Source organism: Aquila chrysaetos, chromosome 18 (assembly GCF_900496995.4).
Source record: "Aquila chrysaetos chrysaetos chromosome 18, bAquChr1.4, whole genome shotgun sequence".
Classification (NCBI taxonomy): Eukaryota; Metazoa; Chordata; class Aves; order Accipitriformes; family Accipitridae; genus Aquila; species Aquila chrysaetos.
The window spans coordinates 15,025,170-15,311,019 of NC_044021.1; the positions used below are offsets into that span (position 1 = coordinate 15,025,170).

Sequence of the window (285,850 nt, forward strand, 5' to 3'; positions counted from 1 at the left end):
TTTAAATGACAGCCAGCAGCTACAAAAAAAGCAGCAGGAGACTACTTCAAAGAATGGTTTATAAGCCTGTTCCAAAGCCCTTCTATTAACTTTAGTGGGATTTTGAATCAAGACACATAGATATAGAGTCTACTCCTGAATAAACCTGAGTAGAATTTGCAGCAGTCCTCATCAAACATCCTGTCTCTGGTCAAGGTGAGTTGCTGAAATAACCACCCCATTACAGTTGAAACTACAGAATAAATTCCTGTGAAGAGAGCTTTGTCATTTGGTATTTCTCACAAGTAAATTAGTGAGAAGTTTTTTGACAAGGTTAATATAGTAGCAAGTCCTAGTGGAATATGAGCAGCTTGCAGAGAAGAGGTATAAACTACATTTTTTTTTGCAAAAAAAAAAAAAAAAAAATCCTGATCTGCTTAAAGTGTAAATTGGATGGTTTTGGGGGTTTCAGCTTGCTTATATGGACAGGACCAAACTAGGCTATCATCACACTGCATGACAAACTGAACTGCAACCCAGGATCAAATTCAGAATCAGATCAGACTTCCTTAAGCAGCTTGATTAAAAGTATAATTTAAGGCAGCTGTTGTATGATCTATCTGCTTGAATGTGTCTAACCTTGCCAATATTTATAAAGGGAAATAGTTGTTCTAGGTAACTGCAAATGTAGGAAGATTTATATCATGTCTTCCTCTATCACATTAAACCTCTCACTTGTAGACCTGAACTTGGACTCCTGCTTCCTCAGCAGAATATCACTTACATTTTCCTCTTCCTCTGAATACATGACCTCTAAATTTAGCCCAAAGCTTCAGAAACTCAAGAGGAACAATAAGCTAGTTAGAGCCAACAAGAAAGAAAAGAAAAGCAAGTTATAAGTAAGGCAAGGTGTCACCTCAGTTTTATCTGAAGTGATTGGGTTACACAACTCAGTTTGACAGCTGCCTGTGGCCAACAGAGACAGTCCTATTTTCTTCCATTTTTCCTCTCCTGCTGATCTCCTGTTCCCTTGTGTTAGCACTGATGCTAATCTGACCACCCTGCCCTGATTTAAGCAGCCAAACCAGCAGATTACAATTTGCCTTGTTGGCAGTGCTACCCTTCTGTTGTGGTGCACTTGATTAGGCAAGCCATTTGAGTGCCTTGCACTAGGTCTTCCCGGTGTCAGGTAAGTGTCAGTGCTGGAACAGGAGGAGCAGAGGTAGCACATAACAGAGGGCTGTGGGGAAAGGAGGGAAGGATTACTTTCATCACCATCAGCCATTAGTCTAGCTGTAAAACTGCACCCCAAGGTTTCGGTAACATCACCTTGTCAAAGCACACAGTACCCAGGTATCCCTGCTTTAACTTGTCCCATGCTATCCTTTTCTATGTCTCTTTGCCATACACATCACATCACTTTAGATCCTCTTCCTCCCCCTTTCTGTAGGAACATATAAGGAACTTGAGTTAAATGGAATCTAAATGCAAAGGGCAGTAAGGGAAGAGGGATATCTGCCCATCTCATAGATTACTTCTGGATTTGAATCTTAGCTTGTTCTCATATGGGTCTTCTGTTCTGCCATGAGCACTGCAAGCAGCTCTTGAATGTGATTGTCAATATGAGCAAAACCAAACTTTTTCCTTACATTGGGTGATTGTTCCAATTGGGGTTAAGTTAATAATGAACGTTCAGCCTAATAGTTCTCAGTTGACAGTGATAATTTATTTGGGGAAAAAAAACCCACCCATCAAACGGCAAGTAGTTTGTTTTCCTTTCTTGTAGTTGCATTTTTTGCAGTGTTTCATTTTTAGGTAAGTTATTAACAGCTATTCATTAAAAAATTGAGCACTGCATGAAATACTTATTTATCTCCTCTTCATCGAAGCACTAGCTCTGATGTGTCTCATTTTTCAGATTGCAGATCTCGGTGTTGCCTCCTTTAAGAACTGGAGCCGGCTGACCCAAGAAGAGACTGTCCGACAGAAACAAATCAAGAGCACTTGCCAGAACAATGCTGGGACTCTTTTCTATATGGCCCCAGAGCATTTACGCTGTGTTAATGTAAAACCTGTGGAGAAATCAGATGTTTACAGCTTCGGCATAGTGATCTGGGCAATTTTTGCTAACAAAGAGCCATATGAACGTAAGTTACTTCCAAAAGGACGCTGTTACAAATATTAAGCATTTAAAGTTATAAAATTAAGATTAGTAGATTAAATCAGGTATGCCCAAGAATAGCAGCTGTTCAGCACCTCATGGCCAGTGAGAGGCATTAGTTGCATCATTCCTGACTTCTAAGCATGGACAGGAATATCTGAATTGAAAGGTAGATGTGAGCCCAAACTATTTGCATACACAGTGTGGGCATAAACCTGCACTCAGTGGCAGAAGTTAAACAAATCTTGGGCATGCCAGGATGGAAGCTTTGATGTATACTATTTCCTGAGGTGGGCTGGTTACATGTGGTTTTTCTTGTAACAGGAATGGTCATATAGCCAGTTACAGCTTCTCAGCTGTGTGGTACTAATTTCTCAACATGCAGTAGTGTGGTCATGTAGAACAATAGGAGCAGACTGTGGAATTCCAGAGTAACGTGTTTATCATTTTGAATGGATTTTTTGCTAACTAAATAGCTAACTATTGCCTGTGTGGCCATCTTTGTGTTCATACCCAGTGCAGAGCATAACTGAGATTCAGATTCTAGAGAGCTAGATGTCACCCTTACTCACACTGGGCACATCTTATATGTAAAAGTAAATGTTAATCTTAAAATAAATCTCTAATCCATGGAAGTTAGGGCAGTGAATTAAAATTCACTAGTGTGAGATATTTATAGCTGTAAATCAGTCATCTTTCTTTGAAATCTTCTTTTACACATCCACAAACACACAGGGAGCTGCTTCACTATTTCTTTTACCTACAGAAAGGTAGCAAAACCCGTGATCAAGATCTGATAGGAAATTTTATTTTTCAGATTGTATAAATGAAGCCCAGATTTGCTTTGGCATCATGAATGGAAACAGACCAGACATAAAGGAGATCACTGATAAATGTCCAGTGGAAATTATTGACTTAATGAAACAATGCTGGGAGCAAGAGTCAGAGAAACGGCCAACCTTTGCAGGTAAGGCATTGCTTTGCGATTCTTGTTACATGTGCATCAATAGTCTGTAACGAAGCAAAACAAACTTGAGTGTTTTACTCTTAAAATAAATTTTTGCTTTGAAAATAGAAATATCAATTCACATGCCCAGTAAAGCATGCTCCCTGTACTCTGACTAAAAATGGGATCTGGTCCAACATTTACAAATCTGAGAAATACTAGTGAGTGGGTGGAGCCAAGACACTTAGACCTGCTGATAATTTTTCTTCAGCACACTATAATCTTCCTGCTGAAATTTACAGAAAAGCTAACATCAAGTGACATAGTATATCTTGGGTCTGACTGAGAAAATACCCTACCCAAACTAGTTTCAAAAGCTGTCCCAGATCAGCCTTCCATGAACAATGCAACTAGCCTTTGACTGTTCTTGTTACTATATTAAGGCTAAATGAGTCGCGTGAACAGATTCCAAATGTATGTATAATTTTCCTGTTTCTGACTTTATACAAGTCTTTATTCAATCCTTATCCATCAAAATTGTTGACAGTATAAATCACTTCTATATTCCATTGGAAACCACTTTCACTTAGTTCTGTTCTTTTTGCAGAAATTAGTCGAAGATACAAGCCATTTTACTATCAAAATCTAGGAAAAAATATTGAAGATGATCTGAAGGAGTTAAAAGTGAGTAACTTACTAAGCATTTTAAATTGTCAGTTCCCCACCCCTCTCCCCAACCTCAGTTATGGCCAGATTCTGCCCCTTTGAGACTGATCATGCTTGACCAACCTGATTTCCTTGTATGATAAAATGGCTGGATTTGTGAATGAGGGGAGAGCAGTGCATGTCATTTACCTCAACTTTAGGAGGATTTTCAACACTGTCTCCCAAAATGTTCTTGTATCTAAGTTCAGATGTTACTGTCTGGATGGGCAGATGAGAACAGGTTGAATGGTGAGTCTCAGAGGGTTGCACTTAGTGGGTCCTACTTCACCTGGAGGCCAGTAACAACTGCAGTAGTGCAGGGCTCTAATATACTGGGACCTTCCCTGGTTTACTCCTTTATCAGTGACGTTAGGGAAGTGATGGAACATACTCTCATAAGGCATGCAGGTGACACCAAACTAGGACCACCAGTTAATACAGTCACAAGGGCAAGGCTGCCCACTGCAGGCTGAAGGAATGGTGTGACAGAAACCTTTTGAAATTCAGAAAGGACAAATGCAATGTGCTGCACCTGGAACAACCCCTGACTTGAGTGCCAACTGGGGGCAGCCTGGCTGGGGAGCAGCACTGCTGAGAAGGACCTCAGGGTGCTGGTGAGCAGCGACCTGGGTACCAGCCACAGCCTGCCTGGCAGCCAGGAATGCCAGCAGCATCCCGGGCTGTACCAGCAGTGTCACAGGCAGCAGATCAAGCAGATCTGCTCAGTGCTTGTTAGTCCTGCCATATGAGGTGGGGCTGAGGGACTGGGGTTATTTCAGCCCAGACACATGATGGCTTTGGGGGCACATAAATAGCAGCCTGCCCTACCTATGAGGAGTTTATTGAGAAGATAACAGTCAAGCTCTTCAGAGCAGTGCATGGTAGGAGGACAAGAGACAGTAGACATAAGCTGAAACAAGAGAGATTCAAACTGGGTGTAAGAGAAAAAATTTCTCCCCGTGAAGACAGCTGAGCAGTGGAGCAGGTTACCTAAGGAGGTTGTCTAGTCACCATCATTGGAGGTTTTCAACACCCAACTGCACAAAGCTCTGAACTACCAACTCTGATCTCATAGGTGACCCTGTTTTGAGTAGGAGGTGGGCCTGAGGTCCCCCAAGGTCCCACCTGAGTAACACTCTGATTCTATGATAATACTTTGCAAAAGCTCCTCATATATCCATTGTCTCACTCATGAAATAAAATGTTATTCCTAGAGATTAAAAAGTGGCAGAATCTGATTTAGAGTAAGTGTAAAAAAAAAAAAAAAAAACCACACCAAAACCACACCTCTAAATTCTTGGTAATTTCTGTCCTGCCTTCAGGCAGTGTCTAATGAGTCCCAGCCTGCTTGAGACCAGGAAGCTATATGGCAGTAATAACAGGGAAAATTTGAAATCAGATGTTTTTCTTGAGTATCCAAATTGGTTTCTCTTAGTTTTCTGGCTGTAGGTTTATAAGTTATGATAAAAAGAATGATTTCCTGACTGAAAATAAGAGAATGAGAAGTTCTTGAACAATTGGGATGATTATGGAACCTTTTTATCACAGATTTTATCAATTTACTCACTTCAGTAGTACTGACAGCTATCGGTGAGAACTCCTGGCATTAGGGGTTTAATCTTTGCAGTGAAATGAGGCTCAGAAGAGTACATACACAGTTATTTTAACTGAGAAAAGAAAAACAACTTCCTTTAAAGAAAACTGTAAATGAATGGTTTCACAAAGTGCTTCCTTCTGTCACCAAGTCTACAATTGTGGAAATGAAAGTTTCTGGTTTAGAGAACATGTGATGTTTGTGAAGCACCAGTGACTGTTCAAAAAAGCAATAGAGTTTTGCAAAATCAAACTGGTAAACAAATTTCCTGGACTGATTTGACCAAGCTAACTCACAAGGTGAAGTATATATATCTAGTTTATGATAGCAGCCCCAAATCAGGATCATGGCCAGTTAGACTAGACACATTAGCTCTCTGCAAATACACCTCTCAAACCACCCCACTAGCAACCGTGGAAGCAGAGTCCACAGCCTCCTAACTAAAAGGACCACAGAATCACAGAATGGTTGAGGTTGGAAGGGACCTCTAGAGGTCATCTGGTCCAACCCCCCTGCTCAAGCAGTTCAGTTACTCAAGTGAAATCTAAGGACCTAAGGTTGTCATGCACTTTGGAATGTCATCTGTTGCTTTTGAAAGGAAGTAGATTTTTGGGGGAAGAGATAGTAGTTGTTGATTTTTAGTCCGTGAAAGTACTTCTTTGATTTAATTTAAAAAAAAAAAAAAAAAAAAAAAACACAAAACCCACCCTACTTTTAGAAATTATTTTACAAGTAAAAAGCACTGGGGGAAATTGAGAAATAATTTTTCCAGGTAAAAAAAATTTTTACTTCCAGTGAAGTCTGAATAATGGGAGCATCAAAAGAATAGAACAGGAATGGATTTTGCCTTCACTCTAGTGAAGTGAGGATGAGGGTTTACAGAAAGGAAATTGTACTGCATCTTTCTGAAGATTTGCTCTGAACTCCTTGTTCCTAATACTCTTCATAAAAAGTCAATGTGGCCATACCTGAATGTAAATCTTCTTCCTCACCTCTTCCCCGTTGATGAATATACTTACTAAATATAGATCCACAAAACAGGATGCATGTTTGCCACCTTTACCTCAGCAGCATCCTCTCACCGAGATTGCTCCAGCATGGGTCCTTTCCATGGTGTGCAGTCCTTCAGGAGCACACTGCTCCAGCGTGGGTCCCCCACGGGGTCACAAATCCTGCCAGAAAACCTGCTCTGTGGGCTCCTTTCTCCACAGATCCGCAGGTCCTGCCAGGAGCCTGCTCCAGCACGGGGTTCCCACGGGGTCACAGCCTCCTTCAGGAACCCGCCTGCTCTGGCGTGGGGTCCTCCCCGGGCTGCAGGTGGAGATCTGCTCCACCGTGGACCTCCATGAACTGCAGGGGGACAGCCTGCCTCACCATGGTCTTCACCATGGGCCGCAGGGGAATCTCTGCTCCGGTGCCTGGAGCACCTCCTCCTCCTCCTTCACTGACCTTGGTGTCCGCAGGGTTGTTTCTCTTACATGTTCTCACTCCTCTCTCCGGCTGCTGTTTTCTCTCTGTCCCAACTTTTTTTTCCTTCTTAAAAATGTTATCACAGAGGCGTTACCACTATCGCTGATTCGCTCGGCCTTGGCCAGCAGCGGGTCCGTCTTAGAGCCGGCTGATATTGGCTCTCTCTCGAACACAGGGGAAGCTTCCAGCAGCTTCTTACAGAATCCACCCCTGTAACCCCCCCCCGCTACCAAAACCTTGCCACACAAAGCCAATACAAGCTCATACTCACATAGGCAACGGTATTGTTTGGCCAAGTCAGAGTACTATACACTGCAGTTGCATTGCAGTCCTTCCTCCCGTCATTGAAGAAAAGATTTTGCCCATCTGTAGCAAAACAATGGGTATTTTCTGTCAAGCTGTGCTCTCTGTAAGAGTATGGGATCTCTTCCCACAGATTCACGGAATCTGTTCATCCAGGTCACTTCACTGTGAAGCTGTGCTATTTCCTGTTCTACAGGAATAAGCTTTTGCCTGTAACTTGATCATTTGTTCTTTCTTATGTGCAGAAAATGTGGCCCGAGTCAAACGAACTGCTGAATAGTATGCAATCCCTTCAAATAGATGCTGTAGCAGAAGATACCAGTAATGGTCAAGTAGGTAAGTCACTTACTAGCACATCATTATTCTGTGTATTCTGCCAAAGATAAAGTAAGTAATCTTGTACTTAACCATGTACAAAGTAACCATGTAAGTAACCATGTACAAAGTAAGTAATCGTACCGTTCAGGGGTTATGAAAAGACTCAATTATTCAGTGCTTCAGAGAGAATTATAACCACTGAAAAGATTAAATTTGCTCCCAGGCTCCCAAAAGTCATACTTAATTACTTAGTTTTCCCCAATCCACAGTTTGAATCCGTTTCATTTTACACTCTTCTGTTTTCCTCTCCCATGCTGAAAATTTTGTTTCACATTAGATTTTTCAATAGTCACTTTGATAATTACTTTTCATACTTGATCTTTCTTCCCATCCTTTTAGTCATGCCAACTGCTTGGTCTGTAGGCCTTAATTTCATGAAGACATTCCTTTTTCCACTACAGCCTTTCTTATGAATGCTCTGAATACAGCCAGGATGCATAATTATAACATATTCCTTTGTTTATGATCTTGCTTTCTATGGAATCTATCTGAGGAGCACCAGTAGATGAATTTTCTCTCCCTTCCTCTTTTCTATCAAAACTTGGATGAGTTTCATGGTTTTATAGAGCTGTCTCACTAATATGTGATGATATAATTACAGTTTTGTAGTAGTGTATCTGGAATCCTTTTTCCAAAGTTTTTTAATGGCAAAGGATATAGGATCATATTTGCAACACCGATTTACAAGCAACAATATCAAATTCTGTAGAAATAAAATCCTGCTAAGTTTGCTCACACCATTTGAAAGATATTATTAAATGAATAATGTTAAACTGTAACACACAACTAATAAATCTTCCCCAAAGCTACGTTTGCCATAACTGTTCTTCAGTAGAACTGATGGACTTAATAGGGCAGCCCCGCTGCTGTATTTTTAAATAATTGCATTTCCCTAGCAGAAATAATCACATATGACTGCAGCTGATTACAGATGCTCTTGTGTATTAAGTACAGAAGGCTTTATTGGGAATCTACACTGCAGAAAGATACCATCTTGACAGCCTGTCAGTCAAAGTCAGGTTTTTTTTTCTCCAGTCAATTGGCATTACTCAGTCAGTGGTAGTGAAAGATACCCCACAGGATCTATTCATACATCTCAAGCTTGCCCTGAAGAATGGATGCCATATAGTTTGTGCTAATACTGAATTGCTAACAGCTGTCACTTTTGATAAGGTTGTTTCTGTATTAGCTTATTCATCCCACTCCCTCTCTAGTAGCAGTAACAAAAGCAGCAGAGTGAGTCAGATTGAAGGTGTACTAATACACAGCCATCAAAAGGAACCAGTATTGGTCCTGCCTAATATGGACTGAATTCAGGTCATTTGGAAAAAAATTTTAAAAAAGAAAAAAGAAAAAAAACCCAACCCCCTCCCCCCAAAAAAAACCAAAACCCCCACCACAGTTCACTGGCATTATCTGAGCTAAACAGAAGCAGATACCTGTGCTTTATTCCAATTTTACAGTGGTCTGTCAGAGTCCCTTGCTTTGGGCAATGTACAATGTTTTCTAGACAGCTATGAAGCTTTCAGAACTTTTTAAGAAAGCCTCTGTAGTCCTACCCTTAAAAACACAAGAACAAGTAGTTACAGGCAGATTTTTACATTCTTGTTTAGTCTTGGAATGCTGCAGGATGATCCAGGTCATAACTCAATCTAGTTCAAGACTGAAGTAGAGTGTCCTTTGATAGTATTAGTTTGAAAGATGTAGATAACACAGACCATTTTATCTGGTAGTTGTTACTTGTAAAAGTGTATTCTTTGGGACTATGAAGAATAAACTAGACAAAAAGGATTCATCATGAAATACCAGATGGGATATTTTACATAATCATTTGCAAACGTGACTTTAATGACAAAGTATTTGTGCTGTATGAAGTAACACCTATTACAGTGGTGTTGTTTTCAGCCTGTTACACTCCAATTTTGCAATTATTAAACACCAGTTAATGCCAGTGGAGACACAGTATTAAATCAGACCCTACAAATACCTCCAGGAACTGTTTGTTTCAGTGGTTGAGAACTTTATGTCAATATAAGCAGAGTATGCAGTGAATTCTGACACCACTGGACTAAGTGAAATTTTGACACTGATAGCTTAAACAAGCTTGTACTTCCTAGATAAAAATCTGTAATACTTCTCCGTAAAGGCACTCTATAAAATAAAACACAGCTTATGCTGGAAGTAATGTTATATATTCACCTTTTATATATTACCATAATATTAAAGGTAGATTAATAGATTCTAGTCTCATCGCAACAAGTTATATACTTGCATTTGGATGTATTTCACATATTAATTTTCCTCCCTTTCAGATCAGCCTAATTCTCTACATAGCTCTCAAGGTCCCATGACCAGTCATGTTAACGAAGCCCTGTTTGCTGCCTCCCCTGAGAACCAGCCTGTTGAGAGCTGTGAGACCTCATTTACATCTGCTGATCATCTAGAAAGAAAACTTCAGCGTGAATACAACTACCATGTATTTGGGGGCTGGATGGATAAAGCAGTTCCACCTGTAGTATATACCCCTGAAATGAGAGAGGAAGAAAGGAGACGAAGAGTTTCCCACGATCCATTTGCAAAGCTATCTCCTACTCCTCAATGGAGTGAACTGTATCCAAGAGCTGAAAAAACAGGATCAAACACTAATCCATATTTTTGGCCACAGCCAGCTGCAACACCACCGAAACAGGGAAATGTAGATATTTGTTATGGGCCAAGCCATAACAGTCTTCTAACGGGAAACACAGAGGGTCTCTATGGATTGTGTTCAGCCAATACCTTTAGCCTAAGTAAACCTCCTGTGCCTGAATCTGGCCCAAACTTGCAGTCACAGACCAACGTAAACTGGTATCCAAAGAATGCAGACACAGATACAGGTGAGATTCCTCCTCCCCCAACACCTATGTTTCTGAAGACACACTTGTTCTCTAAAAATGAAGTGGCCAAGAATGTTTTGTAGTTTATGTAACAACCACCTGCTTATTGTTAACAGTTGGTCTGTGATACAACAAAGGCGAATTTATTTCATGAAGTTCTCTTCATGTACTTGAAGTTAATTCACGTCACTAAAATGCTCTAGTTTTGACTTCATTATGCTGCTTTCACTGATTTCAGGCTGTTAACTTCAAGTGAACCATCTCTAAAGCATCAGTATAATAGAGGAGCATTAGACCCAATGCCTAACTCTTCAGCTACCAAGTAATAGCAGACAGCAGATACTGCTACAGCAGCTACCAAAACTAAGAGCTGCTACCAATCATTCTAGGAAAGCAATGGAAAACTTTTGACTCCCAAAAATTTAACATTCATACCATAGGTTCTTCTTGTGCAGAAACAACATTTGTAGCATTTCAGAAAATAGATAGGTATTTTTAACTTGATTTGCAGCAAGGTAAGAGAATTCTGAGCTCAGGGAGCCAGCAAGAAGCTAAAGCTCATAAATGGTTTCTCCAGAGAGCTGGGTGCTGATGGGGAGCTTCTGTCAACATTTGCTGGTGAGCTGTGGAGTAGGAAGGTATGGAGCCAAAGAAGGAAGAGAACACTAAGCATTGGCAAAAAGTATAAATAAATGGTAACTAGTGGCCTATAGGATGTAATTTTCAGGAACTAGAGGTAGCATGAGATACATTAGCCTGCTCCTACTAAACACTGGATATTTTTAGCATGGCATTCCTTTCCAGATTGTCTCACGAGAAGATCAAGGATGCCTACCTGTTTACAGGCAGAATGCCACAAAGGTGTTACTCTGTTAAATTATTTATGCAGAGGCTGTGATTAGTTGTTTGTGTGAGTTTATTTACTGAAATGAATCTGAGAGCTGTCATGTCAGAAGGCAGGGATTAGAACTGTCAACATCACTAATAAAGTCAAGTCTTCTGTTTGGAAGAAGAAAACAGTTATTATAGGGAGGCTGCATGCCATAGTGTGGCAGATGTCAGACTACGAAGCAGAAGAGCTGCAGCATTGCAGCTCTTCCATTGACTTACTGTGTGACTGTAACCCAGTCACTCTTACTACCCCATCATGAGCTGCAGAGCTCATCTGTGGGCATCCAAATCGATTACTGCCCTGGGCTGGAAGTTACATCTCTGCCAGACATTACTGCCACCAGCAGAAGATGCAGTGGTGTCCCATGCCTTTGCTAGAGTTGGTCACAACCAGTGTGCTAATACAAACCACGATCAGTCTCAGCAGTAAGCAGTAGCAACATGCTTGGGAGTTTGATATTTTTCAGTTTGAATACCTGATATGAGGCAGCTCAGTCCATAACTATGCTGTGATCCTGCACTGCCATCTACTACCCAGGTATCCATATACCCACGTGGAAGCCCATTGCCCTTGCTAGGATCCAAGGATGGTTAAGGCTATTAGTCATTGAACAAAACCATGATAAGGTCATTGCTTTAACTAGAGTTATTTAAGGAGATACAATCCTATTAAAAAGCTTCTCATCTCTTTGTATTTAAAAGCATGAACTATGTACTCATACTGTTACAAATATGGCAGTCATTTTTACATACATTTGCTTTTTTATTTACATAATGCTTTTGACGTTTTTTTGTTTTCCCTCTTTATTCAGGTAACAAGGATTCCACCTCTTTCACAAAGGCAACTTTTACATATTATCCTACTGCACCCAGAGTAAGCACAGGTAAGTGCGGTAGTCTTCATCTGCCCTGGTAGCCAACAGGCTATGCATTCCATCCTGATCAGTAAAGCAAAAAGCTTCAGGATCTTGAAATAATTTGTGTTATTGCTTAATACCTCTAACCATAGCTGAAGTTATCAGTACCAGTATTTAAAACTAATTCCTGTCTCTAGCAGGACCTGTACACACTGTTAAATGTGTATTTGATGGATCAAGGACACCTTCCGTGTAAAAGAACTTTTAAAAACATGAAGGCATTGTAAGATCTCCTGTACACCTAAACCAGTCGTTTTCTTAGATTAAACATCAGGTTGCTGTGACTCTACCCAACTCCTGAACCACACGTGCATTTGGGACACCTGTCCTTTCTTGCTCTGGGTTTTTAATACAAATCTCTAGCTGCAAGCTTTGTGCTGATCAGCCTTCCTTGGGGCACAGGTCTCTGCAGTTCAGCTGTCTCAAACCCATGAAATTCTGTCCTGTCTTTCAAGAGTTGTTAACATATGTTCCTTTCAAGTTGTGTTGCTTGGGGCACCCTGAACTCTTTAATTAACCCTTTCAAGGCTTTTCCAGTTTGTAAGTGGTTTACACTTACAAAGAAAATTTGAAGCAGCAGGCTTCTGTCTTCTTGACTATATGCCCCTTAGAGTCATTAGATGATTACCCAAACATGACAAGCAAGCAAAGTGTAGAGGCTTGGGAAAGGAGATTTATAAGCACAGTAACTTTTACTGTTAATATTGACAGAGCATTTGTACATGTTTTCATATCTTGTGCTAGATTCATTTTGTTACCAGATAAGAAAATAGCAAACATGAGATTTCTTCATTTTTTTAGCTAAAATATGAATATATTTCGTGAGTCCTTCACCTCAAAAAAGATCCAGGAATCATAATATTTTGAGACATGCTAAAACACATTCCTTTTGTGCAACTTCAAGAAACTAATCATGCATACATATAGGTATTTCTGACTAGCAGTTTCAGGTTAACAAATATTAAATGCATTTAGTGAGATTTTCTTATGTGACCACAGATTTCCACACTTCACATTGCAATTGAGTGTGTAACAAGGATGTTTGTGCATCTAACCATCATTTTAGGTGATTAAATACTTAAAATGATAGACCAAGCTCTGTATCAGTACTTCAATTTTAGACCCAGATTGTGATATTATCCATTTAAACTAGAGTTAAAACATTTAATGGGTGAATATCCAAACAGAGTTCAGAAAACATTGTCAAGAGAATAGAAAGCTGGTGTCACCTAACATGACTAGAATTGCCACTTAGTTTCATGTTATGTGTGGAAGTTAGATGACTGTAAGCAGAAGACACCAAATTAGTTGTTTAACTAATCACGTACAAGTAAGCCACAGATGCAAGCTCCCAGAGGTGCACACAACTTAGCTGTGCTGGGTAAGGTAAGGTATCTCAGAAAACATTCTAGTCTTGCCTTAGAACCAGAAGTACAGAACAGGGGAAAAAATAAAAATTTTGAAAAAAGAAAAAAAGAAAAGAAAAAAAAGAAGAGAGAAATGTCGTTGAAACAAACACTGAGCAAGTAGTGCACCACGAAGAACATATGCCTAGATAGCGGGGATGAAATACATTATGAAACAGAGGTGCCATCAAGACAGCATAGTATAACATGGTGTATAGAAACCTTCTGAGCAACTAGAAATGTTTTTCTATAGTCTCACAGAACTCTGAAGCTGTAACTGTAAACCTGAGCTTACATCTATGAAAAGTAAAGCCGAGAGGCAGAAGTAAGGCTTTAAGATTTAAACAAAAAGCGCTTTCAAGTGAAGACTGACTTACTGAAGCTGTTAGGCAACAAAAAGCAAGGCTGCTACTACGCTTTCCTAAAGAGCAGGGAACATTATTTACAGTCTAGTAACTACCAGCATGTAAGGCTTGGTTATGGCACTTTGTCACAGAGTAGAATAGGATGGGCTTTCACTAAAGTACATTTATGTTACATTGCATAATTAAAATATGCCCACAGTTGCCAGTAAATGGCCATTTCTACATCAAATGCAATAAAAACATTTAATCACTTCCCTTATTAGCAGAACCTTCTTCCTCCTTACCACCTCCTTATGTTACTTCTTGACATTTTGAACCATATGCGGTTGTTTATAAAATTGTATTAAATTCCCTTATACAGAAGATTCAATCAAGTACAACATAAGTAACAGTTCTGGAATTCAAATTGGATCCTACAATCACATGAAGATTGAAGAGCACAATCAACATATCAGCACTTTTCCTGTTGCTACAGAAGCAATTTATAGGCATTATGAAGCAATGGGTATATTTGGTAAGAGTAACATCTCCCTGGTTTTGATGTATTCTCCCCGTATATTTATCTGAGAATCATTTGGTTTGGAACGTATAAAAGCAGTACAGCTTTCTCCCTCTGATATTTGAGAAATAACTGTTTGGATCCTTTTCTACTACATACTTAAGAGCTCATGAAACAAGTACCCTTGTGCTAATACCGTTCTGTAATACTGTGTACCTAATTTGTCCTGTAGTTTCATTACCTTTTATGAGACACCAGGTACAAGTAGATGTATATGCATCATGAACAAGAGGAATAACAACACTCAAATTGGTAGAAGCAAGGTTAGAATTGGTGGTCCTCACCTGACTTACAGTTTAAATCCTAGAATATCCTGAGTTGAAAGGAACCGATGAAGATCATGGAGTCCAGTGCCTGACACTACACAGGGAAACCTAAAAGTTAAACTGTGTATCTAAGAGCATTGTCCAAATGCTTCTTGAATACCGACAGGCTTGAGGCCACAACCACTTCATTTGGGTAGAAATTGGAAGATTTTGAAGTTTAATTTATTGTCGTTGGTCAATACTGAATTAAACTATCCTTGTGTATTCCTGAGTAAAAAAATTAATAGTGTCCCTGAATATAAAACGTATCATACAGACCTCAGTCAGCTATATAAGAACTCTAGGAAGGAGCTTTTCAATTTTGCTGGTTTAGGTGACAAACTATGATAGCCTCAGATCAAAAAGCAAGTCCAGCAACTGACCTGTGAATACATGTGTTCTGAGTGGGAGTTTCTTTCCTGCTGTCATTGGGTAATACTGCCTCCATGAAACCCACTTCTGATTGTATCACTAAAATTCTGTCTCCAGATATTACCGACAAATAGTTGGGGCCGGACAGGTGAGATAGCGAAAGGAGCAGAAGAAATGTTAAACAATGCCATTTTCTTATACTTTTTTTTCTTTTTGCAGACAATACTACTGTCCTGACTGAGAAACATCTAAATCTAGTGAGAGAAAAGTTGGCTAAACAGTGGAAGCACTGTGCTCGTAAACTGGGCTTCTGTGATCCTGAGATTGATGAAATTGATCACGACTATGAGCGAGATGGACTAAAAGAAAAAGTTTACCAAATGCTGCTTAAGTGGGTAATGAGGGAAGGCTCCAAAGGTGCTACAGTTGGAAAGCTTGCCAAAGCCCTCTTTGGCTGCCAAAGACTGGATCTCCTTACTAGTTTGATGCAAATCAATGAGGAATAAGTTGACTGAGAACTCGGGGGAAAAGTAGGCTATTTTTTCCTGAAGATCTTCCAGTAACAAGTAATAATTCTGAAGAGACTTTCTGGAGCTCTCATTTTTGCACACTTTTTGGAACACATTTTTTCTGCCAAGCAGTTTTCAGTGAATACCTCTGGTAAATCAAAAAGTTTATGTCAAGATAACTGGTCTTCCAGAGGATAAAAGAAAATAAGCATCTTCCTTCTGAATAAAATGATTGTCCAAAGGTAATGACAACAAAACGCAATACCAATAGCGATTCAAGGAGAATGTGTTATACAATATTTCTAGATTCTATCTTGAAACATGTTGGTACCCTTGTTTAGTTCTGAACAAAAGCATGTCATTTCAGCAAAGCTATTATATCAGTAATAACATGTGAAAGACTGACTCACTCCTTGAAAAACTTGGACAGAAGACAAAATCAACTCTTAAATTTTGCCAGAAGTGCCAATACTTACAAGGGTACTATCTCAGACTGCTCTAAGTCAATACGAAACTATTTTTTAAAATCTTTTTATAACGTTTATTAAATGCAGATGTCTAGAATTATGCAGAACAGCAGTGTAAATAAAAGCAAAAATGATTTTTGGCTTAAAAAGTAAATTGGTAAAATATTCTTTCATAGGTTAATATTGCATTAGATTTTTACATTGCTTGGTAGAAGAGATTTACATGGTAAGTTTCTCATCTGCTTTATGAAATAGTGAAAAAAAATTCAATCATGCAATCCAAAGTAAAAACTTGGAAATATTAGAGCTTTGGTAAGGGGAAGGTACCTTATTACCACATGACAGAAGACGCATTCTCCTACTTGCTCAGGGGGCTCGGAGTGTTACTAGTTTCTGAATCCCTTAGGCTGCATTTATACTAGTAAACTAAACATTCCTGGGAATGTGCTGGGCACTGAGGTTAACTGGCACGCCACAGCCTGCTGCCAGGGTAGCCAGTTCTTTAAACCTCCAAAATATCGTGCCAGGGCTATTTCACAGCGCTAAGTTGTGTTGAGGAACACTGCAACAGCTCTGTAGCATAGGTGGTGGTATCCCAGAGCCTGGGAATGTTCCTTGCCACCCTGACTTGCTAGTATTGACATAATCTCAGTGTGCAAGATCTATGAAAGAAGAATTACTGAACTGTAAGTTTTTATGCCCCAAGAATAATTATGCCAGACTCCTCCTATGAAGGACAATACCTCCTATTTCCATCAAATCTACAAATATTTCCAGCAGATGTTTTGGACCAGGTAATTATGCTGTAGATAAAGCCGTAAGTGTTCATTAGGTTCTTGTTATTGTAAAAAAAAACCTAATAATTTAATAGAAGTGTAGTTAGAATGGATTTCTGCTCCTTGGCACAGTAGCCACCATTTTAGCAGAAGCAAAATGAAACTGGAATCATAGTAACCACCAACACATATTTGTCATCTTCAAACCTACTTAGCACAAGGCAATACTGGAAATGGCCCCCAAAATGGAGACTTTAGCAGAAATCAATACAAAGAGTGTGTCATCCACCCAAATAGTGGAGCATTTATATATTTGTTAATGCATGCTAAAACTCATACTTTCCTTTCCACTGAGGCTAGCTTGGGATGTATCAGTATATACCACAGTAATATTTATATTTTGAACGCCTCAATTTATTGCATTGCCTTACTGTTTTGACTTAGCAACATGCTAAATGTTCTATAAATTCTTGAGTATAATAGATAGATAGATAAAAGACATCATTCTCTAGTATCATGAGCATACACTTTCCAGAAATAATAATTTACTCTTCCTGAAGCGGATAGAGAAATGGGGTGGAGGGGTTGGGGAGTGTCTTCTCCTCTGTGTCAGTTCATAGGGCGTTACAACCACCAACTACTATGTTACTTCATGAAACAGATTCCTGAACAGATCAACAAAGTCCATTTACGTTCTAGCAACTTTGGTTGCACTGTATTGCTACATCAATTCCCTAGCCCCCATTTGCTTTTCTAAGTCTCACATACATATAGTCTTCATTTACACAACATGCTATTTTTCCCCATTATAAGATCCTTGTCTTATTTGGTACACAGAATGAATGGTGATCATTTAAAGGGCATACATTAAATGCTTCATCTCCTTAATAAAGAAAGTGAGCCTGCACCTTCTGTTCTGAAACAACAACAAAGATGTAGAACACAAACATAAAGCATCTCAGAACAAGACTTAAGCATAGGCTAGTCCTAGATCTTTAAAGGGGGATGTGGGGGATGATGGTCATTTTAGCTTTGATGCTGTCAAGTCCAGTTCTAGACTAGTGCTCATAGTTCAGGTGAGGTTTCAGATGGTATAGAAAACAACCACAAAACTGAAAGCTAGAGACAATCTTTTTCAGTATAACACTTGGAGGACTCAATCACAGAGAAGAAGATTCAGTTTCCTGGACAGAAAATATGAAATACTACAAGCTCTTTAGAATATTGTGGAAAACCACATAATAGGATCCGATGCCTTGATGCTGCAGCCAGGCATGCCAAAATTAGAATACATATTTAATAATAAAGATGATTAACTACTGGAATAAACTACCTAGGGAGTCTGTGGATCCTCTTAATATCTTTTAATTAAGACTGGTCTTGTTTCTTAAGATGGATATAGTAAAACACAAAGCTATATGTCTCAATACAAGGTTAACTAGGTGAAACAAAAGATAATGGTGTACAAGAGGTCCAAAGAAAAGAGTGAATGCTCACCCCTGGCCTAAAAATTTACAGAAGTGGTAAGTATGGCAGAGAGAGATCAGCTAATATTAACTTACTGGGTTGTTCATTTCATCTACCACCCCCATCCGTCCCTATCCCCCCAAAAAATTTAAAAAAAAAAAAAAAAAAAAAAAAGAAATCAAGGATGGTGTTGATTTTTGAAAAGCAAACTATAATGACAGATAAAAAAATGCAGGAAAATATTGGGGACAAGGAAGAAAGAGATGTAGTATGGCACAGATCAGACACCATGGCAAAAGAAAGAAGGGAAAGGACAGAACAGTAATTTCACATTAAACTGACAAGCTATTAGCCTCAAGAACAGAGGTGGCAGTAATGCAGCAATCTTACAGAGATTTTTCATCAAATGGGTGAGGTGCAAGCCAGGGAGAAAAAAGCCGTGGGTTGCTGTAGCAGACCTCCTTCTCATGGTCTCTCCTTGAAGATCTTATACAGCAGGTGAACTCATCCACTTATGCACAAGGACATTATGTTTTGCCATTTTAAGAGAGTAAGAGCTTTGAGACTTTAGATCGCGGTTTTATTGCTGATTGAGTTCTGCTCACAGAAAGCACTAGTTTAAGATATTAAAGAGTTCCCTACCTAGAATTCTTGTGTTCCTTGGAATCACTTGCTTTTGGTTTCTCTCTTACTCTAGGCAACAAGTCTAGGAGCTTTTTTGTGTGGAGGCAAAGCTAGAACACTAACAGCAAATGATCAAATACCATTCAAGTACAGCCTCCACCCTGTAGCTACAGTCATCATTACACAGCAGCCAATCTGTGCAGAAATTCTTAAATGCTGAGAGGATTAGAGTCCATGTAATTCAGAGCAATTTATTTGGTTAATTTTGTTACTATGTCCCCATTAACAATGTACAAGCAGATAAGAATTTTGAGGAGTTTTTACTGCTTCCAAAATAGTTGCTAAATAATACCAATTAATAATACTGAATGAAAAACTCAGAGAGGACACTGTTGCAAGTATTTGATATGTGAACTTTGAACTGAGCTGGCAGCATACAGCTCCTCTTCCTCAGAGGCCAGTTTCCAAGGAGAGGCAATACTCAAGAACTTAGCCTCTGACTGATCAAGCAGCTTTAAATGAACTATGTCACTTTTCTCTGATAGATTTTTTCATCATTATACTACAACAAATGAAAGCCTTCTTTCAGCCTTGGAGGCACATGGAAAATAGAGTAAGAACCTCCAGTCTCTGAAACACAGCCAGCCTTGTACATAGTGAGAAAGAGCTACAGAGAAACAAAGTAGAAAGGATCATCCAGTACAAGCAGGGCCCTGTCAGAGCTAACCAGCACTTGGGAGGGCTTTCTTCCCTGGATCCTAGTGCCCTCTAGGCACTTTGTTCACCCCTTCCTCATCCCAGTTCTCTACAGACTACAGAAAGTGCTCCTTGCAGCATGCCAGGTTTCCCTCCTAGCATACCAATGAGCATCAGGAGTCAGCCAACCAATGCTCATTTGTTCCTCACCACAAAATGGCAGCTAGGGAAAGTGCAGCTCACGCTCTATCCTTAATACAGCCCCTGCAGAGAAGGGAATGGGGAAGTTAGGATCGGAACAGGGTCTAGGTTGCAGATTCTAGAAGCTATCTTTGTGCTAGAGGAAGCATTGCCTACGAGTCAAACAAAGGAGACCAGGCTCCTGACTTACGCTGGGTTTCCCACTCCTCTCATACTCCTCCTCTACAACTCTAAGTAGGTCACTTCCTTTCTCTTTAGCACAGTTTTCTCATCTCTTTGCTACAGACACTAACTTCTGCCAGAACTAAGATGTGATCAGATAATAAGCATTAGAGCTTATAGAGCTCAGAGAGACACTTGATGAGAGCTGTTTGAGACAAAAATCCACACTAATCACCTTAACAAACCAGTAATACTGCTTGGATTTTGAAGGATGGGTTGCAATTCCTGTGTGCCCTGCACACATCTTGAGTGAAGAGAACTAAATGCAGCACCAGAAGGGTCTGGATCACTGAGTTCACTAAAAGAGATTCATACAACCCCTCCCATAAACATATCAAGAACCATCTTCTGAATGTTACCCTGGCCCTCTCCAAGGGAGAAGCTGTTTCTGCTTTTGTACCAGAGTATTTGGAGCCATTTCAGGTCTCTGAATCTAGAACATTCTGAATCTGAACAAAAATTATACCAAGACTGCTTAGATTTACAGGATGGTGATCATATTCAACTTCGAAATGGTGAGACCACCTCACACTGACATGCCTGCACTTGGCCACTTCAGATTTATAATGCAGTTATTCATGAACATATGAAAGGTATGCAGACACTACTTAGGCTGACAGACAACTATCCTTTGCTAGCATAAGTGTCACGGTTTAACCCTAGCCAGCAACTAATCACCACACAGCTGGTCACTCACTCTCCCCCCACCCAGTAGGATGGGGGAAAGAATCAGAAAAAAAAAAGTAAAACTCGTGGGTTGAGATAAGAACAGTTTAATAGGACAGAAAGGAAGAAACTAATAATGGTAATAACAACAACAATAAAATGGCAATAATATTAATAAAAGAACTGGAACATACAAAACAAGTGATGCACAATGTAATTGCTCACCACTCACTGACTGATGCCCAGTTAGTTCCCAAGCAGTGATCCCCCCCAGGCCAACTCCCCCCAGTTTATATACTGGGCATGACCTCACATGGTATGGAATATTTCTTTGGGTCAGCTGTCCTGGCTGTGTCCCCTCCAACTTCTTGTGCCCCTCCAGCCTTCCCACTGGCTAGGCACAAGAAGCTGAAAAATCCTTGACTTGGTCTAAAGACTGCTTAGCAACAACTGAAGTCACTGTTATCATCAACATTCTTCTAATACTAAAACCAAAATGTAACACTACACCAGCTGCTAGAAAGAAAATTAACTCTATCCCAGCTAAAACCAGGACAATAAGAAAAATACAGGTGAACGTAAAGAAAACAATTCTTAAATGAATGTCTGTGCCTTCATTTCTTCATCAGTCTGAAGTGTTCTTTGAGCCAAAGTATCTGGGATCTTTTTCTACTCACTGTTGTGCTTATGACAAAGCATCCTTTTCTTTGCTATGTAAGTCATGTTGTTCTCAACCTGGTTAATACTCCAGCTAAATAGGCCTCCTGCTACAAAACCACGTACTGCTACTGTCCACACTTCACAGATTCAAAAGTCATTCCACATCCACTCAGAATTGTTTGGAAGAAACTTCAATATTTTCACATCTTTGTTCTGGATTTGGCAATTCACCACTACCCAAAACTTACCTCTTTGTGGAACTGGAGTGACAAGGTTTTGTCCTAAGGTGAAAACATTGTCTGCTCTAACAATCACCATCCAAGAGGCACAAGAGTCCAAGTATCAAAACAGGCATGAAAATATCAGGATATTTCACTTCATGGAAGTAGCTAAAATAAAAGAGACAAAAATGACCAGTCAATCCATACACAGACTCAAGAAGCAAGTCTGCAGCAAGAAGCAAAGTCTACAACAGTACCTGGATCACTAGGGACCCCAACCAGACACGGATATGGCTGTAATGCAGCTGGAGCTAGTCAGGGACCAATAACCCTCTGCTGAGCTGAAATGAGGCTCCTGGGCCCATGAGCAGAGGGTGTGGGGGAGACCCCAGCTGAGGCTGATCCTGGCTATTAAAGCCTATTAGTGCCCCAATGGCCCTGACAAATGAATTCCTCCTTGAAAACTCCAGAGTTAAAGCCCCACTAATGGTAATGATTCTGGTGTCTTGTAGGGGATCACTGCTCCTGATATGAGACTCCTATCTGTAGGTGAAATTAATGCCTCTGGAGACCTGGAAATAGTCTTTCTGCCTGATGTTCCAGCATGTCTCAAGGGACCCACTATGTTGATAACTGACTAGGTCTTTTCCAGATTTTCTACAACCTGAGGAAGTACAAAAATCTGGCTGTAGGGACTGTGAGGGTTCAGCGCAGGTGACAAAATCCCATTGCACAGAAGTGATGCCCTTCAGAGTCTTGGGTGGATATCAGAGAGAAATCCTGCCCTCAGCAGCAGCCAGAAGCTGCCATTAAACACAAGTTTCTGTCTGTAGAGATGACCATACTGGAGAGATGGAGCAACACCAAGGGGGCCAAAAAATGACAGGGCAGTTAAGAGGGAAAGGGAAATCTGTGTTCAGGGACACATCACCAGCAGAGCAGTACTACCTCTTTTAAACAATTTTTTTCTTTTCTTTTTCTTTTCTCTTCCATGCAATGGCCAGTTAGTTCCCAGAACCTGAATGACCAGCAGTAATCAGACAAATAAAAACATTTTATGGAAGCAGACAGGAGAACTAGTGCCCCAGTTGTTCTCAACTCTTTCACAGACTGTGTAAGAGTAAGTCTGTGTCTGGCTTGCCCAAAGCATTTTCTCTCCTTTCAGCCAGTAATTTATGATGAGAACATTTTTGAGGAAATAGTTGAGCTGAAATACTTAATTGTCCCAGTTGCCTATCATTAAGTCCAAATCTGCTTTACTAACAAGACTGGATGTTCTGGTGAACTGAGTAGGGTGAACACAGGTTGAACCTGTGAGTTTACACTCTTTTTGTCCCCAGATCATCCACCATCTGCATCCAGCCCTGGCAGAGTTCTGCTTCCACGGCTGCATCTGGGGCCATCGCCCTGTGGGCCCAGACAGCAACTGTCTCCTTGAGAGCGGCTGTCTCCTGTCACCCCTCATGGTGCCACTCATTTTCCCCACACACATAGAAAAGGGTCTTTTGCCAGTGCCATTTCTGCCCCAACTGCCGTGTTAGTTTTCTCTCCCCAGGCCAAAGGCGGCAGGACACTGCCTATGAGAGGGATTGCATGGAAGAGGAATGGTCGCTTTGCAGGCCTTATATGCTGCAGAGCTGTGACTGAATGCCTGGAGATGATGCAGCACCTCGACTGAGACAGACTTTTCTGCAAAGGGACCACTTAACTTTCGTCACACTGATAGTGGGGTTAACCCATCTGGAACTACCCTATCCTTTTCTCAAGTGGTACGTATACCTTCTCATCTCCCTTTTCTCTCATCCGGTGAGGGCTTCTGGTTTTACTTTTCTACCTCTTCTCTCCCCCTACATTGTGTGATGAACCCTTTCTACCTTATCCCTCAGTTCTTCAGCACAGGTTCTGGGAAGTTGTTACATCTCCTTCAGCCATAGTATGCAGAGGATATGTAGGAAGATTAGATTGAAAGTCATTTTACCATCAGTGAAATCAAATACAAGTTTGAGACTTTTCCATCTGAAGCTCATAGTGATACATGAGCTACGTGCCCCTTTTGATTTGTGGGAATTGCAGAATCCAGAAAAAAATCAGTTTGTGTAGCAGAAGACCAAGCTACCTCTTTTTCCTGAACATAGAACAGTCAGCCGTCACCTCCAGTCATTTTCCACGACAAAGAAATGTAGGCAGTGACACTCACAACAAAGATGAGCCTCTGAAAGTGGTCTCAGAGGCAAGGAAACTGTAGGGGCTTGTAGATGTCACTGGGCAAGAGTGAAGGCAGCTTGTCCTGATGATGGATTGCTTGTAATTATCCATACTAAAGACCTTAAACTTAAATGGTTTGATCTGCTCAGGCGATAAACTGAACCAGTATGCTCACAGTTGAGTTAATCTCTTTATGCACTGGGATTTGTTATGACTGTCATTCACCTCTAAGACTTGTCAGTCCCATGCAAACAAATGGCAATGGAGTGGGAAGGCTGACAATTATTCACTCTTGGGGCAGTCACTGAGCTCCCACTGGGCTGGAGTTAATACGTAACACTGACCTGTCTTGAGGAAATCCCTCTCATCCAGGCAGGAGACCTTGTTTCCTAGGTCTGTTTCAAGCCTGGTACCAGCTCTACAGCTTTCTTCCGTTTTTCCTCACTACCTTCACAGCCTTCTCCACCATTGCCCTGGCTGGCTGTGACTCAGGCTGGTCATTCTCCTCCACACTTGGAAAGCAGACACCCAGGAAAGCAGTCAGTCTCCTTGGTGCTTTATGAGCAACCTGTGAGGAGGTTCAGAGGAAAGTGCAACCAAGTGCTGGGATGAACAAAGGTAGTCAGGCCACTTCAGAAGTGGCCGAGCCCGAGTAGTGTGGGCACTTGCCAGGCCAAAGCCCTTGGCCAGGGGATGCATGCTTTCACCACAAGCAGTCATTACAAACAACTTTGATGAGGCAGAGTTAATGATTCCTGCCAAAGGCCTGGGGTCAGCGTGCTGAAGACATCACCTTGGGGGAGCTGCATTCCCTCACCATCCCAACTGCTCCGGCTGCACAGGGAGCTTTTCTCTAAGCAGACCTGGAGTCACAGATGACCACCAAGTCTTCTGTTTTCTCACAGTCCATGGAGATTCTCGCATCACGGGCAGAGCTGAAGGTGCAGGTCACGACTTGGTCCCTTGTATCTCCCAGGGCAGGATCTTCACCCCCTGCCGACACCTCAGGCAGAGCTGTGTCGAGGCGGGCCTCTGCCTCCCACAGAGGATGGAGGTGCTCGCGGTGCCTTCCTCCCGGACCCAGCTGTCGGTGCAGCTGACCACCTGCCGCAGGGCTGGGCTCTGCATTCCTCTCCTGAGGCGGCAGGAAAGGGCAGGGCCCTGAGGAGAGCCCCCACTTCCCACCCTCAAGCGGGGGCAGCGCCTACCCCTCCTGGGGGTCGCGGGTGGGATCGGGGATCACACCGCGTGTGGGGAGAACGGCTTGGGAGGACAGACGGACGACACCCGCAGCTCCCTCACACGGGGCGGGAGCCGCCCTCCCTCAAGCGCCGCTCCCGCCTCGGGGTGACCGTTCACCCCCGCCGGGGGGCGGGGCGCCAAAGCCGAGGCGCCAAACCCTCCCCTCAGCAACGGCCGCCGGCGCACCGCCCTAGCCCTGAGTGACACCGGCGGCCGCCAATCATCAGAGCGCGGGCAGCGAACGGGCTGTCCCCGCCAGTCGCCCTCCCTCCTTGCCTCACGGGGAACGGGCTCCAGCGCCCCGAGGGTGCCAAAACCGCCCAGCGACCCGCTGGCTGCCTTCGGTCCCAGGGCAACCCCCCCCCCTCAGCGGGGCGACCGTAGTGCCCAGCGCAGTCCGGAGCTGACAGGGCAGGGCGGCAGGTCGCCCCGCCGGGGAGGGGAAGGAGAGAGGAGGGGAGGCGGGGCGGCCGCCCCGCCTCCCCTCCTCTCTCCTTCCCCTCCCCGGCGGGGCGACCGCGGTGGGCAAAATGGCTCGGCGGATCGCGGGCTTGGCTCTCCGGGCTGCGCTGCTGCTGCAGCCACCCGCCCGGGCCGCGCCGTTCACCCCCCGGGGACCGGCGGTTTCCTACGGGTAAAAACCACAGCCGCTTCCTTGCCCGCTTCCCCCTGCTCCCTCCGCCCGGGGCTTGCGGAAGGTGACATTTGACAGGCCCGGGTGGGTGTCGGGGGGGGGGGGGGGGGGGGGCGGAACGAACAAGGTGTTTTAGCAGAGGGGCGTACGCTAGATTTGGGAGGGTGACAAGGTGGGGACGCCGGTAGTACCCTGAGGTGCCCGCTTCTGCGGTTAGGCGGGGAGGTTCGTCTCGCTCGGGAGGGCAGAGCCCTTTCCTTAGCTGCTTTGCCTGCGCTGCAAGGAGTTGTACGAGCAAGGCCCCGCAGCCCCTTCCGTCAGTGTCTGTCACCCTCACCTCTGCCAGTCCGGTTTCCCCTCTGCAAGGCAGGACGTGCTGCTTGACCGCCCTGCTTCTCTGCCACCTGCGGATAAGGTGTTTCCTGGAGGTCGCCTGGGTTGCAAAGAGAATACATATATGTAATGTACATAATACTGCTTATTCTGCAAAGCCTATTAAGGAAAACAGACATAATACCTCCCCCCCCCCCCCCCCCCCCCGCACAGGTAAAGACTAGGTTGTATTGTAGCACAGCTGGAACAGAAAGGCAGTTCCCAGGTTAAGCTGCACTCCCACAGAGTATGAGGTGAAGTATGCCCTCCAGCAAGGCACGGTACAAGACCTGCCTACTCTGCATCTGTACTGTCTTGGTAAACACAGGCAGTATGTATCCAGTGCTTCTCAAAGAGCTATAAAACTTAGCATTCCTAACTCAGTTACAAACTAGTGGGGGTTTTTGTTTTGTTTTAACATCGTTTCTGATTGTGCCAACCAATGGAAAATGCAGTCTTTATGAAAACTTGACAGAAGTGAAGTCATCATGCTGACAAGCATGCTGAAGTGATTTCAGACTCACAGAAACTTGCTGTGAGGAAGACCAAATCTGCCTTAGGTGTAGGCAGTTCCAGTACAGTTTCTCAGCACATTAAAAAACCCAACTCCTTTGTTCATAGTCCAGAAAGTATTGAAAATACTTTCTTTGTGAAACTCCTGGATTCCATTGGACTTTACACTGAGGCACAATCCAAGAATAGAAAAGCATCACAAACTTAGCAAAATTCTCAAGCCCCTAATGTTAATAATTAATCCTAAAAAATGTGGAACTGTGTAAAAAAAACTAGCATCTGAATCAGGAAAGCAGAATATGCATCCCTTGTCTATTAAAAGTACATGTTGGTAACCTTTTTTTAAAAAAAAGTAACAAGATGGTGATTATTTCTGTTTTGTTAGGAACTGGAAATGTTTTTGGCAATTTATTAACCAGAAGCAAAAAACCCTCACAAATTTCTATGAAATTTAATAAGAGCAAGGTGCTCATTTGCTCTGGTGAGAACTATGATAAAATAACCTGTTGAAATGAATGACAAACCAAAAGATGGTATATCAAGAAAAAAAATAAAAATCATTTTCTTTTATAAATAGAAAAAAGCAACAGTCAGATATTAAAAAAGGAGATAAGAAGGCCATCTGAATGCTACATTCAAAATTCAAGTTGCGAAGTATATAGCCACATCAGGTGTGATATATAGACTTAAAGGAGGTTTAACATTACAGCCAAATTAGTGACTTGAATCATGTTTGCATAACAATTCAGCAAAACTCGATGAAGTTATAATGACGCAATGAGTTTCTTTGAATTGTATTCTTGCCAGAAATCTGCATTTGCACTCCAGTTCTCAGACTGGATCCGCACAGGTAGAAAGAGCTGATCCTACTCTGCACAGTCACAGCTTATATTTAGGCATATGACATGATTGGTTATGTAGACTAAGATTTTATGTAAAATCCAAATGGCTTTGTGTTGAACAGGTTCTGTGGTTTAACTGCCACTTATGTATTGGGAACCTGAGTTTGCAAGCTATTGTTCATTTTCATTTTCCTTAGGAGAAGGGTTTAAGTTTGTGGGATTTTTTACCTTTAATCCACCATCTTAAACTCTATACGGGTGGGACTATGCTTACATGCTGTAAGTAGTTCAGAATTTATATGTTAAAATTGAATTTTTAATAAGTTGCACAGTGCATATCATGGAATAGAGATTATTGTTATATATAAGACTGGAGAACAGTATTTCTGTATGTGTGTGAAATTCACATTGATTGAATTCATAGGGCAAGAATATTTAATCTAGGTAAACTAAGAAGTGCAGGGAATGAGGCCATTAGGCAACCAAATGGCAAATTTTTTGTCATATTATTAGCTTTAAGTAAAATGAGATAGGTTGTTGAAAAGATGTCTTGCAACCATTAAGGCACAAATTTGCTTGGGAGAACAGATGTAATGGTTTATACTGTTAAGAAGTTACCTTCAATCTATGCTTGTTCTGCTTTCTCACTAGGTGTTTCTATCTAGACATGGTATCTCAGATTACCTGTTTGCATTTACACATATGTCTTGCTTTGTACTGAAAGTTAATGTAGAGGTTTAAGGGTTGGAGTTGAGAGGTGGCCTATGCAGTCGGTTTCTATGAGACTTCTTTAGCGGGTGGGGTTTTTTGATCATGTGGTATTTTCCAGTAAAGCATTATCTCTTGCTGAGATTACACTGACAGATATATTATTATCACATTATTCTTCTCCACCCTCATCTCAGTGCAAGGTGGTTTTCATTGTAGACCTCTGGTTCGTGAGGAACCATAACAATAGATTGTGGTTTCTTTGGCAGGTGGAGAGGCTCAGTTTAGTAATAACGAGGTGAACACCAGCCATTTCAAAAGTTATGCTGTGACAGAATGAGGTTTCTCCTCTCTAATGTATTTCTTTCAACACATTTCTGTAGCCATGTAAAGCTCCTTTTATATTCCCCTTGTTGCATAGTCAAGACTTTTTTTTTTCTCCCCCTTAACTTAAGTAGTTTAACTACATTTGTGAAACCTAAGTACAAATGCTACATAGTGGTCAGAACTGAATACCTCTCTGCTCCTGACAAGTTTCTTATTTAGTCTTCTGTGCACCCATGAAAGGCAAGTGACCCATTTAAATCTCACTGTATTGTTGTTAATATCTAGAAAAAAGTAATGATTCTATATTCCTTGAATGACCGTGTAGTAATGAGAATTAACTGTCTGAAAGTTTCCCTTTTTTTCTTCCCTTCCCCCATCTGTAGTACTTCAGTAACATCTGCCAAAATCCAAGTGAATGGAGTCCACCTGCATTATCAACAGACAGGAGAAGGAAGCCATGCAGTTCTTCTACTTCCTGGAATGCTAGGTCTGGAGATTTTGTCTTATCTTTGTAGAGCAACCACCTCTTTCACCATCCGGTTTCAAGCTACAATGCACAAAACTATTTTGTAACATGTTCAACACCTGATTATGGAGCATTGCCATTTAAAAAATTGCTACACATACAACAGATAGGAAAAGGCAGAGCTATTGCAATGAATTAACAGTTTTTAAAGGTTTCATTTATCTCACCAGGCACCTTTTATACAATGTCTTGACATGTGTAACAGCCACTCGCACTTTTGGATTTAACTATGCAAAGGGGGTGTCCAGCACAGGTTGCAAATAGCTATACAAGGTGCAAAATAACAGGGAGGGGGGGAAATCAGGTCAGCTATATTTGTTACACAGACTGAATTATGCATTCCTTTTTAGAAACTAGGTGCATTCCAATCGAATTAATAGACATAATGCAGCACTTGCAGTTTATTATCATAGTGAAAAAGGCACAGTTGAGACTTGCTTTTTGCTTAAAAATGTATTTTCATGTTTTGGTTTTTCAGGGCAACATCATTAAGATTCTCAATGGCTTTCTGAGATGGACAACAGGTTCTGCTAGCTAAGTGGTATCTGTCCATTGAGACCACTGCTTTTGATAACAACCTTTTAAAATTAACACAGGCTTTTTTTCCTGGGTTCTTGCAGTTCTAAAGAGCCAATCAGACTTACCAGCAGTTCATGGCAGGCTGTCAGTAGGACCGTTACTGTGCTCAGAGCTGGGCTCATGCTTAACTGAATTGCTGGATCAAGATGCTAGAATGTCAAGAACTGAAGAGCAGGAAACATTTGTTCTTCTTGGCAGCAACATTTTCAAGTCTTCATGAAGTGGTTCTTTCTTTCAAAGAATTCTCAGGGGGAGGGTGGAAAAAAGTTAATGCTAGGGGCGCTTTAGTAGTCATATGTTTCAACCTTCATTTTAAACAGCTTTGGAAACTAGCAATCCTGTTGCCAATGCCAACTCTTTAAATAGAAATAATGTATTTCTTCAGTTATGAGTAATATTATTATTATTATTAGGTGTACATTGCTATTGTCCAGTTAGCATTATTACAAACAGTAATAGTTAGGCTTAGTATCTTTACCATTATTAAGCTTACAGTTTAATATTTTGGGGCAACATGTGGGGCTGAGCTTTACATTCTGACTGTCACATACTTCTTCCCTTTGTACTGATACTAAGTTTTCAATACTTTTTTACACTATTTACTGTATTAACAGACTAATAAGTGTGTTGTGGCAACAAGATAAGTGCTTTTAGGTCAACAGAATTAATTAGTCTCTATACTATTTGTAAACTATATTAAAAGTGATGTTTCTCTAACTAAAAAAATACTAAGAAAACACAGCATTCAGATGTGCTTACAGCCTTGCGTATTTTTTAAGTTACAAAAAATATAGTATAATAAGCACGTGCATGATAGTGCAGAGGTTGATACAAAGCCTATTTAACAGTATGTGATTAATATTAATCAGGTTGCATTGGTATTTTTCAAACAACCTGATAGTTTATTTCTAACTAGCTATTAATTGGTGTTGCAAGAGAGAAGAGATCATGTCAGGCTGTAGTCAGCTCATCACAGCATGCTATATACAGCCGCTTTTATCATTTAGACCAGTTGATGGTATAGGAGGAGGTATCTGAGGACTTATTTCAGAAAAAAATCTTAAATGGCCTTTTTAATATAATGATGGAGAGCCAATTTGATATTTGATTTACATAATTTGAATATATTAGATCTGAACAGGTTTTAATGAAGTAGCATGTGATGCTGTTACCACATGACCATAATGCTAATAAGAAATAAATTGCAGTCTTACCTTCATGCTAGGTGTTCATAGATAGTTTAGTGCAGTAGACTGGAATACTTCATTTTTTAATCCTTTGAAGGTCTGAGCCATCAGTAAAGGAAACCATTCTGCATCAGAAAAATGGCTGTATTTGGCTTATTTTGATAAAATATATATTAGAAAAATCAAAAGTTACAGTTTTATGCTTTTGTGTCACCATTGTCTCCTCAGGCAATGAAGTATTTAAAACTCAGCTTTAAGCACCAATATTCTCATAGAAGTATTTTATTGAATAAGAACCACTGTCTCGCACAGTGCTTTTCACCTACAAATTTGTAGCTAGAGTCAGTATATGCCTCCCCTTTCAGTTTCACCTGTGCTGTCCAGATAAACAGCAATGACCATGCTAGTGCTTTAAATCTGTTAAAGATAAATCTCTACCCAGGTACCTCAGTTTAAGATTCTGTATTAAAGCATTTTTGTAGAGCACAGCTTTTTATAAGCTTACATCCCTACCAGAAATGGTTGGCTCTGAGTGTATTGCAGATAGTTCTAAAGATTTTTATTGTGCTACTTCCTGTCTGAGAGTTGCAATACTTAGTTACAATGGTTAGTTATGATTAGAGAAGAAGTGTACTTCAGCTGATGGATAATCTTTCTTTTAGAATTAAGATACAAGTTTCTGCGGGTTTCCATTTAGAGTATGTATAGTGTGCATGTATTATGGTGGTTACTATAATTGAAAAATTATGATGTTTCAGGGAGTGGTCAAACTGATTTTGGACCACAGCTTAAGTCTATGAATAAGCAACTTTTCACAATTGTTGCTTGGGATCCTCGGGGATATGGACAGTCCATTCCTCCATCTCGAGACTTTCCTCCAGATTTCTTTGAGAGGGATGCAAAAGATGCTGTGGATCTTATGCAGGTAAATCTGTTCTGAGATATTTATTATTTTATATATATTTTTAAAAGCTGTTTTCCTTAAATGTTGAGAATGAAGAAGAGTACTGTTAAGCAGGTTGTTTCCAGCTAACAGCAAGTTATGCAAAAGAGCATACAAATGAAGGCTTAAAACTGAGCAGATGCACTATTCTGGAAAATATTTTCTTCTTCCATCTCTTCTGCAATATACATAGAGGATCAGCAGTTGGAATAAAAACATATGCTTTATAATTAATCCTAAGACCCTGCTCTAAGAGATTTGCAGCCAAGAACCATGTAAGTTTAGGTAAAGTGTATATAAAACACAAAGTCTATGCTAAGTGGTTTAGCTGAAGGGATTACAGTAATGAAAGGCTCTTAGAAAATTTTCTGGCTAATGGAATCTTGGCATTTTGCCTTGAGCAGCCCATTTCAAGAAACACTTGATTCTAAAAATTAACTTGAAGCTTTGCATTTTGCAGCATAATACTGAAATAATTTTTGTGGGAAATCGAAGGGTTCCTGTGATCATACCAGATCTTAATAACTAATACAGCTATTGTGACTCTAAAGAATGTGACCTAAAGCTGTTATTGCTTAAACCATCTTGCAGATTTTTTTATTTCAAATCTTTCTGTGTTCCTCTCCTATTCTGTCCTATAAGTGCTAACACTATTTTCTGGTTTAGTTTTAACTAATATTTTGGCTTCGTTATATTAAGCTATACAGTCTCTTTGGCCATGTTAAGAAAGTTGGCAGAACATTAAAATTCCAAAAATATGAGACAAGATTCAGACAGTCAATCCAACTGTATTTCTGTAATAAACAGTAACCTTGCAGAAATCCATCTGAAACTGGAAATGCAGCCTTCATGGAGTATTCTGCGTAGAGAAACAAAATAAGTCTGACAGCAGAATCAGAATTAATACACAGTTTTGCCCTCTAACCATAAAAGCAATCTCTCTGCACCATAACTCATCAATTTCTTCTGCTATGCTAACAAAGAAAATAAAGATGCTGCCACGGATAGGTGACAAACTTTCAGTCTAAATGGTTGTAACCCCCTTTCCTGTCTGTGTTCAAATACTAATAAATGCAAAATAGAAAACAGATCTGTCCCCAAGGAGTATATAACCATGTAGCTTCCAGTCAAGCAGGACAGCAGCCTACCAATTTCTAAAGATGTCAAAACAAATGAGACATAACACCCTGGTTTTTTGAAGATGTTTATTGATATAAGCATATAACAAGTTATTAAAATCTTTCCAAGCATGGGTAACTTGCTTCTATTTTAGCATAACATAAAAGATAGCACAAATCCCAAGGAATCATCCCAACTAGGATTTCTAGAATAAAACAAAGTCGTAACTCCTGCAGAGGGCTTTGTAATGATGTATGGTTTACATACATCATCTGGCCTACAATCAGCCAAAAAACCCATCCGTATAGGTGAGCCTTCAGAACCTTTATTCTAGGCTTCTTCAGATTCCAGTGTCTCTGCTGGAGCTGTGAGTGCTGCAAGATTTCTGTGAAATAACAAAAGCTGAAATTCTGCAGAGTATTTAGCACCTTGATGCAGATGACACTGCTCTCTATCACCGTATGTGTTCTGTGAGGGAGTTTGCTTGAAATAAAAGGAGTGTAATGCAAATAAGTCCGCTTTGCTGCACTCCTTCTCAATGTCTAATGCTAGCAAAGGCAAATAGCATTAAAACAATCATTATGGAAATAATTAGTGTTGATATTTAAGAGTTTCTTCCTCTTCAGAGCTACTGTCCTAGCAGAAGGATGAGCTCAGGCTTCTTCAAGTTTTTGTAGATCAAATGCCACCCTTACTTGTGATATACTCCCTGTGATCCAATTAAAGTATACAGTGCAGAGTGCTGTTGTATTGCAACTCACTGTTCAAAGTTACTTCTGTCACAGCATTATGTGATCATTTGATCACATTTCATGTAGGCCTGGATGGAGGACATGATTTCAAAAGACATTTATTTCATTTACAGGGTAAAGCCAGCACAAAATCACCCACAGAATTGAGCTGTGCAACCAGCTCTCGGGTTATTGCCAATGTTATGTAGAGGCCTGTACTGTAAGTAGTTCAAGATTAAAGCAAGCAAACACGCATATCATTTCCAACACATCTGTTACATCACATTGGTTTTTGGAAGGCTGCGAAGGATAGATTAAATTCCTCCTGCTGGAAAGGCATCCTGAGACAACCCGAAGAATGCATCAAGATAATGGCTAGTAAACAAGAGGAATACTAGAGGCAGACAGATCTCAGTTGAAGCACTGGCAAATAACCTGGCATGAAGAACAAAAATTTTAATCAGCTATTCCACCCGTCAGCCGCCTTTGAGATCCATAATTTGCTATTGGCGGTAGGGGAACAGCAGCAGCAGCAACAGCAACAGCAAAAACTTAAGCTTTACAAGCACTGCTGCCAATTCCTGAAACTTGCCAAGTAACATCAGTAACCCTTCAGTAGCACAATACTGAAAGTTGGTCACAGATAACTACTTTTTCAGCAGGCCAGGGCCAACTTGTGATCAGCTGTAAAATTCAAGGATCTCTTTTCTTGCTGTCAGCTCTTACTTTACATGTCCTTTTCTTTCCCCTACCTTATTTCTTTTCTGTTCAGTAATCATAGCTTAGCAGAGTGAAATCTAATACTGAGCAACACTACAATGAGCCTAATACCAAGTAAGAAGCCAAAACCAGAAAAGCCTTATAGTGACAGAAGTTTGCTAGGCATCAAGCTGACTGATAAAGTTATGCCTCACTTGAGCATCTAGTTTACAAGCAGACTAGAAACTGCGTTTTCTCTCTCTGTAGTTGTTTCCCTCATTGCCTGCATTTTTGCTTTCTTCTGTCCAAAGAAAGCACGCCTGGACTTCCAACAACAAAACACCAAGCACAAAAACAACTCATTCAACTAACTTGCTCTTTTTCCTCCAAAAGTATAATATCTTCCTTAATCACATCTAAAAGGCTGTAATTTCTGGGAAAAAAACCAAACCAAACCAAACCAAACCCCCTTTGAAACCTTTATGTTTGTTTGCAAAAGATTTCACAAGTGGAGGCTTCTATACGGAACGCTGCAAATACTACTTATCCATTGAATATCATCCCTGTACAACCTTCAGGTGCGTTTGCTGCTAAGTGTCTTCACCTTCCCCACCCTTTGCCCACTGAACATCATACACACAAAATCCTCTCTCCTGTCCCTGCCAGTACCCCGTACCACAGACTGTGGTATATGAGGAAACAAGAGTTTCAAATTCTAGTGGAAAGCATTGTACAAGTCAGAATAAATTAAGGCCTTGGTTGTCATATTTTTTGCCCTGAGCTTTCCTTTTCGAGAAGGAGGAATTTCATTATTAATGTTCTGAATTGCAATTCACCATGAGGTAACATTTAAAATGTACACTTAAAAGCTTCAGAAAATGTGAATTAAGCACTAAAATTTGATACAATCCTGTAGCAAATACTTTAAGCATTTTTTGGTTGTTACAGAGCAGATTTTTTTTTTTTAGATCAGCTAGCATCAGTAAATTAGATCACTGGGTTCCATTTTTCAAGTCTTAAACATCTCTTTTTTCTTAAGTTCATCCTGGTGTTGCATTACCTACCATCCCACGCTGTGATAGTCTTTACCAACACTATACCAAGAGAATCCACAGATTCTTGATATCATCAGGCTCTCTGAAGGTCTTTACTCTCCATTGTAAATAAACATTTCTTAATTCCAAGAGGGCTTTTTTAAATGCAGCAATAATCTAATATGGCTACTGCCTGTTTCATTAAATAGCTGTAGAAAATTGGAAGGGCAGGTACAATTTCTTGTTTTCTAAATATTTGACCTTTTCTTAAGTATTTTTACATATAGCAGGAAAATTATATTTTCTAATTATGAAAGCTATCCATAGTTCAACTATGTAGTGTTGTGTCTAAATCTGTACTGTTAGTTTTCAAGAAATATTTAATATTTGCTTGTAAAACCAGCTGATGATTTGCATACAACTTTCTTGTACAAATCAAGGCACTGAAATTTAAGAAGTTCTCTTTGCTGGGGTGGAGTGATGGTGGAATTACAGCACTCATTGCAGCCGCAAAATATCCAACTCTTATCCACAAGTTGGTTGTCTGGGGAGCAAATGCCAGCGTTACTCAGGAGGATGTGAGAATTTATAATGGTATGTACAAACTGAATATCATATCCTAACTTCTTGACCTAAGTATCTTAGTCATGTAACAGCTAAGTGGAGACAGAGTTGAGGACAAAACAAACCTAAAGGAAAAGGACACAAAATTCACCAAGTTGCTAAGTAGAAGGATAGATTAAAGTCATAGTGAGAAGCTCCCTAACAATTATTCCGAGGGTAATATAATGGAATTTTTAAAAAGTCCTTACCAACAGCTGACGAAAAGCATAAGTTATAATAGCTTATCAGTAGTTTTCAGAAAGTAAAATTTTTCTTGCTGTAACAAGTTCCTAAAAATAAATTGCAAATACTACTACTGATCCCAGGCTTGATTTCCTTTCTCACATCCTGTGCAACCTTTAGACAAGGTCCACAGAAAAATCACTGGGCTAGCATGTAACAAATTTTATCTTTAGGGCCCTTATTATACATAAGCAGTAAGAAAACAAGCTCATAACTTACCATTTGTGTTCAGGAAGCAAATGAATCATTCAAGTAAATGTCCCAGGATGCCTTTCTAATTTGCTTTCCTTAAAGTTAATTGCTGTGGTTACAAAACCTTTGCAAAGTAAAGAAATGTGGGATTTCTGTTCCTTATTCCACTCACATGAAATAGAATCTGGCCATTTGTCACTGAAAGGAAAATAACAAATACTGCTGTTGAACTCATAAAGAGACCTTATTTCCTCTTGATTTAAAAGAGTTAACCATACAGGCTCTCAGCAAGCGTAACCCAGTATAGCTTCATTTAAGTGATTGGAGTTTGATTTATATCAGCTATGAAATCTGTCTCTCTTCAGCTAAATAACAAGTGTATGTATTGCACATGTGTACTTACCTCACCTATACTAAAGCACTTTCATTGGTAGTAGTAGTAGCAGTATATTTTTTAGTTCAGTAAGTAAAATGTTTTTTAGGTCTGTGAAAGTGCTACTTTATTTCTTTACATGTTTTTATATGTATGAAGTTTTTATTATATAATTATGAAATGCATGTCAGTTAGTATCAGCCAACAGGCTAAAATGTAAAAAAAAAAAAAAAAAAAAAAAAAAAAAAAAAAAAAAAAGAAGTCTTACTTTAAACAGAGCACCTACAGCAATGCCAGCCTTTGGCCTCTTCATGGACTGGTAATTTCAACATCTCTCTCTGGGTGATGGAGCTCAGAGAGAAGCAGTGCAAGCCTTCTACAACTGGTTCATCAGTGAATCTCAGCTGCAGTGGAGGGTTTGGTAGGAAAGAAAGGTGTTTATTGGGTATCTATGCCCTTTCAAAATTGGCTTCACCTCCCCCCCTTTTTAAATTAAGGCCAGCCACAAGGATAAAACAGTAGATTCTATAAGGGAAACAGCTGTTCAGTAACAGCTAGTCTGGAGTGAGCAAACTCATTTCCAATCAGATGCTGTTATAAAACACTTTCAGTCTCTGCTACCTTGTTCATTTGGCTGGACAAGTTCTGTTTGTTAATTAACACCTCACTCCTTTCTTCCCTTAATTCACATTTGAAACCAATTAAAAGCTTTGCTAGTGGCATATATTGCTGTTTGATGATTCAGTACTTTTCAGGTCTCTCAGGTTCTCTGCTATGCCAATATTGTTTTGAGTTTTACCAATACAAAGCTGTACAGCTGAAATATAGCTTAGTGAAAGTCACCCTTGTGGATATCTGGTTTTTGAAAATTTTAGTGGAAGAAAAATAGTAAATCTGATAAATAAGTAACTAGAATGTCAGATTATTTGTACAGCTTTAGCCAGCCTGCCATGAGTCACAGGACTCTACTTAGTAGAGTTGCTTGTTTTTCTGTAAGACTATGGCAAATGTACCATGATGTCAGGCTGCTGGAATGCCTTAGTAAGAGCTTCCTTCCTCAGAATATTGGTAGGAACCATGGAAGAACTTCCATCCATGAGCCAAAGCAAAAGGCTGAAGGTTATAAAAAAAGAATTGCCAGCTCTGGCACACTGTTATAAAACAGTCCCCTTTTTATACACAAGGTACCTCCCTGAGCTCCTCTTCTGCAAGCCCTCCAAAAAGAAACATCAGAAGTTTTAGGACTGAGTCCTTTGATTATAATTTTTTTTTCTGTTGTTCCTTGTGACCATAATAACAAGATGGTCTTCTGCAACTCAGAAAGACCCAGCAGAGATCGTAAAACTATCTTTATTATACCCTTTTGATACTATGAATTATTTAAAACCATTCAGTGCAGTTTCAAGTTTGAAATACACATCAGTGGTCTGGTTTGAAAACTTATTCATATTAGGTGTTGATAGTACTGGGTTACATGTTGTTGCTGAAAAGGACTTAACATGTTTCAATGTTACTTTATGTAGGCATCCGGGATGTCTCAAAATGGAGTGAAAAGGTCAAGAAACCACTGGAAGAGATGTATGGACATGACTACTTTGCAAAAACCTGTGAGGCTTGGGTAAATGGAATATGTCATTTTGCTGAAAAATCAGATGGTAAGGCTTTTACAATGTTAAACTGAAGCAATTATAGTAGCAGACAGTTCTGGATAAAAGTCTTACAGTACTCCTAGCAGCCAGTAAAGGATGGACTCTGCATATGGCATTAAAAGCTGGGTCTGACTCACACTCATGAATAAAGCAATTACTTTGTAGATGGTTCACAGAACCAGCAAGGTACAGGAGGAAAACACATTTAGGGGAAGCATTAGCTGATGAGTCTCTCCTCTTGTTCCACCACAAAACTACATTATTAAATCATTGCTTTTGTGCAGACTGAACAGGAGGGATTCTGCTCAAGCTTTTTTCTCCTCTCCTCTCTGTGTCGAAGGATTACCTCTTTGTGACATTGTTAAGATATCCCAAAAGTAAGGCATGTTCATTCCAGTTTCTGCAAACAGGAGCTGAAGCACTGTTTCAAACCTAGTAGCATATGAGTTAAAAAAGAAGTTCAGATTTTGAGAACTCAGAATTAACAAAACACATTAAAAACCCACTATTGACACAGCTTAGGTGTTTAAAAATCCAAAAAGAATAGTTAAACTAGACAATATAATTATTAAATGTTTATCTCTGAAGATTTCTGCAATCACTCTACACAGACTTTTGCAGCCAAGGATACCATGAGTAATCTGCAGTTCTGTTTTAATTCAGAGGAAAATTGCTTTTAATTTGCCTAAAGGAGAAATACATAATACATAAAACAAGGAGCCTGTAATTCTCTCATACACATTTTCATGCAACTCTCATAATGAAAGACAGGAGGTGACATACATTAACAGGCAGCAGGTACTACAAGGAGAACATTCCTTCATTTCATATTTTTTCCATAAAGTTTTGCACAGGATCAGCAACATGGTACTAGAATTTCTCCCAGTGGAGTGATGTAACAAATTATGGTCTGATTTTATTTTACTCTTTCTAGAACACATTTCCCTAAAACTAGTTTATTCTTAAGTCCAAAGCCCAGGCTGGTGAAACTCTGTCTGTGACATCCTTTCACTGCCTGCACATGCCTCAGACACTATGAGATGGAGTGACTGTGAAAAAGAAGACACCTGGAGACATGTAACAAGGAGCTGAATTACCTAGATGCTGTAATTGGGTCAGATATTGGGAGAAGCCTAATGTTTGCTAAAAAAGATGAGCAACCATCAGACTGCAGGTTTTTTCCAGGCATAGCTTGGGGAGGACGACTTGGACTACAAGCAGGCCTCCTTGGAATTAAAGTTAAGATGCACTGCACAAAAGGTGCAGATATGGCAAATACAAGAAACGGGGTTAATAAAACCTTTCAGAGATAAAAGGAGGACAGCAAAGCCTTTGCTGGTCAAAAACTCAACTCAAGCTCTTTTTAAGAAATAGACTATTTGCCCTAAATGGGACAGCTTTTAGTGTGAAATGCCGTAAGAAGTGAACTTTTAGAAGGTGCCAATATTTAATGAAACTGAAGAAGTTGCATAAAGCTGCAAAATTCAAGATTCTTCTTGCTGTTCTGTGTTTTTGGAATAAATATAATCTAGTGGTTATAGTACAATACAGTTTTAGGACTGGAAATTAGGAAATAATAGCTTGACTGCCAGTTACATCCTTAGGTAAATAGTCTAAATTTACTTGTTACTTGTTCTGAAAAACAGTCAACATTTGTGCAGGTGCTTGAGGACTATGGGTGAAATGTTCTAAATGAAAATATTTAACCAGTAGAGCTGCAAACTAAGACTATATAAATAACCAAACAATTGGAAAAAACCTGTGTGAAACAGCATATAACTTTAGAGCTAAGGAAAGCGTGCGTATACGAGCATTAACTGTATACCTGTTGGTAGCTGCAAGGAGACAACTACAAATAGGACAAAGTTATCTCAAAGATAAATGAAACATAAAACTCATCAAGTATGTTTTGCCCAAAGCTCCTTTTGCAAGAGCATGGGTAGGTAGGCAAAGAGTTTGGAAACTGGGTTACTAAGGGATGAGGAAAAAAGGGGGAAAAAATTGTGGGGTGTTTAAGGAAAAGCATTAGAATTCCTTCTAGTGAGATTAAAGACTAGTAAGCATAAAATTATTCTTGAGGTTCTGCAAGATGAATGGGCAGGGAGAGTAACCTTTGAATAGTTTTAGTACAATTTGTATTAAATGGTTATTTGTTGCAGACAGCAAAGGGTCCAGAAGGTGGAACAGGCATGAGTACAACCTAAGTTACTTGTTGGTAAAAGTAGCAAAGCTTGTAACCTGACAATTGATGTACCAAAATGTAGCATTAACATGAAGGCCATAAGACTCTAAGGCTGAAAAGAACAAAGCCAGGAAATAAATGTATGTATTTGCTTTGAACAGTCAAAGGGAGCCTGGGGGAAATGTGGGACAGAAGTACTTCATTCACTCTAGCCATTTGTGCTAGTATCCATTAATGAAGCAAATTTTGGTGAAGTAACATTTTGGAGAAAGAAATGTTAATTATAGTCCTGATTACATAGTTCTGTAGATAAATTGCGTGCTATCCAAAAGGAGAGGCAATAGCTAGAACCCAGTGGAGTTCATAGTCCTCTACAGAAGCTGTTATAGTCTTTCATACTATTTTAAAACAAAGTGTGACCTTCATTTATTTTCTCCCTAGGTAATATCTGCCAACAGTTGCTGCCAGATATTAAATGTCCCACATTTATAATTCATGGTGAGAAAGACCCTTTGGTTCCACAAGCTCACGCAGAATACATTCATAAGCACATCAAAGGCTCTCGGTAAGTTATATGATGGAGTATTTATTAACCATTGTTGAAGAAATGAAGCAGTTCAAACCCACAGTGTAAAAAGAAAAAAAAGCATTTAGACAAGTTGTCTCTGCCACAGAGCTATTATTCTAAACTTCCCTAGCAAATTACAATCCAAACAGTGTAGCTGGACCTTTCTTATGATATAAAAAATATAATATTTTAATAAGCTTCTTTCTGAAGTCCTCCAAGAGAAACCGAGTAAGATCCTTTTCCTCTTTCCTAATATTGATCAAAACAAGGAAATTTCTCCTCTGTTTCTGTTATGGCCACTGCATTCCTTTTACTGCAAGAGACCGCATTTCTGTCCCATTCAGTAGAGCAGTGAACTTAGATGCTATGAATGGAGAGAGATTCCCAGTTATTAGAGAGAAGCACAGGATACTGACATTTGCTCTGCCTTGTTGAGGTGAACAACAACCTCAAAGATTTTGTTTTTTGAACTGTCCCACGAATTTTCAGTGTTTTTAAGAAAAGCAGAATGAGAAAAAAAATATGTACAACTATACTCAGAGATACTACTTTTTAAACAAGAAAAATCTCAAGGCACCATCTGCTTCATTTGAAAATTTGAGAAATGCTTCCTATAAAAAGCTGCGATTTCACCAGCTGAATTTTCTTCATAGACTTGCACACAAATTCAAGAGTTCTATTACTACTTAATAACAGACTGTGATAATGAACACCGGAGAAAAGAATTAGAACAAAACCCATTTTTATGAATGCAGGGTGTAGGGAACTGTTTCATTGGTGTCATCTCTGTGAAAAATTGAGTGCTATATTTATCTCAAAGTCAGACCCGCTGTTCATAGAAATGCATTATGCCACAGGAAAGATGAGAATAAGAGACATTCCTAACAGTCACATGCAGGTGTTTTATCCCATGTCTGCTAGTTAGTTACTCCGACATGCCCTGCTTGGAACACCTATCATCGTGTTAGGTTCCACTAAGCTCTGAAGTGCTCCAGATGCTGACTAAGGCAAGTCATCACAAAAACTAGACAAGGATCTGATAGCTTCTCTTTAGAGACAAGCCAAAGAGGAAACACTGTTAGAAGTTGCTATCCAATAAAATATAAAATGATTCTTTCCATGTCTCCATGCTGAAGTGCTCCCTTATATCTGTACTTATCAGAAAAGAAGTCAGACTAACAGTGTTCTCAGAAATTAATAGTTCGGTATGTGGTCCCCTTCTTCCCTTGCTGCACTGTAGATTATGTGTTCCATTGTGAAGCAGAAGGAAATCCTTAAGCTTAGCATATTTTCAGTAACACTTGCTTCTACTATGAGCTTTTCTTGCCTTGATTTTTACCTAGTAAGGTAGAAAAAGCTTTTGCTGATTGTAGAGAGAAACAAGCAATGTATCTGCACATGGTAGAAGTGTGCCATCATTCTATATTTGCATGGTATGGCTAGAGTTAGGTAGCATTACAGTGGCTTAACAGCAGTAGCTAATAGCATACACAGTGCTATAGGTTTGTGCATCTGTGTGCTGCTGGTCTTTGAAGAAACAGACTTAATGAAATTCAGACAGAACTGCTAGAAGAGCTGGGTATGTTCACACAGTATTGCTCTTTCCCCCAAGACAAAACAGCACTTGTCACCACCAAAAGAAGAAAGATCCCCCTTGCTGTAGTGGCACTTGGATGACATGAAGGCAACACAGCAAAGTAACAGTCAAGATGGCTTTAGCTCTGTTGAAACTGCTTAGCATGTGATAAAATAATTTATGCCACCCCCATATAAAGAAAAGAAGTGTTAGAAGTACATACCTGATGTATGTGTTTTTGCAGATAAAAAGCAATGGCCAGTAGCACTTTAAGCTTGTCACACATATCAGTATTGCAATGATTTAACCTTCTTCACAGATACTACTTCTAAGCTTTTGTTATAGCTGAAGTAGTCCTGACTTCTGTTTTTACTTTAATGGATGAATGAACAAACAGTGTTAGTTTTGGATTGTCTTTTTGCAGAAAGATTAGATGAAGTTCAAACACTAATGAGTTTGGTTGGTGACACGAAATCTATATTTCTGTAGTGATCTCTTCAATTTGTTCACTGCCCAGCACAACCACTGTTCTCTGAAAGAGGCAGAGCTCAAGTACTTCACATACCTTCCAAAGATGCATCCTGCTTATACAAGTTTTAGAATCTTATCTTCTTGGCAGACCACCAGAAAGGTTCCTAGAAACTGGGTCTAGGACACAAAAAAATTGTTTTAAGCTTAGTTTATCCTCCCCAAAGTCAGGCAAGTATTATGCTTGTTGCTTCAATTATTGCTGTGGTTGACATTCTGAACCACATGCATAGGGACAGTACTTAAAAGTTACTTCAGTTCTGTACTTCGGTAACCAAGAGCAAGGAAGAGGCAATAAATATTTTAATTACATATGCTCACAGAATAAAATGTATATTCAATGTTTGATTATTTCTCTTTTAAGGTTGCTTCTAATGCCAGAAGGGAAGCATAATCTACACCTGCGTTTTGCAGAGGATTTCAACAGACAAGTGGAAGATTTCCTACACTGACTTAAACTGTAAAACAAGTTAGAGGTGTCTGTCCTTGTCTTGTTTATGAATTTCAGTTGGCTGTCCATTTTCATTCAATTTACAGGTAGGTTTGCATCCTGTAAGAAAAAACATTAAAGATATGCACGAGAAGCATACATTTTGAGAATATGTAACCCTCAGTGGATCAGAGCGCACCACTGCGCTGCAAGATTTCTGACATGTCTTTAAACTTACTTCTTGCCATGCAAGCCAAATAGCTGTTCTTTGTCCAAGAGAGGTATTAAGAAAGACAGAAAACATGATCTAGAATACATGCCTTTATGTGCTCTTAACATTAAATGACAAAACATTGTCATAACTGGGATTCAGAACTGTTACATTGAGAAATATGTCAAAGTTACAAGTGCTGAGAGGGTAACTGGGTACACAGTTTCAAGAGAACATGCTTCACCACCACTATCAGAAGTCATTCAGTACACATGCCTGCTTTACACAAGTTCCTTTGATACCAGGGGACTTAAGCCTCATCCTCCTCTCCTTCCTCTTCAAATTCCCCCTGCTCATCAGCAGTGGCATCCTGGTATTGCTGGTATTCGGAGACCAGGTCGTTCATGTTGCTCTCGGCCTCCGTGAACTCCATTTCATCCATGCCCTCGCCGGTGTACCAGTGCAAGAAAGCCTTGCGCCGGAACATGGCCGTGAACTGCTCCGAGATCCTCTTGAAGAGCTCCTGAATAGCCGTGCTGTTGCCGATGAAGGTGGCGGACATCTTGAGGCCGCGCGGGGGGATGTCGCAGACGGCCGTCTTCACGTTGTTGGGGATCCACTCCACAAAGTAGCTGCTGTTCTTGTTCTGCACGTTGAGCATCTGCTCGTCCACCTCCTTCATGGACATGCGGCCCCGGAAGATGGCGGCCACCGTCAGGTAGCGACCGTGGCGGGGGTCGCAGGCGGCCATCATGTTCTTGGAGTCGAACATCTGCTGCGTCAGCTCGGGCACCGTCAGGGCTCGGTACTGCTGGCTGCCGCGGCTGGTGAGAGGGGCGAAGCCCGGCATGAAGAAGTGCAGCCGGGGGAAAGGCACCATGTTGACCGCCAGCTTGCGCAGGTCGGCGTTCAGCTGGCCGGGGAAGCGAAGGCAGGTGGTCACGCCGCTCATGGTGGCCGACACCAGGTGGTTGAGGTCCCCGTACGTGGGAGTGGTCAGCTTCAGGGTGCGGAAGCAAATGTCATACAGGGCCTCGTTGTCAATGCAGTAGGTCTCGTCCGTGTTCTCCACCAGCTGGTGCACAGAGAGGGTGGCGTTGTAGGGCTCCACCACCGTGTCCGACACCTTGGGGGAGGGCATGACGCTGAAGGTGTTCATGATGCGGTCGGGGTACTCCTCCCGGATCTTGCTGATGAGGAGGGTGCCCATCCCGGAGCCCGTGCCGCCGCCCAACGAGTGGGTCAACTGGAAGCCCTGGAGGCAGTCGCAGCTCTCCGACTCCTTCCTCACCACGTCCAGGACAGAGTCCACCAGCTCAGCGCCTTCCGTGTAGTGCCCCTTGGCCCAGTTGTTGCCAGCCCCGCTCTGACCTGGAGGGCGGACCAGAAGCGAGGTGCCGCGTTAGCGCCCTTGGGAGGAACAGAGACAACGCCTCTTCTCCCGCCCCGCGGGCTTCCCCCTCACTTCCACCCCCGCGGGGCTATCGGGATTCAGGACCCCCGGGGTCCCTCGCCTGCTCGCTCCGAGCCTTTTCCGTGCGGGGAGCTCCCACTCTGGGACTCCTCCATCCCACGCTCACTCACCAAAGACAAAGTTGTCGGGCCGGAAGATCTGTCCAAAGGGGCCGGAGCGCACGGAGTCCATCGTGCCGGGCTCCAGGTCCACCAGGATGGCACGGGGGACGTACTTGTTACCTGTGGGAGGAACCAGCGCCAGCGTCACAGCCCTGCAGCTGGCAGCCAGCATCACAGGAGCCCTGCCACGCTCCCTGCCGCCTCCCCGCATTTCACTGGAGAGACATGCTGTCTCGATCAAGACTACTGTGTTATCAGAGCCATTCTGAGAACAAAGCTCTTAGGAGTCACTTGCAGATGACAGCTTTTGTTCAGGGATTTTTCCAGCCTCAATGAGCTGGCATGTCTGCCCCATTTATTTAAGGACATCTCAGGAAACAGACACACTTACCAGCAGCTTCATTGTAGTAGACGTTGATCCTCTCCAGCTGCAGGTCGCTGTCCCCATGGTAGCTGCCAGTGGGATCAATGCCATGCTCATCACTGATGACCTCCCAGAACTAGAAGAAATTATTGGAAAACAGCAATTATTAACCACAGCTGTCCAGTGCCAATCACAGACAGCAGTGCAGTCGGTGCATGCCATGTCCCTGACCACTCCCTTGCATGGCAGAGCAGCTGCCCGGGAGGAAGGTGAGTCAGTGCAGAGAGGCTTCCCTGGCCACAGCAGCTGAATTAGCGGAGGGCAGACAGGCAGCTGGAGCACCGCAGTGAGAGTAAATTATTTTATAGCTTGTATCCAAAGGATGACCATCCCCGGGCATCTCAGTTTGGTCTTCTCCCATTGTCTAGCAGGGGTTTAAGACCCCCCAGCCACTACAAAAAAACGGCAGCTCCTGCAGCACCCCCGGGCGAGGGGGTTACCCGTGGCACTGAAACACCTCGCGTTCCTTCCCCCGGGAGCCGGCGCCGTGGCTGCAGAGGGGCGAGGCGGCGGGGGGTGGCAGGGCAGGGACGGGCGGGAGCCCGGGCACATCCCCGCCAGCGCCCAGCCCCGCGGCAGCTCGGAGAGGCAGGGGGCACGGGAGCAGGAGCCGCCATGCCTTAGCAAGCCCCCGGCCGCTTTTCATTTCTGGACGGGGCTACGTGCTACCCGCGGGGTGTCACCCTGGGGCGCCGCACCGGGAATCACCCACCCCCCCCCTCCCCGCGCCGGCCCGTACCTTGGCGCCGATCTGGTTGCCGCACTGCCCGGCCTGGATGTGCACGATCTCACGCATGGTGCCGGTGTCTGACGCTGCTCCCGACGCTGCTCCCGCCGCCGCTTCTCCGCCCGCTCCCGCACTCGCCGCTGCGGCGGCCGCGCCCCGCGCCGCCCCTTAAATCGGGCGCCGCGCCCCGCCCCGCCGGTGACGTCATGCGGGACCGTCGCGGAGCCAATGGGCGCGCGGGGGCGGGGCGTGGCTGCGGCATTGTCTCCCGCAGCTGTGAAGGGGGCGGGGCCCCCGCCCCGGTCCGGGTCCGGGTCCGGGTCCGGGTCCGCGTCCGGCGGGCGGGTGGGTGGGTGGGTGGGTGGCAGGTCTGGGCCCGGGTCCGGCGGTCGGCAGGGTGCGGGTGCGGCCCCTCCGCGGTCGGAACGCGGCTGGCCGGAGGCGCTGGAGGAACCTCGCCTTCAGCCGGCGGGAGAAAGGCCGGAATCGGACAAGGCGTGGTGCGTCTTGGGCTAAAAAAAGTAAAAAAAAAAAACAAAACCCACCACAAAACCCAAAACAGCCCGCCCTAACTCCTCTTTGCACACCTGTTGGAGCTCGTCCACTTACTTTCTTGGCCTCTGCTGCACCACAGCAGCAAAGCATGCACTGCTATGTTTTATTAGCACCCTTAACCCTGTATTTCTAGCTCAGGCCTGCTTAATCGTGCTTTGATAGAAGCACAAGAGTCATCTTTCCGTAGCTCAGGCACCTGAAACAAGCAGGGACTGGGTGGTGACGACAGAGCCCACAGCCACTTTCAAGCAGTGCAGTCCTGTTTAAATAGTGCTGCCAAACCTGTACATGTGGGGCTCTAATTTCAGGAACACAGAGGGCTGGCGTGAAACTACGCGGCTACTAAAGAATGGCTTTTTTCTGGGAGCGGTCTGGTGGTGATTGCAGTTTGAACACCCATGGGAATAGGATAGCTTTTTTCTATAAGTGAAGTTACATTCTGTCTTACCAGACACCTGCCACGCACCTCATTTTGGAAGATTTTGGATCCTGCTCCTAGCATCTCTGCTTGTTCACTCATAGAAATAGACTGAGCTAAGTGCATGGCAGATGACCGCGGGAGGAGGGACAGTTCAGGAGCAACAGCGAGAACAGTATATATGAACCGAGATACACACCTGTGTCTGTGCTGTTGCCATGGAGAATATCCCAAATAAATTTCAGCAGTGTCTATAATGGATTGTGCAGAAACTATTGAACTTGACTATAAAACATTAATCAGCTCACATCTGTAAATTTTTCAGTAGTGAAAGTAACTTTGCCACACAGCTGGCCAACCTAGCAAGGACAGCTTTACACTAGGACCAGGGAAGGGAGACGACAACCCACAATTGTCGGGGAATGTAGCAAATCTGCCGAATGCCTGGCGGTGCGTGAGCAGTGTGACCTTGAGCAGCTTGTGGTGTATCCTTGAGAGTCTGGAAAGTCCTGGGAAAGAAGATGATAAGAAGAACCGCCTTAACGAATCCGCAGCTAAAACTGTTACCCAATCATGAATTGTTAGTTACTAACTAAACCAATCATATATAAACACATACTCTAAAGAAAGATATAAAAAAGCTTGTTAGAACAATAAAGTAGCCATTTTGCCATTTTTGCACAGTCTGATGTTTGTCGTGTCCGTCTCTACTGCGACACACAATCAAATGAGGAAGCAGTGGAGAAGGTTGGCAAAGAGAATGTGAAACGACATATCTGGTATTCAGCAAAACAGAGCTGGAGGGGGTCCACCTCAAGAACGATATGGAAGTGCTGAGGGGACAGCATGGCAGGGCAAGGTCTCACACTTTTCCCGGGAATCAGCAGGCTTGGGTGCCTCTCTGAAGTGCCTCTAACGCTAACGCACACAGCATGGGCAATAAACGTGATGAGTTAGAGATCTGCAGTTGCAGGGCTGCGGTCTCACTGGGATCACAGAGACACGACTGGAGTGCTGCGACGGAGGGATGCAGGCTCTTTAGGAAGGACAGGCTGGGAAGGTGAGGAAGGGGAGTTGTCCTTTGTGCAGAGAGCAGCAGAAACGCACAGAGCTCTGCCTGGGGGGTGGGTAATGAGCTAGCTGAGACCTAAAGAGTCAGGATTAGTGGGCAAACCAAGGTGCGTTATGTTGTGGTGGGTATCTGCGAAACACCTCCTGATCAGGAAGAGAAATAGATAAGACCTTCGGACAACAGGTATCTGTCTGGAAGAATCCCATGGGAGATGGTCCTGGAGAGAAGAAGAGTCCAGGAGAGCTGGTTGACTTCCAGGGATCACCTCCTCCAGCCTGGAGAACGGTCCATGCCAACAAGCAGGAAATCAAGCAAAGGCAGCAGGAGGCCTGTATGGATAAACATGGAGCTCCTGAGTAAACACAAACATAAAAAGGAAGCATTCAGCAGGTAGAAGTAGGGTCAGGTGATCCAGGAGCGACAGAGTCACTGTCCTCGTGTGCAGGGTTAGGAAAGTCAAAGAATGAGAAAGACAGTGAGAATGACTTCTACAGGTCCACCTGCAGCAAGAGGAAGTCTAGGGAAATATATGGACCCACTACTGAATATTGCAGGGGACATATTCAGTGACAAAAGGACATGGAAAAAGCTGAGGTACCCAATGTCTTCACCTTGCTTTTCACTATTAAGGTTTGCCCTTAGGAATCACAAGCTTTTGAGACCTGTTGGAAGGTCTGGAGCAATGAAAATTTACTCTTGGTAGAGGAAGATCGGTTTGGGAAACATTTAAATAAATTGAAAAGGTAAAAGTCCATGGATCTTGATGAGATGCACCCGAGTGCCAAGGGAGCTGGCAGATATCATTGCGAGCACACTCTTGATAATCTTTGAAAGGTCAAGCCAACCTGGGAGGTTCTCAAGGATGGGGGAAAAAAAAGAGGGTGTCACTGCTAACTTCAAGAAGGGGGATCCGAGGAACTACAGGCCAGCCAGCTTTACCTTGATTCCTAGAAAGATGGTGGAATGAATTCTCCTGAAAACCATTTCCAAACATATTAAGGTCAGGAAGGTGACTGGGAGTAGTCACCATGGATTTACGAAGGGGCAATCATGCCTGACCAACTTGATAGCCTCCTACAACAAAGTGACTGGCTTGGTAGATGAGGGAAGAGCAGTTATCATTGTTTATTTTGTGAACTTTATTTTTTGAACTGTCTCCTACAACATCCCCATAGGCAAACTGATGAGGTATGGCCTAGACAAATGGACAGCAACATGGAGTGAAAAATGGTTGAACTGCCAGGCTGAAGGACTTGAGATGAGCAACGCAAGCTCAGATGCCAGCCACTGGTAGTGTACCCCAGTGACTGATCCCGGGGCCAACACTGTTTAACTTCTTCATTAATGACTTATATGGCAAGAGAGTGCACCCTCAGCAAGTTTGCTGATGGTACAAAACTGTGAGGAGTGGCTGATACACCAAAGGGTCATGCTGCCATGCAGAGGGACCTCGACAGGCTGGAGAAATGGGCTGACAGGAACCTCATGCAGTTCAACAAGGGGAAGCGCAAAGTCCTGTGTCTGGGGAGGAACAACCCCATGAACCAGTACATGCTGGGGGCCACCCAGATGGAAAGCAACTTGGGAGAAAAGGACCTGGGCATCCTGGAGGACACCAAGTTGAACATGAGTCAGCTACGGGCCCTTGCAGCAAAGGTGTCCAATGGCATCCTGGGCTGTACTAGGAAGATCTTTACCAGCAGGTCAAGGAAGGGGATGAGCCATGGTGAGACACGTCTGGAGTTTTGCATCCAACTCTGGGCTCCCCAGTACGAGAGATGGACATATTGGAGTCAGTCCAATGAAAGGCCGCAGAGGTGGTTAAGGAACTGGAGCATCTGTCATAGGAGGAGAGGCTGAGAACTGGGACTGATTGTCCTGGAGAAAGCTCAGGGGAATCTTATCAGTGTGTATAAATATTTGATGGGAAGGAATAAAGAAGATGGAGCCAGGCTTTTCTCCACGGTGCCCAGTGACAGGAGGAGAGGCAATGGGCACAAACCGAAATACAAGAAATTCCATCTAAATGTAAGAAAAACCTTATTTGCTCTGGCACAGGTTGCTCAGAGAGATTGCGGAGTCTCCATTCTTGGAGATATTAAAAACCTGAGTGGACACAACCCTAATTAACGTGCTCTAGCTGACCCTCCCAGGCTGAGTAAAGGACTGGATTGGACGATTTCCAGAGGTCCTGGCCAACCTCAACAATTCTGTGATTGTGTGAAAGGGAGAGAAAGAAGTGGGAGGCTGCGTGTGACCAGCAACACCAGGCTGATGGTTTATTCATCTCAGTGTCACAGTACACTATAACACTATATTGCAATTATAACATCTTCAAAACCAGCAGATTTTTCCAAAGGTGAGAGAATAATTATTGTGGTAAATCATTACCACTATCAAGAAGAAAGGTAATTGCAGCCAGAATGAACAGAGTTGTTTACATATTAATCAGGTTAGCTGTGCTTAATAGAATGTAAATCAATGCATAATGACACCAGTTTCACTCAATTTTTTAATCTGTGCAGGAAATACTAGGCTAAAGAAGTATCATATCTTTGCCCAGCATTTGGCTGCTGTGACCTTGGGAAAATACTGTGGCCATATTTTCAAAAGTGGCTCTCAGCTTGCTCCAGTGAATTGACTTGCTTATCAGCTGTGGCTCTTTTTCTTGCCTAGTGCAGAAACCTCAGCTGCTGTGAAATGTCACGAGCATGGACTGGCTCAAGCTTTGCAATGCGTGTAATTACATGTGGTGTTATTACACGTGGCTTTTGCAATCACAAAATATCCAGAATTGTGCTGGCACTGAGATCTTTTCACCAGATTCTCTTGAAGTTTGTGTTCTTTATATCCCAGCTGTTGTCAGTATTTTCCTTTGACACATTTCTGCAATACTTAATCACAGGCAGCCTTTGTTATTGCTCACACAACTCATGCACATACATTTCTACTTGCTATAGGCATAACCCACCCTTTTGGGCAGCGGTAGACAGTTACATCTTCTCACTACTGGTGGACCTCCAACACAACTGCATCTCTGTGGGATCCACACAAGCATTGAAGATCTTTCTAGGTGCCAAAGTATTCCTGGTAATCTACAAAGGACCAGCTTGAAGCATTCTAATACCCCTCCTGAAGGCACCTGGACACTCCCTGAGATATCTTCTTCCCACATGCACACAGTGGTCTCCTCGGGCTTTAGAGTTATTCCACTAAGGATTCTGAGCTTTTATTAGGGAAGTAATTCTTAGATGCTATAGCACCAGTCTCTTTGTAGATCCCCACTGTTTTTTGGGGGGCACGTAGCTCCCCATTTTAAGACTGAGTACCTAAAGGAAGGTACACGTTTATATGTGTAAGTTCCCTCATCTACAGCAATGCTGAATATCCATGAACACACAGTGAAGCAATTAGATGTTGATTACTTGAATGTCAATTCAGAACCCTCCATTTTGGCAAACACTTTAACAAATCTCAGCCAGTGATGCTATTTAAATAGATATGGGAGCTCCCTATTGTATTTTTTAATATAGGTCCATAAATTCTAAGCGTTCAGAATTGCAAATGAAAGTCAAAACTCTCCCATTCATACAAAGGCAGTGCATGTGCCCAGGAACGCCCATGTGCCCCTCGGCAGCCGAAACTCTGCCTGCATCAAACCCTACCTTCCCAGTTTCCAAGGCAACGGTGGAGCCTGGGCGATGGATGCACAAGGGAGGCAACAGGGATCCCACATTTTCATGTCTGTCCGTAATTTGCCATTGCTCAAAAAAGAATCGCAAATGTACAAATGTGAAAGCTGCTCAAGCACAAAAAATGTCTGCCTATGGCTTTATTCTCATTTATTTGTGATGGGTGATGTCATGTATTGCTCAGGCATGTATATCGGAGGCCACATGACTTTTTAAATCTTTCTGTTGGTACTCAAATGAGTAGCCTCTGTTCATTACCTTATTGTTTGCCTTCTACCTGGTAACTATGATATTGCCACCTGATGAGGACTGTCTGAGGTCACCTTTGGAACCTGATGCTTAATCACTTGCAGCGTACGTTAGGATAAAAGAATATTTCTGCCAGCAAGAGGGTGGAATAATTGTGAAGGTATTTTTAATTCTAGTAATAAAATACTGAAAAGGAAAATCTATTTTTATTTCAAAATTACAACCCACTGCAGGCACTAGAAGCAATTAAATACTACAATGCTAAGCATGCTTTTATGAATGAGCAAAAGCAGTTTCCTTGCAGAGTCCTCTGTACTTGTGTTTATTGTACCTGGGGGTTTGTGTGTTTGGCCAAGAACAAAAGAGGAGAGAGGATAAGTGTGTGAGAGAACATCACGTTACAGAGCAATTTAGGGCACTGACAATTCTAAAATGACCCGTGCTCCTTTTGAGGAAAGAACTGTTTCTTCATGAACCTAATATTGCTTCCACACCCTATGGTTTCTCTTGTGAACTTAGATTATAACCTCCAAGAGTCAGGAATTTCTGTGAGCGTGGTTGTATAGGACACAGCAAAGAGAACCCCACTCATCTGGCTTCCAAAGCTACCGCAATAAACACGATCACATGTCACAAAATGCCTCCAGAAAGGGAAAAATATGTTGATCATCATCAGGCAGCGATTTACTGAGAAGAAAGGCAAAACAATGCAGCCTCTCATTATTTCCGCTTGGCACACCAGCTGTGATGGGTAGCAGCCAGATGGCTCCTGCCCCCATCCAGGCTGCACCTACCTTTTAAGATCACTCAGTAGAAGAATACATCTGCTATCTCTACAGACTGGGTCCTCCAGTCAAGATATGACTAAGATTCCAGCATCAATATAAATGAAATGCTGATATCACGTTTTCCAGGGTAGCTTATTTCCTGCACGTCATCGGCAACAAGGCACAGATAGTGACTTTGATCTGCTAGTCACCATTTCTTTTGTTCCTTAGCCTCCTTGCTTTATCTTGCAATCTGATAGTTACTTGTAACTCAAACTGACACAGAGCAAACTCTAAACTTCACCTTGTGATGTCTGCTAAGAGATGCAGTAGTTTGTGGTGGGATTCAATGTACATTGTCTAAAATTGCCAGGGTTCTCTGCGGGAGAGTTCAGGGTGCCGTCGCACTAGGTGGTTGTATCGACCGAGCATCTTGCTCTGCTCTCTCCTGCTTCCAGCTGCCTGCCTTTTCCTCCTCCTTTGCACCAGTTCTCCCTCTGGCACGCTCCCTGATCCAAGAAAATGCTTCTTCCCCACCCCCAGTTTACTGTCCCTAACTGTGGAGTTTAGGGAGCTGAACTGACTGGAAGAGGGGTCAGACATGCCCTGGAGCTGGCTAAAGGAAATAACACAAAGGTAACACCTGAAGCAGGGGAATAGGACCATTCTTTTTAGCACCTGGAGGATACTGAATCAGCCCAGCCCATGCAGCTACCCAATTCTGCAAGTGGCATTTTTCTCAATGCCCGGGAAAGCTCTAATCCAAGCTTGCTCTTTCTCCCTGCCTGCTAGGGTGGAGCTGGAATCGTAGCTGGAATTTCCAAAAAAAGAGTCATACAATTAATTTATTAATTACAAGACCAGCATTATGCTGGATTCAGAGAAGCAGACTGTAGGAAGTTAATGCTTGAATTTCATTTAATGTTTGTAAAGCTTGTTGTGAGACCATTTGAACTCTGCTTGAAAACCCCATTTAATTATTCACTGTGAAGGCAAGCAGTACCTTTCTATTACATTCAAGGAAAATGTGGAAACATTTTTCAGTGCAAAACAACAGAGATCTGTTTGCTGAACAAGCTACACAACCTGTGCCAGGGTAGCCATTTCACCCTCTGGAGCAAGTGCTCTCACGTTCTGCTTAAGCTGGATTACCATTAACATTTCTGTTTGCAATGACAGAGGCATTCTTGCCAGAAAGAAAAGAAAATATGCCTTAAATTCACCAAGGAAGCCAAGTGAGAAAAATAATCTGACTATAAAAGGTGACACATGAATAAATTGAGACCAGTTAGAAAATCTCTACCCTACAAGAATCAAACACTAATAAACAAGAATTTAACAAAGCTAACTTGATTTCCTCCCTTACGAATGGAATTCTGCCCGTAAGGGAAAAATGACTTTGAGTGGGGAGGAGGGAATGACCTACTCTTAAATTATTTCTTTTTTGCTTGGATACTGTGAATAGATATCCTTCTTATACACACACTTCAAAAGGACACAATTTTTCTTTCTGGCAGATTCACACATAAAATACTTGAAATAGCACTGATGCTGGGAGCAGGGAAATGGTTTGCTTCTTGTTAAACTGCTCAGGGAGAGGAAAGAGCTGTCTGTCACCTGCACCGTGTCCTTTGCTGGCAGAATGGCTGGGGGGGGCCAGGCTTTCACAGCTCCCCGCGATACCTTCCCTGGGTCTCAGATTCAAATACTCAGAGGGCTCCAGCTGGACAAGCATCCAGTAGAGTCAGGGCCAAAAAATGTCTTTTTCCAAAATGCACCATGGCCTCAAGCACTTTCCTGTGACAAAATGCTTCCATTTTAAATTTTCATGTAGGCAAGCTAAAGATAACGACCATCTAAAATGGAAGTATCTGAGATCCAATAGTCTGCTCTTTCCCATCTTAATAAATAACAAACAGACCAGGACAGGTGATTGCTGGAGTATCAAAAGGCAGGTGCTTAGCATGAATGAATTTTAGATTGGAAGGAGGAAAATTCTCAAAAAATCTTTTTTTTTGTCACATACAAGATCAGCTTATAACACTAATTTATAAAGGTTTATCTTGACTTGAAAAAAGGGGGAAAAAATAACCTTACTTGGATTGCCTCAGGCACATTTAACACATCAAAAGAGTCACGAGCTTTGTTCTGTGGAAACGTAGAAGCAGCTGAAAAATACACAGGAAGATTGAGAAGGGGATTATTTGTAAATGAGAAAACAGGGCCTCCCCTGCAATGAGCAGGTTCAGGGGAACGGCATTACCTATAGCTCTGACACAGGCTACCACATCTGAATGGTCCCTAAAAGTATACATTCATTATGCTTTAATGTGGAATGGAAAAGTAAAATAACATCCCTTGGGAGAAAGGGTGTGTACCAAATATAGGGGGTAGTCATGTGATTTCTCCAGAGAGGATTTTATCTCCTCATAGCTTTAGCAAACAAAAATATTAGGCCTCATTAAACAGAAAGCAATAACTGAAGCGCTTCCCACTGCAAAGCACAATTTAATAGTTTAACAGTGCTTCTTAAAAAACAATGTAATAACACAATGAGGTGTGGGGTTGCTTTGGTTTGTTTTTTTTTTTTTTTTTTTGAAAAGTGATTTCAATGGAACAACCATGAAACTTGCCCTACTCAAAGCCCGTACCAGGGTTCATCCTGATTTTACACATAACTTTGCTATGGAGCTTACAGGGAGGGGCAAAGGACAAAGGAAGCAAGGCAGGGGACCCTTTCTGGTGCAGAGAGTATTGCTAGATGCCCCAGCTCTTCCTCGTGAGGTAAGAAAACTTGTCGCTCCTGCACCAGAGCTGTGGTTTGCAGTAGTGCATTGCAGCACTGTCCAGTAAGGACTCTGTCAGTCCATCTCGGTTTCTTTAAGCACATAATATTTGCACAGATACCTAGAAGGACTTACTAGCGCTATACTCTTTTGAAGTATGTAGCATGTGATAATATCCATGAGCAGATTTCCCTGCAGAGAAGATTAGGGTTTTGCCCCATTTTGCAGAGAATTGGCTGGAGAAGAGACCAAAGATCTGGATTCCCTTCTTTCTTCAGGTTATAAATCCTATTGCTACTTTGGTTTACTGTGTTCTTTACCTCATACCTTCTGGAAAGATACACCTCAGGTTTGATTCTTAGATTATCACATCACTGGGACCATTGTATATTCAATGCAACCCAATTTCTGATGTATATGGGCACCTCACATATGTTGGGAAGAGGAGAATTGTTATTGCTCTCACTTGACAGACTGGAAAACATCTGTTGGTAAACAGATGTAGGCCTATGTTCTCAACAGATACTTAAGTGTTTTGAAGAACCAGACCACATATTGGACTATCCTCCCACAACACTGTTGGTACAATGGCTTAGACTGAGATCATAGAACTAAACAGGGAAGGGAAATTAGGAGAGATGGCATCTCAGTGCTACCACACCTCATTCCATTTCTATTTAAATTAAACCTACATAGTACCTAGCTGCTTTTACAGCCTTATTTGGCTTTACCATCTTACAGCTACCAGCAGACAAACATTGTTTGAGTTGCTTGCGTTGGTCAAGACATTCTGCTAACATGCTTAAAAATGCCACACATTTAATAAATGGAACAAAAAAAGGAGATTGTTCCCTTCCCCAACACCATCAGCTCTAACTGTCAACAGAGGAGAATGCTTCCCTGCAGGCCACCATTGACATATTGAAACAAAAATACATTGCTTGATATTATTAACTTCTATCTCCACACAAATGAGGCATTGTAAGTGGCTTAAGCTGCACATCACTAAGTCTGTACTATCTATCCTCATTTCTTCCAGACAGGATGCCTCATGCAAGACCTTTAGCCTTAGAGGTGTCGTTCATCACATGGACAAATACAAATCAATACCCGACAGAGGTTAAGGCAGTCAGATTACCTAATCTGAAATCCTTTCAGTGGTTCTGCTTTCTTTGTGAAATAGAAGTGCAACCATGAGCATTTGCAAAGACATCTGTTTGTTGTTTGCTATACAGCAGTCAGCCTCCAGGTTTTATAGTGAATGGTCCCCTGGATGATTGATACAGCTAAAGCTCAAAGATCCAACAGAAAAAAAGGGTACTGCAGCCCCCAGGCCCCATAAAAGACTTATCCTCCCTTAAAGTTGACTTATGGTTCCTACCAAGGAGTTTTGAACCTCCCCTCTAAATCTTCCAGTACACCCTTTTCCTGTATTTCTCTCAACTCCTACTGAAATGGTGGTTTGATTATTTTTTTTAATGATTATGACTGGCAAATAAGCTGTGTAGGATTTATGAAAGGACATGTTTCTGCCTAGAGTATCTCTATTTAAGGTTTCTCTTCCTCTAGAAAAAACAGATTACAAACAACAGCAAGCAATGTAGGATGGTGTCCTACTTTGTAGTAAGGGAGCTGTAGTGAAATGTGTCACTTGGGTAGCTATATTTAAGGGTTAGCTAGAGACAGAGTGTAATTACACTAAGAATTAGAAGCTAGACATGCTGAACACTAGTGAAACCTGCTACAGTTCCATGGCACAAAGGAAGATCTTTACTACCAAAGACAGGTTCTCATCTTTTAGGTAAACTTTGTTTAAATTCGTTTGCTGGCTCCCCTTCTCAGCTTTACAAAGCAAGCTATATGATAAACAGTTTCAAGTGCAACCCAGCTAGGTAATTTCAAGGGAAGGTTACTGTGACAACCAGATAAGCTGTTATTTCCCCAAAGGGCCTGGGGCAGCATGTATTAACTCAAGTTACTAAAACAACCTCAGTTTGTTTAATGCTTAATCCTAGAACTGCTCAAGTGCAAAGAAACACAAGTACTATCGTGGGTATATATGGTTGTATTTGTTTACTGGCAGTTCAGGCAGTTTAAGTGCTTCTCGCTCCTCTTCACAAGGCGTACACCAGAAATGAAGCATACAGATGAGAGAAAAGCTTTAGCAAGTGCCTGTTGTCCTGCATACCAGGTTAATAGGCCCATCAGCAGAGGACCAGGGTACACTCAGAGGAGTGTCTGCAGGCAGTGGAGTCAATTAACAAGGCCAAAACAGGCAAGATATTACTTATGCACAGCAGCAACCTTTTAAGTCCTTATTCCACTAATGCCTTGCAAGCATTTCATTAAAGGATCACAAAAGAGGTTGCACACATGTGGATACCAGCTCTTTCAGAGTAGTAAGGACCACAGTAACTGTAGCATTGGTAGCAGGTCTCAAAGCAACACTTTTTTAGGTACAGGAACACTCCCCTAAGTGGTGTTTAGCTGAACTAAGGACTAAGCTTACATATCGGGTAACTCCAACAGGGGATTTTACTCATTTTGTAGGAGTAAGAAAAGCCTCGTAGACCCTATAACAACTGACGACTGCATTGTAGACTCACTTGGGGTTCTTGCATCCTTTAAGCGTAGGGCAACCTAAATCCCCCCCCCTCCATCACTGTAAGGAAACCACGCTTACCTTTGCACAGATGCACAACAGGGTGCTGCTGCACTGCTCTCACCTGCTGGGTAGAGGTCCATTTCCTGCTGCAGGGGCCAAGAGCATCAAACAGCCCTGTAAGCACATAACTTGGAGGCAGGAGACAGCTATTGGCAGAGTATCTATAGGGGACTGCTCCAAGATTGTATGTATGCTCTGGGCAGCCTTTTGAGTCATGTTATCTAGAAATCTGCCCATCACCTCTTATCTCCTAAAGGGAATTGATTGCCCTGAAAAGTCAATCCCTTTACAGTTAAGGGCAGCTTAGTGGCTATTTTTGGGAAAAGCTCAATAATGTTATACCTGAAGAGAAAGTTCAGCTTTTTAATCAGCTTCAAGTTGTCTGCTAGTACAGACCCATGCTTCTCAACATGGACTTTTTATATTTAGAGAGAAGGGTTGGGGGAAGATAAGACAGCTCAGGATCAAGTCAAATCACAGGCAGCCACCCATATGCATGTAAGATATGCCCTGGAAGAAGTTAAGTAAGAGCTGCTGAATGGCAGCGGCTAAGCCTGCAGCTATCCTGTCAAATCAGTTTTGACATCTTGTAATGTGGAATTCAATACCTTCTCACTGACCTCACTACTATGTATGTCCATAAATAGGAGTTGCAGGATTCTCAAGTGCAGTGTCTTGTTTCTATTAGCTGAGGCAGCTTTCTCCCCAACAATAGATTAGCTGTTGGACACAAGAGTGTCTAACAGTGAACCCCCAGTTTCCATAAGTTAGCTACCATCTGAAGCTGAGCAACTGCAGTTTCCTCATACTGCTAAATTCACAGCCTGAGAAATCTTGTTTTATTGAGTTTACCTTTTCATTGAGATTAAGGATTAAACTGAGAAGTGAAGCTACAGAAAACTGCACAAGAGTTATTTTCTTAATCTAGACAGAAATAAGGCAGAGGAGACAGTTTAGGACACAAAAAGCCTTTATGTTTGAGAAGTTAACCATTTCAACAGAAGACTCTGAAGTATTTTTGCAACTACTGTTACATTGGACAGTCAAGGATACAAAACTGCTGACAGAAGCAACAGTGGAGAGCACCAAATTAAAAAATGCATGCTTCAGCACAACTGCACAGATTCCTCCTCTCAATGAACACTTGCCTGCTCAGACTATACTTAACTCCTACCCATTTCAACTTTACGCCTCATCCTCCTCTCCTTCCTCTTCAAATTCCCCCTGCTCATCAGCAGTGGCATCCTGGTATTGCTGGTATTCGGAGACCAGGTCGTTCATGTTGCTCTCGGCCTCCGTGAACTCCATTTCATCCATGCCCTCGCCGGTGTACCAGTGCAAGAAAGCCTTGCGCCGGAACATGGCCGTGAACTGCTCCGAGATCCTCTTGAAGAGCTCCTGAATAGCCGTGCTGTTGCCGATGAAGGTGGCGGACATCTTGAGGCCGCGCGGGGGGATGTCGCAGACGGCCGTCTTCACGTTGTTGGGGATCCACTCCACAAAGTAGCTGCTGTTCTTGTTCTGCACGTTGAGCATCTGCTCGTCCACCTCCTTCATGGACATGCGGCCCCGGAAGATGGCGGCCACCGTCAGGTAGCGACCGTGGCGGGGGTCGCAGGCGGCCATCATGTTCTTGGAGTCGAACATCTGCTGCGTCAGCTCGGGCACCGTCAGGGCTCGGTACTGCTGGCTGCCGCGGCTGGTGAGAGGGGCGAAGCCCGGCATGAAGAAGTGCAGCCGGGGGAAAGGCACCATGTTGACCGCCAGCTTGCGCAGGTCGGCGTTCAGCTGGCCGGGGAAGCGAAGGCAGGTGGTCACGCCGCTCATGGTGGCCGACACCAGGTGGTTGAGGTCCCCGTACGTGGGAGTGGTCAGCTTCAGGGTGCGGAAGCAAATGTCATACAGGGCCTCGTTGTCAATGCAGTAGGTCTCGTCCGTGTTCTCCACCAGCTGGTGCACAGAGAGGGTGGCGTTGTAGGGCTCCACCACCGTGTCCGACACCTTGGGGGAGGGCATGACGCTGAAGGTGTTCATGATGCGGTCGGGGTACTCCTCCCGGATCTTGCTGATGAGGAGGGTGCCCATCCCGGAGCCCGTGCCGCCGCCCAACGAGTGGGTCAACTGGAAGCCCTGGAGGCAGTCGCAGCTCTCCGACTCCTTCCTCACCACGTCCAGGACAGAGTCCACCAGCTCAGCGCCTTCCGTGTAGTGCCCCTTGGCCCAGTTGTTGCCAGCCCCGCTCTGACCTGGAGGGCGGACCAGAAGCGAGGTGCCGCGTTAGCGCCCTTGGGAGGAACAGAGACAACGCCTCTTCTCCCGCCCCGCGGGCTTCCCCCTCACTTCCACCCCCATGGGGCTATCGGGATTCAGGACCCCCGGGGTCCCTCGCCTGCTCGCTCCGAGCCTTTTCCGTGCAGGGAGCTCCCACTCTGGGACTCCTCCATCCCACGCTCACTCACCAAAGACAAAGTTGTCGGGCCGGAAGATCTGTCCAAAGGGGCCGGAGCGCACGGAGTCCATCGTGCCGGGCTCCAGGTCCACCAGGATGGCACGGGGGACGTACTTGTTACCTGTGGGAGGAACCAGCGCCAGCGTCACAGGAGCCCTGCCACGCTCCCTGCCACCTCCCCACAATTTGCTGCCCAGGACAAGGAGGGGGTGAGGGAGTCTGCAGGGAGGTAGCTGGGGATGGGAATACAAAACCGCCATTCAAGCTGTGCCGGGACATCACCCATCGCGGGGAGGGCTGGGGCACAACTCCCACGGCAGGATGCCGTGGGGACACCCGTGCCCGCCCGCCCCCCCCCCCCCCCCCCCCCCCCGCGGCACCGGGCCGGGAAGCTCGTTACGGAGGGGCGTTACCGGTGGCTTCATTGTAGTAGACGTTGATCCTCTCCAGCTGCAGGTCGCTGTCCCCGTGGTAGCTGCCCGTGGGGTCGATGCCATGCTCGTCGCTGATGACCTCCCAGAACTGCGGGGACCGGGGGAGGGACGGACAGACGGACGGACGGGGGGGGGGGTCAGCGCCGCCCCGCCCCGCCCCGCCCGCGCCCCCTGGCCAAAGCCCCGCGACGTGGCGCGCGGGGATTCGCCGCGCGTGGGGGCGGCCCCCGCCAGACGGGGCCGCTACCGCGCCCCTCACCGCCCCCCCCACCCCCCCCGCCACCGACGGGAGGGGTGTGGCACCGGCTCGGCGCCCCCTTCCCCCGCCCGCCCGCGACCCCTGCAGCTGGCGGGGGGGGGGACGGACGGCAGGGCTGCCCCCCCACTCCCCCCACCCGCCGAGGGCGCGCCGCAGAAGCCCCCCGCGTTCCCCCACGGGGCGACAGCCGGGAGCCGCCCCGCGCAGAGCCTCCGCCGGCGGCGGGGCGAGCCCGTCGGTGCTCCGCAGCGGGAAGGAGGATCCTGCCGGCACCGTTCTCCCCGGGACACGCGGAGCCCGGCGGAGCGGGCACCGCCCCGGGGCAGACGACCAGGGGCGCCGGCCCGTACCTTGGCGCCGATCTGGTTGCCGCACTGCCCGGCCTGGATGTGCACGATCTCACGCATGGTGCCGGTGTCTGATGCTGCCCCGCCGCTGCTGCTGCTGCTGCTGCTCCCGCCGCCTTCTCCGCCCGCTCCCGCACTCGCCGCTGCAGCGGCCGCGCCCCGCGCCGCCCCTTAAATCGGGCGCCGCGCCCCGCCCCGCCGGTGACGTCATGCGGGACCGTCGCGGAGCCAATGCGCGCGCGGGGGCGGGGCGTGGCTGCGGCATTGTCTCCCGCAGCGGGAGGCGGGGCGGGGCCCTGGGGGCGGGGCCCTGGGAGGGGCGTGGCTCCCTGGGAGCGGCCGCGGCGCACCGGTGCCGCCACCGCCCGCCGCCGCCGCCGCCGCCGCCCCGGTTCGCCGCTGACAGCGGGGACAAAGGCGCGGAGCCCGGCGGTGGGGCGGCCGTCCTGGGCCGGCCACGTGTGTGAAGCGGCCCCGCTGCCGGCGGCCGCCGTCCCTCCGCCCTCCCGCGGCCGCCGCAGCCTTTTGTTCCCCGAGACGTTCAGCTTTCCCTGCCGCAGCAGCGGGCGTTGCCGCGGGGGGCGGGGGAGGGGGAGCCCGGCGGCTGCCCCCACCCCCCCGCCGGTGCCTCCGTTCACACGGCGCCGGCGGGAGACTCCCCTCCCCGCGGGGGCACCTCGCCCCCACCGGCATCACCAAGCGCCGGTGATTGCCGCTCCCCTGCCTGCACAAGCCCGCCCCGGCGGTCAGGACCCCGCGCCCTGACCCGGTTCGTCTACCCCCGGCAGGACGCGGGTGGGTTTCCCCCCCCCAGCACGGGCTCTGCCGTGTAACCTCTCGTCTGCCCACCCTGCCCTATACCCAGCCGCCCCCCCCGAGCGAACCCTGCCCGCCGCTCCCCCGGTGCCGAGCTCGGCTTTTCTTTCTCCGCCTAAAAAGGTCGGATTTAGTTCCCGTAGCTGAGCCAGGAGCCGCTCTCCAGCCAAGCGACCGGCTCCCCGCTACCCCGCCGCCCCCCGTCCGGCTGCGGCCACCGGCGACCCTCAGCCAGACAATAGACAACGGCGGTGCTGCCGCACAGGGCCCGGGGGCTTTAGGGAGGTGGAGGGGGGGTATTTTCCCTTCGTTCTGCAGCAATCGGGTCTTGCACACTCGCAGCACTTTGTCGCTTCGTTGCGGATTTACACATGCTGAGGGATGAAGAAAGGAAAGGAGTTGGAAAGGGCGGGGGGGGGGAGCAAGGGAGGGCTGAACATGTGCGCCCCGGAGATGCTTTCCCGCAGGGGAGGAGGAGGAGGAGGCCGGGGGGAGGAAGAGCACGGAAGGGCGGCACGCTCCGCGCCCGCTGCCCTTCGGCGCGGTCAGCGGGGCGTGTCGGTTCCGGATCAGTACCGCCCGTTTCAGACCAGTTTGGTTCAGTGGGGGCGGCGGTGGGAGGGGGCGGCTGCCCCGAGGGGCTGCCCGGAGCCCCGGCGAGCGCAGGCGGGCTCCCCGCAGCCAGCGCCGGGCGGTACCCCGCCAAACCCGGGTTTGGTGACCCGCTAGATGAAGGCGACAGCCGTTCTAGAGGTGCGGATCAAAGTTCGTCGCCGTTTCCAACCCGTATTTCTTCAATACACTCTTTCCTTTGTTCTGTCCATGTGCCGATCCCCCTAATCTTTCTTATCCCGTTTATGCGGATCGATAACCCTGCCTATGGATCACTCTAGGTCCGATTTTACGTTATTCCAAGGCGATCTGCGGAACAACCCGGTTTCCTCTGATTGATATGCCAAAGCATCCACACCTTTCTTTTGTTCCCCTTACGGGGAAAAGCATCCCAGCTCCAAAAGGGGATGGTAGAAAATACACTCTCAGGTTTGTCTCTTCAACAGTGATTTTGAGAAAAATAAATCTGATCACTTGCACTCCCTGTGTAAGCTGTTTTTACTGGTCTAAGCCAGGAGCAATTTAATTATTTGGTTGACTACACTTTGCAAACAATGTGTAGCTTTAATTCCAAGCGAACATTTTTTGTGGCATGTTAACTGCATAATCAACATCCACATCTATAATTACTTGTTTAAAAATAACTTGCGGATTAGCAACTCCAGTGGACCACTGACCGCTTCAGGTAATGATTCAAAGTGATGCCAGTCTTTCCCATGGCTGCGGTGGGTGTGCTCCTGAAAACACTGTCGCAGCAAAACTCGGTTACAGCAGAGCTGGTGCAAAATACAGGTACCGTGACTGCTCGCTACTATTATTTCCGAGTATTCTGCATACCGTGCACTGCATATTAGTAATTTACTAGAAGAATTATTGACATTTCAGCGCGAAAGGGAGTAGCTGATTTCACACATCCTCCATACCTATGTTAAGCTCATTCCTAACAGGTTGAGGCTTCAAAGGAAGCCATTTTAAAATCCAATTCAAGGAAAACAGATTATTAACACCGGAGGAAAGAAACCCAGCCCAACTGCTTTATCTTAAAATAAATTAATTCACAATTTTGAAGGGGGTGGGTGGTCAAGTATATCTTCTGTAGAGAACTTGTTGAGACTGGAAAAAAAAAACAACTTGAAATGTTTATTTCGACAATAAATAGCTGCATTACTGAGGGATGAGGGAGGAAATCCAGGTCTAGCTTTTCTGCAGCCCCTAGACAAGCCCCTTTCGAGGCGAACAGCAGCCATTCAGATCACTTCAGGAGACTTCAGACAAGGTCCAGCTTAATCCGAAGGTAAGCATTTGAAACGGAGAGTTTCCCAAAGGTTCAGCGTAGCTTATTGCGAATTACTTGCAGGGAAACGAACTGTTCAGCTGTTAGCAGCCGGTGCCCCTCTCTCCCCTCTCTGTATTTGCCTCACATCGATGTGTCTGTCAGCGCAGCCCCTGCCCAGCCCCGGGGCCGGCCCTGGCTGGATTCCTCCATCCCCAGTCTCCCCGGCAACCCCCCCCCCCCCCCAGTCCCCCCGGCAGAAACGAGCTGCACAAAAAAGAAAGGAACAAAAAAAAAAAGCCTGCAACGTTTTCACTCGCCCGGCTGATTTCCCAGGGTGTAAAAGCAGCGCGGCCAGAGGAGCACAGAAATGCCGGCCCCCAAGGTTGTTACGCTGGGTGTAAGAGAGGAGGAATAACATGACCTCAGTCAAGAGTTTGGTTAAGGAAGCTCAGAGGAACTACCCGGTTTTACCCAAGGTATCCTCTCCCCACTTGCCCTCATGGTTCCCATCCTCCCAGCTACAAGGTTGGGTATGATCATCGTCAGAGCCTCCCGCTTAAGCTACTGAAGTGGTCACTGATGAAAGTCCTAACGCCCTTGCAGGATGCAGAAGGCTGCAAAAGCCAGCTAACAAAAGCCCAAGGGAAGGACTCAGTCATTTTACTTTATAATAGGAAATGCGTGCATGCGTGTGATGTACTGCAGCACAGTTTGTGGGTCATTAGAAGGCTTTTCCTAAAGAGAAACTTGCTCTTTCTTTCAGAAAACATGCACCCATCCCGCGGCTCAGCATCTCATTTCATGGGTCATGTCCTTGTCTGAGGCTCCTCTCAGAAGGATGTGAATGATTTAAAGACCTTGAAGTTATGTCCAAACCCCCAGGAGTGGCACCTAAGCTTTACGTGTCTTGAGGGGTGGGATACTGCAGTATATAAAAATGAGAAAGAAGTTTGGACTCTCACAAGTCGAGGTCCTACTCCACAGACCAGGCTAGGCAGTAGATGACCTGCACCCAGGGTGGCTCATTAGGTCATTTAGGGCAAACCAACATTTTACCCCTCAGAGTGCATCATTGTAACTTGGAGGAGAGCCAGGGAGGGGCAGGCTGGGTACATTTGGGAGGAATTCGGGGTGGTGCCCACAGAGAAGGAACGTTTTGTGTCTATGCAAATAAAACTTTTGTTGGGGATCTCCATTTCTGTGTGTCTCTGTGGTTTTGCACACGGGTTGCTTGCAGGTTATGCCAGTGGCTGGACCCACCTCTGCCAGCTGGTGGGAAAGGACAAGCAGCAGGACAAGGGTGGTAGCAGCCGCGGCTGTGTGCTGTGACCCTCGGTAGCCTTGCCCCCAACAAAAGCCCTGGCTCTAACATGGCCTGGCTGCACAGCCTCAGCCCAGGCTCTCGAGAAAATTGCTAAGCTATGGGAAAGCCAGCAGCGCAGCACCACGCCCGATAAGAGAAGGTATAAATGCAGGCAGAGACAGGATTCTAGGAATATGATCATCAGTAGCTCAAGGGCAGGGGAGAACCAACACCGGCACGGGAAGCTGTGACATCCTAAAGGAAGAAAACAGGGAGGCGGCAGAAAACTGCAGCACATCAACACTGAGGACGTGTTCGTGGGAGCAGCAAAGGCCAACCCTCCTCCCTCTGCCCACACCTGCCCGGCCAGCACGGCAGCGGCTGTCTGCCCGTCGGTGTAACGCTGAAACCCAGAGCTCATCAAAGCCAAGCTGTCTTCAGGCCACAGTACCCAGGATTGATGGCAGCGTGTGCCCAATGAGACATGCCCAGAGTGGCCCAGGACTGGGCAGCGAGAGTGGCCACACCATCAGTGGTGGCCCCATACTAGCCCAGCTGCTAGCTGGGCTCTGGTCACCCAACAAGCCCCGGTGGCTGAGGCCCAGGCTGTGGCCGTGCTGTATCTGCAGCCCCCATGCCCACCCGGGCAGCACCCCAGCGGAGCAGGGGCACCCTCCGGTGCTGCCACTGCTGCCCCACGACCCCCCCGGTGCTGCCCATCTTGGGGTGTCCCCGGCCTCAGCAGGGGTGAAGCTGGGGGCTGCTGGTGCAGCCATCTGGGGCTGCTATGCATCCTCCCCACAAGCGGTTTCAACCAAATCACGGGATTATTTTTTTCTTTTTACTGCTGCTACAAGCCACTGTTTCTATCAAATAGTTAAAAATATGTGGATGTTTCAGTTTTCCTGAGAGCACTTGCCTGCTCACCTGTTACTCGTTATTAGACAAGCTAAGGATTGCTCTCATGAAACAAAAGCTGGAGCAAGGCTGTCGGCCAGAACCCCGCTCGGCCCTCTCGGAAAGGAAACCCCCAGCCTCAGATTAAGGGCTCTCACTGCCGCACCTTGTCAGCAAAAAATTACGGCAGTAAGAAGTCCCAGAGGAGGCTCTGAGGGTCACACCGGCACCCCGCGACACCTTTCATGTGCATAGCACCATGGGTCGTGAACTCGGTGTCTGTCCGTTCCCCCCCCCAAAGCACATGCTGGGTCTGTCACAGCATTATTTCTTGTTTCATCTCATTCATACTAAGGCTTATGGGCACACCCTTATATAAGCAAATAATAATAATTCAAGCATCTAATAATGTCTCCAACCGTATTTAATAGATGAGAATATAAACCACAGAAGTGCAAAAGAGAGATGAAAAATGGTTCCCCTAATTGGGAAATTATTGAACGACGAGAAGTAAAGAGCAGGTAGGAGGCGAAGGGCAGTTTTCCCGCGATCGGGTGAGAGTGCTGATGAGAAATTGATCCGCTTTCTAATAAATCTGCTTGCCTGGCCACCAAACATGGCAAGATGCTGTACGGATGCTGGGGTCCCTGAACCAATGACAGGAAGGCATTTTGATTCCTGTGTGCTCTGCTCGCCAGGCATAAATATTAATAAGGCTCCAGCCTCAGTGCTGGTGCTGATGCAGCTGTTTCTACATTCATGTGGAACAAATTCAGTAAATGCAAAAGAGCAAGGCATGAAAGAAAATACTCACTTGCTCGTCTGAGTTATTCTTGAAATCTGGTCTTGGTCCTTTCTTTCCTAAGCAGGATTTTGTGTGTGTGTGTGTGTGTGCGTGTTCAGGCTGAACTGAGATCGGGCAAATTTGCATCGTTTGAGGATCTGGTTGCAAATGGCAGTGTCAGAGGGTAAAACCACTGTTGGACCATCATCTGCGGCCGTCAGGTCAGAATCCGGAACCGCTCTATACAGAAGCCACGCGCCTAGCAAACACTCCTTTTTTTTTGCTTTGATCCTTCTTGGTTAAACATTATTTCTTTCCACCCCAAGGACTCATCCTTGAAACCCCGATAGCAACGCGCTGCCCTGCATCGTTACCAAGTGGAGTTTCTATTGAATCCATTGCCTTGCTCGGCCAGCTAGGATTTGGTATGTTAAGGAAGCAGGAGTCTTTGTAACCGGATTGAACAAAGCATTTTTTTCAAGGTCTTCTGCCACCACCCTGCTCTCTCCTCCCTGCAGTAATATTGCGGCTGGCAGCGCTGCTCGCTGCAAGGAAGAGCGTGCTTGTCAACTCGTTAACACTTTCTTTTTTTCCTTTGCAAAAGGCATGGTTGTGCAAATGAATTGTAAAGATCTTATCAGGCGGCTGCTTTGGCTGCTCTCAGGTGCCTCTGATACGCATCTTTCAGAAGAGTGGAAAGAAAATAAATACAATTTTGAAGGCTGAAAAATAACACGGCCCCAGATCACTCATATGTATATTAAATCTCTGGCTTGCTGGGAAAGAAAATGACTGTTTGGAAAGCATTCTCTCTCCCCGGCATCGGTTGCCCTCCCGCCTTGGGCTGGAGGGAGAAGGTGTGGGTGCCCAGAGCTTGCAGCTGAGAAAAGCGGGGTTTGGGGGAGCTGAGCAGGGCTCGGGTGTGCTGTCAGTACGGCGGCACAACCTCTCTCCTGACGGCAGGATTCACACAAAGGCTTTGATCATCTGGTTTATTAAAGCTGGAAGCATCCTCCCCGAGCTAGAACCGGCGGCAGAGATGAAAACGCTTGTTTCCAGCCCTTCCTTCCCCTTGTAGGTTAAGGAATCCCTGCCGCTGGGGTCGCAGCGATGGGGGAAAGGTGGCAGAACCGGGGTGCGGTGACACAGGGGTGCTGTGCCGGCGCTGGCGTTGTCACTCGGGGTGCGCAGGGTGGGAGGCAGGCGCCTGCAGGTGGGCGGTCGGTCTGTGCTGGCAGAGCCGCACGGGTTTTACAGCCTGAAGCCTCCTCGCCTTCGCACGGGTGGGGGTGCAGGTCCGCGAGCATGCCATCCAGCAGTAACGCGGGAGCCCGAACTGCAGCATTTTGGACAACTGCTAAGCGAAGTTCATCATTACAAGCTTTATCTTCAGCTCACAGGAGCCAGCAGGTGTTTTTTCAATGGATTTCTGTAGAGGCTGGCTCAGACCCTGAATCTATTAAAGAAAGGTATCGCTCCCAAATGCAACGAATTCCTTTGTCCTTCTCTCTCTCCTGTTTTCCCATTTTTGGCGCTCTACAGGATTTAGGGATAATTTTCACCTGATTTGTGTTTGCCTCACGAGAAACACACAACAAATATCCCTTTATGGGACTTCATGCATACGCAAGCCTTTCATCCTGGGGAAGGCCACCATCCATCCCAGGACTCTTAACAACAGCAGCAACAGCACCCGGCACCAGCTTTTTCAAACACCAAGCAGAAAAGGGAGATGGTTTCTCACGCTTTCTGAGAGACAGCAGGCAAAGATATTTTTCAGTTGCTGTTCAAGGGCAGGACACAGACTTTTCAAAGACCCAGCTTAAGCCTGTTGGGACACTACTTGACTTTGAAAATACAGTAGAAGAACTGATAAGGTTTTCCTAGTGTAGTATGTTCTGACAGCATAAATATTCTGTCTGTTCTGTTGTCATGCAAATAGGCAACACACCCATCTTTGGATACTAGTGCTAAGTATTATTTTAAATTTTTTTAACTCTGGAGGTTGGAGGCAGATCACTGAAGTGATGTTTGTGAAAGTTATGTTCTGTGTAATCATCAATAACGTCAGATAGATACACTGATTAGGCGGCAGCAGTAGCTGCTTGACATACTTCTGCTAGGAAACCAAATACATCCCTGATCTAAATCATGCTGTTCAAGAGCTGTACTATGAACTTGGAGAGCCTGGCCTGGACAGCCATATCTTTAATGGATCAGGCAATGCTGGGGTGCTCTCTGGTAATGTACAGGTCCTAAGCTACTGTTTGGGATGTTTACTCTTTCTGCTAAACCACTGTATTCAACAGAGCAGGAAGGAAAAGCCAAGAGAAAAGACTGGCTTGAGCTAAGCCCCCTCTGAGCGAACACTCGAGGGCTGCTAAGGGACAATGCCAGGCCTGTTAGCTTCGCTCCTTGTCCAGGGAGGAGGAAGCAAAATAATCAAAGCTGATTTTGTCCTGCTAGTTTTGCTTGCAAATGAAAAAATTAAAAGGCCATGGCATTACTTTAAAAAGTAATGAAATAGAGTGGCTGTTTGGACAACCAAACTGAGAGGCAGGCGCTTGCTGGCATGCTTGAGAAAGGGAGAAGCGGTGTGCAGGCATGACCAGTCAGACCTGCAGACTAAGGGACTCTGTAACAGACAATATATTAAGTCCAAGTCCCGGTCTAAGGAGGAAAAGAAGATTCATGGAAATTCTGGCATCAGCAAAGGGAAAGTACCCAGCTGGATGGGGAAGAGACCAGAAGTGCAGCAAGTCCCATAACCATGACAATAGCAAACCATCTTTCAAAAAAAGGAATTTCATTCCCCTCCCAGAGCAACCTGAATCTTGGTCAAACCTTTGTTTACGTGGCTGCCAGCACTGCACGTTGAATCAGTGATTTCCATGGCTAAGAACATAACTCTTTGGAACCTGAGCAGACAAGTCAGCCCTCAAGTCAGTAGCAGACTGGCATGCCCTCTGGTTCAAGCACACGACATACCCTGAGTGTGTTACGTACCCCAGCCTTGCGGCCCGCTAGGTGACCCAAGGATGGAAAAATAGCAGGATCCGTCAGGTGTGTGTATATCATGTGGGATCTAGGCACTGAATTGAGCAATAGAACAGAAAACATTTTTTCAATACTATCATCTCATTTTTTTTCTTCCCTTCTCAGCCTTTCAGAAGCTCAGTTCCATTAGGCTTTCACGCCTGTTTCCTTCCCTGTCAGGTCACAGGTATGTAATAGCCCACTGTACCTGCAGATCTCCCTGCTGGCTTTTCTGCACCAGAGTCAGTGTTCGTAAGCTGCTTCGGGATTCTCCACCGCGAAGCGGTCTATCCGCATATAAAATATGATTACCGGTCGACTGCGTAAACCTCTTCTTGTCCCTGAGGGGAGCGATGAGTCACTCCACGTTAGTGCCTCCTGTCCAGCAGCTATGAACCCACATGTCTCAAATGCTCTGATAGATCTAAGACAAGTTCCTCAAATGACTCATGTAACAATAAAAGAAAAATAGCTCATTTGATAACAGCAGAAATTTAGTCTGGGCTCACAAAGGTCCTTACAAGCTGTGTGTTACACAGAGTTTCATTCAGCTGCAGGGACACAGGCAAGGCTTATTGTACTCTTCCAGTCTGCAGAGGAGTGAAATAAAGCAGAGTAGAAGGGATTTGCACAAAGTCACCGTGCCAGTTGGGCACAAAACCTAACAGCCCCGATTTCTAGTCCAACACACTGTGCAGTGGATCACGACAAGCTGCCCATCAGAGAATCACCATGCCATGTGCATCCCCAGCCTCATCCCACTGGGGCAGGGAAACCCCACAAAAAAGAAGAGGGTTTTCCTCAAGGGAAAAAGATGGTACCTTAAGTCTTTTGGAAATCAGGAACTGGATTTCCTCAGAGCAATGCCTGCCTTGGTATCAAGAGATCTATTGAGGATACTGGCACTGAGGAGTTACTAGAGCAGTTCTGCTAACACTGTCATGGCAGCTATTGGAGATGTGGAATTGCTTACACATCTACATTTTGCATTTGCTTATGGATGCTTTTTCAGACATGGGCTGGGTTTTTTTTGGGGGGTGGTGGTGCTGGCCTTGATATGGCTTTGGATCATGAGATTCATAGCATGAATTTGGTGCAGTCCCCTTGTAGATTTCTTAAACTGTGATTTTCATACAAGTTCACCAGTCTGATTCCCCCATTTTCTGCAACTCTTTCAAAAGTTCCATGCTGCATTCTCTTCCTGTCTGTTTTCTGGGACCATGTCAGGCTGATCAACACTTGACAAAGTGTTTTGAGCTGCCCTCAGGTTAAGAGGGCGCTGGCCATGGTTAGAGGTTTCAGGAGCAGTTTCCTATCACAGCTAAACAAACATTCCCATCCCAGGAATAGTTTTTGACCAGTTTGGTTCCCCAAACTGACCCATCATCATATCAGATAAGCACTAGAAAGCAGGACTGGGGCAGCCCCACCTAAAATTGGTTTAGATGGCCACAGAATTGCAGTCATGGTGACTGTACAGTGTAAGCAGAGACACTTCTCCCGTCCTTGCTTGCCCATGCTTGCCTGATGCTGCCCTCCATGGTGCCAGCACAAGTATTGGAGCAGTGGCACAACAAGCTAGATCAGAGGACTGATCCAGCTGAGAAAAACGATCCAACAATGACAAAAAAAAGGAAGTATTTTTTCAGCTCCTCGGGTGCCCTGATGGCATAGAGAGAGAAAACGACCCCTTCAGCCACCAGGGCCACTGAGGGAAGTTTACATACGATGAGTCTCCAAGTCTCAACACAAAGCGGGCCCCCAAAAGTCTGGGACTGCAGCACAGCTACTGTTGCAGCAGCCTGGTATCACAAAGCCTCACCGCAGCGGCTGGGAGGCTTCATTTGGCTTTTTTAAGCAGTCATTTACTCCTCTGCAAAAGGACAACAAATCAAGAAAACTGGCATGTCCTGAGGCATCAACAGAGGGTTCACTGACACACACTAATGGTCAACTGCTTTCTCACGGGTCAGATTCACACTCTATTCATGCAGGAGCAAAAGCGCAGAATGCATTTTGGAATTGGAAAACATTTGCTTCTCTCTGTGACATCCCAGTTCATAATTACGTGCTTTACATCTTAACTCCTCTTAACTCCTCAGTTACCAGGAAGCAGATTTACTCCTGGCTTAAAACTGTACTGGAGGGGAGAGAATGGGTGGTAAAAATCAGGGTTTAGGATCTAGTAAATCTTGTGGGCAACCTAACTTCTGGAGAACAAGGAGCATAGAAGTACATACCTTTAAGCCGTATCTCTTGGGGCTTGGATCTCACCTGAGCAGCAATATATATATATATATATATATATATATATATATGCACCCTATACACATGCAGTGCTTTTGCTACAGTATCTTTGCTTTATCATTAGTTTGCTATCCGGTGTCTCACTGCGGTTTATGCTCATTCTAGCCTTGTACCTGACAAATAAGACAGACTAATGGGCGCTGTTTTCACGGCCACAGAAAAAAGATGAGCTCGTGAAAGGAAACGCAAGAGGGTCCATATGCTGCTGGAGCACTTTCCCCTCCCATTTTGCAGGGGCTCTGATGGCCTTGCAGTGTTGTAATTAGGAAATTCATTTCACACTTGATGGTCTGGTTCTGCACAGCTCTGCTCACTCTTCACACCTGCATCGCAAATAAAAATGCTTACCCAGCATTTTTCTTGCTAGGTGCATGTTTTTCCTCTTCTGAGCTTAAACAAGGATTTAGCATGATCTGCAGACGGCAGCTACATTTCACAGAGAAGAGTTAAATACATAGAACTGCTTATGTGCAAGGAACTCTCTGACTTACCTTCAGAGGTCTGCAGGGCTTAGGATCCCAAGGAAAGTTACAAGCACTTTGGAGAAGACTCCAGATGAGAAAATGAACAGGTCAGAGCATGATGAAATAGGGGCAGTTCCCCTAGCGAGGAGGAAACCTGTAGACAGCCTTGGAAGCAATAAAAGAAACTTGTACTTGGTGTGGTTAAGACCAGGGAAGAAAATGGGAGACTCTTGCCTCGATCCAGCAGATCACCTAAGCATACGCTCAGCATGCAAGGAGGCCCAAACTCCTACTTGGTGGGAAAAGACACGCTGGGCTGGAACTTTGTTAGAGCAGATCCTTCAATGGGACTCCACTGCAGAAGCCAACTCTGTCCCTGCATAGCAGAGAAACTGGCTCTGAACACTTGAAGAAGGATTTGCCTACATGAATAAATCTGTCTGCAAAGCTGTGTAAACTCTCTTGGAGTCAATGGAAATCAGTCAGGGGAGCATGGTTCTCACTCAAAAGAGAGATCTAAAGCAACTCAGATGAACTGTGCCCTAAAATTGCCTGCTTCTCTCCCCTGATCAAGCCAGCCTGGGGCAAACCACCTCTATCACCTGCAGGTGTCTAATCACAGGAATCTCACCACCACCTGGGTGGCTCCCGGCAGATGTTTTATCAGGTGCCTAGATTTTCATTCCTGCAATGTTCCTGGCCTGCAATAGTTTTTGCTGGTTTAGCAGCTGGCAGCCTTAGCCCCTGAACACCGAGCAAACCCACAGCCACAAGGAGCAGAGCCGAACGTGGTGCAGAGGGAAGCGTTTGGTGCACGCAGCCAGCACTCACCCCCTTCCAAGGTGGCTTTTGTCACCTATTTGCCTGCCTGAGCTCTGCAGTTGCCACAGGCTAAGTGTCAGTTTGCAATAGGCTGTTGGGACAGGGAAAGGCTGATTTTCAAGCCCCAGCCTCTGCACATACACACCTTGCGGGAGGCCAACCCACGCGGAGGCAAAGCGTTGGGACCGGCTACGGAGCGGGGGGGACGGGGGAGAGCTGGGGACCAGCACAAGCCTGATGCTGCAGCAGCGAGGCGGCAGACAGGCATAGCCGGAGTCTGCCACCATACATCCCATAATGCTTTGAGCGAGCAGCAAGTGACAAATGTAGGGCAGAGGAGGTGGCCTGTGTTCCCCCCCCTCTCCCCGAGCTGATCCTGTGCCATGGGATGTCGGGGTATGGCAGCTGAGCCGAGCTTAGCTGCCTCCCGGGATTTAGCGTCGATGCGGCAGCACGGGCATAAATTAGCAGGGCTGAGGATTTTGTCTTTTGGCAGATGCCGGAAGAACCGGAGCGGCTTAGGGAAGAAAAGTGATGAATAGTTCCTTTTTCCCCACCCCGTTTCTTCAGTGTGAAAATGAAATTTAAGAATTTGGAAATGAAAATTTTGATTTCTAGAAGTATGCATGAAATTGGAGGCAGACAAAATACTGATTAAAAAGCCAATCTGTATCATTAACTCGCTCGTTCTTTAGGCAGAGATGAGCACCCTGCCCGTGGCGTGAAGACAAACGTTTCCAGTTGTAAAGGGGCCACGGCCATCAGTGTGCCGCTTATATTCTTATCAGTGACAGACGGCACAGTTAAGGAAAATCCTTTCCAGTAATGACCAGCTTAGCTGTGCTCTGGTGAAAGTGTGGTGGGCACAAAATTCGTACCCAAAGTAGGGCCTTTAGTTATTTACCGTTCCATATTCTCCGGAGCCCTGCAAACCCCGACTCTTGCTTTGCAGAACCCCCGTAAGGCTGAGAACCCCCAGAGCTGAATGAAGCCGATGCCGCCGTGACCTTCCCCTTCCCCGGGGGTTTCCCGAGGCTGCACAGCATCACGCCAACCCTTTAGTCCGAAACCCCGGGGCTCCTCCCGGGTGACCCACCGGGCGCCGCCCGAACCCCCGGTTTACCGGCCGTGCGGTTCACTCGCCATCCGCAGCGGTTCACTTGCCATCCGCAGCGGTTCACTTGCCATCTAGCGGGCTTTCTCCATCCCTGCGGCTGCCTCCGCCCTAATCCCGGTCCCCTGCGGAGGGGGCAGCGGGTGTCCGCGGGGAAGGGGGGACACACACACACCGTGCACCGCCCGGGGTGCGTGCCGGTGCACGGAGGGGGTGGGCGGCGGGGGCTGCGTGTGTGCCCCGGGGAGAGGGGGTGCATTCACCGGCGGAGGTGGGGGGGGGCGAGGGGGAGCCGTGCGTGTGCTCCCGCAGGGGTACGCACGGAGGAAGGCTGCACCCACCCCGGCAGCGGCGGCTGCGCAGGGCCGGCGCCGCCGGGGGCGGCCGGAGCCGAGCGGGGCGGGGCGGGGCGGAGGGCCGCCTCCCCGGGCGGCGGGGGCGGTCCGCCGGTTCGGGGCCTTGCTCGCCGAGGCCTGGGCCGCGCCGGGAGAAAGAGCTGATGGAGGCGGCGGGCGGCGGGGGAGCGGCGGCGGGCGGCATCGCGCTGCACGACTTCAGCGGGCGGCTGGGCGAGCAGCGGGTGCACTTCCACGCCATGCGGCTGCGGGACTCGCTCTTCCTCTGGGTGGGCGCCGCGCCCGCCCTCGCCAGCCTGGCCGTCGCCATGTGCAGCCCCCGTGTGAGTGTCCCGTCCGTCCCGAGCCCCCGCCGCTGCCGGGGCCCTGGCGGCGGGACGGGCGGGCGGTGGGGGGCCCGCCGCCGCCGCCGCCGCCGCCGCCTCTGCCCCGGTTCTCCCGGTGACTAAGCGCCGCGCTGTGCTGTGCTCCGCTTGCAGGACAGCGTCCCGGTGGCCGCCTCGCTCCTGGGGGATCCCTCGGACACCGCCTCCGCCTGCCTGGCCCGGCGCTTGGGTAGGTGCGGGGCGCGGCGGCGGCTGCGCGCTCCCGCCGGGGCTCGGGGAGGCGGATCCGGGCCGGGGGGGCGGCCGGAGGCGGGCGGGAGGTTGTCTTCCGTGGGCGCCGTGAGGACACGCGGGTCCGGCCCGGGCCTTCCAGTGACCTCCTCTCTCTAAAGCTGCCGTAATTCCGTGCTGCGGGGTGGCCGTCATGCGAGGCGTGTGCGTTTTGCCCGAAGATGAAGCCAACCGTCACGACACACGGCACCTTTTAGCCCCCCCAAGTTCTGAGATGTTCTGGCCTGGAAAGTCCTGGATCATCTCACAGATGCCAGTGTTTGATCCGAGCGTCCCTGCAGTGTGACGGGCACCTCTCGGGCTGTCTCCGTTCTCAGCACGCGTAAGAGTGTCCTGCTATACCTAGCGCAGTGCCGACGTAGCCGGATTTCTGAATCCGAATGCTAACTTTCAAACTCCTGAATGTCTAAAAAAATACTTGGCCTAACGCATCCTAGCACCCTCGCATCTCTGACAGCTGCGTCACGCTGGTTACCTGTCATCACCTCCCAGTAACTGATGCAGCTCCAACGGGTGAACCGCTGAAGTACTTGTTAGCAGGTTTTAAGTGCAAGACGCTGCGCTGCTCAATCTCATCTTACTCTTGTTGTTGCAGTTGGAAAGACCACGTAATTCTTCTTAATGATCTCTGTGCTGATCTTCGTTACGGGCAATATGTCCTGAGTTTGTATTGTCAGGCAGTTTCACAAGTCTACACCTACTTCTTCTCTATGACCACTAATGCGTACGTAAAAAAGGGTTGCTCACAAGACTGATCTTTGAAAAACAGTACTGGCATCCTTTCCTCTTCCTGATAACTTATCTTTTAATAACCACTGTTGTAGTCTCCCCTGGTGGCAGCTATTTCTCTGCATACTGGGTTCAATCATTTCCACTTTAAGTAATAATTCTATGGGCTACTGTATAACACGATTTCTTTATGTCTAATCAGTGCATTATCCTTAAGATGTCAGTTAGTAAAAATGTAGTCAGAGAGGGTTTATTTTGGATAAAGTGTAACAGTTTACTCCACTTTCCCTTGGGTCTCCTCATTACTCATTTCTTCAGCATCTTGCTCTACGTTTCTGTGTAACATTGGAGTCCAGCTAGCAGCTCTAAGTTGTCTCGGTGATTTCCACCCTCTCCTGTCTTTTTTTTAGTAGATGTGCTTGCTATCTTCACTCTTACAAGATTTATTACAGACTTCATAGCTAGAGGTGGTAATAACTTGCCATTTCTTGTATTAGTTCTTTCAGTGTTCTAGGACAGAGGCTGATTGGGTTACCTGATTTCCCCCCCCAGTAAGTGGTCTCAGTTTTGCTGCTTTTTTTTTTTTTTTTTTAAGGTCTGTCTTACTTACATTGCTAATTTCATATACTGTGTGACTGAGAGCTGATACTGTTGCTTGGTACTGGGATATTGGTTACTCTTTATCCTCAGCATAATACATCTTCCTATTTACTTTTTGTTTGTGTGCCGTAAGTGTCTTTCATTATTTCGTCTTAAGCTTTCTGTGCCAGCTGCGGCCCAACTAGGCTTTTGGTCAATGTTCCACTGTATCTGTGCCATCTACCCTCTGGGTTGCAGATTTCCTTGCTAGTCAGCCCCTTTTATATTCTATATAGATACTATTCTTACTCCTGCTATCCTGCTTAAGGTATACTGCATTGAGGAAGGCCTGTAGACCTTTTTCACCTTTGGTTGGAAGCAGAAAGTCAATCATACACTTCTGGCTTTGAATAATTACGTGCTTCCTCTTCACCTGAGCATAACTGACTTTTGAGAAAAGAAATACATCTTCATTCTGAAATCCTACACCTTACTATTTAGGCTTGCTTTTGTCAATCCAGCAACTTAAGTCAGCTTGTGGTCACTTAGTCCAAAATTGTTTATTCTCCTGAAACCAGTGGATCTGCAAGATGATCATTAAGCATCTCTGTATCTTCTTTGTTTCACAAAGTGCTCGGTAAGGAAATGTGTTCTGCCTTGACTAGAAATACCAAGCTTTGCTGTTATTGGTGTTTAGTTTTCCTCTGGGAAATTAAATCCTTGTTACTCCCACAAATGCTGTAATAACAGAGATGCTATTCACAGCCGAGTCTGACTTGTAGCCTTTTTAACCATCCTGCCATGTGGTAATCTTCAGGCAAGCATTATCTCCCCCCCCCCCCCCCCGCTGTCACCAGTTTTTCTATGCTGTTTCTGTTGTGGTCTTTGCAGGCACTAACTTAAGTAGCATATGATGCCATTTGAACATAAGTATTTTTATTTCTTATACTTCCCAGTCCCATTCCATCACCTGCCTTTTGTTCCTGCAACTTCAGGTTCCCTGCCCTGGAGCAGGAGTTTCAGCACTGCCTCAACCTCTTCTTGCGAGTTTTTCCCAGCTGGGCACAGTACCCCTCTACCACCTCTTTTTCAGCACAAACGGTCTACAAACTGGCACCTAACACTCGTTCTCTCTATTCTCCTGCTCCCACCGGGCTCCTCTGCAAGCTTAGATTTGGGCCTTGCCCTGCCCGTGGGGTTGTGGGAGCAGGTCTGCGCTGCTACGCTGCCTCTCGGCATTCAGCGCGTCCCGGACGACAGGCTGCCGAGGGAGCTTTTCCCCGGCTTTGAGGGGCCGGCGGGACAGGGATGAGTAGCCAGGCTGCATGGGAAGCAGTCTTGCTGGAGAGTTTTTAGGTAAGCCCTGCCTTCCGTGGTTTTCTGCTTTACGCCGAAGTTGCAGGTGGTCTTCCACGGAGACGTAAGGTCTTCCCTCTTCTGCCCTTCCCGCAAGAGTCCACGTGTCCAAATGAATCCGCAGGGAAGTGGGGACAGAAAAGGTCCCGCTGCCGCTTAGAGCCGGGGAGCGGAGCTCCTCAGCCCAGGCAGCCTCAAGGGATTCGCAGGGAACTGGAACAGCATCCCAGAGACTCCATCGGATCTTACACAAACATAATTAAGGAGTTGCATTTTGACACTGCAGCTTACGATATAGCTTCGTTAGCTAGGATAATGGTATTAATTAGTTCAGAATTAGTGTTGCATTCATTTAGGGCATGATGATGAAGCGCTAGTGCTTACAAAACATGCTGCTTTATACCACAAAATCTGGTGCCAAGTGCTAATTTTTGCAACCAGAGCAACATGCTGCATTATATCAGCACTTTGTAGTGCCAAGAAAAGGCAAATGAGTCCTTGCATTTCAGAAGCAGCTCTACTTACTGAGCCAGGAAGCTGGTAACCTTTTAGAATGGAAAATAATAAAAAATTGATTTGCATAATGAAAATGCCTCAAAGGAGTTGTTTAACTACGTTCTATATGTATATATAGGTTTCCTGTAGTTAACTTTCCCATTTAGGAAGGACTGAGATATTAGGAGTTCTGGTGTCTTTATTTTCAATTTTTCAAATTCAGATGATAGTTTTGAATATTCAGCAGAACAGTCTAATTTGTCCCTGGGATTGTCAGCTCCCAGCTCATTCCCTGCCAAGAATATCTCATGACCCAAATACCATTTTTTGTCTTCTATTTTACACAATTTAAATTTAGTGCCTATTTTTCATCTATGGTGCTTACATTCTTCACAAAGTTTAGCTTTAGCAATGTATAAAGAGAGTTACAAATTTGCTATATTACTATGGTAAAAATCTAAGTAGGATTCCACTTTATTTATAAAACATTTCTTGGTGTTATCTGTTCTACTCTGATAATTAAGTATTCCTGCCCCAGTGGACATTATTTTTGTTACTGTTAATTAGCTCTGTCATGGAAGACAGCTCTTAATTTTATAGCACCTCTCTCTAGGTATTTGTCATTACAGTAGCCTGGAACTTGTGCTTGGCTTCCTCACGTTCAACCCTGGCTCTCCAGCCTCTCGGAGTGTTCACGGACACCATATAAATAAGACTGGTGCGCACTTTTGGGGGCCTTTTTAGGGGTTCATAATAAAACAGGACTTTGTTAACTGGGGCCTAATCACTTTCTTGTGTGCTTTCCCTCTGTAAGTGTTTTTTACCGCATAGACTTACCAACTCATAAACTAGATTTCAGTGCTAAGAGTACAGTATAGACTATGGTTTCACTTAAACTGTGCTGTATTTAAGTAGCGTCCGGAATCCACTAGAAGCACTGTGAGGCTTTCCAGTGACTAAGGGCTTTTTGTATGAGGTGAAAAACTAGTTGATAGTCACTAGGCTTACACTGCCCATTTCAATGACCTGTATACTTTTGCCCAACGTGCCAATGCTCAGGTACTTGTTCTGCTATTCCTTTATAACTGGGTCCAGCACGGCAGGAGTGGAGAACGTTGTCTTAGAAGTTTGCATGATAAGGCTTTTTAAAAGGCTTGCTTGAACACCATCATCGCTTTTATACAAGAGCAAACTATGGCTGACTACTCTGTTTTGTGTTTTAGCCAGCAAGACCAAAAAACAGATATTTGTCAGCTACAATCTTCAAAACACAGACAGCAATTTCACCTTACTCATAGAAAACAGGATCAAAGAAGAAATGATGGCTTTTCCAGAGAAGTTCTGATTTTGCATCATTGTAAAATAACCTGAAGTTTTTGTTTTAGAAAAACTGATTGCATTTTTCACACTGACGTTAAGTTAGTAATTTGTTTTGTATTGTTTTGATTGAATCTGCAGTTGTTATTAAATATAGATGGACCTAAATAGAGTTGGACCTGGAATTTATTTTTTTCAAATTTGCTAGCCTGTTAAGTAGGGGATAGGCGAGTAGAGTAGAAAATATACTGCAATGTACAAACATCATTGTAAAAGTGCGTGCAGCGTCTGGCCTCCATTCAGTACTGGGATCTGCTGGGAAATCAGTTCCAAATTCTAGGTGTACAATTAATCTACTATAGTATATAGTAACATAGTGTATCAGCTTTTAGTGTTCAAATAAAAAACCCCACATTTTTGTATTGTAAAGCTGTAACACAAAATGAGTGTTACTTTGCTCCTTTGAGCCCCTATTGGTTGTAGTACTAGTGCTAAACACTGGATTTCCTTCTGTCTCTTGGGCACCAAGAACACCAGAAGGGTTTACAAAGGGTTATCTGTACATCCCATCTGTACATCCCTGAGGGCTATCTAGAAGGAAAAAGCACAGCTTGAATTCTGGAGCAATAGATAAATCTATCAGGCTGCTAGAAGAGCATCATGTGCGTAAATTGAGTATACTCGCTGGGTAAACCAGAGCAGTCGCTACCACCACCACCACTGCAAAACATCCTGCTGCTACATCTATGGACTTGCTTTTAGGTAGGATGGATATCCTTTCACAGGCAGATCCATGAGCTGTTCTGTTCAATGAGCAGGGCAGCTAAAAGTTAATTATACCAAAAACCACAAACCAGCCACAGAGCCAATGGCACGGTGACCGTGTCCAGCTGTCGAGGCGTGCTGTGCTGTGGCACACCACCTATTATTCATAGCAACTTGGAAGAACAGAGTGTAACAACCTGATAAGCGAGTCCAGGTTATTTCTTTTTCATTGTAAGTTGAGCCCTGACTCAGATATAAGCTTCTGATACAAACAGAAACTACTAGTGCTACAGCTGTCCTGACAACCTACAGAAAACTGATGAACTTACCGTGCTGCGGTGCCATAATCGGCAATTGAAAACTGTAACAGAGAGGTTGCTGATGTAGAAGGCGCAACCCCTGATGAATCTCTTGTCCGAAGGGGTCTGAACACCCAGTGGCTTTGACGCTGCAGATTTGATATGGGCACAGAGGGCCCTTCCTTACCTGGTGGGAACAGCCGCCGGTCCTTGGCCGCAGTTCAAGATCAGAATAGCAAAAAGCAACTGTTGGAGGGTATTTTCGTTTTAATTTACACCACCCAGGAAACAGAGTCAACTATTCTTCTGTGATTGACTGTAAAGGATAATTAGTTGCAAATCAAGGTGCTGATTTAATTAGCCTGATTTACAATCAGCTCATTCTGTTTGTAGAGGAGGGCAGGACTGTGTGCTGAGGTGTCACTGACCTTAGCTGCTGCTGGGCTGTTTCAGAAGTCACGGTGAGGGAGCCAGACCAAGGAGAGTAAACTGATGGGACAACGTCATTTTATTCTGTACATTTACATACAAAGTTCTTTTCAGTAGGTACAACAGATGTAACATCATGCAGACATTTAGCTTGTAAGACTGTTTTCAGTACTTGATTTAAGCTTGTGCTATGAGGAAGCACCACCAGACTATTCATGATCAAAACATACAGTAACACGATTCTTTAAAACTTCATCAGAAACTGAAATGGGGAGGGAGGTCTCACCCACTAGACATAACACATCGTCCTCCTTTCCCAAAACATTTTACACAATACATTTAAAATGAGGTTTGTCATTTTATTTTTCTTAAAAAAAAAAAAAAAAAAGTTACAGTGGGGGAGATCATCCCCCCACTTAATAGAGTTGTCTTATGTGCCAGCTACAGGCGCAACTTGACTTGACATTCACAGAGTTCAGTTAATGGCACTTCTGCTTCCAATTTGGTGACCTTTAGTGTTTGGCTCCAGGAAGTGGCAACAGTTAAGTAAAATACTTCCATTTAAAAAAAAAAAAAAAAAAAAAAAAAAAAAAAGCCTGCTCAACCAATCCAAAAAGAAAATCACACAACCCCCTTTCTGAGTGGCCACAAAACACTTGCAAACAGGTAAGTCTCATTATCCATTTGCAGTGTGTCTGGCAACAAAAGCAGTACTGAAACCTTAAAAGGGGACAAAACCCCCAAGATCAAGCATAATGTCACTTTCACATTTTTGTTTAAACTTGCAAAGATGGAAGAAAGCCCTTAAATGGTAAACCCAAAGAAAAATCCACTGATGGGCTTAGAGGTTACTGAAGGTTCCCAGAAAAAGGCCAGAATGGACAGGACAGCTTTGACCGCTTCCGCCGTTGTGGTGACCAGAAAGAGCCACCTGAGAAAACCCTTTCCTGGTGATGGCCGTGGAGGAGACGTGGCCGAGGAGCCGATGGTGTGGCAGACCGGGACCCCAGCAGAGAGCCCTGTCCTGCCGCAGGACTAGGCAGAGCAGGGTAAGCATCTCCGCGTTTCCTTTCTGCCCTGCTGCATCACCTGGTACCCGACTCCTCCACACAAGGTATGCTTAGCAAAAGCTTCCCAACTCTGTGAGCGTGTGTAGAAAAAAAATTAATAAGCACAGAAGTGTTCATCTTTTGAGGAAAATGAGCAAAACTGGAGCGGCCAAGGCAGGAAAATAGTTTGTGTTTTATTGTCATGACAGAGGCAGAGGGCCAGACCACCTTGAGAAGCTGGGGCTCCCCGTGTTGCCGAAGATCAGTACTGACTACCTGGTTTCAGGCAAAAAACCCAAAAAGCAGCAAATCAAGTCAATTTCATAAGAGTTTTGAAAACAATTAATTGCTGCATGTTCCTGTCACCTAGTTTGTTTACTACATAAATGTTGATATATTTAAACAACCATTCTCCTCCCTGGGCCCGTCTGTCATCAGAGAACAACCACCAGAATAGGAAACGATAAAGCGCTGTGGACAACAGCAGGGAGCACACCAGGACCACTGACAGTGCTGGAAGCAGCCGGTTTTACAGGACTGTGGATGGTCTACAAGAGCCGTACCGTAGCTTGAGCACACAGGCACAGAGACCACGAGGGAAGGAGCTGCTGGCTCCACGGCACGATGGATGGCAGGGTGCTGCTCTCCGCCTCTGCGCTCGCACCTTCTCCGCTTTCAGGCCCTTTTCCCTTCCCTTAAGACTTGTTTTGCTTCTTCAGTTTTTTGTTGTGAACCCACTTTCCCCCCTGCAATGTGTGTGGGTTGCAACAAGCATCTTGCATCGAAGGCAAAAAGGTATTGCACAAATTTGGCACATGAATACTGCATGAATGGGGAAGGTCTGGGTTTTTTCCTTAGGTGAACGCAGACTGCAGAAGTCTCAGCGCGGAACAAAAAGAGAAGCAGCCGCGCTCAAGCTCGACAATAAAACTTGGTGTAAGAAAGATCGGGCTCTCGCTGTCACAGCAAGTCTAACAAAGGTGAAAAAAAAACATAGTGTAACTTTGGGCAAAACTACCATCAACTGGTCCAGTGTTTCTTACTAGGCTCAAGAAGAACCCAAATGTCCACATCCTCTGTACAAAAATTAGCAGCTTTAGGACAACATTATTACTCTGAACACAACAATCTCTGTCGCTTCTGCAGGTCTACCTGTCCCCTTGCACTCGTCAGCGTCTGAGGCTGCGCTACTTACTGCATCGCTCGCCGGGGAGCACGTATCTCTGATTTATTGAGAACTGTAAGAGGACATCGGCAGCCTAATGGAGGATGGAAATTGTTAGGTACAGTAGTTAATTGACAATATATACAGCAAAGGAGGAAGGGAGAGGGAAGGTAGAGGAGGAAAGTGCAAATGAGCGCTTTCCATGCGTACGAACGCAAGGTGTACATCAAACAAAGTGGCAATCATATGGACACTCAATACAACATCGACATCCTGCTGCTCTGTTTGTTTTAATGTCTGCACTACCAAGCAATCACAAATGGATGGCCTGAGTGAGAAAGGAGAAGAGGGAGGGAGAGCAGGGAGGTTAACTAAAATGCAAGAAAGCTGTTTGTTTACAAAGTCCTTGCATTGAACTAGATCCTCACAATATTCACACAGCGAGAACAAAAAGCCGATGGCCAAAGGAAATATTTGGTTTGGGGGCTGGAGGAGAGAAGTCAAGTGGCCACTATCAAAGTGCCATCTGCACAGTAGGAGACACACTGGATGTTCACTTTGCTTAGTCTAGAGTAGGATCGATCCAATTTAAGTAAACTGTTTTTTTTCCTGAATGAAAATCCTATGAGAGCTGTTGGGGAAGGGGGGAAATCTGGGTGAGTTCACTGTATATTCTTGGGTCAGAACCAGAAACCATCTCTAAAAGCCCCAAGACAGCCAACAGCAGATTGTAAGTCATTATTCACAGGCTATCAATTCATTCCTTTCCAATGGTCACTTAAGCATTTTGTCCACTTAAATTGAAAACCCAAACCCTGGTTCTAAAAACAGGTAGGGCAATGCCAGGACACTCATTTCCCAGGAGCAGGAATCCCAGATGCACTGCCTTTTGGAATAAAAGTACAGATCGTAGCGCATGCTTCTTACTTTTTGTCCCTGCTGGTCTGTGCTCCTCTCCTGGAGCAGTCCATCAGAGATTCTGGGCCTCCCGGTAATTAAAGCCATTCTTGGCAAAACTAATTTTTGCATCATTGGTCAAATCATTCACATCATCAACATTACTATTAAAAACCAGTGGAAACTGTCTAAAATAGATTCATGGACTCTTAAAATGCAGAAGGCTGATTCTCATTGAAAAATCAGCTTGTTTGGGTAGGATTTTCTTCACTGCATTCGGTGAAAAGAAAAAGTACTAATTTAAAAAGTAACTTTTAAGTGCACATGGGCTATAAAAACAAACATAAGCTGCCTAAAATGCAGTCAGAGTTTGAGTCACAACAGGTTTTGCTTTTTTTTTTTCCTTCCTTTTTTTTTTTTTTTTTTTTTGGTGTATACAAACACAGCAGGCAACCTGGGCGCTTGGACTTTCTAGACAGGCAGAAGAATGTTGCACAAGTCTAAGTTTCAGTCAATTCAACTTTGCAGTGGATCCCTCTTTCCTTTAAAGAAACACAAAAACAAACAGAAAACACCCCCCCCCCCCATGGTTTCTTTCTTGGAATGGCTGCACCTCTTATTATAAGATGGCTTCATTTTTGTGATCTATGAAAGGAAAAGTAAATAAAGTGCTTCTTGAGAATAAATCAAAATAAATATACATATTTAATGGCAGGAAAAAAAGTTCTGAAGGGCTACCTCCAGCCAGGTCTTTTCTCAGATGAGTCTTTTCCCCCATAACTTTTTCAAGAGCAATCTGCACAATAGTTGAAGATGCCAAAAGTTGCTTTAGCAGCAGAGTTGAATTCCCCCAAGTCTGTGTCTGCTCCATCACTGGTTTGTAAAATCTGTGCAAAACACCTTTGCCCAAAGTGCTGCTCCTCCTGCACAACAGCGTCAAATAAAATACAAAAGAAAGAGGAGAAGGAAAAAAAAAAAAAAAAAAACCCAAAAACACCCAACCAAAAAAAAGAAGGGAAAAAAAAAAAAATCCACCTGGTTACATTGACTTCATCCCGTTGGCAGTGGTGTTCTCCGAGATCCCGTCGCTCACAGCTGCCGAGTCGTGGAGGCCGGAGTAATCCTTGAGTTCAGAGTTTGTCAGGAGCAGGGGCTGCTCCCCCTTCTTGTGCGGCAGGAGGGGCTGCCGGGTGTAATGTTCCCCGTCCGGGATGTTCTCGGGCAGGTTCTGGTTCTTGCTCTCCGGCAGGAGCAGGATGCAGATGATGCAGATGAGCGTACAGCAGGCGAAGATGACGTGGTGGAGGAAGTAGCCTTTCTGGTTGTGGAGCTCCATGATGGGGGCGGTCAGGCGGCCGAAGCCGGCGCTGGCCAGGACCAGCCCCAGCCCACCGCCCCTGCAAACACAGCAGAGGTCAGAGCCCGGCCCCGCAGCCCGCTCCTGCCCGCGCAGCCCCGTCGGCACTGGGGTGCGGAGCCCGCGGCCTCGATGGCTCCCCCGGGCTCATCCCCTCTCTGGCACGCACCTGGGCATCCGAAATCTCTAAGGCAAACGCGGGTCGCTCACAGCTTTCGTACTGCACTGTTACTCCAGTACGGAGCTGCTTTGCTGCTGTAGATCGTTACTGCCTGTTTGCCTCAGTGTGGGGGAATAACTATACTCGAGTATCTTTTCTGCCCCCACATAAGAAGAAGAGGAGCTTTATCACGTGAGTGTGTAGACAGCCCTCTAAAGTATTCCCACGTCCAAGTATTCCCGTATTCAGTGAGGAAAAACCAGATTTTGCTTAGCATGCCAGCCTTCTCCAGCTCAGACAAGACACACCAAGACGCAGTAGGTGCAGAAGTCAATTCTGGCTGCTTCTGAAGTATCTGGCATCAATCAGCAGTGGAGGCAGGAGATTAGACTTTACAGGCCGCTGCCTCGATCCATTATACCAAACACTGAGCCCATAAAAACATGTTGTGGCTGGAACCTATCAACACATCGTTCTAATAAAATGCATAATCTTCAGAAAAAGAAGGTAACAGAGCTAGTAGTCAGAATAGAGAACAAGAGTTTGGGATTCATTTCCAAGACCTCCTCTTAACTCGCTGTATACGTTGAGGTAGGTCCCTCACTTCACACTTCCTTGCTCTTCGTGTGTATTTTTGTATCACAGAAAAGTTACAAAAAGGTTAGCATTGGTGAAATGCTTAAATTATAAACAGGTACATTTATAAAGTATTCTTTATGGCAGAAATGCTTATTTATTAAAAGCAGTGTGCTTGTGTATTGAGATCATACATGCACACCAAAAAACAGTGAAAACACATTAAAGCTTAAAAAAACCCATGTGAAAATAACTTCATTTTCCTCCAGATTTCCAGCATGGAAATCGCTTATGCAGGCCAAATCCAGTGCTCTCTCCCGATGCTCAGCTATGCAGGCAACCTCCCCTGCAATTCCTCGCCTTGCTCATCAGCGTCTCTCCAGGTCCTGGAGCCGGCAGGCCTGGCACACCGCTGGCCATGGCCACCTGCGGACGCCCACCTCATTTTGGGGCACAGCTCACACCGCCGGGACCTGTCCCCGCTGGGTGACCCCGCGCAGAAGCGGCACCGCAGGCGTTTCTCTGGGGCACACCATTCCCTCCTCCCGCCGCGGCACGACCGAGGTCTCTGCCCAGCAGAACGTCACCCTCAAGTGACTCGTTTTAGCAAAATCTCTGCGAGCGGCAGCTTGTCCTTCATTTTCCAAAGACCCTGCTGCCTGCAGAGGGAGGTCTCCCCTCGAGCTTCATCGCTGGCACCCTGCTCCCCACTCCCCTACCAAGCTCGCCCCGGCAGCACGCTTCCAGTGGCTCCTCCGGGAGATGCCATCTATTCCCAAACCCTCTGCTGATCAGACCAGACGGGCTCAGGTACTTCAGTTCCTGGCCCAATGGCAGAGATGTAATTACTAACAATAACCAGACCTTACAGAAGACAACTGCAGAAGGCTAATGAACGGCTTTACATCAACTACTTGGGAAAAAAAAGTTTCACTGACTGTTGAGCATACTAGAAATCACAGCACTATAAACCTACAAATGCCAAATTCATTCAGCCAACCACTGTGTCAAAGCTAATCTTCACCCAATCCTTTCCAAAATCCACTGCTGCTTACTTGACAGCTGAAGGGCAGCAAACACAGGTTTCAAAAGATGCTCTTGGGACACTGACTGGATCAAAAATTCACGTACGTACCTTCTAATTCTCCAGACTCGGCAGAGCATCTTTCACAGACAAGAGTGATTTCCCCAAATACTGCAAAAGCCCTTATTAAAAACTTGCCAGCTTTCCGATGGCAATTTAGAAACCCAGCTGAATGCAGCCATTGTGCAACTGGCCTCCCTGCAACTTCATTAATACACTCACATGAGTAATCGACACAACCAGCCCCGAATGCATGGCAAATCACTTTCCAAGCTGGCTCCGGAGCAACAAAAGCCTGGCTCATTTACATCAGTGTTTGCTACAGCTAAATTGTATCTCAACCCCTGAGAAGGACCTGAGGTGAGTTTTAAAAGCTGCTGTAGAAGGACATCGAGCAAGCTGAAAGGAAACAGGAAAAGGCAACAACAAAGACGGCTCTGTCATTATGGGTCAAGTGGCTTCAGATTTGGAGGGGAAAAAAAAGTTTTTCCATATGACGTCAGTAATTAGAGCAGGCGTTACTTTATCCAGTGCCATCAAAACCTGGCAGAAGGTGGCTTGAAAATACATTTTGGCATGCATCCTAGAAGATTTTTTTTTTTTAATGTTTGACTATACTGCAAATATGAACATGGGGAAAAAAAAAAGGAAAACTGAAAATACTGCCAGGAATTTTTTGTTGTTCACATGTACATCAGGAAAACCGGTACAGGGCAAGAAAGGCAGCACCCTCATAATTCACGCTGTTTTTGCAGGCACCACAGGGCAGCAGGTGGAAACCGAAAACATTCAGGGTCTTTTGGGGCACCGCTCCTCCTCAGCACGAGGTCTCCTGTGGCAGGGGGCCAGCGTCCGTACTTCAAACACGCTCCGAGGTGCGGAGCGGAGCCGAGGGAGGGAGCGCGAGGGCTGCTGGCACCCGTGGTGAGACCCAGCTTCTCCCCTCGCACCTCCGCCTGGCAGCAGCTGCTGTGGGGGGCTTGCCCACGGCAGGGACCCACGGGTGATCGGAGCCGCTTCCCCGACCCCTGCCCGCCCAGCGGCAGGATGGTTTGCGTGAGGCTTACGGTCCTGACACGGGCAAATTGCAGGGAGACCTTGGTCCAAAATTTTGTCCTCAGGAAGGGCCTTCCTGTTCGTGGAGGAGAATTTCCTTGCGAGCTACCGCAGTGTTTTTTCAGAGAGCGGCAAAACATCCTCGCTGATACTCTTTGCTTGCACCAGGCTAAACCTAAGAAAGGGGACTTGCCCTTCTCAGCATTGCTCAGGGGAGCAGAGAAATGTTAACCCTATCTTCAGATGACCATTTGTCTGTCTTGAGCAAATGGGTCGACACACAGCATGGCTCGGAGTACAAAAGAGCCAGAGAGCTACTCAGGCTGGAGGAGACTTTGGGAGAGCACCTACTCCAGCCTCCTGCACAAAGCAGGGCCAACACTGAATTCAGACCAGGTTTTTAGGGCTTTGTTCAGTCAGCTCAGCCACTTCTTCAAGTCAGTCCCTGAAAACCTCCATGTTTTTTCCCAGCCTTTCCTGTACATAAGTGACCTTGTTGTGCACTCAGTCCTAGGTCAGAGCTTCAGTAACACACCAGGATGCCCTTGGTCTCACGGGGCAAGGCACCACCTTGGAAAAGCCAGGCCTGGTTCAGGTCCCAGTAAACAGCCCTGTACCCCACTGGAAATTTGGCTTGAGACAGCTATTGATGGGTAAAACTCCTAATTTGGTCATCGCTGCTCACTCTTCATTTCTTTGGCCGGGTGGGCACAAAAGCAGGACATAGAGGTAAAAAAACCTGATCTCTCTTCCATTTGGTAGTATCTGAGCATGCAGAGGATGGGGAAAGGATACATCATGCTTTCCTCAGCCTACTCCTATTTCACAGCCGTGCAAACTGCAGTCGTGTTCCCATCAAGATTATTAGGGATGGATTATTGGTGCCACTTAGCGCTTACATTCAGCATTTGGAAGGCACTCGGTACTGAAGCCCCCCTACAAGGAATGGGAGCTCCAGGTGAAGCCCTCCTACCTAGCGCCAGGAGACCGGGGTGCGGTACGAGGGTACGAAGGGCCCCTCTGTGCCATGCGGTAGTGTGGGACCTTTGCGTTTCTGGAGCAGGCGGCACCTCTTGGCAATGAACGTGGTTGTTTTCCTCCTACACCGCTGTAACCGTTCATCTCAACACCATCGCAGTAGGGCTGGACGGGTGCTACGGCTTTGCTGTGATGCCACCGATAACGGCAGTGCTGTTTTCCTCCCTCAGGAATGGGGGCTTACAGGTAAAGGATTTGATCAGGGAAACCCCAGAGACGGCTCCAGTGCTCTCTCTGCCTCCCTTTTCCTTAAGCTTCCTTGAGATTCAACCAAAAGCATATTAAGATGGTCTGAAACGCTAAAGGCTATCCAAGGCAGTATTTTGGAGAACAGGTTATGAGGGAGCAGCCAGATCCCACCAAAACGCAAGACATGAGGCAGCTTAACCACACCTCTGCCCGAGACAGGTTTATGCACCGTCCTGAGCTCCACCTCCTAATTACAGCCCTGAGTGGATCTTATCAAGAGCTTCACGGTGGTAGGACCGCAAAGCGCTGCAGAGTGTCATCATCCCTATTAATAAACGGGGACCCTGAGGCATATCCAGCTATTGTCACTCGCCTGATGTCACCCAGCAGTGTCAGGGGAAGCAGAATTTTGGCTCCCAGCCAGGATTTTGTCCCCTTCCCTGTAGCAACATAAGTGATTTAAGGAAAAAAGCTTGCTAAGTTCACACTGCGCATCTGACCCTACTTGGCAGATTCTTTTCTGGTTGACGTGGCCAATTCCTTATCTATATGTCTTTCAAACAGAGACAAGGAGAAAAGTAAAGAGGTATAAAAACACCAAACTGACTGACACACATGTAAGTAAATAGCTGTTAGTGTTTCGGGCTGTATAATCTCCTCACCACTCACACTGCCTTTCCCTGTGGCAATAATGTTACCTGTAAAATACATTCACAAAGTCAGATAGCCTGGAAGAAAAGGCCATGGATCAAGGAGACTCTGGCTACTCAGCTGACAGTTTTCCTACAATACTTTTGCAAAGTTATTAAAAAGGCATACAATTTGGACAAAAAAAAGAAAAAGAAGAGTATCCTCTTCCCTCCACCCTCTCTCCTTCCCACCCGTACGACCTACATTCCTGGGAAATTCAGTGGAGTCAGGGTGGACTCCTGAATCGCTGTGGCATTGCTGAAAGCATAATCCAGAACCAAAAGCACAACCTTTGTGCTGTGAAAGGTAACAGTGAATACATAAAATTGTACAAAAACCCGACTATACAAAGACATTTTATGGGAAGCTCTCTGGTGAAGATCATTTGCCCGATTTCTACTATTGCCCAGAATGAAAACGCTCCTCTTCAGAAAAACTTTGAGCCTCTAAGACAGATCTGGGTGCAAAGAGAAAGATGACTTTATCTGTAATAACAGCACACCACTCACACTGGTGCTGCTGTAGGCGAGGCAGACTCGCAGAGCACCTATACGCACCAAAAACATTTAACACCGCGTGTCGCAACACCTCCTTTCCACCGAAGCACCCCTATAGCTAGGCTGATTAACCTGCCCTACGGAGGCAGGGATTGCCTGCACCTATGTCCTCCTCTGCACACTTGTGGAATTTCTCTTTTAATATCAAGCCATAGACTCACATGGTCACTGCTTGGCCAAATCCAGCACAGTAAGCAAAGCAGTAACGTGGTTCAACTGCACGATCTGGTTCAGCTAAGTATTTAAGACCGTACCACACTGCAAACAAATGCAATTCATACCATGCCTGGCCTGCTGATAATCACCATGATGGGACACAAGGTGGAGCCATCGGAAACAAAGCCTCTCTGCCTACAGACAGGTATTTTCTTGGGCAGACTGACTGCAGCGACATTAAATTAAAGAGCGGCCCAAAAATTGCTGCAAGGTCTCCAGTTATGGGGGATTTCCCCTCCCATACGATGTGTTAAGTTACACAGCCAGTTATCAATTAAATGAGGATAATTTCAGCCCCATACTTTGAAGAGGGGGGGCTCCAATGTCTCACCTGATTACTGTGGGTGTGATTTCAGCACAGAAGAACACACTGAGGCTTCCAACGGCATGCGAAGAAAACATACCCACGATGGAAAACGCGGTAGAGAATTTGTCTTTGACGCTGTCACTCATACCTGCCAAGACAAGTGTTTTCATAAAAAGCGAGAATGAGGCCAAACTTCCAAGGAAGAAAACAAGAAAACAGGTTGATGTTACTCATTCTCCCTAGACAAGAATTTGAGTCATTTCTGTAATACTAATTTAAAACTGGTATTTATAAAATCCATTCCCCAAGCACCTGAGACACAAACATACGTGAAAAAAAACATCTGTCATGCCAAAAATGGCAGCGATCTCTGAATTATTTATGCCCAGCCACCACAAAAAGGTAAAACCCAAGAAAAAACACATCTTTGGGCAGTCTTTTAGGCACCAGCCACTTCCCTCCCACGTTTGACAGACAAGCGGAGGCAGGCAACATTCATCAAGCTGCCAAATACCTGGTACAGCTCGGTGGCTTACGTACTGGAGAGGCTCACAGGACAAGAGGGGGAAGAAATAAAAGTGCTCCCATCTCCGTGCTAAGCCTCTGCACGTGATCAGTCTGCAAACTCTGTTGTAACCCCCAGCTTGACAGCCTTCACCTGACAACTCTGGGAGAGAAAAGCTGATGCCAAGGACGGTGAAGCACTCCCCTAAGTCACTGTGTCCAGCAAGGCTGTTCACTCAATCATTTCACGGCTGGATGGCAGCAAGGTTTCTGGGAGCGAACAGTGTCTATCAAGCACAGGGAGAAACCCCAGTAAATCCAAACAAAGCTAAAGGAAACTGTCTCCTGGCCACTATGACAACACATCCCTCACTTTATCCCCGCTCGCCACCTTCTGCAGGCAGGGGCGGGATATCTGATCCAGGGTTGTACAACCTCATGTGGTCCGTCCTGGCCAGCGAGGAGGCCACGTTCGCAGACACTGTTGCGCTATAGGAGGGGAACAAATCCCGATGGCAACACTGGGGAAAGGACTGCAGCTTTGCAGCCAGTGCCCCCCACCTTTCTTCAGCCAAGTCCCAAGATCTGCCCGGAGAAAGGGCTGCTCATCAGCGTGCAGTCCCAGGTGGGTGCACTCTCTGGGTTGGATGCAACAAAAAGTAACACCTGCTTTTGTTCTTGTTGAATATATCAGCTCTCAGGAGAGCAAAAGGTATTTGTGAATTCTTAGGTTACAACTTTGGAAATATGCTACAGCCTGCTCAGGGCTAAGCCCTTTCTGCAGTGCTCCCCATGTCTGTGGGAGAGGGCAAATACTGCCAGCAGGTAGGAACATGAGCGCAGCATCTTGCAAACTAAGGGTCTCTGGGGTGCCTGGCACCTTTTGCATAGCGGGTGAGGCTGCAGCAGTGACCCCACAGGGAGTCACAACTGCTCAGCAGAACAGACCTTGGAAAAGCCAGGCAAGGACAGGTCCATTAAATCAAATATAGAAGGGTAAGTTTTGTTCCCCTGCAGCCTGTCACTGTATTGCTGTTACAGTACTTCAGGCTGGGATAAGGTGCCCAGGGAAGTATTTTCTAAGGTGCCTAAGTCCCCTTATCAGAAGGGACTTTGGCATCTCAGATCTTTCTGAAAAAGACTGAACTGGGAATGTTGCTTCTGAGAAGGAGACTTCCTGAGAAAGCCTTGCCCCATATATAAAAACGAACCTTGGGGGACCTCTGCACCCTCTCTTGACATGCAGAGGCGAGTCAGACTATGGTGAAGATGCTACGCCAAGAGATTGCATGTAAACAAACAGGCCTGCCTACGAGCGCGGTCCCAAGGCACTGTGTAGAAGTGGGCTTTCCCCCCCGCACGTCTCTGCGGTGGCAGCTCCGCTCTGGGTGCTTTGGCCCTGGCATTTCGGGTCCACCCGCTCCCAGGGGCGTGCATCCAGCATGATGCAGGCTTGTCTGTAAACCATACCTGAGTCTGGAAGTTGACTGTATTTTCCGATCACTGGATCCAAGACCAGAGAAGTTAGAGTAACATAAAAATAAGAGAGAAAGGGAGAGAAACCAAGAACATACTGTTATGTATTTATTTATCCAAAGGAAAAGAAAAAAAAAAAGGTAAATCCCACATGCCACCCTAGCCCCCCATACACTTCTCCTTTCCCATGCCACGACTGGCACATCTTCCCATGGCCACCAGATAGGGCATGCCATTTCGAGGCCCCTTTCAGCTGGAGGACAGCATGCTAATGAGACAGTGATAACAAACACAGCAGTAAAGCATTTTTAAGAGCCCCAGAATTACCACTGGGATTAACACAAAGGCCTCTTTGTCGTTAACGAAGCGGGAGAAGAGAAACTGCCCTCATGCTGCGGCCCCAAGGGAATGGCCAACAGAGGCTTTAGTTACAGAGCAAAACTCTGGGCATCAGCACCATCACACTGGTGGGAGACCTATTCCTTGCCAAACCCCTGAGCTGGTGGTCCATGAATCACGCTAGCTACCAGGTGCCATGTATCCTAACTGCAAAGGAGCACAGGGCAGTATTGGGCAGCAAGGGGAAGGGCAGTGGCACGACCTGGGCCACCAGGTCTGCTGGTGATCTCCCACCAGGCTCCTGAGACATCCCAGGTGACACCCTGGGGTCCAGAGGAAGGGACCTCAAGGTCTGTCATGGGTTTGCTGCTGATGGAGAATACCCCTTTCCTTCTCTCACCCTCCTTCTCAAATTCTGATTTAATTTGCTAATTACACCCAAATTATGCTAAGCTAAAACATGCAGGAGGCTGTAACAGATTTCATAATCAGCAGGGTCACTGCTTCTCTCCAAACACTGTCTAGCTCTTCTGAGAAAGAAGGGGGGCATGGTCTAGAGCAGGGGGAGACAAGCTGCTCCGAAGTTCAAGGCTGCCTTTCCCTCCTCTTCTCAGAAAGAAAGGGGCGAGGGCAGAGTGGGGAAGGCTGACGGGCACACAGCACTGAGAGAAGTCCAGGTGCCAATGCAGCAGCAAGTGCCTAGAGCCCACGGCTGCTCTTAGTTTTAGCAACTTTGCTCACAAAAGCACCTAAACCCATCATGGAAAAGGTTGTAATGATTCCTACAGGGTGTTCCTCCCCACCTCCCTCACTCCATTTTTGTTGTTGAAAAACCGCAGCCAGATTTTCGTGCCCCTGGAGCAGACTTACACGGCTCTGGCATACTTTCTTTCCACTAAGCAATTGCATGTTTATTACCTCAACAGCCTCAACAAACATCTAATGTCCTTAAAGAAAAATAAATTAGATGAATCTAGTGTAGAGAGACCCTGATGGACACCAACACAAGAGCGTGGAGTTTTGGGAGATGGCACACACACAGCGTGCATCTGCATGTGGTTGGTCACATCCATCAATGGGCTGGGAATGAGATGGGGCCAGGCAGCTTCTCCCACTCTCAGCTGGGACAGCTGGACATGGTAAACGTGTGCTCAAAGGGACTGTAAACATCTGTGCCAAGGTGGGAGCAAACACACGGATTTTGGAGTTTCCTCCATGTCATGAAAGAGGTTCCCTGTTTCCCTCCTACACTCCCACAAACAGCACATTTGCTAAAGCTTTACTTAGTAAATGCTTTCAGGAAACACGGTCTGTAAATATGGACAGCTCTTGCTGGCTCAGGGTTGCCTTCAGCATGCGGGAATGTGAAATCTTTCCATCCTCAATGCAAGAAACTCTTTCTCGTTAAAGCCCTTAATTATTTCTAAACTTGGAAATGAAAAACAGCAACGACCAGTATTCTGGTGTTTTTCTCATAGCCAATTTGTCCAAAGCATGTCTAATCCCTCTTCCCCCTTCCTTTGGGTAAGGTTTCATGGACAGGGGTCTAATGATTGGCAACTGTGAGAGTGGCAAAGCACATCCCACCTTCCCTCTGCTTCAACACCTCTCTGATCCATCACGTTCAACTTCCTCAACCAACAGAAAATTAAGACAAGGCAATAAAATAAAAAAAGGAACGGGAATATTTCTGCAGCAGTTTTAACACCTGAAGCAGCTCAAAAGGGCCAGAGAAAGATCACTGCCTGCAAAGGAGGAGGTGGGACACTCTTGCTTTTGGCAGGAACAACCCATTTGAAAAGCTGTGTCACCTCACGAAATTGTGCGTATACGTTCACATGGACTACACATACATACCATGTTAAAAGCAGGGTCTCTCAGCTGCGTATTTCCATGCTACCTGTATATGACTCACATGTAGCAAGATGCTTGGAGCAGGCAGAGAACATACACCTATTCCTTTAACTTCTGCTTGTTTGGAAGCTATTCAAGAAACAGACTCAAGTGGGAAAGTTTTCCCTTTCCAACCCCTACTCAGGTCTTTCCCCAGAGGGTATTCCACTGAAATAAAATTAAAAGTGCTTTTTGTTTGTTTGTTTGCTTGCTTTTAAGTGACAGCTCTAGTAGCAGCCCCAATGTTCAAACGAGCTTCACCACAGGGACTTATCCAGAACACAATGCCTTTTGTTAATGAACCTAAGACAACAAGTATTTGGGGAATCCTTCAAATGAATTCAGCTTCTTAAACTAAGCAGGTGTACGGCATGTCAAATCTGAGCAAAGCAAAGGAAATGCTAGTATTTTCTGGTCCCTTATTTGCATGGCAAACTCGTGTGTGAGAAAAACTAATCTCCAACTTACAGTTGAGAAGGCCCAGCTGCAGAAGCGATGCCAGAGCTGTAAGGATCATGAAAAGCAGGAGTCCTCCTCTCCTCCCCAGAAACCCGACCACCGGGCACATGGCCAGGCAGGATGCCAGCGCAATCCCAGCCATGGTGTAGTAGTCTGCATAGAAGTTGTGCGTAATCGCCATCTTCGCTTCGTGCCCCATCATGCTTTTCGCAAAACAGTGGTGTATGCCATAACCAGTCAGCCTAGAGGGAACAGGAGAGGGCAAGAGGACATCATTGCTGAGAAGGCAGCTGTGCACTGCAACGTAATTCAACTTGGGAACATGTTAATGGGGAAAGAATTTCTTCTGCTGCAGAAATACAACACCTGCAAAAAGGTGCAAAAAGACTCTACTCGGACTTCTAGGTGATACTGTAAAAATAAGCAGTGATCATAAGAAACAAAAGAAAAACCCCTATACAGCCAGACATTTGCAATCTACTGGCTTCATTTGTTGCTCAAGATCAGGGTGCAAGCAACTTTATAATGACTCCTAGCGTGTGACTGGTTATCCCAGTGCGTTTCAGAACTCCCCTATCTTGAGAAGGTCGTCTCTCTGTTCCCGGTGCATCTGCTGACAGCCACAGAGCCAGTGCTGCTGTGATGAAGCAGCCTGTGTGCTTGAACAGCAAAACACCACGCAATACAGATGTGTCTTCCAGGAAGACCCACCCGCCTGTGGCATTTGGTCGTACTAAAGATTGCATCTCACTTCCCACGCTAGCCTCTTACAACTGAAAACCCCTTAGAAATGAGTACTTGAGGTCACACGTGCTGCAAAGATTATTACAGTGATGAAACAATAAGCCCTAATTCAATCTACATTTTTACACCACCCTTCACAGCAACGCATCTACCCTTCTTTTAAAAGTTTCTTCGTGACGCCAGTGATCAACATCTTGCCACTCTATTTCATTCCTCTTTCTCCTGTCTCCCCCTGCCTCCCAAAAAAAGAAAAGAGAGAAGAGGGAAAAGAAGAAGAGGGAAAAGAAGAAGAAGAGGGAAAAGAAGAAGAAGAGGGAAAAGAAGAAGAAGAGGGAAGGGTGAGCAGGGATCTGGAGGTACAGAAGTCAGATGAGAGGCCCCAGCCATCACCCCTGACAGGGTACAAAACTGCGGCAGAGCTGCTATGGGAGGTTACTGCTCCCAACTGTCCCCATCGCAGCACAAAAACCCCTGCCAGCAAAGGCCTCCTGCCCCTGGCATTTAGATCAGACAAACCTCCTGTCACAAATTAATTGTGCCTGACAGAGCAGCAGGTGTGGGTCCAGGTCTCCAAAAAATGAATGGCAGGTACATTACACTGATACCCCTCTATCCTGAACGTCAGGAATTTGAAGCTCTGTCAGTGTAAACTGGATATCAATGTAAGCATAGAAACAGGTGGGGGAATACACAATCTCTGAGCGCATGACAGCCCAGGGCCTGGGGAACTTCTCTTGCAATCTTGTGAATCAATGCTATAGTTCAAAAATACATCTCCAATACCAAACACCTTCCCCTCTAAAAAAACCCAGCACAAGTACTTGCTCTTATACAAGAATGTAATTTGCTTTGGATATCTAGATTATAACAGATTCCTCCCATAAGTGAAATATTAATCAGCAAAACAATATTTAATAAGAGGGCAGAGTTAAACAGTGTGTATCGTCTCTCTCTTCTGTGCATGCAAACACACTTGCTGAAGTTGTTATTTAGGCCATGACCTATAAACCAAATTAATGTATCATCTGCACTTTGCTTTCCAGCCTGCTTCCCCAGGAATTACTCTATTATCTTAACTTGCTAAGCAGCTCAGAACAGTTGCTTTTAAAACTAAATACATTTATCTCCCTTGATGTCTCATAATTCCCTGCAAAAGGCTCCTTCTCCATGTTCCATGCTACGAAAATTTAGCAGAGCCCCATCTAACAGGAATAACAGAATTAAAATTCAATAGTTTTTTTTCCACCCCCTAAAAAAAACCATGAAGGCTATTTCCTCAAACACACATCTGCTTCATGCGCTTCTTGGACAGCAAACAGCCTCCGTGCGCTATTGGCAGAAGTCACTCTTTGGGCTGCCTAGTTCTGGTTTAGGGAATTTCCAAATGTGCGTAATTAAAAAGGGTGAGGGAGAAGGGGAGAATTCCCCACATAAACATTTTTCACAAATACAGTTAACACTGGCTATTAAATCTACCAGCTCAGCCTAAGAGGAAAATGCTGTTTCAGAACAGAGGAAGTCACCCACTGGTAGGTGGGAGAGAGACACAAAAATTATAAACCCAGAGTTGGTTCTGCAACCGATAACACTGGAGACCACCGCCTGAAGTCCGTGTGCCTCTGGGTGACTGCCCAGATCTGCCCAGCACAGGGGCTGTCCTCTCTGGGTTAGCCTGCTAAGGGGAATGAAGGCTGCAGAGTAGGTCCCTGAAGTGATAAAGAAAAAGCCACAAGAGAGCCACATACTTCTAAACAGAGCAGAGGATGGGGGATTTCCAGTGTTCTCCCCACCTCCCATCTGAAAAAAATAATGAAAGGAATTCAAATGAGCATTTTTATAAGATTGAAAAATTTGAAAATCCACTGCCGCTGCCCTTCCAGAAATTGGGTTTGGTTAGAGGCTAAATTTGCAGCCCATCTATTTCCTTTGTACAAGGTGCTCAGTTTTGGGCAGAAGGTCTCGGAGCCTGTAGCCTGCAAAACCCTCAGGCAGATGCCTGGTTTCGTCCATGTAGGCATGTCCAAGCTGAAGCCTTAGGACGCAGGCATCACATTGCTCTGTGTGAGACTGCACATTCTCCCTGCGTGCCCCATACGCGATTTGGGAGAGCTGAAGCACTTTGTAATCTGCTTTTGAAGACCTATCAAGGACAGCTGTTATACAAGGGAGCAGGCTTGTATTTACTGGCAAGCAACATCTTTCTCTGCAATACAGATATATCAGATGTAAACAACTTGAACTTGCACTCCTGTGGCATCAATGATTTCAAAAATCCCACCCAGGCTGCCAGCAGCAGATGTCTGCATGCATGAGCACGTACCAGCATGTATCCATGCAAGACCACTGGTGACAGCAATGCACTTGCAGCACGACACCTGAGAAAACACATGGTGCTGCTCCCTGAAACGGCCAATGAGTTCCTCCACATTTGCCATAAAAATAACTCCCTGCAACAGCTGGTGTTTTTCCAGGATCATTTATCAGAGACACTAGTGAAGGGTCCCACACTAAGAAACAGAGGAGCTCCCCCATCATTTCCCATTACTGCTTCCAGTTCACTACCACACAACTATTCAAACAGAAGATCGGACTTACGAGTTCACACACAATACTACGATGTTTTTCCACAGGTTCCTGGTTCCCACCACTTTAACAATGCAGACTTTCTTCGGTCTCCTGGCAATCTCCTTTTCCAGCTCTGAAACAAACCAAACGAAAATTATTCTTTCACTGGGGAGAATGAGGAGGATAAGCTTTGCTTGTGAACTACAGATATTCTGAGGGATATTCTGGAGAGCAGGACACTATTGATTTCACTAACAGCAGCTATAAAAACGCTAAACTACCTGCCTGAAGTCCACCTCAGGTTTCTCCTTTTCTTCCAGCCTTCCCTTAACCTTCTTGGGGCTGAAGAACTGCCCAAGAACTTCACACCCCAAACCTTCTCCCAGTTTAAAACGTGTATGTAGAATGGGGGCAGTATGGAGCTTGATCCCAGCAAGCGTGATATAAAATTTCCTGAAGAACTTCAGGATTCTGGTAATTTTTAAACCCCCACAGGCAGGACTGTGCTTGTGCAGGATTGCTCTCAAAGACAGTCCCTTAGCTCTGTTACAAGATCTGCTGCATTTCTGCAATGCACACCTGAAAAGCCATGGAAAGGACTGGAGTTCAAACCCATTTTGCGTGGGAATCTTTTGAGGTTTGCTCAAATTCAGGTTTCAGAAAGAAGTGGCTAGGAGACTATGTCAGCTCATCCTCTTCCCCCCTACATTTCAAATATTTAAAAAAAAATATCTGGTGGATGTCCTAAACAGAAGACATTTCCTTAAAGGAAAATCCTTGGGCATCATCAGCTGTGATGTCTTTGTGTTTCAGAGCTAAAGCCTCACCGTGTCTGAAGTGCTGGGCAGCTGCAAGCTAACTTTTCTTTACGGTGCTACAGTAACACACAAGGCTTGCAAACATTGCATCTGATATTCTTGTTCGCACCAGACAAAAATGAAGTAGTCTGCATAGAAGTAGTCTGCTTACCTCCCCAATATCACTAGGTTAGAGCTTGAACACCTACCTAAGCGTACCAACAAAACCACTGTTCCCAAGCTACTGCATCAGTGAGGGAATGAAGTCCGGTAAAAACGGAAGAAGCTGTAGCTATAAAGAAGCATCACAAAAACGATGCACTCCGAGAGTACAGACTAGGACTGCTTTTTAGGGCAAAGACTTGTACTGCTGCTTCCTAGACTGACTGCGTTTAAAAGCGGCAGCGTGGTCCTGTTCTGAACCGTGCACGTGTTCCCTTTGCGCATACGCAATTAGCCCGGGTGTCCTCAGTTGTCCGCACTGGCCTGCCCCGACCTCTGCCTTACTCCACTGAATAGCAATCTCTTTAAGAGATGCAAGACAGGGAAAAACAAAAGCAAGCTGCGGGGGAAAAGAAATGAGATAAATCACCTGAATTTACAAACAAAACAAAAGACACGTTTGTCTGCTCTTATTTGAAAATTGTATCATAAAAATAATAAATCAAAGAAACACTATTTATATGCAAATAGTTGAGCTATTCACTGTTCACAGGTCACTCCTGGTCTTCTGTCTAGACTAACTACAGGGAACGCTTCTGAGAAAAGCAGCAAAGGGTATTTTACATTAATGTTTGTACTTAAGCAGAATATTGCCATACTACTTTCCTTACTACCTGATAACAGCCATTTCTCCCGAATCTACATAGCATGAAGCTCACAAAAGCATAAAAACAGAGGTGGAGCAAAAGAGAAAATGGGTCAACTTAATATTTGTACTACAGGAGCACTCAGCAGGGTCAGCAATGGATCAGGGCTATATTAAAAAAATAAGCAATGAAAAAAGATGGTACCTAATCTCAAAGAGCAAGGTCAAAATGATTTTTGTAGCAAGATTCTGGAAAGGAGTAAGTGGGAATAAAATAATTCAGAACAACCGAAGCAGTTAGATAAAACATAGTTATGAAGCCTATAATTGAGCCCAAGCCAAACCTTCTACAATGAAAAAGTCAAAGCAAGCCCTAGAAGCAGCACAAGGTTTTGAAAAGCTGTCCGTGACTGTTTACTATTTCAGCTGAAGGGCAACAATGAAAATCACCACCCAAACAACACACATAGCACATATTTCATGTGGACATAAGGGTTCACACTCAAACTGTCTAAGAATGACCAGATCTGGCCTGTCAAAGTAAAACATCTCCTCCTCTGTCAGCAGGAGACAGTCCTTGATACCATTTCTTCAGATTTTCTTAATTTGGGGTTTTTTTGCTTCTCAAAGTAATTTTTACCTTTTTTCTTTGGGAAGAGAAAGTAGATTTTATTTTCAATATGTGCTTTATTGAGCCACAACTTAATAAAATTAAGAGAAGCAACACTTAACTTGGTTACACTTCTCTTCAGAGCCAAACATCATTTTGCCCTCCACTCCTGCTTTGTTCATACATTAGGGGTTGCTACAATCCACATGTTTTTTATTTATTGTCACGCATCCTTCTCATGTGCACCCAGACCCCCTTTAACCTTTCTTATAAATCAGTCTTTCTGAACTAATTCTTGTCAGTGTTTTTCACTGAACTGCTGTTCTACCCTCAAGTAATGGATAGCCGGTGGGTTATGTGAACTGGCAAACACCTCCTCTGCTCAGCTGCAGCGAGGATCACACAGCAGGGAGATTTCACCCCTTCTCCACCCTGCCTCATGCAGCAGTCTCCCTTCAGCAGACCCTTGCTTCTGCTCTAATGGGGGTTATGCTGCATGGATACATAGCATCATTATATGAAAATGTCCCAGAGGAGATTCCAGATGTAGCTGCATTACAAGGATTAAAGAAAAAAAAAGAAAAAAGAAAGAAAAGAAAGAAAAAAAGAAAAAAAAGAAAAAAAAAGAATCTGGCCTCAAATCTTATACCAAAGAATGCAAACAGCTCTGACTTTTTACTGAAAGCCTTCTAGCTCTGCCAGCTGTTTACTCCTCCATCCCTCTATGACATGTTAAAACTCCAAATCTAAGTCACCTGCTTCAGATGAATGACTCTCCCCAAATCTCCAACACCATCTATCTTTCTGACTACTTTCTCCATCCCTTATTCCTATATATACCAGTCAGTCGTTCACCAAAAAAAGCCCCTACTGCAAAAGGAATCATTTACAATAAGCAAAATATCATTCAGATAACAACAAATAAGCTACGTGACTTGCAAAAAAGTCATCAACTACAGAACCGGCTCTCATTTAAGTGGCCTGCTGTCTTTGGAGGCAGCCTGCTTGCACGAAAGGACCTGCTCTGACTGTGATGGGCATCAGGAGAGCGGCAGCTCTTAGGCTGTCTGGACTTCAGAGGTCAACATTAAGATCTTAAAAGAGAAGTCAAGCCAATGCCTATTAAAAGCCCATGGAAGCAAACTATTGCTCTCTCAGTTACTGGAATAACACCAGGAAAACTCCCCCTACCCCCAACCTATTCTTTGATTTTGCACTGAAGTCACCAGTTCAGAAGGAATTTGCATGGAACGTTTCAGTTCTGACTGATTTACCAGAAGGGAGAGTGTGGAAAATAAAAAATATTTTTATCTATTTACTCAGAGGCCCATTATGAGTTTTCCCATACTCCTGAGCCCACACACACTCTAGGCGTACTATTCAGGGGCTCAGTAGGAAAACTGTCAACAAGCTAACTCTTTATATCTCAGTGGAAATTAAAACTATTCATTGGGACACTAAAAGTCTCATGGGGAGGGGAACCCTACAAGCTTCCAGCTCTCGATGCTGCTGAATTCTCGTGGGATCCTCTGTGTTTCAGGAGCATGGCTTTCAAAATCAGAAAGTATCTTTAAAGCCTTCAAATGAAGTCACCCATCTCTGCATCACTTGGCAAAGACAAAATAGACAAAGCTCAAATCAAGCAGCCGAAAAAGGATGTCCAAAATGACAAGTGTCCTGTGGTGACGGACTTCTGCTAGATTTTTCTGGCTGCTAAACGATACTGTCAGTAGCTCTTTGAACATGAAAAGAGCTATGGAAGCCCAGCACAGATGCTCAATCAATCCGCGGAGCATGACAGCTCTGCAGCAGGAGGTAGACCAGTCTGAAATGCAGAGCTGAAGCAACCTACTCTCAGCCATACTGAGTTACTGGTACACAGGGTTATTTATACCTTCTAGGTTTTCCGTCTCCATGATCTCCCTTTGTGCTTATTTATTTATTTATTTATTTTTATAGTGGAGGACTAGCAGCCTGATACATTGCATTTTTGAAAAGCCTATATAGTGAAGGAATATTGAAGGCTATCAAGTCACATACAGAAATTATGAGGTGGGTAAGGAGCTGACTGATGGGCAGACAGCAATAAGGGATAGAAAAATAGAAATCATAAGTGGATGGCAGGAGGTTAGTGGTGGGGTGACTCATTGTCAAAAAAAAAAAAAAAGAAATCTTGTTTAATAACCTCGCTAGGAAGCTTGGCACAAACCTTAGGAATGTGCCAGTGAAGTCTGCTGGTGACAAAGTGAAGCACTGCCAGCAGTACAGCACAGAAATGGGACATTAGAGGGAACTGGGTGAGCTTAGGACCCTGTGTGGCAAAAGCAAGTAAAAATGCAAAATACAAGGTAAAATGCTCCGGGACTAATGGGAAATGTTTCTGCTGGAAGGTAAGCTTTTAGCAAATATTGTGATGGACTTGGTTATATACTACTTGAACACAAGAGACTATAAGGCACCAGTTTATTGTGTCCATGAGGTATTTGCAATTCAGACAATGGAATACTGGTGCTTTTTTACAATTTTGGTCACCAATATTTGAGAAACTAAAGCTTTAGCAAGCCTATTTATAAAAGGATAGGAGATAGAGGAGAACTTCAGCTCAGCAAGGGAATAGGGCTGCTGTTTGCTCACATAGCATGGGAAAAGACAAAAAGAGATTTAAGATAAAGACAGTCACAGACAGGAGCAAATGGGAAGGGAAGAAAGACAAAGAACCTGGACAGCTATAGTGTATTTGAATTGAATGCTAAAACATAACCCAGTACAAGAGCAATTTGGAGTCTGGAATGGCCTTCCAACAAAAGCACGGGACATAAATACTAACAGCATTTAAAATGAAGCTCATTTCATAAGAGCAACTGTATAACTCGATGACTGTAATAGCAAAGGACTGATTGCAATAATTTGTTTCAATCCTGTATTTCTAATTACATTAAAAAAAAGATAGGAAAAGCTAGATGTAAGGTTGCCATTGCAATCTTCAATTGCTCACATGCATTATGATACAGCACTTAATTAGATGATCACACATTAGTTTTTCCCCCAGAATGCTCACTACAGTCAGCAAATGGGCAGCCATTAGCGATGTCTCTACCTTTCCCATTCAACATATGCCCCTCAGCCTTATTATCCAAACCTCCCAGTGAGTACAAAATCACAGGTTTCCTCAGAGACATTCCTACAGTGCTGTCAGAATATTCATGTACTTCATAAATACCAACGAAATCATCTCCACCACCTTCTTGTAAGAGTAAGGACAAAGATTATTCCTGTTTTGCAGGCAGGGAGATAAAATACAAAGGAATTGTGTTCAGAATGAGAAAAATCACGCAGCCTTGTAGGTGCCAATATAAATGCTCCCAGCTTTCTGCAAATCAAGCCCCAGAATTACATGCTAGAGACAGACACTGAAGAAATTGTGATTAGTGACAGCACTGAAAGAGTCTGGTTCCAGGGCAATTTCCATCATTGTACAAGAACATCCCTGGCAGACACAGGGAACGAGTACAGCTCTTCAGAAGGCATTCAGCTTCATTTCCCCAAGACTGTCCTCTTTCCTTCTGCAACCCTCTGCCTCATTCACTACACACCTTCCAAATTCTGCAACAAATGAGGAACAGACAACAGCTTCATTCCCACAGCATCGTCCATCCTATGCACTGATTCGTCCATCCTATGCCCTGTGGAAAAAATAGGTCGTAATCATGTTATTAAAGGCTGTATCATCATGCCTTCATGCCAGGAGGCCAAGCAAGGGTTGCCCAGGCAACCTGACTTCTTGCATTTTCCAGAGCATGACTTGTCAATGTTTACATTCCTCTAACATTACCAACATTAAAAAAAAGAAACCAAACCAAAAAACAACACAAAGAACGCATCAAATGTCACTGTGTGTAGCCCTATCTGGGCCATCAGGAGATTTCAGATACCTACACATGCATTGCTGCTATCTAGCACTGGAGCTATGGAGGAAATCTCAGCAGGCAGGGCAGGTGAGTTGGGCAGTACGGAGGGGTGAAGCACACATTTAGCAGTGGATTTCACAAGAGGAGAGAGCTGAGATTGAATCCTTGGCCTTGACAGCTTGTTCTGGAGGCAGGGGGAAGCAAATGATCGCAGCCCTTTCGGTCTCCATGCTCTAGCTCTCCTCTCCTCTTCCTCTACAGCCATCCCTTCTACCTTTGCCCCGCTAAGCCCCTCCAACTTTTTTATTCTTTTCTCCCACAACTCTTTTCACTCTCTTACTCCCTCTCTTCTCTGTCCACTGGTCCCCTCTTACTGCTCTCCGCCTCCACTTGGTTCCCGAGGTCTCCTCTCCTACCCCTCACATCCACACCCAGACTCACCCATCCTCTCTCCCCGCTCTCGGAGCACATGGGCCGGGGCAGCACCAGGGCTCGCTGCCAGCCCCCCGCACGTGGTTCCTGCCCCGTAAAGCCGGCTCCTCCGGGAGGAAAAGCAGCACTGCGGACAAAGAGCCAGTGTGCCAGCCGGGCACAAAGCAGCTGTGACAGGCTGGAGCGCAGCCAGCGAGGGTCTGCGGAGGACTGAACTAGTGAGAAAGAGTCATTCAAGCTTAAATAGAGGCTGACACCCCCTCCGCCTTTTTTTTTTTTTTAACTTTTCTAGTGTATTTCGCTTTTCCCAGTGGCACCAAAAGGCCTCAGTAGAGCGCTCCCTTTTCCCCCTGTCCCCCCCAAACCCTGCTGCTGTCAGAGGTTACTACAGCCCTCACCAAGGATACAGTCAGGGCATGCACGGGCTCTCCTCTTCCATTCCTGTAGACCTAGCCAGCAGAAGAGGACTTGCAGTGATCAGTTTTATTCTTGTTACTCACTATTTATCATGTACTGCTTGTCCCTAAAGAGTTGCACATACTCCATCGGTTCCTGCTCCTGGACAACAAGGAACCACCAGAAGAAATCCAGCCCCTCCTGAAAGCTGATTTAACATACAAGAGGGCAACAGAAATCACTGGCTGGTTTTGTGTGAGATGGAAATCTCTGTGGCTGACACACAGTCCTTTGTAAGACTTAAAGGATGCCTTCAAGTAGCACCTTGAACTGTTTTAACTAAATTTCCCACATTTACCTGACTGCCCCCTGGGACTTGCACGGGATATTTAAGTTTGGCAACATTAAACAACCAAGAAACAGGATCTAGTAAAGGAACACATCTGGCAGGTTTGTACGTAGCAGCATCACATGGAGATACCTGCATTACGGGACCAGGGAACTTGTTTTCTTTCTCTAGCTAATACACCCGGCTCTTCATCCACCACAAGCTTTAAAACAGTGGCGCAGTTGTAGGTGTAATTGTCTAAGGGTATGAGTAAAGCTTTGTAGGGAGAGTTAATCTTTTCTATTAGGGAAAGAGACTGACTTTCAGACATAAGGCTTTTTCACCCTTCCCTCTGCTATTTACCCAATGAAAAAAAAAAAAGCATGCAAGTACATAGATCCAAGCCTCAGGCTTAGGAAAAAAAAAATACCAAAACAAAACAGGGAACTAGCTTATTTATAAAAGAAAAGTCATGGAAGCATGTTGCTCAGTAGCAAGAAAGGTGAATGATAATTTTTTTTTTTTTTTTATTAAAAGGAAAGCCCCTGAAAACCACAGCTTTCCTAACCGCAATCCACACACATATGCACACACAGTACTTGTCAGCACTGTAGCCCTTCTTCCTCTCCACAACATGTCCTGCACGCTAAAGTCTTTGCATCTATATGAATGCTTGATCTTTGCTGGCCACTTTTGTAATTACAAATATTATTTATCTAAGCTTAGAAAGGAACCTTGGAAAGGAACAGCTATAACCTGTCTGTCCGCAGGAGCACTCTGATTTTCATCTACAGATGAGCAGAAAGGAGGTTTTGTTATTCAGCCTGGTCAAGCAGTTATTTTTCTGTTACAGACCACCTGAAATGTCTCCCACCACAGGGAAAAAGAAGGAGAACCACACAAGGGGGAGTTTCCATGGAAGCATCAAGTCTGACACTCGGGCAACTCCTGGTACGGCTTCCCAAGTGGTGCCTTTCCCAGCACAGCCAAACACACCGGCAGGGCCAGGTGCTGGTGCAGGGGAGATCCGCTCCAGCCAACAGACCCTTCGCCCCACACGAAGAAAAAACATGCATCTTACCAAAATAACGAAAGCCACCTAACGTTCAACACACCTTTAAAAGGTGTAAGGACAGTTGGTGCTTTCAGATTTCCAATTCCCCAAAATGTTCTTTTCTCCTGTTCTTTAAACAGATCTCCATGCTTCCTTAGCTTGCTTTCACTCAGGTCAAAATGACTGCCCTGCAGCTGCACTGAAATATGTATTTGTTTCTTGTTCCACAGGGGAACAGGGAAGACATGGGGAAGTTTTTGGAGAAACTGGCAGTGAAAAAGCTGTACTGAATTAATATTATCAAAATATTTCATTTGCTCATGATTGAAGCTGACTTTTTGGGATAATGTTTTGAAATATTTGTCAATAAAACTCACCAAGCCTGTTTTACAAATGATATTTCAATATGCAGTTGGATAAAAATCATTCCCTTGATACAAAATTAAACATTTCTTTCTAAAACAGGGTAAAGTCTTGAGCCAACTGGTGAAATTTTGAGACTCAAAACAATAGGGATGATTTAACCACGTCTAATTAGCACACCTAGATTTCTTAAGCATTAAAGAAGAAAATATGACCACATAAAACCAAAAATCTCTTTATGAAGGCTAATTATTCCTGCCAAAAATCACAACGTGCATCTATCACTCAAAAATAAAGCCACTTAAAGCTGTCAAGGAGGCAGCTCTCCTTTGGTTTTGCAACCAACAACACACTACGTTACACCCCTGGGGCAGGTTACTGAGAAGATAAGGGCAATGTTAATTTATAACACTCTGGACTCCTATCAACATCCCTTGTCTCACTTTAATTTGTTTGCCATGCATACTCTCTGGCTGGCTGAGCGTTGCCCATCAACTGCCCATGCTGATTTTCTCCAGACATGGGTTGTTAACACAGCTGCCGGACCTTTCAACTGCAGCTGGACCACCGTCCAGACATTTAGTTGTTCTCTTTAGAGACATCTCCCAGAAGAGCACTGGCAAACTGCTCCCACCCTATGGATTGATTCAAAAACAGCAGACAAATTTTGCTTCCTTTTTTCCCACCCAATATGTGGGCCACCTCCCTGTGGAGCAAAGAGGCCTTATAGAAGGTTAGTGGCACTTTCCACTATGGGAGCGTAGCCAAATGGACCAGTAAAAGCTTTCAGCAGGCAATGGGAATGGTGTGATTCTTCAGAAAGGAAAATAAGCCTGTTCATTGCTTGGACAGCAATTAAAAATTGCGTTTTCTTCCATCCCAGAAATACTTCACCCACTTGATTGCTACTTCTCTTTATTATGGAACTCGCATCAGCTGCCAAAATGGGTACACATGAAACTACTGTAACTCCTGCAGTTATCTGTTATATAGGATACACTAATTTGACTGGTACACATGAGTAAAATTACAGTGGGGTTACCAGCTGGAAGGGACTGCAAGTGAGCGGTTTATCATTTAATTGTACTGGGAGTAATTCAATCACAGGAGGCTGTTACGACAATGCAGCGAGGAATAATAAACAGCAACACAATGGCCCCTAACTAGAGCAAAACAGTTTCCAGCCTTTTCAGATGGAAAACAAAGAATAAAACAAATCACAAACAAAACCCCCTCCACGCAGATAGGAAAGCTCAACAATGGAGTCAAAGGGAAATAGGGGATATCTGCATCAGGCTCCACAGCACCCTTTCTGCCAGAGAAGTACCAGCTTTTTACTCACTCCTTGCTACAGCAACTATGGGTATGTGATTATAACACACAAAAGCAGAGAAATGCTTTCTTCTGCTTACTGACCCACTGGAGACACATGGCCTGTGGTTTGATCACATTCTTCATTTGGGATTTCTACTTTTCTCCTGTCCCCACTCAGACCATCAACACTCCCGTGCACCCAGAATGAGAGAGAAGGTCCTTCCTTCCAAAATTTTTAGTTACGCTCATTTCATCCTTTTGATACTGCTCCTCTCTTACTCTCCCTACAGAAATGCAGCGTCCCTACAGAGCTGGGTCAGGAAAGCCTTAACAAGTGGGGCTGCAGAGAGAGTTTAAAGAGAAAAAGCGAGGGAAGAAACAATAAAAAACTCCAGCAATATGCCCAACAAATCCAGCATCAACAAGGAGACAGAAATGACCATGTTCTGTATCACTTAAAGTTTGCAAGGGGTGATATACTGACAACTGCTATATCTAATGTATTTGCAGGCAGAGAATCCACAGCATCAAGATGTGTAATAACACCCTGTTTTCCACATGAAAGGGAGTCCCTCCTTAAACAGGAGTGTACCCCTACCACGAAACTGCTGGAAAAAGTAATCAGTCGCAAATAATAGCCATAAAACCTTTTTGATACTTAGCATTCCTCCATGGACAATATCATTACACATGGCTTAAATAAATCCCTCTAGCACACAGTTGCATCTTTATCATTTTCCTTAAAGGAAACTCAGGTAATTTATTTTTTCTTTCCCCCAAAATACATTTAATTTCACCTGCAAATTCAAGAAGCTGACTAGCTGAGAAAAGCCAAATTTAGAGTTTGTTGGGAAACTCCAATTGTGAGACATTTTGTTGCCTCAGAGATAGGTTTTCTCCAAGATCCATCATTTACTCTGGGGAAGATCTGCAAAAAGGATGTGGGGGGGATGAAGGTCACCAGGTTAATGGCTGCTCATATATCCCTATGCTTTTCAGAACTTTACCAGAAAAATGGCATTTCCATTCCAAAGCCATGTTGTGTGCGACGCAGATCCAGGACAGACACAATTACGTGCAAACAAGCTAATTAACGCCAGACTGCCAACTGCACCAGAAATCACAGCAGTGACCTGGGTATGAATACCACAGACCCAAATCAGACTTTTTCACCCCTCACTGATGAAGACTGCTTCATTCATTAGGCACTGATGTTAACGGTGACATTTTTTCTATTCTGGACGAAGTCTGTTCCAGTGCTGACTGATGCCTTTAGCACTGACTGATGGAAGCTACAGTTACCCCAGAGACATCTGACAGCGAGTACCCGCCAAGCGCAGGAAGCATCACCCCTACCCGTGGGCAGAGCTACTGGGTGAGGTCTTTCTGCAGCCCCTGGGGTCAGAGCACGTAGGGTTTGAAAAAGTGGGAAAAAAAAGAAACATTTCCACTGTTTTCTGACTAGTGGGTAGTCTGATACAGATTGCAAGTGACGGTGCAAAATGGGTGTTTACGGGCACCGTCAGGCCTGTGAGAAGGAAGAGGGGACCCTGAACCAAATCTGACAGGTGCACCAGTGAGATGAAGATCCAGAAACTCTTTGCCTTCGTTGTAATTAGAGCCACACACACACAGTCTCTTCTGCAAAGCACCCTGCGAGACAGGAGTACGGCTATTTCAGTGACAATCCTGATGACAAGAGGGGTCAGCTCTTTCTAAAAGGATCAGTAAACCAAGGAACCAATAATTTAGACTCTCGACCAAAAACTGCACCCTACTGCTGCGGCTTGGAGGACCCCCATCCCCAGAGCAGTGTCACTCAGAGGATGCAGGACAGGAAAGCAAAATGTCTCTTGGAGCAAGGCTTTAAAGAGAAACTGCAACGTGGTTTAGGTCTGGCACTTCAGAATTGGGGGTTCAAGTGCTGCCGCTTCTCCAAACCAACAAAATAAGTGTTGCGTGATGGGCAGGATCCCAGCGAGCAGCCTCCTTAAAACACAGTTTCCAGAGGCACACAGGGCTGAAGGCACACTCTGTAGCCATGGTAAAATTCTTCAAGAGATGTCTCTAAAGACATATGGCACTGCAAGATGAGACTATAATTACTAGGACTGTTCAACAGGCCAAGTAATTTTAAACACAGTGCTGGAGTTTGGAATTGTTTTTCAAGAAAAGCAAAATGAATGAATGAATGAATGAACAGGATGATTTTACAGGCAGTAAATGGATTATTTAATTCTGGGCAGCAATGCCATGTGCAGCCATTAGTGAAACGCAAGCAACTTCATCTGAATGGAGGGATTTGCGGTTGTCTGTCTGTCCTACTCACCAGGCACCACTCCTTTGATGTCACTTTCCGTGTTCACCCTGTTCTTGTGCGTGAACTGAAGGATCAGTTCCTTGGATGCCTCAAACTGCTGCGTAGCCATCAGCCACCGAAGGGACTCTGGGAAAATACTTCAAAGATGGAAAACACGTTAGGGTCGCTTCCAAGTTTCTATCAGAGGAAGAACTGATAGTGTTTAGCTGTTCATTTAACCGTTCATGAGCTACATAACTGTTTTCAAAAAGCAGAAGAATCACTTATGAAACAAATAAGAGGGAAAACAGATTCAGAATGTGTAAATTAATGACATTTTCTTTTACACTGATTCTCACATGATCTAGGAACTATCTTATCACCTAGAAATAGGACATATTAGAGTTTTATAATGTTGGAGGTGTTCTGTGCATTAATACAATCTTGAGAGAACTGGGAGAAGGAGGCAGCACTCTCTGCAATAGACATTTGCTGCCAAGCAGGCAATGAATGAGGTATGCAATTAACACATGATAATTCAGACCAAAGAAGGAAAATAGCCGACAGAAGTGATTTGGATTCTCTTGTAAAGATGGAGAGAGGAAAGAGAAGAATTACTTTTTACGATTCTAATGGAGCAGATTTTTTTAAACATGTCAAAAATCTTCTCCCACATATGCAGACTTTAAGCCATTCTTTTATACAGGTCAGTATTGTGTATGCTCCAGGCAACATTCAGTTATTGCTCTAAAAGCTTCCCCTAGCAAAACCAATATTGTGTTAGGTTAGTTGCCTTAAAAATATACACATGCACACAGAGTTACAAAATAAAAAAGTTTATTTTCCATCTGGTTGTTTCCTTCAAGTGCTGATATTCACCTGAGTCACTAGCTTAAGTGATCATTCTTCCTTTTTTTCAGATGAGTTTATTTTGATACAGAACTAAAAAAAAAATTTTAAAACAAACAAACAAAACCTCCCATACTTCTATAGATATGAAAACTTTCAGATCTGACTCCAAGCATATTCTTCTTTCTTGTTTAAGCCTCATTTTCAACTAATCTTCCAAAAGACATTTCTAAAAACAAATTTAATAACTACTTTTAACTTCAAATATATAATAAACCTCAAATTTCCTTCACAAAGCACTGATCTTTGCTGTGGATGCTGCCTCAGTTCTTATACTTCTAAGCAGTGGACCAGGCAATTGCACCATTATGGTACTATCTTTTAAGGCTGATGCAATTTGGAAGACAGCTTAGAGAAACCTCCATCCTAGATAGAGAAAGTGTTATTTTTTTGAAGAAGAAGAAAAAAAGAGAGAAGTCAGGCAGACTGCAATCCAAATGATATCAGGTAATAAAAATATATAACAGCCGTGATGACAGCCATTCAGCTTGACAGCTTATTTACTACCACTGGTGCTGCATGGATGCTTTGGCATATCCTCCTGCAGAAAGTCCTGTACTGCAAGTGCGTGTTTTGAAAAATCAAGAATTTTTTGAATGCAAAATCTCCCCATGCTTGGCTCCAGAGAAGGGACAGCCTCAGCCACTAGTCTAAAAGCTGCACTTTTTGAACGGTCTGCTTCCAGGTCCCAAATGACAAGTCCTATGGGGAGCACCTGTTCCTAGGGAAGGAAGAAAGCCACAGGGACGGGCATCGCAGGGACCAACGCTGTCTCTGCCTTCCAGCTCCTACAGGTTCCTCAAACTGGAAGTGCTGAAGCCTCACATCTTTCAGCTGCTCCATTACTCAGTGCGAGCAGTGGGAGGTTCATTTAGGGATCTTTAAAAACTCCTGGGCTGCTTTGAGCCCAGGTTATCAGGCACGGCAAGGCGAAGTGCTGGCCGCCCCGTCTCTGTGCAAGTGCCTGAGCTCACCTGTGGAGTATGGACCCTGCTGCCAAGGGTCATTTGTACGCACCTACTGTTGCACCTCCTGCTGCCAAGCCAAGCACCATCACAAACTCAAAAGCCAAAAAACCAACAACAACAAAAAAGCCAACCCCCTGGTCCCTGGGGACTTCTGCACAGAAATTTGGTCACAACCTTGTGCTTTATCACCTGGCACTGAACACTAATTGAACTTAGCTTTCTGCCAAGTGTGGACAATCACCCAGATCACTGTGCCGAGCTGACTGTGGACACCTGGTCAATAATCTTCTACCTCCTCCATCAGTGAGGAAAGGACCAGCCTTTTGCAGTCGAAGAAAAGAACAGGGGGTGGGTGGATAGAGGGAAATGTTCGTCTCCTGTTACACAGCTGCTACTTGGGAGAGGAGAGGGGAAAGAGTGGGAGGGACACTGGTAAGAAAGATCCTAAGCCTGAGAAATCCTAAGAGCAGAGAAGAATCCTTGACAGACAGAAAAAGGCCAGGCAGGTACCACACATAGCTGGAAGGAGAACCGTGATCCTGTCCAGATGCAGAGCACACCCATGCCCATGGAAATTGTATAGTGTGTCAATCTGGGGTCTGCCCCAGGGCAACAAGGCCAGTTATTACAACTTTGCGTCTTGGTGAGGGTAAATCCTATCTAACAGCACCAGAAAAGAACTGGCCACCCCTTCCTAGTTCTTCAGTTTTGGTTAGAGTGAAGCAGGAGTTTATTTCATATTATTGATGCCTTTGCTGACGTTCATGGCATGGTTCTCTCAGGAGCTTCCTGTGTCCAAGGGAGAGGAAATAATGCCTCTGTGTAACTGGAGCTCCCCTTCCCTCATGGCTCTAGCACACGCAAACTTTGAAAGGAGCCTAACTTCTGTTAACTTATTTTTATACGCTTGTCACCAACCCCTGTGCTCACGTCTGGCTTATATGGGTGCCCCTCTGCCCTCCCCGAACGACCTGAGAGCTCAGCAAAGGCATCTGCTTGATTTGCAAGTGTCCCAGCCCACCAGCCCATCCCTCCTAGACAAATCTGCTGCTTCCCCCTTTCTCCCCATCCATGCCCAGCTTCCCGATCTGCTCAGCCACCCACCTCCTAGGGATGGTATAGCCTGCCACAGGCACATGGCTGGGAGCAGAGCAAATCTATAGGTGGGAGAGGGCTACGCCCCAGCCCGGAGGGGTAAACAGCTCTCACAGCACGAGATGGAAGTAAAGAGAGGAAGGAGGAAGGAGGAGGCAGCACAGGGGCTATCACAGCATCTGTTATTGAACTCGCTGCTTTGGGTACATGACGGGGAATTAACGAGCAGTGCAGTTTTCCAGTTCTTTTATTACAAATCAGTTAGTTTTCTTCCTTCATCTGTAGCATATGCTGAGGGTCCACACTCTGTTCCCCAACATAATGCCGGGGGAAGAGGGGAGAAAAGGAAAGAGGTAATAAAACGGTAGCACTTTCCAGAGAATATGCAACAGATGGAAGAGAAAAGCCTAAGAGAAAAGTGCATACTGTACCGACAGTATAATTAAACAGGCGTCCTAACCAGAGTCCATTTCTGCAAATGCAAAAACCCTGGGCAATGCAAATCCTGTTACTTTGGCTATTACCACTATTTATCAAGCTGTCATATCACACATTATATAAGGGGGATCTATTTGTGTGGTCTGCCTGTCCCATCCAGCCAAAAAGCCACAAAGCGCTTGCAGATTAGGAAATAAATGTTAGCATTTCCTATTGCTTTCAATATCACCCAGGGACGACCTCTCAACAGGAATGTACGAGACCCTGACTCAGCCACCTGGAAGACGTGCTATCTCCAGAAGACAGCAGAGGGGTTACTGCTGTCCATGTCGTCTGCTGTGTTCGTTAGGAGTCTTCACACTATTATACTGTCCTTCTGGACACAAATATCTATAAACATTATATTTGATAGTGGCTTCTATCCAGTGGTGGATGTAAGGCATTTCAGCTGGTGGGCATCTCAACAGGAGGTGTTGGAGTAGACCTGCATGTGTTTGCATGTGTATAATGTACGGCAGGTTTGGGAGAATAGTATCGCACATTAAGAACACTCTTGGTTAGTCATCATCAAGATTAACACTGACAAGATAAGACTATTTAGATGTTATAAGTTGGAAAACAGGGGAAAAAAAAAAGCCATTATCTTGAAAGGACTTGTAACTTTCTATTGTGTGCTTCATTTTGCCCTCAGCCCAAGCCATGGCATGTCTACCTTGGGTATAAGTAAAGAAAGCCCCACTGAGGGCTACCACCATGAACACAGCAGAACTCTGTAAGGCCTTCATGCATTAATAGAAAAATAGATAAGTGTTAAAAATTCTTACATACTGTAACAAGTTTTCACATGTTGCAACTTGTCAGGCATTATAACTAGCAGCTCGGCCCCCCACGGTACATAAACAACTTGGTCCTGCACAGTGCAGTGGCCTTTTTTCCTCATTTTTCTCAGTGTACAGCAACGGAATATTTTAGTCTTGTTAGTGTTATCTTTAAAACGAATGATCTAGCGTGTTCTTACTGTTATGGTTTTGTACAACACTGCTCTCATAAGCCTCCGTTGTGTTATGCCGCCACTGCGTGTCACTATTAAGACAGAACAACAAAGAAAGACTTTTTGGGAGGTTTATAAAGTCCTGGTGGGGATGGACCTGGCACCATCCCCAAGGTGAGAGCCGCCCTACTTCTCTCAGGATAGCCGTACCAACGCCACGGTGCAGCAGGCAGAGAGGAGTGGGAGCAGCCAGGAGGGAAGGATTCCTTGTGGGAACGATCCCGACCCACTGCCCGGCGCAGACCAGCCACCCAGGCTTCAACACAGCATGCGCTAATTTGGGCAAAATCGAGCAGGCAGTCTAGTTCAGGGCTGGCTACCTCATGCACACAAGAAGTCCAAGTGCGCTTGTTCAAGAGCTGACACGTGTTATTTTTAACCTAGCTTGGCTAACCCAGGCCAGAGAAACCAACAGTGACAGCTCAGAACCACAATACAGGTTTTAAAGGAAAATTTAGCTGTGCAGCCACAATCTGACAACAGCGAGGCTGAGACGCATCCTCTCAATAATTGTTTTCATCTTTAAAGGGGAAGTGACAGCCAGAATAATAGCGAAGTACGTGAAAGAGGACCATCTCCTGAGTTCCCGCCATGTCGCAGCATGTAACCTATGTGAATGCTAGAGCAAATTATAAAGTTATTATTTCTTATTTCAAAGTCACATATTTGCAAAATGTGAATGGAAGAATAAAGGGAAAGGCTCATATATCTTGTGAAGCACACACGCTTCCTGACAGTGAAGCACCTCCCAAGTCCAACATCAGGAGCTCATGTTGTCTTTGACCCGACAGGAGGAAGAAATACTTACACCCAGTAAAGCAGCATCAGCAGGAAAGGACAGATGATGACTGCCTGGAGGACCTGCCAGTCCCTGCAGAGGGCAGCCAGCCCCGGCATCAGGAACTGCCCCGCCATTTCGATGAAGCTTGCCACCATGGTGATCATGAACCGGTGCCCCGGAGGACAGAGCTCTATCCCTGCAACACAAAGCGCATGCGAACACGTTAGCCCCCCAGCAGCAAAGGCACCCATGGAGTACCTCTTTAGGAAACTTTCAGGGAGTTAATATCCTTCAAGACCTTTGGCCAAAGTTATGCACAATCACATAAATCTTTTTTCCTCCTGTATTTAGGCTTCAAATACCCTAGCAGCTATAGAGAAGCCCATTAACAGCTGGCTGTGGCGCAAACACTGAAACTTCCATACACTTATTGCATCTCCTGCAGACCTGCTGTATCCTCGTTGTCAGCTTTCCTTTGGTCTCTGCCTAGAGAAGCAGCAATTTTTACCAAATTGTAAGATACTTGTTTTTAAAAGGGAATGTAGGGTAAAAACACAATCCAGAGCTTTTAGGTCGAGCCTTTTCACACTTCTCAGAGACACCGTGTGCCTTTCCAATCAGTTTGCTGGGAGGCAGAAGAGCACAGCTCTCAGCAGGATACAGGCTCCCAGCTCATACGGGATGCCACCTGCCCACAGTTTAATATGCTACGACTCAGCCAGTTTCAAGCTGGATTTTGCTGAGTGGGTTGTTTCTGGGTTTGCTTTTTGTTTTCGCAATAGCTAATCTTGATCAACTTTCAAATGAGCCAGCTTTCCATCTGTCTTATCCTATCCTCCATCCTTCCTTTTGCTGTGGGGCAATTTACTACCATCACTGTCATCGTTGGTCATCTCAGCTGCCTTGTGACAAGTGAGTTCAGTAGATGTAAAGCTTCCTTAAACCCTGAATTCTGGCTACCTTTATTCAGTCCTCAGAAATGAAGATGAATTTATCAGAATCACAGCTTTAAAAAAAAAAAAAAAACAACATAGAAAAATCCCAGAAAAAATAGCAGAAAAATTGGACTGCCTTGTGGAAATATATTCGGACAATTTCTTCACCACTTAAGATTGCAATAGAAGCTCCTATTTCGTATTTCCCATTTGCCCACATTCACTTCTATAGATTAATAATTAAGCACAATAAACCTGCCACAAATGTTGTGTAGTACTTATAGGCATGGTGATACAGAAACATAGGCTCGTAAACATTCATGATATGTTGCTGTCAGTATTGTGGCTTTTCCTTGGGATGTTTCCTATGATTGTTTTAAATTAGAATTTAACGGCTGTTAAAATTGTAATTGAAAAGCTGTAAGATAATAGGAAGAGATGACAGCTGCTCCTTCATTCACTCTCTCATCTGTAGCTTGTTCAGCATTTATCTCTGTAACACAGATTTAAACTAGCTGACCAGGAACTAGCTTGTAGATCAAATGTAGGATTAAACACCACACTTTTTTTTCCCCCTTTCTTTTCATCCAATGACAAAAACTATCAATGGATTTTTGCCAATACAGAAGGAAAATGTATCTGTTGCGAGGCAGTCCAGATTTTCATTAGCTTAACCACAAACACAGCAGCTTTGGAAAAGAAAGGGGGGAAAAAAAACCTCAAAGACTCTCACTTGCTATAAAAGGCTTTTACATTTTAATTAGGAAAACAAGATTAAAACACAGAGCTCCTTATGACACTAATATGGTTTCATTCTTACTAATGAAGTATCCCAAGCCTAGGTGATTTTTTTACTCTATGCAAAGAGGTCACTTCCGTTTTATTTCTCTAATCTTCAAATATAAAGCAGTTCTGCTTGTTTTTCTAAACCTTAAAGTCACAGTTACTCACAATCCAATATTCCTTCATTAAGTACAAGGACGAGTTTTGTTGCTATAGAAACGGGAAGTCTGCATTAGATAGGTAAGGCTTTGGCATTTCGATTGCATTGCTTAGGTTAGTATCAGATTAAAAAAAAAATTAACTAAGAGAACAACTTCTATATGAAATCAGAAAGAGGTGTCCAAATTATAAAATTATATTTTATAAAGTCACTGGTGCATAGCGCACAACTCCATATGCAGCAGTTATTCATTGTATAGAAAGGAAATAACTTCAGAGATTGTTTGGCATTTATTTTCTTTGGATTATCACACGCATACAATTAATTTTTGCCCTTTCCTCTAAAAAAGCTGGAGAAGGCAAAAAAATAATCCCTGCTGTAGCTGGGTGAGCATGACTTTCAAGTGACATCAGCAAGCGCTCTGTATATATGAAATATCACATCTCTGTTGAAACATTCAACATATTAGGACAGCCTACTGACTTTCCAACATCTCTGGCATCAATTTTTATATGACTAAAGAATCAGCACTGCAGTTTTTAGCAAGTATTTAGCAGTCAACCTTTTCCCACCTCTGCCAGCAAAGCCACCCACCGCAGCACGTCTGCCCCAGCACCAGGAAAGGCACCCTGCTGATGCTCACGCTGGTGCCGCGATGCACCCAGGCGTGAGGCCTCTACGGCTGCAACAATTTCCACCCAGTTTGCACGATAAATTACCAACTCACACGAAATCACTACAAGGCAGAGAACAGCTTTATCCACCTGTGGCAAATCCAGCAGGAAAGCTCCAGCTCCCCCACTCAGTGAAAAGGTTTCCGCCTCAACTTCTTTGTAGAGCATGGAGAGTCAAGTAAACTCTTGCCTTACACACTAACAATAGAAATTACCGTCAGGACCAAAGACTCCCAGATACATCTGTTTGCTCTACTTGGAAAATTTTGTGTGGGCAAGGAGACAGGTGTGGAAAGGATTCTGCTTCCTTGCCCAGCATTTCTACTCTAGGCAGCACAGGCAGAGCAGCAGATCCAACTCAGATGCCTAATTTCCCTAAGTCCCAGGCAAACGATTGTATGGGCAAGTTGAAACCTGTACACAGAGCAGTCCTGCAGTACTTGGGCAGTGAAATTAGACGTGCCCAGGACACGTGGGACAGACTTTCTCACCGTCAGTAGATGCCCAGTAACAGCGGACACCACAAGCGCAGGAGCGGGACCCTGTGGCAGAACTGCTCCACACACGCTGCAAGTATGACCCAGCCTGAAGGCAATGGCTTCACCACACGCGGGGTGCAGACCTGGTGGTCCCTGTAGGCATCACTGACACGAGACACTGAACGCACGAGGCTCATTGCACAGCACATGCCTCTGGGCTGGGAAACACAGAATTAAGGTGTAGAAATCCTTTTGGACCATATCCTGTATGTCCTTCCTCTACATAAATGACCAAATCAATGTTCAGCAGCCTCACCGCCTGCAAACCTGACGCAGGGAGAGGCGGTGTGAGCTATGCCCCTTAGAAGGGATTCAAGTATTTTTGGGGGCTGCTTCATGCACTCAAAGTAACCCCACTACTAACACGCACAATGCGCAGAGACGTGTTCTGGCACGGAAGGAAAAGCTCTGGGGCCAGAGACGTTACTCCATGAGTCTGCATGCAGTGATTTGTACCAGAAGTATTAAAACTGGTGATGAACTAAGGCAGAGTAGAAGTCTGTGCATGTGTATATGAGTGTATGTGTGTGTGAGAGCAAGCGAGCAGGCACCAGAAGGGTGGGCAGAGCACGGGTTAAAGGAATGGCACGCGCCCATTGTGCCAATTGCACCCTTTCCGTGATTTAATTCAAGTAACAAAAGGAGGAGGAACAATCTGACCTATGGATAAGGTATCAAGAAGATGAACAACAGGACTGGAGTCATAAAATATCAAGACTATGAGAAAAAAGAAGAGAACAGAAATTCATTAAGTTTGCCTGAGAATTATGAGGGATGAGAAAAAACAGTGAAGCAAAAAATTGTAAACATCAACTCCTAAAGGGTATGAAAAGCAACCCCAGACTGATGTGTTGTTGCCTGCCAAGAACAACCTCAGGGACGTGATGAGGACACAGCAGCCTCTGCCTCTTGTCCTCTGGGTCACACAAGTGACCCTGGCCAGACCACGTGGACATATGCCTTGGTACTTGTGAGTGCACGGGTGTGAGCGCACGCATGAATGAAATCCATGAGAAAGTGAGTGTGGTTGTGTAAAATATGCCTACTTAGAGAATTCGGAGAAAAAAAATTAAAAATAACAACTTTGTCCTTCTATATAGTCTCTCACTGAGTTATTTAGAAATCCCATGGGAAATATTTTCAAGTATTAAAGGGAATAAGAACCACAGCAGCTATATTGGCTGCTCCTAGTGACAAAGGCCAAGCTCAAGAAAAGGACTTTCAAACCAGCATTTTTGGTATACTAAGAGGACATATTTCAGAGCATCTCCCCCACTACTTCATACATTGTCCTTTTTGCTTACCCCTAGCATTGCAGCAATGGCCCTACTTGACCCCTAAGAGAGCCACATGCACAGCTAGGATGGTTAGTTAAACTTTCTAGACACATGCTGAGGGAAAAGCCCCCTCTGAGGAGGGCTGTGTCCCCGACACTCCCCACAATTCCCTCTGGAGGCAGCCTCAGAGATGTCCTGGGCTCGCTTCCCTCACTGGTGCGCTCCCCCTGGAGCAGGGGCAGCCCTTGCGTTTCAGAGGAGTTGAGTTTCACGACAGATGCTGGCCTGAGAAAAGCTGCCTCAGATGGCATGGACCTACAGGGCTTTGAGCTTGGTCAGACTTTCTGACCATCTAACTTTAACAAGCAGGTTGTCAGGGTATACTCTTGCACCTCAGGTGAATACAGAGTCCAGAGGTTTCAAACTTGTAGCATTTTCCAAACATGTCTAAAAAGCATGATAAGTAGTTTTTAGGACTAGGAAAAGTATGGGCTGAAGGCAACATTGTCACATACAAATCCTCATTCGCTCCACATTCTATGTGACAACAGCGGCAAGGTAGAGCAAGATTGTCTTGACAGATCAAAACAAAGAAACAACTGAAAATGAGAAGTTCATCGTTATTTCATAGGAGCCAGCCCACAGCATGTCACCAGAGTCAGACTGCGTAAGATCTCCCAGGCAGGTTTTGGAATACTGAAATTACTTCTTTAAATGGGATTAATTTTCCTTCCCTCACTCCCCCCATGTTCTCCCTGCGTAGTCCTTTGGGACTCTCATTAGAAAGAAGGGAAAGCCTGAACAAGCCTTCACAGGGAAAAGCCCGTCCATTCCACAGAGCACGTGAAGCGCTGGGAGGCCCTTTGGCAAGCACATCTGTGGTTTTGCCAAAAAGAAGCTGTGTATAAACATCAGTGAATTAATTCACTACAGGTACACGGTACTTGAACCAGTGCATGCCATTTACGTCGCCTCATCTGGAAGTAGGGGAGCCTGGAAGAAACCAAGGAGCAGAGCAGAAAGGAAGATGATTCTGGAGTCAGGCTGTAGGTGGATGAGGTATGGCACATCTCGGACCCACACACATCTGCATGACTGCGAGCACTCAGGCTCGTCAGGACATGTGCGAGGAGGGAGCTAACGAAGAGCCTCTGCAATGCCACGGGGGCTCAACCCCGCTGCGTGCAGAGCTGCACCCCTGCCCCTGGGCATCAGCCGAGAAAGGCATGATAAAACCAGAGGTCAGACAACAGGTTACCCGCTGCAAACGCAACCGGCACTGGTGACAAGGGGGACATCGATTTTAGATAGAAAAGGGCAAGTCGCCTTTGCTAACAGCTTCTCCTTTCCCTGGCACTGGGATGGAAAAAACCCTAGGCTGATATCCTTGACGACAATTTTTCAGGCAGCCTCTTCTGAAAAGAAGATGGGAGATCGAGTTAAAATTATCCAAGTATGCCGTGGCCTGACATCTGCAATGCTGCCCTCTCCCCTTTCCAGCCAGCTCCTCTCTCTCCCACCCTCTCTGCCTGCAGCTGTGGAAGAAGCAGTGCATCTGGAGGAGATGGACACACAGACCACAGGGAGGACTACAGTAACATCAGGTTAAAAACAGCTCACGTTACCACAGAGCACGGCCCTGCGTAGCCCACCTTCTGCAAACCCCACCCGGTGAGTTGTCTTCACCCTGAAGGGATTGAGGGCCACATCCCATCCTTTCTCACTTGGTCTTGCACTTACGCATTAGTAACAAATAACTTGCTTCAGATTTCAGAAACCCTCTCATTTGTCTTCAAAGGCTGACATTTATTCTCATAGGATATTTGCACAAGGATGAATAGCAAATACTTTTATTTAAAGAAAAAAAAGTTGTAGGTCATTTGCAAATAATATATCAAGAGGAAAAAGAGGTTAAATCACACTGCCTGAACAACTCTCCAGCATTCACTCACCCATCTCTAGTCCCAAAACACAAAGCAATTCTCGTGCTGCAGCCCAAGCGCTAGCTCCATCAGAAACCACAAGCTAACTGCTTTTTGTGCCTTTGCAATTTTCTCTCCCCGCCCAGTTTCAGTCTATGAGCCACCAAGACTGTAATTATATAGGAGTATCCCTTGGAGAAAATGGCCAGGACAAAGCACCTGAAGTCTGGGCAGTAGCATTCCCACCAAAAAAAATCCCCAAGGAAAAAGTCTGATTCTAGAGTCACATTCACAGTTTCACAATAAAAAAAAAAAAAATCACAATTTTTGACAGTTCCCCCCATATTACCATACAGCCAACACTCTTAATTCCCTCCCTCCCTCTAAGGACCCCTCAAGACATTCCCCTATCCCAAAGGAAAGACAATCAGACTCAGATGAACAAGACCATAATATCAGTTGAGCAGAAGAAAGCTCAGGCAACACACTTTTAGGTGTAAAATGTGGGACACCAGAAATTCCCAGTGTTGGGAACATCCTAAAGCACCAGGGCTGTGTTTGCCTCTCAGCCCCAGCAGCTGCTTAGCTCAATCAAGAGTAACGTGCAGGCTGGGGCCCTAAGACAGGATTTTGCATTTGGACTCTGCTTTTCAACAGAGCAGAAAAGGAAAGAAGAAACATCTCAGACCACTTAGTTTTTCAAGCTGTTCAGCACTTCCAGCATGTCCCACCACCACCGTGCTCCCCGAGCTGACCCTTTTGTCATGACGACCTCGGCCACCTCCGTCACAGCGATCTTGAAGACCGCTGGGACGTGACCCTGTCCCCACTGCTGCCATATTTCCTAATTCCCACCAAGCTCTCTCAAACCTCAGGGACCTCTTCTTCCTCCAACACTCTACATAGGATTTGCCCTCTGCTGTAAACAGATCATCTCGCTGGATATTCCTAGAATAACACGGCCCCCAAGCTTGCTTTTGGCTAGCCAACCAGATAAAATTGCAGCAAAAACTGTTAATAACTCCCAGAGAAGCCTTTAAGTTTGCAGCTGGCTGCTAGGAGGACAAGTAAATAAATAAAATCCAGCACATCTGCTTATATACCCAAACTTCCAGGTGGTTACGAGACACAAACTTCTAAGAGCTGCAAGCCCTACCCATGGGCTACGTACACTTCTCGTCCCAATTAACACGCTTCTGATTCAGCGCCGGCTGAAATGGCCCAGGTTAAGCCCGCACTTGCTCTTGGCTGAGTTTAGGCACAGAGCACATTTTCTTGATTGTCTTTGCTGTCACCAGAAGTAAGGGAGGAAGCACCATGTGTAAATACAGTTTATTAGAGAACAGCAAATGAAGCAGCGTGTGGAAGGAACAGTTATCACGCGCGCGACAGTGCAGAGGCAACCGCCAACTGATGTAAACACAGGACAGAAACAGAGTGGAAGGGAAGGAAAAATCTAATTTCCTCTCTGGAGAAATCCAATCCACTGCCAAGCAAAGACAGCAGTAATAGACTGAACCTCCAATGGTCGTGTAAGAAAAATGGGATCATTTTCCCCCAGCAGTGCAGCAGGACAAAAGTTACTCTAAAATACATCTATGAAGGGATATAGGTGCTCCTTCAAAGGTACTTTTCTACACATTGTAGGTTTGGTGAGGGGTTCTTTTAAACACACACTAGCCCACCATTTATATCTAATTAACACTTTTAATGTGTGTCAAATCAGTCGTCTGTGCACTGACATAACCCAAGCTGATGGAGCCGTCAGGCTGGCTCCAGGGCAGGCAGCCAGCATGTCACCTCACCAGATGTGCAGTGGCACTCTTCATTTCTGACCTGGATAGATATCCCATATCTACTGGATGGAGCTATCACATAGGCAGATATCTAATCAGAATAGATATCTTTCTTACCAAAACTAGATGAGATGTTCATTTGGTATGCAAGTACCCCGATAGAGCTAAAACTGATGCTAGGCAAAATGCCTTTTAGATACACTACTTAGTCTCCGCTGCCGTGAACACTACAGCGTGCACAGAGAGGCGCAGCACGAAAAAAGCAAACACGGCTACGCCTCTCATCCAAAATCCAACCAAAACACAAGACGCAACCTTGCCTCTCTTTACTTTCCACACGCCTGACTCTCTCCTGTAAGGCACAAACGAGTAACACGCCAACTCAATTTCAGGCCTGAGGCTGCTCAACTACGTCAGAATATTTCAGGAGGAGCTCTCCTCCCAGCTGCAGTCGCTGCCCACGGGTGGAGGGTTTGGACCACGCACACGGCGCCGGCGTGGGTTCGATGCGGGCCGTTCGCTCAGCCCCGTGAACGCAGCTGCAGGAGCTGGGCACTGCCCGGGCACAACGCGCGTGCGGCAGAGCCCCGTCCCGGGGCCAGCCCTGCTCGCAGCACGGAGCTGGGCAGGACGGGGCGAGCTCGGCTCCTCCGGGCACGGGAGACCCCGAGCAGGGGCTGCCCGACCACCGCACGGGACGCGGCCGAGCCTGCAGTCGTGCTCTGGATCCAAGCTGGCTCCCAGGGAGCAGCACCACCAGAGAAGGGAGCTCATGTCGTTCCTCCGTTAATCCCGTAATATCTGTATTTGCTGAGTTTTACATTGCATAAGACAAACAACATCTTACAAAACAGACGGCTTACTGCATAAAAACCCCCTTTAACATACCACGCTGCCTGCCGTTCGTGAAGTAATAAAACCAAAGAAATGTTAAATCACATTTGCGGTACTGCAGTTGCCATCTATCCTACTTCCAGAGGAAAGCAGCAGCATCTCCGCTGCTGCCGTGCAGCAGCTCCCAGCCAACAGTGATTTTTAATGACAGTTCCTGTATGTGAACAATGGCATTATGAAACAAAACCAGGAGGATGGCCCTGGAAACCTAAACAGCAGCAACAAAGAGTGAAGAAATTGGTAGATAGAGAACACACCAATTTCAGAATAAAGATGACTTAATTTAACTGCAATTAAAAAGTGATTAAAAAGCTTTGCCATGACATACATCCTCACATGTTAACCACTATCTATTAAAAAAACTCTCTTCCAACTCCAGTCTATAACTTCCTACCCCTCATTAAGAGACTCTCCAAACCCATATCAACATTTATTTATTTTTGCACAAAACTAAGATTGCATAGAAATATATTGGATTCTTCCTTGTTCCCAGAAGGTGGCTTGCTCTAAAGGAAATGCACAGCCAATCACAGGAATATTTTGCAAATTGAACACCTCTGCTGTTCACAACAGCTGGCCCCTTTTCTTTTGGCAGGATCTAAATCACAACTGGCACCTTTTGACAGGAATGAATGAGCGCAGCTGAAACAAAAAACAGTGTGAGAGGTATCAGAGGAGCTCATTTTCTTTGATGCTTCAGATGAAAGGGTTCTGCATCTGTATTTGTTAGCAAATTTTTAACAATATTGTAGCTACTTAAAATAAGAACAGAGAAGAAATTCAATAGCCGCAAATCTGCATGGCAGTCTCTTCATTAACCAAGTGGCAAATAATATTCCAACAGCAGCTGTTTCGAAATCTCAGTTTGCAACCTCCAGACAGATGACGGTCCTCAAAAAAGTGGGAACAAAGAAATAACAGCCTAACACCTTGTTTCAGTTTTACTAAAAGTTTCCGAGCTCACTGAGGCAGCAGGGCAGCAAGGGGCAGCCTCTCTCTCCCCGAGCATTGAGCCCACACGAGATGCTCCTCCAAGCAGCAGCTTTTCACCATTATCGTCATGCTGTTGGACGAGCAAATAAACACACTGAGCCTCGGATTTGAGCATAGTCCCAGCAGAACTGCACAACAAGAATTTGACACGGGAGCCTCGACCTGTTTGCAGCCTAGCTTACCAAGCAGAAAAGACAAGCACAGAGGGAACCTTTAAAGAGAGGGCCAAGAAAGGTACTTGGTGCTCCCTAGGTCTTAATAAAGCACCACCTGCCCTGCACGCCCTTCCTCGGACTGAAGGAGGATGGGGCTTGTCTGAAGCACCGCACACCAGAGGCACAACCCCAGGAAAGCACCTTGCTCCTTTAGCTTGTGTCAACTTAATAACAAGCCTTCCAAATGCTTACATACACAGAGTCTAAGCAAACGTTTGGGTCGTTGGTTATTACACTCTCACAAATACAACTGTAAACCCATACACACATGTATGTATAAACACACACACACACACATATATATATATGGATATGTGTGTATACATATATGTATATATAATTGCAAACGCAAAAGTCCCAAGTTCCTTTTCCTTCCCTGACCCCTCTCTGATGTCAAAAGCAAACAGTGGAAATTTGGGTGATGCCCTGAAGAACCCTGTGCTGTTTCAGAGGACCTGAATTGCTCAGGTGGCATCACCAGCGTCAGGGAGAGCCCGCAATACCACAGCACTGGCTGAAAGCACGCACCAAGGGCCGGCAGAAATGCGGGCAATTTAATCAAAAGCAATTAGCAAGCATCTTTGTGAAAGGCTGTCACACATTCGGCCCCCAGGGCATCCTTGTTTTTAAAGATTTATGCCAGGCACTGTGGATAGATGTTTCACGAACGCTATGAAAGGGGAACTGGGGAGATTCAGAGCCAATAAACCGCTATATTTTGGGTGCTTTTAGCAACGTGTGCGTTCGCTGCAGAAGGAAGTGCTGCTCAAACGAAGGGGTGACTTTCGCATTAATAGTCCTCTCACTCCAGGATTCAGCGTCAAGCCTGACGCAGGTCTGGGGAAGGCAAAGGCAGGCAGACAGAATGGGAACGCCCATGCAATGAGAGAGGACTGTGCGGAACAGTGCATGCAACCATTGCGCCAGAATGGGCACAAGCAGGATGGCCCCTGGTTGGGTCTCCTCTGATTTTAAACCTATGACGATACAAAGAAAAATGAGGCTGTGGTAGTATATAGGTGGTGAGAAAACTCCTTCTGATACAAAAGCAGCCAATGCACACTTGGAAGAAGTACAGGTATTGTTTTACCTCTTCCGTTTCCCAATGAGCTTTTATTTTCTAAGTAACATTCCCATAAGGGAGGAAAAAAAAGGTATATTCTAGGGAAAAAAAGGAAAGACTAGTGAAGATTCCCTTTCGGTCAACTGATTTTGAAGTGAAAAAGATATGACATCCAACCTTGGGAAAAAACCTGCTTCCTGAAGCTATTAAAGTTATCGTAATTTTCATTCAAAATTAAGTCTTAAGTTTTTAATTACAGGCTTTTATTCTTTATATTAAATACATGAACTGTATGCTGTATAGGACACCTTCCACTGCTCTGCACACAAGGAGTGCTCTGTATGGTGGGCTCTGCTTGTGGCTGGTTTCTGGGCAGTTCTGCAGCAAACAGCATAATTCAGTGAGTTCAGTGAGACTGCAGAAAACTTGTCGGGGAAAGAGCATTCCCTTTCCAGCCCTCTTCAAGCACATCTCTATTTCAAGCCAAGGTTAACTCAGGAGGGCAGCACCTGTAGTTGCACACACAGAGATGAGCGCAGAGGAATGTCCCTCACGTACTGCTGTCACATACATAATTAAAATGATCTCATAACTGCCAAAGCTTAAATGTTCCTTAAATTTCTTCCTTGCTATCTTTACAAATAAATCTGTGAAAAGTTTTTACCCTGAAGTACCAGAATTCCTTGAATTGGTAAAACCTGACTTCAGGGTGAAGACCAATAAAAGGGCAACTGGCATTACAATGCTTCCAGCATCTCATATTTCCATGTAAATTGCTGTGCTAAGGATGTCCATGCAATACCAAATCAGACCAGCCAAAAACATCCACTGGAATTCAAAGTTTTCCCAGGATCACCCCTGAAAAATGGGTGAGTGTGTTCAAGAGTATCTCACAGACAAGAAGCATGTGTATCTTTACAAGGGTAAAATACTAATATATCCTGACAAAACTGTGGTAAGAGCTAAATGTTTCTGCTGAATGGATTGAAAACCTCCTATTGCTTTGCAGTAACTTTGAAAGAAAGAGAAAGTTCACATTTCTTAATATCTTCCTTCCGTGGAGGCTGGCAAGTAGGCTGGGAATACACCAACCTCCCCGAGCAGAAGCCATCCTCCCGCAGAGGATGCTTGCTTTTCCCCAGTGAAAGACCTCCTTCAAGAAAACTCCTGACCCTTACAAAGAGTGTCAAAGATGAGTTTACAGAAGAGTTCAAAGATGGCAACACTTGCTGATTTGTTCCAAATAAAACTAGAACAAATTGCTGAGCTCATTAATAACACAACATTAAAAGGAAACCAAGCTCCTTGAAAAGAGTCCAGCTGCAGTTCATTGAACTGGATTTCACTTGTTCCAATTACAACATTAGTAAACTTTGTACACATCACAGCTACAGCTAAAATTGTGAAGATATATGCTCACACCCACCCCTTGGGAGATGAATGACTGTTAAACTTTTCTTACCAATTCTTAAGTTATTTCTCTAGGTGATTCTCTATTTTCAAATGGCAGTTCCTATTGAGCCGCGCTTCACTGTACCTTTGATGGTGCAAAGTCAAAGACAAGACCTGTGGGTAGAACTAATGCTGCCTAGGAGACCAGCTGGCAGAGCCTGGTGTAGACCTCACCTTGCCTAGGTACAGCCAAGCCGTGCTCTTAAGGTCAGAGGAGTTCTGGGAGGTTCTCTAGTAAGTTCTGCTACTTACTTTGAAGACAAATGCACACAGCAAGCAGTTTCTCCATTAAGATCATCGTATTTTTGTTTGTGCGGCAATACTTTCTTTGCTTACAGTACATAAATGACAACGTGATTTTACATGCTGCTTCCTGTGCATGCAATGCCAGAGGTGCATGGTGTGTAGTGTTAGATTTCCCCTGCTCAGGGAGCAGTTTCAGGTACATCAAAAAAAACTCCTGTATTTACCAACCTTTTGTAGCGAGACAGAAACGTGTAGGGAGTGTGAGAGGCAGGAAGAGTGGCAGAAAGGAGATGGTGGCCATGGGGGAGGGAATAAACTATAGACTGATTGTCCCCAGCTCATCATATCAGATTTCCTTCCCACGCTGAACTATGAACACTCCGTTGCTCGACACAACAGAAACAATTCAGTTACAGTTTCCAGACTTTCTTTTGGGTCTTCCTGCAGAGCCAGTAAGGAGATAAGAAAGAAAGGGCTGAACTGGAAAGGTACAAGAGCTGAGCTCAGTTTTCAGCTCAAACACTGATTTGCTTCGTAACTGTGTTCAATCACTTCAAGGAATATGGTAAACTAGACAATGATTTCTATCCATGAGAAAAATGTTGGGCGATGGGAGAAAAAAGGCTCTGTGGCTGATCCTGCCTTTCCTGGTGTGACAAGGTGTCCTCGGCACCCCCACCCAGGGCTCGGACACCAGCACCTCCCAGGGCAGGTCCCCGTACCTGCCGGCACGCAGCAAACCCGGTTGCACGGTGGGTACACGTCCCCTCCGGCACAAGAGCCACAGAAATATCTCAGGGACGTGACTATCTCCCAGCCCAGGTAACCAGGCATCGGACAGAAGATGATGTGTGCTCCCTGGCTCCAGAGCAGCACCGGGCATGTACTGCGGGCGTGTGGCTCAGGGGGACGGTATCCCCAGGGAAGGAGGGCAGAGCCCTTCCCCAGACCATTCACACCACAAACCTACCAGTTGCTGTCTCAAAAACGTGGGAACAAGGAGGAACTGATTCCTGGCTTCAAATGTATCTTTTAAGTTGCACAGTCCAATTAGGAAAACCACCTTGTACATAACATCCAGATTTTACCCAGTTACCAACTAAAGAGCTATATCCAAAAGGCATTCTGGTTTACATGGGACCTAAGCATCCCTAAATCTGTAAGATCTGTTCTTATTGAAAAATAAGGGGAGACATAATTTGAAAAAATAAAATTAATGTCCACTTACATTTATATACATTTACAGAAGCAAAGAAAATGCAAACTACTCCTCTGTCTTGCTGAGTGATGTTTCTAATCAAAATTTGAAGAAAAAAAATTAAAGACATTTGGCAGTACTGTAAACCCTTCAGCTATGAAAGACATGCAGAGAGTGCTGCCAAAGAACAGTCATATTTATTATACTGAACTCTGATGTTTGCTCAATGCAGGATAAAGCTCAGAGGGCTATATAATTGGGATGCATATGGAATTCTGAGCCAAGGGCAAAAATAAATAAGTAAATGAGGAGGAGTAACACGAGAGAATGATAAAAATAAATAAATAAAGAGCAACAGTGTTCAGAACTACAGGTCCTAAAGAATAAAATAAAATAAATTGCAAGTTACAAACCAAAAAGCTTCCATAGTGCATATAAGAGGAATAGGTATATTATGCCACTTAGGAACTAGAGCAAGAAAAACAGCCTTATTATTCTTCTTTTTAGTTTTCACTATTCAAAGTGCAGTCTTAAAGGGAAAATATTTTTGTCTGCTTCAGGTTTGACTGAGGGATTGGAATTTGAGGATCGCAGACTTGAGCAAAAGAAATGATGCCCACAGGTCCCAGCTGGAGAGCCTGCCCCAGGGGCGACCACTGCTCCGCTGAGCTCTGCCCATGCCCCCGACGAGGGACCCCTGGAGAAAGCCCCTGCATGACGCTGCCAGGAACCGGACAGCAAGCAGGTCTCTTGACACATCCCATTGGAATGACACTTCCAGACACAGGGAAGGTTTAGTCACTGTTTTCTCATCTAAACAAAGGGCCAGAGCTGGAAATCCTGGAAAACTCAGAATTCAGGCTGAAGCCACTGGGCGCTGGGGTGGCTCCGGAGCGACGGGCGGACACGCTCGCCATGGCGAGAAAGGGGCTGGCACCGGCAAGTGCCCTCCTGCAGCACTGCCTGCCTCGCTGCAGAGCACCAGCCTCCTCCCGGGGCAAGTTTAAGCTCAGGTTTCTAAGAACAGGAGCTTCTGTTATTGTCACTGTTTCCTTATTTTAACAGGAATATGTGGCTGTATGGCTAAGCCACAGTAAAATACAGAAATTCTACAAAATTACCCGACAAACAGCAATTCGGAACAAGTGCACTGGTGGTGAAATAGAAAATGACCTTTTCACGAAGAAAAAAATTGCAAAGCAGCTAGCTAGCTTTTGCCCACTGTTTGACTCACCAGCAAGAGACCAGCAGCTCCCAGTGCACTGAGATGTGCTCTAAAACTCGCTCCCCTGCCCTTGTTGCCCTAGTTGCATTGTCCAGCATTCACTGCCTGAGGGTAAATTGCTATTAAATACAGAGGATGGGTATTCCAACAACAGACAACCAACCTCCAACAGTTTCAATACCAGTAATGGGTTTCCTTCGCCCCAAAATCTAGACAACACACACCTGCACCTTTGCCTACATGGGAGTTAAACCATAGGTACAACCTTCAGCCCGAGGTGGTTTTTCTTTTAACCTGGCCAGAAGCTGTTGCTCAGATCCCTTTGCATTTGACACTGTAGGGCTATAAATAACACATCCACAACACATCCACGTACTCACGTGCATTTGATTAAAATAAACTCATGTAAAAGGCAGGCCACCTTTGAAATGGAAACAAATGAGTACAGGAAGGCTGAGGATTTGAAAGCCTGAGAATTGCTGAGCTAGTTACTGTCAGGCTGCCATGTCCATTGCTACGCCGGTATCACCAGCAATGTTTCTGCATAATCACATAACCAAAAATCAAAGCAGAGGAAAATTGTGACTTTTTTTCAGGGGGGGTGTGGAATTGAGGGAGGGATGGAGAACAACACAGAAATTAAAAAAAATAATAAAATATCAAACAAACACCCAGGGACAAGCTTAACCACATTAATATAGTCACTTATGACTGACAAAGTGATATGCAAGCTCCTAAAGGACAAGAAAAACACAGGTAGCACCAAAGTGGAACAAGACAAACCATCAGCCCCTGCCTTGCTCAGCCCCAGGCAGGCACCATGGCTCATTAGCAGGCTGGCGAGGAGATGGCTAAGCCTTGTAACTCATGGCCCTCCTCCCTTTCACGGAACTCAATTTATAGACCATTTCTGAACTACAGATATGAGAAATTGGAAACACTGATATAGACAGAGTCTCCATGTTTTAGGCAGTACAGCTTGGTTTTAATATTGACCCAGCTGACTGCCGAAGAATCATCTGCAAACAGCAAAGAAGATTAAGATCTGAAGTGTGGTAGCAACTTCATTTCCAAAACCTTCTTCAAAACAGGAAAACTCCCTGTGCAGTTTACCGCACAGCAGAGAGCAGGGAGCAAAAAATATCTGAGTTCTGTGCAAAGAAGGAAAAGCGTAGGCGTGTGAGGCTTGCATTGATTTATTACTGGCTTATCAGTAGCTAACATGTAAAAACAACTATAAAAGCAACAGCTGTAAAATGCCTGCACAAGCATAACAAAAAGGAAAAAAATGTTAAGGAGGAAAAAAAAAAGAAAAAAACACCTGCTTTTTGGTATCCTCTCCCCCACCTAAACACGAATGATGTAAGAAGGATCCCTGCATTCAAGTACAGGTCCTAAAGAAATGAACTGTAAGCTTCCCTGTTTGGGAAACCAAGTTAAAGTTCATTGGAGATGCATGCAAAATAAAGAACAATGTTTGGAATTGATGCTAATAAGGACATGTTTGTGTCTAAATATTGTATATCCACACCAAGCTATTTATATCACATTTAAAGCTCTAGGCCTAACTATTAATTTTCATACATCACACCAGATTCAATTGCCTATTAAAAGGATCTTCCCTTTTTCTCAGTAGTCAATTATTCATTAACCTCCTAGAAACATTCGTAGAAGGCACAATTTATTTCAGGAAAGAATAGGAAATTGTCATTATAAAGACATCTGAATTTAATATTTCTTTATGACAGACATCAGAACAAGCTTCAGAAGAATCGCTTTGGACATTATTTTTGATACTGAAAGAGCCATATGATCACAGCATCTGCAAATCAACATTTTCGGCTAACGAACGTATCTCCATCAGAAAGAGAGCCTTACATTAAAAACACTCCTGGAGTCCATGAAAAAAGTTATCCTAGATCCAATGCTTCAGTTATGCTTCCACTTAGCGACTGACCATGCTATTTCCACTTCAACAAAACATGCTGAACGTTAAAGGAGTCAAACAGACATTTATACCACTGCAAGCATTGACGTGTGTAACAGACAAGGCTTAATTAAATCAAGAGTATAACGTATAGCCAACCACCCTAAGAATGTGTTTCTCTTGATTATACCTCGCACCAACAGGTATTTCACAACAAACAGGCATGAAGGTCTCTCTGTTCCAGCCTCTTCCTTCCATGGTTTCACACATAAACCACTAAATGACTATGTGCTGCAGCATATGCAGTCAGTTAATATTTATCCATATTTATGCTACCTAGCTTGTATCACCAAAGGATCGTAATGCAACGACTGCTGTCTCTCAACACAACAACTACTCTCTGTCAAAATACGCAGCAGTCGCATCCCGTTTGCTTAGGGGCTGTCAGCTCCTGGGACAGGGTAGAACAGCTTTGTAAAAATCCACAGCAATGCTTTACTCCAGCTCAAGGAAGCAGCAAAAAAAAAAAAAAAAAATCCTTGCTCTCAAATAAGATGGGAAATTTACCTAGGTAGGAATGTGGCTTGTAATACTCCTTCACGTCTTGCCAGAAAGGTAGGTGGGCTGGGGGGAAAAGTACTTCATCTCCTGACTTTTCTGTCTCAAGCATGGTAACTGCAACTAGCCTGTGGATTTTGGAAATGATTTATAATGCTTCAGAAGAAGGGGAAACTACATGTACTTCAGTACCCAGCAAGTATCATACCACAGCTGACATCCATTACAGTCACTCTCCAAAACACAAGTTAATTAAAAATATCCAGTCTCCGGCTGATTCACAAGTTGCACCCCACAATAGCTGAAGCAAGTTTTCTAAAGTTTGGATGGTTAAAAGTTGATAGCAACAAGGAATATTTGAGACATGATTTCATTCTGAATTTGACAGAACTAAAATATATTGATTAAAAACATGGCTGAAAATGGCTAACTGCAAAATTCTCTGGAGTGTGATTAACACCTTGCCCTCTTCGCTGCTGGGACACCCACACTATTTGATCTCCTTTTCTGGAAAGGGGAGTACATTTCTTCCACTTATGTGAACTCCTCCCCTCATCCAAATTTTTTTGCAAGGAGAACAGAAAATTATTTTGGCATTAAAGGAGTTTTTTGTTCGGTTGTTTGTGGGGGGGTTTTGGGGGGTTTTTTTTGTTTTTTTTTTTAATAAAAACACACACAAAACTACTGCATGCTTTAGGCAATGAAAAGAGCAGAAGTTGGGGCAGTCTCCAGCAAGGGGGTTGTGGTCCTTCCAGCAAGCACATGTGTTTTAGACCACCTTGTGTACACTGGATCTGACCATGGGTTGCTTGGAAGAAGTCTTGCACACCCATAGTGCAATGAACAGCACCCCTCTAGCATGGCGGTTTGTAGGGTATTTGCACTGATGCCAGCCCACTTAGGGCCCTTATCCCTTCCCAGGTCTTGGGGCTGCTTCAACACTGGGCAGGCGATAGAGGTTATGCGGGGAATAGAGCATGCAGTGGGAGTGGGAGCAGGAGGTGAAACAGGGAGAGCAGGGATGGGAAGATGTTGGCAGCAGAGGCACCTTCTCCAATTAAAAAGTGCAAAACAAACGCCAGAGATCAGGGCTAAACCTGCCACACCACATATCACTACCAGTTTCAACAGCAAGCTGTCAAGTTACGCCAGAAAGATTCAAAGCACCAAACTTTCTGTAACATGCAGCATGCGTCTGTCTTGACCAGCATATTCCTTACCACGAAGGAACTGTGGATTTGGTGTTGGTTGGCCATGCAGCCCTGGGGAAAGACATTTGTCACCAGAGCACCGCCAGCATGGCAGGGGAGACACTCCCGTGCATGAAACACCGAATTATCTTCAACACAGTCCTTGGCAGGTCAGCAACTAGAGCACTGGATTTTCAAGTATGTGTGCAAATGTAGATGACATGGGACAGGTAGGTCTGGTTTTTATAACACTTTAAGATAACTAATGATGTCTGCAAGTGTTAGAAGAGATTTTTAGATGAAGCATTTAAATAAAAAAACATACACAGGATCATGGGAGAGTCTTATATTACAGTACCAGTATTTTGCACACAAATTATTGCTCAAATTAAAATTGATCCCTATAATAAGGCATACACTGAAGCATATGAAGACCCAAAGTCCAGACCTAATGCACTTTATATAGGATTAGAACAAGCAAAGCTGTGTCTAAAAAAGTAAGTTCTCTGTGACTGCAGTGCATTCCCCACAACAACCTTGCTGTTGTTACAAAGTGCTGTACAAGCTCCAAATGCGTATGCCTGTGTTGGAGCAAACGTAACACCCTGGGACACCAAGGGGCTTAACATCTTTGGAATGAAACAAGGAGAGGCAATAGAGAAATAATTCCTTAGTACATTTACAATGCTGGCAAACAAAGCAGATTTCTGTATCTTATATTAGAAAACAAATGCATACCAATCTGTGGTATTACATATTTAGTACCGTGGGCCAAATATACTCCTAATCCAAAGGCATAGATCTGAGGCTTAATAAATAATCCCCCAAATGAGCAGCCTGACCTCCCCTCCTTTCTTCTTCCCATTTTCTTCAGCATTAGCTGTTATGTGAACATTATGTTGAAATGCTTCAGTGGCTACCATCAGAGGCCTCTGAGAGAAACCACAGTCTCCTTTGCATTGGGATAGCTCTTTCAAAGAGTAAGATCTTCCGCTCTTAAGTCTCATAAGCACACCCAGGCAAGTGACTAAAGAAGTGAGAGTTTGGAGAAGAATAATTTCTTCCTCAGGAACCAGACAGAGGATGACTTCTGCATGGGAAATCAAGGAACACACGTGCTAGGTTAACAGTTGGACTTCATGATCTTAAAGGTCTTTTCCAACCTAAATGATTCTATTATTCTATGAAGGAATTAAGACATTTCCCTCCCTAAGGGGCACCCTCGGAGACACTACCCCAAATACATGATTTGCCTCTTTCATTGGTGCAGTCCTGCTTATTTCCAAAACCAGGTGCTGTACCAGGTCCCTGCACCCAGCTGAGCCACCCTCATTCAGAGATCACAGCCTTCCCCTTCCAAACGTGCAGCATCCCAAGCAGTCTGGCACCCAGCTCCTTCCCACGGCCAAACCCCATCCACCCCAGACATTTCTTGCTTCTGTTACATTTAAGTGGGGTGGAGCTCCACACAGACTTACCTACCACCCTTTGTGCTATTTTTATAGCTATGGCTAAGCTGTTTCCAGAACCTGAGAACACTTGGGTCTCCACTGCATCTGCAAGGTAGACCTACGCTCTGATGATAAAGCTGTTTTTAAATGATGGCTAAAGCCTGCTAAAATCTTAAAGTGCATTTAGGTAAGCTGATGGTGCTATGGTGACCTTTGACTTTGCAATTTCATTCAGACATCAAAAAAAAAAATATCAAGGAACTGTTAAAGAAGAAATGGCAAGAACTTAAGACCGAGACCACTTGGGTTCCTCCCCACCCCCCCCACACCCACCCACACAGATATCCACTCATCTTTCTTGTTCACAAACTCCTGACAGAGGAATTGTGCCAGTCTCCCTGAAAACACCACTCAAATACACAGTTTTCCCTGATGTGAGAATTACCGCACACCACAGGAGTCAGATAGGGAGCAAAGATAAATTTAGAAAGTCAAATGCATTAAAAGTTGCTTTTGTTGTTGCTTGCCCTCACCCCTGAGCAACCCAGGTATTCCCAAGAGGGGGTGAGAGATGCTCCTTCTTGCACAGCCAGCTTCAGTTCTAGCCTGCTGACAGGTTAAGTGCCTTGCAGAGATACCAGATAGCCCAAGAAAACCTCACCTTTTGGACATACCCCGTGCTACTTAGTTTTTATCTCCGAGGCACTGCAGTACATAGGACTAGCCTTCCTTTCTAGAAAACCTATTCAGGTGAGTTGCTTCTCATCTGGGGATAGCTCAGGTATGACAGTTACCCAATTTTTTTTATTTTAAGAAAAGGTTAACAGCAAAAGCAAGAGTTGCTAGGGTGGGTGGTGGTTTAGGGAGTGAGGAGGAACTCTTCAAATCCAAATCACACTTTCCTGCACTTCTACAGCTGAAATTTAAATCAGACCTATTTGAATCTTTTAATCAAATCTTTTTAATTCTACAGTATGTTTACCGTAAATTAAATTAATTCTAAGAAAATTAAAACTAAATTAATTCAAAACAGTTTTCAAGCAAACAATGATTTGCAAACAAAAAGCTTTAAAGACAGTCAGACACTGAGCATGCAGAAACCATTGACCAACTGTTGTGGTTTAACTCCAGCCAGCAACTAAGCACCACGCAGCCACTCGCTCACTTCCCACCCCTGCCCCCCCAGTGGGATGGGGGAGAGAATGGGGGGGGGGGGCAGAAGTAAAACTCGTGGGTTGAAATAAGAACAGTTTAATAGGACAGAAAGGAAGAAAATTATAATGAGAACAACAACAATAAAATGACAATAATAATAACAAAAGGATTAGAATATACAAAACAAGCGATGCACAATGCAATTGCTCACCACTCGCCGACCGATGCCCAGTTAGTTCCTGAGCGGCGATCCCCCCCAGGCCAAATCCCCCCAGTTTATATACTGGGCATAACATCCCATGGTGTGGAATATCCCTTTGGCCAGTTTGGGTCAGCTGCCCTGGCTGTGTCCCCTCCCGAATTCTTGTGCCCCTCCAGCCTTCTTGCTGGCTGGGCATGAGAAGCTGAAAAATCCTTGACTTAGTCTAAACACTACTTAGCAACAACTGAAAACAGTAGTGTGTTATCAACATTCTTCTCATACTGAATCCAAAACATAACACTATAACAGCTACTAGAAAGAAAATTAACTCTATCCCAGCCGAAACCAGGACACCAATGCTCTGAAACAAGAGTTTGCAGAAGGTCTAACTCAGCTTTTGACAACGACATTTTTCCTCAAATGGGAAAAAAAAAAAATTGTAAACTTAAGTTCGCTTAAGTTAAACTATTATTATGGGCTTTGAAGTTGCCACTGAAACCAAGCTATGGGAATGGGGAAGTTTCAGGATGCAGAAAGCTTATTCTTCTCTTCCCTCAGGTATCCACTATGTTATCTACTGTAATATCTAAAATCTTGAAGGACGTGGTGACCAGAAAAAAAAAAGGCACAATGCTTCCTTTGTTTAATGACATTGGGTAGCTTTAAAGAGCAAAACCATATTTTGTTAAACTTCTTTTTTGCTCAAACTGAAGAGCATTTGAACAAGCTTTTATTTCACTAATAATTAGTCTTTAAACAATGTTGGTGCTTTTTAATTCCGTTTTCCATCCAAGTGCAGCTTGGCACAAACCACAAGGAAAAAACAACTATTAATCAGGGATCTGAGCAAGTGTACACTGAGCCCTACAACTGCTTCAGTGAGTATGTATACACATACAGCCTGCAACCACCCAGTTGTCCAGGAATAGTGCCAAAAGAATACGAAAACTATATTTAATTACAAGTCAACACATTTGAATTACTACCAGCCAGTGATCATCTACTTCCCTTTTGAAAAGCATCTTAAATAATTAAGTTCTGACTTTAAGGTAGGGTTTCAGCCTTGCTGTCTGAAGGCAGGAATATAAAATCTATAGCCAAATCCTTTATGTCCTCCATACCAAATATCCTGTGTACTTTAAGATGTGATCCAAAATTGGGATCTGGAGTCAGCAGCAGGAACCACCTTGTGCACTGACTAGCAGACCCACTGCAATTTTGTGTATTACATGAAGCACCCACCAACTACTTCTTGTCCTTCTGGCTGACAGACAGAATGTTCAAGGCTTTTGCATGTTAAAACTGCTCTGTCTGTCCTTCCATTACAGATACAGGAAGGTTTTCTGCTCAAAGATGTTGATGGTTGTCACCAGCCATGTTAAAAAACATCAAGAGAGGCTTTAGACCTCGCTTCAGTCAGCCAAAGCATCAAAACCGCAGTCAGGTATGCGGAAACAGTCACAGTTCTCTTACAGTAGCCAGCGAAGTCCAATGCTGGACAGGACTTGGACAATACTGTCCAAGGCAGGACAGCAATACCTGACCTGCACGGTTACAGTGGCAGACGGACAAGAATTGATCAAGGTCTGCTGAGAGGCAGGGAAAAAAAGAAAAAAAAAAAAAAAGTCTTCATACGTTCTTGTGCATGCAAAGGAGCGAAGGAGACTTGTCAGAGTGAAACTGAACTGAATAAACCTATCAACCCACATGGTTGCAGAGTGCCTCTGATCCCACAAAAGCCACCTTAAATCCAGATTTACTGATTCATAAAACCACAACCTTAATATTCTGGCACACTGTAACTATATTTTGCTGATGTCATTTTTGTTGAGGCAAAGAGCTGTGCGGCTATGGGGAGGTGGGAGGAGGCCAGACCACTGCTATACTTTCCCAAATTTTCTCACACTAGAAAAGCTCTTCCTCATTTAATTTGTGAGGAGTGGGGGGCTGTTTATTTTACTGCTTTGACACTTAATGTTTGGAGATATAAGACAATGTTCAGAAACAATAACTCTGTATGAAGCTCTTAACCTGGATTAAAGAAAAAAAAAAAGAAATAGGCACTTACATCTCAGAAGCAAAAATTGACAGCACACAACTAAAATCACACAAAACGAAGCCAACAGGTAAAATGCATTTATAGAGCAAATGATACTTTTGTCAGGGAGATTAGACAAATGTATTTAAATTCACTTAATTAAATTTAAATTTACTTGCGTGTGGGTTCACTACAGTTCCTCTCTTTAAATATATCCCTAAGCAGATTCATTCCATTTCCCAACACAGAGTCTTATTGCCAGGCATGTAAATTCAGCTCAGTTTGATGATCATGACACATTCTTCTCATCCTCGTGTTTAAGGGGAAGTCCAAAGATAAGAAATTGCATACCATCACAAACAGCCTCTTTCTAGCCTATTCCAAAGAACAAACAAAAAGGAAGCAATATGTTTGCATTCAAGTGGGTTTGGGTTAACCTTCTGAGAAGTGAGAGTTTCAGACAAATGAATAAGCCAAATGCACATGGGTAAAAATCTGAAATTCAGAGATTTCTACAAACTATCCAGTTTCCTTTCCAGAGGGAGAGATATCCCAGTAGAGTTGTCAGAAATCTTAAGAACAGCAATGGAAAGTTTTCCTTGTTTTGCTAGTCTGTGCATTACACTTAACTAAAAACCTCTTCCTCTAACTCCAAATACATCTTGGTCCGAATCAACAAACCAGAAAAGCAATAGCCCAAACTTCCCTGGGGGCCACTGGTCTGGACTTCCCCAGTACAGTCCAACATAATGTTTTTGTGCACACATGAAGTCCATCACTCTTTTCCAATTGTTTCTGTTCCAGATAACTTCAGAGAACTGAAACAAGTTCAAGAAATCCTGGTCCTCCCACACAAGGTCTTTCTGTGATCAAATGTTCCCTGTTAGTGACTGGATGGAAGATGTTTTTCTCTGTCTCCCCATCCCTCCTCTCCACCTGCCTCTCCTTACCCCTCAGACAGCTGGAAGCATGTCCTTCTCTACCATCTATTACAAACATGTATATAGATTTTAGATGAGCAAACTTCAGCTCGCTCAGAGCTCAGTTGGGAGGGATTCCGTGGGAAGTTTCCACAGAGGATAAAGGAGCTAGCAAGTGCTCGGAGTTTTTCAAGACATTCTCCTGGAAGCTCAAAAACAGTTCAAACCCTTGAAAGGTAAGGGAAGTAGGCAGAGTAAGAGACCCTCTTGGCTTAACTGTGAGCTTCTGAGTCTGCTCAAAACTAAAAGAGAAGCGTACCAGAGATGGAAAAGTGGACGAGTACCCATCGAGAACTACAAAAGCATTGCCAGGGTGTGCAGAGATGCAGTTAGAAAAGCAAAAACTGAGCTCGAATTGAAATTGGCCAGAGGTGTCAAAAACTACACAAAAGGGCTCTTCAGGTACATAAACAACAAGCAGAAACAGAAAGAAAATACTGGCCTGCTGTTACACAGAAGAGATGAATTGGTGACCAACAACGCTGCAAAGGCAAAGGTTCTCAGTGCTTTCTCCACCTCTGTCTTCACCAGCACTGTCGGGTCCCAGGACTTGGGAACAAAAATCCAGGTTGATGCAAACACAGACCCACCGTCAGCAAAGGAAGAGTTGGTATGGGAACTATTACTGGAGCTTGACCCCTACAAACTGATGGGCCCTGACATTATCCACCCGAGGGTGTTAAGAGAGCTGGCTGACATTGCGAGGCCGCTCTCCATAATATTTGAGAAGTCATGGAGACTGGGGGACGTCCCAGAAGACTGGAAGAAGGCTAATGTCACCCCCATCTACAAAAGGGCTTAAAGGAGGATCCAGGAAATTATAGGCCCATCCATCTTGCTTCAGTCCCTGGAAAAGTTATGGAACGAATCCTCCTGGGGACTATCACAAGTCAAATGAAGCACACAAGTGGGAAAGCCAGCATGGATTCACCAAGGGCAAATCGTGTTTGACAAACCTGATCATCTTCTCTGACAAAGTAACCTGCTCGGTTGATGTGGGGCGAGTGGTGGACATTGTCTACCTGGATTTCTCCAAGGCTTTCAATAAGGTTTCCCCCAGTCTCCTCCTACAGAAACTGATGTGTTATGGTCTAGACAAGTGGTCTGTGCGGTGGGTGGGGAACTGGCTGACAGGCAGCACCCAAGGGTGGTGGTAAATAGCTCCTTTTCAAACTGGCAACCTGTCAGTGGGGTTCCCCATGGATCGATATTGGGCCCAATGCTGTTTAATATCTTCATAAGTGATCTGGATGATGGGATCAAGTGTACCCTGATGAAGTTTGTTGACGATACCAAACTGAGTACGGGAGTGCACACTTCGGAAGGGAGAGCCACCCTGCAGGAAGACCTGGATAGGCTGGAAGAGTGGGCTAACAAGAACCTTATGAAGTTCAACAAAGACAAGCGTAAGGTCTTGCACCTGGGAAAGCATCATCCAGGAGCGCAGCACAGGCTGGGATCTACCCGGCTGGGAAGGAGCTCTATGGAAAGGGACCTGGGGGTCCCGGTGGACAAGTTCAATATGAGCGAACAGTGTGCTGCTGCGGCAAAGAAAGCCAACAGGATGCTGGGTTGCATCAACAAGGGCTTCACCAGCAGAGATAAAGAAGTCATTATCCCACTCTACTCAGCACTCGTCAGGCCACACCCGGCCCCATACTGTGCGCAGTTTTGGTCCCCGCTATGCAAAAAAGGTGAGGACAGGCTGGAGAGGGTCCAGAGAAGGGCCACAAAGATGATCAAAGGACTGGGAAACCTCCCATACGAGGAAAGGCTGAGAGAACTGGGTTTGTTCAGCCTTGAGAAAAGAAGACTTAAGGGAGGCCTTATTGCCATGTTCCAGTATTTAAAGAGTGGCTACAAAGAAGATGGAGACTCCTTTTTACAAGGAATCACATGGAAAAGACAAGGGGTAACGGGTACAAAGTTACTCCTCGGAAGATTCCGACTGGACACAAGAGGAAAATTTTTCACAATGAAAACAATCAGCTATTGGAATTATTTCGCCAGGGAAGTGGTGGATTCCGCAACATTGGACACTTCTAAGATTCGGGTGGACAGGGTGCTGGGCCATCTTGCCTAGACTGTGCTTTTGCCAAGAAAGGTTGGACTAGATGATCCTTGAGGTCCCTTCCAACCTGGTATTCTATGATATATTACACATCAGTTTGAAGACACTACAAAGACTTTGTCTACAAAATGCAGAGACTTTTGATCTACAGAAACGCCTGTGTGAGAAGCAGCAGCCTCCACTCCAGACACTGCTGTACCAACAGCAATCTCTGAAACTCCTTCACCAAACAGTATTTTGACTTTACTTCACAAGATCACACTCAGTCCCTTAGCAGTAAGACAGAAAACAGCTGCAGCCTTGCTTTCGCACAGGTCAACACCTACGGCTCCCAAAGCAGCCTAACGAAGAGAGGCTTTAAGCATGTTGTAAGTGGTAGATGAGAAGCCAACGACAACGCGTAGGTGTAAAGACCATGGCACCATTTGCTAGTGTGGTGCCTCAGAAAAACTGTACAGATAAAGGCATCATCCTGACGTTTCTCTGGCACGAGCACAGTATCTAAAGGGGGCCCAAAAATGGGACTGGGCTCCAAGATCTGATGTGACCATACCACCTTCCCCATCTCAGCTCTTCTTTTCAAGAGCAGAAAACAGAGGACTCTCCTATGTTTGAGAGGAGTTATGTATGAAGTAAAAAGTACATAACTCACAGGAGACCCTCATTCCTTCAGGAAAGAGCCCACTGAGAGACTGAGGCTTGGGAACAACATGATGGGCAATGGCCTTTGCTCAGAGGATGGCGACGTCCCGTTGTGACTGCTGTGCCCCCCCTGGCTGAACTCTGCTGCCACACTGGGATGTATTTTATCAACAGGCACCAACCACCCCCTGGCCAGCAGGTTACCTCCACCTGCATCAGTGACCAAACCTCATTAGACCTCAAACGAGCCAAGCGCCCCGAGGCCTGCCCAGCATGGGTTTCAGCAGAGCCTCCTGTGAACCAAGTCAGAACAACCACCAGTCTCAGAGCTTCACACCTATTTATTTAACCTACAAGGAGAGGCTACTTTCTTTCAACCTCCAGGCTGTGCTACTCCTCCTTTTATTCAGCTGCCTTTAGTGGACCCCTTCACTCCAGGAGTGGGAAATATTTCACATCACAGCTGTTTGTCCAGGAAGCTTCGAGATGCACAAGCATTTCCTAGCCCTGTCAGCCATATAATGAGGCTTGAAAGTTAGAGTTTAGTTTGCAGAGTCATTAGATCAGTCATTACCACGGCTGCACACAGGCATGTACAGGGTTTTAAGTGAAACCTCTGTGGCCACCTACACAGGAGGCGGCTGTGGGCTGAGGTCTTGTTTACAGGAGCACCCGATGTTATAAACATGTGGAAACTTGGCAATGGCTAGCAAAGCTTAAACGCCATAGGAGCTTTTATCTATTTTACTAGCTACTCTTACAACCCGTGCAAACCCCTCCTCCTGCCCTTCATCTGAAGCTGAGCACCCTCTGAAGGTGCCGAATGCCAAGCGTGTTGGAGCTGCTGGGATGGTACTGCTCTGAAACACCACACGCAGCTGCTCTAACGTGCCTTGCCCTGCAGGTCTGCTGACCTCTCTGATTCCAGACACACCTCCTCTTTGATTCCTCCTTCTGAATACCCAAATTTCAAGCCTGGTAAGAACTGGCTTCAGAGAGAAGGCCGAGGTAACGACAAGGAGCTGCATGCCAAGTTTGTGGTCTGTTGCTGGCAGAGAGCACAGTTGCAAAGGAGACCGAACCAAATCCCCAGAAGAGTTCCACGATTCACCACGGGGCGAACAGTACTTGAGACACCTCACGTTGCCTTGTCCATAAGCTCAGCCTCCACTGTAAGTTAGGAGTTAGAGGAAGGCAGGCATCTTCTGCATCCCAACTGTGCTGGTCCTCAAGTCCTACTCTTCTCTCTGGATGGCTCCTGCCAGAGCGAACAGGCTGCCCATAAGCAGAGCCACTAACGAAGCCTGAACCATGCCAGGTCCTTCCTCCACCTTGAGGACCACCTTGAGGATTTTGGCTTGCTTTTGTGTGACTGAAACTGGTCAACAGGCTCAAAAGTGATGGGGGCAGAGGGAAAAGGAGAAAGGACTGGGGCAAGCAGGAGGATACACAGTGACTGAATGAACTACATGAACTGATTTTCTTAGGAAAACAAGCTTAAAAAAAAAATCAGTTACATGGAATGACAAGCATCTTCGCCCAGAGACACAGAAAATTTAAGGCAAAGTTGGGAAATTCGGAGTACTGTTTCTGACTGTGGCCTGTGCTAGAACCATGTGGCAAGACTTTATCTGGGATACCTTCTCCACAAGACAAGTCTCCACCTGACACAGCCGCAGGAGACAAGCTACAGAGCTGCTTTTAAACTACAAAGCCAGAGAAAGGATACTCCTAAAGGAAATGCTTGTTGCTTTTGTGTGAGCTGTCACACCTTCAAGACTAAGTGCTCTCGCCTTCTTGGCACACCAAGGAGACCTGCCAGCATGTTTAAAACGGCTTGGTTCTGATTAACACTAATTTACACTGTCACCGATTTGAGTAAGCCACGAAACTTGCCTGAAAGAACCACATCCAAAAAGTTCAGTTTAGATCTGCACTCCCCAAATTAGCTACCAACCCATTAAAAACAGCCATAATTTAGCCTTGGTGCAGCAAGGGTGGACCTTCTCCTTCTGATGTCCACCCAGTCCTAACAATTACTATAAGCTGCTCGTGACTCTTCCCTCACATTCCCAAGATAGCTACTTGTTTTCTAGTGTCAGATTTGGTCTTGGGAGTATAAAATCAGTTAATATAAGAAATGTATAGAAAGCTGCAATAACTCAAAAAGAAAATTATTTTTCCTTCAGATCAAGTTGGTTTGATATTCCAGGAAAAAAAATCTGCAGTTAGTATGTACGATATGAGATAACAAGTACTACAGAGAAGGGAGAATGTGTTGGCAGCACAGAGCATGAAATGACATGGGCAATTTGGCTGCCAGCAGGAAAGATTGTTTGGATTTAAAAAAAAGTGTTAAATGCTTGCCTGTGCCAAGAAAGCTTGACCCCTGCTTTTGAGAAGGATATATAAATTGGTTCAACAATTTAACAAAGTTTCAATTATGCGGTACTTAGTGCCTGGAAAAAAAATAAAAAACTTTATACTTACTACTTACAAACTCTGCTGAATTCCTGCAAGCATATTTGCTCAACACTCTTAGTACTGCAAACACAACACTTGGAAGAATTTTTTTCCCTCCACTTCTGCAGGGTTCGTTCAATACTGTCACAGACGATCAGTTCAGTCTGGCACAGGGCAAAATGAAAGGTAATCAAAATATTCTCCCCATTCTTTCTGAAGGCTTAGTGGTACAGATTAACTAACAAACTGAATTTCATTTCAGCACCTGAGAAAAAGCTTAAACACCTTAAAATAACACCCTGAAGAAGCAGTGCTCTTTGCCACAACAGTTCTGTGCGATGATGCCCAGAAGAGTACAGAGAATGTATGGCACATGGCAAATTCAGTCCGATACCTGTATTTCTGCATCAATCTTGTCAGTCCTTCTATTTATACAAGTGGCTATAAGCATTTACCTTGAAGAAATGAGTGCTGCCTTCATAAATAATGAACGCTTCAGTTGGAGACAGAGCCCAACTAGGGGATCAAAATTAAAAACAAGTAAAACAGAAGAAAAAAAAAAACCAGTGAACTAACATGCTTTGTCAAGTTGGCAGCCAAGCAAGCTGTCTTCCTTGCACTCCCCCTGCTACTGTCAATCACCTGATTTCACTGCAGTTGCTTTTACTTCACATATTGCCGTATGTCACCCCACTGCTCACAGGTACATGATGATTACTAATAAAAGAGGCATGGGAAATTAAGTTAAAGAAAAGGGGCTCAGGATAAAGTGGCTTGTGTAACTCGGTATGCAAGACAGATTTTCACAATGCCAACTATATGGCAATAAACACAGAGATAAATATATCCCAGCTACAAGCAAAAACCCCACAAACCCATAGCCAACCCACATGGAGTGGTTTGTTTGGGAGGATTTTGGTGGGGGTTTTTTGTTGTTTCAGGGGCTTTTTAAACATTATTTTTACAGGGTTTTTTCCTTCTCATTTGCAATCAAATAGACATGAGGATCACTGTTTGCTGATGCCTCTTAGTCATGATCCAGACCTGCTTGTTCTCCCCATACATAAAAAATTCCCAGCAGGCTGGGAATCTCACCCAGAACATGATGCAATTGCAGCTTTTGTGCACCTCAGCTCTATATGAAGCAATCTGTCAATTTGCATCCAGTTACTTCAGATGGCTCACACACTTGCCAAAGTGCACCTGCCAAAGAGTGCCCAAGGTGCTGGGAGCACGGGAGTTCATTACCTGTATCAGTTTAGACCACTGCTCACAGGCCAACATGTGAACTGTAGCATAATAACACTGTAAATTTTAAAATTACAAGAATAGAAACTCTTAATTGTTCCCACAGTCAACCTGCCAGCATCAACTTGGGCTACACCTTGGACTGAGGGAAGGAAAAAAAAAACCCAAAACAAACAAACAAACAAAAAACCCCAACAAAACCAAACCAAACCAAACACGCTTCATTTTCTCAACGGCAGTCTGTAAGAAAAGAATATAGTTTAAGGAAAGGCTTCAGGTTTGAGATGACACACTCTGCCCTCAGAAGCCCTTCCCAGTTTTAATGAAGGGGCAGTGGAACAACCCTAAAGAACAGGTAAAAAATTAAGCAAAACTACAATAGTTTGGTCAACACCCCACTGATTCTCTCCTTTAAAAAAAACCTGAATGATGCTGCAATCAAGAACGTCGTCCTCTTACAACAAGGAGAGGACATAAACAATTTTGATCCTTACAGAAAGCACACCTCTTCGGAATCATTGTGCCACAGCCCTACATGCACAGAGGGCTCTGGGCATGCTGGATGCAGCTACTAGTGCTGAGGATTCAGATGCTTCTCTTTCATCCATTCCTTTGGGCCACATGAACAGTAATGAACCCCTGTGCAGAGCTAAAAGTGACATAAAACCAGAGCCTTGCCAAATTAGCTGGAACGCTAAGAGCAAGAAGCCTAAAATACTTCAGACAAGGAAGTGCCTGAACTCAGCAGATGGTGACAAGAGCTAAACGTTGCTCCTACAATTTGAAAGGCTACAAGCAATGGACCAGGCTAGATCGACCATCTACAGCATTGTCCCAGGACACAAGACTATTTGAAAATGCAGAGGGAGCAGAAAGATGTTTAAACAACACAAACAGAAGGTCGTCCAATGAAAAACTGAGCATTCCAGAGGTGCAGTAACAGATGATGACAATGACAACTATTTAGTTCTTTACAGAGTCAGGAACATATTTAGGACTAAATTTTTCCCCAGGTGAAGTAGGTAGGGACAACTCCACCCCTAATCATTTCCAGGAGAGAAATATGTGCTTATTTTCCCAATTTCACATGAGGTCTCTGCAATGTCTCCCAGACTATAATAATGAGAAAGACCTGTGGCTTCCACTGTAGACCCTGCATGATAGTCTTCCTTTTTGCAGAAAGCCATTCACATTTTATTTGCATACCTATCTACATGCCCCTCTTCTCCGTCCTCCACTGGTATTTCTCAGGTTGAGAATCAGACTCTATTGCAGTGTGGAAACAAAGATACTGACAAGAAGCACAACTAAATATAAATGAATTCATAAAAAATGAAGGAAGCCTAAAATACTATCACAACCTGAATGTTTGAAATAAAAGTTTCTTATCCCTGAATCAGCACATTTTGCAGCTTTCTGTATAGCTTTCTTTTCTATTATTACTTCAGATGAGCTCTGCACCACATGAGATATCAGCACTAAGAGCACAGAGAAAAACTTCTCAGGAAGAGACTTCTCCTGCAGCTCCCCCAACCTTCCCGAGTATAGCTAATAGAAAAGCATGTCCAAATTTTTCAGGTTTTCATTTAAGACTGAAATTGATTTTCATTCTTCAAAAATTCTCTCTTTTTTTAAGTTGCTGTTAAAGACTTCTTGAACATTATTTAAAAACAGATCAAGCAACTTCTAAATTTAGTTTTTGCTCACATCTTCCAAAAATACTCACATATATTTTTCTATTCATGCCTCCATCACAGTTATTTGGAAAATAATTAGCAGTATCTTCTTTGTTGTGGATGTCTAGGAGATATATATACATGCAAAATGGCAGAAGTTTCCTGGGTCATTTCTAGTTCATTCCATTTCTGGCTCCACAAATCCCCACCCACACAATGATTATTATTAATTAATATATAAGGGAGAGGGAAAGGGGGGGGGGAGGGGGGGATACAGAGGCACAGAAAAGCATCTTCATTCCAAGAAATGCTTAAGTCCTCTTACAAGCTAACCAACTTCAAGCATATTAACTACTATCCTGAATGCAGACAGACTTCTATTCAAGCTCTAGCACTTCTCAGCGTTAAATCACACTGCTGTAACATCTGAGCTTGTCATCAAGGTTAAGGCAAGACCTTCAAGTTCATTAAGATAAAGACATTGCCTGAAGCACTACTAGTGACAAACAGAGAAAATGGACTTAACAGCATTAAAAAAAACCAAACTTGCAAGACCTGGTTCTCCAACCCAGCCTTTCCACAACAGCATTAGGAAAGACCAAAAGAAAGAGGAAAGAAACCTCTTCATCACTCACCTACTCTAAGGCTCTCAATACAGCATTCATCTTTGCTCTGAAATGCAGAGAGGATGTGTGCAAGTGATCATGCTCTAGCAAGAGAAGCAAGACTCCCACCTCTTTTAAAACAGAGTCAGAAAATAGACTGTTAAACCTGAGATGGTTAAAAAAAAAAAAAAAAAAAGGAGGAAGCCGTCAATTTTTAAAATGTTCATGGAGACAGATTCAAGTATACATGTACTCAGCAGCTGAAAACAGACCTGATGCAAGAAGGGGATGCAGAGGAGGCTGACATCTCAATAAAGCTAGCTTTAAGCATTTACAGGTCAAACAGCGAGGAGAAAAACAAATGAGAAAACCCAGGGGAGTTACAAGACAACAGGAGCAAAGGGGTTCCAATTGCTGTTACTTATTCACCAGATTTACAGCACTCCATTAACTGGCATCGCTGTTACCTATTGCTAATACAGACTAAAACCTCTTTTATTTAGACTACTGAAAAATGAGCACAAAGGTGACAAAAGGCTGGCATCATCCTTGTGCAGAAGGTGTCAACACGCACTCATGCAGCTGACAGCACTGAGCTAATTGAGACTCCATGGTCTTTCCCCAAGAGCCTGCCTGTATTTTAGCTCATTACAGCCAGCAGCAGGGTGTGCTAAGTTCATGTCTTTGCATACTCTTCTTTGAATATATTGATGAATAATTTAGTTCAGATGATAAACCCTTTTGTGTACTTCAGGCATTTTCTCCTCAAGACTGTCAATGTGGTCCCAAAGTATTGAACTGGAAGGCACTTAAGGGGGACTGTTGACCGCTCCTCCCTCCTCTCCTCATATTTTGCCCATTTCGTAAAAAGTAGACTTCAGAACACAGGTCATCCCATGACCTACAGCAAGACGCATTACCCAAAGAAAACTGCAAAGGCGCACCATACCACACTGGTTTGAGTCACGGTCGAGCTGAAGAACAAGGGAAAGGCAAAGTGCTTTTGCCTCACTAAAAAGCACACTCGCCTTATCCGGCTTCCCGAACGCCCTGCACACGTCGGGAAGTTTGCGTAAGGCACACGCAGGAAGGCTGAGGAGGTTCACGAGAGGCTCAGCTCCGCTGCGAGCAGAGCGGCAGATCTGCTGGGATCAGCCCTGCGCCGGCATGAGCTGCCAAAGCCGACAGCCGAAAGAGGCAGCAGGACCTCGCTGCTGGTTTCCTCTCGCCACCACGTCGCGGCAGCTTCCAGCTGTCCAGACAGGTCCTGTTGCGGGTACGGCTGCCTTCCCAGGAGCCTTACCCAGCGTCGTTTCCGCTGGATCTGCTTATGGGTGATCCCTGCGTATCTGTTGCTGGCACCTGGCTCTTCCTCTTGGCTCTGGCACCCCGTCCCAGCAGGACATGTTACCTTACAGATGACAATACAGGCTGTCGTTAGATTTAGCAGCAAACCAGCTGATTCCTTGCACATGCAGAAGCAAATCCTCTCCTGCAATGCACAGGAGAGATTCCACCCAAATTCGCATGGCCTGGACAGATAAGGTGCTTCAAGGGCGTTTTCTTATTTAAAAAAGAAGGCACTATCGCAGCATACACTTGGTGTAATAAACACCCTTCCTCCCCCAATACTGAGGGAAACTCAGATTTCTCCCAGAACTGCATGGAAGAGAATCTCATGAATATATACTTTGCCATCTCCGGTAGTCAAAAAAATTCCTTCTCTGCTTTATTCGTCAGCCTGACCACGAGGAAGCTCTGCACCATGACTGCCGAAGACCTTCACACACAGCACGCACATTCCCTGCAACATGAAAACTGTGCCATGCTTCCAAGTAGCATCACAGGTTGTTTACAGAGACAAGGCGACTAAAGATATTTTTATCCTCATCTCCCAAGACCAATTTATAATTAGTACAGCCTTTGAACAAGATGCACTTGCAGCACAGCATCAACATGCTGCTCAAAATAGGGCTTCTTGTAGTGCCAGCGGCCTCCCCAGGACAGCTCTTCTCAATGACTTTTGGTGTAATGGAGTGCTGGGCCATAGAGTAACACAGACGTGGGCTGGCTGCGGGACACAGTGCAGACTGGGAGCTGTGCAGTGAAGGAAAGCACCTTCCAGGTGGAGCTAAGAAGTGCCCCCAAAAGAGGTGTTCCTTCTCCAAGTGGACAATGCAGCCACCACTGCTGCTCTCTCTGGCCTCTGTATCACTGGCCTGACATTGAAAATGTTTCTTACCTTTCAAAGATATCTTAAGACTCGCTTCGCTGCTATGTGAACATACAGCAGTTGCTCCGCAGAAACACTTCCATAGCCGTGTGTTTCCATGCAGTTCACATTACAGCATCCCTCCTGTATCCCCAAAGCTTCCCTACAGCTCTGCTGCTCAGCTCAGAGGGTGCTGGCCACACAGCTCCCACCTGAAGTGTCCCCAAGTGCAGAGTCTCAAATATAGGCAGCTGCCGTAATGCTTTTCACAGCATACAGACATAGCACTCCAGCTACAACAAAGGCTCTTTTGTGCTACTGCATGGCCGGAAAGGGGGTGAAAAGAGTATGCCATGGGATATGGCTGCCAGGAAGCTAGGGAGAGGCATGAGGGGGTAGGAAAGCAAAGAAATGGAGCCAGAAGAGGGAGAGCAACAGGAAACCTGGATTCAGCTGCCTCCTCCTCCCCCCAGCTTGGTTAGAGTAAAATACACAGGCACCCACAATGCACAGCATTTTCCTTGCCTTGTCCGCGTTCCTGAACAGGAGAGCCGAAGAGCTGGAACAGAGCAAGGGGGGCCGCCGGGGTCCCACCTGCTCTGCGGTGCTCTGTCCGTGAAGTCACCCGCTCCTCCAGGGGCAGGGAAGAGGCAGGCACCACCCGAAAGGCATCGTCCCTTCCCGTCCTTGTCTGGAGGGCAAGGGAAGCCAAAATCAGGTGAACCATTCAAGTCTCATTTGTGGGATAATGCAATTATAACCCTCCACTTGCCCAGAACCGTCGGTTGTCAAGGCAGGCAAGGCAACAATTTACCAAACCACACAGAAGTCACAGAAGCAGAAGCAGGGAGTAAAGTCTGTAGACTGCAGCGACATCCACCCTGAATTCTTCTCTTCTTAAAAAAGAAAGTCTGTGGGCTTAAATGTGAGCAGAAATATTTATGACAATCTAAGTAACCCTCCTAAACATAATTAGCAGTCTCATTTTATTCAATTATGAGGTCACCAAGACTCCTTTCCATACTCTGCCAGCTTTTGCTATGGAAAAAAAGCACCAGAAGCCTTACAGATGAAACCCACAGTAAGTTAACTTGGCTTCCTGGCCTCCTTTGGCCTCAAAAAAGCAAAACCATTACCTCAGGAGAAACAAAGTTTGCCATCTGCACCAATGGCACTCTGGGACAGTTTTAACACAAGTGAGAAAGCTAACTGAAGCAGCCACTGTAGTGAGCTAAGAAAAAAACATTGTCCACTGAGACGCACTTAATCAGACCTGCCCATGCTGTTACCGACAAACTGTTGTCCCATGCCTGTAAGTCTGCCATTTCCAGACTGCTGAGGGTCCCCCTCCTATGCTAGTTTTGCTGTTCCACCTGGCAAAAACTTGCTCTGCTGGCAGTTAACCAAAAAGTAGTAAGATCATCTCCTAGAGCACGCTCTGTTATCACAATACAGCACTGATCTCCACAAGCAAAAATCCTCACATTTTCAAGGAAGGCAGAACACTAAGTGCATATAAGCAAGAGACAGCACTTACTATCTCCCATACATTGGGCAGCGCACACTTCTGGGCTGTAAATCAAGGTTTCTGAGTCTTGAATTAGCCTTCAGTGTCCCAAAACCAACAGTTGCATTGCTTTGCCTAAACCATCGTGATTGTAACAACTTTAACAAAGAGAAATAATCCCATGGAAAACATTGGCCAGTTTCCAAGACAAATAAATAGCTATAAGCCGAGAACAGCTCAAAGAGTAATTACAGACAATAGTCAGTTCAGTGGTGCATGTGGAGTAGCCGGGGAGAACAGATAAACTGACTCTCTCTAATGCGAAGGGAAGCAAGAGGGGCAGCTTATTAGCCCTACAATGCAGAGCCCTACAATGCAGACAGAGTACGGCCAGGGTGGTATAAGGGAAAATAGTGTTGTCTCAAAACAAACCTCTCATGAATCTGTGCATGGCAGACCCCTGTACACAGAACTGGCTCCCTACGAGAAGCTATGTGTAATCCTGGCGCTAAGTCATTCTCTTCAGCTCCTGGAAGGAAAAGTACTTGAGTTTGCACTATCCAACTCAGTTTCCACATCACCAACACAACTAAACCGTGAGCTACTAGAGTTTTGCTTTAATTTTATACATCTATCCCTTAGAAGAAGCTAAATTTTAGAGAGTAAAATTAGCAATTATTTTGTTTCTGAAGTAAAATCCATATGGCTTTACAATAAAAAAAAGCAGTATTTCTGATGACTTGAAGTGTCACTGCTACAGCAGCAGTCTAAGCTAAATTTTATAGCTCAGCAATCCTAGAAATTTGTGTGTTCAAACACACTTAAAATGAAGTGCCTTGTATTTCTATGATCACTGTGGGAATGGCATACTTTGTTCTAATGGGGCATCCTTCCCTTATTGGTGGATGTTCTGTTGCAAACTGACAAAAATGACCAAAAAAAGCACCAGATTGAAAAATAATACTGTTTTTTCTACTAGCCATCAATTCTAGCTAGTATTCATTGTGTGTGCAGTTACCAACAGCACTGCAGGGAACAAAGTAGCACAGACCAGGTTTTAACCAATTTTCTTTGCCGATTCAGAAAGAAACCCTCCCACCAGCGAGGCTGGGCAGTAGCCAAAACAACTGAGCTGTTCTATTACTTCTAGACAACCTGTACGACCTTGTTTGGAGACTCTGAAGAATGCCCCAGCTGAATTAAAAACAGTTCAACAAGGCAGAAAAATATTACCTTTTGCCTCTGGAAACCTAGGTTAAAACATGGTTTCGGCCATGAAGGCAAACATCATGTGGTCTTAACTGCATAGGCTGCTACAAACAGAAAAAACCCCCACCACCCACTGAGGAAGACTCCATTTAGATGCAATTGGCAGTGCTGAAGAGACCTTCAGAATTTAAGCTCTGCATATATGAAAAAATTAAATAGAAACACAGGAGGGAAGGCATCAATTCAAAGGGCTTATATTGGCCAGTAAGTCACTCAATGTACTAGTCGGAAACAAATCTTGTTAGAAAGCAGGCCTCTCCACCTTTTTGTCTCTCTTTTTCCACTCCTTGGGTTTCAGAAATAAGTTGAGTCAGAATCCTGTTATTACTCCCTTCTTCCCTAAGTTTCCTTGTCCTTCCCTCTCCCCAGTGTACAGATGCAGCTTTGCCAGCTTCTATTTTCATTCCTTCTGTTTCTTCTACCCTCCCACAAAGCCCATCCTAGGGGTATCCTTCCATCTATAGTTAGGAGGGCTTGTGTTAATTGGCTGCCCTAAAGTAATTGCTTTCAACAAGACACTTCCTTCTTTGAGGCACAAAAGCTACCTTGAGAGACGAGTGTACTGCCTGTCACCCTCCACACTTCTGTTAGCTAACCTCCCAGTCTCGCTTCCCTTCTCTCTTTCAACAGAGGGATCAGAAATCCACCAAGCAAATATGCCTTAAAGCATAAAAGACGTTTGCCCTTGCCCCATCTTGCCCAGCATGACATGCAATGTATGGATGGAGATTCTTCCTATCAACCACACCTTGGAGCCAGGTTGTACGACATGCAATCCGTAGCAGGCATCAGTTGTATTTAATGGAAAGCAGAAGGGTGAGCAGGGCAAAGCACAGCACACAATATTGATTCTCCCACCTGAAAAAAAACAAGAGCTCCTCGTATCAGAGAACAATGCCAGGAAACCTAACGGGATCTTGGGAAACAAACGGGAGCAGCCGAACATCCCGCTTCACACCACTTGCACTGTGGCAGACATTAATTACATGCTGATTCGTCACCCTTCCACGCCAACAAGACAGAGTAGGACAAACACAAAACACACACGCACCAACAACCTGCAGCGCCTGCTGACAGATCCCAATAGCATCTCACCACGCGAGGTCTCTCTCAAGAAAGCACTGAACGGCCCTGAACAGAGCCTGACTCAGCCTTTCACACGGGGGAAAGAGCTTGTCCTCCAGGCAGCAAGATCTGTGTTTTAAGGGTGAGCATTTCCCCGCTCCTAGCCAGAGACAGGCTTGCAACAGCCCTTTCAGTCAGGCACATGCCTTCTTTCACAGCCTAGTTCAGAGAAAGCTGCCATTTATACTCTTGCTAGTTGTTAACGGACCAGCCCTCCTAGCTAACGTGGAAGAGACCTGCAGAACAGAACTAGAGATTTTATGTCTGAACTTGGCAGCAGAGAGGGATTAAAATGCTTTCTATGAAGATTTCTATGAAGACATACAAGCACACGGTCAAAGCTGGGACAAGTCGCCAGTAGCAGATTCTTGTGTTGCCACTTCGCTTTCAGGATGAGGTGGTAGACACAGGGATATTAAGAGTACGTTAATCCTAGACAAAAAGCCTGCAGCTTCCAAAGGGTAGATTAATTATTAAAGCAGCAGCAATAAAAATATTCAGTAGTTCAGAGGCATATACCTATATTATAGGCAGATAAGTGCTCCAATAACCTTGTACTTCAATTTGTAGATTCACTCCCCCCTCCCTGCAGGTAGCAACATAGCCATTTAAACTCCACCATTTTCATTAATTTCCCTCTGTAAGAATGAATTAGAAAATGTAACGAAGAGGCACCCTGTACACGGTAGTAGCAGTTTCCTCCCTCTTTCCACCTTTCTTCTCAGCCCCCATAAGAAGAGAGTATGTTTGCTTCACCGACCAACAAACCAAAAGAGGGATCGTGATGATGATTAAGAGCTTTTAAATACATTTATCTTTCCCTTAAAATAATCAGGATGACAAATACTGGGAGATTAGAGATAAGACCTGTCGGAGTTTGAACAGACACTCCTTAACACCCTCCTCTTTCAGAAGTCAGGTTAGTCACTAGAATACCCCAAACTCAGATATTCAGAATAGGGATGGGCATATGTGCCCTCAGGACATCATAACTTTGGGGAAAAAAGTCCATTGCTCATATGTACACATAAAGATCACCTGGTTTCGTGAGTAAAAGCAGAGCATATTCTGTGTTTGAATGAGGAATAGTTGTTATTAACTGACAGGAATTAAGTTTCACCTCAGCACGTTCAACCCAACTGAACTCCAAACCACCCATTTATAAACACGAAATGCAAAAAAAGCAAAAATAAAGTTTTCCAGCATTGGCTGTGCATCATTTCAGTGGAGCAACTCCAGCTAGCAGTATTTAACTTAGTTAAATGAAAAAGTTGGTAGGGAGGCTGGAATCTCAGCAATTTCTCAACAGATTAATTTACAGTATTGTCTTTCAAGGGGAGAAGTTTTAAGTCTCTGATGTGCGTATCACTATACACTGCGAGTATTAAACAGAAAATGACAAACAATTGCCAAGCTGGCTGTCCTCCAGTTAATCAGCCTGCTTTGACTCAGATTCATCTGTGAATTGCTGTTGAAAACCAATTGCTTGTTTAATGGGGCAGAAAGATGAAATAAATTTCAATATGCATCTCTAAAGTGTCCCTCTCATGTAAACCTGCTGCCTGAGGGAGTGAGGGATACATGTATTTCCTTCTGGTTGTGCCAGTTTCACTTCCAATTTGCTATCCCTACAGGTACCGAATTATAAAATTACATAAAGAAAGAAGCTGTAGCTGCATGCAAACGATATCTCTTTGGTTCACAGCATCCTCAAGACAAAGACAGAACTTCTCCCTGGTCTCCAGAGAGGTGACAGCCATACACCCAAGTGAGATTAGTTAACACTGACTCATCAGGTGTTTCATTAAGAAGCTGTGTCAATGAAGAAACCAAACCTGGTGAGCGATGCTAATGCCAGCTGCTGCCACCGGCACCCTTGGTGCTCTAGGGAGAAGTGGTGACTGGTGGGGTGGAGGACGTTTCACGGACAGATCATACTGGCATGGCTGGGGACTTCAGCCCAGGCCTGTCACCAAACGAGCAAAAGCCATTAAGCGGCACTGCCAGGAAATCAGGGTCAATAGTAAGGCAGACACAAACACACACACAGCATTATATGCCTTTGCTCAGGTGAGGAGCGTTCGCATTGGATCAAAAGTGATTTGCTGACTGCACTGCATCCCATAATCTTTTTCCATACTGAGACACCTAAAGGCAACAGCACCATTTTGGACTTAACACTTCTTCCCCCTCTTTTCTTTTAAACAAAAGAAGTTTCCTAGATTAAGAAATAATTCAATTATACATTCCAACTTGGGAATTAAAGAACTGCATTAACAAAGAATTTAGGATTCTTGATTTTGCTATTGTGTTTTTTATTATGATTTTGTGACAGAAAGTCCGCACACACAAACAATTTATGTGATCCTTTGCTAACATAACAAACCAGAAAACAAAAATTTATGCTACTTAGGTAAGCATAAGACAGACCACAGCCTGGACCAGTGGTCAAAACACAACCTCCACAACCTGCCCACACCCTCCCAGTGCTTTCCAGTCACATTTCATTAGTTTGTGGCTCTCATACAGAGAAACGCTGCTGTGTCACCCAGGTGCACGTGAGCAGGTCTGTGTCCCTGTCAGCTGGGTGCTGCATAGTGCATCGCCTCTTACAGAGGCCACAGTACGTTCTCTCACAATGGCTTTACACACAATTTTGGGGTGCCAGCCTATTTTCTGCAAAATTTCTGCAAATTTTGAAAGCAAATATTCCCAAAGGCATGGCTTGCTCCCTCCCTGTCCCTTGCCCCAGCACCATGAGTAGTGTCAGGGTGCTTAGTCCTGCCAGAAGCCAGGCGATGAAAATGACAGTGGACAGCGTACCAATGCATTAATGCTCATCCTGCAGTCCTCTGTCATTTCAGTCAAAGGCTCCAAGTCCACAGAGAAACTACTTGATGCCACAGTAAGGAATTTCTGTCCCTTGAGACAGCCTAAGATATCACTCACTCAACCCAAAAACCAAAGTCTCCTCCTATGTCACATGCAATGCATTAACACTGCAGAGTCAAGCACTCAATCATACCAGAATTAAAAAGCCTGTGTTAGCTCCTTATAAATCTAGCACCCAATCTCATACCATTTTTATTGTCACACAGATAACTAAGTTTGCAAATTGTATCCACCAATCTTTCATTGTGCTTCTTCAATACACTACCTTTGTAATAAGGTACACAGAAAGACAAAATGTTTCTAAGCCCCACAAAAAGGATACAAAAGAAATGAAGAAAAAAACACATCCCAGCACTTGGGAATTTGTTTCCCTCTGGAACGGAGGATTCCAGCAGCATCCATGACAGCAGGAGCAGGGCAGCTGTGAGTTCTTGCCTTTGACTCTGCAGCTCACAGGTTTTCCAGGAGCTTCCAAAGAAAGGCTCTTTCCGTCCGAAGGCTTTGGACTGCCACCCTCAGTCATCCCAGTTGAAATCAATGGGGGAAAGAATACTAATGGGGTTACCAGGTACAAATAAACACTGTGATGCTTATGTCTGCAGATTTTGGGAGCAACTGCCTCTCCCACCGCATACCCATGTGGCACACAAGTATCACCAAATATTTCAGGCCATTCTGGATCATGTTCAGTCAGCATTTTCTGTAAGCCAGTCTCAGGTCATGAAGAACTTGATACAGAGGAAGAGAAATTAAGGTATTGCATGGGAGACTATGCCAACAGTTGGTTATATATGTTGTGTCCATGGGATGGGGAGTTTCTGTCCCATGAGAAATTTTAATATTTTGACACCTGCTTTCACCTAAGTCTGTCCTTGTTGCTTAAGGATTCCCATGATACCACAGACTGGTTTAGCAAGGAAAGAAACTGTAGTGAAAATATACAATCCAGGAATCCAAGCATGAGGACTAAAACACATATAGCATTCAAAAGCACCACATTATTTCCAGAGAATGCAGAAATTAAATTTGATGCAGAATAAAATATTTACAGTTTCCCCAGCACAGGGAGATGCCAGAAAAGTCAAGCATTTTCTGTAGAAAGTTTCTATCTCAACATAATAAGAGTTTCCAAAGAAATGTATATATATACACATATATATTTTAAGGCAATCTTCCCCTCCTCTAAGTCATTGCTGCCGTTCACTCATACATCCATCTTTGCTAGGTCTGCTGCTAATATTTCAGAAATCCAAATGAAAAGGGGCCGTGACTTTCCATTGAAAACAATTGAGTGAAAGAGAGCTTCTTCCCCTCCCTGAGCTTTCCAAGGGAGGGTGGCCAGCTCAGCTGGAACCTGCCCCCCACCCCCATTCCTCACTCATTTCTTTAACTTCCTTCACTGGGGTCCAAAGGCTGTAGCCACGTCAGACAAGGTTGCATGCTGCCATTAGAAAACTTTGTACTTCAAGAATTCAGTTTTCCTCACAGGATGATGCTCTGATTTCTTCCCCTTTGATTTTACTCCATCTGAAGGGTACTCTGCAGTACACGAGAAACTCATCCACATAGAGTGCATCCCGAATGCACACAGACAATGTGGTGTGAGGAGAGCACGCTACAGGTTATGGTTCCCTCATCTGCACCAATTCACTGCTGATGCAATCGCACAATAATCCTGAAGTGGAACTGTTAAAAAACAGAGCAGAACAACTGGCAGTGGTGGGGTGGGTGTAATATTTCAATATTTTTGTTTAAGCCACATCACCTTGCACAGCTGGTTTTGAGTGCAGTCACAAGACCAGCTAAATCAGCAAAATTCAGGAGGTGGCAACATATGGCAGAAACTTCTGAAACTGGCTGTATCATCCAAGGGCTGTAGTGCGGAGCCACACCTTTGCTGTTTTCAGATTCAGTTTCATGAGGCAGCGCTGGTCAGGATGCAGATTGCCACCCCATCAGCGAAGTCCACCTTCCTGCATTCTCACCTCCTCTGACATTTACCTCTGACATTTGCATCCGTTTGCTCCCTAATTGCGTATTTCACAGAAGAGCAGAAAATCAGCTCAGCAAAGAAAAGTGAATTTTTGTTTGTTTGTTGGCTGGATTAAGTGGCTGAAGAGGGCGAGACAAATGTCAAAGCCAGCAGAGAGGAAGCGACTGCTGAGAGGGATGCGGGTGAGCAGGGCTGCTCCTCCCGGCAACAGGAGCTGCTGGGCGATTCCCCCGGGGTTCACCCTGGGAGTTAATGTGCAGTTACAAGAGTGCAAACACAGTTCTCCTACACGGTGACCACAATAACGGAAACACTACCTCCAGTAATTACTGAACATCAGTATCTTACTGGGATCGCAGTTGCAGCACAGTTCCCATGCAGTAAAATTTTTTCCTTAAGGACCACCAGGAAAACACCAGTATACTGCGGACCAGGTACTGGACATATAGGCAGCAGTTCTGCTGGCCCCGAGACCCGCACGGCACTGACAGCGCCTCTCTCGACATACACCTGCGCCGGGGCAGGATTAGAGGGTTTCAGAGGAGACCATGCCACTACCAGCCTCTCCAGGTACAGACTACATGGGACGGCTTCGCCAGCCACATCCTATTCCTGTCCAGATCCAGCAGTTTGCAGAACAAATGGAAAACGAAAGTTTTGACAGTTTGTATGATTAGGTTTATCAAACGTATAATGATTTTACATGTAGCTTTTAAGTGAAATTAAATCTAATGCATTTTACACTGAATGCCTGTCTTGAAATTGTCTCAACGTTTACATCCCAACATGCCATTTCATACCAATTACACATTGAACAAGCATAACTGCAATGCAGTACAAAAAAAACCCCAAACTTAGAGATTGTTTGGTTTGGCATTTAACCTTGTTACAGTACTACCTTAAGTTTAACTCACTAAAATTCTATTATTTGAAATTAGAATTATGCATAGTATTTTGCAGACCAGCATTCCCAAATCAGAATCAGGACAAATTCATTTTCATATAAATCTTACAAATCTTAGTGACTCCTCTTAATATATTATAGTAAGTGTTGTAGCGTACCTTTCTCATAGATACCTTTTCCAGAGAATAAGCATTATTCCCTTCCAGTGTTGAGAAAATGAAACTCACTCTTTGCAGTACTACCAGTTATAACAAAACAAATGGGAGACACAGCTGAAGCCTAAACACATAAATCCAGAAATTTCCCTTTGTATTTTCCTATTTTACACAGTATAATATTTTAAAATAGAGACGGACATGCTGTAGTCAGACATTCTCAGGCAGCCACCTAAGTAGCAATCAAAAATTAATTAAGCAAGCAGAAATAAATTAAAAACACCACCCCCACCCCGATCACTATGACAATCCCAAAGGCTTTGCCAATGCTCTGAGTAGATCAAGGTCATACAAGCTGGTCAGACAATTCAGCGCAGAGAGCATCTTTCTCCTAGACACCGACATCATCATCTCTGCCCCTCAGTTCAAGCCCTAACCTTCTTTTTTATCCTAAAGCCAAAAATAAAACCTAGTCTCCTTAAAGGGTAAAATTTACTGAAGCAAGACTGATGGGACAGCAACAAAATGACCTTTTCAAAGAAACTGGGTCTTCTTAGTACTGTAATATCAGATTGATGGTCTGCGTTTCTCCTCCTGAAGGTTTAAGACTGCCAAATCCATGATCAAGATGTTTTAATCACAGATTATTTGTTGTCATCGGCAGACTGGAGGCTTCTATTTATTCACTAATTTGGATGTTGCTAAGAAAAGCCAGCCAAAAAAGTCGAAATCTCACAACCGAGACCTAGTGATATTTGGTTCTCCAACTGAGCTTCAGAAGTTTTAAATAAATCCAAAGCCGGTATCCTCACTCTGAAAGCTGAAGTAAATAAAGTTAAAGCCATACAGATCTCTATAAATTATTTTTTAAGAATCCTTTTCTCTGCTGCCAGTTTATCCACTCTTCTCCAAGACAAGTTAGTCAGTGCCTAGAAGTGGTGGAAGGACTTCCATCTGCTACTACTTCAAAGACAGCTATCCTGGGAGGAAACGTCAACCTGTCCAAGACGTACGTTTCTAAACATATTAGAGCTGCTGTCTCTGCCAAGATGCAATTAAACACTGTCTAATCTTTAAAAAGCCTGCAACAAAGAAGTTTTAAATCCCAAGTTCAAGAATGACCTGCACTAAATAAAAGCAAGCTTCACGGTGACTTGTAACAGCCTAATCTGTTTTCACCAAGAGAATTTCCTGACCTAAGGTTGCTGCAATAAGCTTGCAAGAATTGATTCATCTGCACTACAAGCAAGCCACAAGAGCTCTTAAACTCTGTCTGCAGCAGGGCACTGCAGCAAGTCGAATTTGTATCATGGCTCTTGCAGTCTCTCCTCTCTCCTTGACTCCCCAGTCACCTGCTCCTGCTCTCCTCCTCCGCCGGCCCATGCTCATCCGACCCTGCGGTGAGCTTTTAGGGGGAGAAAGCCCACGGGGAAAACTGACTTAAAACCAAACCAAACAACAAAATCAATAGTTTTCTGCTGGTTTACACCCTTGAATCAGTTCACTGTAGGGCCAGCAGTAGGTGGGAGCACCAGCCAGGGAAGGATGGGCAGACCTGGAGCAGGCAGAGCCGGGCAGCTTAGGCTGTGCCTGAGCTGCTGTCAGATTCTCCTGCAGGGCAAAAGCTTCAGCCAGTTCCTGCCCTGTCAATCTGAGATTTTAACTACTCCCAGCAATCAGGGCAGAAAGGATCTTTTTTTGTATATGAACATAAATAAAAGGTCCTCTCCTTCTTGGAGAGGCAGGTGGGTTATTTCTCCAAGAAGTCCACTTCTGTGAGGTATTTCATCTGCACTGTGCTGCTTTGAGCAGAGCCACGCTGCAACTGTTGGCTTGCAGCTGAGTGGCACTGGGCAAGCAGGACATGCACTGGTGGCCTGAAGAAGGGACACAGACTATGGGTAAATAAGTGTTTCTTAATCAGAACAGAAGTCATACGCAAAGCTGTCCAGGCAGGAAAAAGCACTAGTATCTCCAGTGCAAGTCCCACCAGGCACTGAGAGCTCCCAGCCAGGATCCCAGCAAAGTACAGCACCGAGACAGCAGCGCTACTCAGATTCACACAAGCTAGCACGCCGCGCTGCCAGCTTCGTCTGGTCGTGTTTCTGTTTCCAAAATAACTAGGATGTGAAATCTTTAATTGCTGCTATTATTCTTCACTGGAGAGGAGCAGATTTCTTATTTTAGAAGAATATCTGTCACGTTCTCTCTTAGCAGCAGCAAGAGAGAAGAGCCAGTTGTGGTACATACTGTATATTCTATTCTCTTCGTTTTCCTTCTTTGGGTCATCCATCAGCCATTCTTTTTCTCTGCTTTGCCACATGCTAGTGACCCTAGACCCATACGAAGCACCTACCCTCAGCCAAAGACCACCATTAAAGAAAGGGTCAGGAAGGGAAGAAAGGCACCTGCATGAATACTTATTTTATTGAAATGCAGCACTCAGTCAAAAAGGGTAAAGTTTGTCTTCTGAAAAAGTCAAATCAATCAGGTTAAAAGTTTACAAGATGCGGATTGAACTTTGCATATTTTCTTCCAGGCTTAGCACAGAAACTAAAGAAAAAAAAAAAGCGGGATGGGACGATGCTTCAGGCTGATTCACAACTCTAAACTCACACATGACATCTGAAAGGAGTCATATGGGTAGAGTCAAGGTTGGTATCATCAAAGCTTCTCCTGCCCAAATTCCAAAGCATTGGAATTCAGTAATTGGGTTTCTCTACTGTACAGATACAAAAGAAGCCATTTTTTCCAGTAGATGACTAACACTGACAGCTTTATTTATTTATTTAACTTTCAAAGCAGAGTCATTTTTAATGGATCTATAATTCAAAAGCTCTTTAATTAATTTTCCTCAAGCTTCCTAGAAACACAGATTTGGTTTTGTGCCTTGAAAAACACGTCAGTCAAGTTCTAGGCAAAAACTCCATTTCAAAGTCAAAGCTATAAATGAAACAAAAATGGGATTTTATTAGGAACCCTGGTTGCAATTTCACCACATAAGCTACTTCTACCATTATACAATCTTTTTAAGTTGCTCTTGTTTTTCCTCCCTGCCTTCAATCCATTTTTGTTTGCTATAATAAAAAAAATATTTCTTCCCTTATATTGCTTTTTGCCTCACCACATTATTGATTCTGCTTCCTGTGTGTTTTTTGTTACTTTTCTTTCTTCTGACTTCTCTTATAAAGCTGTAAACTGAATGCTCTATATCCAGGAGACAGCTACACTGCCTAACAGTACAGGACTGAAATCAGGGTGGAAGCAGCACTGGAACTGAAGAAGGCCCTTGAAGAGCTGACAGAGCAGCACTTTGTTCCTTCTGGACAGCAGTTTCACATCAAGCAGAAAAGTCTAGGGATTAATTTATTTAGTTTAGACAACAGTCCCTGGTCCATGTGCTTAAATATCTATTGAACTGAATGCTTCATGGAGAAAATGCCCTCCTCATTTCTCCAGGGAATTAGTCTCAAGTGTTTGATAACAGATGGTACATAAAGTAACCCACCTACGCTTTAGTACTGGGGCACATGGGTCTTCCAGTCTGCATTTTTAACAGAATTATTAATTACAGTGCATAGTGCTCCAGCAGAGCTTGCCCTCTTCCACTGCACTGAGGCACTTCTCATGTCCTCGGCTGGCTGAGGCATGTGCAAACATTGTGCTCCACTGCTGTGTCTGCCAGAGATTATTCTTGGAGAATAAAGAGCAGCAGAACGAAATGCATGTCCTTAACTTAACATATGGAACATGTGAGGTAAGCCACTGATAGAGATGTATTTGCACTTCAATGCCTGACTGTATGGAAGAGGACTGAGGCATCAGTGTATGAGCTAATAGTTTGCGCTGCAAGAGGTTGATCTGTGCCACGGGAATAGGACAGAAAGCTGGAAGGAGAAGCCACAAGAATGGTTAGTCTGCCTTGAATTCCTCTGAACACAGCCAGTTAGAGATGCTGGGGCATCCAGGAGCTGGGGGAATCACCAAGAGTGGTGCAGAAATGTGGATCTAGAACTTCTGATGCAAATACTGGACGATGCTCCCTCCCACAGTTCAGCACAGACACTGTTCATCACGGGACAGCTACATTTCCAAGCCATGGAGCCTTTTTCAAACACCCTTTTTCTCCAAGATACTACCTGTTTTATTACCAAGCCTAAATTCAAGATTATCTATAGTTGATAGATTCCTTACTGAGTGTATGGGTAACTAAAGCAGACATACAGCTCATATATGCAAAACTGGAGTAGTGCTTGCAAAGATTTGCACATCATTCATTAGACTTCAGTAAACTGATTTCTTCTCTCACAATTCGTACCATAACTAGAATTCAAAGAATGTGAGCAAACAAGTTTTCAAGATACTAACAAGCACTTATGTCTCAACTTATCTCTAAAAACTACGTAAGTGTATGTACAATTCATTTAAGAAGGGACCAGATGTTCTCAAAAGACAAAAACATAGCTCATACTTTTAGGTCCATCAGTAATTGCAGCATATGACTTATAAACAAATTCAACTGCAATGCAACATTGAGCAGTTTTCTTCAAAAAAGAAAAATGAGTGATATGAGCACCAGTACACCATGTGTGATTAAATTCTGTAGACTGGCAACAAATAAAACAAAGAATTAAAACAAAAGTGAACTTTTTATTGTATCTGACTAAATAGTATGCATTTGTAGAAATACTGCAGCAAGCACTGCCTGCAAATTTCATGCTTTGAGTGAAATTTAATTAACTTGAACTAGTAAAAATCCCACAGGGTTATGTTATTTGTAAGCGAGAAAATAGGAGTCATGTCTGCATGACTGGGGATGGAAATTTGGCTAGCCTTGTTAAATTATGGTTCTTCTTGAAAGGCACATAAATATTTATGTGAATGTGTGCTGACATTTGTTGCTGGACTTGAATATTCAAGTCACTACAGATAACTCCTAAATCCACCTTCCTCATTCACATGGTTTTTCCTCTATGCGCATCCTGTTGCCATGATAATTTGGCTTGCATTTTCCTGATGAGCTAACCTGCAGGGACAGGCAGGAAAAGGAAGTAAAGCACTATTCATTCATAGGTGATTTATGAACCTATGCGTGCTTCCTTTTGCAGCAGAAAGTTAACACATGCACACGAGAAATGTGCATACACTCGTGTCTCACTGGAAGAAGCAGCTGGGGAAAAAAAAAATCCAACCCTGTATGCTGACTACCTTAAGGGCAGCTCCTGAGCTTGTTGCTGCCCATCTCATTTCCAACACTAGCCCATCCAGTTTTCAAGTTCTGCCAAGTGTAAGGACACAGCTGAGGAACAGGATAGCTAAAACTCAGTAAGCCAACAGACTTAGCAGAATAGGCTTTATATGTACGACTTCTCCCTGACGCTCCCTGCAACAAATTCAGTTTCCCGCTAGGAAAAAATAAAATAAAAAATTCATTTAAAAAAAATCAGAACTGACACAGCTTTCACATCCCTGTCTCCAAAACACTTGCATTTCTCAGAGGAAAAAAAAACCCACAACATACCTTTCAGATCATGGAAGTATGGGATTAACCATAAACCTGCAACAATATCAGACATACACGAGTGATACAACATTGCTGCACTATCAAGCCCTTGTAACTGCGAAGGACATAACCGTTTCTCAGCCAAAACAAGCCAAGTAGTCGGAGCTCAGGCACTGGACAGGGCATAGTGGGAAGGTTTTAATTTGCCGGTGAGAAGGAGCAGACCTGACCGCTGTGGTGGAACGCTCTCCTCCTGCCAGGAGGACTCCTCGGCAGTACTACCGAGACCCGCTCTCAGGAGGGAGGCCGGTGCACAGCAGCCAAAGGACTCTGCAAGATACAGACCACCCACATCCCGACGGGAGCATCAGTCGCTCTGGACAGGGCTTGCATGGATGCGTGCACACGCATTATGTGAAGCTTTTGCTACCAGCAACCCGCCACAATGCTGAATACTAGCTTGGAGCTACATAGCAAGGAAAAGCTCTTACAACAGGAAAGGAAAAAAAAAAAAAGCAGCAGGGGGAACAGACACTTTACAATTTACTCTTACAGTAAGGCTCTAACACCTTAGCCAAGCAGTTGCAAGTGAAAGGCAACTTTCTGGATTTAACCATACACCCATCTTAAACGCTTCCTTATAGTTCGAAGCCATGGTCGTGTAAGCAGCTGAGGCAATGCAAAGGAATTTGGAAGGGGAAGAAAGGAGCCCCTCTCATTTCCTTTCAGCGGTGGCAAGCTCTTAGCTGCGCAACAGGGATGAGCAGACTTATGAGTCTATTTGACATTGCTCAGATAACAAAAAAAATTACAAAAATCCCTAAAAGTGTCATTACAATCCTGAACAGTTACAGTTACAAGTATTTGCATGACAGAAGGTGAGATTTCGCATACTGAGCATACCCGAACTGCTGGAGCTGGTTTGGAACAATTAAAAGGCAGACACTTTAAGTGGTAAATGCAAGCTGTGTTTTGAGCTGGGGAAATTGCAAGTGTACTCTAATCTCATCTGATTGTCATCATCAGAGCTGCAGTGTTGCATCTTAATTGCATTCCCAATTGACCAGTAATACAAAAAGTACCTCAAATAAAATTAACTCCTTGGGCTTTTTGTCACATTGACAACACACAAGATTTTCAGCAACTGAAATGGAAAAATTGATTAAAATTAGATCCTACTGCAATTTCTGCATTAACCAAACACCTTCTAACCTCCCAAGGAGCTTTAGAAAGATCCTCCTTTCATTCCCCTTTGGCATACTTTAAGATATTGTATAAATTAATTTCAAATGGGCTGCCTCAAATGGTACAGTTTTTCCAGGATTCGGGACAATATGTTAGCAATGCTTCAAGGGCACATCTGCTCCAGAACACGGTTTGTAGGGGTTAACATAAGGATGATAACCCATGCCCCAACGGCAGACACCATGTCCCTAGAAGAGCCCATACCCACTCTGACCATCCGAAAAGGGAAGGAAACTCGGAGGAAGTACTGAGGAGAAAGAGGCCATCAGATTATACAAGGAGTCATAATTTGATTGTACTGAAGGAAGCAATGTAGAGTAAGGAAGATTTATACTTATAAGGAGAGTACTGTAATTCCAATAACCTTTTCCACTCTTGCATAAATTGAGCCCCCAGGCATTTGATAAAAGGCACGCACAGTCCTTTTTTTGAGTAGCTGGAGTGCTCCTACCGCATGCTATTTTTTTTTTTTTTTTTAACAGTTCTTACACAAAGCTATTAAAAATGCAGAGGTGCCGTTTCTAGAAACTCACATCCCATCTCAATGTTAGAACAGCCTGTGGCTACTATTTAAACAAAGTGCTTCTGCATCATTTAACAATTAATGGTCACTTTAGGGTGATCCAGTAAGATTTTTGTTCAGTGGATCCCTCTATGATCACTCCTACTAGATCTGCATCAAGTGACTCAGAGCAAGGAAAGGCTGGTTACATAAACAGAAGGTAGGTGGCTTAACAACCTTGATCTTATCACAGACCTGTCAGTGGAGAGAACTGCACGTTACTGCAGAGCGAACGCACATGTCAGTGCACTGGAAAGGAGTCAGATGTTTTCCACATTCTCCGATTTGGGAATGCTTTGCAGAGCTATTTATTGAGCCGGTTCAGATTACACAGAATAACTTCAGAGCCTGTGGTTTCCAGTGCTTCACCTGCCTTGCTCAGCCAAGGCCATGCTTGCTACTGAAGAGTCAGGAGAGGAAAATGGAGAATAAAATCAAGCAATTATATTGTTTATACCATTCAAACTCCAAGAGAGGTGGGAATTATAAACTTGCGATGCTCCAGGATCTCAGAGTCTATACACTTCTGGGAGGGAGGGAAAGAGGGGAGGGAAAAAAAAAAAAAAAAAAAAAGAAGAGAGAGATAATTCTCACCCTTTATACTGACACCTGACTGGAAGCAAAATTATTTTACAAATCTGACATCACTACAGCCCAACACCCAGAGGCTTCCATGCTCTGTTTGGGTACTTGCTTATTCTTCAGCCTGAAGCAAGCTTTCTAGCACACCACTCTAGCTTTCCAGGATACATGTTTTTAAAAAAAAAAAAAAAAAAAAAAAAAAGAAAAGCCCACATTTAGCCTCTCTCAGATCAGTGCCTGTGTAATTTACAGGAGTAACAGGTTAGATTGACCTAGCTATAAATGAGAAAGATGCATCACAGCTGGACATCTTAACCAGTCTGGAAGCCTTTGCCAAGCTTCTCCAGGCTTCTGAAGCACAACCTATGATTTTCAACAGCGTTTCTACCCTTTTTCTCCTAACAGTGAAAGAGAAACAACGTGCCTGCTCTTTCTGCTACTACGCATTGGAGGGGCAGCCCTGCTTCCTCACTTCAACCTGAGAAAATGTTGTCTCCCTTTCGGCAAAGCTATTTCCAGAGTCTATTGAGTAGTTCATTCAAGTCTAGACTTTCTAATTTTGCAGCATAATCTATAGTTCAGTCACCCATGAAACTGCTGACCAGCCTGCAATTGTGTGCAAATCCACGCCATGGCTTGTGCTGTCTGAGCTCAGGTACACTCATTAGTGATGGCACACAGCACTTTAATGGGAGGCTCGTTAAACCCGCCAGGAGCATTTGCCAGAAAAATACAACTCTTCCTCTACTCCCCCTTAAACAGTTTAATTAATATCATCATCCCAGCTTTGACTCCAGAAAGGGACAAAAGCAGGGACACTGGGGAGGAGACAGGTAGGGCATAGGAAGCGATCAGCTGGAAAGGAACCCTCGCCTCCCTTCATCCATTTAACCGGCCCTGCCTGGCGTGGGGCCATGCTCCCGCCCTATCCCCCATGCTCAGCCAGCACAGGGGACATGACGCCCAGCAGAGGATCTCCCAAAAGAAAAGCAGACAAGATCAGAGGGCACATCCCACTGACAACAGCACGCCTGGTCTTCTCCAGAGGGAAGGTGGATGGCTTCCCTTGCAGAGGGCTCAGGCAGACGCTGGCACCGGCGCGGCTTGGGCAGCAGCGTGCGAGAGGAGAGGGGGAGAATGGGGAGGGTGAACTCCTGCCCTCAGCCATGAGACCTCTTGCATCAGCTCCCACCAGCTCGTGAAGGCGAGCCCTAAGGAAGGGACCCGTGCTGAGTCAGCCGCACCATCTGGCCTTCTGCAGAAGCACACAGGAAAAGGCTGCCCGTGGTCATGGCCGAGGCAATGCCCCAGCGAGACTAACGTGACCCAGAAGCAACACCCTCCCCACCCTTGAGATAACCAGATTTGCTCTCTCCCGTGACTTCCACATTTGCCGAGCGTACTTTGTCCCACGTGAGTTGCGACCAGCAAGCAGAGCTATTTGCAGTAAGAGTGGCACACCTCGCCTGCTGGACGAGTCCGCAGACACCAGCTGAGGCATTACTCAGGCACGTGTGTCCCTGCTCAGGGCTCCCACACCTCTTCCCCTCCCTCTCGGCCTGTCCAAAGGAAAATCCTCACAGGACTGGCTTAGGGCTTTCCACCGCGATGGGTAAACTCAAACCTCCTCTCCTTCAGCTGGGCAGCAGGCTACGGCACCGTGCATCCAACCGTGCTGAGCCAGCAGGTGCAGGATGCCTGTGCTTTCCCCCTGGACACGCACGCAACAACAAACAAACTGGAACAAAAGGCACCCTCAGAAAAAAAATGGCTTTTGCCCTGCTTTCTCTTAAGCAGCCTGCCCTCCTCCAGCCCCCCGTTTACATTCTTTCCTACATTTAACTGCTGGGCCGGCCGTACATCCCCTTCCAACCACCGCAGCCAGAGTGTTCCTTACCACCCCTCCACCACCTCTCTTTCCAGGAGATTTTGCCTCCAGTCTCAGCACCCTCCTCCAACAACGGGTGGCCCATTTCCACAGAAATCTGCTCAGAAAACATAGCAGGGGACCCAACCAGCATATCGCAGCAGGCAGCTCCAGCTCTGTGCATCAGATGACTGCCGAGCATGGCACATCGGGAGCCACTTCGCCCTCCTGGGGAGAGCTTCCCGAGGACCTTGCTGGTGCCTGACCACACCAGACATGTGCCAGCTGCTCCAGAGCACAGGAACCCACTGAAGGTCAGCACCCAGCAGGAAATCACTTCTGGAAGATGGTAGAAGCTCCCCCCCTCCACATCATGAAGCAAAAGCCTTTCAAAGCTGCATGTGTTTGTTCAGTGGAAGAGGATTAACTGCCTTTCCTTCTCCTAGATGGTGCAATGACCAGCAGCACCCGGGAGGAGAAAGCCCCAGGTTCATTTCTCCTCTGTGTCCCTCCTTCGCAGCAAGCACCATCACCCACACAAAGCCTGTCTCTTCCTGCAGGTTCACTAGAAATTTCACCTGAAACACCTTTTCCCACAAAACTACAGCAGCTGCAGGAAAACTTCTCAGTTTAACAAATCAACATCCAAAAGTGGTTTCTTTAGACAAGTCCCAAGAAGCTCCAGGCAAGAGGCTGTACTTGGAGGCCACAAGAAGCCAGCTCACTACAACACTGAGGAACGCCTGAAGAGAAGCACCGGGGGCTCGGGCTCAGTGCTGTCCCTCCACAGAAGGCAAGGCTCATCCCCGGGCTCACTCTGCACCTTAGGGCAGACAGGTAGGAAAACAGGGCTAGGCTACTAAGAGTGCGGTTTGAATGGTGAGGGCAACTCGACCTTGGCAGCTCTGCCTTTTGAAGACAGCACTTCGGTGCTTTTCCCACTCCCAAAGCATCCAGGACTGTTATTTACAATTTCCCTTAGGCAGGCCATAAATCCAAGCACAACTAGCAAGCTCAACACAGTGTAAAAGGATCCCTGTGGCAGGCTAATTACCTTTGCAGGCCATGCAAGCCTATACAGTTTGCTTCTGCACAGTAGCTTTGAAAATTTTGGCTAATGACTGTGTCTAGCAGATCAAACTTTCCACTTTCTATTGTCCTGCTCAGGGCAGCCAGCTGGGAATTCAGGGGCAACAAACCTCCAGGGGAAGAAATCAAGGCCATTAAGAGAAAGGGAAGAGGGGCTATGAAACAGAAGATGACTCCAGAAAGGAGTGCTATGGCATGCTACAGACTCCAGCAGAAAGGGAAAGATAGTAAATCTAAATTGAGAGGAAGCCTAACAGATTATGAGTACTAAAATAAAAACCACCACCACAAACAAAAAACCCTGTTACTCCCATTCTCTTAAGGCTTTAGGGATTAATCCTCTCCCACTACTCTACACCAAGATGACAACTTTTTTTTTTTTTAATTGAAAGTATTTAATACAGAAAAATCCACTCCCCTCACCTCTCCAGACAGAAGGTCAGAAGATTTACCAGAGGTGCAGGTGCTGCATCTTCCACATTTTCTTACTTCCACAGAAGTACACTGATGTTCAGGCTGCAGCTAATTTCACACAGATCTTTCCTAACACCTACCAACTCTATTCATGCATTGTCTATCCAGACAGCAGTGGTTATAGCAAACACTTGAATTGGGGAGGGGGGTGGGGGGTGAAAATCAGACTCAAATCCTTGCTCTGGATCAAGCAGAGCATGAACTAACCAGGATCTCCCATTGCTGAATGAAAGCCTTGGCTGGCAAGCTATGGTCTGATCTAAGGTGACACATGCACTCTCTCGCTCTGGTCTCAAAATGTCCATAATGGAACTTTTACTTAGATGGCATTTCCCCATGAAAATCTTCAGTTGCAATGACTGTCTTAAAAAAAAAAACCAAACCACCAACCAAGAAAAAAATAACATGCTGCACTGGGCTTTGAAAAATCCCAACAAGCCTAATTTCCAGCTGAATGTCATACTGGTAATGGCTGAAGCCCCCTCCCACAGGAACCACACACGTTAAAACACTTCCCAATAAAAGTGTGATGTCTTCAGTGGTAGTTTTGGGTTTTGGTGAAAAGTTCTCACTAGAGATTACATAACCAAAGGCGAGAGAAGAAAAAAAAACCCAAAGCCAAAACCATCTTGGGTACCACATCAGCTATAACAAAGAAGTGCAACTCTTGTATACTCTAGTCAGGCTTCTTTCCCCTTGGTGCAGACTGAAAACAAAAGAAAAACTGTGGAACTTAATGCTATGAAACACTCCATGCAGAGTAAGGATATTGTGCTAAATCTTGATGGGTTAGATACCATCTACAATAAGAACTAAATAAAAATTTATAAATTTCTGTACAGCAACTTCCAGGATATAGTTAGATAATACTTTTCCAGAGCCATAATAAAGAGGGAGAAATTTCGTGTTTTCCTCAGTTGGTGTGGTACTAGCTGTTAATTACAAACAGCCAAGGAAGCAGAAGCAGACAGAGCTCTCTGGAGCATATCCAACGGACACAGATTAGGCTGGTGACATCACACATGTACTCTCTGAAAGCAAGGCCTCCGAAAGGGGTTTTCAAATGTTTTGCAAGTTTACCAGTCACCCCAGTATGAGCACGCAGATATTTCTTACAAGCTTTCCCTCAAGTTTCTCTCAGTTATCTTCCCCCACCATGAAACAGACAAAAACAACAACAAAAAAACCCCAACAACAAAATATTGATAAAAGGACTTCGGGCTCTTCTTCTCACATATCTTTTCTGTACTTTTCAATCCTGAGGCAGGGACACAGGATCTCTTGCTGCAAGTAACAGAGGAATTTCTGAAAAAGTGCCAGAATACATACTGCTACAGACACAGCAAAAGTGGGGAGTCTCCTACTGAGCTCAATAGTGCAAGGTGAAACCCACTCCCATTACACATTATGGCTACAACACAGATGACTTCTAGGTTTAAATAACAATAAGCAAACCCAAACCACTTTGTAACTCTTAGAATGAGCTCTCAAATGGCTTCACAGACTGCTCTGGAGCAACCTAAAGAGAGAGCTGCAAAATCCCTACCTCCTTACCAAAACTCAGGCTAAAGCTTTTTCAGTCCATACGATTCTGGTTGGATCTGTCTGGATGAAAGCGGGAAGCCAGAGAACAGCGAACCACGTACTCAATATAAGACACATTTGGATGGGTGATGAAGACATACTCACGCAGTGCGTACAGGGAGAGGACTATTCCAGCCAGGCAAAACCCCTCAAAAAACCTGAGTGTGCTGAACATGGTCACGTTCACTGAGAGCGCCACAGTCAGTCCAAATATCAAAATGAATATGACAGAGAAGAGCAGTACAGGCCGTCGACCAACCCTAAAAATAAGGAAGTATGGAGAAACAGTGTTAAAAGCCAGGATGGACATTAACGCTAGATCGTTATAACTGGCAAAGAGGGGAACAAGTCATGCAATCCTTTCCAAATATTGCCACCCGTTTTTAATGCTGGTTCCAATCTCATTTTTTTCTGCTTACTGAAACCCAGATTCCTCAGCCAGCTTTGCATTGACAAATTCATTTCAGACAGGATTAGGCAGAAACAGCACATTGTATTATGGCTTGATTTAACCATCATTTCCAAAACACCAAAGATGAACAAGGAAACATCTAGGAACTACTGTAAGGTCATAAACAAGTCCAATGGAGATCAAAAGCAACTTCTCTGAGCTTTCTGTAGAAGCACAGGAGAATGTACAGTATTATATGTTATATGGTGTGGTATATTATTATTTCTCTATAGTCTACAGCCACAGAGCTTACTGCAGAGGTCTTTTCCCAACAGACATGCGCTCTTCAGCCTGCAAGAGGAGCTGGCTCTAAAAACTACTTTTCTTGGCCTTATTCTTGAGGGCAAGCCTAACAAACACAGACCGAGCACCAAACAGGGCTCGTGTCACTTCACTGAGCCTTAGAGAGCCGATAGTAATGCTCACAGGAAAACTGTGAGCTCCAAGTCCCTCCACCTTGTATCCCCACAGCAGCTGCAGAGACGTGCAAAACTAGCCCAATTGGAAGGTGAGGAAGAAACCACTCCAAAAATTATCACTGGCAACAGGGGCATGAGAATTTGCAGTCCTCCTTTGCAGGCAGGCTTTACAGCTGCAACCTGTAGTTGCACATGTTGGTGCAGCGCTGACAAGGAAGAAGAGTTACACTGCCACCGAATGTGGGGGCACTTGCTGCAGAGTTTGGCTTTTTCACGTCAAAGGAACATGAGATTTTTACATCTCTTACTCATATGCTTAGTGTTTATAATTCCCCTTTCCCCACCTCTTCCTGTGCAAGGAGAATGATTCGAAGCACCAGAGCACACCGCTATTTTTAAGCAAGAATTGGATCATTATGTGGAGATTTCCAAAATTTTTCAACTTGTCAACTCCCACAAGTTTTCCAGTGGAACTGAGGATCCCTTTTAGTCAGCTCCATATGCCATTTCCACAAAGAATATATGAACTTGCTTTTTGTAGGCAGCTTTCATAGACCCATTCAAAGCAGTCTGTCAGGTGCAAGCCAGCCATCAGGTTGAATGTCAGCACAATAAAGAGCATTTAAATCTCACAACTGGTCCAGTTTCACATGCTGAAGTGTTTCTACTCAATTATTTCAGCAGATTGTTACCAGCAGCTATAAAGTATATTATATATATGCATTTACAATTACAACTTTGATTTTGCTTTACTTAAAATGGAACAAGATTAATAAAATAAGGAGTGAAGGGCTGAAAAGGAGACATTGTTATAATTTTTTGTATTTTGGGGAACTGGAAGATTGCACCGGTGTCACCATTCACACTTTTTCAAAGTCACACCTAAGAAGGCAATGTCATGGCTCCTTGCATGAGGACAGGTTGACTGTTTTTTTCAGCTGTAGCATCATGTGTTGGTGTATTGGCTTTGTGTGGCAAGGTTTTGGTAGCTGGGGACGGGGGGGGTTACAGGGGTGGCTTCTGCAAGAAGCTGCTGGAAGCTTCCCCTGTGTCCGACAGAGTCAATATCAGCCGGCTCTAAGACGGACCCGCCACTGGCCAAGGCCGAGCCAATCAGCGATAGTGGTAACGCCTCTGTGATAACATTTTTAAGAAGGAAAAAAAAGTTGGGACAGAGAGAAAACAGCAGCCGGAGAGACGAGTGAGAACATGTAAGAGAAACAACCCTGCGGACACCAAGGTCAGTGAAGGAGGAGGAGGAGGTGCTCCAGGCGCCGGAGCAGAGATTCCCCTGCAGCCCGTGGGGAAGACCATGGTGAGGCAGGCTGTCCCCCTGCAGCCCAGGGAGGTCCACGGTGGAGCAGATATCCACCTGCAGCCTGGGGAGGACCCCACGCCAGAGCAGGGGGATGCCCGAAGGAGGCTGTGACCCCGTGGGAAGCCCGCGCTGGAGCAGGCTCCTGGCAGGACCTGCTGATCTGTGGAGAGAGGAGCCCACGCTGGAGCAGGTTTTCTGGCAGGACTTGTGACCCCGTGGGGGACCCACGCTGGAGCAGTGTGCTCCTGAAGGACTGCACCCTGTGGAAGGGACCCAGGCTGGAGGAGTTTGTGAAGAACTGCAGCCTGTGGGAAGGACCCACGTTGGAGAAGTTTGTGGAGGACTGTCTCCTGTGGAAGGGACTCCACGCTGGAGCAGGGGAAGAGTGTGATGAGTCCTGCCCCTGAGGAGGATGAAGCGGCAGAAATAACGTGTGATGAACTGACCGTAAACCCCATTCCCCATCCCCCTGCGCCACTGGCGGGGGGGTAGGTAGAGAATCCGGGAGTGAAGTTGTGCCTGGGAAGAAGGGAGGGGTGGAGGGAAGGTGTTCTGAGATTTGGTTTTATTTCTCATTACCCTACTCTGGTTGATTGACAATAAATTAAGTTAATTTTCCCCAAGTTGAGTCTGTTTTGTCTGTGATGGTAATAGGCGAGTGATCTTTCCTGTCCTTATCTTGACCCATGAGCCCTTTGTTATATTTTCTCTCCCCCGTCCAGCTGAGGAAGGGGGAATGATAGAACGGCTTTGGTGGGCACCTGGTGCCGAGCCAGGGTCAACCCACCACAGGGGCACCTCAAAAATTTAACTTGTTGGCATTAACCATTCAATGTTTTTAAAACAGAACGTACCAATGTGCAAACTGAAGACAGCAAGGTCAAAGCAGACTGCTCTCAATCAGCATACAAACCCAGCCCACCAGAAGATGAGCCGCTGTTGTGCTGACGGTGGGAACAAAACATCACTGCCTCGGTGATATGCAATGCACTGGGAACATGCTGGACACTGGGGCAGCTACTGCCATGTGTACTTCAGATTTTATATTTAAGGAACACAAAGCACTTGGGCAGGGAGGGAAAGTGTCTCATACAAAACTCTGAATACAGAAAAAAAAACAACCTATGAACTTTGTGTTATCAGCGATCTGCGCAGACTTTTGCAGCCCTATTTTCGTAATCGCCAAGCTGTAATTCATACTAATTAGTATTTGTGGAAGTGTTTTGTAGATGAAAGGCATTATGCAAACACTCAGAATTAGGAACTTAATTCTCATCACAAGCCTGACCTGCCATTCCCTGATGTTGATTAAAAAAGACCTCATGCTTAACATACTTCAGTTCTCTTCTTCCCCTCCTCCCACCTTCTGTACTCGAGGTTATCCATCATTAGGACATAGAATTTCTTCTGCCATTGTACAAGTTATGCAAATGAATGATTGCTGCTAATGAAGAATCAGGAAATTCAAGACCCTCCTGGGCCTGTGAAAGCCAACCGAGGCCAGATAAGCCCTCTGGTGAGAGGCATCACCAGCAACTCCTCCCAGACACAAAACTAGTCTCTTTCTGCATCAAGGCATGCAGCGCATTCCTCAAAAATCAAAGCTCCAGGGCAGCTATCAGCCATATATTTGGTGATCCAGCAGTGTTTTGACAGGATGGTGTCTTAGAGCATAAAAAAAGCCTTTTATATGTAGACAGAATTATCTGACTAACAGTACATGGAAACGCTTGTGAGAAATTAAACCATACACAATCTCCCTGGTAAAACAGCCCCAGGATGCTATCTGCTGCCATCCAAACTATTCCAGAGGGAGCTTTCTGTGCCACAAAAGTCTCAGCCTACACTGCATGCTATTATCCAGATCAAATGCTAAATGCTGCCTGCACAGGTAAATAACTAGGGATACAAGCAACCCCAGGCTTTTGAAGAGTCTGCAATCCACACAGTGTGATACGCAGATGCATCAAAAAGATATTCCTAACGTCGTCAGAGTTGCACCACAGGGGAAGTGTGAATGGTCTGAGGACAAGACCTGCTCTTCCCATGCTCCTATACATGTACCTTGCCACCCTGAGAAGACTAAGCTTTGCTCTTGCAGTCAATCAAATTGCTCTTCCCATGCTGTTCTTTGCAGGTTTTCTCTCAGTTTTGGGACTTGAATCAGCACAAAGGCTCCAAAAAGCACCAGAGCAGGTGCAGAGCAGGGGCAGTACTGGGCAATGAGAGGCAGAGACCTACTGTCTTGATGCTACATGAACACCAAGCCCACCCGCTCCAGAAGGAAGCCTTCCACAGAGACCTCAATAGCCTCTGTCCAGAGCAGGCTAAATTGCCAGCAGCACTCTGCCTGTTGAACAAGTGACTTATTCAGGTGATGGACACAGTTGGTCTTCACACTGCCAAAGATGTTTACAGACCTTCTTCCTATAGATTTTCCACACAGAGCTATCCCAGCATGCACACCTACTGTATTTTGAACACAGACTGCTCAGTTTACTCAGCAAACAACCTTAATACACTCTACGCCTTTGCCACATACAACTTTAAAAACCTTCTTTCAAAAAGGAAAAGCAAAGCCCCAAATCCTAATGGTACAAAAAACCCCAAAGTATCTTCCAATTATCTAAACTGAAGAGTGGTATATATGAAAACAGATTTTGAAAGTTTGTACTGTTTAGTCTCCCCTCCTCTTGCTTGGGACCGACATCCTCTTTTTCTTCTTTTTCCCTTTTTACAGGTACAATCCCCTTTGTATCCATCTCTCCACACAACCCCCTGCCTTAGTGGAAACTCAAGTTGTGATTAAATAGCAAAGTAAATCCCATTTAGGTCATCTTTCACCAGCCCCAAATGCTACTGCTAAATGACAAAGACTATCCAGTGCAGGTCCCCTGCTAGGTCCGTTACATCAGATGGCAAGGATGGGGACGAAATTGGAGCACGAGGACCAGCTTTGGTGGCAGCAAACTACATCCTTTCTGGTCACCCAGGGAAGGGCAAGGGGGTCCCTGTTTCCTCCAGCCACCAAGTTACCCTTTTTCTCCGTTGCACCACAGCTGGAAACCACATTCTCCTTAAGCTCTCCTAAACTGACTAGACAAAAAAAGAGAAAAAATACCTCATTTTTGTATCAGGGTAATTTTATGCTGCATTAGCTCAGCTAAGCAGCTTGCAGAGGGGTCCAACAAGCGCACGTGGCAGCACAAAGTACATGCTGGGGACAGCAATGGATGGAAGAACAGGATGCTCCTTTTGGTGGCAGAGAGCTATTAAATCTGCTTACTGCAATTCTCTCTCAAAGCCAGTGCCTTAGGCAACAAGTTGTTCGCTTATTTGTGACTTATTTGTCAATTATAGCAGCATTTTCCTAACTTGGGAATAAGTCTGTTTTCTCCACACTGATTCCTTTTTAGGAAAGCCGAGCAAGATCCTTCATTCATTTCCCCACTATACTTTTTACGTATTGTTAGAGCTCTGTTTTACTTTGGTATTTTAATCAAAGTCAACTGTATTTCATCATGCATGTTCCCTGCTTCACATGATTCCTCGCTTGCCTAAAAACTTTCAGTGACTATTCAAGAATTAAGATGCAATTTTGCTATGAATGCTTGAGCCAAATTACTGCACAGCTACAGGGGGCCTCTTCTCTCCCAACTGACTGGTGAGTTGCTGAGGCTTTGTAAGATTTCCCTAATAGGCAACTCTTCTTCTTCCTTTCCTGTTTTAATGAATGGCAAAAGAGTTAACTTGGGGCCATTTAAAGCACCAACATTGGCAACTGTGCTGGAAGCCACTGAAACGACTGGGACAGCATCACAGAGCTATTGTTTCAGATGCTGCAAGTTTCCACTGAAATCACTTGAGTCATGCCTTTAATTCCCCCCTCCCCCCTTTCACACTACAAGACCCTTTCTTTAAATAAAAGCTGAACTCTCAGCGTAACTGGGGTATCCAATAATGTTTTCACTACTGCAATTTAAGAAATTGCACTCTATGCTTTTAAAACTCAATACCCCAATATTAACAGCACATAAGTCAGCGATTCTTTAACACTACATCGAAATGTTTGCTTAACAAGAACTTTAAAAATAGAACAATGGAAAGGTTAGCAAAAAACAGCCTTCTACTCACGGAAAGATACTGTGTAAGCACAAGGTTGACATTACATTAGTCTTGTATTCAGACAAATCAATGCCGCTTCCAATTCCTTTTAGCCCTATCTCTTGGCTAAATAAAGAAAACCCTAAACTGAAGGCTTCACTTATATAATTAGAAAAGACTTAATTCCGTACTAGTGTTACAGCTATAACAAATTGTGTTAGCGGGAAATAACTAAGCCAACTATCAAATAGTTTACGTTATTTACCTTGATATAAATTACTCAGTTCAAGCAATTAACACACAGTTTTAAACTGTTTATTCATCATGCTTCTTTCAGAACCTGCAAAACCATTATGCAAAGGTTCTTCATGAATATAAAGTAGAAGAAAAATCGAAACAATATTTAATATTGTTATTTATTTATAGTTACATTGCATTAAAAGATTTTTCACTTACCAGTCAGCTATACATCCTGTTATTAAGTGGCCGAAGATTAATCCTACCAGTAGGGAGAATTTAGCAATGTGGACTTTCCAGGCAGAATCACAAACAAGATCCCACTGGAAGAAAAAAAAAAAAAAAAAAAAAAGACAAATAAACTGAAATAAATTAGTTTCTCAGATGTGTTTAAACATACTAATGTTGACATAGAGCTTCTTCCAAATTTCAATCCTAGCATGAGTGCATGGAAATGGCAGAGGAAAGCTTTCCCCCTCAAGTCAAACTCCAGACCCCAAAAAGCAAATTAACGACGCATTTACTTCAGTGAGTTTTATCAGACCCTTAATTATGAAGTGACAATATCCAACACTTCGGTGTCCCCCTCTCCAGGCCACATGAGTTTAGACTAAGGGGCGTATCTCCATCAGACATTGGCAGTACTGGTGTAGCTGAAGCGTCTCACCACAGCAGCCCCAGACACCTACTACCAGAGCCCCGTGAAGCCCTCCGGCAGAAAGCCCGACAATTTAAGAGCAGGTTCTCCAACTGACCTCCTCAGGGCTGCTTGGAAACATGGGGAAAAGCAGCTGCTTTGCCACAGACCCCTGATGGCTGTTGGCTCCAGGGTCCCACGGACAAAGCGACAAGACGCTTTTGCTTTCAGAAAAGCATCCCGATTCCCCAGGTGGTGGAAGGGGACGAAGGCTAACTAATGGCACGACTCACCAGGACAGGCCCTGGCACGGAGCCGGACGGGGCAGCCGGAGATCCCAGCACAGCCGCGTGACTCCTTGGGACAGCAGCCCCCCAGCGACATTTCACAGCTCAAAGATTGGACAGGGGCTGAACCTCCACACTAAAGCTATCCCTGATACTGAAATTACCCTTTCTGTCCAAAGGAAGAGAAAAAGGACCATTTCAGGTGCCCCGTCATTAGGGTACTGCCTCATTCCTGTGAGAAAGGTGGGAACAACAAGGTTTCTGGTGAGGCTTCCCTAAACACCGAGACATTTTCCTCTGAGGCTCAGGAGAATGGGGCTGTATTCCTGGCTTTAGACCAATATCATCATTGCCCTCAGACATGTAACTTAATCTCTCTTATGTGTAAAGTGTGGATAGTACTATTATACCCTTGAATAAATGTAGGAAGATACATTTGTTTGTGAAGTGTTCAAATATTGATGGTAATGGGAGCCATACAAATTTCATGAAAAATAAGTACAGCTAACTTTGGAGAGTCAGGTACTCCAGAATTGAAACTTTGCAGAATGGCTGTTTGTGTGTAGTGTAATAGCAGCAGCAGCCCTCCTGACACCAGCACCTGAAGTTTCATGGCCAAAAATGCAAAGTACAAGTATGCCATTTATTTTTAAAAGTCAGATGCAACTCCAAAAGAAAGCTTCCCTCAAAAGAGTTCAGTTAGGTGGGCTGCACTTTTAAGCATTTCCATTACATACAGCCCTTCCACAAATACAGCTAGCTCCGACTCAGCCCTCTGGTTCAACGTCACAGGACACATCCTCCCCACAACACACCACCTCACCAAGAAGTATAGCACTTTTGTGGCGAAAAACACCATGCCAGGTTTCAGGCTCGGGCTTTTTGTTTTAGTTAAACGTATGGTTGAGTTCCTCACTGCACGCACTTGTAGAAGCTGGAACATACATGTCTGATCCTCCAACCTACAGACTGAAGGCACTAAGGAACCAAAAGCAAGTAGTATGAGCAAGTATTTTTTTCACCAAATAGCTATGAATTATTTGCAGCAAACAGCTCAGCAAGGCAGTGAGAATTGCTCTCCAACAATGTTGACTTTTTAGAACTATTTAGCAAGTGGAGGAAATGCAATTCCTAATATTTGCAAATATAGAACCAATCTCCAGTTAGCAAAGAAAAATATCTGCCCAGACAAGCCACAAACAAAACAAAATTTGGGAGATACATCTGAGCTCCAGGCAGGCTTTCAAATGCTCTGGGTTTATTTTCACAATCCAGAATGTGTATATGCTGCTTAAGACTTATAAATCATTTTTTTTGTAGAGAACTGTCCTAGTTTCAGCTGGGATAGAGTTAACTGTCTTCCTAGTAGCTGGTACGGTGCTATGTTTTGAGTTCAGTATGAGAAGAATGTTGATAACACTGATGTTTTCAGTTGCTGCTAGTAGTGTTTAGACTAATGTCAAGGATTTTTCAGCTTCTCATGCCCAGCCAGCGAGAAAGCTGGAGGGGCACAAGAAGTTGGCACAGGACACAGCCAGGGCACCTGACCCAAACTGGCCAACAGGGTATTCCATACCATATGACGTCCCATCTAGTATAGGAACTGGGAAGTGGGGGCGGGGAATCGCCGCTCGGGGACTAGCTGGGTGCCGGTCGGTGGGTGGTGAGCAATTGCACTGCGCATCATTTGTACATTCCAATCCTTTCATTATTGCTGTTGTCATTTTATTAGTGTTATCATTATCATTATCCGTTTCTTCTTTTCTGTTCTATTAAACTGTTCTTATCTCAACCCGTGGGTTTTGCTTCTTTTTCCCGATTTTCTCCCCCATCCCACTGGGTGGGGGGGGGAGTGAGTGAGCGGCTGCGTGGTGCTTAGTTGCTGGCTGGGGTTAAACCACGACAAGAACAAATTAAGGTTATTAAAAATAGTCATATTTATACAAGAACACTTTTTTTAAAGGCAATCTCTAAAAGTTGTTGATTTTTAATTTTATTGCTGTCAGAGGAACAGTTATGTCATCCAAGTGCAAAAAGAAAAAGCAGATATCCTGGTGCCTTTTCATTTTCACAGCTTACTATTGCTAGTCAAAGACAGCCAGCCCTTGCATAAGCCCCAGGCAGAGAATGTGCAGTACCAGATTACACGTAGGTAAAGGTTCATGGCTGGAAGAGCCAAAATCTCATGAAGGGCTGTTGTGAAATTTTGGGCCAGGACTACAGATGTCAAACCACTTTGGCACACTGGTACACAGAGTAAGAGTTTAAAAGCAGAAGAAAAGTCAGTCAGCACATCCTTCAGTGGTGCCTAAAATGCACCCACCCCTTTTGATAACTTATCTGCAAGTCATCGTTTGCTTGTTTGTTTTTAAGGCTATTGCCCAAGTCCCCAGCTGTTCTGAAAATAAAAACACATATTTCCTTGTAAACCCTGCATCTGGCCCTTTCCTGTCCTCAGTTAAGCACTCGCTCTGCAGGCCAGTGTAAACCAGAGCTGATCACCCAAGCCCACAAGGACAGCCTAACATGGGTGCTGACAGACACAGGCAGCCCCTGACCTTCCCCAAACCCTCTGCAAAACACTCCGAACTCGTAAATAGGGAAATGGTGAAATATTTCAACTGTTGCTTTAGCACAAACTTCCAGAGAATCTGCCACAACCCCGAATTACTCGCTCAATACTAGGAGCTCAGGCAGACCCCAGTTTCTCCGCTGGCAGCTGTCAAAACCAGAGAGAGGTCACCACGAAGCAGTTACCCAAAATAAATTTGGCAGGACAGTGGTGGGTGCCACCAGGGCAACCGACTCACAAAGAGGCAGAAGAATAAGAAGAGGGCACAAAAGAAAAATGGATGCTGCAGTCAAAAGCAGCCTCAGGTAAAGATGACATTAATAGGACAAAATACATATTTAATAGCTAGCATATCATCCCCACCCATCTTAACACAGCAGCAGAGCAAACCAGCGAGGCTTCGTCATGTGGAAAGCACAGGAATTTTGCCAGAGACCTGCGCTCCCCCTTCCCTTCTCCATGGAAAAGCCAAAGGCAGAGGACTGCAGCCTCAGCTTTGAAGAGCTAGAAATAAAGCAGGGACCACTATATAGCACCAGTGCTGCCTCTCCCCTTACGTACACCTAGGCTCAGCAGAGCTTATCCGACATGTGCCTACGTGGCACGGCCGTGCCCGGAGCCGTGGCAGGTCCTGCTGTTAAGTGCCAGTAGTTGCATCCCGCAAACATGACACTCTGATTTGCTCCACAGAGAAAGGAGTGACAGGTTTCCACGTCCCTGCAGAACAAAATGCTGGGCTGGGCAGCGCTGATGACAGTTCAAGTGGCACTCCAGGTAAATCTGCACTGGGAGATTGTTTTGGCTGGAAACTAGATGGTAATCCTCTACCACCTCTTACAAAAGGTAGATTAATCTGTTACAAGCAGGGAGACCATTAAATCCTGTAACTGCTCTGGCTGAATTCCCTGGTGTCCCACTCGGGAGTTAACAGCGCCCAGCCTGAAGGAAGGATGCTGCTAAATTTACAGTACTCCCTGGGATTTCTCTTTGCATCCCTGGGTTTTGTCTGTCTTTCTGTCCTCCATCCATCCTCCTAATGCAAGAGATCTGATAAAGTGACTTGCTAAACCAATAGGACTGTATTGTTATGCTGAAACAAAAATAACTGTATATAAAATATGCTGGTGGAAAGGGAACATTTAAAAAAAACAAAAGCTTTTTTTCATAGCAGTACAGCAATGTAGAGAATTTTCCACCTATGCAGACGTGCAATATATTGCAAGTGTTTTTTTCATGTTGTGACAGCATTTTTTTTTGTCAAAGCTTAAGGAGTCACACCTTCAGGATCCTAATGTTTAATTGATATCAGTGAGTCACCACCCATGCTGTGAGTCACTATGTTTCACATCAAGATGGAGGACTATTTGAAACATGAGATGCTTAGGAAGACATCTGGCAAAAGGTAACCCATGCCAAAAGTAACCATCCTGTAACTTATTTACAAGGGGTGAAAATCTGGACAGGGCTCACGCAGCGAGTCAGTATTTGCATTGAAGTTAAGTTATAAAAGTCACAAATGTAAAGTCTGCTGCATGTTTGTTACTACAAACACAAGCTGCCTCAGTGAAGGACTCCCGCCTCGAAAGCACTTGTCATCCAGAGGCCATAATGCCGTCTGTGGTGTCTAAACACACTGAATACCCACTGCAAAAGGTCATAATAAGATGCCTACCAAGGATTTGGTTTGTTCTACCTTCACCCTGATTGCACGGAGAAGCGCAAGGCAGACCCTTCTGTCCTAAAAAGGGTAGAGAGACAGGAGGAGAGATGCTCTGGTCCAACGTTTGCCTGGAGCCTGGCACAAAGAGCCCACGAGGGGGGAGCTGGACACGCACACCCTCTCCCCACACTGTGGGTTCGCAGTCCGTTTCCAATGACCGATGCCCAGATCGCTGCTCAAAGCAAGCAGACCCTTCCCCAGCCTGTAGGTAGGTCGCAGCTCTGCTCCGACTACTCTCTGCAACGGTTTCAGCGCGAGGAGACCAGAGGGTCACCAGCTCCGCTGCCTTAAAAGACCCTAAGCCAGGCACGAAGCTGCACCCTCGGTCCTTCCCCAGCCAGGCAGCACCTGGCTGCTGTGCTGGCCCTCGCAGACTCTGTCCTGGGGCACGTAACATGCCCCACACACCGTACGTGGCCTCTCGACTCCTAGAGAAAAGGTCTCACTTTGGAAGCCCCAGCCTCTACATACCACGTATGCCACAGCTTACCACGGCAGCCCCAAACCCCTCCTGGGGAAAAGCCGCAAGATCGCCTGCACATTAGATGGTGATTTTAAGACCAGTAAATGAAAATAAGAATCTAGCATTTGTCACTGAAGTTCCTGTGCGTTAGGTCTCGTATTTCTTTGTTCCTCTCCTTCCCACTTCATCTTTTTATAACCAAACCCCGCCAATTTTCCCTGCACAGCACTAGAATCCATCTTCTATATAAATACCTCGTCTAGTGAGAGTTTAAATTTATGATGCCTTCAGATGCTTTTACAGTGTTTTTCAAAAAAAAAAAAAGCACCAAAAAAATCCCCACAAAGTTGTTTTTAAAAAGAATAAAATAATTTTCAAAAATACAATATATGTAACAAAAAGCAAAACAGTCCCTTTTCCTGGAGGAAAATCTCCAAGTCAACACACCAAGCACTAAGAAAACCAACCAAACAAAAAAACCCCACCAAACCCAAAAACCCAACTGAAATGCAAAAAAAGTCAGTACCTCTACCGTAATATACCTACCACTAACGCCTTTTCCCAGTACTAAACTATCCGAGTAGTACTCAGTTACAGCCACAGGAGACCACTGTACCAAAATTTCCCTCCAGGCAGCCACAGGACAACACTTCTCCCCTCTGCTTCTCAACCCCTGGCCAAAGATGACACTCTGGCTGCACTTTTAATGTTAAAGAAAGTGTGCAAGTTCCAGAAAATGGTGTGATGCTCAACTCTGTAGAAAATAACTGTGCAGTTAAAGCACAATAAAGAGGTAGCAGGAGAAGCCTCCCAGAGGGATGTGCCAGCCCAAGTGCAACACCTGAAGTTGGGGTGGTTTTACTGCCACAGGTGCCTCTATCTCCCTCTCAGCCATGGCAACAACAGAGCATTTAAACTATTTAACCTTCAAGGTTCGAAGTAAGGATGCCTCTCCTTTCAGTTCGCAGCTGGGCAAAGCACTCCCTGATCTGTATTTTAAGTGTTAATAAAGTGTTCTTGAGAACACCTGGCATTTTTTGACCACAAGTACAACCAGCTGGGTGGAAGTATGAAGGTGACATTTCAAAATGGGGACATTAAGAAGAGTAAAAAAATAAACCAAATAATCCTGGAAGACTTGAGAAGAAGGTATAAAAATGAATTATTTCCTCTTTCTCTGACCAGCCACATTCAGAACCAAACGTCTCCAAACTACATCTTTCCTTATGCTTTTATCAGACACAACTGGACCTACATGGAAAGCAGAAGTGTCATTAAAAAAAGAAAAAAAAACACAAGAAAAACAACAAACCACCTATTGAGAAATTTTGTTGTTTATTTTCTTTGAACAGACAAAGAAGCCTACACCACCTACACTGGAATGCCTCAACCAGTTAACACAGTTAACACCTGGCTTTTAAGCTACTACCTCTCTGTATGATGCTAGACCTCCAAGTGCTGAGTACATCTAACTTTGTTCAGCTTTATCATAAGTGGATGCTTTTGCTGAATATCTTCAACCAGTGCCTGAGTGTTTAGGACCTCTTAAAGATAAATCCTTCTAAAACAATTTCTACTGAGCAAGTACTGATATTTTGAGAGGTTTATAACCATCCCAGTTTGCAAGAACTTTTACTCAGATAGCGAAAGAGATACTGTGGTACCAGAGTATCACTTTTTGCTCAACATCTGCCTCCTTCCCGTTCCTGACAAATCTGGGGTCCCTATTCCTGTACACTGGAGCTTGCTAACTCCATATGTGCGAGGGTTTCTTTTGTTCAGCTTCCTATCCAATTCATTTTTCTTACAGTGGGAACAACATTTTCTGCACTTTTCATTCTCAGGAACCATTAAGCCATTTCTGGCCATGACAGACACCTGGCAGGGAAAGCTGCAGTCCAGGAAAATGAACAGTGAACACAAGGTCACGTACACAGAAATTGTCAGGTTGCTTTAACTACAGACATGACTGACTGCCTGGGCAACGTACCATTTGAAAAATAAAGCAAAGAAACTACTGTTGACTGCTACCACAAAGCCAAAGGTTTCAGGGACATGGGGAGGGAGGGGAGTGGGGAGAGAGAAAGAGGAGAGGGCGCGTGAGCCAGAGGACACGTGCTCAGTCTTCCAAGAAAGATATAATTAGATCGTGCAGCGTTGTATGAAAGCAGTTTCATGTACCTATGAAAACAGTTTCTATCCCCGCAAAACAGTACAGGACTGCACAACCATGGACTTCACAAATTTCCTTAATGGTTTCTGAAGTTTAACATCATTAAAGTTGCTGAAATACGTCCTTCAGAGCTGCATTTTCTGATACGCATGACTTAGCTGTGAAATTTCCACATTAATTTCTGAAGTGCATATTTTTTATGTCTGGTATTTCAGTCTTAAAAATAAAGCACACAGGCTCGCTGCCACGCTGCCACACACCACTGCATGAACACCGACACATAAAACAGCACTTCCTCCTGGTTTGCAAACTTCAGCTCCATCGTGAAGACGGGACACCTAAGGCACAGGTTGTGTTGAGCCGCTTGCCATCAGAGAGGCAGAGACACCCTGCCTCCTATATTAACCACCTCAGGGTAACGAGGCTGGCCCCACTACACCCCACAGGGCGATGCTGTCCCACTCGCACCCAGCATCTGCGTGGCCCCATTCCCCCCCTCCAGCGGTAGAAAGGCGATGCTGACAGCAGATGCATTACTGCAGCATCTCCTGCCTGCGCCCACTGAAGCAGCGCCAGGCTGCCAGCCGAGCTGCACCGCACGCGTCTGCGTGCCCCGTGTCGTATCTAACGCCCTTCGGTCACGGCTCACCTGTAAAAACGCCATCTCCCCAGCGTGGCGAGACGGGTCAAGCAACACCGCAACCACAAAACAAGCGCAAAACTTCAAATATGCAAAAGGACACAAATCAACTTTGCTTCAGAACCAGTAAACTAATCGGGAAAAGACTCTAAATTGAATGCTCTGCACTAAATTATTCCTTAGTCTATGCCATAAGCAAAAAAGACCCTCTGAGCTATCCAAGGAGCACATCAGCAGAGTCCCAAGATAACGAGATGCCACCTGAAACACCGCAAAACTGGAAAAGTTTCATCCACCCTTCAACTTCACACTTTAATCGGGAACAATTAGCTCTTCTGTTCCCAACCTTGCTCTCATCACAGATCTGTTTCTTTTCCCCACTGGGAGAGGGAAGAAGGAAGTTTGCTAAGTAAATAATCACCACTAATACGCTAACAATTAAAATATGATTTGTTAATCATATGACAGTCTTCTGAATACTCAACATGATTAAATCAATTTTAGTAGCATCCATATACCACCCACTTCTCCATCACTACTACTTTTATTTTCAGTAGCAGGAGTTCCCTTTATTCTGAAACATTTTGATCTTCTCCAGCCTTCACCCTCCCCAGATTAGTCAACAAACTTGTTCCTCAGCTGATGTGATCTCCTTTGCTTTTTCCAACTCCATAATGTCATCTAACATCAAAGAGTTGGGAGATACAAAATCTTGCTTGCAACTTTCATGAACACTATATTCATAATTTTCCAGAGAGCAGGATCAGAATATTTCCATCTTTCTTTTACATCTCTGTGCTGCAATTAAATAAGTTTTCTACACATATTCCAACATCATTCGGAGCCACTGTCACAAAACTGACTTTAATTTTAAACCTATTCTTTGCTATAAGACCTGTAGCTGTTTGCCTCCCTCCAGCTGCATGAAAAGACCAGGAGAAACAACGTCCATCAATAGGACTGACCGAGACACACACAGAAAAATGGTTTTTGAGTGCCATCCCTCAGTTTTCAGCAGACAAACACACCTTTATTCTGAACAAGGTACGTGCTTCTGGGACTTACTTCACAACCAAACTAAAAAGTTGAACTAGTTTTCAAATTTGTATTTAGAACAGGTCTAAGCACTGTAAATAGAAGCCATATGTAAAAAAACCCCAACGTTTCAGTTAAATATTAACATTCACTATCATCTGATTATCGAAAACAAGTTAACACTTTGAGGACTAGTATTTTTCAGGCTGCCAAAACCACACGTGCATAAAACATACTGCATGTGCACAGGCTTGAGAGGGCTGACGTGGCAAAACCTAATTTACTCTTTTATTGGGCCTTTTTAAAAATTGGGAGAAAAAAAACGTGAAAATGTCAAGCATGGCATAAAACTCTGAAATGGAGAAGGGGGAAGGAGGAGACAAGAGGAAGCCATTCCTCGTGAGAAATACTTGCTGAAAGTCACCGTAGATAAAAAGATCAGATACCTTAATTCTGACATGCAATCATTGCTGCCATGACCCTGGTCTCTCATCATTTAAGGGCTACAGCTATTATAACTCAGGCAAGAAAAAAAGAAGAGGAAGAGGGTGGAAAAGAAGGTCTGGTATTAATTCAGACTTAAACAAATATTAAGGGGAAGGAAGAAAGGAGAAAAATATTTCACTTGTTTTACAAATCAAAATGTGAAACTGGTCTGTCAAGCTTGTATTGTTCAAGCAGAGAATGTTTGACACAGCCCTGGGAGACAGACCAGGGGAAAAGGTCTTGCAGTTTAATTTACATTCCCTATCCTTCATAATATGTGTAGGGTGGACATTGTGACGTTGTCTACACATTCATGGACTTTGGTCTGGAGGCCAGGAGGAGACCGGGCAGCTCCAGAGTGCTGCAGAGTAACAGGGAGACAGTACTTGAGTCAAAATGAATTCCTCCATAACTGTCTGGAGCCGAAAAACTTTTTCCAGGGAACCAGACCACCCTGCTCTGAAAACAGCGTGCAAGGGTAACTATAAATCACATGCTGCTGGACAAGGTGAACGTACGGCTTCCCTGCATCTCACAAGTAGCATTCCTGATTCTCCTGGCTTTGTTACTTGTGGATCTAGATAGGCGTCCCAGAAACAAGTATCAGGGTATATTCGCTTATTTAGTCTTTTGTTCTTGTATTTCAATAGAACAACTGGCATCGGGGGCTCTCCCAAATTAAAAGACAAAACAAAAATCCTAACAAAGCCTTGTACTATACATTGAATTTTCCTCCTGGGGAGTAGTTAAAAAAAAAAAAAAGAACAACTGAAAAAAAAATAAATGTCTTCACAGGAGCAAGTTCCACCCAGCCCATTACCCCCGAGCACATTTGCCCTCCCCTCATCAGCTCGCAGGGCAGGCAGGAGTTTCTGCCCCGAAAGCCCCGGTTGCACCAAACACGGGCGTGCGCCGCAGCCGGCCACTGATCCATCCCCCACCACGCAGGAATAGGCACACACCTACTGCACGTTCCCAGCAGGTATGACGTGGCCCAGATCGGTGGGAGCTACTCAACGCACACGTTAATCATTGCTGCCTGCCGGGTTTTACAGGCTGGTGGCATGGCAGGCTCCCCAGCACCCGTACTGGTCACGGGCCAGCACAGCTCCGGTATGGCACTGAGCGGTTATCAGATGCTGACACTGGTTTTGTTTGGATACATCTGCAACACACCCTGATGACACATTCTGGAAGGGGCTTGAACCTCTTTTCTCCCTCCTTCAGGTCCCTTCTTTCTCCTTTGACTTTAAAAGGGAACTCGGATTGCACACAAGGTTACCTGCTGTCAAAAGCCAACTGGAAAATAATATAAAAATAAATGACATTATGAGAGCTAAGCATGCATTTCAGAGTTGAGGCGACCAGAGCCCAAGAGAAGCTGCTCTGAAGGAATTCAGTGCACGAATTGACCACTCAGCACTGCTGCAAAGCTGCAGCATCTTCCTCTGACAGGGTTCTCTGATCTTCTACAGATAGTCTATAGCAAACCCCACTCCTTTCTTCTACAGTAAGATCTGAGCCTAATTAATTCTACAGTTAATTCGTGGGTAACCCAGCACCAGCCAGGCTGTGCTGCAGAAGAGCAGGAGGAGGAAGAAGTATGAAAGGGAGGGAGTGAGAGCAACTGTCCCAGGCAAGGATGCCAGGTAGCAGGGAGGAGAAACCAGGCAGAAACAAATAGGCTGACAGGGAAAGCAAAAGACAAGGTACACAAAAGCACTGGATCCCTTTCAGCATTTTCTAAATTTAGCAGCTCTCTAGAATTCATTTGGAAAGCTTTAATTTAGGACTTTGCACCATTAGTATGGCCAAAATTTTTTAAGTTAAGGAAAACCATAAGTTTCATACTATTCCAGATGTTATTTCATTAAAAAATGAACACCTTCATGTTTGGCTGGCCTGTAATCCTCATCTCAACGTTACCATCAGAACTGGCTCCAAATTAGATGCCTTCCTAAGTGCCAGTTTCTCCTCTTTGACAAACGCTTTAAGAAAAAACATGAGGTCATCTTTTATAATCGCAGTCCTGTAGCCAGAGTAAGAAGAGGTAAAACTGTTAGTGAACTTCAGAAATTTGGTTTTAAACTGCCTGAACAGCTGGTAAATATACACCATAGCCTGCAACTTCTGCCACAGCGTGGGCAGGGTCAATATATTTAAACTAAATGACCAAGATACAGGATGTATTAGGGAGTGGAAACAAAAACAAACAAACCCCCAACTATTTCAAACATCACGTCCATCCATAAAAAAAACCCAAAAAAGCAGTTTGACATAGGCACAGAAAATGAGGAATATGAAAGGCTCGGTAGCAAGTCTTGGAAAGCTGAGAATGACTTCAAGACATTTCAATACAGAATTACCTTCCTGGAGGATCATTGTTAGTTCTACCAATGCTACAAACTATTTACGGTAGGCTGAAATCAGATTCCTGTATCTGAGACACTTTATCTTAAGGATGATAATAAATATTAACTCTATGTACATTCTCTGTAGTGAAAAAAAGAATCCATACCAGACAGAAAACCTAAGACTACCTGAGTTCTGATGTCAGTATTGGTCTTAACACAGTCTCTGTTTTCTAGACCAATTGCCTCATAACCCACCCACCCCCCCAAATAAATAAAACCAGTATCTAGGCTCACTAAACAAGTATTTGCAGTCTGGTGATATCAGACGTGGTTATCTCAAACATCAGGTAATTCGCTGTTTGCAGGCAGGCAGAGGACAGTCCTTCACCACCAGGAAACTGCAGGTACTGTTCCCGAAGCAGCCATCCCCTGCCAGAAACTCGCCCCGTTGTTTTCGGGTGTTGTTCACCAGCGCCCTGATAACCAGGAAACTCCATCACCGCGTTCAGTGTGTACGGGCAGGCCCCAGGGCAGCTCCAGCAGGACAGGCCACCAGCTCTCCCTGCTCCCTCTTTAACGAGCAGGCTTCTCAAGCCTGCGAGCACTCAGACTAGCAACCGCTAACTCTTTATCAGCTAACTCGCAGAGGGAATGGGGAAAAAAAAAAAAGTTTGGGATCTCTCCCAAATAGTAGTAAAAGTTTGCTCTGGTCTGCCAGTATTTCTGGATACCTCTGACCACAGGGACTTGTTGACCCCTTCAGCACCCGTTAGGAGCACAGACAGTCATTTCAAAGCTTTGTCTGAAAGAAATTTAAAACAGTCTTTCTGCCCATTGCAAGTATCTGCCTTGCAGGTCCCTACGCCCCCTTCAATCTGTGCAAGGGAAGCACGGGCATGGGTGATATGCTAGCTTCAATCCTGCCGCTTCTGACCCAACTACCACACTGGGTACAATAACTTGAGGTTTTCATTGATTTGGGACTAGGTAGAAGCCAGTCAGCCAGGAACCAACACTGACAAGACAAATCCTGGCAGTTGCAGGAAAAAAGAGAAGCATCAGCGTTTCTGAAGTCTCTTTGCAGAGACCAGCCAACTGAAGGATACGCAGAAATGAGTGAGATTCCAGACACAAATAGGAGGAGGTAAGGGTGGCACAGCTCTTATTTTGGGAAGGACCTCGTCAGAGCAATCTCTTCAAATTAATTAACAACTATACTCTGAAAGTCCACTTGAAATGCATACCTATCCCCTACCCCAACAAATATCACCCCACAAGCAGTTCCAAATTTATCATCACTATTATCGCACACATTTGTTTGTCGTACCATTTCTGGCTACTTACAGATATCTGCAATAATCCTATGAGACAACACCACAGTCTACGGCATGTGTCACTGCACAGAGCCATTTCACTTCATTAACCCAGCAGAAAATCCAGGAAAAATAAGATAATAAAAAAATGTATTTAAAGAGCAAGTTTTCTACCAGATTAGAAAGCTGAGTCAGCTGAAGGTGTATCCAGAAAAGTGCCAGAACTACCATAAGAGCAAGGGAAAGAAAGGCTGGTAGGGCACAGACATCTCCTCTTGCAGGAGCAAAGAGCATCATATCACAGCCTGAACCGATCCAAGCTCACACCAAGAGAGCACTGCCCAGTGCTCATTGCACAGCAGCACTGTGCCTGGACCATTTGGCTCTCCTGAGTTAAGCTCTGCTTTTTTTGGAGGGGACAATTTGCTAGAGGCTCAGCCAAATTGGCACGAGAAGGATCGAACCAGTGGCAAATAGGTAAAACGATGGCATGTTACTTGGAAAAGATGATGACTCAACCCAAATCAAGTGGGAAGTTGAGAGCCAAGAGAACAGCATTGCAGCAAAACAAGGCATCTGGAGCAGAAAAGCAGCCACAACAGGAATTCCCTTGTGACTAGACATGAAATATTACTACATAATTGCTCTGGGTGATTAAAACGCAGCCTTCAACGAACCACTTCCCTCTACGCCACCCCCAAGAGGTGGAACGATCTGGAACACTGCGGGTGCACACAGAGGGATGCTGTGCCATCAACCGCTGCAATTTAATCAAGCCTCAATCCCTGCCCATTATCAGCTTTTGGTGTCCATTATACAAATTGGCATTCAGAACAACAAACAACCCCACCACATAATGCAATCGACCACAGCGGACAGGTCATCCTAGTAACGGAGGGAAAAAACCTATACCCATCAATCCTGTAACTAAGAGCTTCTGTGAAAACTTTGCCCCAAGATTAGAGGCTGGCTTTGCAGATGGTCAGAAGATCCAGGCACTACAGAAGTTAACGAGAAGGTTAGAAAAGTCCCTGCTGAGTACACACTCCAACTTCCTGCTAGGCTTCACAGCTATGTATGTTTAGTTGTCATTACGTTGTTTATTGCGTTAATGCTGATAATTTACCTGAAGCATCACTTTGTAAATGGGTAAAATGAGCCTCGGGTTTCCCCAGGGCAAAAAAGGAGAGTATTTCTCAGTATCCTTCCTTTGGACAGTGGCAAGATACATGGACCATTTGAAAGACAGATTTTTTTTTTTTTTTTTTTTAAACTAGCCTTTTGCCTGAAGGCTAGTTCAGGATACATCTCTCAAACAATACACATGCACTCTGTTTATAGCAGTGTGATAATGGTGATGTTGTGATAAAGAATAGATGAAAATCCTCAAAGAAGCATTTAGCAGTGAAAAAGCCTTACAAGTGAATTGTCCTGAAGGAAGATATTTATGTACAAACCAAGCTGAAGTCCAAGATTTATGTACCAGGTCAGGACATTAGCTCAGCTGGGTGATTTAATATGGCCACTGGAATCCCTGGGGTTAAATTATGCATCTGACCTCTTTGCTATATGTATTTCAACAGTGTTAAATAATAAGCAGTACGTCCTTTATTACCATTTCCAGTTCTAATGACTGGCAGCACTATAAAAAGTACCTTTCCCAGTGACTCAGTCAAGGAGGTCAGGATAATGGCAGCGCCTAGTGTGGCAATGCCACTCTTCAAGGAAGGTGCCGGGCCACCCCTGGCTCCAGCAAAGACTCGAAGGGAAGGGGGCCGGACACAGCAAGACCTCCACTCCATCAGTCCCAAGCATGACTCAGACTGGGAGAAAATGGGCACCGGGGAAGGGAGACCAGAGAAAGCCTGGACAGAGAGACAACATCTGATGAAAGGTACCGTTAGGAGAGAGAGACTACAGAGGCAGTGAAACTTAACACAGTTTAAGGACAGATATCTGCTCCTGGGAAACAGGGGACAGCAGCATCTCACATGCACATACATCAACAAAATGCAGAGCAGGAAATATGCTTCATGCTAAATAACCACAAATGTTTCGTCGTTTCTGAAGACAAAGCAATGATGGAGCATCCAGCAGCTATTAGCTTGGACCGTTGAAGATGAGAACAAGGGGATTTACTGGCCAAACAAAAGTGCATTTTTTATTAATATACTTTTGGCTCTCTTTATGACATTTCAATATAACCCCTGGCTACTACACAGATGAGCGTATATTAGACTAAGATTTAATAAGACTCTGTTTAGAAAGATGAGAACATTGCATAATACATTACAGAAACAAATGTATTTTTGAGGGGAGTTAAGGGAGATCTGAACATCCAGTCTTCTGAATTCATCCAGGGCAGCTCTTTCTCACAAAGGTCGGTGGGATGCACGTAAGAGGAGTCAGCAGTTAGGAGAACTGCTCCCACAGTATCAGAGCTCCTGGGGGGTCATAAGAAAGGAAGTCCGAATTAAGCTACACTGATGTTCTGCCTGGGTTTTTCCTCTCTTTGTTCATTAGGATAAAAACAGACAGCACACCCACCCAGGAAACCCCCCAAACAAAAGCACAAACTAAGGAGGAATCCTGACCCCAAGAAAACACCCTAATTATAATTACATGGGATTACAAATCAAGGCGTAAAAGCTGCCAAGTTTTTGGAAGCAAGCATACAACAAAAATAAAAACTCCACACTGGAAAAACCCATAGTCTCAAAAGATGATTATTATTCTTTCTAATAGAAAACAAGACAGCAGGGACCACAGATGTTTATTTATCCCTTAAAATTGATCTGCCCTTTACCACAAGTTCTTCCAAAGAACGCTTTTTTTATTATTTTTAAAGAAGCATGCAAGATAGCAAACTAACTCTCCCTCGACCTTTTGTGGCCAGCTTGATGATGACCTTCAAAAGGTTCAAACATTTAAAAGAAATTTTTTTTTTTTTTTTTACAGTTCACCCTAAAAATAAATATTTCAAGATCTTTTTTTTTTTTCCACACTTAAGCATCAGTGTTAAACCTAAAACATATGAATAGCTTAGTCTCTGGTTATAAACAGAAGAAAATCTGCCTCTCTTAAATGTCAAATTTCATTATGCACTTCTACATCACAAACCATTCAAGTCCACCATGTGCCTGTGTTTTTCTCATGAAAGAAAGGTAGCTGGGTTACTTTTTTTTTTTTAAATCCATTCTGGGTTCAAGGTTTTGAGGGATTTGCTTTACCTGCTTTTTCCCTGTTGCACACGCCTTCGAGGGACGCAAAGAAAAACTGAAATTATTTTCAATGATTACATACGAACGCGTGCCAGCTGACCAAAGCATAATCATGCCGGTCGTCTGATTATTGCTGCATTTCTTTCTTCCAACTAGATAAGCACAGTTAATCCAAAACACTGCCCTCAGGCAGGAAGTAATTTTTGCTGATCTTGGGGGGGAGGAGGGGGTCCTGAGATTAAGGGAACTACTTTCCTGGTGTAACAGTTTCATTTTACTTTTCCAAGAGCTCCAGTTGCCTGTTAATACCAAGGAGGCCTATCCACAGCCGGTAGGGCTTTTGCAGGGCCGGTACTATCAAAAAGCAAAAGCTTTCAGGTGAAAAGGCGAGGCGTTTTTTTGCACACACTGCTCAGCAAATATGAAGCAAGAGCAGAAAGCGGTGCAGCCCTCCTCACTAGAAATTTTCCACCTTAGCCATTCCATTAGGAAACACAAAACAGCAGCACGTACTTTCTGCCTCTGGAGTACAACAACTTGTGTGAGACGTTTCTTCTTCTATTGCTCTACCGAAACAGTTATCAAGGGGATAAGTACAAAACAAGAAGAATTCTGCAGAACTTTGTCTCGTTTTCCTCCCAACAGCGACCACCTCACCAGCTTCCCCAGAAATCAACCTGGTTTTTGGTTTGTACGGCTGCTTTAGTATACTTGCACAAAGATGAGAGATATCGCAACCAGAGCCTTCTCCACGACCCTTTCCCCGCACTAGCTGGTGACGCTCGCCCGCAGCGTCTTCCCCACAGACACCTGCGTCCCGAGACGGCAGGACAGCTGCCATTCCTGGGATCCCAAAGAGCCGCCAAGGATCCCATTTCAGGAGATAACTTTGCAGCTCAGTGCCGCAACCAGCACCCAGGTGCGAACCCGCAGGACGGACACCCGGCATGACACCCAGGGAGGGAAAGGATTACAGGGGTGCGGGACTTACTCCTGGTGGGAAGGTAACTCACGGGGCATCTGAGCGACCCGGCAGCGGCAGGCAGGGACAGATCCGCGTGTCCAGCTGCTCCCCTTGTCTCGGGAAGAGCGGGTGCCGAGCGGGGCCGGGGTCGGGCCGAGGGGGTCCGTGAGGGCTGGACGGGGCGCGGGGTGCCGAGGGAAGCCGCCTTTCTCACCTTGCTCACGACGTTTTGGACGAGGCCGGCTCTGATGCGGTAGTGCCACTCGTGGCAGTCGCACTCGCTGGCGTTGCCCCCCGCGGGGGTGGGCAGCCCCGGCGGGGGGAAGATGCTGCCGTTGCCGCTGTGGTTGGCGTGGCTCGGCGCCAGGGACCCGCTCCAGTTGCCCTGCCCGTCCGCCTCCCGGCACCAGAAGTCGGGCTGGTCCAGGAGGAAGGAGTCCGAGAACTTGCTGAAGCCGATGAAGAGGGCCGGCACCCAGGTGAGCAGCACCAGGGTCCGCTGGTACCCGCCGCCCAGCCCCCCGAGGAACGGCAGTACCGAGCCGTCGTAGTCGAGGAGCAGCGGGCTGCAGGCGGCGGGCGGCGGCGGCGGCACCGGCACCGCCTGGATCTCGGCCCCGGCGACGTTGGCGGGGGGCGGCCCGGGGGGGGGCGGCGGCGGCGGGTCCCCCCCCCACGGCCCCCGGCACCGAGCCGTTCTCCTCCGGCAGCGGCCGGCCCCCGCCGCCCGCTTCGCGGCGCCGGTCTATCGCCATCCGGCCGCCCGGGGGGGGGGGCTCACATAAGGGGGGGCTGGGGCAGCCCCGGCTCCCTCGCGAGTCCTTCCCTTCCTCTCCTCCACGCACACACACCTTGCGACGTAATATACCGCACACACGCTCCCAGCCGGACCCGGCAGGAGACGGATGGGGGAGGGAGGGAGGCGAGGAAGGAGAGGGGCGAAGAAAGGGGGAGGCACCGAGCGAGCCCCTCGCTCGCTCCCTTCCTCACCCGCACCCTGCGGCCACGAACCGCTGCAGCTGCCGGCGGTGCCCCCCCTCCCCTCGCCTGTGCGTCAAGCTGCACTCATCCCAGCTCTCCCTTCCCCCCGCCGAGAGGCGCCGCCGAAAAGAAAAAGAAGGATCCAGCCGGATCCGAGCATGCAATGGGCCAAAGGAGAGGGAGGGAGAAGGGGGGGGGGGGGGGGGGGGGAGGAAGAGAAGAAGAAGGAGAAGGGGGAAAAAAAAAAAAAAAACCAAAACCCCAACAAACCACCCTGCGAACCAAACCCTGCAACAACAAACCAAGCAAAACCGGTGCAGCAAGGCTCTAGGAACACGCCTCCTCTCCCGGTTTTGGTGAGGAGGAGGAGGAGGGAGGAGAAGGAAGGCAAAGGAAGGAGGAGAACAAAATAACAGCTCCCGACGCGGCTTCCCCGCTTCCCGCACGGCTAAGGGTCCCCCCCCGGCCGCGGCAGCAGCGGCGGCGGCAGCCCCCGGCACCCCCCCGCCGACCCCTCGCAGCCCCCCGTCCCGCACATCTGGCTCCGCAGCAAGGGGCCCCGCCGGCCCCTCCGCGGCCCGGGCTGCGGGGACCGCCGCCGCCGTGCGCCTCCCGCGACAGCCCGCTCGCCGAGCCGAGCCGAGCCGTGCCGCCGGCCGCACCTCCAGGGGCGGGCAGCCCGCCCGGCTCCTCGCCCTCCGCCTCCCGGCAGCCCCCACCTGCCGGCCCGGCCCGGCCCCGGCCCCGCCGCCACCACCCCCCGCTCCGCCCCCCGCGGTGCCGGGCGGCCGCACCTGCTCCCGCCGCGCCGCCGGCCCGGCCCGGCCCGGCCCCCCTGCAGGGACCCGCCGCCGCCGCCGGGGGCGGGACGACGGCGCCGCGGGGCGGGGAGGGGAGGGCGGCGGGGCGGCCCCGCGTGGGCTCCGCGCCGCCCCGCGCGGGCTCCGCGCCGCCCCGCGGCCGCGCTGCGCTCCGCCGCGCCGGGGCAGGTAGCGCGGTTGTGGGGCGGCCGAGCGGCAGCGGGGCGGGCAGGGCGAGGGCCGGGGAAGGAGGTGCTCTGGCTCTACGGCGCGCCTTTATTTCCGTATCAATTATTGACGGGGCATCCCTTTAATAATGCAGCGCAGCTGCGGCTGGCTGGGCTGGAGGAGCACCGCACCGGGGAAGCCGAGTGGCAGGAGCGCCCTGGGTGGCTGGGGAGGGCGGGCTGGAGCGGGGACAGACCCGCAGGGAAGAACCCGAAGTCGAGGGGGACGATTCCGAGACCTAGAGCGGTGGGAGGAGACGTACCTGCGTTGCTTCGGTCAGGCTGTCAAATTAGGACACGCTTAAAAAAATAATAATCGCGTTAACGGCTGACATGAATCGTAAAATTAATTGTAAAATAGACAGTTCAAATTCGTGAAGGTTATTTTTATGTTAAGCTAAATTTACTTCAGCGTATAAGTGCCTCAGACTATTTTCATCGTGGAGCATAGCCCATGCATTACTGAACTGTGCGGTTATTTTTGCCTTTGGAAGAAGGGAAAGAGAGACAACAGATCAATATATGCTTGTACACACGAACATGGCTAGTGAGCAGAAAATGCTTGTGTGCATTAGAAGAGGACTGGCATCATTACCGAATATAAATGGAAGAGCAAGTTGTTGGTGGATTTTCATTTACTTGACCCGGTCTCTGCAAGCGAGTCACTGTACACCATCGACTCCTCACATCTTCACCCCCCCTTGGCTGCTTTTCTTACACAGGACACCAAAAAGGTTTCCCATCTACTGGTGGCTCTGGATCTCTTTTGCAGGGCTTCCCTCGGTCCTCTCCGAGGGATCCCCAGTACCCCACCGGCCCTGCAGCCTCCCCAGCCAGCACTTCATCCTCCTCTCCGATGGGAATATTCCTTGCGGAAACATGAACCTGGAGCTCCCTGCCCAGGGAAGTCTCCTCTTTCTCTTCCTGTGTTGCAGTGCCCTTTCACATCTGATGGCTCTTGCCACGTCCCCGCGCCATGGTTTTTTTATGACAACCGGCTGCAATTTGTCCACCTCCCCTCAGCCACCCGTTGGCCCAGCTCTCCTCTGGTTTCCCTTCAGCTGCTGCCTGCAGCATGCGCTGAGCAGTGCCCCAGCCTCTCTGTGTGCAGGGGGTTAACCCCGCCTGCAAAAACAACTCTTCTTGTTGCTTTTCAGTCACGTTCTGTGCTTTCCAAGCAATTTCTCAGGATTATTTTGAATTCTTATTTCATCCTCTAATGTACTTGCGGTCACTCCCCGGTTAATGCCATCTCTGAAGGCCGCTAAGGAAACACCCCAGGACAGACCCCTTTGGAATTGCATCTACAATCCACCCATTTGCCAGTAGACCACTGACAACTGCTGTTTCCACAGTTTTGTACCCACTGCCCGAATTTTTCACATAAACTGAACGCCCTCATTTTTGAATGAATGTGCAGAGCCTAACCAAGGCACAGATGATTGCAGCCCTTGCTCCTTTCTTCCATAACATGGTCTGTTCCTCTATCGCCAAAGGAAATTCGGCCAGCTTGTCCCAATTTCTTGTTGACAAGTCCATGTTAATAGCTGCTTATCTCTTTGTTTCCTTCTATCTGTTTACAAATAATGTGTCTATTTGTACTAGGTGGTTTCTGGGGAAAAATTGTCTGGCTGGTCTATTTATATATTTATTTATTTAAAAGTGCCCTTCTTAAAGATAGGCGCCAGTTTTGCCTTTTTTCTATCAGCAGGATCCCTGGCTGTCTTCCCTGAGCTCTCAGAGATGAACACTAGTGTTTCCAATGTTGTTTGAGCCACTTCCTTCAGTACCCTGACGTGAAGACCAGCCAGCCTGTTGGTTTGAACACCTCTAAGTTATCCAAGTACTCTTGTAACTGGTTCTGTGCCAATCTGGGCTGAAACCTTACTCCCTTGTCGTTAATATGTATTACATCGATCACCCGATCACAAATGATCTCTTTTGGCCAAGTCTGGTGCAAAAAAGGCCTGAGGCACTCTGAGCCTTCTCGGCATCAGTCGATAGCTTTCTCCCTCTGATGAGTAATCCGCTTGCTTTTGACTTCCTCTTACCACTGATGTACTTACTGAACGATTTCTTGTTACTTGCGATGCTCTTGCTAGTTAAGTTTTATTTGTTGTATCGGCTTTTTCGTGTTTGTCTCCGTCTGCTCTTGCTAGGCGGTACTTCTGCACTTACCCCATGGAAACCTGGTCTACTTTCTCTGTGCTTCCTTTTCATGAGCTCATGATTTAGCCCGATCGGCTGCTTCCTACCCTTCCTAGATTTCTTCTGGGATGGGATCATTTGGGACAGGTCTTCTAGAAACTCCCAGCTACCACAAAGGGGAGAAGGCCTCGGCATGGCCTGGGGTTGGCAGGGAAAAATGGAGAGGGGAAGAGGACTTTGGGAATGGAGGTCTTAAGCTGGAGTTTCGAGGAAAGAAAAATTTGACTGGAAGAAAGAAAAGAATTGAAAACTGGGAAGAGATGGGAGGGAAAAGAAGAGCCCTTAGAGAAGGAAGTAGGCGCACTGTGAATGAGTAGATCTGTAGAAAGAGGATAAAGTCAGACAGTACAATGAAAAGCCCATAATGAGAGGTGACAACCCTTACTCAAGCTAATCAAACATTTTCATCCCAAACGCCTCTTCTGGGCTGCTCCTACATCCTGAGATTTTGTTTGGAGCTGAAAAATTTCAGAGGTAGCATATTCCTGAGAGTTACATGTTTTTACATAGTAGAAGTTCTCCCACCCTGGAAACTAATCCTCGCGAGACTGTTTCTGAGTACAAGAAGGTTGAGGACAAAAAAGGAAAGAAAATACATTTCTAGGAGTTAAGAAATAAATTTTTGATGAAAGAAGCACTACTGAAGCAAAACTTCATGGAAAAATATCTTTGAAATAACAGAAATGCCTTTACATATTCTTGTGAAAATTGGTTTTGGTTTGAATGAGGAAATGAGAAAGACTTGAAAGGAATATTCCAGCTGCGTGGTGGAGCCTACACATGAGTAAATGCTGAAATTAAGATTACAGAGGCAAGCCTCTCTCTCCTGTGCAAGGCGTCACAAGACGCTACGTTTCATGATCAAGCGTGGTTTCTCCAACAGTGCCTCCTTGACCTCAGAGAGAAGACATAGGATCTTTGGGGTGACTCTGCTAGAAGACAAAAAGATACCATTTAAAGAATAAGTTGCATTCAAGAAGAGAATGAATCAATGTCTTTTGGCTTATTTTTTCCACATTCACTGAGTTATATTAAGGAAATTGCATACTGTTATAACCTAGGTCCTCATCAGTTTGGAGAGGAGGAGCAGAAAAGATGGCTTTGGTCTCCTCTGACAGGAGCGGTTTGATCCCTGCCGTAAGGCAGAGCCAGCGGCCTCAGAGCTGGGACAACACGACAGAGGGGGAAATCAGTGAACTTTGTTCCGCTGCAGAACGAGCATCCTGTCTGTCGGCACCCTGCCACGGCTCAGAGGATTTGAAGCCAGGACCCAGAGAAATATCATCATGTTTACAGAGAGGAGGAAAAAAAAAATCAAGCTGCCTTAGCATTAGCATTTCCAGATTCTTGGAAGGCCAGCCACAGTACTTTGAAGAGCTCCTGGCATAAATTCCTGTTTTATGTGGAATTTGCAACAACCTCATTCCACATAACAACAACCCTAGCTATATTTTATTGTTTAATGGGATGTATGCTCGGTTACCTTTTTTGTCTAAAGGAATCCTGTACTGTAGAGGTGAAATTATGACAGTGCAATAAAGCAAAGCAACTTGGTACAAAGACTGATTAATAAAATCACCTATTGGAATGCAGACTATTTATATAATGGAGAAAAGCGTGATGTCCTCATAAGATCACACGGTAATTCAAGTTGGAAGGGATCAGGAGGTCTCTAGTCCCACCTCCTCTCGAAGCAGGATCAGCTGTGGGGTCAGATCAGGATGTGCAGGGCTTTATCCAGATGCCATAGGGGATTTTTCAGCTCAGGAGGGCCAGGGGAGTACTGTGAGAGCTGGATGTGAGGCAAGATAAACAGAAAGAAAGAGGAATGAGTTGAAAATGGTAAAAGGGGCTAAGCCATTTGGGGAATAGGCAGAAAAGCCTATACTTATTTCAACGTGCTCTCCTCTGATCCTGATTGAACCAAAGACACCTGACTTTCACCATTCTTCCGATGTCAGCAAACATTAGTGAAACTCACTGGCAAACCGTTCTGTCCCTTCCTGATGCTGATTCGAATAGAAGATGACAATCTATTACTTGTGTCATTTACTCTACAGGCAGAGGACTGTACCCCATATGGGTAGGGATGCAGCAGGGGAAGGGTTCCCATCCCCCATCAGCTGGGGATGTGAGGGTGATGGGGAATGCGGTTGGCTTCGTTTATTACCCTAAAACCAGAGAAAATTATTTGTACACTAATTATTAGAAAAGATCATAGATGTTGCAAAGTCAACCAATCTGACGTTGGTAAATGCTGTAACTAAGATTGCTTAATTTGTGCCCCAAATCTCGTGCACATGCATTCTGATGCAACCTTTAATTAACAGTGCATTATGATGCAACCTATAATTACAGGATTATGTACATTTTTTCTTGCAGATCTCCTGTCTTATTCAGTAAATAAATAAAAATAAAAAGGAAAAAAAACAGATGATGACTTAAGAAGACCTGACTCTCAGCAGAATTTAGACACTTAAAATACCTTTGAGAACCTGGGTCTTAATGAGAAGCAATTCAATATTTTGTTTTTTCCTTGTTCAGTATGGAGCCCCATGACTTATTTAATGCACTATCTTCAAACCCTGCTTTCAAGAACTAATGATTAATGTCCTCATGGGATTTTTTATAATTCTCCCCTATGAAGTATCCAAGTGTTTCACAAATATTAATGCATTTATTTTCAAAGTGTCTCCATAAGGGGAAGGTTTATTACCTTATTTTCATATTGGGAAACTCGGAGGCAGATAGGTTAAGGTGAAAACATGAAATTTTGGGCACTTGCGGCTCCCAGCAGTTTAGCATTCTTGAGCATGGTGCGGCATTTTGTATTTTCAAAGCACAGCTCTTGTTGCCAACTGTGAATGTGCAGTGCTTTTGTAAATCAGATTCCAGAGTCTCAAGGCATGCACTCACATAATGAGACAAATGCAACTGGAATAACATCATATGGTGCTTTGAGGAAGAGACAGAAGCCTGACATCACTCCTGGGCAAAATGATGGAGCAGCCGATGCAGCACTGGATTAATAAAGGTAGGTAAGATGATTAGAGCCAGTTAACCTGGATTTAAGGAAAATAAACTTTGTCACACTACCTTTTTTTTTTTTTAAATGAAGTTATAAATGTAGTTAATGAAGACAATGGTACTGATGTAGACTGTTAGCGACTGTATGGTAAGAAAGATAAACCCAAGCTAGTTCTACCCTAGATTGGTCCAGGTTGTGAACAGATGTTATCTTTTGGACACAGCTGTACCACCAGAAGAATTTACCTCCACCAGCTGATTGTCACCATTTCCTAGCCAGTAATTAGTTCCTCTTCCAATCTGCCTGCAGAGCAGTTACTGCATGCACCCCCTACTTTACAGAAGGGTAAATCAGTGAAGTTCACTCAGACCAGCAACTTAAATTGATAGGCTTGTCCTGACAATTTTCCTTGAGGGGAGTTCAGGAGCTCGCTCAGATACCTCTATACCTGTCAGCAGCCAGCCAGTTGACTTTCTAAGTTATGAATTTAATTCTCTGGAGAAGAAGTGACACCCCTTAACTCTTCTTCCAGTCTCCCACCTTATTTGTGATTCACCTACCTCTACAATTAACAAGGTAGTGTTGTATAGGGAACAGCCTTCTTCACAGTAAGGTGACCCACATGTGAAGCAGGTCTATCCTGTTCACTGAATAAAGCAAGCACTCTGTGGAAAAAACAGTAGGTACTCATGTAATTAAAGGCTTTTCTTACTGTACACACACAAATATTATACACTTTATATATATGTATGTATATATAACACAGAGACATTATGTGAACACAGAGAGGCCAAATTAGATTTACACAAGCTATTTTACCTTGTGTAATTTCTGACTTTCAAGTGCTTAATTTTGCATTCTTTGTGGTGTTTTAATGTAGGGCTTTTTCTTTGTGCGCATACATTAAAACAATGCAAAAAGCTAATGAGTGCTTACACAAAACAAGTTCTACAGTGTGCATAATTTTTAGACACAGATTGTTTGAATGCCTTAATGGAATGTAGTGAAATCAAGTAGGAATTAAGTCAGTCCAGTGGTTTTTTTATTTTAAACAGATCTTCAAATACTAGAATTAAATAAATTAAATGAACAATTAAATTAAACAGGCTTTGAGCCAGATTCCTGCTTCAAAAGACCAGTCTCTAACAGCATTCATTTTACATTCCCCTGGTCATAAGATGGTAGCCAAACAATTGATGTCGAAAAATCACTTAGTGCAAATATATGTATATATTTTCTGCACCTTTCTCTAAGGCTGCTGACAGATTCTTAAGAGAAATACTGAGACTGGAATAGTAATATTTAGTTCAGGAGCGAGATGGGTGCATTTTCACCTGTAATGGGAATCACAACCTGCTACATGTAGATGCTTAATGTCACATTTACTGTGTAACTCAGTTTCTAAAGGGAAAGCAAAAACCAAGCAGCACCGAGGATATTCCTTAAGGATTATCAGAGGAAAGGAATCAGGACACCCTGAGGGAACTCAGTGACTCACAGTGCAGTCTTCAGACAGATAAATTACACCTTACATGCAGATTAACTGCAAGCACGTGTATATGCTGCAGAAAGTAACCAAACAAATGCAAGGATGGCAACTCAAAGTCTAATTGCCTCAAATGGATGAATCACCAAGTTCTAATCTGGCAGGACCTAACTGGAATATTTAATAAAAATGGAACCTATAATCAAGAACCCTATTTGCACATGAAATATTTCCCTTTGATATGTTTTTTTCTTTACACTTGGATAAGAGGCATGCTCGATGGGGAGTGTTTCTTTCCATACCTGCTTCTATATTGTATATGCAAGCTCAGACTCACCTAGTGTCCAAACAGTTTTGCCATGAGTCTGTGCTTACCTGGGCTGGGAGCAAGCTCCAAGGTACAGCAGCAAGACTTGAGCATCTTCTATCCTTCAACAGGCCCAAATTGGATGTTACTTGTGGAGAGGGTGAGAAGGGGCAAAGTCTTAATTAAACCATGTCATGTAGCCACGTGATGTTGACATATATACATCCATCTATTTACACGTTACCTGGCACTCACTGCTGCTTGCACCCTGCAAGTCCTGCTTGCAGCTGGACTAGATGATCATTGTAGGTCCCTTCCAATTAAACTAAACTAAACTATTCTGTTCTATATCACAGACAGGAATTACTGGGATACCCTGCACAGACCTTGCTAAATGCGATCTGCACAAGTGCAGCCCTGGATACTCTCCCGCTGCCCATTCACAGGGGCCACCTGCACCGATGGCTCACAGCTCAGCCTATGGTTCTCCTGAATAAATCCTTTCAAAAATTGCAAGGACAAGAACATATTCTCTGTTCTCTGCGTACAAACCAAGCGTGACCATGCGCATGTAGTTTAAGAGGGAAATAATAGCATTAATTAGTTCAAGTTGGAGAAAGAGCATGTTGATTTTGCTCAAGAAAATTGTTATGAAACAAAATAACAGCCTTAAGAACAAAAGGGAAAGAGATTGGGGAAAAAATCATAACACAATATTTAATATTTTTGTTGTATTTTCTATCAACGTTTGAAGATTTGAGAGATAAGAGGGGTGCACTGCTAGAGTTAAATCATTCGTAGTCACCTGGAACCTAGGTCAGCTTGTACAAATACAGCTCTGCAATGCAGTCAGCCCAGCAGACTTTGTCTTTCCAGGTGTAACCACCAATTTATACCTTAACCCCACAAAGGTCAAAACTCCCTTTCCAGCACGCTAGTAATGTTGTCTTGAGCTGTTAGCCTCTACCCTGGAAATACCAAGCACTTCTTTCATAATGTTTTTTTGGCCTGAACTTACGCAGCCTAAAATCAAGGAGTCCATGGACTTCTGAAATTTAAAAAAAAAGAGAGAAAAAAGGAGAGAGGTGGGTCCCTTCGTTCACCCAAAGGGCTCTGTATTTTACACCACTAGAGCCCCAGGACCTGCTGCATCTCAAGCAAAGGGTGAAATTACAGCTAGTTTTGCTGTGGATCAGTAGGGTTTGGCCAGCACATGCAGCTCACCAGGATGTTTGCTCAGCACACACCCAGCATACCCGAGGAAAGGTGAGAGGCGTCAGCCGTACCAAATACACCGCACCAAAAGCCCCGCTGCGGACTTGCCCCAGCCTTTCTTCCCTCTGCTGCCCAGTGAGGATGCTGCAGCTGAGGAATCTGAAAAGACAGAAGACAGTCAGAAAACTCAAGTTCCTCTGCAGCTGGAGACATCTCGTTAGAAACGTTTTGCCAGGAGGGAAAAGCTGCCACCGGCAGCCAGAGAATGAGAGGCTACACCTGGATCGAGAAGAAGTGCTACAAGGGGGGAGTCAGCTGGGAATAAACACCTGGCTTGGGGAGGCTTGGCTTTAAAAAAGAAGAAAACAGCAAATTGTAAACAATGTTGTGAAGAAACAAACTTGGTATAGAATGACGGAGGAGAGGGAGATTAAGACTTTAATCCATACAAGGCTTCTGTTTGTGATTAAGAGATAAAAGAACAGAGGATCATTGATGAGCAGCTTTTGCTGTGGCCTTTCCCTGCTTCCCCCTACCCACTTAGCTGATCCATGGACGGTCACCCAGCAGAACAGGCAACACCGATGGCCTCAATCAGCAAGGAGGAGGCTGGTTTTCGCTGGCAAACCTGCGTTTCTTTTCAAGCAAAGGTTCTTTTCAGATCTGCCAGAAGTTCAGCCGTCTTCCTTAGGAAGACATCAACCGGGCAATGAATTTAAAGCAGCTAGCATTTAAAAAATAAAGAAGTCTGTACTGGTGACTGCAGATGTAAATTGTTCACACTGGTGACCGTGTCATGGGATAACATCAAAGGCTTCCACCAGTTTCGAGGTTGTTTGGAATGAGATAGGCAGCGAGCCAAAACCTACCTTGGTGACAGCCTCCTGTGTCATGCAGCTTAGCTGTCCTGCCAACTCTCTTAGGCAGGACATTTCTTATCTCTGGTTCCTTTCCATAGGGATCAAGTGTTCCTGGCCATTTGAATTTTGACAAAAGGCTCTCTATGGTTATTAGCTTTAATACTATTCCTGGGCTTTAGGCAGGGGGGAGATGTTAGGCTAGTTTCACAGTGGTGTTGACCTATTCGTGATCTTCTCATTCAGTGTCAAACAGTTATTCTGACTAGGCACCTCACTAGCTCCTGCTTATTTTCATAAGCTTACCTGGAGCAGATGACTGACTGGTGCCCAGATCAGCTTCTCCTTTGCAACACACTTTTGTGATTAAGAACCCAGTGGAAAGAGATGAAGATATATTTGTATAGTTATGCAGCAATTCTTTGTTAACCTCTCTCAATTATTTTTAAAAGCATGTTGCTATGGGAAAATGCTCCCGGAGTCAGTTATTTTAAAGTTTTCTTCTTAGATACTTAAATCCATCCTTCCAGTATTTTCAGATTTGAGGACAAACCTTTATCCAGTAAGTGAACATAGATGCAAAGTGTGTTGTTCACTCTGCTGGGAATGAAGCATCCTACCCACCGCTCCAAGACCTCAGAGCAAATCAGTGCAGCGCTTAATGAGCATTAGCCTATATTAAAAAAAGGAAGAAGATTACAGCTAGTAAGTTGTAAAGTTTAGGATAAAGTTTCTTTTCCTCACTTTATTAGAAGTGGACAAAGTAGGAATGGTACAAAGCTAATAATTACTTCTTTTAAAAACACAAATAGAAATAGAGTAACAGAGTCCAAGTCAGACAAAGTTCAGAGGCTGCTGTTTTCTTTAAGTGAATTTATCTAAAACTTCTGTGAGCTTTAAATCAGACTTTTTCTTTTCATTGCATGAGGTGCAGACTCCTGAGCTGTGTCTGATACTAGGCATCTATATTCCTCCCATTTTTAGGGCTGGCTGCTACTATAATGGAAAACATTAGTGTCAGCTTCACCTTTCTGCAAAACAGTCAGCATTTGGTTTGGCTGAACAAAAAATATTTTGGAATGGACCTCAATGACCTTCTGCAAATTGATAGCCAGCTTGCAACAGGCAAAACTGAGTCACCAGTTGCGCGGGGTTGAAATTCAACCCATACATCTGTAGCATATCTTGCATTGCCAGTGTAATTGGTGGTGTGACGTTCTCAAATTTTAAAATAGCTTTGAAGAGCCTCTGATCGGATTTTGATTGGATACTGTATGTTACACATTACCTCTGGGAGGAGGTGAATTTAGACATCTAGTCTGTAAAGTTTGGGTTGTGTTCTCCTGTTCTATATGCATTTTCCTGGGACATTTCCAGTTCCTCAGAGGGAAGGAAATTCTGAGTGCCCCCAGATTCACACTCTTCTGGTGGATTCAATCCATCAGAGCGCTGAGGTGAACAAGTGATTCACTTTCTTTTATTAACACATCTATTCCTTGCAGGGTTTCTGACACAGTTTTGATGAAGCCTACAGTGCTTGCAACTTCCTTTTTAAATCCAGTCCAATATCACAGGGAAATTTAAGCTCTTCTGGGATGGGTGTGTAGGGACTCTATCACCTATTTGACTGTACATTTTAGGGTCATTACTGAACCTCCTTCAACCTCCCACATCAAGCATAGTGCAACAAAGATTTCGGAAAGTGAACTGCTTTGTTGCTGGCAGGCTGGGTAGAGGGGAACAAGCTGTGTAACACTTTGCATTTCACGTCCCAAAGCGTAGCCTCTCCTTTAAACATTTAATTCAGTTCTGTTTTCAGATTTTATCAACATTTTCAAGAGTATCCCCTGGGTAAATACTTTCTGCAACAGTTTCCTTGTGTGTCAAGTTTCCAGCTTACAGCCTTCTCTAACAGCCTGACTGCAAAGCCAGCTGCAGGTTGCTGTTTCAGAAGCTGCATCATAATATTATTCTCAATAATTGGTAAGTCTTAGCTTTAGCAGGAATAATACAGATCCTGTAACCACCTTCTATAATCCGGTGAATGCTCCAGGAGCTTTCATGCTGTTACCCGCATACAGCAGGCACAGAACCGCTTGTACTTTATTAGAAAGTGCTGTAATTTTGCCCACCACAGTTTAGTCCTTTCTTTTTTTTTCTTTTTCTTTCTTTCTTTTTTTTTTTTTAAATTCCCTTGTGGTTTTAAGAGCCATGATTTCCATTATCTCATTTTAAACAAATGACGTTGAGTATTTGTTGTGACTCTTTGAAACACCAGGGTCATAGTCTGCTTGCACACAAAGCAGCTGAACAGTTTCTAGTCTACATCTCTACTTAAGGATATATTTTCACCTTGTGCAGCATAATGGCAGTGCAAGTCTTTTTTTTTTTTTTTAAGATAAAGTATCGTGGTTAATATTTCCATCAGGACTTTACGATTTTCCTTTTTCTTCCTAGAATTCAGAAAACTTAATGTATCACTGACTTTCTTTGTTCACTGTGAAGAATCTCATCTGTTTTGTGGGGAAATGCAAAAGCCCAACACCTCCAGAATTTGTCTCAAGCATTTCTTTTCCCCTCAAAAGAAGGAACAGAAGCAATGTAAAAGCTTTTTCTGGGCACTTAGTTACAAGTAATTTGCACCTGAAATCTGTAGTTAGAGAAACAAAATCTGCTGTCACTAGTGTCTGAATAGTGGAATCACTGCTGAAAAAAAGTCAAACCAGGGCAAACAGAGAGAAAAGCCATGTTTTCCAGAGCTATGAATATAGCAAAGAATAAATTATGGCTGATTAAGTACCTCAAAACTCCGAGCACGCAATTGGCATTTGATTGTAATCGCTGGTGATGGGGGACATTTTGAGCAATATCTGATCTCCCCTGACTTTCCAGCATCTAGTTTAAATGCAATATAGATGCCTGAAGGCAGGAGCCTGGCGTACCTCTGTGGCCAAGGGTAAGAGCTGGACATCTCCAGAGAGCTACGCAGAGCGCACAAAGCTACATGCCTTACATCAGTTGTTGCATGGCTATCCACACTAATCCTTTTCAATCAGCCATGTTAGCATGGTTAACCTTAATATATTTGCTTTTCTTTTGTATTCCTTAAACAGAAAGAATAGTGCAGGATTGCAGGATTTTAAGGACAATGCATTTTTAAAAAAATCTACAATATTCAGCTATTATGAATTATTTTGCTGGCTTGCTGGCTTTATTTTTTGTCAAGTTCTAGGACATGGCAAGGTAGAAAAATCCTGTCCCTTAGCTATTGATTGTACTGGAAAAGTGACTTCTGTGGTTCCTTCCAAGGTGCACCCCAAAAGATTTGCTGCCATCTGCTCCAGCTGGCAGAGCAAAGTGACACCCTCCATTGCTTACGTCTTACCACAGTGAGACTTGGGGAAGAATCTGCAAAACTGAACCCTGGCAAAGCAGGGCTCCCACCTGGAGGAGAGGAAGCAGCAAGGCAAGAGCCTTGTTTGAACGCAGATGCAGCAACCTCTTCCAGCTTTTCACTTTTTTTCCCTTTTTTTTTTTTTTTCTTCACTTCTTCACTTTCTAGGGAGGGGTGAGAGGAACCAGAGCATGCCCTGGGGATCTTCAGCTTGGTCTGTGCTACTAAGACTCTGCCGGTACCCTGGGGTGAGGTGATCTGCCTGAAATCCCTCTGAGGCCATCAGGAGTCTTTGCTCCTTCCGGCCTGAGGAGAACAAGTTTTTAAGAGTCTCTGGAGAGAGTGTGAGAAATAACATTCAACTATTTAACTGTATGTCCTTCCTGATAGTAGCAGAAGAGGACATGTCTACCCTCCTGCTCACAGGGACATTATGGCAGTGAATTTTCAGTCCCTATATACAGCGTGGAAAGAGACAATGTGCTGAAAGACCTTGCAAAAAATCCCCTTGCTCTTACTTCCATATAACTAATAGATGGTAACTAATAGGATCAGTCTGTAAAATTCTGCTTGGCACTTGATCTGAAAATGATTCGACAATACCGTGTATTCTACTGGGTGTACCTGGCATGCAGATATTCAACACATTGGTTGTTTTCCAGGCAATTGTAACCAATTTTTTTTTTTTTTTTTTTTCCCTGAGAGGGGAAAAGAAGTATCTATGGACTAAATTCTCCATCATAATTTTAATGTTTAATCCCCAACACCAGAGCAATTACTTTCCCTTTTCCTTTGATATCCAATGCCCTCCAGCTGGGTTATAGATTAGCGGACACAGGTGCTAAATTTAGTAGAATTAGTGTGCATAAGTACTAATTAACTAGTCACAACAACCACTGCCTTCACCACTGATGCCTTCCAGGCATCCCTGGAAAAGAAAATACGTGAATTTACAGGCTTTCCTGGGTGCAGAGACCTGCTGAATGTAATCCCCAATTTAGCTACATGGGATGGAGCAGCACTTTCCCTGTGTTATCTTATCGGTGAGGTTCAGGGCCAACCTGCAGAGGACCGGCACATTCATAGCCTGGAAATAGAGCCGCACTCAGTTGTCCCGAGGGGAGGTAGTACGGCACTTGGATTTTGTGCTACCTGGATATAAGTCCATCGTGCCCCAGACCCAGACCACCTCACTTCTTTGGGGCTCACATCTGAAGGCATTGTTCTGCACTGCAGCAGAAATAGCAGCAGCATGGTGTAATCCAGCAGCCAACGCACTCAGTATGCAAACTAAAAAGATAATTTCTCTAACTGCTACTGCTGCAGACGCAGTCTGGGGTCACTGCATTCAAGTGAAGCCTTTATTGTTTTTTTTTACTTCTCATAAAAGATGGTAAAAATGAAAATTCTCTGAGTAATTTTTACCCTCATTTGTGCATGAGCAATGACATTCCCTTCAAATGATGCCTTTTAGTGACACCATGGAAACCTTGGGATTTTTAAAGGATTTGAACAGCGTAATTCACTGGGAATTGCAGAACAATTCTGCTGGTGTTCCAGGGAAGAGAACTCAGCTTGTTCTCCTTGAATGTGAAAATAAAGATCTTAAAACAAATAACTCCAACAAACAAAAATCCTTAGTTTGGAGTTGTACTCACTTGAAGTGAAATTCATGCCTGGTAATGACCTACCACAAAATGTACCAATTAAGTTCTGGTTGAGTCCTCAAAATAGGTCTTCAAGATGCATATGTTTTGTGCTGATCCTCTCCACGGGAGCAAATTGCCCTCCAAATTCTATTTGTTTGCTGAAACTAAGAGAAAGCCAGCAAGGCTTCCCGCGGGTCCCAAGCTTACACTTTCACAGCTCACTCAAGCTGTTGGCATTTTGTTGAATAATTAAGGAATGGGTATAAATGTATTTGGGATAGTTTGAATGTGTTATCAAGATTTTAATGTACTGTGTAGCTGTACGCAGCTGTGTGTTGTAATTGTATGGCTGTGTTAAACTTCCTGATTTATCAGGTGCCTTTGCAACATGCAAAGAAAACCAGCAGCACATCCCTTTTGATCCTTTAAGACAACTTACACTAAGCTGTCAGCAAGAGCAGAAGTGGACTTTTAAGTAGCTGGTATCATCAGTCTACTGCAATGTGGTGGAGATACCATTGAAACAGATGAGATGAAAACAATAGGACTAGACACAGCAGGAGTGTCCCCACAGGCCAAGTGGTATTTCATGCAATGGTACGAGGGAGCTTGTATTGTTTGCTTGAAACTTAAGAAGTTAACTTAAACAATAAGCACAGCTTATCAGTTATCAGGGTTTAACCCCAGCCAGCAACTAAGCACCATGCAGCCACTCACTCACTTCACCCCCCCCCCCCCACCCCAGTGGGATGGGGGGAGAATCGAGAAAAAAAAAAGTAAAACTCATGGGTTGAGATAAAGACAGTTTAATAGGACAGAAAGGAAGAAAATAATAATGATTATGATGATAATAATAATAATAATAATGATAAAAGAATTGGAATACACAAAACAAGTGATGCACAATGCAATTGCTCACCACTCGCTGACCGATGCCCAGTTAGTTCCTGAGCAGTGACACCCCCCCAGGCCAACTCCCCCCAGATTATATACTGGGCATGACGTCACATGGTATGGAATATTCCTTTGGCCAGTTTGTCTCAGCTGTCCTGGCTGTGTCCTTTCCTGAATTCTTGTGCCCCTCCAGCCTTCTTGCTGGCTGGGCATGAGAAGCTGAAAAATCCTTGACTTAGTCTAAACACTGCTTAGCAACAACTGAAAACATCAGTGTTATCATCAACATTCTTCTCATACTGAATCCAAATCATAACACTATAACAGCTACTAGAAAGAAAATTTACTCTCTCCCAGCTGAAACCAGGACATCAGTTCAGCACACGTCAACTGATAACTTGAGCTCAGTAGATTAGTCTTTGAATATGCGTGTCGTTTTCCTTTTGCTTCCTGGGGAGATGGAGAAAAGCTCTTGAAACAAGATGGAAAAAAGCCCCACATAACACTTTGGATTTGCAATCAAGTCAATATTAAGATAAAATAGTAGATCTATTGGTGGGCTGGCCCTAAGTCTCTGTTGTACAAGACAGGTGTCTTTATGAAATAATTTTTCTGAATGGCACATTAAATTATTTTCTGTAAGGCAGAGCAGAAAAACTACATGCGTATCTGTGCCCGAGCACTGTTGTCTGCTCTTTCAGGTTAGCAGTTGGCACCAAAATGTTGCACAATATGTAGGAATTTAAATCTTCAGTAACTGAATGCTAGTCCTTTTAAAACAAATTTTGGTTGTTTTGTCCCATGATGCAGAGCCCATTGTGGCAGACCCCTTGACTTCTCGGTCAACTCACTTTTTACCATCCTCACATATGACTGGGCTTTAGTTTCACCAGAGCTGTCTTTTGAGCTAATTAGTGCGTGGCAGTGAGCTGGGGAATAGTTAGGTGACATCCATTTTCTGACACAGATAGCAGTTAAAGGTGTGAAATTTCAACTGCAAGGTTAAAAGCATGGATAAAGTACCACAAGGCAAAACGCATGCTAATGGGAGCTTTCTCTATTAGGCCATACACGCAACTACCAAAGAAACCTCACTGAACTGCTCTGCTTACTATTACATGTTACGTAGGCCGCAAGTTTCATTCAAAGATCATAAATCTATATTCAAAGACTAATCTTTACAGCATGCTGCTTCATATATCGCCCAGGGTCATTTCACGGAGGGAGTGATGGGGGAGGCACAGCGAGTGATGACTTGCAAAGGTCCCACACCATGACGGTGCCAAGTCCGGCATGAGGATCCAGGGATCCTGTTAGTACCAGGGGCGTAATCTACACCAGACAAGTCTCTCCTCACCCATCCATCTTCCTTAATTCCATTTTCCCTCTGAAAGTGAAGGACTGCCAAAGCCAAGAATTGTGTTTGAGCAAAGCCTTCTCCCAGGTCCCTTTAGCAGTCGCAAACCGCTTGTGGAGACTCTGTAATTGTTGTGGTGGCTGTAGACATGTGTAACTCCAGTAAAATACACTGAGAATACAGACTATGCTGTACTGTCCATTTTTGTAAGCCCAGTAATGAGTTCCTAAGAGACAGCCAATAAAGCCCAATTATTCCATACAAACAGCCCAACTCTTGCAGGTTGACTGGTTTGATCCCTAGTTGTGTGCTCCAGGAAAGACAGCTAAAAATGAACTAGCATCCTCAAGTGTTACTATGAAAAAATCAAGTTTGATTAGTTTTTTGATGCTATTTATTCTGCAAGTCTTCCAGTTCCCCGCTGGAGGTCTGACAAGCAATCCCTTCCTCCTGCACTGCCGCTCCTAGAAAGAAAGTGCTTGGTCACGGCTGGGCAAAAAAACACTGGACAGCAATTACTTTTCAGGATATAAGCACTCCTTTTTATATTGACTATAGCGATCGTTTAGGAACAACATGATTTGCTTCCTCCTCTGACAGACGTTGTGCTGCCTCTGCAGTATTCTCCACCGGGCCAAGCCCCACTCCCCTCACCCGTGTCAAGTAGCTCATCTGAAGCGACCCACGGGGTCACGAACTGCCATCCCTAAGGGGGTAAGCTCAGGGACTTAGGGTGGGAATGGAAATCTCGATCAGTCCTTCTATAAGGTAGCAAAGGGCCCAACCCATTAAGCCATTGAGCAGCCTTGCATTTTAGATTTAAGCTACACCAGTGATTTTAATAACCTTATCGTTCACAGAGCAACAGTATAGGGCAGATACGTTACTCTGCCAAAGAAGGGCTCTTAGACCACAGGGCATACGCTCCGTGGCCAGCGTGCCTGTTGTTTTATTAATTGCAACAGTCTAATTTTCCACCTCAGCCAGGTGCAAGCTCTGAGGCTGCCATTCCCCCTCCCCACCCCCACCTTGGGACCTGCCATTTGCAGGCACAGTGGCAGATGTTGCCCTGCTTCTCATTTCTCAGTGGGGAACTTGTTCTCAGCTGGCAAGTAGCTTCATCATAACTGTTATTTACAGGCAGCTGGTAGATTAAGAAGGCATTATTTTATTTTTTTAAAGAAAAATTCTTTTTCTTAAAATTCCAGCTAAGCTAAACTGCCACAAATTAGAGCACACCATGGCTTGCTCTTCTACAGGAACGATTCTGTAACATCTGATTACAAGTCCACGATAGACGAACGCGCAGAAGCTTCCTTGCCTGTACGCCCTGGAAAGTCACAAAAATCCAGGAGCCGCTACACCACAGAGCAAGTACCTCGCTGATATTTAAAGGATCATCAATATAATTGAATTCAAAGAGATGGAGTTTCTAACTTCCCTTGACAGCATGCAACCTAAGTGTAGTTAAAAATACAGCCAATGGGTTTTCAAGCGGAGGGTAATGCAGCGCCAGCAATTTAAGGTTTGTGCTGCTGTACACAGAAGTTGCACACTGGGCAGTTTTAGGTTTTAGTCCTGGAGGTAGAACTGTGAGATTTATAGGAGATGACAAAAGTGATTTTGACCTACTGTCCTTTTCTGCAACTAGTACCTTTGCCCTTCATGCCATTGCTCTTGATTAACATTTGCGACAGGAGGAGTCTGGGAATAGCATAGGTACTGCACTGGCACCACCCTCACCAGAGCTCAGAGCAGCTCACTTCCAGATAGAAAAGAAAATTAAGTCAAAAAGCTGGAGTCCTCCCCAAGGCTCTTTGCCAAGATTAAATGGTAATCATTCCCCATATTCCTCAGCAGGCTTCCTATAGGCAGGAAGCGTTGTTGGCTATTGCATGCGCAAGTGGGGCTGCAGAATGTGCTGTATTTTCTTTTGCCCATTGAAGTGGCTGCACCATTATACTGTCTTCAAAGCATACTCTGTATGCTCCACTTGCATATATAATTTAGCACTAGTCACATCTCAACAATACAATATTTACTTTTTGTATGCCCTTTGACATGTAAGCCGGTTTCCTACAGTAGCTCCACAGATGGCAGAATTACAGACACCTATTTTTTTTCCACGTGGATCCTCTGATGTAAAGGGTCAGTTCATTAGCTTGTCCCCAGTAAGGATGTTAACACAATCTTTCCTGCTTATCCATAATCTATTTCCTTAAAAATTATGGAAATTTAGTATCATTGATATCTCAAGCACCTCTATCAAATTAGAATGAAATTTGCCAATAAATCCAAGAATAATTGTGTAGGAAGACGGACGGATAACATGACTGTACATGCTTTGCTTATCTTAAGAAACCAGGCTACAAAACCCACAAATGAATACAACAAAGGCAGCAGAGGCAACCTCCCTCTCCCCCAGGTCTGTGAGCAACTACATCCTTCCTTTTGATAAAGAAAAGCAGTGTTTGTCCCAAAGGAGAGGAAGAAAACACAATGTGAAAAGCAGCCTGCATAGGAAGTATTCCTAGCAGGCTTAAAAAAAGCATAGCAATTCCAAGTTCTTTCTCTCATCCCCCAGAAACCCTTTTTCCTCCCAGGAATAACTTACAATACTGCGAAAGCCCTCAGCAAGGTGTGCTCATACGGTGCTGGATGCCATCAGACAACACCAAGAGGCAGCCTTGCCCTCAAAGCCTTATGGTCAAAATGGGTTTGCTGGTTTGAGGGCTTTGAAGATGAAAGCCCTTTGACCATGTAAGGATAAGTATAATCCATTCAGGAGCATGAATTCAACATGGACCACTTTTGGCCATTCAGTGCCTGTGACTTGCTCCTGAGGGGCAGAAGGAGTAGCCAACGGGCAGTGTAAAATCCTGTCTGAAGTGGGAAGCTTATACCAGAGTCTATGGCCAGGCTGGGCTGCTACACATAATGGGATGATGAAGACACTGCAGCAAATGGCAATTATTCTGTAAGTTAAGCTCTCCTTGTTAGCAAACTTAATAACAGCAGTAAAAATAATTCTCTACAGGAAACTCTTGTGTACCACAGAAGAGGGATAGGAGACTAAAAGTAGAGGCAACTAGTGGAGGAATGCAGTAATGTATTTTTTTAATTACTGATTTGCATCATAATTACTTTGCTTGCTGGTTGTTTCTCCTGCTATAACCTCCTTGTTTACATTCCTAGGGCAGACACGGCACTGATTTCTGCATTACAGCCCCTGGTACCGTCCCAGCATTTGTGTCTGCCTTTCTCTGCCCTGCTGCTTCCTACAACAGTCAGATCCCATCTCGCCCACCACACTGCCGTGCTCTGAAGCGAGCATTTCTGAAGTACAGGGATCCGGCTGTGGTCAGTAACTCCAGCAGAAGTAGTCGGAATAAAGCAAGTGGTTTGTGTAAAAAGCCAGCAATTTAGGATATTGGTGTTCTGGGGGACACGGCTGAAAGAGAATTGGACTTTTCCAGCCTTTTGTAAGGTTTAAACACCCTACCCATCCCTACTGCCTCCAACACTTACTTTCAGCTATATGAAACTGAAAATAGCTGAGAGCTGGAGGCTGCATTTTAAGAGCAGGCAGCTCAATTAAACCGCCATAGCCATAACCACGATCCTTAATGGACAGAGACGGGCCAACAGGCCACGCAAGGAGTTTGGTAAAAAACAGAGGAACCTCTTTTGATCTGTACCCCTCACCAGGGAACTTGCTCACATCCTTGTGAGCACCGGTGGCACCAACAGCACAAATGTGCGTCTGGCTGCTGCCAAACACACGGCAGATCCTGACCATGTCCCTTACCCAGGGTGACCGGGACTTTGGGGTGGGAGACCACATACCAGCCCATTACTTCATTACAGCGATTACACTGGGCTGCGCATTTCCCCACAATTAAGAGGCTGCTCCACAGCTTCACCGCCTTCAACAATCTCATAAATGCAGTCCTGGGGCGAGGCAGCAGCTCACACTTACAAACTCCCTGTGCTAGAAAAGTCCTGAAATCTCTCAAAACCACTCTCAAATCAAGTTTCCGCTCTTTTTACAGGCTGAGCTTTGCTTTTCCTCTCTCACTTCTGTCATGCTCTATTTGTAGTTGGAAGAAGACAGAAAAAAGCAACAACAGGAAGAAAATTGTTGTGCAGAGATGAACCTCAGCAATGTAATCTTTCTATGTCGGTGAAAACTTATCCTCCTCTTTTGTTATTTGGATAATAAACCCTTCACGAGGCTTACGCTACCTGGCAACCACCAACGAAACAAGAGTTTCTGCTGGCTCTGGTCAATGCTCTGCTTTGTGCCAGTCTGCAGACCAGTATGAGCTCGGCATCCTAATCTGTTTTAGGTGAGGTTCTCCATCACCCCTTCCTTTCGCTTGCCTTATTAAATCCTACATCAGGCATGGCTCTTGTGAACTGAGGCCCGCTGTGCAAAACTTGGGCAGGCTACCAAGACTGTCATGCATGTAATTTCTCACCTGCACTGGATCCTGAATACTGCATGAGCCTTCCTCTTTTTTCAGGTGGAGTTTAGCCTATGAGTGCTGTACGGTAAACTGAGAAGCTACCGAGAAGCAGTATTGCTTTCATGTTCCTGCTTCATCCTGCGGTTAATAAATATTAAACTTGCTGACACTATAAAACAGTATCCAGGGGACAGTTGATAAGCTGTAAGTATTTATATCATCACAAAGTTATAATCATAAGTCCCACTATCCAAATGCATCAGTCTATATGCAAAAGCCAGGAACTATAATTATCCACTAGATCTTAATAAGACTAAAGGTTAATAACCCTGAGATGTTAAATGTTTCCACAGTTCTACATCTTATATCATATGTTTGGCCATAGTTTGACTCAAACTCTGGGACTTCCTTATTTACTGCAGTATTGCCAAGTTGCAGAAATAAAAGTCTCTGAAAAAATGCTATGAGAAGAGAAAATGAGCTTGGTATTTCTGAGATTATCTTAGCCTTTTACGGTAGAACAGATTTTGTTTCAAATAAAAACCTGTAGGTCTTCTAATGATCTACTTCTGCTAATTACACCAAGAGTACACCACAGTTAGATCAAGATTGCACATTTATAAGTCGAGTTGCTAGGACTTTGCATGAAGCAGTAAAGACTGCCAGGTGGGCAGGGCAGAAGTAAATTCTGTTTTTTTCCCCTTCCCAGATATATTTTTTAATCCTTGGTTTATAGATTAATTAGGGAAAATAGACACATTTTTCAAACCTAGACAGCTCAGCGAAGATTTATGCTCAATCTCCAACTTCAGCCAAAAGGAAACAAGAAGGATTTATAAGGAATGAGATGAAGATAAACGTCAAAAAATGTCATAATGTTGCAAGATGAATGAATGAATGGGCTGGCCTCTTGGAACAGCATGCTCGGTGCTGCTTATCCTAAAAAAATGCCTGTTGAATAACCAACAGTTTTCTAGAAGGGAATAACAGGGGCAGTCAAAGACCTAGAAAGGCTCAGTTTAAAGTGATCAGACATCCCCCCCCCCCCCCCCCCCCGAGTTTCTTGCTCTTAAGAGGAGTTAGAAATGGGAGATGAAAAAGTATAATAAACTATGAATGATTCAAGGTGTAGAAATTCTATTCTCCCTAACTAGCAACATAACAGCAAGGGGACAACTGGTGGCTCTAAAAGGTGATGGCTACAAAGCTATGAGAGAAGGCGAGCACTTTGCAAAGAGCAAGGAGCTGTGCCCCAGGGTGCTGGTGAGCACAGCAGAATTCAGAGAGAGACTGGATGATTTATGTCGCTGCTGAGAATAAAGTTACAAATAATTGCGCGAATTTAAGGAGAAAGATTAAATGTTATGCTTCAGGCGTTAAGCCAGTCTGCAATTATTAGGGGTTAGGGTGGGACCAAGATAGAAAGGGTTTTTGAATGGGGCTCTCGCACCTCTTTCACCATGGTCACCCTTGGGGAGAGGACGCTGGAGCATGCGGGCGCACCATCCCTTTCAGGTGAGAGTTTTTGTAACAGCAGAGCCCTTGCAGTGCACATGCACACTAGTGGGACTCTAAGGGCTTGCTTTGGAGATTGGGCCATTCATTAAGGTACCTGGCACAGAAATTCTTGGTTTCTATTAACATTTGGGTGATAATAGCCTGGAAGCAATTCAATAGCTTTGCCATTTCCTCCCAACTTCTTTTGTGGACACTTACTTGATTTATGGGATTTTGCTTTTGAATATAAGTTAGCACTTTAGGGTTCACCTCTTATTCACCAGTAGCACCAAGATACAGCAGCCACAGACAGACGATTCTGCTTCAAGCTGCCTGGACAGCACAACGAGCAGCTGTTGGCTTTGCCCTGCCCTGCTAACAGCGTTGGGCTTTTCTTCTGGAGGAGCAATAATCCGCTCCCGAAGGTGTTCTGCAAGGGGCCTGGTAACACGCTGCAGAGCTGCTCTGTGTGGGCCACTTCTCACGTGGGCACGCTCAGCTCCCGTCCTACCTCACCTCTGAAAACCCACTCTGTGCTGCTCCCTTAATGCAACAGTAGTTTGTGTATCAACTGTATCCATTAGAAAACAACTAGGCCCTGATCTCTTTTCTTTTATCTTTATGATCTCCAATGGGGGAAAATTATTCAGTCAATTAGCTGTTGATGCTGCACTAGCAGCTTTTTTACTTGACATTCCAGATAGACAAGTCAGGCCAGATTTTATTTTTGTTAATCAGTAAGTCGGAGTACAATGTCAAAGAAATCCACATTCCCTCAAAAGTATCTCTAATAACATTGGTTTAGCTAAAGTAAGAGTTCCAATAGATTTAACAAGACACCTTGAAATTAATTACATTATATTCCAAATATTATTATTTCAAGCTTCACAATGAAAGAGGGACCATTAACTGAAGACCTACTGAGGATGATAGTTGTAATCAGGAAAAAGCTGATTAAGGCCACCACGTTTTGAAAGATTGCAAGATCATTGTTTGTTTTACAAAGCAGCAACACTACAGACAGTGACAAATTGTTATAATTACAGCGCCTCAACCACTGGATGCAATGTATTCAGTTAAAAAAAAAAAAATAAAATATAGATTTTTCAATCTGTAATTGGCCAGGGTGCTCTGCAGTGCAAGCATCATCAGCATCAGTAAAGATCCTCCAGGAGTGACCTAGTGTCCTTGGCTGCAGATGAGCCAGGCCACCAGGCAGGAATGTGTCTGCACCGGGGTAAGCGAGGGCAGAAATCGACTGAAGTGAGAATTTCAGCTCTTGCTTTGCCACTGCTCTATTAGTGGTTTTTGTGATTGAAGCAAGGAATTCCCAAGCGTGCATGGAAAGATGATCCTATTCATTTTAAGCATCTCTCATCTGACTAACTCACTCTGTAATCTAAAATTAGGGAGTCCCAGAGGAATACAATCTCTTTTGGTCTTCTTTTCTGCTGAAGTAATAATATTTGATCATAAAAAGTTACACAAAGGCATCAAGCTCATTATGCCCGTAACTCAGTTCAGTCTCACCTTTGCTTGTCTGCCTCCTCATTAGTCAGCGGTGAGATCAGTTCAATGTGTCAACAGCCTCAGGTGTTGCATCATTTGCCTAAGAGGGACACCAAGAAGCAGAGACATGTTTTACTGGAGGTTGCATCATTCTTTCAGGTTTTTCTTTAATAGGTAGAACAAAGGCTAGCTATGATCAGACAAAAGCCCCTCTATATACCTTCTTGTCATATATGTATGCCACATCAGCTGTGTCCATGCGGAAACCTATACCTCTGTCTGTGTCCATTGCACAGTCCATTTCGTTTGAAGAACCACAGCATTTCTCACATGCTGTGGCAATGACTGGCATTTTACACCATCCCAGACTATGTCTGCAAAAGAAGGATGTAGTTTTTGGAGACAAGTTGCTGGAATGAAGAACAAAACACTCCAGGCTCTCCCCAGAAGGGTGTACAGTTCAGAGGAGCACTGTTAAGAGACTCAACTTTATTCCTGAATTTTAATCACTAGAGCAGGGTCATCCCATAGAAGCGGCTACCGTGCATAGCAGTTCTTAGATGAGGGACACAAGCCCTATGTTTATTCCTGAAGTACAGAGGAAATCTGGGAGCCAGAGCATGGCTTAGATTTGCTTACAGGGAGGGCTGGGGAAAAGCAGGTTTTTTTTTTTTTCCCCTGCTGATTGCCACATCCAAAGAAAAGTGTAGCAAGAAACAGATACAAAAGCCAGCATCCCATGGAGAAAGAACCCTGGTGTTGTATGCTTGGTGGTAGGGCAGGGAGGAGGAAAATCCCCAAACCCTGTTAACTCCTCAGTATTTGTTATGTAGCTCTTTGTTGTTATTTCAATATACAAGATTTCCCCTCCCCTGACTTTCGAGAGGTCATGGTCACCTACTCTGTATTTTGACATGCCCAGTCCTCTGTGGTGAGAATGTCAGCAGGGAGAAGAAAACACTGTCTTTTTCTTCCAGTCTTTTTTGGCTAATCACCTGAAACAGTGCGAGCGGGACAGCCAGGGGAGCTTTGCAGGGGGGCTAACTCGTGTGACATGCCTCTGGGCAGGGAGAGCTGAGGGGGTGCACGAGGCACCGGGAAGGGAGGGAGGGGGTTGATACAACTCATTTCTTGTCCCTCAGTGCTTGGGGCCTGGAGGAATGCCTAAACCTCAAAAAGTGGGAGGCTTTCATTCAGTGCAGACTGCCTAGAGCTCACGGCTGGTCCTGGGCAGCTGAAACATGGCATGGCCCAACCTCATCTTCTGTACAGAAAGACGAGGCATTCTAGTATTGTCATCGCATTAGAGTAGACCCCCACCTCCAAGCTCCATACTTCCCAAGACATACTCCCTTTACACTCTTCCAAGCTCGCTCCTTCCATCCACAGCACCATGTTGTCCAGCGTACTCCCTGCTTGACACGTTGAAGACCAGGGAGGTTTGTATGGTGATGTAGTAGCCCTCAGTGGCATAGCTGATATCCAAATAAATGAGCTCTTAGGCACATAAGTCCATCTTAGGGTCTTAATGCTTGCCAGGTTTTTTCCTCTAGCTCTAACAGTTGTTACAATAACAGATTTTAAATCTTCCTATGGTTTCTGCCTCACGGCCTCAGGCCATTGCTGCCAGTAACAACACAGCTACAGGATATTGCAGGCAGAGATGCAACACGTAAGCTGTCCGACAGCTCTCACAAAAAAGCACAATGGTTGGGCCATTTCTGCAGGTTAGGGGTATCAGAAGTTGTTCATTTTTTGATTTTATGTCTAAGATGATCCAACACAGTTGGGCAGCCCAAGACAATGGCCATAGAAGGTATCTAGGACTTGTCAGGCAAAACAAGTGTAGGACAAGGACTGGGACAAAAAAGTCTATGCCTGCTTCAGCATAACCCCTCCCAAATCTGGGATGAAGCCAGGATACCCAAACCTCATCGTTCCCCTGCTATGCATCAACATTTGTCCAACTCCTGGCAAAGGATCCCCAAATCCCTAGCACTGATCAGCTTGGAGAAGGTCAGCTTGCCACTGCTGTCAGCTTGTCTGCGTACTGGGCTGACCAATCTACCAGCTAGCAAATCACACAGACATCCAATTTACAGAGCTGATTTTTTTGCTGTTGTTTGGGTTGTTTCTGTTTCTTATTTTAAGGTAGATACTTGCATGTAGCATAGGGATGCTTTAAATTCCTCACAGAAGGACAAGGCAAATCACCCACCTTAATCCTTTTGCAAAAGGAGACTGAATTATTATACAGTCTTCAATAAGATACCACATACTACTTTTTCCCTGGCATTTCTGTCTCGTTCAACACAAAGAATGAAAAGTGCTCACTTAATCAGCAGTCATTCAATATTTTGTTTTCTTCTTGTCACTCAGCATGTGGCCCTTGGCTTTCTTTATGGAGCGCTGTTCAGAGCCCGCTGTGGGGACAAAATTCATCATTTCCTTATGGCCTCATCCTCACTGCACATCGCTACAGCATCCAAGCGCTTTGAAAGTATTAACAAACTTACTTATGCAATCCCCATGAAAATGCTGTATTACCCTCATTTTACAGAAAGGCAGCTGACGCACAGAAAGATGTAGCTTTCTGGAAAGGTCAAAATCACATATTCAGAGTGCATATTCTGCTAATTTCTGTTTAAATTTTTAGGGTTTAATGCTTCAAACGAGACTGCAGGTGGGCACACCGAGAATGCCAACTGGGAACAACTGACAGCTGCAAAACATCCGCAGCACCTCACGGGAGCTCCGTGGCACGGGCTGGGAAGGGATGCCTTTCTCCAGGACCACGTTCAGCTGTCAAAGGCTCCTTTCCCCTTCTGCCAAAGCCTGCCTCATTCATCGTGTGCCTTCTAACTTCTGCTGTTAGTGAAAAGGAGGTAGAAAACAAGGATTCAGAGTGAATGGGGATGCGTGGAAGGAACCTGGTAGCCATCTCGTCCACTCCCTTCCTTTGATGAAGAAAGAGTTAGCCCTGTCTTAACCCTGATGCCAGACTCATGCTCTGAGGACCAGCAATTCCTCCATCTTTGCAGGTTACTTTATGCCAGCATTTTGCTGCTTGCAGAACTGTTCACAATAAGAGCAGATTCCTCCTTTGGAGGAATTGGCCTCTTTCCACAGCCCCAGCTTCTGACCAGAGCCACTCTGTACATTCACAGTCCTGTTAGAAATGTAGTGTGTGATCAAACAAGAATTGTGTCCACAATATATGGAGATGGGATGAAAGGAGGAGCAAATTAAGATTTAGCAGGCATCCTTGATGCTTGCATCGCCTAGGCAGGTCTTTGCTGCCCACCATGATGATGATCTTTTAACATCATTCTTCATAAGCCTGTTTACGTACGTGCATATTGTTCTTTCTAAGTCTATTTATGTACACGCATATTTTAGTAAGTGCCACACAAGTTCAGAAACTGATGCAATAGGGACCACTGCAGCAGCCAAAAGCACAGATCTGGTGACAGCCCTTCCCAAAAACGTAACCAGAGTATTGTTTGAAGTTCTAAAACTCGCTCTTTGATGCTTCAAGCGCATACTTCCTGCAATGCTCTTAAACAAACACCCAATTAAATTTATCAGCCACTGACATTCACGTTTGATGTTGATTAGCAACTCTGCATTAAATTAAAATTTATGTCCAAACTATTCCACCACATGGCTGGCCACAAACCAACTGCCCAGAAGCAATTGTCCTCTTTTAATCCTACCTCATTTTCTCAGAGCAGAGCTGAAGCTGGTGGAAAGCTCTTTGGGGAGAGCCTTTACTGCTCGCATTAGCAAAATTCCCAGGAAAGGAGTAGAGAAGATCCTTATAACTGGCACGGAAAAAAATCACTACTTGTTGGATTTCAGTGTGGCTGGTACCATCTGGAGTAGCTCAAGAGATGGTCTGAATATGTTCAGCCAGCAGGATGCTCTTCTGGCAAGAGTTTAAGAGTTCAAGAGTTCGGTAGGAAAACCAGTTATTCAAGGTGAATTTTATGAATGCCAGATAGTAAGGAACAGCTTGCAAAAATCAATCTTTAAATCAGCTGCCCCAAGGCTCCCTGCCACTACTGTATGTTTCTTCAGCTGCAGAATGAAATAGCAACAAGTTCCCCTCTGTGAGGCTCTGCTCAGTGGAGATCTCAATGTTGATTGCTTCATCCTGCCCGGGATGAGGCTCACTGTGAGGGCTGGACTTTTGCCTGGAGAGCCATGGTTATTTGTGAGAGGGCGTAGTTTGAGCTTATTGAAAGCACCTATCAGGCAGGAGTGTACATTTTTTAAGGACGGGAGGGAATAATTATTTTTAAATGCTTAATTGTATAGAAAGAGAAACGAATTATGTAGTTCACTATGCTCAAATGAAGTTGAGTTTTGCTTAGAAAATAAAACAGACAAAACCCCTAGAGCCTGCGTGTACAATCTGTGTTCAGTCTTTCTAGGTATTTATGTTCTGTGATACAGTTTCAAAAGCTTATGCTAGTAATTTGATTGCCCCAGAGTCATACCAAACACTTAACCCATCAGCACATACCTCAACAAGAATCTTTCTACTTCTGTATCATCATCCCACATGTGCACAATAGCTGATATTCCAGATTCCCTCAGTTAGAAGAGTAGATGAATATTCAATTTTTGTCAGTACATATTAATTTTGTTAATACTAAAGAGCCTGAGGTTACAAGCCGTAAAGGGAAAGATGGAAAAAAAAAAAAAAGCCTTTTAACAATATATATTGGAAACTTTTCAAATTATCTGAAGTAATCCATTTCATCACAGCTCATAGAAAAGTCTCTAACAATTCACACCTAGGGGTGTTTACAACAGAAAACTAGACAAGTAGTTTTGACAGTTCAATGCTGAGAAGCTCACCTTAAAAAAAAAAAAAAAAAAAAAAAAAAGAAAAGAAAAAAGGTACCACCTGTCCATCCCTGCTCCTAGCCTTGCTATTGGTATCCATCAGGTGTCTTGCAGGTGCTCCAGGAAATCACAAAGGAAAATTTAAGCTCAATACTGAAGCAATTCACAGTGAAACACACTACAGAATTGTGTCCCAAACAGCTAGTAGGAGTCCAACTAGCTGGACCATTTAGGAGTGGATTGGCCAAAATACCAGAGCATGCAAAGCCCACGGTCTCTATCTTTAACAGGCAAGACAAAACAAACCTGCCTAAAAAGCCTTTTCTCTCTTTAATTATTATTCCTGGGACACTGGGCACAGATAACTGCCTAGTTGTAAAGGTACGGGGACTTTTGTGAATGTACCGCAGCACTGAATTTAGTCTATCGTTGTTCCAGAAAAAAAAAACATTTCCTGTTTTTGCAGGAGGAAGCCAGGATCTCAGCAGGATGCTCCACCAGGAATAATATCAGTTTTCTCTCCCGCTAGTTTGTCCTGTGATCTTGTCATTCAGCTGCCAGGGCCATCTGGCAGGCACAGGTAATCACCAAAACAGCCTGACAGCAATAGGCTTTCCTCAGTCGCTGACTATAAAACACAGCTGATGTTAGGTGGCTCTGGAGCACTGCTCAGAGGGACTGTAGGAGCTCAGCCTTTCAAGCCCAATGGCTGTTTTTCTGCTCCCGTGTGGTAGGTTATGCCCAGATCTCTCCTTGTTAAGGAAAGGTAAAAACTCCCTCCATAGTTGTAGCTTGGCAGTGCTGCCAACACCGTATCTCTCCACTCTAAAAGTCAAGTCCAGTGCACCATGGATATCCTGTGTTTCTAATGGAAACATTTTTTTGGGTGCTTTGCCTTGCTCACAGGTAAACTCGAGAGCAGTTACCCTGACAGAATGAGGGAAGGCTCCAAGGCTGTAGGACATAACACCAGGTACAAATGAGAAACAAATAATTTCCTTCGGTCCCACTGTACAAAGTTGATAGTGGGGATCCTATTCCGCAGCTGTTCCTCAAAAACTGCTTTTCCCCATTCATTCACCTTCAGTAACCCTTGGTTTAAGTATTAACTCTCAGCAATACAGGATTACTGAACATGCATGAAAACCAACTGTATTGAAAGACCTCGTTTCAAATACTCTTTCTTTGAATTCCTTCCCTTTGATGTTGATATTTCTGCGCTCTCTGCTATTACCTACAGAATCCACCAGCAGCGGAGGGCTGGAAGTCAGCTCAACAGATGCTGCAAATGCCACCGCTCCCACTGAGCTCATTTGAGAGACTGGTGTGTGAGCATTTGGCTCTGATGAAGTGCACCGAGACTGGGAGCACTGCAGAAGGAAATTATGCTTCATTCTGGAATTAGTATAGCAAGACATACTGTTCACCCGAGCTTTCTCCAAGCTGTGATTAACGTACAGAGACAAAACCCACTCTAGTCTTTGGCAGTCAGAGGCCTCTCTGCAAGGATATATTGAAGTCCGAATTTCTGCTTCCCGTGGGCAAAATCTGCTTCATTGCTCTCTTACTAGAGAGTAGAACAAGCACCTTCATGCTTTCTCCTCAGGTCACCCCCCCATAACTAGGCACAGCTCTGTACAGCCAGCAGGCATCCACCTCGCTCCCTTCCTCCGTCTCCTTTTCCACGTGGACTACGCAGCGCTTGGACGACTGTTGAGCAGCTTGCGTGCCTCAAGGTCACTGCCTCCAGGGCTGACCAGTCTTGGCGCCTTTGTGCTTCTGTTAGACTTATCTCATTGGTTTTTTTTCACTTCGCTTGAAAGCTTTTTGGGTCATGGACCATTTGTTCTGAGGTCAAACGGCTTCTTCAGGTCCTGCTGGTTCCTGCACTAGAAATCATAAGCAACACTGATATTTGTGATGGCAATGTGGTGCTGATGGTGGACAGCCTGGATTCTGACCTAAACTGAAAACCAGCCTGAACTTCCAAATCGGATTTTGGACCTCCAGTCCCAGAGTTCTGACTTCAAATTTTGCCCCAACATTTTTTTTTTGTTTGTTTGTTTTTTTTTTGTTTTTTCCCCACTTATAGACTCTTGAGCAACTGTCAGAAAGACTAGACTTGTGATCTGGAAATGAAAAGGCTTGGTAATTAGTCTGGCTCCTTTTTAAATAACATTTTAATTTACTACTAGAAAGTACTTTTACAATTCATGGAAATACATACTTCCACACATTCTTAGCAAAATAACCAAATGCCATTTCAGTTTAAAACATTATTGGTCATTTTCATATAACAACCACTCTTCAACACGGTACCATTTAATCTCAGCCATATAATTATTAACACTAAAGTTTTTTTCCAATATGTAATTTTCTCCATCGTCAAAAATATCACTGCAAGCAACACCTCATGGGAGACACAATAAAGACCGTAAACCTACTTGATTACAGTTGCAGGCTTTTAGGTAAGTAAAGCTGGGCAAAATTATAGGTCACCCATGATCCCACAGCATTAACCCTGTGCCTGCAATTAATACGTGCACGTGTTGATTTCAAAAGGCTACCATTTTCATAGCCCCAGCGCATCACGCAGAAAGGATCTGATGCCTCCAAACCAGACCTGTACGTGAGGAACGAATGCATCAAAGTGGATGCCCAGAAATTGTACCAAATACTCCTGAGAGCTGAAATACTACCAGTGCATAAAGCAGGAACGAGAGAAAAAGAAAGTCAGAGGGAGGAAGGAAAGGGAGGGGGAAATATCCTCCTAAGATGGAGGATGATGTTTTTTGGCACAGCCGATATGCCAAAGGAATGAGAACAATGGACAGTCCCTGGAGGTCTGTAGGGCAGATCACTGCATCTATTAAGCGCAAAACAAACAGTCCCACTTTGACAATTTCCTCTACGTTTACTGTGCAATGGGGAGAGGGGGAGTTGAGCTGATAAGTGGTTGAAGAGACTACAAGAAAAATTACAGAGTTTGTTGACAGCTGAAAAATGAAAATGCATAAAAGATGGGAGCCCAGCTGCTGATGGGCACCTGGTGGCTATGCTGGATTGAATGCGTCTGTAAGTGCCCTCACCTCTGATACACGGGCTTCTGCAAAGCGAGAAAATTGAGCCCGAGAGCTCTTGCTTGGCTCTCAAGCTTATTCGCTCAAAAGCTTTCCTAAATTTATAACATGTTGTCACACACAGATCATGCAATATGAAATAAGCTTCCTTGAAACCCAGGCAAAACTTTCCTCTTGTCCAAAAAAGAATTTGTCTAGAAGTCCTGAATATAACAAAGTATAACAGATTAAGCTGCGAGGTTGTAAACAGGAAAAATACTTGTTTGACAATATGAATATATATTTGATTTCATTCTCAGGAGATCTTGCTTTACTTTATTTCTTTTTAAATTACTAATGTGCAGAACTGAAGCAATGGGCTTTCTATTTCAGGATGTTAAGCATATTGGGCTGCGAGAGCAATTAAGAGATGACTAATACATTTATGCTCTTCTTCCTTTGCTCGCTTATATTGCTATGGTTTATTTTTCCAATTTGCCTATTTTTCAAGGTGGTTCTTTAATCCCTCCTGGGGAGGGCATTTGCTTTTGTTACCATATTCCCAGGAGCATATGGGTAAGGAGCCTGGCTCTGCATGCTGAGGTTTAAAGATATTAAATGAAGCAGGAGAGAGCCTGGAGGCCAATGACTCTGTTGTACTTGTCAATAGCCCATCCAGGCTGGTGAAAGTGGAGGGAGAAATTTTTCCAGTTTCTTCTGAGGCCGCAGCACTTCCTTTAGCAAACTTCACTACTTGGTATAGTCATTTTCCAAAGTGGGTCTGTGAATGTCTAAACTAAATAAACATGAAGCAATGACAGTCTTGGACAATTTGGGGACTATCAGCTGCTGTGAACTCAAACAGAGGAAGGGGAAAGTTTGGGGACTTGAGAATGGGGGAAAGTTTTTTCATTTTGCCTTGTGCTAGACTGACAAATGAAGACTACCCATCTGCTGGTGTGGGTGTGGAAACTCCCAACATCTTGCTTTCCACCAGCTGGCTCTCACATAAGTTGAATATTCCTGCCTAGGCACATCCTGAAATCCACACACACAACTACAGGAGGACTGGAATATAAGCCCCTAAATTCAAAAGTGTAGCTGATCATACATATGAGTCAGGTTGGAGCCTCTGCCAGGTAATGGGGTTCCACAAACAAGGAATCACTCCAGCTTGACTTAAAAGATCTAGTGCAGGCTATTTAATCATGCCGCTCCAAGACTGGTGATGTTTTATATGATCCCATCTCCTGCTGAGTCTCTCCCCGCACCCCCTTGTACTGTGTGTATATTCAACAGTATTTGTTAGAACAAGACTTCTGGGAATAGAAATTGGAAGACATCCAGGTATTTCCAGCTTGCAGGCTCTTTGCATCACGTCCTCTGCAAAACAGGCTTCCTTTATGAGGATGGAATAGGCAGTCCATTGATGCCCACGTTAACAGGACAGAAGACCACCACGCAGCAGGCTCCACAGCGGCAGGGAGTCCTGACAACTACAGCAATTCATGGGAGATGCTACAGACCTTTGTAGCATTTTCCCTGTTGAGACCACGGGCACCCATCCCCGTTTCCTCCTTGCTGAACCCCAACCATGCATGGTGTCTGTCTCGGCACACTCAAGGGTGCAGCACCCAGATCCGCACCCCACCACCGCTCCCTGCTCAGAGTCCTCGGACGCTCCTGTACAGTTTGGTGCAACCAGGTCCTACACAAAGGGATAACAGTACTTAGACCGAGAGGGAAAAACAGCCCTGTTTTAATTTGCAGATAGCAATACCAGAGGCAAAAGGGAATACCAATACCAAAAGGGCAAGTGGAAAAATCCTTATGTTAAACTCTTGTCATAGTTTTTAGGTGACTGAAGACCATAACTAAGAGCATGACTCTTCTGGAGAGGGGCTTGGAGTAGCTGTGCAGTTGCCTGGAGAGTACCAGAACAAGCCAAATATATAGCTGATGTGAAATATGTTGTAAGATGTGATGCAGACACTTAAGCCACCAGGCTAAAATAATCACGTTCTGCCACTACAGGTGAGCACTGATGGCAATGGCCAGGTTTTCGGGAGCAGCGAGGACTGCACAGAACTCCTTAAATCAGTGATCTGTGCCATTTGAAAAAGTAGGGCACATAAAACCAGCCTCCAAAGCACATAGTTTGACAAACAGCATTTTAGATATTGTTGTTCTGAGAGGCGAAAAAATAACTCTTGAGAATACAGCTATAGAAATTGTTATAAACAATAGCCACTGATGTGTGCAAAGTTGAACAAGTTACTAGTAGCAGCATTGGGCATGTTTTGTTAGAACCAAACTTGCAGATGTGTTTATTTCTTAACAAAAATAAGAGTGAAATAACTGAGAAATTCTGGTTTTATATTGGCTCATCTCAATTTCCTAAAGCTTAAATAATAATAAAAAAAAGCCTTTTGAAATAAGCAGTTAAGTATCAAAATATATTCTAAATCTTAGTGTTTCAAGACCTTTTTAATTCAAGCTCAGCTATTGACTGAATTTGACCCAGGATACTGAATAATTGTGTTCTGAATTTTTCAGTTAATCTGCTGCTCACCAGAAATGCCTTGCTCCTTTTCAATTAGGAGTTCAGCTAGCAGGAACAACAGGCTCTGATTGAAACTAGACTGCACTTAATCATATCACACATCTGAACTTCAGTTTCCTTTAGATGCTGAAGGTAAATTAAAAAAAAATGTTTCAGGCATGATTTCTAGATAATCAATCTTCTGGAAGAGAAGCATGCATTCACAAGCTAGAAAGAAAAAAGCGCAGAACTAAACTGGAAGGGCAGTTAGAGGACACTAAGAAAATTAGCAGCGTTTCCCTAAGAAAAGGGGATGTGTTGTTACATCATCTAGCTCCTTTTCAACCTCTAGTAATTAATTAGGGAACCCTCCAGCTAATTTCAATAAGCTTACATTAGAGGAAGGGTCCAAACAGGTGGAGATGCCGTAAATAAGCCCACATAGACGTCCTGACCAAGGAGAAGGCTGCAGTGCAGGCTCCCATCTTGGTAGATGTTGGAGAAGCCCCCAAAGGAAAGACAAACCTCAGGGATGCCAAGCTATGAATACAAGCCTTTTGGAAACCAGGTACTATTAGCTCCTCAGTACGTAGCAATTTTTTTTTTCTAGTTTCTTTCACCACTTTCCAAAGACCACTAGAAAAACAAAAAAAAGTAACACAGTCATCCATTTGCATGGATGACTTTGTCCCTTTTTGCGGAGGTCCACACCGTGGTTAGGCACGCTCAGCGCACGACTGCGCGGGGGCTGGGTTAACCCAGGTTACCCAAGCTCACCCAGGAAATCCCAGCAGCAGTCCTGGCTCAGGCCGTTGCTGTCCCTACCTCCCGCCCGCACAGGGACTCACAAGCGAGGAGTGACCGAGCTGTGCAGGGGAGGTGGCAGCGCGAGGCCGGGGGCACTGCCCGGATCAGCTGCGGCAGAGCTGACGCGAGGTCAGGCCGAGGCACGGCCTGGGTCCTCTTCTGCAGAGGAGCGTTCAACGGGCTCAAGGTGCACGAACACAATGCGAGTAGCTAGCGTAGCGTGACTGCCAGTCTCTTCGCCTAATCTGTCCTCGCTCTTTTTACCTACAGGCAGCAGGGAACAGTTTTTAGACCTTCCTACATTACTCTGTCCCCCATGCCCCCGAGTCATCTGGTTTCCCGTAGCAGAACTGGGCAAGTTCCAGAGGGCCAGAGATGACCAGAAGGAGCACATGTTCTCATCATTCTTTGTAGCTAAGCAAATTTGCTCAACACTTGTGTGTGTTACTCAGATAGCTACATTGGACACAGAGCACCAGATTCAGGAGACACCGTGAGCAGAACATTTATACCCTGCTCCTCAGTAAAATGAAGCTGAAGAAAGAAGGTAGAGTTGCCAAAAAAATGGTCTAGCTAGACACAAGCAACTGCCAAGGATAGTTAAAAAAAAAAAAAAGAAAGAAAGAAAGAATAACAAACAGACAAACTCCCAATACATGCTCTGTTTGGAAAATATTTTGAATGCAAGTGGAGAAGGCTGCAGCAATAACAATGGGCCATGGGGAGCAGCACATACACTGCATTTAACTCTAAGTGTCCTGAGCAGTCCCAGGCTCCTGAAGAGCAGCATATCTTCAGCACCAGGACTTGACACTGGGAAATGCAACTCCTGATAACACTCCATGATGAAGATATCATAACCTAGCTGGAAACATTCCTTAAACTCCCTGCCAAGGAAAATGGTCGAGCACAAGCTATTAAGCTGCAATAGCTACCTACCCACTTTATTAGTGTGTACTGAATTTGTTTTGTTTAAATGACTCTCAGGGGAACAAAGAACGGAAACAGGCATTACACTTGTTGCATATTTACCGCTGAACTCATTCAGCTCCATTACAAGCGGGGGAAGATTTCAAAGCTTTTTCTCACCAGTTGGAACACTTGCCGAGAAGACTTTATGCATAGATACAAGCTAGGTCAGCATTTCCTAACTTTTTTCTTTTCTTTTCTTAAATGGAAGAATTATTTAGGACTTTGAAAAAAAAATCTTACATAGCAAGATCACATAGTTTTCAGTAACAACCATATAAAAGTTAGGTTAACTTTAATGTTCATTTATTGCTTTTGTTCCCTCTCTAATCCCTCAATTAAATTTATTTGCCCACATGACTAATAACATGTACAAGAGTCTGGTCTTTATTTTTGTCTCCTCTTCATTTGGATATTCATCTGCTAATATCTTACAGACCACAAGTAGAGAAGGACTGCACTAAAAGCCGTTCTCCCTGCCAACCAGATAAGCAAGGCTCCACAGAATAAAACAAAACTTAGAAGCTGCAATGTTCAGCATGCATTTCCCCACACAATATCAATGAATTGCTAAAACTGGAGCATTTGGAAGGTCTGAACATTCACGTTTTACCATTAGCTCCTTATCACTATTGAAAATCCTGGAGCTGCGAGATGCAAATGGGGCACCTGTTTACCCCATCTTCTAGATCTTCAGGATACTCAGACTCATCCAATCTGCAACAAGACCACAGCTTGGACCCATCAGGCATGAACCATGTGTTTAAATGCAGCAACGCTTTTAAAAGCTTGCAACGTGGAGAGGTTCAGAGTTGCTTTGCAGGAAAATTAACAGCCAAGCTTCTGCAATATCAGTCTAAAGTCAGCTTATGATCAAAACAGATGTAACTAAAAGCCTGATACTCAAAAAGCTTTATTTTAAAGACAGCTTAATCCTTGGCACCTTCCTCTTGGATCTGACATTCAAGTTACAGGGTCAACCTCTTGGCTCCTATTCAGAGGGCTTTTTGCTGTACTGTAGTAACCCTCAGCAGAGGGCTAGCCCTGGGAGGCATGAGCACCTGCATTGCTTGCGTTAGTTTTTGTCACACTGGAAGGACTGTCGCACCTTCAGACATCTGTGTAGTTCGGGTAATTAAAAAGGGACATTATAAATACATATTTAAATTTAGTTAAAGAGGACAACAAAACACTTGAAAAAGGAGCAGTTGATTTCAATGAGAACAACTGCAAACTCCTATGCTTCTTTTATGGCCCGAGTCTGTTTTAGATGTGAATAGTCAGACCTGTTATTAGATATGAAGTCAGACTTGTTAAAACACTACCCTAGTCTCTTAAAAACTAGAGGAAGGGTATATACATGTGGGGGCAAGGAAGCAGAAAAGAAAACCTTTTCTAAATAAGATCCTACCTTGTAGTGATCTCCCTGATCAGTAAATACCAGATAGATTAACTACGTAGAGCTCTCCATCCTAATTTTTACGTCATCAGTAAAGCCAAACCCAGGAATAAAACCCCAAGTAAATATGAAGGCATGTGTTCCTGTTTCCAAATTTACTGTTGCTGGACTTTCCCCTTTCTTACCAAGAGAAAACAGAGCCTCTAAAAGACTGTGAGCGCATGAGGTGACTAATAACGATAATGTGAGCTGCCCTGGGGCTGCCTGAACTTCTTCCAGAAAGTAAAGGAAGAGCTCCATAGCAATCCTGCCAAACTATCCCATTTTTTCCCTTGATGTTTTCAAGCTAAGAAGTTGGAAAACTTTGAAACTTTGTTTACAGCTTTGGGAGAGTTCTATTATTAACCAATAGGGTGGAGGAAATTAAAAAAAAAAAAGAGCATCTGTTTTTGTTTGTTTGAAAGCATCACCCTTCCCCTAAGCCATAGCTCCTCCCCTTCACTTCAGAAATAACATTTCCAGTGCTCTGTGTTTTGCTCAAGGCAAAGAGTAACCATCTTCTGTGGTGTGGCACATGCGTAGCGATGTGACAAGTTCTTGTGCCTTTGTGCACAGGCAGCTGCCAGCGTGGCTAGCCTCGTCTCCCCCCCAGAGCAGCCCTGAGAGACACTGATAAGACATTTTGCTCCTCCAGCAGTGACTATCAGCATCCATAAGGCAAAAGGATCACTAGAGATGTTGAAAACCCTCCCCCCCTCACTCCCAAGCAGGATAAAAAAAGCACCTGACTTGATGGAACAAAGCCAGGTTTTCTGGTCAGATTATTTTCTACTGCTGAACAATGACTGTTTATAACAAAGATAAAAAGCAAACTTGACAGTGAAACAGATGAGACCAGGGAGGAACAGCAAGGGCAGGCTTGGAAGGAGCCCACAGAGGAAAGTCCCTACGAAATGCCTTGAGCTAAGCCTGCAGTTGGGCTTTGGAGACAACTGCTTGCTGGACAAGTGGTCTAATTCCTTCCAGAAAGCTCGAGTAGGTGGGTACAAAGTAAGGATGTAAGCATAAATACAAAAGCCAAAAAATAAGTACAAAAATGTAAAACACCCAAACACATTTAAGTGTAAATAAAACTAGTTTTTAACTCAGAAGTGGCATTCCCCAGTTGCTGTCAAAAGCCAATGTTTTGGGTAACCAAGATGACCAGATTAAAGAAAAAAAAATATTTTTTCAAAAGATTTAAAAGGTAAGGCAAGCCAAAGTGCTCTTCATTCTCTCTGAGTCCAGGCAGACAGCAAAGACAAGTACCTGTTCAAAGGGGCAAGGTACATTGCGGCATGTGTTACATGCTGAGTCAGCATTTTCATTGTGGATTAAAGGCAAGCGTGGCTGTTTTAAAGGCAGAGGGAAGCCGCATGTGGTGGGATATGACCAAAAAAATGCGTGATGCTGAAAGCAATACTTTGTACCAGAGGAGCTGGGATGCACTTACATCCCCAGTCCTTACAACCACCACATCACAGAGGACCAGACACTATTTAAACAGCTTTGGAGACTTCCTTGTTCTTACCAGTAGCTCTGGGCATTTGCTAAATGTTTGCTTAAAAATATTTACTGGAAGCCCCATCAGCAGGAGCCAGGTACTGGCGAGCAGCTGGCTTTCTTCCCTGGAGCCCCCCAGCACATCCCACTAGGGCCAGCAGTCGGCCACCTTCTCCATGGGAAGGACAAGCAGTAATTAGAGGCAGACATTTTGAAGTGCAAATCCAGTATGCGAGAGAGCGGCTAGAAAGCAAGCTTTATTCCCCATACCTTTTAATCAGTTTTGTCTTGAATAGAAGACATTGAAGTCTAATTTTCCAGACTGAGAAGGAATAGAGAGGGCCTATGAATGCTCTGAAATACACTGAAAATTCACGTAAGAAAGTTCAGACAGAGAATAAGTAGGAAAGATACATCTTTCCAACCAAAGCAAAGCCTCTGGATGGCCTGAGGAAGCCGCTATTCCCAGTGCTAAATGTTTCCCTCCAGGTCAAACATCGTTTACCTTGCTCATTCGGGCAATAACTTTGGCAGAGAGGGAAGCCCATTTTCTCAGACAAACCCTCCCCAACCCCTGTACCCTGTTCTCCCCCTGCAACAGCCGACTTTGCAGCACCAGACGGGCCTGCCCAGCAGCACTGCCCGGGTCAGGAAGGTGCCACCGCCGGTCTGCAGGAGATGGCTATTTTCCCCAGCCCCCTTGGTGTCATCCTGTACACCTCATCCTACAGAAACGCTTTCTGATCCCCCTCCCTTATGCCACAGGGCTGGCTGAATTCCCCTGCCACCCCCATGACGCTGCTGCACCGTACGGGATTTACTCCGACCGGCTGCTGCTCTTCACCCCCCTCAGCTGCCGTGCACACACCAAAGAGACAAAAAAAGGGAGCAGCTGCTGATGGACCTGCTGGCCAGAGGTGAACCGAGGCTTCTCCAGACCTGTGACAAGCGATGGGAAAGCTGACATATAGAGAGCCATAAAAACATTACACTTGTCATAGGAGTGTTGTGTTGGCTTTTGTCGATTTTTCCTGCTGAGATGACCCAAAGGCACATGCATTCATATTTTAGCACTGTCCCCTTTCCCCCACCTTGCAGCTTTCCTTAGCCATTCGAGTTTTTAAGCAAAGCAGAGCTGCATCCCAGCCTGAGAGCAGGAGCCTTGTGGGGAGGGGGGGCACAGTCCTCCCCAGGCCGGGTCCCCCACGTGCATCTGGTCACTAATCCCAAAGCGAGGAACAGAGTGGTAGTTCTCTTCCCTACAGCTCCCCACTGCTTTTGCTACACTGTATTATCTGTACAAAGCTATACAGAGGGAAAAGCAATCTGTTCAGAATCATTTGGGAGTGAAGGATTAAAAAAAAAAAAAAAAAAAGAAAGAAAATAGTGACACTGTTACAGACACACACACAGAGAAGCCTTTGTGTGCCAGAGCAAGGGAGCCAGCAGCGATATCTCCAGCAGTTTACAGCAGCAGAGCAAGCTAGGATGGAATTAGCAACAAACTCATTGGGATGCAATTTAATCACACTGCCCAAAGGCAGACCCACTAAGTAATCTTGCTGGTGTGCTTTCAAACACCCACTGCCCTCGAGTGTTATTTGATCACTTCAGCCGAGGCGGGGTAGCTGTTTCTCCATCCCTGCTAGACTATGGGATATCCCCAACGGTTTGGGATTAGGCAGGTAAGCATTAAGAGCCCTTCCCTGCTAATTTGCCTAGCGCAGCTGGAAAGGAGGCACAGCAGCCACAGAGAGGGAGGGCAGCTGGTTTACCGCACACAGTGCTGCACTCTACCCTGATAATCTCACCACGTACTTGTTCCTCCGATTCCTCTCCACATGCTCTCCAGCCCTTCCTATCCAGTACGGGCTTCGAAATATGAATAAATAGCGATTAGCCCTCAGAGCAGAAGAGCAAAATACAGGCAGGCGAGCCAGCGAGCACTCCTCCCACGCACACTGCAAGCCCGGGGTCATCAGATGGGTGAAGCAAATGAGGTCCCACTGAGGTCAAGCCCTGCTTGGCCAAAATGGGAAGCAGAGTGAGTCCTTAACCACAGCTTGCGTGATGGTGGTCAGATGTTTTTATAACCAGGCTGTTGTAGCTCAGCCAACTCCCATCCCTCCTACAAATGAGGTTATAAATACCTATTTCATCAGCTGTGCTATAGAAGCGAGTTCCTTGGTTAGTGGAGAGAAAAATTAGTCACTGTGTGAACAAGTCACTGAACTGTAATCAGACCTTTAGCATTAGCTCTCTAATAGACAGGTGCTCAGCAAGGAAGAGCTCAGCTTCCTCCAGGGCAAGCAAGGTATATTACAGAGCTGTGTTGCCAAAGCTGAGACTGCTTGGCCCCGTTTTGCTGGGAAAATGGTAGCATTAGCATTTCACACGTGTGTACCGGTACCCTGCACCAGACATCAATGCTTATTTTTTATGGACTCCTACAGCAATGGATACCAGAGGCCAAATATAGAAAGGTTTCCTAAGGCTAGCTCTACACTTACCTGAGATTTATTATACTAATGACCCTGTTCTCATATTAGTCAGTGTAATCTGTGAAACATTCAAAATAAAGGCTCCAAGTGTCCTGGAAACCAAGATATATGATTAAGGCCAGATAAGGGCAGAAGCTTTTCAGTGATCTTCTGCCACTGTTGTATTCAGAGCTCAGCCAGCCTATTAGGTTACTCTAATTAAAACACTTCTGCTTTCTTTTTTAGCAAAGCTTGTTCATTTGAAATTGTGCATAAAAGCCTTACAGGATGCACTTTGGACGTGCTGCAAAAGGTAGTGAAAAGGCAGGATTGCTATTCTTGTAGGCCAGCACTAGTCAGGCTCTTCATTAGAAATGGGAGCAACCAGCTAGAAAATGAAACAGACCGTGATGTAAGATGTCAAGGTATACTCTGCAGAAAGACATTTTTCACTGAGACAGCTTAGGACTTGCTGGAAGTTTCTGGCTATTACCCAGGAAGAGCATTTGAGTAAACAGCTCAGCCAGGGGAGCAGCAAGCCCTCAGCATGGCTCCCCACACTGCGGAGATTGCCACCAGCAGAATTCTGGTGTTTCATCCATTTTTCAGCAGCTGCTGCCGGCTCTCATTCACATATATCACCTGGGCATAAATAAGTAAAACACCATACGTACAAACCTATGACAGAGGAGAACATTAGAAGCTAGCAAGCACGCAGGCTTCATGCATTTGCTTGTACTACAGTCTGACACTGACCATTTCACCAGCACCCATTGTGCTGAGATCCAGATCTTGGACCATTTTTACTCAGTTATGCACCAGAGAAGCTTCTTCACTGTCTTCTGCAGCAACAATTATCTTCTTTTTACCTGGACAAATCCTGCCCCCCCCCCCCCCCCAACCTATTCCAATAAATGTTTTTAGAATACTAAAATAGGCCTATAATAATTTCCATTAAAAATGTTTGTATGGAGTATGGCATGTTCCAACCTCTCACTACTGCTTGCAAGAATCCTCTTAACTCAGTAGTGGCATCACTTCTTGTGTCAAGACTCACCTAACAAACCAGGATCAAAACCTTTCAGTCTTGCTACACATCCAGTGGAGATTTCTACACCTGTAGGCTTTCTATGCAGCCTTGACTTCAAGCTAGGCTAAGTCCTGAAGTAGCAGATCCTGCTCAAGAGCCTGCCTCATTAACCAAGGCAATAATCACAGCTAGACTTCGTGATCCTCATTCCTGACCTGCTTCCAGTATAACGGCACTGTGCCAGGCAGATAAAACCACTCCACATTCTCACATTGCCACCTAATCCTGGTAAAGGCTTCTGGATGCAACCCTACTCTGGAGAAAGATACTGCATAATGCTAACACATGCAGTTTGGTACATTGAAAAGTTCATGGTTTCTTCCTCTTCTTGGAATCAGTGGCTCTCAGGGTCATGCTACAAAGCCACTGAGCCAGCATAGCCAAGCCATAGCCATACCCAAGATAGCCATAGCTCTTACATAAAAAAAAAAAAAAAACCACCAAAACCCAAACCCAAAACAAAAACACACACACAAGTTTAATTATATAGAACCACATTTAAGTGGCACCATAATCAACCAAACTGGAAACAAAACCTTAAGGGAAAAAAAAAAAAAAAAAAGACATGCTTTTCTTTCCACCAGGAGTCAAAATTGTCACTTGGCCACACAGTATTACAGAGAAAAGGAAAAGAAGTAAGAGGTGGTCAGGAGTACTCTTAAACCAGCTGGCCTTCTCTATCAGCACATCGTACAAGTTATTGCAAAGTAGTTTATATACCAAAGGCTTTTAGAAAAGAATTCTAGAACAAAAAGTAAATGATGGCTGGCTTTTGGACATCTCAAAACTTTATGATCTATTTCAATTTATTTGTGCAGAAAGTAGCATATTTAAGATTTACTTGGAGATTAATTTTTCACAGGACCTAATAGAGTAACAGATATTCAATCGTTCTTAGAGTGCTGCTGACACTTAAGCATACTTTTTTACAGTCTGAACTGCCTGTATCTCTTTAAGGTACTCCAGGAAATTGAAGCATCTTTGAGTTTCCCACCAGAGCAAGATGTTTCTAAGGCAGCAAAATAAAACATAGATATTTTAGAACTTATTAGTTCAGCAAAACTGATCCAGGTACTTAAGAGTTCCTTATAGCATAGGGAGGTCAAAAAGAGCTTTTGCTCAAACTATAGAGCCAGACTCACTTACCTAATTTTCGGCTTACCGTAAAGCAATAAGGATGTTTAAGCAGCAGCTTATAGCTAGACTATACACACAGACACATTTGTATTGAGGAAAAGTAATTTCAAACTTGGCAGTGTGCGCAAGTATGTCTGAGGACCACTACTTCCCTGTAATGCTAACAATCTGGGTAACACATTCTTCAAAATCAGCAGTAGACTTAAATATTTCTTCCTTTTGGAAACAGGGTATGTTTCTGGATGTTCACCGCAGCTGCTTTCCATTAGTATTTTTCTCCTAAACCAAGAGATTCTTCTCAATTTGTTTGATTGTGAGTTTATTTACTCTCATACCTTCAAAACACCACCTGCTTTACCGTCAGCCAAATTTTATAGAGGATGACATTATCTCTGAGACTTCTGCTTATCTGTGAATATTTTGAACACACTGATTTAGCAGAGGACTTTGGAGCCAGAAGTTTGCTGCTCATCATACAAGAGAGGGAGATCTCTTAATCAAATCTAAGAAAAGATTACCTGCGCACCAGTAGAGCCCTGGAAGGGGCACAGCTTATGTCTGTCCAGCACCTACTTCAGCTTCTCTCCATCCATCAGGATCTAACACAGCAGAAAGTTCAGCCCATTGGCCAAGTCAAAACTCCTCCCAAACATGAAGTCTAAGGGAAGGCATCAGAAGCATGACATCCATCAGCATGAGATCCTGCAGCAGGGGCTTTTCTCCCAGGTTGAAGGAGGTGCCCAATAAAGAACAACCTCAGGGTCACCCATAGCATGGTTTCACCTGCCTGGTCCTTCAGTCTCTCTTGAACTCTTGCAGTCAGCATCTTCACCTCCTCTTTAGAGCTCTTCGAGGAGAGAATGGCGCACTCTCATCCCTGCCTTACACCTTCTTTCAGGAAAAAAGCCCCATGCTTGAATCTCCTGGCTCTTCTCTCATCAGGTTCCTTCCTGACCTGTGCAGAACTCATAGACCCCTACCAAGCTTTGTAACAACCACCTTCCTTTCCACCCGACAGGTCTTTCTTCAGGCTATTCACATGGCAAACCTGCACAGTCTGATCCAAGCCTGTTGCACACACAAGAGTGCGAGCCTGGAATTTGCTCTTCCCCTTGGAAATTTTGGGTCCAACTCACAGCCAAAAGACAAAATAGCTCTTGGTGTAGCCGGTTGTTTATAAATATAGCAGTAAAGCTTATAGAAATACATGTCACCATAAAAACACTGGCTATGCTGGGCAGCCTGGCTGCTAGAGTGCATCTAACTCCAAGCATTTTAGAAGACAGGTAGTATTTTAGCAACAGGTAGTTGCCAAACCCTACTCTCCTTCAAAAGTCTGTTAGGAGCAACACAGTTACAGCCATTCCTGCCTTGGGCAGAAGAATAGATTAGCTGTGATCTTGAGTCCCAAACTTCCCCAGGAACCTGTTTCAGTTGTGCACCGGATTGACCAAGATGCAAGGATGGTTCCAGACACATGGACAGGAACCTGATCAGGACAGACCTCCTTCCCAGCTCTTAGCTTTCAGTGCACTTTTGCATAACATTTCCACTCCCCGCTGAGAATGGAAGAAGTACTGGGTGATCAGAAATTCTGCCCTGGTGGGGAAGCTCCAGAAAAGCCAGTAAAACCTTACCAGAATTAAATCATTGCAGAATTTAACCCACTGCACCTCTCCATGTGCCTTTCCTGTTACCATAACCAAACTCTTGCTCTGCTGTTTCTAGAGCTAGAGGTCACCGCTTGGATTGTAGAAAAAAAAATTTAAAACACAAACGGGCTGCAATTTCTGTTCTGGAAACCCTTTATATTAAGTTGAATCGGTTCATCTTTTTTTTTTTTTTTTACATTAAATAAAAAAAAAGGTCATAATTAAACCAATATGTACTCTGCAGATGAAAGGACAAAACATGGCAAGGTAAACAAGGTCATCTCAGCTGGCAAGGACCAATGCCTCAGAAATGCCTGCTCATCAGTGAACTAAAACAATGAGCTGCACAGGCAGATGCATGTCAAGATCTGCAAAGAGATAATAAAACCAGGCTGGAAATTAGTTCATCCTAAACATCTGTGTATACACCACAAAGCTTTCATTCATCCTGGGGGAAAAGCTGTAGGCCTGTTTCTCATTCTAAGGAATTAGCCATCCTGCTCTGGCATGAGTCAGTTCACCCCGCCAGGGCACAACCTGGGTAGGAAATAGCACAAACCTGCTCTACCCGCTCAAACTTTTCCAAAGCAGCTCCTCTGCAGCTTGACGAGCTCATTTTCCAGGAACATCCACTAGGTATCTGCTTACCCTGCCACAGGGCCAGAAAACCAGCCATATAAAATGTCAGATAGAGCTTGTCAGGGCTCATCAACTCAGGAAGAGTTTCACTTTTTCTCTTGGGCATAAATGCTCTGCACCTTGCAGAGGCTAGTTTTAATGGTGTAAGCATTGGCAGGGAGAAGGAGAAACAAGACATTTGCCATTGTTATTGCCTCAAGAAAATTCTCCAAGCAGCCGACGCTTTTACAGCTTGGCTGTGGGGAAAACATCAGGTTTCTTACCCTGATTAGAAGTCAAAGAGAAAAACTGTCTTAAGAGGGAACCCACACAGAAAGATTAGGAGACACATCCATGTCTGGGTAAGGATGCAGTCTCACAAACACCATCTTCGCAGGAGCCGATTGGCTCAGTGAAGCAGTCAATATCATCTGATAGCAGTTTAGTCTCCACTTGGTTCTACCTGGATAAGTTTCCATAACATCAAACTGCAGCTGGCACTAATTTGCACCTTAGCCAGTCAGAAAAGAGAAGTGAGTACAGATATGAAGAGGCAGAGCAGGCTCCAGCTGGGAGGAAGCCAGTCCTGCTTCATCCCTGCCAAGGAGCTGGCCCACTGGATTTACCCGGACTCTGCATTTTAGACACTACTTGATAAAAAATGCAAAGACTGGTTTCTAGTACTACCTGTACTGAGATCATATCCGAGCTTAACTTTTAGAGCATCAGAGAGAAATACCACCGATTATCCACAAGAGATAAATTTCATTTATGAAGTGTAAGGAAGGCAGCTAATTAGAAAGACAAGAAATTAGTTCTGCTATGAAAATATTATTTTTTTAATATTACCAAAGCAACAGGAAGCTACATAACCAAGGCAAGATACCCGATTTGAACATAGCCTTCAGTTTCATTTTTCTAAGATGTTATTAATATTACATGAAAGCTAAAAACAGATTTGAAAATAAGGGTTTAAAGTAGACCACTTACTCTGTATTATGTCCAATACAAGAGAAGGTACAGCTACAACACAGAATATGAGAAAGGAGGATGTATTTTGAGAATAAATTAACCTGATGTTCAGGAATGCAAAGTAGGAGCTGGGGCTCTACCAAACACCAGCCTCTTGCCTCAAACATGGTCTCTGTGTATTGTCAATAAAGATCTCTTTCCCAGCTCTCAGACTGCATCCTGTATCACTTATTGCTAATGAATCCCTGAGGGGTTTAGATATTTAATATTGCAACATGAGAAGATATGTTAGAAGCTAAAAAAAAATTAAAGCAAAGGTACCTAGGCTTTAACCAAAGAATTAATCACAATGGACCAGACTCCCTCTAGAAGCAGAGCTCTGCTCAGTGCACGAGCAAGTGGACATCACCTCCAGATGCATGGGAAAGCTCAGTCCAAGCATGGAAAGAGCAGAAGCAGTCCAGGGAGTGCTCTGATTTATGCTGTTGGCCTAAATTCCCTCAAGGCCACTGTGGACAGAGGATCAATCATATCCACTCTGTTCTCTGACTCACAGCAAGAAAACAGAAGTGAGAAATGGATCCAGGAGTTTGCCAGAAGAAGTTTCTAGGCTAGCAGGAGATTTACCACCAGTGACTTGTAAATGCAAACTAGCCTGTGGTCTCCATGAGGAGAGAACTAGCCTTTATGGTGGATATAGATATAACTATATTGGCAAGTGCTCCTAGAATAGATGCAGCAAGAGAATGATTTTGCTGGTAGAATTTGCCTTGGTTCTGCTGGTGAAATAAGCCAAACTGACAGAAAGAGACAATTACAAGGGCTTCTGCCAATATTAAACTATCATAAAAAAGGAAAATGTGCCTCTCTGCATAGTGTTATTGCCCTGGCAACAACTCTACATGTCTGTGGAACAGGTTTAAATAGCACGAGCAGGCAAGACCTTAGTGGGCAATCCAAGTTTGTCCCTATGGAGAAAGGCAGCATGTTGCCTTTATAATACCTGAACTGCTCCATGAGCGAGGCTTGAGAGGACGCAGAGGCATCACTCTCGCACTCTGCGTGAGGATGCAGTCCGCCTGCCTGGGGTAGCACTGACGTGACAAACAATAGCTCCCACTTTCAGGGCAGCTACAGTTTTCACATTCATAGACACAGATTCACAGTCAAGATACAGGTGGCATCATTATCTGCTTTTCTTTGGTTTCCTGAAGAAGTACACATTTAAACAGTATTAGGATGAGAGCCTACCTTGCTATGGTTTGTCTGAAATTGTCATTATCTCTAAAGCACATGTTGCAATGTCAATATGGAAATAAATTTAGCAGCACTTTACCTACTCAACAGAACAGGGCACCATCTAAGGTGGTTGACAAAAAAATAGAAGAGATGGAAAACTGATCAAGGATGAAGCGGGGGAAGTGTCATAAAAGCACGCATGAAGCTTTGGGAATGGTAAGTTTGCCTTGTGTTCCCATTCCCACAGGACGATGTGGAACAGCTTATATGCAAGGCAAGGGGCATCTCCATGTATCACAGCTATTATCTTGAGGTCCTTAACTCCACAAGGTGCGTCAGTGCTATCTTTGACTATAAAGATAGTCACCGACAATTATAGAACATGAGCAGGTACCGCCTGTTTCTCTTAAGCCCCACAGCAGGCTGGATCTCAGATCACTTTCTGTCAGTCAAGCCGATGTCAGATGACATACTAGATTTACACCATCTGCAGCAGAGATCCCCATGTGCCTTGCCAGCCCCAAGAGCCTAATGACAAACTCTGAAGTTAGGAGCTATTTCAATGGGAGCGCACAAGAACAGGGAGTAGTAAAACTTCTCCAAAGCATCCAGTGGAGCAGAACTTTCTCTCCTGCCTGTGGATGCTAGCAGATAATAATGACCACCACATTTCAGTTCATAACTACCAGGTGCCCCAGGCCACCAGATCACACTGCCCGGGACAAAGACACAGGGTATTTCCACAGTGTCAGGCAGCTGCTCCATCTACTGGATTAAGCCTACAGCTAAAATAATTTAGCTCTACCCACGCATCGTGAACATAGTCCTCGGTGTCAGCCAGCCAGTGAATCATAACTATGAATAATTTTAGCAAACCTCGGGGAGGTCATGAGTACTATGGAGGTCCTAGTGTTGTGGGTGAGTTGAGTCATTGGAATGGGGAATAAGGAGAAAAAAGAAAACCGTTAAGGCCATGGGCAGGCTGGCTGGTGTCCAGTTATTCCCTGCTCAGTCAGACACTTGGAAGTTAATTTGTGAAGTAATGTGACCGAAGTCAAACCGTAAATGAAGTTGCTTAAAATATATAAACAAATTAGCATTGATGCTGCTGTTTCTGGGTTTCTAGGGTACGCAGAATGTCAAGTGACTGATGATGCATACAGAAAGCCTTGCAACAAAGGAGATCAGTATTTGCTGAAACAGAGCACATCATGGAGTTTTGCTTTTGACAGAGCTGAATGCCAGCGTGTTCAGTCTTCCACACTGATAGACACAGTCATCTAGGAGAAGAAAAAAAAAAATTTTCTGTATCACTCTGCACCTTGTGAGGTCATTTTTATCAGAGTGAAATAGAAGGATTTTTTTTTTTTTAAATACACTCACTTTGCACAGTTTTAAGTGGCTGCAGAGAGATTAAAATAAAAAGCTTTAGCCTTAACTGCCATTGAAAATAAAAAAAAGTTTCAGAAAAAGACAGAGATACGTTTCTTTAAAGTGACCATCATTCTTGGGTACTGGGAAGGATAATTCAGACAATACGCACTGGGGAGATTTGCTTTCATTTGTTTCTTTTCCTCTCAAGGCAGATCACATTTCTTCTTATAAAACCTCAAAACCCCAAAGTGTGATAGAAATGAAGGTTGGGACAAGGCAGGCTAGTAATGAAAATGATGTCAGCGTAAAGCGCATCTGATATAGAGTCATAACTTCTCCATCCGTTGAGGCAACTTGTCTATAAAAGACTACATAGACCACAGCTACTAATGTGCGCAAAGGTTGTTAGCCGATATCACAGTTACGGAAAGATTTCTTGTTGAGGAGGATCTTGTTTTAGGAACAAAGGACCAAGAGATTCCTATTTTATTCCCAGCTGTGACTGAGAAATTTTGTGTGACATTGGGTTAGCTGTCATTTCCCCATCTGTGTGGTGGTTATAAATACAATGCCTGTATCACAGCAAGATCACTTGGCTCCTGAGATGGAAGTTTCAGTATAAACATAATTCATCATTATTCTTAAATGAAATTATTTATAGTACCTGCAAACTAAACTATCATCTTTATCCACCAGAATACTTTTCATACTGTTGAGATGTCACTGAAAGGAATTTTCCAACTATGAAAGAAAAAAAAGTGTGGCCTTCCTAAAAGTTGCCATGATGGCAATTATCTTTTGGATCCTGGATATCAGTGCAGCTGTTTCATCTGCTGCTTTCCCAGTTTGGTGGGATCCGCTGAGGATAACCAGCTCCTGTCCTCATTCATGATCTTTGTGTTAGGAGCTGGGACAAAGGACTAAGGGCAGGGGTAGGTCTTTCCTCCTAGATTTCTGCTTTGATGATTTGAAAACACAACTGCTTGCCAGCCACAAGAGGCCTGTGCTGGCTGCCTGCATTTACATCCTCATTCCTAATCCCAGAATCTTGGTGGGAGCAATAGATTAGCCAAAAGGACGCAGCATACCTACCTGCAGGGTTGCATAGCCACGGGCCCCTTCCCCTCATCCCCCTTACCCTTGTCCTTCTGCCCCAGTTCTCCCCGTTATTTTTAGTATTTCTTTGCTGCATCTGGTCCAAGCAGACTGCAAATGCTGGCACTCCACTTGCGGTTGCAAGTCTCTGGGCTGTCTCACGACATGTGATAATAGACAACTATAAGAATCTTGCAGTAGCACAGCCCTTTCTCTGCAAGGAAAAACCCTCCCAAACCTGACTGGCAAAGTACAGTTTGGAGCACTACACAGCCAGGAATTCAAATCAAGCTAAAATACTCAGTATTGTGTTAAGTGTCCTAGCAGATTTTACTCCTACTGCCTCACAGTGATTGGCAGAGATGTCTATCAGAAGATATTTGAGAGACAGCTATATCAAAATACGGAGGTGACACATGCACAGAGCCTTTTTTGATATAAATAGGATGTCATTACAATTCTTTGTTACATGCAATGATAAATACCACTTAAGATTATTAACTTTGCAGTATCACCAGTGGTACAGGAGAAAAATCCAGGGCATTTCTACTTAAAACACAAGGTGCTGCTGGTGTTCTGTAGCCAGGGATTGCTTTGTATTTCTTGTGGATTTCATAATTAAAGTAAGAAGATGATAAAGGACTATCCTTTGAGGCTTGCAAGCTCCTAATGAGCTTGGTTCTGTGGTGAGAGTTAGTGGAGCCTGATGCCTTTCTTGAACAAACAGTCTCTGTCTGTGCAATGTGTACACAGCTCAGTGAATTTACTGAGGGTGAACTGGGAGTACATCATACTGCTTCCCACCCTCCATACTAACTCCTCAGAAACTGATGCCTGCACTATCACCTGTTAATTTAGGAAGAAGGTCCAGGCCAGCAGACTGTGATTATGGGTGTGGTATAATTTACTTACTGCAGTGAAGATAATACTGCTCATGGAGATTGTTTAACTGCAAAAAAACCCCAACCAACCACCAAAAGAATAGTAACACCCCCCCCCCCCCGCCCCAAAAAAACCGCCAAAAGCCCCCAAACCCTCGCGACACAGGCAGAATGAGGGTGAGCTGCCCAGATTCTCACTTACTCCTTCCCTGACCCAAGAGAAATTAATCTTTATGCCCAATCCATCACTGAGCTCCCTCCTAAGAGGGCTCTCAAAGGTGCCAGGTAGTACTGATCAGTGCATGATATAGACATCTCATGATCTAAAAGAGTTCGTGGCATTTTGTGCTGAGGTGATGGCGAGCTCAGCGTTGGGCGTGCAGGCGGTGCTGTGGAGCACAGGCTCTGCGGTGCGGGAGCCAGGCCCACGGAACCACATTTTGGGTCCTGCCATGCTGTGCTGAGCACAGGCAGACCGAGTCTGGGTCTGGCACAGGCCAGGCACAGCTGGAGCCTGCCCTAGGAGCTTGGATCTGGTGGAGGAGGCTGGCTTGCTTTTTGCAAAGAGATGATTTTGCACCCGTTAAACCACACCTTGTTTACAGTTGCACAAGTCAGTGAACAGCTGTTCCTGTTACCATCAATATTCAAGGTGATGTTTTGAACTCTATGCATCTGGATGCCTAAGGGAATGTTATCTGAGCTACGGCCTCCAAAGATGCTACAAAATTGCATGATTTGTGCTCTCACTGCCACCATCTTAAAATATTTGCTTACCTTTTCTGCCCATACACAGCAGGATCATCATGGATATTTTTCTCTTCTTTACCACTGAGTCAAAGCTTTCTTTGAAATACTATTATCCTTCAGAGAAAACAATACCATTATATGTGAGGCACAACCTACATGATCTCAGTCGGGGGATAGTGGAGTAGTATAATGCATACCCTGGCTGCTATTTCTTAGACTAGGATTTAAAAATCATTAATACTGAATCCATGCCCAGCTCAAGTATGATCCAGATTAGATATGCTCACACAAATACATTTCTGTCAGAAGGAGCTGGTGTGCACAATACAGAATTTATACACTTTACAGGACAGTTACATCCAGAAGCATCTGTCCTGGTGGTACAGATAAGCAATAATTGATCTACCAGAGCCTGCTGAAAAATAAGTGATACCTTGATATGCTCTCAAGAAATTTGAAGTGACAGAACGTAACTATACTGTACCAGCAATTTGTATCATGTGGTTATAGAATTTTTTTATCTGTTCTGGGGAAGACCTTTGTATCTCTCCATTAATAGCAAAAGAAATGATGCTCTGCTGATACACAGACATAACTCTCCTTGCAAAGTAGATCCATGTGTTAAGCTCTGAACAGTCTCTGGCGTTTCTCCCCAGATGCTGCCTTACAACCCTTCACCTGATTCACTGTGAAACCTCCCAGCCCCAAGGACCAGTTTACGCAAAATAGTTCCCACCAGCTTAACTACAATTAGTTATGAAACTGATACAGTTAATCTTTCAGACACTCCTTTGGGGACACAGTTGAATTCATTTATAACAGTTATGGCTTAGAGCAATTTACCTTTCAGTTGGTAACTTAATTGAAACTAAGTTTTAAATTGATATCACAAGTTAATAAACCACCAAGTTAAGACATAATTGCTATCAGCCAAAATACTGTATTTCCAAATGATGTTTTCCATAACTGATTACAGTTAAGTCAGATCAACTGTTTGTACAGACCAACCCAAAATCCCCTGCCCCAATTACATGGTCTTTGGTTTCAAATGTTGAGCAATGCACAAGTGAATGATCCATCTGTCCCTCTGGTAAACAAAAGGGTAACACAGGCAGCACTCGACCCTTTCACCAAAACAACAGCTCGACACACAGAAAACGTGTTGAGGAATCACAGTGAAGCGGCAGCAATGAAGAATTTGACCCACAGATTTTCCATTCAGTCCATCAGCCCACAGCTCCTCAAAGACGCCCCCCATCTTTAAGTACAGAGCATTTACCAAGTGTTGGGTTTCACGTACATATTTTTTGCTGTGCTTGTCCCAGCCACTAATTATGGCTTTGTCTGTGTGGTGTAACTACACCCTAGAAACAAAACTATTAGCTACTCTTATGATACTCAAGGGAACAGGCTTGTGTTTCCAAAAGCTTGAAGCTGGCATTTCTGGAAAGATGTTGAAACAAAGGAAGTAGTTCAGCTAAAAGCAGGTGCTCCTGGTATGGTGATCACCCCAAACTAGTTTTACTCCTAACCAGCACCTTCAGATGAATTAGTTATAAAACCTAATTAAATCAATAGAATTAAGTTAATAAAACTAAACAACATTAATGAAACAAGATTTGTTCTCATTTCTAGAACGGGAGAATAGCAGCAGGGAAGACAATCCCTATGCTCTTACCTGATGGTGCTGTCAGTGAAAAAATAAGAAGCATTGAACCCCTTTGCTTACTTAGCTAGACTTGTTTAAACAGACCGTCGCATGCTGCAGACTCAGCAGGAAGCAGCCTGGGACTCGCTGGCAAACGAGTTTGGGGAGCAGGGTACCTCCACATCAGGCTGGGGTGCACGGGACAGGAAAGCTTGCACCGTCGGGGTGCAGCGGGGCTCGCGGCTGGCACACCTCAGGCTCCTGCCACCCCACAGCTGCTCACCAGGACAGGGAGCCAAAGAGCTTTTGGAGCTGCTTTCCTTTACAGCTCTGCTCTTCACTAGCAGAGGGAGAAAGCGAGGATGAGGGCGTTAAAGCAGGCTGAGCCAGGGCACGCGAGTGTTGCAGGGCATTGCACTGCACCACGCAGGGGACAGTCTGTGGCCTCAGGAGGGGCTGATGCCCACAAGAAAACAAAATAGCTTTAGAAGAGGTGAATGGCTCCAGTCACACCTTTTCCATCACGCTTAAGTTGCAGCTGCCCCAGGCCAGCATTGCTGTGCAGGGTAAAAGTTGCTCTCTTCCTGCCATCCTCTGCTACCTGTTCTGCTTCTGCCTATAAAGGTTTTTAGGACTTCTTCTGTACCTTCTGGGGGCTGATCTGGGTTTGACAGCTTCTTGGAGGGAGTCTGCATGCTGCCCCCCCCCAGCACAGGCAGTGCCTATGTCCAGCAATTCTGTTGTATTTCAGCTCAGTGATCAGGTTGTATGTTCTTTCTCAGTTTCATCACCAGTGGAAAGACCTTTTCCATTTCATGAGCACAAGTTTTTAAAGTCCTGTACTATTTTGGGAGGACACCAGGTGTCACAGCTATATACCAAGCTATGTTGAATTTTTCATTTTGTTTCAGCTTGATTTCTTTTCAGAGTTGAAGTTAGCTTCAGTTTTCCCCGGCTTGACTTTTTTTCTAGGGTTCCCTTTGGACAGTCTATGCTGTCTGGGCAGAGAACTCAGCTTCATTGCTGATGTTTGCCTTCCAGTGTATTAGTACTGCTTGACTTGGCATTTTCATGCATGCAACTGATGTGAACCTAACTACTGTTTGGCTGTTTTTTAGCTTTTAGTGTGCCACTTAGTAGCAATAAGTGGTCTATAAAGTGTAAAAAGATCCTCGTCATCTACCTATGCAATGCTAGCCTGTGTTGCTGAAAAACCTGTGTTACTTCTTCCTCATCTGTTCTATAGTAGCACCACAGGGCAGCAAAGAAAGAACCGCTGAAGCTAAACCCACTCCTTTCTCAGGTCACCTGCGCCTGCATGGCACTCAGCATCTCTACAGTCTTGTTCTCCATAATGCTGAAGGCCTGATGAATGGTTCCATGCCCATCAAATGCCTTTCAAAATCAATTCAGGTAGAAACAAGGCAGCCCATTGTTCTTCACATTCATCTAGCACATCTTCAGCAGGAAGATGCGAGATGTCTCAGGGTTGAAGCCAGCCTCACTTAAGCTTTGCAATCATTCATTCTTTCATCCATGACTCTTGTCAAAGCTTATTAACACTCAAACAATCCTTAAGAATGAGCCTCCATGCTCTCTCACCCTCTAATTATATCTGCGGTGTTCCCTCTCACATCCAGACCCTCCCTTGTTCTCAAGCAAATATGCTGACACCCAGACCAGTCTATACAGCACTGTGGAAAAATCCTGCACCCATGCCGAGGGCAGCATGCTTCTCTTCTGCAGCCAAAATCTGCTGGGCAGGGAAGAGCCCAGGTGTCACATTCCTTTTTGCAGCTCTCTAATGTTAGGACTAGGCTGAGAAAGACTCTTATTTACTCTCCTGACATAAAACTATTACACCAGTGGCAGATGAACCACAACCTTGCTGTTCCTATCATGCCCTCTGCTCACCCTGAAGAAAATTCCTGTGAAAGCTGCCTTTGCCAGCCTCATGCAGCTGTGCTAGCTCTTCTGAGACAGGGAACCTTCCTAGCAAGCATCTGCAGCCCTTTCTACCCACTGCACCCACATGTACAACATACCCTGAATGAACTGAACAGGTAAGAATGGAAGATAGAATAAACAATCCTTGGGTGAGGCACTTGCAGGTAAGTACACAGTAAGAAGTGGGAAGCTCTGTGGCAGGCTTCATGGTGTGACTCACTTTGAGCACAAAAATGAGATAGAAAGGGCTATTTTTCCTCCCTGCAGACGAGAAGAAATCTTGGGTTTGTGGAAGAACTGCTTGAAAGGACAGGGTGCTCAAGTCCCTAGAGGAAAGCCTCCAGGCAGGGCTAGTGAGGCTCTGTGGTTCCTCCTGAAGCACCAATACAGCATCTGACCAGCTTCGAGCAATTCTTGCCACTATTCTGCAGCCTAATCCATAAGACTGCCATGGTTTACAGAGAGTTTTCTTTACTTCTTGAACGGAAAAGCAAGAGCCAACCACTGAATGGTTCAGTATCCTGCAGGGCTGCTCAGTATCTGTTAGGTACAAAGAGCATCAAGCACCAAGGAAGAAACAGCCATCAGGAAACTACTTCCTAAGGCACCAAAACAGAGATGGAGAGCATTAGATACCACCGAAAGGTTATTTCACACTGAGGGCAGCAGGGGCAGAGGGTGCAGGTAACACTGAGCTGGACAGGACACAGCCTAGTGCCTCCCCTCGCAGCACAGTGCTTTGACTTGTGCTTTCAGGGTATTGCCCGCCACAGCACCCTGTCAGCAGCACAGCAGGATTGCCAAAATGCCAGTTCAAGCCCAGCGGCTCTTTATGTGGTGGTTGGTTTCTGCCAGGGCCTGACTCAGCCGAGGGAAGGTGGTGTTTGTAGGCAATATGATCTGCTCTGCACATCTGTGCACCACGAGGTGTATGTTTAGGTATCTGCCTCCTTCACAGACATAGTTAGGAGACCTGGTATCTCATGCCCTGGTTTTCATGCAGACTGCAACAGGTAATACATCAAATGAAAAATGGGTGGACTTCTGCTGAGGTGGTTTTGGTTTATAAGCCTCTAAAAATATTCTAAGTGACTGGCAATCCAAAACCAGCAGGTTTGATGGATTTTTCAGGTCAGGAAACCTTGGTTTATGGTCTGTATTAAATTAAGGGATTCAAAGAATGTAAACAAAAGGAAAACCACCATTTCAGATGGTTACAGCTTCATAAGCTTGGAGTAGGCTTGGTTCTGGATCCGTTTTCTTCTAGCGAAGAAGTTGCTGCCCTTAACCTGAAGGAGAAAACATTATTCCTCACCTAAGGAAAGTCTCAGCTGCCACCCAGTGGAATTAGAAATCGCTGCATTATACCGGTGGCTCCTACCACTAGCTCATCACTCCTCCTGGCTACAAGATTTTAGTGACCAACAATAAGACTTGGTTTGTCTGCAGTATTCCCTGCCTATAGATCATTTAGCACTTCAGAGAAGTATCACCATTTCCATTTTTCGTAAGGGAAACCGATGCACAAGGGCCAAGTGATCTGCCCAGTCGCACTGCAGGCTAGAGACACAGTTAAGAATAGACCATGCCTCTCCATGATGGATGTCCTAAACATGGTTGGCTGCTGAGCCAAAGAAGATCCTATGGTTTTATAGTTTGAAACAGAGGGGACAGTGCAGAGCAGGGTGAGAAACACAGAAACACAGCAGGGGCTAGGGGTGGGATTAAGCCTGTCACTTTTAACCTGGACAACTGATTGACCAGTTTCCTTCTCTTCATGGTCTTCTGTATTTTCTTACAAGTAAAATGAGGAAACAGTCCAGTTTAAGAGATGCCTGTGGGGATTTTGCAAGCTGTCACGAGTTATTTTTCCACTCTAGGAGAGCATGCTCTGGTTACTGCAAGAAAGACCTTGACATATGGTAGGATCTGAAAGGGAAAAGACAGAGCTGCCTGTACAGCTGGCAGTGCAGCTCCCTGCAATAAGGGAGCAGCCAGAAAGTCGCAGAGGTACTACGAGTGAAGAGGAAGTGCTACACAGATGCAGGCACAGCCCTAACCAAAATGCAGACAGAAATTGTCCTTGCATTAGCCTATGACCAGCTTATGTGCAACGGGAAAGTGACCTACCTATCAGGTCTTATGGGGACCCTGGTGTCCAACAATCCTTCCTCTGTCCACCCACAATTAACATAAGCTTTAAGCCTCTATGAGCCTTTTCAGTGAAAGAAACTTAGAATAGCTGGAATATTTCTTCCCGATCCTACGCAAGCACATAGCTCTGAGCTGCAGCTCTGTCATAGCAGGAACAAGCACTAGTAAATGCCATGCACTGGGATGGGTGGAAGGCCCCTAGAAATTGGTAGTGGCAGCAAGAGGAGACATTTATTTCTAAAGACAGTGTGTATGCATGCATGCACTTGCACACATATATATACACGTTGCTTGGAAGATGAAGACCAATGTCATGTTTACAAGAGATCCAGATTCTGAAAAAGAAGGTAAAGCCTAATCTTCTCTGACCTAAGTTACAGTGGCAGGATATATATATAAACAAGTTCTTTTTTGGAAGAGGAACGCTTTGTGCCTTCTGCTATGCTCCCGAAGAGCACTCAGCAAATGATCATCATCAGTAAGAAGTACAGAACACTTCTATAAGCCTACATCTTCCTCCTTGAATACCTGGATCTGAAAAGCACATCTCCAAAGCTTCATCAAGAGATCCAGGTAGCTCAGAACACAAAGCAGTGACCATTGGGATTTTAGGGATTCAAGGGAGACTGCCCAGCAGCCAGCAACTCAGGCTATTCCTGCTCAAATCAGAGACTCACCTTTCAATCCACTTTCCAATTTGCTGTCCCTTTAATCCCTTTAAAAGGAAAGGTGCAGCAGACACTGAGCAGGAGGTAAACACCCACATTCCACTGTTCACTGAGGTCACTAAAGACCTACTGTGGTTTGATAATATTTTCACTTTCCTACTGAAAGTTCACATCACTGGAAGCCTACTTCAAACCAAGAGCCAACAGTGACCCAGTGCCACAGAGTAATCCCAGATGGCAGTATCATTATCTCTATTTGATGGCATCATCAAGCAATGACAAAAATATCCCTTGCTAGATTTACCAAGTGGAGAATATTTCAGAGAAGGGTTCTCAAGCTTTCTATTTTAAAGATAAAAACTGACCTACTTAACTTTATCATACCTGTGGAAGAAAAAGCACTTTCTATTGCTGTGTGACGAGATTTAAAAACTGTTCCCATAAAAAAAAAAATCTCCAAATGGTGTTTACAGCCATAACAAGCCTCCCCTGGTATTATCTACTTAACCTCATGCACTGCTGTACCAAAACCACAACTGGTGCAAACAACAGGCAAAGTTCACTGGTTGGGGCCAAATGATGTTGATTAGCAAGAAGGAAAGAATGAGCTGTGGTTTGAAACCCAGGCAGACTCACGCAGCCAGATTTAGACACAGAGAAGTCTAAACAGAGCAATTCCATAAAAGCCCCAAGATTCGGGGTGGGAGGGAATGACTGGGGAAGAGAAAAATCTATATAAACAGAAACCTTATTTACCAGACAAACTGTTATTTAATCTGTTGCTCTGGATGCACAGTAAATTAAATCCAGAGAATGTACTCTGCCAGGCAATCATGTCATGATGGACACCATGTCCAGGCACACAGGCTGCTAAATTGCCACCAAACCTTCAATCTGGAGCCATACAAAACACACAGCTGATGGGCTTATTCCATCTCTGAACAGGCATGACAGGTAAGATATCATCGTGCTCTGACTAGATAATCACAGCAGACTGTATGTATGTAGTGCCATCTGTCTCTCCCTTGGGAATGTGCATCTTTGGGTATCCAATTGCACTTCCATCTGCTATTCCTGCCTGAGCCTGTGGAATGACTTTTATAGACATCTGTGTCCAAAGTGCACTGATGCTCACGTGTATTTTAGGCTTTGTACATTAAAATTGGTATTGTCCTAGCATTCCTGGCATGTTTGGCCTCCTCATTCTTTGATAAAGAGAAAAAAGAAAAGTACACTCACTGGTCTTGAAAGCTGAAGTGTCAGAACGATGTCCCTAGTTATTCCAAGAAGGCACTTTACAACTGTCCCACAAAGTAAACCATATTTACTTGCTTGGCAAGGTACTACCACAGTGAATGCTCCTGTACAGACTGACTGTGAATACATGTTAAAAAGGGATGCAGAGGGGAACTGCGATACCAAAGTTAATCAGCCTTCCACAGCAAAGTGCGGCCTCCTTGTACTGCTTCATTTCCCTGCATGAGAACAGGTTTCACCTGGCCCAAGAAATCCACGCTATCAAGCCTCTTCAACATGAAGGGATACCCCCCATTTAGCTTGGCAGCGTTGGAAAGAATTGCTGTAGCAGTTGTACAATTGCTTATTCACAAACCAGAACTTCAAGCTAACTCCCTTTCTACTCCCAGGCTGCTGGCCAGGGCACTGGGCCATGCTAGGGGAACCCACTTTGAGGGCTTTCCTTTTGGACCCTACAGTCTGGTCTGTTCCATGCAGCAAGAAGCGCATGCTACACGGGCCTCAGGGACCCTCCCCGCCCCTTGATCTCTCTTCCTATTCACATCTGGATCCTGATGAGCACTTCACCCCAGTACTTGTTGAGGGACCTCCAAACACAGCCACTCCAAAACAACAAAGTTCAAGGTTAATGATCAAAAGGAGAGTGGCGTTTCCAAAATTATTTCCTATAACAAATAGACAGTTCAAATGTAGTTGCCTGAGACTTCAAGTAACTTTAACTCCCCAGACTGTTGCTAACCAGAAAGTTCAGCTATACATCAGTATTACATCCTTATTTCTGTTTCACGTTAACACATAATAATGAAGATACAGGTGCAAGTCAAGCTGATTTAGCTTTTTCTCTACAAATATACTTTAAAAAAATATCAGTCACTTTTTCATCATACCCAGACTCTAAACATACAAATTTTTGTTTACAAGCCATAAGAGTTAGATAGAAGCTTTTTATTTTCAACACTTTTTTTCCCTTATGATCTAGAAACATGCCAGGAAGTGCAAAAGACTGCTTAAGTACATTAGTGTACGGTTCAGCTCTGTCTCTAACACTAGCTATACACATTCATCTTTGAATGAGAGTTATGGATAATATTGGTAACTATGTTTATGAAATCTCTTTTAAGGCAACAAATCAGTTAAACATAATACACACAGAGTAAATATATCTTAGTTTCATCAAACAAGAAGGTACTGCAAGTATTTAACTTTCTCCATGAAAATCACTCCACTGAGAACACACACTCTTCCTCACAGGTTAGACAGGGATTAGAGGTGTCTAACTCTGGTCCTCTCCACTGTCTTCTTTCTTGTTAGACATCCAAAATAGGCAGCTTAATACATGCAGTAAGAATCCAGCTTCCTCATAGTCAGAGGAGGTACCTATGGATTAGAGAGGGCATTTCCACTTTACCTATGTCCAAAAGACCCAATTGGGCTGCCTCAGAGGCACACCGGCTGGCTGCTGGGCAGAGTCTCTGTAGCTATGGACATGATATATAAGGAATTTAATTCTGAGTGGAGCTTTGTTCAAAAACAGTGTCTGGACAGAATTCTGATTATTTACCTACCCTTCCTTTTATTGTTAACCTGTCAGTCAGTAGTGAACAGCAAAGGAGAGCAGCTAAAGTGGAAGAGACAGCTATGAAAGGATTTAGAGAACTCACAAGTGGGTAACAGGAAATGACAGTTTCAGTGTTTATTTGTAATATTTTGTTTAGCACAGAAGAGTCATTCTGAAGATACAGAAAAATGTCAGAGTTATTCTTTGGAACCTTTTATTCCAAATGATACATCAGTATTTTGCAGTTATGATGTCCTGGCCATGAGGAAGGATTGCCTTGTATTAACTTCAGTACAATATGATGGTTCCTGCCTCAAAGTTGCTTAACGAGTCATTAAATTATTGAACAGACAAGCTACCAAAAAAGAAATGCCAGAAGAGGGAACTATTTGGTTTTTCTTTTGAAAAATCAGTGTAATAAATAAGAAATATCTAGTCAAAATTAGCAGCAAATGCCAACTCTTTTGCCTGCATGAAGTAAAATTTCTGGCAAGATTGAGAGAGAAAATTGATTCTAAAGAAGGGCTGTTCTGGCTTGGTCTGACGACTACAGGAGGGTGGCTTATTTCTGGAGTCTAGTGGAATTTCTTTGCACTTTAGGAGAAAGAAAATGGGATTCTTTCTTGTAGCACTTCTATGTCTTCCCTGTGAAGTGCTTGTCCACCGGATGCAAACCAGAATACAAGATCATCATTGCTATGCCTGCCTTCCCCACTTTCAGACCAATTGCAGCTTTGGAAACAACATAGTCACAGATTCCAGCATACAGAGATTGCCGTTGTCACTGACTTCTCTGCCTGGAGAGGTGGAAGCAGGCTTCCCAGGCCGTGTCTCCTTTTCCCTCACCTTTGCATCATCTTGGGGCGACCTTGCTTATTGGAGGTTGCAAACCTCTTTTAATCCCTCAGTTTGGCATTGGTCTTCATTGTTATTCAAATGGTTTTTAACACTGAAACTCTAGTCCTGATCAGTGTAAAAGCACAGTTTCTGCAAGCATTTCCTCATGGTTATTACCTGCCACCCAAAATCAGCTATTGCATGGGCACATGAGGCTTTGGAGTACAGCAGTAATCAACCTATAAGCATGACCTACTGCAAAGCCTCTGACTGACTAATGGTCACAAAAAAAACCTCTTTCTGGTAGATTGTGCACAGAATGATGTCACACATGAGATTGAAACAGCTAGAGTGAAAAGGATGATTTCCTTGATTACTTCAAACAACAAGATGATTGCTTTTCCTTTCACAACTCCCACTACATTCACAGCCCCCTAAAGCTATCACAAAGACCGATTCCTTTCATACTAACAACATTACCAGTCTAAACTAATGAAAAGCCATCAGCCAGCAGAGAACTATAGAAACAGGCTTGTCGCATGATGAAAGGTTACATTTTCTCTCTAACTTTGGCTGTTAAATCGCAATCTGTTGGAATTTGACAGGCAAGAAGTAACAAAAAACCAGCTAGAACTACTGCAGTGATTCACCTGAAGTTTCTAAAACCAACTCCAATGCATAGACGCAGAGGAGAAGCTAGTTTTCTTCCTGTGATACTGAGTGTGATTCACCATTGCCTCATTTACAGTTGTGTTCCCACCATTGCCCAGCGTACCTGCACAGTTACGTGATGAGGCATCAGGAGCAACAACAGTCACTAGTGCAACACAACAGTCAACAAAATTGCTTCTCTGAAAGCCAACACACTTACAGCAGCCCAAAACTCTTATAAAAAAATAAGATTGAATCAGCCCATGCGTTTTGATTTTGGACAGTCATATAGAAATTCATGCACTGAAGTGTCACCTATCCCCTTTATTAAGGGCCACAGGAAGGAGAGAGAATCTAATGATAATAGCGGGTTCAAGCCTCAGGGTCTTGAAGATCATTCTCAGAGGCAAGCCATACTATAGATTTCTTAAGTTTATTGACAGGACTTTTTGGTTCTGAACTCAGCTAGAAAGGCTTCGTCTGGGTAAATACAGGCTAGCTCCTCTGTGAAGTGCCTTAGTGCATACTGCTGCCGCTTCACGTAAGAGCACAAACGCTGTCAGTAGAAGCAATATCTTTGAGAAATTCCATCAAGCCCATGCCTTGATATGCCTGACATTTGAAATAACGTTAGGTGTGTTGGTTGAGTCTTATGCTCCCTTCCACAGGGACAAATGCAAAGTGAGAAGCAGCCAAGAAACACAATGGTTGGGACAGAGTTAGTGAAATTAACTCATTTTAGTTCTGGCCCAGTATTTAAATCCAAATTCTCAAATTCTTCCCTTAAAGTGTAAAGCTTCTTCAGCATATGGAAATGCTGGTGAATATTCAAATATATACGTACATATATATACACAAATATAGATGTATGCCTGTCTACGTAGATTTAACTCAAATATTTGTATTTGACTCTATGAAGAGTTTCATTCTTTCAATCACACTAGAAAAGTGCAGTCCTAAATGCAAATTTTCCCTAGTAACAGCACTACACTGATATGAATGACATGGTGGACTCTTTCCAGATTGCCATATTGTAATTATTATGGTATAATTGCAAACAAGAACAACATGTAATCACAATATTGAGTATATCACCTAATATGTTTTAAACTATATTCCTTAAACAGCTGAGATAATAATGTATTAGCAATTCAATATCATAAGAGTCCTTTCTTATGACAAGGAAAATATGACTGCTATAATAAAAATGAGAAAATAGAGCTCAAGAAGCCAGCTCAGCAGTTAATGTCCTGCCTGGGCTTAGTTTGTAACTCTTCAGCTGGAAGTACAGCAGACACAGAATACAAATACAGCTGCAGTGAGTAGTAGGAGTCTCCCACCACGTAAACAGCTACTCCCTTATTTAAGGGCACCAGAGAAGTGGGTGTACTGGGGGCAGGTTGGGTCTGAGGCCAGCAGGAGGGCACGCAGTGCAGGAGGGACTGCAGGCACATATATAGCTTGTAACATGCTCCTTTTGCGCTCCGTGGAGTTATCTCCACTGACTCTTTTTAACAGAGCTACTTGCACCACTCAGTACCACCACCACCACTCCACAGGAACCACGCCTTGAAAAAAAAAAAAAAAAAAGATATTTTTACTCCCATTCAGTTTTGGCACCACATAAGCGTGCGTTTGAAGTAATTAAGAGCTAAGCAGAAAAGCAAGGAACAGAGCTGTCAAACCACTGCGGTCATCAAAACAGCTCCCTGCAATCACAGACTATCAGGACACAGATACTAAATTTAAAACATTGCCCCCACTTGCTTCCTGTGTGCCACAGTCCACAGACCTTCCTCTGAAGTCCTAGGCCCTCACCCCAGGTGAAAACAGAGTTTTTCTTTTTAAACAGTAGTTCCAATCTTTCTCTCCTGGCTAGAAGTGTTTGCTATACCCAAAGCACATCTAACAACCTTGGGGAAGGTGAACAGAGTCTTTTGGGGGATGCTCCTGAGCCAGACAGTTTTGTTCTACACAAAAACTGGAGGGATACAGGAGGATGAAAGTCTCACAGCACCTTACTAATGCAAATGTGGCAGCCCACCACATCTTACTTGGAGGCAGTGATCCATTTGTGTACTTGAGCATGTACTTCTGCCCAGATGAGGAGCTTTAGGGCAGATGAGGGTGTGATATTGTTGCTAGCACTACAGCAGGGAAGGGGAGGGCTCAAGCAAGAGCCCTGGCTATTCTCACAGCATGGGCACAGAAACAAAGCTGCGGGACAAGCTAGAATGGGAATACAGCCACTGAATAAATGGATATTTGCAGCAAGAAAACAACAGTAGCATATATTTTGTATTTTAGTGAGCTACTGTCCTGAAAAACAATGTGTCAAATTTTGGAAGTCACATTATGGATCAGGTTTGGAATTCCTCACCCTTACAAGTGACCAAAGAGTGACCATTTACAAGAGCAGCTTTACATTTTTCCTACCAGGCAGCCACAGCAGGCTCAAAGCCCTCCAACCTAAGAAACACAGGTTGTAATTTTGTTATTTAGTAGGTTTTAATAAAAGGCTCTGTCTAGCATGAATGTGGAAGACATTAATATTTATGCCCAACTGTTAGTGCCATTCATCTACTGAACACCTTAATCTCTCTAGTCACCACTGCTCATCTTTCTTTTCTTTAAGTTTAACTGCCTTTCTTGCTGTGACCTATTTTCTAGAGAACATATATTCAGCTAATGCTGGTAGATCAAATCAAAACTGTAGCTATGCTTCCTTTGAACAGAGATACATCCTTTGCATTTGAAATAAAACACGTCAGTTTTTTTCTGGCATTTATTTCTAAATGGAAACACTAGATCTGATGGGCTGCCTAGCTTAATCTGAGAATCAGTTATCCTTATTGCCAAAAGTATTTTTGGATTACAGCAACAAAAGCTCATTGTTTTCCTCAAAAAAGGCTGGGATACCTCTACAAGTAACCCAATTGCTATCTCTTGTCCACAATACCCAATAAAAAGCAGGTGGGAATAGCTCTGCTGATCTGATTTTTGATACATTTGTCCCCTGCTCCGCCTCTGTGGGTTTGCTTGCTGCTTCTGAAGCCTGTTAGACTCTCACCAAATATATTAACCTAAATGACAAAGCTAAACCCAGCGGGAGGAAATACCTTTGTGATTCTTCCTACAGTCAGCTCCGCACAAGACATGCTCAGCTCTGCTTCAGCACCTGGTTACAGCTCAAAGTCTTTCTACCCTTTAACATATCGCAAAAGAGTATTTACCTTCATTGCCCAGCAGCAGCCCGTGGCCTACGCAATGTATATTCCTCTGTCAGTACGTATCCTGGGATGACCAAGAGTTCATTTCATCCGGCAAGCCCAGCAGAGCACTTTGAGGTGAGGACCGTATGCTGTGCCCCCCCTCACTGCAGGAGAGCTGCTAAACCCTTACCCAGGAACTGCAGGAGCTCCGCAGGTACCAAACCGTCCCGCACGGGGACAAGGTGCTGCTGGTGGGAGCAGTGATTTGCAGGGGAGGCAGCCTGACCCGCAGCAGCTGGAGAAACCTGGAAGCAGCTTGCAGCTGGATAAGGCAACAGGATGCCCACTTGCAGGGGTCCAACAGGAGCTAGGATCTGTCTTCCCACAGAAACCAGCTTCTCCTGAGAAACGCAATCTTGCCTCTCAGATACGACTTAGGGCTTGTCTTTATTTCAACGGCTCCAGGTTAAGTGGTCTAAGTCACACCCTGTGGGGATCCCCAATCTTCCAGAATACATGCATTGTCGCCAGTTTAAGCCATGACATGGAGGCTGTGCATTGGAAAGGGAGATCCAGGATGGGTTCTGGCAGGTGAGTAGCAGCAAGTTTCTGTCTGGCAAAGTCAAACCTTTGTATCTCTCACTGCTGAGCTGCATCCTTGGCCATATGTTGCAACACCAACAGTACTGATCCTTAATGGCTTTGACAGAGCAGGTTTTCTCATTTAATAGCTGCTCCTTGTGCCTTTAGAAGGCCTGTTTCTACTATTTCCCCCTATAGACTGTGCTTTTTATGGGCTTATGCACACAGAACTCTCGATCCCTAAACGTCGGGAGTTATTTTAATAATACCTCTTCCCCATTCCCCCCAAAAGGGCACTGTTGATAACCTGTTAACTGTACACATTAGAAAACAAAGTTATTATACAGACAAAGAAGTCAGAGCAAACCCAGCTACTGCAAAAGAGTCCATTAAAATCTTTTGTCATGGGCCAAGAGTCACATCTAAAGCTCTTCTCACATTAATGGGCATCTTTCCACTTGCTTCACTGAGAGCTGGACCAAGACATTGGCTTTCATCCAAGAGCCCCTACACTGAAAACTGCACAGAACTTTTTATCTGCTGCAACTGAATTGACCCTGCAAAGATTTGTAGCCAAGCTTCAGGGGAGAAAGCTAGGCACATTGATGGAACAAGAGCAGTCATGCATTCATGTTCTCTTTCTATCAGCTCTTTAAGTTCTACAGATTATTCTATACACCTAGATATTTTTTCATATTTGCTTTCAGAACTGCAGTTTAAAAAATATTTCAATTAGAAAAAAGGAAATTGTGTTTTTATGGGGCTTTGACTCGATTGGGACAATTTTCAGCTTGCACACATATATGTAAAAATTCAAATGTTTGAAAAAATTTCTGTAAAAAAGACATTTAAAGCATTCAAAAAATTAACTTTTTTCTGTGCCAGAGGAAAAAGTCAGGTCTTTTGTACTAGGCTAGCTGGAAAAGATGGAGTTTCTTTTTGTTTGTACAAAGCAAGATTCATGTTTTCTAATGCAGTGTTATGCTCTGAATCACAACTGTACATGCTTTAGTACCAATTTTGATGGATTTCCTTCTATTCAATATTGGATGCATCTTAAAAAAGTCTTCTGTAAATTGAAAATAGGGAGCTTTTTCCTCTTTCCACATGATTTTCAGTGCAGACCAGATCACAGCTTGACAGCCTTGAAAAATTTGATGCAATGGGTTTACCATACAGCTGCAGACATCCATTGCAATCTTGACCTTCTAATGCTTCAGTGACCTTCTTTCAAGTGAATTATAAGGATCCTCATATTCAAAAAGTAGTAGCACAGAGGAGTGATGGTCAGAAGGAATGAAAAAATAAAGCTATCCTTACTATGTTCTGCAGTTTTGCCTTTAGACAACCATAAGACCTTCTAACAAGACAGTCCTGTGCCACAGGGAATTTGGAACACAGCTTATGAGTGAGAAACTCAAGTACTGCAGGTTCATTTGGGTGGACACTCTTGAAAGGAGACAGATTTGATTCTGGAACAGTGACTCAGTTTTCAAGTACAATACTTCTCCAGAACAGAGTCATCTGTGTTTCAGAGGAGGGAGCAAGCCAGAAGAAAGGAGCTAGCTGACGGAAACCCATCACGTTACCCTGGTGATAACCAAACTCATTATAGCAGAATAACACACTTAAGCCAGTCGGCAGCCCCCGTGCAGCCAGGCCTGTGTCCCAGTTTACAAAAGTAGCCACTGCTACTGCTGTTTGCATGCCATTTCAGTCCAATGACATGCTTCTCTGGCTCTAAGCTGCTTTTGGAAAAGCAGATGTGAGCTCCTCAGTCACTTAGGTATTACTAAAAATTCTACCCTGCTCATATTAATTAAGAGGAGAATAACACTCATTACAGATCCTAATTAGCACTAGATTTGGCAGAGGGTTCTGTATCATATATGTGCGATGTTTAATGAGTATGTGGCAGATGTTAGTCATCTCATTTAACATGCAGCTGGCAGAGGGTCCTCTCAGAACAGAGTAGGATGGTGAAGAGGAACCAACCACAAATACTGCTTGGACCTAAACTGTCCTTAGCAGAAGTGTTTCTGGGTCCCTAGCTGACCTGCCTATTCTCCGCTCCACCCCCGCCCCTGCCACCACTGATTCCTAGAGGTCCACCTTAATTTTTGTGGAGCTAGCATATCCCCACATTTTTCCAGGGCTGCTACATGTCTCAAAGATGAAAGCAAAGCTGTAAGAGGTTATTTTCATGAAGTAAAAGGGTTATAACCCCCCAGAGCCAGCCAAATGCTAGTTGACAGAGGCACACATACAATTACTACTGCATATCTCAGAGCAGTCCCAATTCTCTCCCAATTTGGTTTGGCTAGAGCTGTGCCCTATGACTGCCAGCAGTGTAAGAAGTGACCACCATAGACACCTCCATCAGGTGAACACCAATAAATATCTGTCAAAAATTCTCCCCATCAAGGGGCCGCTGCCTTGTCAGGAGAGCCTCATGACTGGCAGGTGGCTGTTGTGGTGGCCGAGCATCAGCAGCAAACTGTGCCCAGCCACATGCTCAGCTGAAACCCATCCATCACAGCAAGTAGTTCCTTAACTCTTCAGCACTGGCAGCATTACAAGAGCACTCTATTAAATATGAATATCCTACAGTGTTAAGCTGCCACCTGCTATAAATAGTGAGGCATTCATTTTAACCATTTTATTGGAATATGGAAGCCTGGAAATGTCTTGCTTTGGGATTTGAATATTTATTGCCTTTTGCGATGTTCTACTGCTCAGTAAGCTCCCCATAATGGTTAGCCGCTTCTTCCATCAAAAACTCATTTTATTTTTCTTTAGTACTGCAGAGCTGTAATGTAGAAATTGCAAACAGAAAGACACCTGCAACTTAGGCTTTATGAGAAAAACACATTTAAAAAATGGGGTGGCTTTTTGTGTATTTAGCCAAAAGGCTCATTTTTAACTGTAGTTAAATTAAGGATTTATAACAATTAATGAACATAAAACAAATTAGAATAAATCCTGTGACAGCCTTGCCTGGAACATCAGTTAGTCCCCCAAGTGCTTTTATGAGCATCCATGACAGGCAGCTGCACTCACCTTGGAAATTTTGTTGATGCTTGCTCAAATAAACAGTTCTGTGTTAAAGTGGTAAAGAAGTACAGTTAAACACTGTGGAGGAGGAGAACAAGAGAAGTCACCAAGTTTAATTAGTGATGTAATATTTTCTTCTTTTATTGCTTTTTCTTTCCCCTTTCTCTTCATTACAGTCAGGACTTGCAGGAGAGCATTAACCAAAGTTACCTGATCGGCAATTACCACTCCAGATTAAAAACTTTTTGTAAAGGGTGGCTTAGTTATTCCCTAGCTCCTCACTCCAGGCTACAAATGTATGCAGAGGCTCTGTGCTGGCCTTTTCAGAAAGGCCTGCTAACTCGCCCTCTGTGTTTGTAGTGAAGGCTTCCTCAAATTTTGTAGCAGAGGCAATGACTTCTTCAGTAACAGTCACGGGACCAAGGCTTGCTTCAGGTTTACAGCAACCTGTGTGTGACAATACAGCTTCTTATGATTTTCATGCATAGTAACAGCATGCCCTGCACTCCTGTAGATACATCAAACACTACTCCTCGGTTCAACAAACCAAGTGCTGTACAGAGCTGGTCAGAGCCACAAGTACTTGCCAATGCTACCAAGGAGTGTAAAGGCAAGGAGAGAACTACTGCATGTCTCCCCAAACTCTGGACTTTTCGTCCATTTTATTTTGAGGAAAGAACAAAATGGAAGTGTACAATTCTGAATAAGAGGGAGAAAGCACTTTTCTTCCTTACACAAGAAAATTGCACAACTTTGTTTAGTAACGTATTTTGCAACATAGCCTGTTTCCTGCCCTTTAACACTCAAGAGACCACAGAAATCAGACTGCTTTCAGCAATCTAAGACAACTTAATGGTAAAGGAGAGCGCTACATTTCACAGTAAGACAAAGGGGTTAAGAATAACATCTATTCTCCCAATTTCACATGCTTTTACCTAGGGTGGCACGGCCATTACAGATACAAAGCACATTTCCCCTGTCCCGGATGCACTGGTTTATGTATTTGCTCTCTGCAGATTTCTCACTCCAAGAGCAGCCATATCCTCGTAACCATGGAAACCGCTCGTGGCAAATTCCCTCAAAACACAAAAGCAGAATGATGGAAAGGAACAAACATTTTAAGAAGGTTGTACACAAAGAGCAAGACAGCATCTTATCTTCAGAGAAGTGTTCCCAATGGCTTGGGAAATACCCAGGACAGGAGAAAAGCACAGTTTCTTGGTGCTAGAGGGTCCGCTGTCAGGCTGCTTACCTTCCTCACTGGACAATAAAACAGAGGACTTTGTCTAATGCTTTTCTTTAGCATCACAGTTGTACTCTGTGAAGACTTGCATGCTTGTAGTGTCAAAGCTTTTCTGAACATTTGGTGGATCAAAGGACTCAATACTGAATTTTCATGACAGTCTATAACAACCTTGCATAATGCCTAGGACAGATGCACTTTGAATTAAAAAAAGTAACTTAGATTTTTGTCTTCAGAAGTAAGAAATAAAGGTATGCTCCTGTGTAAAATCATAACAACAAAGGAAGAGTCATATCTGAGCAAACCTTGGTCCACCTAGTTCAGTTTTCTGCCTCCAACAGTGCCTGTAAATGAGGAAAAGTAAGTACCACTTGGGAGGCACTTTCACCCAAATACTCTCCCCCGTCCAACTCTCCTGAGCCTCAGGGGACTCCCTGAGCCTGTTGTAGATTGTCTAGATAGTAAACCTCAAAGAAGCTCTATTCCAAACACTTTTCCAGGCTCCTTTCCAAACTGTCCTTTGGCAGGCAGTACAACAAGCCTCATTCACTCCACATGAACAACCACCTCCTGTTTGCATTGAGCCTACCACCTACTAGAGTCACTTGATGGCCCCCTGTTCTTGTGCCAGAAGAAATAACAAACAGTCAAACTCTATTCACCCCTCCCATGTCACTCAAGATTTTGTAGATCTCTATCATATCACCCATCCATCCTTGGAAAAGGACAACATAAAGTTCAGCCTACTTAACTGTTCCTTGAACAGATCACCTCACACCTTTGCTCACACACACTGCCTTTCTTCAGACTTTCTCCTGCTGTAACATATCTTGAGATGAGAGGACCAGAACTGCATGGAGGGGGTGAATCTTGGAGTCACACAGTCGCTTTTTTATCTCTATTCTCTTTCCACAAAGTAATAATATTTCATCTTTTTTCCATTGCTACAGAGTGCTAAGCTGTTGGTTTCACAGAACTATCATAAACCCACAGACTCACTCTTAAGTGACAATAATGAAGTCATAGCTCAGAATATTATATGACGCCAGGATTACTTTTACCCAGGAGTTACATTCACCTCCACTGAATTTCACCTGCAATCTTACTATCCATTTCTCAAGTTCAGCAGATCATTCTTCAGTCTACCCTTGAGCTCCTCCAGAATGCTTGGGTGATTAGCACCAGCCCTGGCAATCAGTTAATTTTCATTTTATTTATTCGTACCTCAGCCTGTTCCACAATTACTTCAAATTTTAGGCTGATCTTTTGCCAAATCACCGCTAAAAAGAATGGCACAGGGAATCTCCCCAGCTTCTTCAGCAAGCAGACACAAATAATTATCTTCTCTGCAGTACTCTTGTCCACATGGCTATCAGATGGCCCCATGAACTTTCTGGTGGACTTTTTGTTCTTGGCGCTAGGCCCTGCAGTCTCTCCTCCCCCTCCAGGGCCTCGGTAGCCATTGCTCAAGGCCAGCTCTGATACGGTGCGGCAGCCTGACCTTGGACCTGACTGCTGGGAGCAGAGCTGGGAGAAGCCTTACTGGGAACCTCTGCTCCTTCCAGGGCGTTTAAGCTCAAGCCCTTGCCCTTGGTCCCTGCCCAAGCTATGCTGTAGGTGGCCCTGTGCCCACCCTTCCCCCTCACCGACCCTGACCCAACGATTAAACTTCCCAGCCTTGGACCTGCTTGTCACTGTGGACTCATCTGGCAAGCTGGACTCCCGGCTGCCCCAGGTCACTGCCACCCGACCCACGCTGCTCTCTCTGCCTGGGCGCTGTGGGACTGGGACCCATCACGAGGGCACGGTCCTGCCTGCTTTGCTTCACCTTCGCTCCTGGCCCCCCTTCCCCTGTGGGGCAGCCTCAGCCCCATTGCTGCCCGGCAGACAGGCTGGAAGAAGGATCGGTTCCTTTACCTAGTTGACCCTTGGATGTGGATTCGCATTATATTATTATCATAATACATTTCAAACTCATGATGACTAAAGCTGAGGAATGTTTTTTGAGAGAGATGTGGAGAGGAGGAGAAACAGGGGCCTCCAGTTTATCCTGATGTTAGCGGAGGAGGCTCGGCAGCTGCGTACCCACACACATTCCCTCTGCAGGACCTTGATCTGGTTGCTTAACTGCTCCCTGTTAGTTTCTCTTGCTCTAAAAAGGGATTAAACTTTCCTCCTGAGAACAAAAGAACACTCCTTCCTCCCTCCCTGTAACAAATACCAACAGCAATCGCCCTGACTGGAGCTGGGAAAACTTGGAAGTTTGCCATTAACTTTAGCAAGTTAAGAAAGAGGCTTCATTTACAGAGCAGGGACAAGATGAACTACAGAAAAGTGTTTGGTCCTCCTGTATTCAACATGTATAAACACACTAGCACGTAAGGCTGGGCATCAGATATCATCCCTAAGCCTTGTGAAAATAGTTACAAACTTGCAGAAAGCAGTTTTTCATTCTGAAGCACCAAAAATTTACTAGCGAGCGTAATGCATTACATGGCTTGTGTCAATGTAACCAGCTTGTAGCCTCAGCTAGCAGGCTTTCCTTTAAAAAAAAAAAAAAAAAAAAAAAGAAAAAAAAAGAAAAAAAATCTGTATTTTGGCAACAATTTTACTATGCCAAGTTACAAAGGAGATGACCCACAGAGTCTTCCACTCACTATGCTTTAGAAAAAAGTCTCTCCTACAATACTAATTATCGATATGGCCTTCAACAAGAACACTAATGAAGTTTTTATAACTGTGTGTTGAGGTACACATAGAAGCACAGAAAGTTAGACATAAAACTCAATCTAAGCTCTATAGTCATGTTTCAGCAAGCTGTAAATGAAGGTCTACAGGGGGAACAGAGGCAAGGAGAGCACCTCAGAAAGGCAGCAGGTCAGAACACCAGGTTTTATTGGCATAAAATCCACTTGTAATATTTTAACACCTTGTCATTTTTCATGATTCCATTTAAGAAAACTATGGCAGTTTTACAGTGCTCTACAATTTGATTGGTATGTTTTTTCTCTTCTCTCCTTACTCTCTCTTTTGTTGTACCTTACTTAGTGGTAAAGTGACAAGAGAAGAGTAGGGAGAAAAGCAGGGATACAAATATCAGGGGGAGGAAATGGAAAATAAGAATATGTCTTATTATAATGAAACTGTTCAGGGTGAAGGCTGCTTTAAAAAAACCCACCTTGCCATAATGGTATAGGAATACATGGAAAACCAGGCCTAGAGGCTGAAACAATATTTGTGGGTTGTTTTGTTTTAAACCAATAGATATAGTTGGTAAAGTTTTGGGGAACATAGTAGAACTTACAAAGGAAGTCTGTTCCTAAAAACTTCACCTTTTCTCCCCTGATTGATATCAGTTGCTCTTAATAAAACATAACTCCCTACAAATTTTGCCTCTTAAAAAAACTTGGCAGACCTACATTCACATCTATTTATGTTTAGCTCAGCTGCCTAAAATGTTTATCTTGAATCAGATTCCAGTGTCATCGCTAAGATTAAGCGGCACTGGCATTAACAGGGTAAAATGAAAACAAGCATGGTAATTTCCTCACTTTCAATGTTTAACATTAGTCCTGCATTTGAGTGTCCCGACTTGGCTTCTGAACAGGGAATTCCATACAGCATCTACCCAGAGTATGGGAAAGGTTATTGATAATAATAATTGCAATGGATCACAAGACACTCCTCAGCTCTGCAGATTAAATGGAATAAGGACTTGGAATCCTGGTCCAAAAGGCTCCCAGAAAGGTCATAATATTTACTACATAAACTTAGGCAACAGGTCATAGTCAAAGGAGAAGGCCTTAAGGAATCAGTATAGTTCATTGCATGCCACATCCTTTCTCCCAGGCCCTTGCTGTTCCAAAGGTTTAAATTGTTGCACTGGATCTAAAGAGAGAGATAAACAGCCTTACCTTAAATCTGCAAGGTGGTGCATGAAAGGTAGTGCATCTACACCGGGTGACTGAGTAGCAGATCTTGCTACAAGCCCTGTTGCTGACACTAATTCAGAGGTGGCTTATTTAGGAATAGCTTGATTATTTAAATACCATGCAGTAGTGTGCAGAGGCAGAGACATAAAGTCCTGATCTAAGCAGAAATTCAAATTTCACCACTTTTTGAAGTGTGGCAACAGCCAGGTGGGAAGCTGACTTTTCCCACATGGGGAAATTATTCCTACACTCTGGAAAGCTCGCTACAGGTTTCAATTGCTCAGAGTAATGCTTCCAAATGCATGCCGCATACATCTCCTTTAAGCAAGAATTCAACATTCATAAGAGCTATCGGTGTCAATGTTTCTAGGCTGTAACCATAGCCTCTGCTGCAGTTGTAAGCAGTAGGGAGCTATTTTTAGCACAGCAGCCTGGAGTCCCATTTGATGTGTGTTATGTTGGAGGCTGCTTCATCAACCAGAATGATAACAGTACCATACACAGGGAGCATATTTTCCCTCTTCAGGCTAATTAAATGTGTTAGGGGAGGTTCCCGAGTGAGAGCATCTAACTGCATATAAAATACGAAAGACATCCATCTTCCTTTACAGCTCTTAATGAATCACCGTTTAGATGCCTAATAAACTTGCACATTAAATTCTAATCGCATCCTGCTTCCCTCATTAACCTGAAGCACTCTACTGGTGAAGAACCTATTCTTCTAGGAGGCACTACGGTGCCTGATACTCCCTGATCAGGCTAAAGCCCTGAATCTGGATCTGCAGTCTCAGAGCCACCTAAAGTTGTAATTCCATCTTTTCTATTTACCATGGCCATGCAACTACTCTGCAACTCTCTTCTTTCTCAGTGTGCTATATATTTCTCTGCCCTGTTCCTTGCTTCATAAAAATCCTGTCTGGCACTGTAGCTCTATGGAAAATAATGTCTGTTTTCCATGTAAATGCTTCAGACATCTTAAGTCAAAGCCCAGGAAGTTCATTATATATTGCTATAGTACCTGTTACTATATCCCTTGACTGGCATTCTTGCTCCTGTTTCTCTAACATCTGCTTACAGCCATTAGCAGCCAGCTTTTCCTCCTCTCAGTCATGTATCTAATCACCCATCCTCCACAGCTGGCTTGCCTCCTTCATCATTTCTCAGGTTGTTAAGCACAAAGTAGACAAATTTAATCACAAGTCTTCTTACAGCTTAGAAACTTCAGTTCTGCACGTTTCAGTACAGATTGATTAAATGACCCTGTTGTCTCCTCAACTTGAGGAGTGGGACTCCCAGCCCCCTTAACCTGTTCACAACCAAACCCCAGGGTGCTATGATATTTTCCTATCTGCACTTCAGTAGTGATTAAGTAGAAAGGACATCAAAATTGTTCTTCCTGAAAAGCATACTGCTTGCACATTCAACATGACCAGCACCAGCAGTGTTTGTGCAGACTCCATAGTGATGTCCCACCTATCAAAACCCTGACCTTTATGGGCCACTTGCCAGGGGACACCTCCACTCTTCCTCCTGCAATAATCATATTTACCACCTGGAGCCACAGAATATATGGCCAATACGGGTTCAAATTTGTGATTACTATAATGCCAACTTGTTTGCTGGATTAGATATTTACTCAGTCTACAGAGAGAAGATGCCAATAAGCCATTTCAAGTGAACTGCCCATTGATAAAGTTTCTACCAATACAGGCTGGACTCAGAAGAGAAACACAAGCAAAGGTCCCAATCATCAAAGCCTACAAATTGATTATTTCTGGAAGTTACATGTGAACAGATTTCATCATTTTATTCTAAAAGCCAGAGCATCATTAATTCATCATAAATATCAATGTCACATCTATTGTTTTCTAGCAGCTGAGCCATCAAGCAGCTATACTCTCCAAAACAAGCTAACTATACTATTCACTCATGTGTTGTACAAAGAATATATTCCCAAGCACGTAGTCTCTTTAGACATCTCTGGGAAGTGCTCCCTTATAACAGGAAAGTTCATGCTCATATCAGGAAGTGCTTGTAAAGATGAGGTTTATTACAGTAAGTGGAACAGGGAAACTCACTGTGAGCAGAGCAGGGTGGTGACAGCGACGGCTCCTGTCAGTCATCCCACGAGCATCAGGCGACACATACATCATGTCAGAGGGCAGCCTAGGAAATCCCCCAAATGACTCAGGAGCAGGACTAAGGGCAACCACTCTTGTAGCCCATCTTAGGAGAGGACTAAAGGCCCTGGGCTGAGCTGAAGTAGAGCGACTGGTGAGAGGGTGTGGGTAGGGTCCCAGGTGAGGATGGTCAGGGCAATCAAAGCTTGTTAGTGCCCTCACACCCTCACACCTGCAGCCGTGTGCATTTTTAGTCCTAAAATATGGAAATGAAGCATGCAGTGTAAGATGCATGGGGGACTAATTGAAACAGAAGCTGAATTGCTAAACCCTTTACATTAGCTGTGTGGTGCTTTAAAGGGAGAATCACAATAAATTTTGTCACTGAAAAATGTTTGTTTCCAAAAAGTTCAGCATGCTCATTTTATACAAGAGCTCCTGATCAGACGCAGCTATCTCTTCCTTTCAACAAAACCAATCAGGACTCACACCGTTCCTTGCAGGGTAACGGGTGAGGAACAGTGTGATTCAGTGCCCAGACACTGCCAGTACAAGAGCACACAAGCCCACCCTCACTCTGACAAAGATGACTTATTGCAGCTTCAAAACTGAAACTATCCCTGGAGATCTCCTCTGTTTGCACTACAATCCTTCCCTTATTTCTCCATCCCTCTCCCTCCAAGCCATCCCTGCGCCTCCTGCCCCCCCTTACACATACACCCACTGCTTGCTTTTCTATCTGAAGGTCACTTCAAGACAGCTGAATGCAGCATGTGGTATCACTGTGCACAACCACTGAACCCAGCTCCCATGAGACAAAAGGAAACTTGGCAAAATTTGGGAAATTTCTGTTTTGAAAAGAGCGTATGTTCATTCAGAAGTCATGGATTCTGTTCAACTTAATTTTAACAGCTACAAGGGAAAATAATGAACAATGGTTGTTTTGCTGGTGGTGCTGCTGATGGTTTTTTTTTTTCATTTTACATAACAAAGTTGGCTTCTGGTACATGTAATTATTTCTATCTCCAGCCTGCCTGGTACAAGGTGATACAGCTAAACAAGAGGTTGTGATTACTTGCAGATGGTTTCCAAACTAAACTGCAATGCTAAACGAAGCTAACTTACTAAAATGGAAATTACTAAAGCTGCTTGGAACCCCTCCCAGAATGCTGGAGGCATTTTAAGGTTACGGCACAGAGCTTTGTATAGAGGGCCAGTGCCTCCGTGGAGTTGAGAGCCTCCTGTGAGATGCCAGGGGAGCCGAAGGAAGCCCAGTGGCTCACAGACCTTATAAACATACATGCTGCAACTGGGGCCAAGTATTTATTTTTGCCAGGTTGTGTCAGAAATAGCTGTACCAGAGGGACATGCAAGGTCTTGCATGGAGCTCCAACATATGCTATAAATGATTTGAGAGAAGACTCCTCTATTTTTTGAAGTTCACTTGAAAAAACACACACGGAGCTGGGATGCTTTTAATCAAGATTCAGTGTTCACATTTGAGTTTTCTTCTTGCCAGTGTATCAGCTGTCATTTCTACCTCAAAGTTTCTGAAAATTGTTTAGCAGAATTTGAGGACTCGAAGATGGGTGTTGAAGGCATCTCTGCAGCCCGGGATGAGGCTGGGGTCTAATCCAGTCCTTTCCTCGTGCAGCTGAGAGCTGATCTGGAACCAGCCAGCTCTTCAATTCAGACATGTAGGTAGCCTCATCAGACAGCAGAAAAATGAATTTTACTACTATGCAAGGTTTGACAAGGCATCTTTAGAGAATAAGGAGTTTTCCTCTAAATCCTTACCTGAGCAGGTTCCCTTAATAGCAGCCTTTGAAGTGAAGAACAACCACCTAAACCTCTGTAGCAACTCCCATCCTATGGTGCAAGGCACCCGTCTGCTAGATGTCCTGCTAGGACAAAAACCTAAGCACTGCAAAATTCTGTCTCAGCCACCTCTTGGTGTCCCATCTCCCCTTCTGTGATAGGAAAGTTCAAGCTGTTCTCTCTCTCACCAGAGCATGGTGGGTTTATATACATTAACTGTAAGAAACACGGACATGATAACAGGGATTGGGAAACCCCAAGCAATTTCTACATCTTCACTGCTGCTATGGACTTTAAGGTGAATGCAAATTCCCTGTTTATTAAATCTAGATATATTATGTATAATGCTACCTTGGTATTTTTCCCTTACCTAAATCCCCCAGTGTATGTATGACTAGCAATGTTAATTATAATGAGAATGGTTTTAGAGCAAGAAGAAATTACCTGACAATGCTGAAAATGGGAATGCTCTGTGTGCTATAAAACTTGGGAACTGCACTTCAGGGTGTGAATATTTCCATAAGAAAGTAATTACATTGATGAAAGCTGACTGGTAAAATAGCCTGAATAATTTGTGTATGTGTGGGGAAGGGAGTTCAGAGATAGCTGACAGGAACAGGAATGGACATTATTATAGGAAGCAATTAGAAAACATTCATGTATTTTTTTTAAAGAAAAAGTATTTGCTATAACAAAAAAATAACAAAAATACTGGTGGACAAGACATGGCACAGTGTGATACCCTTTCTCTTCCCTAACTCTCTTAAGATTTGGCAACGTTAGAATGCCAGCATATTTCATGACGTGAAAAATAAAAACCAAATGATTTTGTCATCGCTATTCCTCCCAAGAGACACACACCGCTTGTTCCTTCACTAGATACCAGCATACTTCAACTCTATTCCGCTCATGCAGCTAATAGCAAGGACTGGAACACACAATCCCCATGCAGTGTGCTAAAGGCAGAAGACAAAGTTGCAGAAAAAATAAAACCCAGATTTTTAACAACACGGCTTACATAGGAATTGGCTTTGCGTTGCAGAAAGGGGTTTGGGGATAAAATCCTTGTGCCGCTCATTTCTGTTAGAATCATCAGTAGGTTATCTAATGAATAATGCTGAAAACTACATGCTCATTGTTAGGTTCCTGAAGAAACGCACCGCTGAGATGGATGGCAGCACTTGACATCCCCCGAGGCATTTTTCGCAGGGTTCTGCAGACCTGGGCATGGGGGATTTTACCAGCTACAGTGTGTTCACAGGGGAGATGTTTTGTTTAGAAATCTGAGACATGGAATTTTATTTCAGCTACATTTTTCTTAAACGATGAAAGACTGGTGGTTGTTTGTCTGGGGTGTTTTTTGCATGCAAGAACTGCACCACGTTTCACGTCCCCAGAATATCAGGGTACCTGTTTAACTGCGGCAAAAATAAATGTACCTCCAAAACACTCAAGACAAAAATCCTGAGCATCCAGCACCTGGGCCCCAAGGGCACCCACAGGCCTGGCTGTCCCTGCCTGCCCCTGGGCTTCCCCCCCTGCCCAGAGCCCATGTCAGCCCCCCAAGGCCATCAGCCCCCGGCCCAGCGACACCACAGCAGGGCCAGTCTCCAGCTCCCCATAGCAGACCCCCACTCTGGACCACCCCCAGGGAGATGCCCGGTGCCTGGGGCCGCCCCGGTGCCCCCAGTGCCGCCCCCAGTTCGGAAGAAAACCGAACATGTCCAAACAATGAGAGGGAAAAACAGTTACCATAGCGTATGTTAAGCACGTAAGCAAAGGACCGCAAGGGATGTTTGATCCCTGATTGATTTATGAATTGTTTTGCTGCCAGCAGCCGCAGAGACCCTTTCCACGCAAACCTCGCCAGGCTAGGCACGAGGTCCTCCCTCAGGCACCCAGCCCGGCGTCAGTTCGGGCCCCACGCGCCCTTCCCTGGAGCCGGGACACTGGGGCACTGGCAAAACCCGGGCACGAGGCAGCGGTGGCAGCCGCCGCGGCCCCAGCAAGCCTAGGGAGGGAAGCCCCGCACGCTCAGCCTGCTGGCCGAGACCTTTCTTTCCAGTTAACACGGCAGCTGCTGAGCAGCAACACTGGGACTGTGCTTTGCCAATAGCTTTTGCCCGTGTGTTTATGCCCTCCCTACGTCAAGAGGATTGTTTATATGCAATGATATAAATGGGCAGAGCATCCCCAAACAGACAGATGCGCATTAACTGTCCACCACCACGGCTACGAGCCCTGTATAAACAGACGCTCTTATTCCTTTTCAGCAGGACTGGCTGATGGACACGGCCACTTCCCCACCAGCTACTGTGAAACAAGGGAGGGGAGAGCCTGCCTGTGCTCCAGGACCCCCTGCCCCTGCCTGGGCATCCGCTTGTGCCCGGCACCCCAGCCAAGGATCTCCGTAGACACACGCTTTTTCCAACAGGTGGGATCCACAAAGGAGTGCCGGCAGCCCGGTGACAACCAACCACGGACAAATATTAGGGCAAATCCCCGAAGCAGAGAGATTTCAGGAGGAATCCCTATCTCTCCAGACCTTTTTTTTTTAATCCCCCCAACATAGAAGCAGCTGCAAGAAGATAGGAACATTTTTTTTTGCTGTTGCCAAGGTGAAAGAAGAGGAAGTAGCTAAGATATGGTTTTAGGTACTCGCTTTGTTGAAAAATAATTTTCTTCTGTGAGGGGCTCTGTTGTGACACAAATCCTCTGGCTTAAAAATTTCCCAAAAGGGCTCTGCGAAAGGAAAAAATGCATGAAAACCTTCGACCCCTCAACAGATGTTTGAAAGGCTTTTTTGGAAGAGAGTCACTCCAAAAGAAGAAACACATTTGACCCACAGACTGAGCACTTGGGGTTCCACTTTGCCATCTTTTACTTGCTTCTGAGCACTTGATGCTTCAGCTGAGGCAGGTCCAGGTCTCCTGTCACTCCTGTGCAACGCCAAGGACATTACGGGGAAGCCAAAAAGAGTGGCCCAAGCCCTGCGTGAAGGGCTGGCAGGACACAGCAGAAGGTATGTGTCTGCTCTGCAGTGGTCTTGTGCCCTCTGGCATGGTGGGTGAACCGCGTGCCAGTCCAGTCCCACAGAGTAATTCAGAGTATTATAAAATGTGAGGTGGAGAACCGCTGGCCCAGAACAGAAGAGAGACAATACCAGTCCATGGCAAGGGTGAACATTTCAGCTGGAGCATTCCTTTTCTCAGCAGAGTGAGAACTGCTCGTACAGGCTCCCTGCTCCCCAAAAAACTCTCCAGGAGGGCCAGGTCCACTT

At 44.5% G+C, this 285,850-nt stretch overlaps 6 protein-coding genes and 1 long non-coding RNA gene across 9 annotated transcripts in view; 3 read left to right on the forward strand and 4 right to left on the reverse strand.

Annotated features, from left to right (window-relative positions):
- RIPK1 (receptor interacting serine/threonine kinase 1) overlaps positions 1-16,357 on the forward strand; it is a 24,186-nt gene extending 7,829 nt beyond the window's left edge. For both annotated transcript variants that reach the window (XM_030042071.2, XM_030042072.2), the window contains exons 5-12: positions 1,898-2,126; positions 2,958-3,107; positions 3,694-3,770; positions 7,404-7,494; positions 9,849-10,412; positions 12,116-12,187; positions 14,353-14,505; positions 15,447-16,357. In XM_030042071.2, coding sequence (XP_029897931.1) covers positions 1,898-2,126; positions 2,958-3,107; positions 3,694-3,770; positions 7,404-7,494; positions 9,849-10,412; positions 12,116-12,187; positions 14,353-14,505; positions 15,447-15,733 — 1,623 coding nt within the window. In that variant the 3' untranslated portion in view covers positions 15,734-16,357. The remainder of the gene's footprint in view (positions 1-1,897; positions 2,127-2,957; positions 3,108-3,693; positions 3,771-7,403; positions 7,495-9,848; positions 10,413-12,115; positions 12,188-14,352; positions 14,506-15,446) is intronic.
- Positions 16,358-25,673: 9,316 nt separating this feature from the next.
- Positions 25,674-43,900, forward strand: BPHL (biphenyl hydrolase like). Its single transcript, XM_030042103.1, has 7 exons — positions 25,674-25,817; positions 28,963-29,066; positions 31,630-31,796; positions 35,838-35,991; positions 38,332-38,463; positions 41,081-41,204; positions 43,676-43,900. The coding sequence occupies exons 1-7, from the start codon at positions 25,714-25,716 to the stop codon at positions 43,761-43,763; spliced, it is 873 nt and encodes a 290-aa protein (XP_029897963.1). The 5' UTR covers positions 25,674-25,713; the 3' UTR covers positions 43,764-43,900.
- A 149-nt stretch (positions 43,901-44,049) lies between these two features.
- LOC115353118 (tubulin beta-1 chain) lies at positions 44,050-46,840 on the reverse strand. The gene is made up of 4 exons (XM_030042102.2): positions 46,691-46,840; positions 45,919-46,027; positions 45,537-45,647; positions 44,050-45,323 (listed from the first exon to the last, which is right to left on the reverse strand). Exons 1-4 carry the CDS (start codon positions 46,745-46,747, stop codon positions 44,263-44,265), a joined length of 1,338 nt encoding a protein of 445 aa, XP_029897962.1. The 5' UTR covers positions 46,748-46,840; the 3' UTR covers positions 44,050-44,262.
- On the reverse strand, positions 44,050-62,519 carry LOC115353117 (tubulin beta-2 chain). 2 transcript variants are annotated; one of them, XM_030042101.1, is made up of 5 exons: positions 62,375-62,519; positions 61,745-61,853; positions 61,342-61,452; positions 60,074-61,128; positions 44,050-44,268 (listed from the first exon to the last, which is right to left on the reverse strand). In XM_030042101.1, exons 1-5 carry the CDS (start codon positions 62,429-62,431, stop codon positions 44,263-44,265), a joined length of 1,338 nt encoding a protein of 445 aa, XP_029897961.1. In that variant the 5' UTR covers positions 62,432-62,519; the 3' UTR covers positions 44,050-44,262. The 2 variants fall into 2 exon arrangements, with proteins under 2 accessions (XP_029897961.1, XP_029897960.1); XM_030042100.1 differs by lacking the exon at positions 44,050-44,268 and having other exon boundaries at positions 59,835-61,128.
- A 5,162-nt stretch (positions 62,520-67,681) lies between these two features.
- LOC115353168 lies at positions 67,682-74,235 on the reverse strand. Its single transcript, XR_003927466.2, has 2 exons — positions 73,894-74,235; positions 67,682-69,515 (listed from the first exon to the last, which is right to left on the reverse strand). It is a non-coding gene; the product is annotated as an uncharacterized LOC115353168 (long non-coding RNA).
- A 1,990-nt stretch (positions 74,236-76,225) lies between these two features.
- PSMG4 (proteasome assembly chaperone 4) lies at positions 76,226-81,419 on the forward strand. The gene is made up of 3 exons (XM_030042129.2): positions 76,226-76,481; positions 76,638-76,713; positions 81,158-81,419. Exons 1-3 carry the CDS (start codon positions 76,302-76,304, stop codon positions 81,277-81,279), a joined length of 378 nt encoding a protein of 125 aa, XP_029897989.1. The 5' UTR covers positions 76,226-76,301; the 3' UTR covers positions 81,280-81,419.
- A 1,386-nt stretch (positions 81,420-82,805) lies between these two features.
- SLC22A23 (solute carrier family 22 member 23) lies at positions 82,806-203,300 on the reverse strand. Its single transcript, XM_030041836.2, is given in 12 exon segments — positions 82,806-87,252; positions 93,110-93,233; positions 95,060-95,092; positions 97,766-97,998; positions 101,096-101,198; positions 106,874-106,963; positions 113,405-113,532; positions 118,644-118,812; positions 177,263-177,417; positions 183,906-184,009; positions 201,766-202,200; positions 202,202-203,300. Coding segments are annotated over 12 exon segments (2,037 nt in total). The 5' UTR covers positions 202,307-203,300; the 3' UTR covers positions 82,806-86,894.
- Between the last annotated feature and the right edge of the window lie 82,550 nt (positions 203,301-285,850).

What these genes read in the sequence shown, in the direction of transcription:
- BPHL (XM_030042103.1), top strand. Translation starts at nt 25,714, where the DNA reads ATGGCTCGGCGGATCGCGGGCTTGGCTCTCCGGGCTGCGCTGCTGCTG. An exon ending in GGACCGGCGGTTTCCTACGG is followed by an intron (nt 25,818 to 28,962) that starts GTAAAAACCACA and finishes CCCCATCTGTAG; the next exon opens with TACTTCAGTAACATCTGCCA. An exon ending in AAGCACATCAAAGGCTCTCG is followed by an intron (nt 41,205 to 43,675) that starts GTAAGTTATATG and finishes TTCTCTTTTAAG; the next exon opens with GTTGCTTCTAATGCCAGAAG.
- LOC115353118 (XM_030042102.2), bottom strand. Translation starts at nt 46,747, where the DNA reads ATGCGTGAGATCGTGCACATCCAGGCCGGGCAGTGCGGCAACCAGATC. An exon ending in GCAACCAGATCGGCGCCAAG is followed by an intron (nt 46,028 to 46,690) that starts GTACGGGCCGGC and finishes AATTTCTTCTAG; the next exon opens with TTCTGGGAGGTCATCAGTGA. An exon ending in GCCCGACAACTTTGTCTTTG is followed by an intron (nt 45,324 to 45,536) that starts GTGAGTGAGCGT and finishes TCCGCCCTCCAG; the next exon opens with GTCAGAGCGGGGCTGGCAAC.
- LOC115353117 (XM_030042101.1), bottom strand. Translation starts at nt 62,431, where the DNA reads ATGCGTGAGATCGTGCACATCCAGGCCGGGCAGTGCGGCAACCAGATC. An exon ending in GCAACCAGATCGGCGCCAAG is followed by an intron (nt 61,854 to 62,374) that starts GTACGGGCCGGC and finishes CGGTCCCCGCAG; the next exon opens with TTCTGGGAGGTCATCAGCGA. An exon ending in CTACTACAATGAAGCCACCG is followed by an intron (nt 61,453 to 61,744) that starts GTAACGCCCCTC and finishes TTCCTCCCACAG; the next exon opens with GTAACAAGTACGTCCCCCGT.
- PSMG4 (XM_030042129.2), top strand. Translation starts at nt 76,302, where the DNA reads ATGGAGGCGGCGGGCGGCGGGGGAGCGGCGGCGGGCGGCATCGCGCTG. An exon ending in TCGCCATGTGCAGCCCCCGT is followed by an intron (nt 76,482 to 76,637) that starts GTGAGTGTCCCG and finishes CTCCGCTTGCAG; the next exon opens with GACAGCGTCCCGGTGGCCGC. An exon ending in CTGCCTGGCCCGGCGCTTGG is followed by an intron (nt 76,714 to 81,157) that starts GTAGGTGCGGGG and finishes TTTGTGTTTTAG; the next exon opens with CCAGCAAGACCAAAAAACAG.